A 253,542-nucleotide genomic window follows, 5' to 3' on the forward strand; every position below is an offset into this window, starting at 1 on the left:
TAAGTAAATAAGGTGTGCAAGAATAAGTAGGTTACACCTGTTGTTATGTCAAAGTCTCATTTGATGTCTTCTGCTGTAAATCTCTGTTTCAGGTTTGATTACTTACAACTTGAAAGCTTTATGTAAATATATTCAATATGGGATTTAATAGGATTCAGATTAACCCTTACATTACCATCAACTATCAGCAGCAGAGGCCGTTGCGGTGATGGAGAACCGAGCCAGACTCCTGACTGTGCTTTCAGATCCACTTTTGAACCGTGTTGGTGTAAAACATTGTGGTGCCGTGTAGCTCCGAGGGAAGAGCACTGCTTTAAGAAAGCCGGGGTTAAGGGTGGATCCCCACCGGGATCACATATGCTGAAAATATATGCATGCTCATGGTACTACCAGGCACTCTGAATGAAAGCCTCCATCAAATGGCATATGTTAGAGGAAAAACTGCATTTTTACTGTTTGGCGTATTCCTCAGGGTGACCGGCCAATCGTAGATGAGTTGATTTCATGTCTACATGCTTTTCTAGCAGCTAAAGTGAATGTCAGACATCAACGTCTCTCTGAATGTGAGGAAGTAGAATAACGTTGCCTTCATTGGCAGTGTGCTTCACTGTTGCTTTTCACATAAAAGACACATAAACACATGTTCCAGTCTTTATGCACATGTTGGCTACATGAAGCATTGCCTTCCTTTATGCAGGACACACAACACATCAGCTGATCAAAAGCCAACAGCAACCACTGCCTGCAGCTCACTGCTTCACTCTCTCAGCTACTGTAGTCTGCCTGTTCTTCCTCACAAACCTGTGATGGTGTCTTTCCTCAGGCTCGTCTCTTGGAATTATGCATATTCCATATGTCAGTGATATGTGTGCCGGGTTGTGATGTGTCCACCCCAGGGGGGGGGCTGATTGCATTCCTTCCTGAATCTCTCTGCCTTCGATTGAGGGAGCAGAACCTGTGCAGTTTGTATAACCATCTGTACAATAATGATTTTATCTCACTGATGATAATGTTCCTGGCTAAGTTAATATGGTCATACACTCAGCTTTAATTGACAGCGATAAATTCAGTTTCATTCTCCGGGAGTTGTCAAAAGCTTTTCTGGGGAAAAAAAGGAAATGACTACTTGATGCTGCGGCGAGGTAAAGTAGATTAAAAAAGCTAAACTGCAGAATTTTATCACACAGAAATGATCCAAGGATATACACAAGGAAAACATAAAAAATATATATTGTATAAGGTTTGTTTTTTCATTATGAAACACTCTCTAACCTCCTCAGAGCTGCAGTGAAGTAGTCGTGTTTATTAGGTTGCGTAACGGTTTACAAATGCAATTAGCAGTTTGGTCTGTGATGATGCAGCAGCTTGAACTTTAAGCATATAGCAGTGAATATGTGCCCACACAGCCTCACAGTCCTCCTGTACGTGGTTTTATTGCTCTGCAGTGTGTTCTACATCCAATCTATTTCCTCAGTCTGAGCAGAGTACAACAGGATTAAAGATGCATGAGAGTATCCCCATGTCCAGCAGGGTGGAATGAAGAGAGATCATGTTGAGCACATTGACCTTGTTCTCAGAGTTATTGGCCAGCCCCTCACCTTTGCAGAGGGCTTCTGTATTTAACATTGTATGGGACTACTTAATTAGCAGCCTTGGTCTGCTGCCAAACTATTGTCCACGGACAGAGAGAGAGTCTCATTGACCAGCGTCCCGTTCCTCTCGCAGGGTTTGCTTTACACACTGTTCTGTGTTAATGCACAACACTTAAAATGCTTAAACTCATTCTTCCCCATCATCACAAAACATGTCTCCGGTCTCTATGGAAACATTATCTTTTACTATCATCGAGTGCTGGTTCAGAATGAAAACGTTGTGTTCAGCTGGAGGAGAAATATTTTCTTGAATACTCCCTTGAAAAGTTTCCTCTGCCTTTATAGGAGATGGTAATGATGATGATGATGATGATGATGACCTGGGGTTTATTCTTGTAGCTTTGGCTGCAATTGTTGAGATCTTGAAGCGTAGCAACATCGCTATAAATAGGTCCAACAGGGCAGAAACACACGTGGTCAGATGATCACAGTTTAACAAGCAACATCTTTATTTGGAGATAAAACTGAAATTGAGAACAATTATAATATTGCTAATAATTCGTTTAAGAGTGGCAACATTATAATCAAAATGGTCTACTTGCCATTTTAAAAGTTTCACCATAGTAACAATAATTTACAGGTGAATCTCTATGTTTAAATATTAAAATAGTTCATTGGCCACTTTCTGTCACTAGCCAAAGCTTGTGACCGTAGCTGAGGGTTGGGACGATGAAGACCTCAGCGTCTTCACCACAACAACACCTGCGTTACTGCTGATGCCAGAAAGCTAAGTTCAAGTAGTGACTCAGGGCCCTGTTGTGGTACCAGACACCTTTCATTGGCACAGCGTAGTGAGCAGGAGGGAGCGTAAGTGAGGGAGGTCAGTTTTAGTTGTTTTGTAAGCGAGTGTCCGGGCAGCAGCTGGGAGCCGGTGGAGGGAGATGAACAGCGGGGTGACGTGTGCTGTTTTGGGCTGGTTGAAGACCAGACGGATCATCTGCAGAGGTTTGAACATACATGCAGGGAGGCCTGCCGGTAAGGAGCTGCAGTAGTCGATATGTGATATCAGGAGAGCCTGGACCAGGAGTTGTGCTGCTTGCTCAGACATGTAGAGTCTGATCTTCTTGATGCTGTAAAGGAAAATCAACACAAACAAGAAACTGAGGCCATGTGATTCTTAAAGATTCATCAATAATGAGCAAGTTTGGTGCAGAGTTGGATTTATTGGAGCTGGATACTGAAATCCTCTTGAAATGTCTTAAATATGATAAGTAACAATATAAACAATGCTTGTCAAACTGTTATGCCCCCAACTCTGCATTAATGGTAATACAGTTCATTCTAAAAGCAGGATGCATATAGTGACTCTATACAGCATATTATATACATTTCCATTACTATATGAAGAGCAAGACATTAATAAGGTTTTCAATAGTGATAAAAAGTCCATATATGATGTTATGATTTCATGTTTTTGTGAAAGAGAGCGACGCTCTGCCTCTCGTGACGGCAGAGTCGGGAGTCACATGAACAACAGCGCAGCTCTCTGTGGCGGTGAGACTCTGTGCAGATCTCATCCATCATTTATGCATGGCTCTCCATTACAGGTTCATTTGAATGAGAGGATAGTATAGCCCTCCCTTTTTGAGCTCTAAAGGTCAGTGATTGAATATAGTCCTCATGCAGGAAGTAACCTGATTTCCCTCTCATAGTTGTGCAGTAATTCCCGGGCTCTCGCGGTTTAGTAAATAACAGCGCAGACTTAGTATGCCACAGAACTGCTGCATTAATCTTTCTCTGGAATTGGTGGGATTACTCTCTGTCAATTTATGCTTTGGAATTGGGTTTACTATTCAAAGCATTGCGACATTTTCCTCTGCAAAGATCCAGTGCATGTTGCTACTTATTTGATTCAGCCCAGCGTGTGCTGAACCACCTCTAGTGTCTTGGTGGCTATAGTATCAGTTGACCAGCTGTTGAGAGGAGGAAATGAGCCTCTGCGTAATGACTGTCCTGTGGTTTTATGCACCTGGCCGTTGGTTTGTACTGAGTCTTTCAAATTAACTTTGGACTAATGTCTTCAGGACGCCCTGCTGAGTAGGTGTGGGCAGATCTCTTTCTACTGTATCCATCTCCAGTTAGAGAAAACACTACTGCTATCTTAACATAGCGCCAGCTGCAATTAGCACAGCAATGCATTCTCACCTTTCTAACAAAAGGTTTGCAGTGTGAAAGAGGAGATTGAGGCCTTGAGGCTTTGTTACGGATTTCCTCTTTTAATGCACTTTGATTAATGATACTTTAAGTGGTTTAGCTCGCTTTGTCTCCGCAGATCGCTGCTTCAGAGCAAAGCCGTATGTCTCTGCAGCTGATGTTGATGTGAGTAACACCAGAGGCGGCTCAGCCCCTTAATTCAAAGCAACAATGATTTTCAGGAGTGTGGACAGCAACAGCAAAGTAAACAGTCAATAGACAGTGAGGTGTGAAGCCTCTGATGTTTTTCACTGCTACGGGTCAATATGTTATAGGTCTCTATGTCCTTCTGGGTCTGATTTATGTACACAAGAAGAACTTGCAGCCTGATTGACATGTTGCTTCCAACATGTCTAAAATTCAGACTTAATGAGTAACTTAACACTAAATCCACTTTTTAAAGTTATAATAAACTGTTCATGGCAGCAGTAATTACAGTATTTGCCTTTTTCCAGAGAAAATCAAGTAATGTTGCCTTCTCAACCCCACAAAAATCTGTGAAAAAACGCCCTGAACTACGAGATAAAAACACTTTTCAATCCACCTCGACATATAAATATAAAGCATATAAACTGATTAGTGTAGCTAGCATGGATAGCTACATGCACACATGCAATGCTAGGCATCAGGCAGGATGAGCATGGAGACCAGCCACTAAAGGCACATTTACAATCTACCGCCGTATTGAAAAGGACAACTGAGCTCACCCCCCCCCCCCCCAATCCCCCCCCCACATCAGAAAAGTAAAAGAAAGAAAAACAAGTGTGTTGTTAATGCAGCGAAGCCCAGTCAGCATTTACATGAATTATTCAGGATACAGATACAGTATGTGTGACCATACATACATACATACATACATACATACACATATTTGTGATTTTTTCTTCATGCTTTTTATTCGATCCTCGTTCTGTCCATCAGTCAACGCTCAGGCTTCCGTGTTGCCTCTAATTTCTTGTAATTACTCTTTACTGTTTATCTCAGAGGACATTCTACCAAAAAGATCTGGACACATAAAGATTTTATACAACATCACTGTATCTTCCTCTTAAAACCAATCCACTGTGTGTTGTGTTTACTGCCACTAAGGGAAAGTTCATCTCTTGTTGAGTGAAGACGGCGTCCTCCCGTTTGTTCACTGCAGAGCTGCAGACCTGAGAGAAGCGGCTGAATCAGAGGGAAGGTGAGGACAGGACTGTTGGTTATAACTAATCATTTAAAAAGTCACCGACCGTGTCTTCACCAGTCAGCTTTTGTACTGTCCAACATCGTGGATAGTTGATCCGAACGGTGATGCTCAAAGGTGGTGAAGGTGAAGACGTCATATTGTTTCAAAATAAAGAAACCTTTCCCCGTGTTTCACAGTCTCTCCCTGAAGGCATCGTGTTGCACTCTGCGGTTCATTTAAAAAGCAACAGGAATAGTTAAAGAGTGACGAGGGAGCTGCAGACAGAAGTTCACAGCCTGTTTAATTTCTCACCTTCGCTCACCTGAACGGTGGCTGTGTGAAGTGGATGTAAATGTCACATTGTCAGATTGTCATGAAGATGTTGGGGGGGGGGGGGGCAGCGTGTAGACCAGCCTGAAGACTGTGGAGTTCAGGTTGGTGGATGAGAGTGCAGCCTGTCTGACCTTTTTATCAACCCAGACAACAATCTTCTTTTAAGAAATATAAAAATACTCTGATTTCAATAATAATTGCAGTCTGTCGTGATGGTTTTATCCACAGAAAAGTTATCTTGTTAGTGGAGCACGACTGGCTTCTAAACTAGTTGTGATGTCACAAATCCTGCTTATAGCCTTAAAACGGGGTTTAAGGTGAGCACAGAGAAACCTTTGTTCCTCAGCAGATGAATGCACATACATCACTCTGCACAGAACAGCTCAAACATCCAAGTGAAGTAACGAGAAGAAAAACACGTTTTTGAATGACTATAACCATGATATAGTCACCATTGTTAATATTGTAGGAGGGGAGAATGATTAAAAACATTGGCGTTTGATCTAAAACAACGTCCAGTATCAAACCTCCTCTGTTGGCATTTTAACTGATATTGTTTTATTGGAATTGAGGATTTTACTTCTCAAAGGAAAAAAAAAAGAACAGTACAACAATCCTGCTATGGTTTGAGTCTGTACATTTCTCATCAGGTCTAAGCTGATGAGTCATGTGACAGAGCAGCTGATGGCCTGTAAGTTACTGCTGCTGCTTCTCATTGCACTTCCTCCTCAGGACCCTGTGAGTCTGATGCTTTGCTCCTGTGTATTGTGTTTCAGTCCCTTCACACTCCACCCAGCTCTGGATGTTTCTTTTGTTTTTTATCACTGACAACCTGCATTCATTCACTCTCATACACTACTGCTCCTGACTCACACCCCGTCACAATTATCATTGTTATTTACTGTAATAAATTTCGGTTTGTTTCCGCTACGTTTGGCGTGCGTCTCCCTCTTTTGTTGTGGCTCGTGAGCCGCTCATAACAAACCCTCGTTTTCATGTCACATTTCTCTGCAGCTCAAACCGCCTGTGTGAAGTGTTTTGCAGCCGTCTGCACTTAATATGCCGTAGTTCTGTTACATCAGTCTTTTCCTGGTATTGGTCGCTCAATGCGTGATTTTGTGTAGCTGAAGCAGCTTTTAAAGCATTATCTGTCACACTGGCCAGATGAATGGAAATAATTAGCATGCCACACACACGTCTCATTTGAATGACGACTGAAGGGACATATTCACAAAAGGACACGTAGGCTCTCTATAGTCCTGACTGCGCGAGACATCAGATGGCTTTGATAACAGCAGCCTGGTGGTCAACCCAGCTGGGGGGCTCAGATCATCAAAGAGAGACAGCTGGGTAGTGATGTGTCGGTCGCCATCTAGTCAGCTCTATGAGCCGGCTCCTTTAAGTGAACGCTGGGAGCCGGCTCCTGCCTGAGAGCCTTTTTCTTTCTTTTTTTGTAAATTAGACATAATAATAGGATGATCTTTTCACCACGCTGCTCGGCTACACGCACTCCGTGCACGCCACCAATCACGTGTCGGCAGAGATCATATCATTAGGTTAGAGGCAGGCGGGGGACTGATGGTCCACAGCTGACCTGTGTTGTTTTCATTTCATTTAGCATTCTAACACTGGCCCCCCACACTCCAGGACACATTTAGGAAGACGATGTGTCTCACAGGGCAGGAGCTCATCTGTTTTTATCAAAGCAGCTCAGGTGTGCACACCCCAGGACACTACCACTAGTATCTGTAGAGTTTCTCTATTTCATTTTTTTTTTATGATACTTGAAATGTTGTTCAGGAGTCGGCTGTAGTAAGGGCCTCTTACACAAAGTATTTATTCTTAAACATGTTCTCATGTCAAATGTTTTTCAGATAATTGTTTATCTGTTTTGCACAAAAGTTCATCATACAGTACTTGTTTTTTTATTTTGCCAATAAATAAAATATTAAGTGTTGCATGAATTGCATTCAAGGCAACTTTATTTCCATAATGCATTTGATACAGAGATTGAGGGCTATGATGTCACCTTGTGTAATATTTACAATGAGGTCAGACTGTTAAACCTCGTCCACACAAATCTTACCCTATTATTATCCTAGTGGTTTGCAGATAACCCCCCCCCCAAAAAAAACAAACAAAAAAAGAAGGATGAGTCGTTCTCGGAGAGGAACAGAGCCATAAGATCCGGCTCCATCACTACAGCTGGGGGCCCAGCAGAATAGACCATCAGCAGCCCAGCGGGGGGGCTCTGTATCATCACCGCCTGTTCTTCTTCTCCTCCTCCTCAGCCTCTCTTCTGTTTTTGGGATCCGGAGAACTAAGTGACGGGTTCGGATCAGAGTGAGCCAGGCTTAACTCGCCGCTGCTGATAGGCTTTGGCATTTAGGTGTGTAATTATTTATTTAGCTCCTTTTTTTTCCTCGCATGAAAACAATTTTGTTCATGCCCTGATACGTGATTTGGGTTAATAGAATTTAAATACATTCTGACTACAATCCCCTGAAGAGCTTTTAAGCTAACGGAGATGGGGAGCAGTCTGTAGGAATGTGATGGAAGGACTATAATTACTTGCCAAAGATGTGGTTTTTATATCAACAAATTACCAGGTGTACAAAGCCAGCTCTGTGGTCTCAGAGAAACAGCAAAGATAAAGCCTCTCCGCTTTTTCTTCCTGGTGTTTGTCTCTTGACTCTAATCCCATCAAAGTCTCCCCTGCTTTTTGTTTTTCTTTTCCGAGCGCTGAGATCCTCCCCCGTCTCGGGCTTACCTCCCCTCAGGATTGGCATCTTGGAGTACGCTCATTGGTGATTACTCACTTCCAGACAAACATCTGGGAGCGTAAATACAGCTAATCCCCTTCATCACCGCAGTCTCTCCACTACAGTTAGTTCTTCCTCAGAGTAAATACCAAAACAAGAGAAAGGACTATCGACAGGATAAAGTTCCTCAAAAAGAGCCACCAACACACCTACAGCATCTGAATGGAAACATGACTCAGTGACACACTGCACAATGCACAACATTAATGGCTCACAATGCTTTTCTTTGCCTTGGTTAATGACAGATAAACATGAAATGGGAGCCCAAACATTGGCAGCAGAGTGTAACCTTGGCAAATGAGGCTATGGCTCTTTTAGTCCCAGTAAAATACCTTATTCAGGTCTTCAGTGAGGCCATTACCTCAGCCCAGGAGAACGCATTTACTGTTAAAAAATATACCCTCTATGTTATTACAGTATGAGGAAAATGACTGTAATCTCATGTTTGGAATAGAACAATTTAACTACATTCATTTGCTAAGAGTGTCTATTTGTATGAATTCATGTCTGAAGCTTTACTTGCTGGTTCTTGTCACCTAAATGACAAAGAAAGCTGTTCATCATCTCTGCCTTCCAGAACAACACAGGAGCGTTTTCTGATCTTCCTGAAGATATAAGCTCAGTTTAATTAGTATAGTCTTCAAAATCTCATTTACCAGCATCTATTTACATCTCGTTTAGCTTCATAAACTCACCTATAAGACACTCAGTTATTCTTATTTCTTTATTTTGTAGCCATTTGAGTCTCTTTACTCACCTCGTCTCTGTTTTCATCTCTTCTTGCTCTGGGTTCCTTCTGATCTTTTTAATCTTTTGTACTTTAGCATTTTTGCATTTTAATTTGCAATTTTTTATTCTTCCAACCACTTTGTAAGCAGTTTTTAGAAAGGCTCTGTATAAACAAAGTTTATTATTGTATTATTTTATAGCGTGGAACTACTCGAGGCACTATACATACATTATATCACAATTGCTGCTGGAAACTTAGTGTGTAGTTATGAGTCCTCTCTGTCCAAGAAGCAAATAGAAAATAATAAAAAAGCTCCGTTTCTAGCAGGTGGATCCTTTGTTTCTGAGCAGTAATGGGTAACAAACTTGAGGTAAATGACTGTTTTAACAGCACAGTGGTGTTTGGTAATGGAAATCATACTCTACCTTAGAGGAGAGACGTTGTCTGCTTGCCTGCCAAATGCAGCGGATAAAAGGCAACGGCGGTGTTTGTGGACGGGCTCCGGTTTGCAGGAAACCACCGCAGCGTTTTCTGCTCTCCACTCTCACAGCTTGGCTGCAGAGATGAGCTGATTGGCTTCATCATCTCAGCGTTTCACACGCAGCAGTCGGGCATCTTCTCAGTGAGTATCTCTCTGAGCAGAATCTAATTAATTGTTCATCTTGGCTTGATATGCCAAGTATTTAGTATTGATAGTTTTGATCATAAATCCTCTAAAGACAGGTATACAAACAAACATGACGCAGGTTTCTACCCAGGCAGACTTCAAATGAATTAAAGAGAAATATGAGCTACAACACAAAGTGTGATTCAGCTCTGTTAGAGTGTACAATGAAAGCATGCTCAGTAGTTGTGGAGGTACTTAGTCACAGAGAGCTTTTCATCAGGCCTTTTCACACTTGACACCTGTTCAATAAAAAGCCCTCAATGTAAACCACATCATCTTGACAATAAGTTTTTCACTCTACCAGCAGGAGGTCCGTTTGAAGAGTGTGAATCGGTGCTGCACATGGTAATCCACTGCGGTTTGTTCTAATTCAATAAGTAATCAATTCTTTTCTGTCAAACTGGATTTAATCCAATTCAGTGACTGGTATTACTGAAAGATGGTGACATGGCATGAACCAAAGTGTTGATGCTGTTAACCACAAATTCCTTTTGGGTGTTTTAACCTTTGAGAGGTTCATGTTAAAGGTGCAGTAATCCAATAGTTTCTATTGACGATGGATCAAATGATTATATGTGATGTTAAAGGGGCCACAGAGACTGATCAGTGTCATTTTCTCAGATCTACAGAGAGATTTCATGTTTTGTTTTTACAGCCTGAAACATTACTGCTTCGGTTCACTTTCACCCTCATTTCAACCAGAAATCTATTGTTTGGTGGTGGGCAGATGGTGTATAGTGGAAATCTCAAACAGACGACATCAGCAACTAGCTGGTGAACATAGTGGAGTATTTAGGAGATGACTATTTTGCTCAGGAGTTGGTGGTGAACAATAAAGAGCTAAAATAACAGTGATTATTAACATGACTACAAATAAAAGTTAATGTTGTTCTATGTCTTCTTGATTTGTAAATAGGTAACTGTTTGCTAACATGTTAGCCATATTATATTTATGAAGCGATAATGTCAATGTTGTGTTCTCAGCTTGTTGCGCTGCCTCCAAGTCACCAAAAATTCAATGAATGCAGGTTTGTTCACATAGATTTATACATAGAGAACAACCACAGTCACAAACCAGTTCCAGGTCCAAACAGTGTTGGGAAGAACCAGGATTAAAACAGGTAATAAACAGTGTTTGTCCAGCCAAATATTAAAGCAACACTAACAGGGTGAGTGAGGTCTTCATCTAGAATAGTTCATTCTGGTTTAAGAAGTGCCTTTCCGGCCCTGTTTACACCTGGTATTAACATCCGTCTCAGGTGATCCAATCACAGGTGGACAGCTCTAAGTACGTCTGTTCACACCTGGTGTTAATATGCGTCTCCACTTGCGTCCTGAGTGACCACTTGTGATCGGATCTCACTTCCCTGCTCTACATGCAAATAAACACTGACATCATTTCCGTTTTCAAACTGTCGGGAGTCCACTCCGTCTACAGCTGCATGTTCAACCTGTTTGATAACAGGATAAACTAATATACAACGCACCGTGAGCCCCCTCACCAAAATTAAATTCCCATCCTATTGATTTGCTCTAGTGCCGCGTCTGAACATATACATATATATATATAAATTAATGGTTTAATTTCTATTCCAATTGTCAATTTGATGAGGGAAACGGGTTAGGAGAACGAGAAAAACAGGAGAAAAACGAATTTTTTAATTCAACATGAAAAATGGCAAAAGAAAATAATGAATGTCTTTATCCTTTGATCAACAAGTTGAACAGCTTTGGAGGGTTCACTGACCAGGAGGCAGTGATGTACTCTCCAGGCGGTCCAGGATGCATTGCGTTTAAACTGCTAAATGAACTTGGCCACATGTGGTCCAGACCACCTCCGAATGTGGTCTGAGTGATCGGATCTCAGCAGGTGCCGCTGATGCAGTCTTGTATTTGGGTTAGTAACTTCTTGACTGTGGAATCCTGGATTGAGTTCAATAAAATACATTTCAAGCACATATCTATATTAGTTCTAATTAGTGAGAATACAGAAATGGCCTGAGGCTGCTCATAAAAGCTGTAATGGAAACCACATAATTTGGTCAAATCGAACTGACTCAACACTAGAAGCAGGAAAAAGGACATGGACACCAACATTAAGTTTACCTTGAAATGATCCGCCAACCTCGTCTTCATCGCATCACTGGGTTCACCTGCAAATAGTTTACAATAGTGAATATCTTGCACATACCAGTGAACATTTTTCAGATATTTAGTATGCAAAATACATTGATTTTAAATTATTTTAGATATATTCAGTCAACACTTTTATTCTAGTATGTTGGTATCAGACATAATCGACCAGAATGCATTTGGCTGATTTTAAATATTTGCATAAAAGTGTGATTTAAGGAGAGAAGGTTGTATGTTCTGTAGTCACTGCATTTCTTTTTCTAACCCAGTTGTATCAGTCATGTTTGTCCTTTGTTTTCCCAGATTGTGAATTGTGACATCCCATCACTCAAGATATTGTCCCAAAATTTCTGCCCCCATTCCAACACAAAGCAGGGCATCAGGTTATCCAAAATAACTTGGACAGCCCAGTCATCACAAACTATGTCAAATACAGTTTAAATTCAGATAAGTGTATTTTAAATTCTAGTGGAGATCCTGAAGTTTACAAAGGTACCAGATATTTCAGGTTGGATTTTAAGAAAATTTATATAAAATGACACACAAAGCAGAATATTTCCATTCACTCAGTGTAAACATCGTACCGCTCCAAAGGCATCGACACTAACTGATACACAATGTGGAATGCAATTTAACTTCATCACTTTAGGAAGCTTTAAAAATACCTCTTAATGTTATTATCCTTAAGATTTTCATCAAATCAAACCCCATGTTTGATACTATTTATGGTTGGCATTTATTCTGCAATGATAATTCGGTGCATTTTAAGTCAAAACTAAACTACATATGTTATTTGCCCATGCTCTCCAGAACAACACACCACTGTTTGTGGCATATGCATTATTAAATCTGTTAAATTAGTTGCAATTATTATTGACTGACATGAGTTTGTTTGGCTGCACAATACTACATCTGCTGTAGTATTAAACTCCACTTACTGATATTACAGTAACCACAGGTGTCACCATATCATCCAGGACTGAAATCTTAGGGATTACAACTTTGAAGGGGAAATGATGTTATGGTACTAAGCCTAATTTTTCAATGTGGTGAGCAGCACAATACCATTCACCTCCATTGTATTAGAGTGAAGAATATCCACTGTATATGTCTGAGGACATCCTATGTGATTGTTTGCTATTGAAAAAATAGACCTAATGTCATTAAAGTTCATCCAGCACTCTGGCTATATAAAAACAGGCACAGGATGTTAGCAAATATAGGCTCTAAATGCAGTGTTCTTCTGTACAAGTTGATATTGCTCACAGTTTGACAAATAGTTTGCAGTGTCACACATGCCATTGATCTGTGGTGAGAGATTAACCCACATCCCATTGTTCCATAAAGCCTGACGTATCCCCAGAGAGGGAGACGCTCAACTGCCTCCACGAGCTGAGACCGTTCTCCAATTTGCTGTCATGACACTTTTTTGATTCTGATCCCAATTCAATATCCTTATTTAGCCATGCATCAGCATAACTTTCAGCTGTAAACAGTGCAAAAATGTTCAATCACTGAGGCCAAACTGCATTTGAAGCTCATTAACTGCTATGATGTCTCCATTTCTTACAAGATGCCCCAGCTCTGCGCTGCATTAATACTGCCAAACACCATTTACAAGACTTTTACCCACAGCTTGTGTATACGGGTTGTTTGGTTACAGGCCAAGAGGGTTCATTAATAATAAGTTGCTTGTAAAGTGCTTTAATTAAAAGTGAGTTTGAGGTTTGTCTGTCTTCCTATTGTACTTATCACGATAGCACAAGGAAGCTACATAAATATTTCATAGTTTGTTTTCAGCCGCTGTCTTCTATTAGTCATTCCCAATTCTCTCCCTGTTATTTTTCATGTGACTATGATAATGGGTGTCTGCCACTGTGAGAGAAATATTAAAGATACACATCAGGGAGGCCACATCCAGCCTTATTTCAAGGCATAGCTAATTTTTTAAGACAAATTCATGCTTTCTTATCTCTTCACAAAAAGCACTGAAGACAATTTATCTCCTTGAAGCATTGCTGGAGGAGTTCAAGTGGTGTAACAGAGATCAGGGGAGACTGTCTAGGAACAATGTTCATCTTAAACAGATGCTGCTCTTGGGGTAATATCTCAGACCAGGGTTGGATTAGGACACCCAGAGGTATTAGCAAGTATCTTACGTACAAGTCCATATCACGTTAAGTCCTGCAGTGTGTTTACGATATCAATCAAATGGAATTCAGTAAGAATTGTATAACCGTTTATTTTGGTATAACTTTTCATTAATTGACAGTGGACTTACAGCAGAGATTCTATAAATTTGACAATTAAAGTTACAACTGGTTAAGAGTTTCATTATAAACATATCACAAAAAGTAAGGAAATTAGTGTTTGGTACATTATTTCTTTGTTGTAACAGTAAATCTTATACCGTTGGAAAGCCTTTTTATTTCCCTTTTAAATGGTGCCACATTTGTAAGGAACATGCATTTGTGGGATGAGCAGCAGAGCTGAGTATGTGGGTTGCGCCCATGAAAAATTTGCCAAATCTTCTCTGCCAATCCCAAACAGCTTATTCTGCCATTGACTCTCGTTTGGTGTTTGGTGGATTGGATGATTGAAGTTTGAAGAAACAAGACATATTGGCAATTTAAGAATTTATTCATTTAACAAACTGGAGCCTCAGTAGCATGTGGAAGAACCATACACAGCCACAACAGCCTGGCACCTCCTCCTCATGCTGGTCACCAGCCTGGTCACACTCTGCTGTGGGATGGCGTCCCATTCTTCAACCAGCATTTGTCGCTAGTCAGCCAACGTGGTTGTGTTGGTCACTCTGGCACGAACAGCACGCCCAAACTGATCCCACAAGTGTTCAATGGGGTTGAGGTCAGGACTTGCCTGGTGAAGTCTGTCTCTCCATTTCAAGTTGAATACATACATTTCATGTAAAGCAGTAGATGGCATGAGTTCACTGTTACCATGTGTCTCCTTCAGTTTTCTTTATTTAAATTATGTGAGGTGATAAGTCTTGGCTAAGCTGTAAACAGGTACATGAGTTGCTCCTCTTGTTTTATTTTGACAGAGTAACCACTCAAGGTGTGTTTGCTGTCCCCTGCTGGCCCCTCTAGATACATCATTTTGAACAGAACTCTAGAGCTCGTATTTTGGCTACTCGAGGGCAACGAAACATGTTGTAAACACAAGACTGACTTGTTAGCTCTAAACATTTTAGCAAACAGTTACTTGTTTTATATTTCTGGTCACATGATGAAAGTAAGTCCAATATTCACTCCCCTTTAACTCTGTTTTGGTCTCCACCAACTCGCTAATTTCATCTTTCTGCTGTTTGGTGCTGAGCAGACAGTGTACAGGTAGCTTTTTCACTCACAACATCTGCCTACATCTGCTGGAAACAAGGCTGATGAGAGCTGTGAGACTGAACTAAACCATAAAGGTACGTACTGTAAAACCAAAACAATGAGCTCAAAAACACTAAAATGCAGTGTAGAGTTGAAGTGAACTGCTTGGGTGTAGTTGGGTGAACGAGTAATTCTCTGTGGGTTTGTCACTAATACATGTATATATATATATATATATATATATATGTGTGTGTGTGTTTGGGCATGATTATGTGTGTGTGTTGGCTGAATTCTTTTTCAATTTGATGTTTTGTTCTAATAAAAAATAAGCAAAGACACCCTGAGATGGGTTGTCTCTGGAGCAATCCAGGGTTCAAGTGTCTGCTTGCAGTTCTGCAGTAGAGCTGAAGCCACACAGCACTGCCACCTCATTGTTTATTCCGACTTGTGGAAGAGGAGTTACGGGGTCTGCTGTCATTGTTAATCCAGTAAAAGCCTGTCAGCCCAGTCCACTTTGGCTTTCAATATCAGACAAACAAATTGGTTGTGTGAGTTCTTACTGACAGCGAGACAATGGGTGTATCTGTTACTGAGACGCATTACCCACTCTTTCTTACAATCTGACACTTGTGTATCAAGTCAACTGTCAAACAGGATTAAGGCCCTGTGAAGGTGTCATATACTGTATGTGGAATGGTTCTTTAAAGGGGACATATCAAGCTTTTTCTGGTTTTCTGTCATTTATATATGATTATGATATCGGAAATCTATGTTAAAAAGGGTTAAAGGTCCAAAACCTGATGTGAACATATGTAGAAATGCGGTTATTTCCTACCGTGTCGATGAAATGACAACTCATCATGCATGGCCATAAAAGGCCGTCTGTTCTGTAGTCTTTATTGCGAAGGTTGTAGCGAAGGTTTTTCCACGTGTTGTTTGCGTTGTCCGCTCATATTTCGGATTCAGCTCCAACATGTATGGATGTTTTTGAGAAGTTGATATTTCGAGTAAAGAACAAGTGAAAGTAGTGAAATCCTGCTACAACAGTTAGTTTCATAGTTTGTTGACGTAGCCTCCCGAGCCACTGGAAGTCTCCTGAGGGGCAGCTTCCAGAAGCTGACCAATCAGAACAGAGTAGGCTCGTCGGGAGGCGGGCCTTAAAGAGACAGGAGCTAAAACAGCCTGTTTCAGACAGAGGCTGAACTGAGGGGCTGCATAAAGCTTCAGTATAAGATAAATAAGGAGTTTTTGAACTTTGCAAATCATACAAAGTATATTCCAGTTAAGCCACAGAATATAAACATAGACCCAGAAATGTGCATATGTCCTCTTTAAAGGACAGTCGTATCATGTGAACTCAATCTATGTGTGCTGTGATTTGATTACCATGTACACAACATTACTGACAGATCAGAGAAGTGACATTGTATAGTAATAGAACAATATGACTGATGTCAGATACTCAGCCTACAGACAGTGTTGTAGTGGAACATAAGGTTAAACTTGCCTGTCTGTTTTTATTGTGGGACACTGACAGGACACACATCCTTTGTTGGACTGTCGTTGTTGTTGTTGTTGATGATGATGCATCTCTACCTGAAAATACAAAGAAAACAAAAAGTAACTTTTATAAATCTCATACACTGGAGTGCTTGGCCACTAGTTGTCACTGTGCTGCTGAGTTTATAGACCACAGCTTCACACAGACAGAAAGCCCCGAAGCTTGATGAGGTTTCATCTTCCTGTCGCTACTTTTATGTAAAGCTCTTGAATCGTCTTGATGTTGAAAAGTTGAATAAACTTGACTAAACGTGTCATCTTGTGATGCACCAGTGTAAATAGTTTTCTGGGGGAGGAGATGTTTGAAAACATGTAAATATTAAACCGCAGAAATAGCTGCACACCATGTTCTGATAATTAATCCTTTATTGATTTAGAACATAATGATCAGCTGTCAATTCATTTTAATAAACTGTACATGTCCTGTAGGTGACAGGTTTTCTTCTTCTTATGTTGTAATGAAACACTATAACAGACCACATACTGCTTCACACTTCTCTCAGCGGTTCCTTCCAGGGGTTTAATCCAGCTTTATCAATCTCTCTCTGATTGATGAACCTGAGATTCCAGAACAGTTGATCAAAGTTTGTTTAATCAACTCTGAGTATGTTCACTATGAGTTATCATCAATGGAGCTCCAATACTACAATTCACCATGACAACAGGTAAATAAAAGGCAGAGCCTCCATACTAATCCAGTGGAAGTGAAACATTAATGCGTGTCATGTGAACCTGAGTCAGAGCGCGGAAACGTGTCAATAAGGAAACACAATGAACTTATATTTAGGGCTGTAGTCAACCAAAGAAAATCTTGGTCAACAGAAATCCTACATAATCTTCAACTAATCGATTAGTCGCCGGGGGAGACAGAGTGCACAGTGAACTCAGCAGCCACACATTTCTCCATTTTGTGTCTTCAGGTTAGGCTAACCTATTGTTGCTAACTTTGGAGCTAACCTCCTTCACTTTTCCAGCACTTGGGGAAACAACAGATGTGACTTTTTAGCATTTATTAACTGACACACTGTAGTCTGTGCTGTACATTTACTGCCAGACTGACAACTTACTGCTAATTTTTTTCATAGCTGATAAAGTGGTGAATCTTACTGTATATGAACCTGTACATCACACTGTAAAATGAGCAAACACAGTGGGCAGTAAGTCACCACAGTAATCCAGCCTGAGTTTCCCTCAGCTGAGGGTAGGGCAGGGCGATATGGCCAAAAATGTTATTATGATAAAATATATTGATATTATCAGGATAAATGTCAAGTCATTATTTCTTCCAAGTTTAAAGGCCGATCTTTGTTCCTGAGTGAAAGTTTAAAGAAAGCAGACAGTCAGAAAACACTTTCACATTCAAAACAATTACAATGATAAAATCTTTTTTCAACATCAAAATATGCATGAATGAACTTAAATAAAATCCTTTTTCCTCAACAAAATAAATATCTTAGAAAAATGAAGTGCTGCAGTGTGACGCAGCACTCAGACTACACAGTCAATTACATGTCCAGTAACACATGATCATGTAAACTCCAACTAAATTATATAAATGAAAACATCCACAATATAGAAATCACCTCTGCCCAGATGAAGCTGTCACCTGACGTGATGAGGTTCCAGCGTTTTTGTGTAAGTGACAACATTTTATAACTTAACTTTGCGATATTCTACATTACAGCAGCTAATTAGCCGCTGTGCATTTAAACTTAATCCCACAGTTGTTTACACGCTACTCGGTTCTGCTAGTTACTTTAGCTTAGCAGTTAGCGATGGCCTCTTGCTTTCTGTTGCCTCCTTTAGTGATAATGCTACATGTAATAAATGTAGTTTACTTGTTGTGACGGTAGAAACATGAATGCATGTGTGTGGACTGTCAACATTTAGTCAGAGCAGGGGAAAGAGTTAATAAGCTAACACAAAGTTTTATTCCGTTTTGTCCATTAATTCATCGTTGAGCAGACTTGGATTTCCTGGATGGATGATAAAGTGGTGGAATCTTCCAGTGTATGAGGCTGTAGCTTACAGTACATTACATTTTCACATATATGTGTTCAGCTATAATATTACGGGGACAAAACACAGGCGGCAGCAACTGAAGATGAAAAACTAGAGAGATAAAAGAGATAATAGAGATGTTAGACAGAGACATGACTGTCAGCTCACAGTCTGCAGCAGTAATAACCAGAATAAATGTTTAGAGGTCTATTGGCTCAACAGCATCCAGTGACTACATGTCAACAAATGCAAGTAAATGTAGTAAATTTAAACTTCTCCGTCACTGAAATGCTGTTAAAACACGCTAAGACTACATGCTAAAGACTCACTTTCAAACTACATTTAGTTTGCAGTCTGCACCTGAACCACAACTCTGCTCACTCAGAAATATTAATAATCTCTGACATGACATGAAAACTATGATGGGAATGTTCCATCAGTGCAACCAATCACATCATGAGACATGAGGTGATTATTGATCTTTTTTTATTTAAGAGAAATGATCAGATTATAAACATGTCGGTGCAGGAGCTGCTGTAACAAGCTGACAGCTGTCTGATGGACGTTATAAAAGGACATGCAGAGGGTGAACTCACACTGGCATATTTGAATCTGAGGACAAAGATCAATGTTCAAAGAAATGACTGATGTGCATAAAAGGGTGAACGTTGTTAAAGGCATTCCTTGAGTAACAAACTAATATCCAACCAGGATGTTGATTCTGACAGCAGTAAAGCTCTGCTGCGCTTAGATACGCGCTTTGATATGTCCTGAATGAACCATCGTATCTGACGGTTGCTTCAGGCTCTGCAGGAGGAGATGGAGAGAAACTCAGAAAACCTGCCAGCAAGCAAGTTAGGTTCACAGTCAGTTACCGCGGTAACTCACCCAGTTTAAGTTCTCTTACTGGAACAGAAAAGCCAGAGTTTCCTTCATGTCAGCGTTAACAGGTGCAGGTTGATGTCGTCACTTCATTCCTTCCTGTATTATGGGAATAATAGATGCCCAAAAAGCTTTTTCCCCAGAGACCAGTGTAAAAGGGAAAACTGTTGACGGGACACCTTGAACTGCAAACCTGGAGTTACAGACAAATCACCACACACAGTGGCAGACGTGTAGCAAAAATCACGTGTAAAGAGACATTTACAGATCTATGTATTCATCTAGATCTGTCTACACATTTACAAATCTCAACACACACAGATACAGTTACACAACTCTCCATACACATGTGCCAATAATTCTGCCACAGTAATATCCCCATACAGGCCCCCTTCTTCTCGTATCTCATGCTGTTGAAAGCTGTGACAGCTTAGATTATCATTTTTGACAAAAAGACTGTCATGAAATCAAGTGTTTAGTTGCAAAGCTAAAAAAAATAATAATAATTGTAAACTTGGATTGTGGTTATTATTTACAGATTGTATAAACTGGTAGTTCGGTGGTGTTTTGTGGACCTGCTCAGTATTTAAAGATGCATTACGGCAACTCTTCTGTCACCTTTATCAACCTCTATGGGTGTCATTGGGACTATTAAGACTTGTGAAAAAATCAATACAACTCACAGCCGTAAACTTACGGTGGCCTGTAGTTGACACAAACAGTAACTTTAAACAAACAGTATTGACTTTTCATTCCAGGGGCAATAAAATCCTGACTTGCTCCTTTAACATTTCAGTCAGTCCCTGTTGCTCCTTCAGATCAGCTGCACAGACAGCGTCAATATCCAGGAAGCTAAAACCAGTGACATGTTTTAAATTACACTCATATCCGACATGATAACCCCCCTTTAAACAGTCAAAACACATCCCAAACCCTCCTCTGAACACGCAGTACCACCTCCCTGCTGAAAAATGTCTCCCATATAACGCCTCTGCCTCCACATGGCGCTAGTCAAACTGCAGTCCTGATCATGATAAATGATATCCCCCCTTCTTCTCATTTTTTTTCATCCACAGCGGGTTGTCGTATCTTTAAGGAAGAATAATGCGCCGACACATCCAGCAGACCTCGAGGATGAGCACCTGTAGTTCAAAGGCCAGAGGCAGAGCCAACAAGGCCGAATAGTTTTAAAGACTGAGTAAGGCCAAGCAGACGGGAATCTATGAGTCCTCAGCTCTGGTCCTTGGATGTGTTGGAAAACTCTCAGAGGAGCTGAGCGTCCTTTTTCTCACAGTCTGCCGAGGGGGGGGGGGGGGGGTTATATTGTTAATGTGTCTCACAGGTCAACAGAAAAAGATTCACTCTTTGTTTTTAAAATGAATGAATGAATAAAATGAAAAGATAAGCTACTGATCAACAATAAATAAGTCAGAACTTGCTTTGCAGACTTTCTAGAAATAGACTTGTGTATCTGTTTTTATTCTTTATTTGGATCCTCATTAGCTTCCACACAAAAACACAAACAATCACACAAACAACAGTTTTAAATCACACTGATCAATAAAACAACAAGTGAAAAATAACTCCACATATGAAAAAGTAGACAGTAAATGATAAAAAAACAAATTTGTTAAAATCAATAGAAAAAAAAAAGAAAAGAAAAATAATCAGAATGGTTCCAAAACAGCAAGAACTAAAAGTCCTTCATGTTTATGTTTGTGACTTTTTGAAATCTTTATATTATTTATATTTTGGTAAAAATTGAAGCCATAAGTAGACAAGTCAAGTTTAGTTTATTATATTTATTTGTCAAAAAACAGAAACCTACACAACACAAAACACTAACACAACTACTGCAAATAAATATTCAATATAAACATACATAACACCCAACACTATGCAATATATAAATAATGCTTTATATAAATAATGGAGATGCTTTACAAAGTGTGTTGAGGCTTCGTTTTTTTTTTTTTTACAGAATTTAAATAAATCTCAGGTAATAATTCATTTCATTTCATAATTCATCTTCTTTGCAGTGAAAATCTTGCAGCATGAAGTGACATATCTCACTGAGGTTAGGTACTGTCCCTCCTCAGCCTCCGTAGGATCTGCATGCTCTGTCTCTCATTGAAAACCTATAAGCATAGCAGGTGTCACATCTGCATGCATGCGAGCGTCACCTCCTCTGTTCCACAGTCTCCTGGGGCTACCTACAGTAATCTTCCAATAGTCGAAGCCTTCAGGCAGTCCAGCTATCAAACACACTCACTGCTGGTTTGTTTATGGATTTTCAGCATGTTCCCTTGAAGAAATTAAGGTTTATCCCCACAGGATGTTGCACATTATGAGGCACTCAATACTTTTTGACACCGATGTGACGAGGACAGTGACTCCTGCGGAGGGAGTTTCCAGGCTATCTCGCTCTCCGTGGAAAAAAATAAATAAATAAATAAAGATGTCCAATAAATTTGAAAATGCATCAAAGACATGCACTGTAAACTCCCTGTAGGAGAAAATATGTTTGATAAAAACCCAGCCTCATGTCTAGCATGATAAATAGCATCATTCATACATCCTCCACCAAAAAAGGCAGCGAGCACTAATAAGAATACAGTAAGTGGTGTCATTCATCGTGTGCTTGGAAGAGCACACTTCAAGCGCTGCAAGCCAAGAGTAGCATCACACAGGCTGATCGATCGCATTCTTTTTACTGAACATGTTGCTGCATTAGGCAAACAGAAAGACCGATGGTATTCCACTCTACGGTTTCTTTATGCATTTAGTTATATTGTGTATAAGGATGAAGGTAGCCCTGACATGAAGCACTCCAACAGAGGCCGTCAGCACATTAGCCTCCGCTAATCCAAATGTCATTCAAACCTGAAAATAGACTGCTGAGCTGATTTACAGCCGGCGTTATAAAACAGCATGTCTTCTTCCTCCTGTTTAATCTTTATCTCCTAAATTAATTCAAATCTTGTTCAGTGAGTTTTTTTTTCTACACAATTAACAAAACATATATGTTGTAATATTAAAAGAATACCCCAGTGATATAATATTACACTCCCTTAAAGTTGTTGGAAGAAATAGATTTGAAAATTGATGCTGCAGAGGATTTTAATTTGCTGCTACAGTTAAACTCCTAAAATGTGACTTGGTAGCGTCTGATGTTAAACCCTCCCTGCTGTTGGATATATTTTCTAGTCTCTAAGACCAAGTTTGTTATTTTCACAGGCTGGGATTGAGTTTGACGCCGTCCTTCTAAAGGACCGTACTAGTGCGTTTACTAATTTCAGCTTCTTGGCTACACTCAAAAACTGATTATGGGTATTAATTGGATGACTATAAATGAGTCATTTTGAGTCATTCAATTATAATACATTTATAACAGATGTCTTTTAGTTTTTTTTTGATAAATGTGAATTGCCCAGGTTGGATATGTAATGACAGAAAATTAGAAAATGAGAGAGGCGATGTCACGCTGTGGACTGACTGTTCTGAATCATCATTTCTATATGATACAAACATCAATAATAGATTCTTAAAACTTGCTTGAGTTGTGTAGTCTGTCACATTGAACATCAAGTGTGCGTTAATATTTTATAATGCAGTTTAAGAACATACATACATCACAGTACATCACAACACCAATGTTTAATTCTCCCTCCACTTGCTTCTTATTCTTAGTGAAGTAGGAGACGACGACTTGCGTCCAGCAACTTTTGAAATGAAAAATATTTGCGTATTCATTTTGTAATTTTCAGTGAGGGAGAAGATGTCAGTTAAAGGGTTTTAATGAAGTAATTCAACTTTATTTTTTGGAGAAAAAACAAAACAAAAACATTTTAGACAAATTATTATTCAAAGCAGATTATTTTTATATCTCTTAAACATGTCTGAAGTGCAGATTTGATGTAGATTTTGATTTTTCTATCAGACAGAAATGATTAGTAACCCTCATTCACACAGTCGCGTGGTTTGTGTAATTTCTAAGTGTATCTTTTTTGTGCTATAATTTAAATGTTGTGTTTCACTGTTGTTCTCTCCAAACTGTCCGTGCTCCCTGCCTGTTACAGCTCACTTACTTCATACCCAGGGCGCTGTGCATGCTCGGTAGGACCCTTAATGAATATAAAAGATAGGTTTTTGATAAAGCTGCTCTCCTCAGACCCTTGGGGCTTATGCTGGCTACTGGCACAAATACAGTAAATAGTCTTGGTGGTGGTTCAACAATGTGGCTTTGTACATTACTGTAAGCACAAATTTGCAATTTCAGTGGTTTGCTTCATTAGTAATGTGTTTTAACATTCAACTGTAGCTGAATGGTTTCATGTAGTCCACATTATACAGCATTAAATTCAAGTTTCATACATGCAAGACACTGTTTTATTGGAATATTCAGTGTTTGGAGTGAAGCAATCCTACGTCTCAGTGACCACAATTTCATAGTCTGTCATGCAAGAACAAAACCAACAGCATGGTAACAGCATCATGCTAATCAAATAACATGTAATACTCATAATCAGGGCTGACATATGCACCACACAGGCATTTTGGGAACCAGTACACTACTACACTCTGATTCAGCATCCAACAAAACGAGCACATTCACTGCTGACGCTCAGGAGGCAGCATAAGGTTTGATCCCACGGTCCACCTGTCCACATGTCCAGGTACCCTTTGGCAAGATACTGAACTCCAAATCATTCCCGGAGGTTAGGCCAGCACCTTGCATGGTAGTTCGTTGCCATCAGTGTGTAAGTGTGTGTGTGAATGTGTGAATGAAAAGAGCAAATTGTTTTTTGTGCTTTGAACAAAAGCGCCATATAAATGCAGCTATTTAGTCATTTACCACAGTGAATTTAAGCATTAAATGTGTTCTATTTTCCTTTTTGGTCTCTGCAATATACAGTATAATAACAGTGAAATAACAGCACTTTGGGAGTCTGGCGTCATCCGTACACCTTTTACACCACTTTGACACTGGCCTTTTTGCATCGCTGTTTGAACTCGTAGCCAATCATGACATTCTAAAACAGGAAATGGGACAACTTTCAAAAAATGCACCATCTGCTCCAAAAGGGGGCAGTTAGAGTAATCTCTTAAATTGTGATATAAAAATGTGGAGAAAGAAGAAATAAGATTATTTTCAACCCTGTGTGTGTGATCAAACTGACTTGACAAGTTATATCACACAAAACTTGTTTACTGAAAAATAATTTTTCTCTGCAACTTTCTAAGGTAACCACCCCATCACACTTCTCTCCAACTGGATTGAATAGACTTCGTTTGTAAGCTAGTATGGTGAAAGTAAAATAAACATGTATATGTTAATGTCATATATAATATTAATGTTTATTAATTGAATATAAATATGCTGCAGTGACTGACTATATACAGGTATACTTAAAATAGGGTTAATCAATATTGTTATGGGTCAGTTGACTATGTAGGCTGTAATGTGAGAGAATTATCACCAACAGTTCCCCTGAACTCCACAAAGCATTTTACTGTCTTTCAGCTGATTGTTTTGGTTTTATGGCCCACAACTTTATTGTTTCGGTTCACTCTCACGTCTCTTATCAGTATCATTTCTAGCAGCAGCAAACAGCTGTTATCAGTAGTATATTAATATACAGTATAAACCAAACGGGTAGCTCCAGGTCTGAAAAGTGAAGCCAATGCAGAAGTGCCTTAAACCTGCGTTCTCTCTAATGACCAGCAGGGGGCGACTCCACCGGCTGCAAAAAGAAGTCCGATTGTATGGAAGTCTATGAGAAAATGACGCTACTTCTCACTTGATTTATTACCTCAGTAAACAGTTTCCTAATGAGTTTATGGTCTCGATCGCTAGTTTCAAGTCTTCTTCAATGTGGCATGATGTTCATTTTGTAAATTATGGTCCCATTTAGAGTGAAATAGATGATAAAGCAGAGTATGCTTTAAGGCGTGGCTCCATTGTGATTGACAAGTCACTAGCACAGCAACAGCATTGGTTAGATAACATGACCATAGCGTAACCCCAGATTCAGAGTATAGGTGTAGCCGTAGCCGTCGCTATTACCGTGTGTTTTCAGTTTATGAAAGTTAATAGTAACATTTTGGTCGCCTAAAAAAGTCTTGTTGGTTGTACTAAAAGACCCTCTAAGGAGTCATTAGCGAAAATTAGCATTACATTAGCATTATCACAGTTAACCATAGATTGTAAATGCACCATGCTAACCAAGCTGGCAGCTAGCGTTAGGGTTAGCACCACCCTCTCGTCTAAATATGCTAATTTCTCATCACCTCTGTCTCCAAAATGCCGAACTCAAGGCTTCAAAACAGGAGTCCACAAACCAATGGGTGACCTGACGGTGGCTACATCCATTATTATTTTACAGTCTATGGTATAAACCCACTAGTAGTACAGTATAAACCTACTGTTGCTGGGCAGCTAGCGTACAAACACCAAAGCTAGCGCCTTATTGGTGAACATAGTGGAGCGCTTATCAATAAAGAGCCAGAGTAAAGATGACCGCACCAGAGCTAAAAAGAGTCTACATAGGACTTAAATTTATCTTTAATTTATACCTGTCTTTAATTTATAATTAATTTTACATTTAATTATGTATAGAAAAACTACCTCAAATGAATTTTAACGTTTCTTCGTGTCCGCTGGATGTTTCACCATAAGAATTGTATAAGATGATAACACGTCAGTGTGTGTTTACCACAACCTGCCCCCGGGTTGCAGGTTGAAAAACAATATATGATGTATGTTAACTTTGTATCTGGTATATCTACTATAGCAGCACCGGTTTATTTCTGCATGTAGCTGTCAGTGTGACAGAGTGTAATGGAAGCAGGGGGATCAGCCTCAGATGAGGGGAAGCAGGCCGGGAAAGCTGAGAGGATTAGATGATGAAACTAGATTTTCTTTAAGGCAAAACTACAGCTTTTGTTATGTACTGTACATCAAAAGCTCTCTAAGAAATCAGAATCAATTCAGCCATTCTGTAATGAATTATCAATGGATGGTATTTTTGGAGATGACCTTTCTGTTTCATGTACCGGTACATCACCATTCAACTGGGAAATGTTAGTACAAAGGGAAACAAGTGATATGTACTTTTAAAAGGTAACTTTTTCCATCGGATCAATACAGGAAGGAGAGCAGGAGGTGGAGGCAGACATCAGAGCAGCAGCAGCAATACCAACCACAGACAGGACTGTGCACTATCTATGGCATTATCATAGCCTCTCTCTGTTTGTTTATGCAGCTGTTAGTGTTAAGTGTGATGGAAATATTGTGTCAAATTATAATAATTAAACCAGTGATAAAGTGATGTAGATTAATGTTGGATGGTGCAAAATGGAGAACAAGTCATGCATTTAAGGCCACAGTACAACAGCAGCTGCATGTGCAGAGATTCAACAGACTGCAGAAAAACATGCATGAGCAGCACATAGGAAACATTTCTTGGCTCATAAATTCTTCTTTTTCTAAATATATCTGAACAATTGGATATATATATAATATATTTATGAAGATAACTTTTGGACATAGCTCATACTGCTTAAAACTCAAATTACTGTACACATAACACTGTACACAGGTGCTGTAACATCTTTACAATTATTTATTTAACATGGCAGCTAATAAGTGATGGTGGCGTTATTGTGAAAAGTCCAAGGTTGAGAGGGCTGTCAAACTATAATGTGCTAAAACTGCATTTTTACCACAGATCAATACTGACCAGAGGATGTTCATCAGATTATTGAAATGATTAGATACGTCTTGTTCTATATTTCTCTCTTTGTGAACAAATGCAATGAAAAAACTCAAACTACCAATGTTTTAGTCTTTTCTAAATACTACTAACTTACAAAACCTGTCTGTGGCACCTAAGCCCATTGGTCCCTTTTAAAAAACAGCTTACAAATATGTATTTTATTTTCATACTAGGCTAAGCAAATAGAGGTGTCAGTATGCTATATGTAGCACAGCTATTGTATTTCCCACTATTTAGGTTGTTTCCAGTAGCAACTTCTTTTTTCCATGAAGCAGTGGAGCAGCGTTAACAAATGCTAATGTCTTTATGTTATATGTTCATTTCAATGATTGTGCTACATCCCACTGTGTGTAGTTTCACCACAAATTATTACACTACAAAACTAAGAGTACATTTGATGATTCTCGATAGCTTAAATGTAGTCAGCAACCTTTTAGAAGTGGCTTGTAGTGAAGATGATACATTCAACACATTTCTTGTAGTGTTGCTGTTTACAGTACAGAGACGGTGTTTGTGCGATGGACTCAGAATAAACGACAGTATGTACGTGTTCATTGTGCAACAATGCGGATCATTTATTTGTTTTTAAAAGGACCTTTTTCATGACAAACTTCTTGACGTGTCATAGCAGGATAAAGCACAGGTGTAATCAATACTGCAGAGTTTTCTCTGCCTTCCTAACTCAAAGGCAGGCCACCTTCGTATTACTGGCCACCGGCTTTGTTGGAAATTCTGGCATGTGATGTTGGCAGAATGAAAAAGGTTGGAACTGTGCAGCAGCCAGACAGTTAACACACTAGAGTTATATTATAGTTCAACTTCAAAAAAACAAGCATTTTCTGATTTAATGAATAAATAATTACCTTTGCGAGACGAACTTGAGGTATATACTGTGAATACTTTCTATGCCGTCACTCAGAGATTAACGTTAGGGGACGAGAGCGGCTGACCAACACACACTGCAGCATTAAACAATTTAAACCAGAAAATAAGTCAATGCTCAGTGGCTTTCCCAGAGCTACCAGTGCAGCAGAGAAGCTGCTCTCCACTGCTGGAGATACAGTATAACATTAATAACAACACAGCAGAGCACTCCACCTCCCCCTCATCTGTTATTCTCATGCAGGCAGGAGACTGTAAGATGCTTTCAAATTCATTAATACAGTTAACTTTTTAAAATATAAAAGTTGTGGATGATTGATGTTATCTGCCAGTTATGGTTTGAAAATAATGCCCCCTTTTCATCCAATCAAGAACTGGTTTTGAAGATAAGCACATCACCCCAGGCCTACAAAATAAACACCATCTTTTGTCACAACTTTTATTTTTCATCTTTTTGTTCCGTCTTGGTATAACATTTAAATCCCTGTGGATACTTTTTCTGTCAAATCATGATTTTTTTTCACTGAGGTGCATGACACCAACTGTGTATGCTGCACCACGCACGCTCTCCAGCCTTTCCTCCTTTGTCTCAAAAAAATCCAACATTTAGTTTAGGCGGTTCCAGAGCCCTGTATTTAAATGATGGCTCACTGATACGGCTTCTTAGAACAACTGAATAGAACCTCCATTATTAATGTAATTAGTTCCACCTGGGTTTTTGTCTGCTGTGACAAGAAAAAAGGTCCATACTTTCTGACCAGCAGAGGAATAAGATGTATCAGACTTTGGCAACAAAGGCAGCACTTGTTAGTAGAATCAATTCATTGTTGGTTTTGGTCTTTTCACAGGACTTGTTTCTGATAAGAAAAGTATATATCAATGGTGTAATTAATATGAAGTCGGGCAAAGCAACGTTGAGGCTTACATGAAGTCTGTACTTTACCAACAACAACGTTAAAGACATCCAGTAAGTTGTCCTGAACTGTGCTACAACATACATACTGTACATACATGCACAGATCTAACCAGACATGGAAACACCTATAAATATAATAGTAAGATCCTGTGTGTGATAGAAACTTCATGTATTCATGTGTGAGCAGTGGTTCAAATGCAGATAAAGTGTGTGGTTTGCTCTCTTTGTATCTGTATCATCATCACCCAGTAAGCAGTGTTGGCACAGCAACACCAGTCCAAGTGCAATAAGATGTAATTTCCATAATGGTGTTGTGACCAACGCTATGTTTGAACATACCGATAACCTGCTCACTCATATGAGTTGAATCAGGCTGCTGAGAGATAAGCTCGGGACTTCTAGAGCGCTGAAGGTCAGATATTTGAGCCTCCTCCTGGATTTGTTCCATGGTGCCACACGTCCTCATCCTCCACAGCCTGCTGCAGAAACGGACCATTGACTCTATGCACACCGAGGGAATCATCTTGCACTTTACCAACAGTGTATCAATTATCAGGTAAATTAAATTTTGCCTTATTGTCTCTGTTTCATATTGCAGATTACGTGAATGTTTTAATAATGCCAGCAGCAGTTCACCAGGTGGGAATCCTGATATTGCTTGTATAATTATATTTTATTGTAGCCTAATATTTCTTTTATTGTTTCTGATTCAGGGATCCCAAGCCTCTGCAGGCATCACAGTAGAATGGTCCACCAACAGAGTAAACAGGTAAATATTCAATATTAGCAAAAGAAATTAGCTGAAACTATCTTATTAACCTCTTCTTTGTGACTGTGTGCACAGTCATATTGCTGTAGCACACACAGTTTTAATTCTGCAGAAATAATCTCATTGACTGTGTTAAATCTATATGTGCCAACAAAATATTTTTATGATGTTATAATGTATATTTTTAAGTAACATTAGACCTGGTACAAAGCAGCTGTGTGCACAGCTCTTAAGCAGAGTATCAGATGCATGGTTGTAGTAAAGATGAATCAAACTGATCCATCTTCTGATGCGTTTCAGTTTCTGTCATTTCTGTCCACAATACAACAAACATAAGAGGATGGATCAGTGAGTGCTGGTGTGTTGTTTTGAAAGTAACATTAGATGTAAGCCTGATTAAAAAAAAAAAAAAGCATCACATGGATGTACCTTAAGCTGCAGGTCCTATAATGGCCTCTAGATGGACATAATCCTACTTTTCTCCAACTCAAAAAGAGTCTGTGTCTTTGCAAAGAGGTTTAGAGCCATTGTTCTATTAAGAAGATGTTGAGTTAGAGTTTTTGACCACTGGAACAATATTTTTATGAGTGGCTCCCCATCATGGGTGATGGTACACACCTACCTTCGGCCGACTTCACGCCATTCCACTAAGTGACAGTTAGTGGCTGTAATAAGAAACATAGCAAAGGTATGGGAGTAGTCCACAAGCTAGCGAACATGGATGTAAAAAGGTACATTCAACATGTTTGTTGGACCTCAAGGATAATGTGAACATGGCTTTTGTTTGTTTACTACTATGTTTAAAGGTGCCCTTTAAAGAGAGGTACATGGACATGTGTTTGCTATATTGATAGGTGTCTCAGCCATTGTAGCCGCTAATTGTTTGTCCCACCACAGCTACATCCAGGCTCTCTCCAGGATCCAGTAATTAAAATGAATGGCCACAAGTGATAAAGCGAGTGCATTACACCTGAGTTATTGGTGGAAGTACAGTCATTGTGAGCATAATGACGCTCTGTGATTTACGGCCATCAAACGTTGGAATATGCTTCCAGCTGAGCTTAAAACTTGCACAGACTTTTATTCTTTTTTCTTTGGTACAAAAACGAGGACACTGAGCAACGAGTCACGTCGACGTTAATTTGATCATGATTCAGATTTCTAATTGTAATGAATTGTTATTTTATGGTTGTACTGGATGAATGTGCTGATATTTAAATGTTGATGTGTGTTTCCAGATTTGTCTGTATAATTGTTAGCATGATGGAGACTATGTAATGGTGTTGCATGTAAATGAATGTTTTTAGTGTCTGCTGATTGTTCTGTGTGCACCTGCCCAGGGACCACAGATGGAAATTAGCTAATAGCTAAATCTGGTGTAAATCATCTCTTCTCATTTTAGGATTAATGTTTTTCTGTGCATGGTCCTTGTAATAAAGACTAAAGACTCTGTAAAATATGTTGCTTGTGTCAATGTTAATAAGATAAGAATGTGATTCCTACTATTTTATCTTTTTTGCAGTACTGTTGTTTCTCACTGAAAACAGTCTAGTTTATGGTCAGAGATGGTTGGTTACATGACATCCTGTTCTATCTGTCTTCTTATGATACTACCACAAGTCAAATCCTACACATACAGGCTTTAACTTTTAGTTTCTTATGGCATTTAACTAGTTTCAAAACGTGCACACATAAAAACCAGGCGCGTGCATGTGATATGAGCGAAATAACAGTATCCACAAAAAGCATCTTTTCCATTTACCTGGAGTGCTACGTATCCATCCAGATAGTTTCAGTGTGATTTGCCATCAGCCCAATACAATGGAGATCAATGGGCTTCCTTTTATAGCACTCAGAGCACTAAAAAATTATATCTGAAAAAGCAATTTCTCTTTCTAGAAATCATGAAATGTGTACTCACAATAATTCACAGACCTCGTCGTGGACAGTTGCAACTTATATTCTACTGAAATACGCCCACCGTAAAGGTACTTAATGAAACTGTGGATTGTCTTGAGTAACCGCATCATGATTTCTGGAAAGAGACATTGCTGTTGAGTTTTTCAAGGTAACTTTTTGGTGCTTTGAGCACCACAAAAGAAGACCCATTGAGCTCTTTTGTACTGGGCTGATGGCAGACTCTCTACGGCTGAAATCTCCAAAGCTGTTTGGATGGACAGATGCACTCCAGGTGAGGGGGAAATGCTTTTTTTTATATGTGTGTGTTTTTGGATGGACTGCCCTGTTTGCCTAGTAAGTTGAATTTAAAATGACTTTTCATACCAAATATATGTTTGATATATTATTTTTCAAAGATAAAGAAAAATGTTTATACCAGTAGTTTCTATCTTGTCTAATGCTGAAGGAACACCTGACTGTTCTTTACCTGCTGAGGAGCTCAGATAAGTGGAATTGCACCTCCATGTTTTCTACCCATTTACCCTTTTGTTTGAGGAAAGTGTTGTATATTTTATTACAAAATGATCAACTATGTTTAATACAAAGAAACTGCATTGTACTACTTACAAAAATGTATTTTGTCAAACTAAAACTACTTTGAATCAGTAGTTCAGCTGCATCTAAACTACATTACGGAAAATGATTCCAGTCTGAAATCTCATCGTTACACGGAGCAACAACTGGACTGACACAGAGTGAAGTGTTGGTGTATTTGAGTGTTTGATTTAGTGACGAGGGCAAAACATCACTCAGGCACATCTATGGGTGTGTTATAAGGAGGAGACAAGCTGCAGGAAACTACCTAAACTACATGACCCAAAGTTCTTCTGAAAAAGGTACCAAGATTAAAACTATCACCCAACTACTGTGAAATGTAGTTAAAACTAATTGAACTACACATACACTGACTATTATATCCATGATTAGCTTTCACATCTCTTATAATGTCTCTGCTTTACATTCACAACATGCCAATGATTTTATAACCACTTTACGTTACTTTATTGTCTCTGTGAATATATCAGGACTCACTGGTGAGTAGGCTTTACTTGCATTGATATGCCTCCATAAATATTATATATTAATATAATATAATGTAATAATAGGAATGCAACAGAGTAACTGATAAATGGGGACAAGTAAAGCCCATCTTTGGGTATTTTGCAATATGGCTGTTCTAAGTGGGAAGTCCAGTTCCACAGAATCAAAAGCATGTGTAGGAGCATCCATCCATTCTCCTGCACTAACAGAACACAGAGCTGGAAAACAGTCTCATCACAAGGGAACTGACTCTTGGCTGTGCATTTGTCCTTGCACACAGCCGCCTCCTCGATGTCCACTGTTTTGAGTTTGTCCTCAGCATCGTACAGCTGTGGCCTGGCCTGTGGTCTAATCTTATGGGTGTTCCACGTTTACAACTCTTCATCCACTTCTTTCTGCACAGGACAACCACTGTTACACTTGAGGTGATGTGTAGCCTGTATTGGGTATTGTATTATTGCCACTCACTTATAGATCAGGCCGTTGGGTACTTTAACACTGCGCTTGACTTTGCCCGTGGGCTACGATTGGTTTGACTAAGATTTGGCTTGAACCTAGCTTACCCCCACCAGGGATGATGTACTGTAAGCAAAGAAGAGACCATATTATGAAACAGTAACTTAGGGGTTGGGTGTGTGTTTGTGTGTGTGAGAGAGAGAAAACAAATTTCACTAGTGTTTCTTTTACTTCCTATTTCTGAGCAGATGTAATATTCATACTAACGACTGAAACCATTGATGCATCCATTAATCCCTCTACCATATGGCTTTAATTTGTCATAGGAGTCCATGTGCCAAAGGGCATTAGGCCCTTTAGTGTTGTACTGCTGGAGCCAAAGACGCTGCGCTCCACCTTGAGGACCGATTCCTCTGATGATCTGTCATATTGTGTCCTGCTGATCCCATTTGAATTGCCCATAGATGTAACCAGCAACATCCTTGCATCTGTCCATTGCGTTGTACTTCCTGATGCACAAAAGCTATCAGCTCATCCACATCAGTTTGTTGTTTTCTTCTGAATAGGCCCAATTTACGTCAATGTCTCTTCAGAGTCTGGATGCTTATGATAATGTGGTGATTCTGGGCTAAAATCACCAGTATTTCCAGTCATTCACTGCAGGCGTAATACACACCGATCGGTGTCTGTGGTGTGATGAGGTTGATCCAACCTTGCAATGTGAAGCAATGTGGTTCCTTGACAAGAACTTCCATCGTTTCCCCTATTTTTCCCAATTTTTTCTTGCAAATTTTTGACTTTACAATCTCAGAGAATATTCAAGTTTTTTTCATGTAAATTTGTGAGTTTTTACTCTTAAATTTACCACTTCAATTCAGATAATATCTGAGTTTTTTTCTTGTAAATTTGCGCCTTTAATCTTGGAAATTCTGAGTTTTTTCTTGGAATATTACGCCCATTCCCCGGCTCCATGATTTAAAAAAATTTTTTTTTATCTATAATGACTCTAATATGCTATCATAATTCCTTCATTTTCCCTTTATGGCATGTAATAAAATCAAATTTGTCTTAATGTGTTGTCTAAAATCATATGTTGAATTTTTAGAAAACATCTGTCACACCTGTTCCAGAGTTCAGAAGCTTCCAGAACCGACTCTGAGCTGCAGTCGCCTTAGTTACTGTTGCAACAGCTGTCAAGCTTTCTCGATCGGCACATATGCAGTTTACAGTGATGCACCACCTGAAATCTCTGTCTGTCTGTCTGTATGTATGTATGTATGTCTGTCTGTCTGTCTGTATGTATGTATGTATGCCCTTCGTATGTCTGGAGAACCATTCATCCAGTCTACTTCACACTTGGCAGGTGCGTTGCTGTGGACTCAGGGAAGTGCATTGTTGAATGTGGTGTCATTTGGACACACAACATGTTTAATATCAATATGCGATTCTCAAGAAATAATAAGCAATGGGCCTGTTCCAAACAGGCACTTCACTAGTTCTTATTCATTTTTGAAACAATGAGTCTTAGATTTCCCACAGAAGTGACCAGTGGTAGCAGAGAGCCAGCTGCTGGTGACCAGTGACAAGGTTACTGGTTTCTAAAAGTGGTGGCCACTTAGCAGCTGCTTTCACTTTACAATCATCACCACAGTACGCGTACGTTTTGCCTGCCTTCAGGGGGTAAATGGTACCTAATGGAAAATTGCTCAATCTCACAACCAATCAGGGGCCACCAGGACGTACATACACATACACACATACACACATACCTCCTCAGGGTGGAGAGAAGACTGCAGGCAGCACTTTTTCATTAGTCAGTGCACATTTCTGTAATTATGTATGATATATGTTATAAGTAACAACTGAAATGTGTACGCACCCACACACACACACACACACACACACAGACACACACACACACACAACCAACAATAACAAAAACATTTTTTTATTAAAATATGTATTACTTACTGTCTTTAGCAGATTTGATCTAACATTACAATAAAACTCAGTCTCCACCTTCATGTTTCCAGATGATTTGTTTTAGAAAGAAGAACCCTGTAAAAGACTCTTATATGTACGCAATAATATGCTGCTACATGCTCTAATGCTAAAAGAGCTTCCCTCTTTGTGTTTCCCTGTTGAGCTGCGGTGGAAGTATAGTAACAAAAAGAGGGACTTTGGCACTAAAAAGACTGTAACGTTGAAAGATATCTACTTGATTTGACTCATTTGGAGCCCCGTGCATAGCTTTAGCAAACCTCTGCATAGCTTTAGCAAACCTCTGCATAGCTGTGAGTACTCAAAGCAAAGCACAAACTTGGAGAGATTCTGCGCTGCAGTTGCAGCTTTTGATGAAGAACAATAATGATCGGGACACTTCTGATACCTCTGATACAGAAATATTCAGTCCACAGATGAATCAAGGCTACATGCAGGCCTTCATGCTCAAAGACTTCATTCTGAATATCTGATTTCTTTCTTTTGGCTGATTGTCCATTCAAGGATGTAACTAGTATCCAATATGAATGTAAAATTACATTGATGTTATAAAGATGTGTGATTTGTATAAAAAAAAAAAAAATTAAAAAATGAGACACTTAATTTGCAGGAAAACCTTGAAGTTTTTACTCTTAATTCTCAACATTTAAGTGTTGGCCTCCTGCCAACCACCAGTCATCTCAGGATGGCTGCTGTTAATGTAAGTTGTCTTTGATAAATGAATTAAGATATATTTATTATCATGGAAGCACCTACATATTATAATCTGAGCGTTCTGATGTGCTGAAGGTTACCTGCCTCAGTGTTCAGTTTGTGTATTTATATCTATAAATTGATATTTGAAGCCATTCTGATTACAGAAAAAGATAAACAAGAAATAAAGTGGTGGCTTTTTGAAAGTGTTTATTTGCAGTTATTGTCATGGAACGTGAAGAATGCTGGACACAACATGTATTCATTCATATGTATTTCTTTCCTTACAGGCGGCTACATTCAGCCTTTAGTCTTCCCATGAATATGAAACAAAGACATTACATCTGATGCATCTTGCAAGGGAATTATTTGTAACTGCACATATGTGTTATAATTGCATGTTTGCCACATGAGAAATGTGCCATAAGCTGCTCTCTGTTGTAATTATTCAACTTTCACATGCGTCATTAATGTAGACAAATGAAACTGTGGATGACAGACGTGAAAACAAAGACTTCAGTGTGCAACAGAAACCATTAAGAGAAGAGTCCAGTGGCTCTACTTGACTGGACTGCCAGCTGCAAAGAGCAAGTTGACCTTGGCTGAAGTCTTCTGTCCTCCACATGAAGAGTCCAGCAGTTTGACACTGAAACATCAGATCCAACGAAGAAGAGAGAACATATTTAGAACATCTCAGGTGCTTCTTCATGTTAATCCCAGATTGACTCCATGATGTTGAGATCAGAGACCATCTGCTGCAGGACTCATCATTCTTCTTGTTGCTTTATGACTCTAGCTGTATGCTCGGGGTCATCGTCATGTCATGAATACATCTGGGAGCGATCAGACGCCTCCCTGATGGTATTGCATAACGGATAAGAATCTAAACATGTAGGGAGCACAGTACTGTATATGTTGAGGTTATTTGACAAAATCTCTGCACCAAAAATAATAACCAAAAATGAGCTCTGGGCCCCTACTGACTAGTAATTAGTCATTAGTTTGTGGTAAGTTGATTAAGCACACACTGATCATGTAAAGATAAACTGAAACAGTAAAGTCCTTCAAACTGGATTTTAACTCAACACCCCCCAGCTAGAAGAGTCCTCTAGATCATTTAAAAATGCTGGTGTCTCATATCATCTCAGTTTATATGGTGCTTTAGTGGTGTGCACAGTATTACCAAACAAATTAGCAATGCAACAAAAATCCAGAAACTAATTGCCACCCAGTGAACTTGCAGCCTTCAGGCCCCTGAGGGTCTGGCTTTGCCTGCTTGCCCTGTTGCTCATTCAGCACTGCAGCAGGACAACTTCCAAGAATGTGATTTTTTTTTTTTAAATAATTATCCAAGTGCTTATGATTTTTTAAAAAGATTTTTGTGACAGTAACAAATTCCAGGCTTATTCTTGGCCCCAGATGGGGTTTTGTAGTCTTTAATTATTACTGTGTAACAGAAGAAGGATGCCAACATTTCTTAGAAATGTGTTTGGCAGTCAGGAGCTTCCTGAGCCACTATGTTCTGTGCCTGAAGAAGAAAGAATCATCTCTCACTCTGACTCCTCTGTCTCTTGATAATTATCAGCAGGTTTAGATATTTGACTAAGTTTCCTGTATCTTCTCTCCTCCTCTGGTCAGTGTTCTCCAGTGTGACTGTGACAGTGATGCAGTGTTGGACTTGTGACTGCTGCATTACAGATGGAAGTGATGTTTTAGTGATTAGGCCTACATGTAGCCTACCCCTTGGTCTCCTCCTCTCCGCCTCTCTCTCTCTCTGCCATTGGTTAGCACGCAGCAGCTTCGGGATGATGAAGCCTGGGAAGGGGGGTAAACTCGGAGCGCACGTCTCACCCGCTGCGTACACACGCACAGCAAAAGTGAAGTGAAGATGCTTCTTCCCTTTCGATTAACAGTCCAGCCCGTAAGCCATCCACTCCTCTCTCTTCTTCCACCACACCGCCAAACTGTTCCCTGCCAGGGTTTACAGGAGGAACTTGTCCAGCTCGGAGGAGGCGAGAGGAGGCAGCAGCGGGGATCCGGAGCAGCGTCAGCCCTATAGCGGACCCGTGGACAGCTCCGCGGCGGTATGGGTGCGCTGACAAAAGGACGTTACCTCTCCGTGATGGGCCTCCTGCTCCTTGTTTATTGCACAGTATCCGTCATCTGCAAAGGTAAGAGCATGCACGGCTACTTTGGGTGTCACTGGTTTTAAAGGCTTTTTCCTCTTTTTGTGCCATCCTCGTGGTTACGCACCGCTTGTCCCGTTTCTTTCATGTTTTTTGAAGCTGTTTGATATTTTTGATGGTTTGCAAATATAACAGTGTGCATATTTAAATTTGTAAGGTGTGTTTTTGCTTCATCCTCGGACTTATTGCCACAGTTTGAGCTTCGTGTGTCTCAATGCGCAGCACAGCCTTTGATATTGATTCATCAAGCCACAGCTACACTGTCAAGTTCCCGCACTGTTTCTCTTTTTCACATCCCGGTGTTGAATCCCGCTCAAATCGATGTTAATTGTCCGGTTTTCACAGTTTCAGTTGTTGCAGTGTTTAATGACCGCGCTGCATCCAGCAGGCAAAGCCTGAGCAACAGGCATGTCAACGCATTTCTCTCTCTGTGAGTTACTGTACTCAACCTGTGAACGTCTGTCTTCATTTTAAAGCGATCCTCTCCCTCATGTCATGTAGTGGATATAGTGTCGGTCGGGGAGGGGGGAGAGGGGGGGGGTCCCTCCACCAGGGCGCAGGGACAGGCGTTCATGTTGAATTCAAGCACAAAATACGAGAAGCACCACTGACCCTCCTAAAAATGGTTTTTGAAAGGGCGGGAGGGCTGAATTTCAGTGGGGTTCCGGGCTTTTCAGGAACATTTGATAAGTGATTTAAAGCCATCTGTGTCTGTGTTTGACAGAAAGATGAAGAACATGTTTTAGACATGTCTTCATGTGGAGTGGCCGTGCTGGGTGGGGGTCGTTCTGTGGCCCAGTTTGATGTTGTATTTCTTATCTTTTAACAAAGAACAAATAGAAAGGATGTAGATATTCATTGTAGGGACTCTACACAGCTCTGAAACTCGCCCATTTCCATCTATTTTACAACACAAGCACACGGCTCCACAGTGATCTGTTTACCTCTCAGTCATCTGCTTGTGTCACCAGTAGGATACAGCAGCCTACACACCAGCCTGGTATTAATGGAGGTTATAGTTGATGATATTTGATTGTGATTTAGACTCACTGGATGGGGGTCCACGCTGCTGATCTGAGAGCTGTAATCAATTGAGGTCACAGCATCACAACTCCATTGCTCACCACAGTCACTGGACACGGGTCTGTTAGTGTGCTGGTGAATCTGGTGAGAAGCACTGGTGAAATCTAGTTTCTGTTTCATGGCTAAATTGTGAGCTCATCATAGTAGTCGCTCTGTTTTTATGTTTCACACACAGCAAATGAAAACAGTAAATTCTGCGATGCAGCTTTGTATTTCGGCTCTTCAACCCTGTTGGCTGGTAAAATAAATCCTACTATTCACCACCATGTGCATGTATGTATTCATGAGGTGTAAGAAGTTTAACCAAAGATTGATTCTCCTACCCACGTTGTTTCATTAGAATACTTTTTACGGGGCTGAAAAGGTAAATTTTACACACACAGATGTAGCGTGTTTCTCTTCTTTCCTGTCCAGTCAATCTTCTTGCGACATCTCTGATTTTTCTTGTGACCCATTTGGGAGGCCTGACCCCCAGGTTGACAACAAGTGATGTAAGCAGTAGATAAAAGCAGGTATGCACGAATGTCAGAGTTTTAAATTGGGGGAATCCTTGAAGGTGACATCAGTAAAGTGCAGCCAGAACTCTGCAGTGATGCTTTTTACACATTAAATCATAATCAAAGAGTTGAAAAAGGCAAAAGATGCAACAGTCTGTGTTGTTCGCTGCTGTTTTGTCACTTCCTGTGTGGAATTAGCCTCATTTAAAGAGGCTGGGACTGTACTCGCACAGATGCACTTAAAAGTCTGTTATTGCACCTTTAATGCTTCCCTTCCATCTGCAGGAATCAAAGTGACATTCGCTGCTGTCTCCAGCTCCTCACATACAGCACAACGCCTTCCGTGTTGCCATTTCTCTGCGTGTCACATCAGTCTCAGAGGCCACAAATGTAACGACAGGTGTCACAAGGACATTTCCCCACAAGGTTGACTCTATGAACCAAACAGCAGAGAAACACAGCAGCCCGGCACGGCGGGACTTGACAGCGCTAGCTCGCACTCAGCGAGATTTAAGCTCTTAAGGATCAATGGTGATGTTCGCGGGGCCCGTCGGCTGGGAATGAGACTCACGCGAGGGGTCACGAACGAGGGCTCCTCCTGTGTAACACGGTGGCGAGCGAGCATGGCGTGGCCCGCGGGGAAACGTTAAAAGGCTTTTAAATCGTGTTGGTCATAAAACACAGCCACACATCAGAGATATTTCAAGTTACAGCTTCCTGAGTATGAATGACTTCTATATAGATGAAGTATCAACTGTTTCCGTGTATGAATCTCCTAATGACGGCCTACATACATATGGATGCACTGATATGTAATATCCCTTAAAACCTGGCGTTTGATGAGGCTCTTGTTGATTTATTTGGGACTTGATTAATTTATGTGATGTGTGATTTAGCGAGGGAGCGGCTGTGTATAGAGAAAGAAAAATAATGAGGGAGGGGATTATCTGATATTTGATTGAGGATTGTTGAAGTCACCTCCTTCATTTGCCAGTAATTCAACATGCGCAGGTTTTCCTAATGCTAAATATGATTACAGGAATATGTTGTGGGATTAGTGAACGGAGAGATTCTCCATTTTGTGTGCATACATACATCCATGGAGGAGCAGCAAACATCTTCCTGTAGATGCCTTCACCACATGGCATGCGATGCCCTGCCTGTCGCTACGACCTCACTCGACATGTGGACCCGCACTTCTCTCCCGGCTGTAGTTCAACCTTGACCCTCTGCTACAGATTGTAGCCTTCTGTTCTTTTCTTCAGGTTAGGCAACAACAAAAAAAAACAGTAGAGTACAAAGGATGCACAAAATTGAAGCTACTTTTGTTTTCAAGAGAAAAAATAAAAAACCTGAAGGTTTTTTATTTTGCTGTATACAGGGCTTTCATGAAAACAGACAAAGGTCAAATCTGTTATTTTCCCTCAGAGAAAGTAAAGGGGCTCTTATATTTTCCCTGCCGATCCCAGAATGAATCATCATAGTCAGGCTGCCGTGGGTGACAACGTGCGCAGTTCAGTGCCCAGATTTACATTTAAATGAAACCAAATGGCTGTACATTCAGAAATGATATACAGTAATGATGATGGTAATAAAAGCAAAGTCCTTTTTCATATTGGACCAGCTCCTACTTGGGATTGCTGTCACTGGGGGACTGTGCAGGTACAATCTGTGAGTTATGTCTTTGCTATGTCAAGACTATTACCTTCACATTTCAACGAGTGGATTCATCAACCTGCTGCCTAAGAGGCTTAATGTAGTCGGCAATCAGGCCTGCAGCTCATTGGCTCCTCCCGTCCGCTACGTGGCTGGATGGTGCTTACATTCAACTTCCTCCAGCTGCTGCATCTCATTTGGATCTGACATATTCAGGGTGTCTGATATCAGGTCAGAAATAACAACGCTTCAATTATAATACATATTATTATGATGTTATATCATATACAAACATTAATAGTTTTAGTTAGTAGCACATAAATATGTATAATGTGAAACATGTTGCTCGTGGTTTTGTGATAAGTTGATTCATTTATTAGTTAATTGACAGACTTTAATTGGGAGCTATTAATAGTAATAGATTCATTATGAAGTCATGTATTAAGCAAGAACAATAAACATTCCAGCTTCTCAAATGTGAACATTCACTGCTTCTATCACTGCAAATTAAATAAGAAAAAGAAAAGAAAGAAGTCAACAGCTGGAGATTTCAGTCGAAGTAACACATTAAATAATATTTAAAGACGTCACTTTGGCCTCCAGAAATGTTGATGGACATTTTTCACCATTTTCTGCAATTTTATAGAACAAATGATAAATCAATCAATCAAGAAAGAAGAAAATCTGCAGATTCATTGATAATGAGAACGAGCTGCAGCTATATTTCAGTTCAGCCACCTCACTAGTAATGATTTATAATAATCACAAACAGCAGCAGATACTGACATTTCACTGATGTGCTCCTTTTTGCTCCTTCACCCTCAACTTTGCCGTTTCCTGAGAATCGGTGTGTTTGATGCAGGTTGTTAATTAAAACTCCTCAGAAAATGCTTGAGTCATGATGGTCTAATCTGTCCCGGATGAACGCTGCAGCTTCCATCCTACTTAATCTGAGGGGACGGCAATCAGAAGAGGGTGAGAAGGCCCTCTCAGTCACACTGCTAAATCATGTAACAAAGCTGCAGATAGCGTTCATCCATCTCCGTCGGGAGATTCAATCAGTCTCTTAGAGCCACACGTCTTCATTCCACAGTCCTGTCTAGACTGCAACTCTTTGCATGTGGACACAGCTTTCTTCTTTCCAGGATTTTCTTGTTTTTTTTGTTTTTCAGTACTTGTGAAAGAACTCCCTGAGGGTGAGAAACACTTGGGATTTAAAGATGGTGGGCAGAGGATTCACTCTACTGTATAATGATAGCAGAGAGGACTGAGGTGTATTGTCTCACTGATGAGATTAATAGACATCTGTGTTCATATTTCATTCAATATTTATTCATTTTAGGCATTTAGTCCATATTGTTTAAGTGCAGCAGTGACACTATCATAATAGTGATATTATGTGCTGCACGGGTCAAAACAAAAGCCAGACAGCACAAGCAAAATATATTGAAATGTAAATATCGGTGGAATATTCCTACATCATAAATAATAGAGGAGTAGTGTGAATAGAAAGAACAAGCATGTAGATTTTTCCATCTCTCTGTGGGTGATAACTTGTTTCTTTACAGACACACAACAGTAAAACTGTGCTTAAATATTCAGAGCTGTTAATTGAACATCATCTTCATTGATGTAATCTTTGAAGATTCATACATGTGCTCTAAATAAACACATTTTTATTGCTGCAAATTGTAATTAATTACACTTGTACTGTGGTGCAATTACTCTCAAGCATCAGTAGGAGCAGAACACGGCGGCGCTAATGTGTGTTCCTCACATTCATTTGGCCTTTGCTGCAGAGCAAACGCTGGCGACACATCAGCAGCGCAATATACTCCACATTTAGAGGTGTCAGGTTGTGCAGGCTCCATGAACTTCTTCATATCTGTGTTTTACAGATGGTGAGCACCAGATGAGCTTTTTACAAGGCTGCTTTATGATAGCATCCTATTTAGCAATCCTCCAAGCAGCCATAAGGCCTACTGTGTGTGCGCGACTGTGCCGGCGTGCACACACACGTAGTAATCAGGAATCCCACACACAGACTTTTATTTATATCACATTGCTGGGCATTTTGATAGCATCTGGGTGTGAAGCTCTATAGAATCAGAGTCAAGTGAAAGGCGAGACCTCATCGCTTATCAACTCGGAGAGAATTCAATATTGTTATCGAAAAACATGTCCTCTTGATGTATGGGTCATGGCTGGAATCTATGTCAGCCGATCTCCAGTAAATGGCCTTTTGAATGACTGGAGTCTCCTAGTGAATCTCTCACCGATGTAAATGAGTGTCACGCTGCACCTTTCAACACCTTCTGTTTTCATTGTACAATCTTTTCTTCACCAAATAAGCTGTAACCTGGTTGATGTGAGCATTTGCAGGTGTCTGTTATTCTTGGCTTGTTACATTAAGGCCAATATGGAGTGTAGTAAATCAGAAAGCGTAGATACAAAGTGTGAAGGTCAGGATTTCATTTAACTAAGAACACAGTCAGGATGGTAACCCAGCAACGTGAGCTGGCTCCATTCAACAGCCAGTAGTTGTAGAAAACCCTGCTCGATACATAGATCACAGGTATTTTTCTTGGACACCTGATGTATGGCTGCTGATATGCCAACCCTGATGGTTCTGTGCTGCTGCTGCTGTACCCACTCTCATGGCCTTGGGTTAGCTGTTCAAACATGTCCTCTGTTGATCCATGGTGCAGCAGCAGACCTACTGGGACAGAACAGTGCTGAAGGACAAGTTGTGATGAATGGACTGCCGGGTAACAGTCTCAGCTCACTGTGTCCCGTCCTGCCTGGAGGACCTCTGGGCCTCGCTGGTGGCCGCATGTTAGTCATTGGACCACACCGTTTGTGACCGTTGGTTGACATACAGAGGTGCTGCAGAGAGGGCGAGGGAGGGGGTTCGATAGTAATATCAGTGGCAGACATATAGTGATTTGTTCATGATAATCATGTTATTGGGTGAGTGAACATTGTTGTCCCCGATATCTTACACCATTAATCAATTATCCTGATAATCGATCAGAAGAGTCACTGGTACCAGCTTCTCAAGGTGACTGTTCTCTGCTTTAATCTTCATAATCTCTGGGTTCTGGACTGTTGGTCAGATAAAATAAGCAATTTGGATATGTCTCCTTCAGCTCTGGGAAATAGGCACGTTTTATAGACAAAACAATAAATTGATTAATTGAAAGAACCGGCAGATGAATCCATAATAAAACCAACGGTCAGTTACAGCCCTGAATGATGTATTTACAATCGTAAATGAGTTATGAATGATTTGTTACTGGTTGTAATACAGGCCTACTGGGGAGCATCGTGCTGCTTTTATCTTCCCAACAACAAGACATGAATCCAGCGTCCATCTGAAGGCAGTAACCAGAGCACAGCAGCAGCTTTACCAACCAGAACGTCACTGTTCAACAGAAAACAGGCCAGCTCTGTGTCACCTTGCCTGCGTGATGTTTCGCCTTGCTGTACTTGCATTTTTCCAGCGCTGTAGGCTCACAAACCTTTTAACAGCAGGTTGATGCCCAGAGAGATGCCAAGAACAATCAGAAAGAAGCATCACAGGCAGAAAGCTGTTATGTGAGGTGGGAATATTCTTCTCTTCTCTTCTTGCCTTTACATCTTTACAGATGACACAGCGTGTGGGTGATTTTACATTTTCAACACATTTTGTTCATGATTCATTTAGCAAGTAAACATATATTACCAGATTTGTTTGGAACGTACACAATACTGGTTAAAAAATACTACATTTGAATATTACTACTTGTGTTTCTTCAACTGTTACATAGACTGAAAAATGGATTCCTGTGTGCCTGATAGCACACCATAGATAACACAATCATGTATAAATTACTTGGAGAAACTGCTTTGCTCAACAAGTGCAGAGTGTGAAAAAAGCCTCTAATATGCCTCGAGATTTACTAAATTATTCACCTGCAAATATATTTTGTCACTCACAGATTATCAACTGCAGCTTAAACACACATTAGACATGTGCAAACACCACACAATTTAAACATGAATGAGCACAATGTCTTAGCATCAAGCTGCTTTGAAAACTCCAATCTGATCTGCAAATAATTACTGGACTAACTCAGTCTAATCGTAGCTAAAATATTGCTCACAGAACAGTATTTGTCACACATGGATTAGCCCACAGAGTGAAAGCCTCGGAGTGAGCGCCACACTGCCATTTTACTGGTAGACTGACTGACCTAAATTTGGCTCCTGATCAAAATCTTGTACATTGGGAAAAGTACATTTCCTCCTTAGAAAAGTTTCTTTTTCAGTTCAAACTTTTCAATTTTCATGAGGGTAGTTTCACATAATTTCCTCCCAGAGACAGAGTCAGATGAAACCAGTCAAACAAGTCAGCTTAGAATGAGGAAATCTGAAAGATAACCAAACCGACTGGCCCAACAAATCACACTGTGGACTGCTTTCCAGATGTGACCTTTTACAGTTGTTGCTACGGCAATGACATGGGACTGTTGTAAATCAGAGCTAAATGTTCTGACAGTGCATACATACAAACATCAATGATAATGTATGGGCCTGTGGTGGTTGGGCTTTTAAATACTACACTCAAGAACTCACATTTCAAATAATACAGGAGGCTTTGATTGCTTAAAATATTTTGGTATATAATTTTTAAATTTAGAGGCGGTAATATATTCCAGACTCCTCTTTTAATCAATTAATTGGTGATGGTGGTTGAGCGCAATCATATTTTAAATTGGATGAAATTTTTCATTGACTTGATGAGACAGAAGAGACGTAGTGATGATCATCAGCTAACTGGACATCCATGTGTAAAGTATGATCATGTTGATATAGTATTTTATAAAGGTGCTTTATGGACTGTTGCATTATAAAAGCAAAACATCATTATCACAATACCTCTGAGACATATACAGTATATGTATATGTACCAAGAACAATTAAGATCTTCCTGACCTCTAAACCATGGTTTACACTATTAGCTACTGTTTCAGTGTTGGTGGTGTTTTAAAGTTCCCCCTGGGAACTTCCTGTTATACTCCTACTCCCTATGGAAGAAGAAAAAAATATCTTTAAACTTAACCTCATACTGCACACTGAGGCATCCATAAAAGGTTCAACCAGTAGCACTATCACTATTCAGACATCCTGTTTCAACAGGAAGAACATCAGATCAAGAGAGTAATGAAAACCTGCCAGTTATGTAACTTTCCAATGGTGAGGAGCATAGATCTTTCTTATCATATGTTTTGAATGTATATCAATAATGCTTCCCAATAAATTACAAACACAAATTAGCAAAACTAAAAAGTCTTGTGAAAAAGCTGTTGGTTCATGTGGCCAGAGAGAGGTTGAGGTGCGATGCTATGGAAACTTTGGTGAGAATAACATAACAGTGAGAGGAGGGGGTGGGGAGGGGGGGGGGCAGGGACACAAGCAACACTATTGATGAGGATTGTAGTTTCAGAAAGATCACTGGCAGTGTGAGATGGAGGCTACCAGTCGTTTCCACCATGGTTTTATTATGGTCCCACACAAAGCACAGCAATAAATTAGACAATGGTACATGGATGCTTTAAAATGCTACACATGCATTTTTAATATTTTAGAAAGCTCCCAGCTTTGCTTTACTCCTCAAAGGCACCTTCTTGACCGCTTCCCTGTTTTATGGTCTATCTGTTTTTGACAGTCTGTTCGCTCACTAGTCACATGAGCCATGTTTCTCATATAACATTACTCACTGTAAGCATCAACCTGGATTGACAAATGATCAGAACCAGCCTCTCGACAGTCGTGGCCACTGTGAAACGGAGGGTAATATGAAAATACATTTAAAGCCTGTCACCGGCACGGCAGAGACATCAGGCATTAGTTTACAGCGTGCAGTGATGGGCTTCGGCATTTTTCAAGATAGACTTCTGGACAGGAAAATGAGGTAGCCATGTTTTGATGATAGCAGACAGCTGCTGCTATTTCCTCCGAGTTTCTTAGCTGGAAGATGATGAAACACCTGGTATGTGTTCCCCCTCCAACCTTCCGCTGGTTGTTCACAACAACTTTTTTTTGGCTTTGTACATCACTGACTAATGCATTAGTTACTGTGTTTTAATGAGTACAGAGTTTGGCTATTTAACCGGTTGTCTGTTGACTTATAGGTCCTGACAGCCTGGCTTGTGACCTGCTAAAGCATTTAGAATATGAATATTCCATCGTGCTCTGCATTGCTTTGTCTTGGCGGGTAGTTGCTATATAACACGTCAGTTCCTCTTGTGCCTGAGGCATCCTCCTACTGCCTTCTTTTTATGCTTGAAATTTTCTCTTTTGAAACTCATTTTGGCTTTTGATACAATCTCAGAGTTCTCCGGGGTCAGCACCGCTGCGGCTTACTCAACCCTCTCATGTAAACCAACATGTACTCATCTCAACCTTGTGGGCCATGTTGGATCTTTGCTGATTTGCTGCAGCTTGTGCCCACACAGCATCCCGGGAAAATGTTGCTTTTGTTGCTGTTTTGTTTGTCTTCTTAAGCTGCACTAGTGTTAGATTGAATTAATAGTGGTTATGAAAGAATATGGCGTGCACCGGCCCGAAGCTGCTGCCTGTTTGGGAACGTCTCACGTCAGCCGCCGGTGTCTCCTCTTATAGTTTATGACATGAAATGCCGTCCAGATGAATGCTGTCTGAAGAGATTCTCTTGTTAATTGGATGCTTAGCGGTAACCAGTGTGCAGTCATGATGGCAGTCATGCTTCCTCGTCTTTCTATAAGTACTTTGAAGTGTGTTATAAAGAGATTTCCTCTGGCCATCACATTTGACACATGCTGTGTGTTACACTGGCAGAAAACAAGTACAGACCTCTACCTGCACATCGGAGGCAAAGGAGTACAGATCTAATAAATGTTCCCTTTATTTAATTATAATCTGAATGAGTATATGTTGTACAACCATGAACCATGAGTCTTTGTATTCAAAAGACTGAACAAAGCAAACGGCTGATCTTTTTACTTTTAATTAAGTCCATTACGGAGAAGACATACCTTTTAACTTGTGTTCTTTTCCAGTACTTTGTTATAATAAAGCTCAGTTATAAAAATGATAATCATTAAGTTTACGTGATTTCATCAGATTGAAAAGTGATTGAGGTCATCGGTGTCCGTTCATCGGTTGCTATAGTGCAAACATCCGTGACTGTACACACGCAGATTCACTTAACGCCTACAGCTGTCTCGCCATGGAGACGGCTCGTCGTCTTTGTGGCGGCAATTATACCTTTTGTTTGCAACACTCAAAGCATCATGGGAAACGCGGTCAGAAAATGGAAGAATATATTCACCTCACACGAAAAAGCAAATCAATACATTATATAATTATTAAAACATTTTAAAACTTTTTTTTATTATTTTTTTTATTATTTTATTAACTCAAATTATTTAAAATTGCAAAAATATTTTTGAAGTAAAATGTGTGTAGTATGACTGACGTGCCAATTAACTAAGAGGTGCAGTAAGGTAGAGTTGACTGACTATTTTGATCATTAGATGATTGTTGTAGTAACGTTTACTGGTTCCAGAGTTTGTTAGAGGTTCCAGGGATTTGTCGTCTTCTTTGTCTTGAGACAGAATTGGAAAAATTGAGACATTTGAAGACCAACTTCAGAAAGTATAAAGGTCATCTTTCACTATTATCTGACTTTTAATTGAAAAAAATATTTGGCAGATTAATTGATAATAAAAATAATAGTTATTTGCAGCCTTTAGTAATAAGGATTCAAATGGAGAACAATGATATGAAACAATGCTGAAAACTACTGCTGGATATTTTTACTGTTGACTGGCTAATTGATGAAATCACCACATCATTTATAACACATTTATTAGCCAATAAGCTTTCATAAAAAGCATAGTTAGAAGTTTGTCTCCAGAGACTAATTGCATGGCTGCTATAAGTAAGAAGAGCTTCCCTCGGTCTTTGAGAATGGCAGTTTAATGTCAGATTCTCAGCAGAGGGACACACACTGAGATAAGAGTCATCTCTTTTTCGTCAGCCTCTCTGTGCTCAGGGCATGTGAAATCCATATCCGCTCTGCAAGTCAAAGATCCCCTGCAAAGTTAGAGAAATCACCTCCCAACACTAGAAAGCTTTTAACGTCAACCGCTAGCAAGTCAAGCATTCGCTCCGGCACCAGTGTGAGTGGAAATGGAGTGTTTTTTTTATGTAATGAACATTTTAACATGATTAATAGGCAATGGCACTTATTTACAAACTCTATCAAGGTTTTTGCAGCAATATGAATTTGGAATAATGCCTAATTAATGCAAAATCAATAATTGGAGTTGTCAAATCTAGTTGGAATAAACACAGAGATATTTGTGCACCAGGTGGTTATTCAGTCGGTAAACAGAACCCGAACATGTGGTTGAGAAACACCAGGAAGTAAAACCACAGTCACTAAATGTCACCAGTGATTCTCTGTAGAAGAGTCGCAGCATCCACGGTGAATAGATGCACGCCGCATACGCAGACTGTGTGGAATAAATTAATGTAGCCCATCACTACCTTAAGTCCTTGAGTAATGAGTAGCCCTCAGGGCTCTATGGAAAGCAGAATGGTAATTGCAGACAAAAAGGTTTTCGAAAATCATTTTTAGACATTTTTGTTGCACTTCAGTGGCATCTGGAATGTTCCACATTTTGTTCTGCCTCTACCCGCCACAGGGGAGGACAGGAATAGAGAAACACTTGTCTCATTCAAGAAAAGTAAAAAAGCACAAGTAAAAAAATAAGACAAATATCCTGACAAGAATTAAGAGGCATAATGGATTACATAAAATCTAAAGTATAAAACCTTAAACCCGTGTCATTTCTTCTAATCCCCATGAGCTGCTTCTGCTTAAGGAACATAAAGTGCTACAAAATACACTGCTGCACTTATTGTAAAAGCAGCATTGATTGGAGGAGCCTCTTTTATTACTCTTCTGGTGATGATAAAGATGGAGTTTTGCTCTTTTATCCAAACCTGCACTGTAACAAGTACATATAGCTCTGAAGGCTTTAGATGTGAGTATTCACCAAATCTCAAAGCATAGATGAGAAAACTGTTATTTCACACAACACATTAATGCTAGTAGTAGTATTGAGCATGACTGCTCATGCTCAGACGTGAGTCTTGTTTGCTGCCATCTGGTTTAAAGCAGCGCTGTATACACAACGGTTCCCCTGCCTGCAGACTCTGACCATTGACCAACTGGTGGAAAACTAATTGCTTTAGCCGTCTTTAGTACGCCGCACTAACCTTGGGTAATTTAACAAAGAGTGCACAGAGAGGGAGGTCCGGCTTTCTCGCTTATCCTCCACTGCATCTGTCCCTCGAGCAGCCTACTATTGATATTTCTATGTCGTTTGCTCTGCGCTCACTTGGAAGAACAGCGTAATTGAATCTCCATTTGCAAAGCAACACAATCAATGGAGAGCAGGGTTGCTTAAGAGTTTACATTTAATGGTATGGACAACCACACATTGCATTAAGGGAAATAGAATTAAGGTTTTTTTTCCAATTTTTGGTTGCGTCCTTTGTAGCAGCACGAGTTGCATCAGCCACTAGCAGTTACAAAGGGTTACATCATCATGTTTTTATGGTTTGCTGGTATGGTTGTATTAATTGAAATGTAACTTGAAGAAATGATGAAATGAGTCAGTTACTGGAGAGAACAACACAATGTCACTGGTCACTCTGATACCTGTAGATGAATACATAGGAACCGCTACGGTGTGGGGATTTAAAGGGGCACTCCAACTATTTATTTTAATTTTTTTTTTCCATTCACAACTTTTCCCACAATTTTTAGATAGTTTTATTTCAGTCCATTAATGTCTTTATATGCAGCACAAGCACAATCATTAGCTCCTAGTGACACACAGCACCAAGAATAATCAGCTCAGTGTGTTGCTGCTCTTAGAAGACTTTTTTGAAAAATGATTTCCTGTTTGTATTTTTTTTTTTAAAAATGATTAAAAAAACTCCAACTGCTGTGCTGTGTATTAACAGCTCACTTGTCCAGTTATGGAGGGAAACTGCTTTCACAATGTTGAATCTATTGTTGTGCATCTGTAAACTCCAGCAGGTGAGATCCTGCTGCAAGATAATACTGATGTTTGATTCCATAGTTCAGATTTACGCATTCATGACTCAACTGTTGATCAACATTTAACAGTTATTACTTAGTTAATAAGGTATTACTTCATAAGTTCTGGCCTGCAGGCTGCAGCTGTGCGTGTTAGACCAGTGCTTTCATCACAACTGGAGGTGGATAAATGTATTTGTTCTTCTTAACCATCGCTGCGTTTCCACAACTCTGACATTTGTTTTTTTTCACTTCTAAAAAGCTTTTTCTCTTTATGTAGATATATCCTGCAACCCGTCATCCTGAGATTGCAGAGCTTGAATCAAGATTATAATCATTTTTATTAATCATGCAGCCCTACATGAGTGAATTATTAAAAAGCAGCAGAAGCTTTAGATACACTGACCTTTATTCCCTCGTATGGCTCAACCTCCAAAAACACTTCCAATAATGCGACTCAGTAGTGTCTCGTTACACCTTCCCTCCTTGGTGCAGCTAAATGCAATCTGAGATCAACCTGATGACATCACAATGACATCATCCAGGCTGAAGAGTCCTCTCAATGGGGAGTAAAGTGAACATGATGTGTATAATTTGTGAGGCTGTTACAGGTTCGTCCTTTCATTAGAATTTACAGGTTTGACTTTCAGTGAGATTTCAGATAATGTTATAATTTGATAAATGGCGTATCTCTGTGTTGTTTGGCTTTGAGCGGCTCTGGTATTAAACTGTGTTACTTTGTTGGGATTGTCCCTGGTCAGAGGCCTCCTTTAAAGGCCATGTTTGTCATAATCAGTTCTTTGCTTTTAAATGTAGTGAACCATGCTTACAGGAGGAGACAAGAGCTTAAATGTCAGCCGCAGACCGGGTAGGAATCCTCTGCAGTTTGGCAAGGACATCTTGTCTGGCTCTCTTTGGCAGACGGCAACTTGAAGTAGTAATTGCTTTTTAGCATCACCGGGGTTTGAAGCCAGAGCGAATGTAAATACGATCAAATGAGATTCTGATGGTGGCCTGAGAGGCGGAGGGGTGAAAAGTAATAAGAAGAAATGATATCACTGGGGAGAACAAAGTGCAGTGATTACATTTATTTCCACTGGCCTATTACTGGAGCACTGGGGGAAAACGAGCGCTGAGCTTTCTGTTTTTGCAGTAGGCCACAGGCCGTTAAGAGCCCACAGGCCTTTTTTATTCATGACATGTCAGAAAAACAGCTCGCTTTACCGTCGTCCTTTGAGACTTCTTGGATGATTTGGACTGAATTCATTTGTGGGGAAAAGCATTTTTTATGCTTATAAATTTCAATTCTGGTTTTAAATATCCAAATGTATGCTCGTAGAGGACGGATGTTTAGCTATTACCGCAAATTGCCCCTTTTTTCTTGTTAGGAAATCTTCCAGTGGGATAGATACTCGTCATCTATTAGCTCGTGCAATTCACTTCCTGAAATAGACTCCGTGCAGAATGGATGTGCATGTCTGAAAACTCACTCAGAGTTCTTAAAGTGTTTGAATTCTATCATTTCTGTAATACTATAGTCGGGTTAGAGTTAGGACTGAGATACATTCTCAGATTTTAGGCACAAACAAGGATTGGTTTAATGTTTGTGCATCCTAATGGGCAAAGTAATCAAAGCGCCTGTCGCATTTATCATCAGATCATCTCCAGGTGTTCACACTGCCATCCTTATTAGCCACTGTTGCCGTGCTCATGCACATCATGAGCCTGGGTGGCAGCGGCAATGGCAGTTGCAGTGTCCTGACTGGCAGACATGATGGATACCCCTCCATTATCAGGGCGTGCTTCTCTGGCCCTCGTCCTGTGGGACTCAGCCAGTACGACATTTATTAATCGACTGCAGATAATTCCTAATAAAACAGCAGAAGTGCCAAGGCTGCACCACCGAGATCTGGAATGGCATACATAGCGTAAGACATGATGCATTACCATGCCAATGCTCTCCCCTGACAAGGAACTATTATTAACGTAAGGACTGCAAGCCTGGTGGTTTTTACCACTGAGGTTGCACATCTCAGCTGGAATATTGGACAGCTGCATTGTACATCAGTGTGACATGACTTTTCATAGATGGTCAGATTATAGGGTGCAGTCACTTATCTCACAGCAGCTGCAGTTACTCAGATACTTCAAATGTAGAGAGCATGTCAGGGCTGGTTTCTGCCATAGTTTTGCTTTTCTTGAGGTTTTGTGGCTCTAGAGGAAGTTTTTCTTAAATGTCCAGCACAGTGTTCATTGTGAACTGCAGCCAGATGCCATTTCTTGTAACCATTAATCTTGTAACACCTGAATAATCAATTCATTGATTCATTGTTTGTTCAATAAAATATTAGAATATAATAAAACAGATATTAAAATTTGTCAGAGTGCATGTTGACATTGTGAAATATACTGTCATTGAAAACAAGACAAGCAGCAGATCTCTACGTTCTCGAGTCTGGAGTCAGTCGACAACAACTGGTTGATTATTAAGATTGTTGCTGTTTCAGTAATCTACCAACCATTTCAACTCTAGTCACATCATCGTAATGGTAAGTTTATCATCACATTATTTTTGTTGCCACAGAAACGTTTCCAGTAACCAGGAAGCTTTTTAGCAGGGAACTTTATCTGCCACTCCTCCACAGGAACCAAGAATGAAATGAACTTTCTTTGCCCTAGATCTTGTCCGCAAAACAGCCCCCCCTCCCCCAAATAGGCAATCCTACTACTTTCCTCCTTTCCCATCATCCACAATGTCATGATGTTCCTGGACCTGCTGCCCTTTATGTCATTGTAAAAAGCCAAGATGCTGCAGGAAAACCATGCAAGCACATAAAGACTGCACTCCTTTGTCAGGCAAGCATAATAATGTACTACTTACAACTGAGTGACTCTACTGTATATGCACATTCAGTATTAACTTTTGCACTTCCCTTTGAGCCGTCAGTGTTTACCACTGCTTTTTTGTGGGGCTAAAGTGCATGATACACGCTCGTGGGGGGGGAGGGGTTGGGGGGGGTGGGTGGAATTCCATTTCACAGCTCCATGCTGTGAAATGGTAGATGCAAGGCAGTACACAAGATGGGCCGGCAGCCAAGGCAGGAAAGAGCTTTTCATTAGTCTAATATTCCTCCTGTGCATTGGTCGCTTTATTATGCTCCCGTTTCTCTTACCGGAAAGACAGATAGAGGCAGTGATGGGGAGATGTAGCAGAACCTCTTGACCTTAGATTTAAATGATTTGGAATCGTCCCTCGGTGCTGTGATAAATGACATGGATTTATTACTCTGCTCTCTGTATCTCTGCCATTTGTTGTCCGTGAGCCAAGGAGAACTTGATGAAACGTTTTCAAACAGCTATTTCAGAAGTTTGGTCTAACCCAGTGTTGTTGAGTATTATTCTAATATGATTTTTTAAAGATGAAGAAAGCAGTGCAGTCGCTGTCCAGCAGACTGTAATCCGCCTGATTGTGCACTAGTCACTCTGGTGTAAAGCCTGTCATCACTCGAGCCATGGGTTGGGATCTGAATGATGAGAGCAATGTTTCTCTAATGGTATTTGTGGTTTGTAAAATGGGCTGTGGTTGCTCTCAGCTCCCACTGCTCTCTGCAGACTGCACCCTGACAGCGAAGAAAAATGACTCTGAATCTTGCTCCAGCAGTGCAAATTTAGTTCACCATTATTGTCATTAGTTTGCATATGCCATTTAGTAGAGACTTTAACTCTGTTCACCATAGACTGCCAGTGTATATGTGTCCCAAGGGAAGTGAAACCCCTGGGTTCACATCTGTCAGTGTTGGTGACATATTTTGGCCATTTGAGTGCGAACACTGAACGGGTTTGACAGAGCTGTTTGGATATGAACCTCAACGGGCATCAAAGGAAGTTTAAAAATGTAGTTTTTGCGACTAAGTATGGCAAAGCCCAATGGAAAACTCAAGAGATTAGAGGGAATATAGCTATTATTAAGCCTAGTGCTGTTGTTGCTAAGAGGAAAAATGCAGTTTGGCCATTAGAGTTATCTAGGTTAGGGAGAGATCTTGGCCATGGTTAAATATTAATAAGGTGCTAATGCTAACTGCTGGTCTGAGAAGGGACATGAACCCGGGTCTCCAGAATGAGTTTATGGGAAATGCATTACCTTACTTTTACCGACGCTATATGAACATATGTTACTTCCTGAATTGGCACTAAATGTTGGCATTGGATATAAATTGTTTACTGCTGAGTCATCCATTATGAATGTAAAACTAAGGAGACTGGGCTGGATCCCAGATCCCTAAAGGGAGCCAAAGTCACAACAAAGTTCACGGTTCTGGAAAAGCTTTGAAAAGCTCATTCAAAATACATTTGTGATAATGTAAATAACTAAAAATCCTACAACATCTACAACATAACCTTGCTCAACAGTCTGTCTGGGCCTGGATGGTCAACTTTGAAAATCTATGTAAGGTTTTACTTCATTTAATATTTTTGTTTTTATTGGCCTTTAATGAACACAAGTTTATTGGTGGGTGTTGGGAATAGCCAGGGAAGACAAATGGCATTGATGGTTTTAAACAGCAGAGATTACTGCAAGGTTGGAAAGACAACATGAATGGACTTCATGGAAAGGAGACAAACATATACGCTCACTGCCTTGTTGCTATGACTTCATGGGAGGTGTTGTTTTGTGATTGGTAACAGAAGAAACTTTTAAACTTGTTAAAAACATGAAGGTGCCAGTAGATACTCACTTATCTCTCATATGGATAGTACAGTCCAGGAACTTGTCTCATGAAAGAAATCCTCATTGACAGATTGGAGAGTTAGAGAAGCTAGAAACTAATCAGCAGTTAGCCAGGAGGTGACATCAGGACTTTATATAGTTTATTGTAAAACTGAAAAAATCCCTCTAATGTGAAGCCGTCTTGGTTACTGCATGTAACCTGAAGACCTTCCAGCTTCATTATGTTTCCTGCATGTCTACATGAACACAACCTCCATGAACACACACAAAATCTTAATCAGTTTGAAATAAATGACGCTTTTGTAATGTGTAACAAAGCAGACTGTCTTCATCTCCATAGCAACTGTGGCTGAGGATCATGGGTAAAAAAAACTTTGTCTCATAACCGAAGAAACTGGCCATAACATTGCATAACAGTGTATCATATCATATTGTTGAGTCATTGAGTTGAGAAATGTTAAAGATATCATTAAAAACAAACATTAAAATGAGAATTGACAGTGAGGAAAATGCTTCCAGGCAGCAGGTCCTCTCGTCGGCCCGCTGGCCTGATTCTCACTGCGGTTGGGTTCATGTTGGAGTGAATGGACAGCGGACGGGTTTACATTTGAGTTAGCTGAAAGTCTCATACAGATGCTAAAAGGCTTGTACGTTGGTCGGGCGTGACAAAAACGTCGAACCAACTCAAAGGATGGTCATTGATATAGATCTGCTTAAATACAGTATAATCACCTGATTGCAGGGACTGTATCATGAAAAATGTATTTTTAAAAAGACGTGGGGTAACTGAGGTAGCAGAACCATAATTTTGCTCCCCCTAATTGCTTCTTTGACTGCGCCAGTTGAGGTTGAACTAAAACAAAGAGATTATTTCTGCCTCTGAGAAATATTTGGATATTTAAAACTCCAACCTGTGATGAAGTGCTGTGTGAACAAAAAAATGGTAGCATTGTGTTTCTGTTCTATTCATTCTAACTTTAATTACGTTGATGGTGACAAAGTGTTGGTGGGCATACAAAAAAAATCCCCCTTTTTCACTGTGGAAATTGATAAACATATAATTAACAAGTGATGACAAGGAGTTTAATTGTCAAGATAAACAGTACAAGAGCAAATACTCCTCTATGATGCATTACTTAGTTAATGGATTGTACTCTGCATATTGGCTTATGCATTTTGCCTAAATGGTTCCTTAGCTTTTATCACTAATCCAGGAACAGTTACTCCTAATTAACTATCAGCCGCCTTTCTGTGCTACACTGTTCCTGGCTCTGCATCTAAAGAATCAGGGAAAATCAATTAGAGGGATAAGGATCTCTGTATCTAAAAAAGCACAAAGGCTAGGGTCCAATCCCTACAGCGGGGGTTAGCAGTAATAATACAGCATCTTTGTTGACAGTTGGGTCAGATTTCACCGCCTGCAGCTCTGGAGATGAGCATTATTTCCTCAGTGATGATGACTAAATACACCTTCTTCTTGGATCTAAGCAAAAAAACGGCCAAGTCGAGCAATTAGGCTGCAAAGTGGTAAGTGACATTAAATGAATAACATTAGCGAGGGCTGGTTTTCCCCGCCGTTGCTATTGGATGTGAATAAATTCTTCAACTTCCACATTCCCCCTCAAGAATTACAGTGTGAGCTACCGCTGAGTGCTGCAGACAGAGTGGTGGTGGTGGTGGTGGTGATGGTGGGGGGTCCTAACTATAAGCCGTGCAACGATGCTTCTTTCTCTGCCTGAGTGCATCTCCATCCCTCTTTAGAAATTGACAGGAAGAGACAGGTGCAAATTATGTCCACTTAACCATATTATAGTGTTAGGCAGCAGTGGTGAAAAAAGGGCTGTTTGGTTCCCTCAGTCATTTTCCCTTTCATCCAGATGAAAGCGCACTCCGTGTCTGGATTTAGACGTGGGAGAGGTGTGTTCGATGAGCTGGGTCCGCTCATAGCTCAGGTAGGTTCAGTGATGATTGGTAAGGCAGCTTCGACCCTCCCACTCTGTATATTCTCTGCCTTCATCTCTTTTTTTTTGTTGTTTGTTTCTTTCCATATCAGCTCCTCTAATAGACTGTAATGGATAACCGTTTCTGCACATGCCGTCGTGCCGGTGTGAATCATTTCGATCCAATAAAACTGGGAATTTCGTTTTCATTGGCTGTGTGAAATAATTTGGTATTATAACGCAGTTGACCTTCTCTTTTATTGCTGCACAAATCCTGTCATTGAATTCCCATGTACTGCTTTATATAGCCCCGAGTGCTTCGAATATGAAAAGACATCCGCAAAATCAGTGTTATTGGCTGCAGCCGTGGTCATATGTGCTGTATGTCGGTGTGTAATACGGTAGATCTAGACTGATAATAGGAATACGGTTCTTTGATTTGAAGTGAAGATGAACATACTGTAAATTCACCTCTTGAATTCAAAGAAGTTGTTATTCCAAATAATTATTTTGCCCTTTAATTCTGCCTTTGTAGACGTTGCCATGTAACACAGCTTAAAACAAGACCTTGGGAAATGAATTAATGTGAGCATCACCTTGAAGCAGTCAAGCTCCACACCCATTTAATTTTACTTTTAGACCAACCTTGAGATGAATTTCTACTCTACAATTCAACCTTTGCACATAAGCCTCCTGCTGCACTGCAGAATCCATCACTCCCCACCGTAACGCCTATCATTTCAATGTGTCACATATTGGAAGAAGGGTGATACATAACCGTTACCTGCCATGTCAGGACATTGTTCATCACTCAGTGTGAGTAGTGAGAGCCGTTCATTCTTTCCTGCGTCTCTGTGCGCTGGCGTTGCCCCCCGTATCCCCGAGGCTGGGGGGAATTAATGCTAATGAAATGGCAGGAAGGGAGACACTAGCTTTGTGGCCAATGTGCAGGTGAATGAACAAGCCTGCGGGGGACGATACGTTTTGTCTGAGACTCTCATTGGTTTTCCTCAAACGAGCTGCGAGGCAAAGTCGCCCTCGAGTGCGCGCGGCGATGTATATCAAATCAAGTGCTTCACGTGCGACATGGCCCCCATTGACTTTGCAGGTACATGCTTGTTTGGCGCTGACATTGTGCTGAGAAGAGTTTCATTCATTATTTCTCCGTGTACAGATAAGAATAGCACCCTTGGTATTAAAGTAATTATCATCCATTTTGGTATTGTTTGCTGCATCTCAGTGGAGAATTCAATGAATGAACATAATTAAGTTGTTGGTGTCTGAATCTATTTCTGTTTCACAGATATCAAATTTTATATATATATATATATATATGTATCTTTTTGTTTCTAGAGATAATACATGACCTCCTCTTTTCTTAATCTAGTGATTTATAAAGCAAAATAATCCACTGTGCAATATACAGGAAGTCTTGCTGCAAGATGTTGTTGAGTTTATGTGATAAGTTAAAGAAGATTATGTTATTTTTTGGCTTGATGAGAGAGCTCCTTGGCTGGTGGGATTGTACCAATTACATTTCAAAGAAGGAGGATTAAGGAAACTTTTCGCTAAAAGGAAGGAAAAGTAATGTTTCAAAATTTGTAACACTGATTATTTCTAAGCATTCTCCAGTAAGGACTTTAACTGTGAGACAGATTAAAGTATAGAGTTGATAAAGCAGAAGAAATTAACCCTTTGGGCCTAATTAACATTTTCTAGATTAGCATAATATTCTCCGCTGGGATGTCACTTCCTCTTTGGCTCTTTTTTAAATGAAACATCAAAGCTGAATTGGCTTGAAGATATCCCAAGTCTCCCAATTTAGTGAGAAGGATGCGGACCCCGCGGACCACCACCAGAGAAAATCAGTGAGGGGATAATGAGGAAGAGGAGGTGTCAAAAGCTCCAGAAGGTCCTGCATTGGGAGATTATTGCTCTAATGGCATTGCTTCAACAGCTCGTGCTGCCCAGTGAAGATTCATCCTTCAGTCATTCTTCGGACCAAAGAGAGTTGGTGTTACTGACCTCGTTGTTTTCTGTTGTGAGGACAGCAGGCAGCCTGCGTACCTTCAGGGATCTATTGAATTTTGAGAGAGCATTGGGGTCTGGTGTCACCGCTTCATCGAATTACACTGCTAACAGCTGGATTCATACTGACACTGGATGTATGTAGATGATGTGCTGTTTGTCTTACTCTGAGTCTTGTACTGCCTATCAGGGCTGGGATGATGTGTTTACTGACACGTCAGGGTCATCCAGCTCTGATATGATGGATATGATGCAGTTAAATGCATTCATCAATAATACAGTGGCTGTCTATGGGAAGCCCTTTTCCCAAAGTGGTCAAATTACATGCAAATGTGCATGATTATGGGCATGGTTGATTGACCTACATGGAGGCTCCAGGGCAAAAATGAGCTACTGGGCCTGTATGAACCCAACCCCCCCTAAAACTAGAATACTGATGCCTCTTTTTAAGACAGAGCCTCAAGATTAGGTGATAAAGAAGGATCAACCTTATGGCCCTTATCATGTCAGTTGTTGATGTGATGTTGAAGTGCAAATCCACACATTCCTAAACAATATTACAAGTAATGAAATTACCACAAACCAAATGCCACGCTGTAAACCTGGGGCTCTGGGGCTCTGTGCTGTAGAGGTGTTGGTATGTGGATTTTTGTAATTTTGAAGAAAACCAGACTAGTAGTTTCTCCTTTCTTCCAGTCTTTATGCTAAGCTAGGCTAATCACATTCTGACTTCAAGGACCAGTGTGTAGGATTTACTGGCATCTAGCAGTGAGGTTGCCTCCCTTTCAAGCATGTAGGAGAACCTATGGTGATATGAAAGGTCCTCTCTAGAGTCAGTGTTTGTCCATTCTGGGCTACTGTAGAAACATGGCGGTGCAACATGGTGGGCTCCGTAGAAGAGGACCCGCTCTCTATGTAGATATAAAGCACTCATTCTAAGGTAACACAACAATTCCTATTTTCACTGATTAAAACATACTTATGAATATTATATTCCGTTTCTGCCAAGTCCACTAAATCTACACACTCGTCCTTCAGCTCTTCTCATCCTTTGAACAGGAAGCAAACCAGAGTATTTACAAAATGTTGGACTATTCCTTTAACTACATCACACAGTCTTCATTTGCGGTTTTTGAGCAGCTTTCATGGAGAATGCGGGTTAATGCAGTGAAAAGCTCCAGACAAAAGTAGTAAGTGGACCTTGAGTTCAGATTTTTTTGTCACACTATGCATTCGAGGGGGTTGGGGGGAAAGCTGGTCCACCTGGTCAGGTTCCACTGGGCACCAGTGTAGCTCATTCATGCTACATCACAGAAGGCTAACTTCAGGGCTAACCACGTTCCCTTTAGTCAGCAAGTAAGACACAGGAACTTGACTTGGGTTTTGAGGAGCTGTAGCATTTATTCACCGACAAATAGCCTAAACTGTACATATGTTGCACTGCGTTCACAGCTATACTGCTAACATTAGGGCACAGACCAGCCCAGGACGAGTCGTAGCTGAAAACGGACTCAAAAGCCACCTCGTGTAATTGAACGGCTGCCTCCAGCTAACAGGCGACATTATCTGTGACAGTAGCCGCGTTGCAGGCATGTTAACAGGCAGGAGATACGCAGAGTGATCAGTTTGCTATGTGGTCTGGTAAAGGAGCGCACTTGATCTGAGGGGTGTACTATGAAGCAAGTTCAACATCATTGGGACTACATGTGGACCACAGTTTACCAAATATTTCAAGACTCCATCATTTGGCTCTTCTGCACAAAACAGACGGACTGCATTCTGCTTACTTCAGTCAGGAGGAGCTATGAAGAATATAAAGACCTTATCACAGCAAAAACAAACACTGTTGCTGCAAATAAGACAAGAGAGGAATGCGGGCATAAAATTGCTGATGGTGTAAATTCATAAGTTAATATATTTATTTTACCACTCAGTGCCTCCACATTCAGACGTCTGAAACTTTAAACTCAAGAAGTGCATTCAGGTCGGACTCTGTCCAGTAATGAAGGATCAGTGGAATCAAAGTGAAATTAATTTTATAGATTGAATATTATCTGAAGATAAATACCAATTGACTAATCAATATTTATTTTGTTCAAAGTATTTTTTCATTAGTTTTTTTTTTTTTTTACAATTTGAAATACAGTGATATATTTGAACAAAATCCAATCTCACTAGTAACCCTAACCTATTGCACCATTACAAATGTACAATATGACATCAAAACAATGGTTAGTGTGATAAAAGACTAATCAGTGTTCTAATAGCTGCAGTAGCAGCTGTTAAATGGACAAGTCAGGTGGTTATGAAAGTTGAAACTTGGAACATAACCTGCTTGGGACCAGGTTAAATTTGCAGCATAAGTTATCTAACCAGGGTTAGAGTTAGCCTGGCTGTAGGCTCAACATACCTCACTAACCCACTGATCTCGCCTTGTAGTGCACACCTCAGCCTATCAAACAACCAGAGCATGCAGCACTCTTTTTCAGGTCGTGGTAGGTCGCTGGTGGGGCCTGCTTTGGTTATTTTATAAATTGATGAAGTGCACATCTTAACCAGAGCACATTAAGAGAGTTAATTTGCCTTACTTGACGTTGCATGTCCTGCAATCTGACTATTGCACACGTCATGATGTCGATGCTGAAACAATACATCACCAATGGTAAAAGAAAAATAGAAATCCACACGTTTCAAGGATCAATATGAAGATTTTGAGAATAGACATTGGTGTGGAAAAAAAATTAATAAGATTGCACTAGTATTGATATTTTTATCTAGCCATTTATTATCATCCTTGGTTTCAAACTGAGAATTTCAATGGCCCATGATGTTTTTACTAAATTAATAAATTTTGGCGTGAAGGCAGTTGGATTGAAAAGCCACACAAAACCGGATAATCAGAAACTCCATCAGCCACCTCATGAAATGTTTAACCCTTCTAAGTACTCGCACCTTTGCGAAAAGCAAGTTTCTGTTACTTCTGTTTGACACTTGACAGCACAGCTAAAGCCTGAATCTAAACCCCTGACAGTAGTCGATGGCACATGGATTAAAGTACTCAGAAGGAGATACTGGTGGTGGGCGGTTGTGGGATTTCAACTTTTAGAAATCTCCTCCTCAAATCACTCGAGCCTGTCTGTGTTGATTCTGATAATAACTGACATGAGTGCGTGTTGTTTTCATCTGTCCTGTTTAGTCATTCATCCATAGATGTGTTGACTTAACATAACTTTTGGCTCTGATTTGAGCTCATTCACGTGGGACCGTGGAGTTACATATTCTAATTTAGTTAAAATCCCAGATGTTAGGGCCAGGCAGCCTGCCAAAAAAGCTTACTCAGAAAAAAAGAACACCTTTTATTTCTTGATGGAAAAAGAATCCTGTCATATTACTATCAATATTTAAGGCTCCAGTCATTTTGTGGTAAGGTTTTAAAAGCGTCCCCTGATTAAAGCAAGAGTGCAATAAAATCTAGATGGAGGTTTATTTGCTGTAACTGTGTAGAAGGCTGGCTTGCAGCAATAGCCGTCTTATATTAATGTAAGACAACTTGGATTCATCCTGCAGCAGATAGTTGACACAAGAACTTTTTCAAATAAAGTCTGAGGCATTAGGTGAAACTTTGTTAGCCTCCCAGTTCATCTCAGCAGGTGCTGCTGATTGCTCTGTGCCCATACAGAGCAGAGGCAAAGCAGATGAGTGGATCTAATTGTGGCTCTGCTGTGCTGTATGTCAGTAAGCCAGCAGATACCGCTGACTCCTGGCAATATTAATATCCCAGCACCTCCATTTATTTATTTAGTTCATCTCTTATTATATTCCTCAGGCCAAGACCTTATTGCTCACCTTTTTCCTCCCCCCCACCAGCCAAATGCGACTGGTGGCTGGCAGCCGTGCTACAATATGGCCTTGACACATTGACGCCAGGGCTGTTGATAAGGCAGGTCTCGTCTGTGTGCTGAGGACATAGCCATCTGCAGATTTCAGGGGCTGCTATCCATCTCAAGGTGAGAGATGAACCTCTCTGCTGCCAAGTCAAGGTCAACCTGATTGGTTGACAGAGGAGGATGTGAGCTGTTATGGAAGGAGGCGATTCTCCTTGTTCTAGCCTGCCAGCGAGCTTCGTGGTCCAGCTGGACGTTGCAGAGCTGTCTGCTGGGGCTCTGTGTGCAGTAATCAGCTGCTCTGGGAATCCAAGGTGCCGTCTCCTCCAGGTACATGATTGATGCAATTAGTCACAGACGAAAAATATCTCGTATAATTCACACTGTGATGTGAAACTGCACCGGGGATCAGTTTCTTGAATTTAGCTGTGATTTTATGACCTGAAAAACCCCCATCTAACTCCCCCACCCCATCATGCTGCACATTTGCAAATGAAAACATTTGGTACACAGAACGTGATCATGATATCCTTCCCTTGTATGGATAGATTGAATAGATAGGTAGTGGATTCTTCCCTGAGATAAATGCATAGTGTATTCCACCGTTGTGGTTTGAAATATAATTTGCGGTTTGAGTTTTTAAGAAGAGAGAAAAAAACAACTGTGTGCCAGAGCCAAGCGCATGATGTCACTTGGCTTATTTGACGAGTTAATTGAAAGCTGTGCTCTGTCTTCAGCTAGATTAAGTGCTGTAAATGACTGGTTACTGTCAGTGAACAGGACAAACGCACCAGCCGTTCACTTAACTGGAAAATCAGTCATCAGAGTTGCAAAGGAAATTGTTCCATCTCAAGAACGACGTTCACATAATTCTGTCATGTGCTCCATTTGCTTAATTTGATTCACATGTAACTAATTCATTATAATGCAAAAACAGCCTGCAGTTATCTGCTGTTGACTCGGTGAACATTCAGTATCAAATTGGAAATAAATAATTAAATATGGTCATTTTCATAGAGTATGTGCTGCAAGCATTGAGCAAAGCATCTACATAACGGCGTCTGTACAAGGTGGACATAAATTACAAAAAAGATGTCAAGATGTAGTATTTTCCTGCCTTCAGGAGTTGCTGATTTTTCTTTCTCTGGTTTCCTTGAGTGCTTCTGAAGTCAATTTAGTATATGGTCCCCCAAGAGCTCGTATAAGGAGCCTCGGGCAAATGTATGGAGCACTCCATGGAGAACCAGTGCAACTGACAGACTTCCGATAGGCAGCCGGCATAGAAACCCATTACAGCCGTCAGTCTGGCACTGGCAAAATCCATTATATGATCACCAAGATCAATCCATAAGGTAGCTTTTTTGATGTCTGCATTTGAAGCAGCCCAGGGTGATGGATGATTTTAGCCTCCGGTTTTCAGGAACCTGTTTGAAATTCTGCCTTTCTCACAGATTGGCCAGTCAATATGTTCTCAGAAGCTGAAGCTCCACATCAGTGGGTCTAGGTGGAGGCGCGACTGCTGCACTACTGGAGGAAGAGAAATGGAAACCGTAGATGTAGGTTTCCTGAGGTTCAGGAGATGGAGAACTCATTACCACTGCGTTCCTCAACAGACACCAGACTGTCCCTTCATTGAACAACTCCATTACACATAGCACTCTTAACATAAACATATTTTCTTCCCTGCAATGTATTGACATGACATGATAGATTGCCAATGAAAAGCTGCCATTCATCAAACCTGTACAAGCCTGTATTGCTGTAGGGAACAAACACACTGACAATATTTCTCAGCATGCTCATTGGAGGCAGCACGGGTCATTAGTTTCCCCAAATATCCATGACACTTTAGCAAGTCCCGTTCTATTTTTAGCTTAATGCATTTTACTGCAGTATAAGGTAATTCACATACATCTCCGGTAATGTAATTGAGCAGTGATGTACTGCATGTTGACTCCTGTGATTTAATGAGCTGTCACACTCCTTACAGATACACAGAGAAGCCTTCTTGCTTCTCGATGGAAAAGCTTCAAATCAGGCATGGCCATTAGTTCAGACTCTGACATTATCCGATGACTTCACATTGTTCAACAACCTAGGAAAAAAACCTTTCAAAAATCATTGTCCGGAGTAACTGCAGGAAATTGTTCACTGGAGATTACTAAGAATTCAGCGAGCACTGCCTGACTCTTCTAATGGCTTTTCGCAAGAATTGCTGCGCACCATAATCATTAACATTGAAATATCCCCAATCGCTGAGTGTGGAAAACCTATCAGCCACCGGAGTCGAACCCGCTTCTCCTGCGATGTGCATTGCCGTGCAGCGAACGACTGGTACGGCTCTCACCGCACTCTGTCTAATGACCCTACACAAATGAGCTAATGGGGATCCAGCACGATACCTCTGTCCTACCTCCCGGCTTCATCATCCATAGCTAATTGTCATAAGCTTAATGACCACCTAAATGAGCAAAATAGAATCTGGACATGTGTATATGCTCAGACAGAGTAGTGGGGTCGGTATGGATTTTCACACAAGAGGACATGGGTGATAGACAAACGGGTGCCAGGCGATACGACCAACTGGTCTGTGCTGTTTGGTTAGCCTGTCAAGCATCCCTTTGACACAATGTGTCTCCCGGTTTGATTATCTCCACCCCAGTGCCACGACAAGGCCGATCTTGATATTGTATTTCTCACCAGATAGCAGCTTTCCCCACGTTTCCAGCAGAACCATCCCCTTTGTGTTACGCATTGAACCAGAACCTGTTGCTATATTCAGTTTGCAGAGCTGGTCAGCCACAATCTCTAAAGCAATAGCAGTTATTTGTATTTGTTTGTGGTCCCTGTCCCATTTTCTGGCACACTGAACCAGAACTGAACCAATATGGTCCACTGCCAGGTGCCACCCAATGTTTTCTTTTACTTGGGTGTAATTCGATATAGTGCTATTCATCAGGGTTCATTCCCTCTCAGATCAGCAGGATTTATTGGAGGTTTCTTCTTCACCTTATTTCATACTTGGGAGCGCCGAGGGTGGCAAATGAGGATAATGTGCAATACTGCAAGAAGAGATTTTTACACCTGGCTTATCAAGAGCACCACAGACAGAGTTAGATGTTGTGATCAAACTAATAATCACATCTCAGTTTGACTGGAGAACAGTCAAAGTTATTGTTTTCCCCCAGTACACCCCCAAGGTTATTATTAGCTGGATGTTAACATTTTGTACATTTCCAGATTACACACCCACATGCAGCTAGATCAGTGTTGTTTATAGGCAGTGCAGTGGTAATCATATTAAAGGAATATTTGAGTTGCACCATCTTTTAGCCATAATTACAATCATTAAGCACTTTTGATACAATGCATGCACAGAGAGAGAGAAGAAATGAGAGGAGCAGACAAACAAAATCACTCCTCTTTCTGTACTTTGGCGTGCCAATTAGCATATGATAATTAGTTATGGACAATTGGCCTCCTGGATGGTTTCATTAAAAAGTATCACACTGGGACCTCATTAGTACGCTAATATAAGGGGAACTGTTAGACCTGGTTTACTCTGGTGGATGGATCTCGTTTAAACTGGAGCAGTGTGATCAAGGCCTCAGACGTTTGAAGTCTCATGTAATGGGTGTCAAGTGGTGCAGTTGATTTGTTCACGTCTTAACTTGTTTTTGAGGTTTTATGAATACCTGAGCGTTATGCAAAGTGTTTACAGAATGTTCATCATGTGCTCAGTATCCCCAGGTGTGTAATTATTCACGCTGAATTGATTGATTGCGGCCACCTTGATAAGCAGAGCCAGCAGAAGACAACAACACCCAAAAAAATGGTGCTAATTTGAAAGAAGTCAAACATAATGCCTCCAAATCCCCCTGCTGCTTTTAGCAACTGTCATTGACAGGAAAGGTTACTGTCGCCCGTTGCCAGCGAAGGAGAATGTGGAGGGGGAGGGAGAGGAGTCTCCCTGGATCTTATCAGAGCAGCCCATCCAGTACGGCGTTCCACTTCCCTGCCCTCTCCTCCCCGGGTCTCTACTGAGCCTCTGACAGCTCCAGGTTGTTTCACAATAAACCAGAGGAAGGCTGCATAGGAGCCTACTGCGAGGATAAAGAGCAAGGGCCGCACTCTATCTGCTTTTCATGAACTCATCTATTGCAGCCCTTGGAGGGGAAGTAAGCTTTTGTCAGGAGGATCCATTCTTCAGATCACAAAGCAGATTCAAGCTTCCTTCCTTTCCTTGCTGCCAAACAAATGCTTCATGTAGATGAACTCAGCTAATCTTCCCCAAACCTCCCTCACCACCTCCCCTCTGAGTTTGAGCAGGGAGAGTTACAAATAAAGTCAGGTAGTGAGATGGAGACAGTGTTGGCAGGACTTCCTAACAAGATTTGTTTCATAACAGGGAAGGGAGTTGAGCTGCGAGATGAATTATTGATATGAACTCGGCGGTGACCTGCTACAGATCAGGGCGCAAAAGTTCACTGCTGCAAATCCCTGACAGCACTCATTATAAGACTGAGGCAGCTGCAGCAATATGTCCCTCAGTACCTTTGTTGCTGTCCTCAAGGAATAGCTCTTCAAATGTTATTGGGTGCCAGATGGTAAAACCACAGTGTGACAACAGGTGTCAAAAGCTAAAGCCGCTAGAAAACAGTGAACTCTGTAGTGCAAATTGCTCTACAAAAGCTGAACCTGAATGTATAATCACACTTGTGGAGGTGATTTCCTCTGAGATTTAAGCTACTTGAAGAAGCAACACAGTGTTCTGCAAAATCCTCGAGTATCTATCTCCAAAAAGGAAACTGCATGGTAGAAAAAAATTGTCTTATTTTTCACAATTCTTTGACTTCTTTCATTTCATCTGTGTCATCTAAGTCACAGAGGTAGCTCGCATGAAACAGTTTATTCATTTTCTTTACTGAGCACATATCGTCCACTGCTTCAGGTTTTGCAGCGATGCCGTCGACCTCGGCTCCTCTGGTGAGCGCTGAGAGTGTTTAACTGGGAACATAGCACCTCCAACTAATAATCACATTCTCTGTGATGAAATGGCAACAGCCGCATGGAGAGTGTCATTATTCAAACTAATACAGTGGATGCATACTCGGTAATAATAACCTGAAGCCCTGCCAAGATCTGACTGAGCAGAGCAGCAGAAGACAATGGCATCTATCATATTAATTTCAGATAATTGTCTATACTTATTAAGTCACCAGGACTGGGACTGCGGCTGGCTGAATCTAATTGTCTACCTTAATTACCATTGGATATGCTTTGTGCAGCCGAGCTGGACATGATAAAGCAGGGAATGTAGAGGAGGGTATTTGGGAACCCAAGCTCAAGGCAACAGTGACAGAAAGTGCAACACAGCCATTCATAACAGCAAGTGCTGCACATGGAGTAAAAGTGGTTGCCAGAGCTGCGCATAATGAAAGTCATGAATAAAATCCATACACGCACTGTGGGGGATGCTATACTGGAAATACAAAAGACACATTGTGTGTGATCTCCACATACCTTATGTTGTGAATAATTTGAACAGCTAATTTTTAGGGCTGGTGGACCGGTCATGTAGTTGGTCCAATGATTGCTGTATTACTTTCATAAGGAGAAAAAAAAGCCCTCCAGGATTAATCCATTATTTCCTGCGGTGGGAGGGACGGACTAACAAATGCAGAACACCCCCGCTGTTTTCACAACTTTGAATTCGCTCAAACTAATGGAGGCTGCTGGGTCTAACTGTAGGGGAGAGCGGGGTAAATAGAGCCACCCCCTTTATCCAGGTAACCACATACAAAAGTAATCATGTGACCACAAATTAAGGAAGTACAGTTCACATTACTCAATCCACGCACATGGAGAGAGTCGGTCAGCAAAACAGAGCAAATAAAATGATATTTGTCATGCCAAGTGAATGTTACTTTAGTTATTAGTCTAATTAAAATAGATACATTTTAGACATTATTACATGTTAATTGAAGTCAGCGTAAGCTACAAAACAAGCTCATAAACTCTGAGCCACTATGTGAAACAGTTTTGTCATAATGGAGGTTGTGGGGTAAAACGTGCCGGTGATGTCGAGGCAACATCTGATATTCTAGAGACTACAGACACTGTTCATGTTTGATACAATGTTGATGAATAAATACCTGATTGTTGACTAATGTTAAGTTGAAGCCACACACAGACATGCTGTACATACAGACAGGTGACAAATTAAAGGAAAAGCCAACATAAAGCGTCTTAGTGAGGTGTTGAACCACCAGAACAGCATCAGTAAACCTCGGCTTTGATTCTACAGTCTGAACTCTTCTGGAGGGATGAACATCATTCTTCCACATGATATTCCCTCATCTGGTGTTTTGATGACGGTGGTGGAGAACGCTGTCGCTGCCCTCACTGTAGGGGTCCAGCATTCAGACCAGTTTTTCCTTTAATTTGTCATCTGTCTGTAAACACAAAAGCACATTTACACACTCGTTCTCTCTGTATCGAACACACAAAGATCACACTTTAATCTATAGTGGAAATGTTGAGGTAACATGTTGAACAACAGCACACAAACATATCATTTTACTTAAAAGTTTGAGTTTTTGCCTTTGTTAAATTGATGGCATTAATAAAGTTCAAAATGATCTCAAATTTGTTTTGTGTAATTTTTATATCAGTATTTAATGGTAGCACTATTTACCCCATCTCCATGCTCATTGTACCCCTGCCTCGGGGTAAGTTGTGCCATAGGACTAACTTTTTTTGATGGGTCATCGTCCTAAAACCACAATAATTAGATAAATTGTTTTAATTTCTATGGGTTCACAACAACCTGAGGTTTATATAGTAACTATTATTTGAAACAAATACACTTTCATTTTGCAGTAAAATCATCAAATGTTCTCCCCGACTCAACGTTTACTGAGCATTTACTGAATCAGTGTTCAGTGTAATTATAACAAAGAGAACCCCTGCCAGGATAAATAACGCCAAATATCCATTCATCTGGAAATCAATAGCGTTTGGGAGCCTAAACGTGAGTTAACCTCTGTGTCGTTGCCTGAGAAACTCCTGGTAGTGTATCTCCGTTAAGGAATAGGGCGTAATAGTGTGTAATGTTTGTGCGTAGTAGGTGAGTGAGTGTTTGAGTGAGAGAGCGAGCAGCAGAAAAGTGACAGTGAATGTGAGCGAAGTAGAGGAGAAAGTAAATGTACAGTACAGACAACACTGTGGTAGTTCATAACTGCTGCAGAAAGGTCACGTCTGTTGCTGGAAAAGTGAAGAGGGTCAGCTCCATAGTTAGCAACAATGGGTTAGCCTAAACAGAGAAACTCTGTCCCGTAACTTCCCTTATTGGCATCACAGACTTGCTTTCAGTTTTCCCTCCAAATGAAGAGGTTTAGGTAATCTGACTGCTCGTGTTTCTTGCCCCGATGGGCAACTTTGTTCCAGTGATGTTCTCATGTTCCCAGATCTCAGAAATGACATGAATGAGTGTGATATTATGGCTAAAACCACATAATTAAGACCCGAATGGTGCTCAATCAGAATTACCCTTTAAGTCACCTGTTATTATTAGCTATTCATTTCTTTTCCTTTAAATATAATATAATATTTGTAAGTGACTACCTCAGGACTCACGTCAAATATAGTTTTAATGTATTTCTGCTTCTCTTAAAGTATCCTTTCCACCATGTTTCTCATGAAAAAGTATTTTTTTTTTAGGACAGGGATTTTGATTTCTTCCCCACAGAAACACACCCAATTTACTTGGCAGTCAAACATGCACCCCCATTAACCTGCCTTCCTGTGGCTCCCGATGGAGGGGGTGGGGGGGGGGGGAGCCCCCAGTCGCTGGTCAGACCGAGGAATGTGAAGGCATCAAGATAATTAAAGTTTCATTCACAGCCAACATGCAACCTGCTTATGAGCAGACTCTGAAAAGCTCTTTGAGGAAAGCGCTGTGCTGTGATAGTCCAAATGGGCTTTTCTTGTTTCTTAAAATCCTCCGGCTCTCAGGTGCTTTGGCTTTGAGGAGATTTGTGCAGATGCACCAGGACGTACAGCACTTGCATCTTTGCTCCGTCTTCGTGACTTCTTTGCTTCAAGGCATTTCGGAATCTGGATCTTTTGGGCGTTTTTTTCTCGCCACACAATTGGCTTTGTGTCTGTACTTTTGGATTCTTTGAAATGATATCACTATTCACCTCAGATATGATCCATGTATTATACTGGAGAACTTAAAAGCTATCTAAAACTGCCTGGCTTCTAACATAGAGTCCTGAGGTATGACTCCTCTGTGCATTGAAAAAAGAAACCAGATTTCTTTAAAAGTATCATTTATTCTATAGAGTGCTTTTCACAGAAGGTTGCTGCACCATGCGCACATTACTTTGACTGTATCATGTAGATTAAATCAGCAACCGATCTGACACTTTCCTGCCGCTGAACTAGACCGATACACCAAATCCCAGATGAGAGTCTCAAATTATCATACAGATTGAAGTGATTTCCGGTGTGTGATTCCTCTGGTTTCCAGTACTTCAGCTGGAGGCAGGAGGTCTGGCTACCTTGAATAGCTGATGATCAACGGAAAGATGCAGAGCTGCCGGAGGAGAGTCCCAGCAGGCTGCTGGACTTCAGCCTGAATGGATTTTTCGGTGGTCGGGGTGATCTGGGCAGTGGCAGTTATGCAAGGCTCATTGGTGGTCACTGACCAGATGTTGGGACATTACAGGCAATGAATAACTAATGAGGCCAGGAATCACCTCATCCTTAATGTTACAAGGGAGAAAATGAGTTTTTGTGATTATTTTATTGAAGTTCCAAGACTGTGACAATATATACGATATATTTCTAGCTGGTTGCTCTTCTGTTTGTGGATATTGACCGTTCAGCCCAATCGAACGACAACTTATACATACTTAATACATACAACTTATAGATTTTTGTCATTGAACATAACCTGGGCCTTTGCACAATCATCCAATACCTATGTTCTTGTTTTGCATATGTGAGGTCTTGTTGCCCCTAACCCTAAATACTCACCAAACTCCTACCGTCTAAATCCATCCAAATGTATTTTTATTCACTGATGTGCTTTCACCATGCTCACATTTCCCTCACATCTAAAAACATACGTTTGTGGTTTTGCAGCCCCGACTGTATTTTGTCTCATATTTTGAGGCTTCTTCTTGATAATTGGTCAGAAATGCTCCTATTGTCTCCCAATAAATGACCTGTTTTTATGCACTTCCATCAGCTCTGTTGCATATCTCTCTTTAGGGATCCGTACTCATGGTTCTCAGTCTCAGGCCTTTGGTCTGTAAACAGAATGTAGCACAGCAGCAGTACAATAGCAGCTAGCAAAGGAAATAATATGTGTTGTACATCGCCATGACAGCAACAGATATACAGTATCTGCAGATATTTGTTGCACAGTGAGATGTGAATAGAAGGATGCTGTGGTATATGACATCTACTATTTAGCCAAAGCTCCTAACTGGACATGATGAGAGCATCTACATTTTTAGTGTGGTGTTCCCAGAGGAAAGTGAACCTATAACCCTGGAAATGTCTCCATCCATTTCACTACACTGTTGTGCGAATATATTCCAGTTAATTGAATCTGATACAAGTCTATCATCATGTACAGTAAAGTCACTTTATCTAACCTTGACATGAAAAGCGTTGCTTGGGATTTCTCCCAGTGGAATTAATCTGCTACTGGCCGTCCTTTTGTCCCTGCAGTGATAATATAATGAAGAATGAGATGGTGACAATATTTTGACATTCATCTGTGTGGCTGTAATCAGCGCTGAATCAATATCTCATCTGTTATCGTTTCATTCAACGCCCTCTCCACAGAGGGTCGGCCTCTGTTGCAACATCAGTCTTTCATCAAAGCATCGGGGCTCCAGAGATCTCTATCTGCTGAATCCTGAGCAGACAAAGATGCCCTTGGTGACAAAAAAAAGGCAAAATCACAGCTATGAATCACTTCAGTATGAACTGGAATTTGGGTGGTGCACCAGCCAGGTTCATATCTAAGCCGTTGAGTCACCATGACCACATCCTCCCTCTCTTTTCCTTTGTGTTTTTCTTTTTTACTCTGATGGCCGTCCAGCTCTGTGGCAGCTCTGCTCCCCAAAGACCGCGGGGAGGCCAAGTCGGAGGCGGCAATTAAACGGCCATGCTTGGTTTATTTATTTTCTGCAGAGATTACAGCAGGCGTCCTTCAGATTTCCCTGTCCTCCGTGCCGACTCCCCTGACAGTAATTCAGATGATGCGTGTAAAATATCCCCCTCGACCCCTTTTCCCCGACCATCTTTAAAACAGGACCAGTCATGCAGGGACTACATGTCGACTTGTTTTGCATAGTCTGAGCAAGCAGCAGAAGGGTATTTTCCAAGACACAGGAGCTATTGGACATGATTTACGTAACGTCTTGCCAAAAAGCCAATGACAAAAGCCCCGACTTCATTCAGAACACTTTGGAGATTAAGTGCTCTCAATTTTGGTGCCATCTTCATTCCCACTTGTCATGTATTGTTGAACGGAGGGAGGGCTCTCGTGCCCTCAATGTAGTATAGCTTTTGGCTCGCTTTGTGGAATTATTTACTCACGGTTAATTCCTACTTCTGTGAAAAATGTTTCCATGCCAGCATTTGTCTGTATATTCTTCCTGAGTATTCCCAGGGCATGAACAAAGGAGTGTGATGAAACAAAAAGTTTATTCAATGCAAAGACATCTTTCCCTGTGAGAGCACACTACAGCGATGAAGACGTTGCACTAGATATAAATACTCAAGGACTGGTGGGGGTGGAACACGCTTCCGTCAGCCAATTCATGTGGCTCCTCTTGGCTAGATTTCCTTTCTTTAAATTATGTCCTGACTCTTTTACATATGCACATAATTAATCCTTCTTTCCCGATGCTGGGACCTCTCGCCCGAGGTGACGTGTGTGTTTTTTTTAATCCTCACAAACCCAGACATTTCGCTCTTGACACCCGTGACAGCCTTTTCTTTTGCATATTCTCCTCAAACAGGAAACAGACAACTATATCCTCAGCACTATTTTAGGGTCTATTGCTAATGCTGTTAATCTTCCTCTTAGATGGGATATGAGCATATTTGTCTTTTTCTCTGAGTTGGAGAGCTGATCTGGGATCAGTGTGGCCTTTCAAGTTATGAATGAATTACTCGGGGGGACGTAGTGAGTCAGCACTTTAAGTTTCAGACACTTAATGCCTGATTTACTGAGAAGTCTCAGTGGTATAGTGACTGTGATGACCACTGCTCTCATTTCTCAGATTAACATATGCATAAGACAGCCAGATATCTCATTTATGAGCTTTACAAATATCAGTCTAACATGTAACCTCGCCACCTGCTGAGCCAGTCTCCCTGTGATTTGAACATGCTTTGAAAGGTGTTTACTTAGGAAGCCACATTAAATGGCCCATTGCCTTGCTTTTATGTTAATGGTGAGAGTGATCATAATAATAGCTTCAATATTTGAAATGACGGATGCCGTTGGGACCACCACAAGTGGCTAGCTAATTAGACAAGCTTCTTCCTCGCACCTCATTTTGTACCTTTGACAAAGTTAGATAGGAGCGTGTCAAGTGGAAATGAAATAGAGAATTGCTCATTAAAAGTGAACCCAGTCAAAGGGAACGTAACTACAACATAACTAATTCACTTGAGGACTTAATGGAGGACTTAATCATGCAGCCTTACCAACATGCATGTTCACGTGGGAGCCTTTTATCAGCGCACCGTGAGGCTAGACAAGTGGATAAAACACTTTTTCAGCAAACAACACTGACATTAACACTTCTTTAAACCTATCTGTGCAGATTGAATGCGTGGAGAGAAGAGAGAAAGGAACATGAAGGGGAACAGAGCACATTTAATTACCCTGAGCATCCATGTGGTGTAATAGCCGCCTGCTGTTCAAACAACTAGCAGAGCCTCTTCAGCCTCCCCACAATGAAAGCTGCTGACACTGCAGCTTTGCCCCCATCTTATAGTGTCTGCCCTCAATCTCTCTCTTGATCAGGAACTTCACAGAAAACTTGCAAACTTATGCATTTTTTTCAGAGCCTCCAACAAGAGAGGATAGCCCAGGATATGCCAAGTCAATCTGACAGTAAATGAAGCCAGGAAGCTTGAATTCATCTGGATGGTAGCTTGGCTTAAATGCTAGTTTTTCCCCATTTCTTTTATCACATTAACAACACTAGCTGTAATGCTGTTTGTGAGACAGCTGAAAGATTAATAATTCCAGAGTACTACAACTTCCTCTCAGGAAATAAGAAGTACATTTTTTCTTTATATGGTGATGTTGTATTACTGGCAGTGAGCTTTTCCTTCAAGCTAACAGATAGCTAATGGTAAGACAAGCCCTCTCAGTTCTCCTCAACAGATAACTGGAAAGCTGCATTTAAGACGTTCGACCTTGAGAAGCCTTTGGCTCATTTACCGTGGTCAAGAACATTCTAGGAGCCTTTCAAAGTCAATTGAGTTTCCACTGAAGAGTTAGGCGAGTCCTGCTCCCAGCTCAATCTCCAAGGCTATTTTTATCCATCCGACTGACAGATCAAGTAGCACTGATCAGCACACCTGCTTCTTTGTGCTGAGGGGGAGAGGGAGCAAAAACTGGAGCTCATACATCAATGTGTCACAGGCCAGGACTGTCCAACGGGCCCTTGGGAGCAAACTCCCACCGCTGTGTCGTGACCGGAGACCCACCCAGACTGGACTGGCCTCAATGCCACTTACAAAATAAACTTCTTATGTCTATGAATTCGAGGGTGGGCCAAGTGTTAGCTGCTAGCTTAGCCGCATGGTTATTTTATAGGCAGAATTTGAAAAGTAAATGAAAAAACAAGGCGCCCCAGGAGGCTGACGTAGTTTAGATATATTAAGCCTTCTCAAAAGTATTCCCACAACCTTGCCCCACAAACCTGTGTAGAGTATTATCCATCATCCCTGTTGAGATTTCCACCCTCTACCCTCCGTCCCTCAGTTTGCTGGCAGTGGAGAGTACTCGAGAGTTGTCTGACATGCAGTATTTACGTTGTATGTGTCTTCCTTGAAGGAGCGAGAGCAGCAGCTTGTCAAAGCGTGGCAAACATTTCAAGCAAGCCGTGATAGCCATTGAAACAGCGGCGGCCGTTTCTGAAGAGTGATATGACAGTAGCAGTGCGCAAGTCTGACAGAGGACTTCTGACTCCAGTCCCTGCTGGGCAGGTGAAGCCTTCTAATTGGGACAGCAGCAGAGAGGCAGCGTTGGTATAGACCTCCAGAGGCCTTGTCACACCACAGCTGAGTGCTGATGGTACAAATGTTACAGTGGACCAGGCAGGATGGAGCAACAAGGTCTTTCAAAGGGTCGCATGAGAGTACTACCTCCTAGTCCTGTTTACTGCCTCAGGCTCAACACTTTTTTTTTTTTTTGGGAGTAGATTTTTAAATTGGGAGTCATTTGTCAGTCTTGAGGCTATGATGTGTTTCTAATGTTACTAACATGTTTTTTCTCTTTTCTTTGCTATGTGCTGGGCTCTGTGTCATCACCCACTGGTTCGTCAATTAGGTGAGTAAACCCTCCCAGATACTGCTGTTAATGCTACATTTCACCATAATGCTTTATGTTTAAGATGAAAGTCCTCATAAAAAAAGATGTATTAAATCTAATCATCTCAGGAGACGTAGAAAGAAAACTCTCCGATATTTGAGATTTTGCTTCATCATGGTAGCTCAGAACTCCAAACAACAGAATAATCTCATTGAAACTGTAAGAATTACATTTTAGACCAAACAACAGGTTTACCTCATCTTCATTCTGTCAAAGACATACAACATCATGTTGCTTTGATTGCCAAAGGCAGGCTGTGGGCGATATTCCACAGTGAAGACCTCAACAGCTGAGTAGAAATGACTCCAAAACCAAATGTGGCTCTTCAGCATAATGTTCTCCCCCCCCCCTTGTTGATGTGTGAGTGTACATCAGAAGCAATGCATGGATTCCTCCATCATGGCAGTCACTGTCTCTTTCCTGTGCCTGTTTCCTCGTGCTGAGGTCAGACTATCACCTCTCAGCTGACCTCTTATACTTCCTCCAATAAAGCTCAGTGTGGACAGCTCTAAAACCTCCCCATGGTCCCCCTCTCCCCCCTCTCCCCCCTCTCCCCCCTCTCCTCCTCCTCCTCCTCCTCCTCCTCCTCCTCCTGCTGCTGCTCTGTTGTTGTTGTTCGTCCTGATGTATTGGTCTAATAATCAGTGCCACCAAACAAACCAAGAATATATTGTGAGACAGTTGGTGGTGTCTTGGGAGAATTCTCTTTATAGTGGTGACTACATTACATACTATTGAAACATGCACCTTGAGGCTTGTTGCTTTGCGATGGACTCGGGAGGACTTATAAATCTGCTGGTGTAATATTCTTCAGCTCTGTTGACAATAGTAGATTAACACCTGATCTTAAATCTACTGTGTGTCCGCTCTGTTCAGGATTTAACCTCTACCTGTGAATACTACGTTCTTCTTCAGTGAAAGGAGGAAATGCTGCTGCTTTGTGGGGTTGCTGTGTGTGTGTGTGTGTGTGTGATTGGTTGAGAGTCGACTGTACCAAGTAGCTAAACTGTCACCACTAACACTGGCACAGATTTCTGATTACTCTGAGAGAACAGAACAGCATATTGGCCTTTTGCTGCATTGGGGATTTGGCTCATAGAGACGGTTTGATGAATGTCTTGACACATCTGTGACCATTATTTTAGAACACTCCAGAAAAATCAATAGTGTTTGCTCCGGCTGCCTGAGGCAATGATATCCATGAATGCTTTATTTACCTCTTTATGCGTGAAGATTTGAAGCACTATTCAGTGTTGACTAATGAATGAACTGCCTTGCCAAACACTCCAGCTATGGCACACAAGAGTATCTAATCGCTTCCAAATGTCACTCTGGCTGTCTCCCATTCATATTCCATTCAGCCTCCACCTCATCAATAATAGGTAAGGAGTGAGCTCAGTGGAGACGCAGCGGGAGGAATATGTGTCCCTGTGCCCCTGTGAGGGCCCGTGGAGGCCTGGAGGCCAGGGGCCTCGTCTTCTCCTCCTGTTTCTCAGAGTTAATGAGGCAGATGTCAGTTAGGCCAAAGGAGCTCCTCCTCGGTGCATTGAGTTTAGAACCAAATCAGGGCCCACCTCTATAATTGGCACCTGATGTGTCGGATGAGCTCGGTACGCTGACATTCATTACACTTAATAATGCACTCTAGGCTCCATGCACCGCTCTCTAACCAGCTGTCTGCTCACAAACCTAATGCCATTAGGCTTCAAAGCCCGAGTGTCAAGCATTGCTTTTGACACAAGTCCTCTGCGGTGGAGGAGCATGCAGGCGCAAGCTATTTGTCCACCAGGCTGTCTCGTCCGCTTGGCTGTCCATCACTCCACTGAGCTGGAGAGAGCCATGTTCAGCTGAAGAGTGATTTCCTCCAGCCTCATGTAGATATACCCAGGGTACAGGCAGCATTTTCAGAAGAATGTATGATTATAGCTGGCTGTCATGTGGGCAACATCAAGACAGCCTTATCTGGCTGAACCTTGCTGTCATCAGGTGTGCTGCTAGTGAGCCATGCTGGCTCCTGCTGCCAATCAGAGCCCGGCGGACCCATGTCCCTGCCAGGACGCCGTTGCATATGCCGAACTCTGAACACTCTGCTGGCATAGTGGACCGGGCTGTCCTCTTCAATCAGGCTTGAGTTCCCCGGTATTGCTGCGTGTGCAGGAAGCGTGTCTGGGGAGAGCAAAACTCCTTCAGCTCAAGGATCACAGGCCCCGCTCTGCTGGAAAAAAACACAACTGTCTCCGATTCTGCCCCTTCCACACTTTCCTGGCAGGGCATGCAGAGTGGATCGTGTGTTAATAGTGTTACTTGCATGAAACATATGTGTAGCTTCCTGCATTGTTTAATCCTTGAAGGTATGAATAGTTTATTTAGTGCTGCTTGTAAGTACTTTATCTATCCTGAAACTGAAAGAGCAGAATTGCAAAGACTTCTGGGTTTGCATTTTGCAAAGAATGTCAGGGGGCATGATGGGTGCCCCCCCCTACCTGAAGCCTAAACAGAGTGATGATGCGTTGAGGCATACAGACAGACAGAGGCAGGATTCCAGGAGTCTGCTGAAGGGATTCAGAGAGGCAGGAATGCACCCTGTCGTGCCTCATGGAGGAGTTGAGAAGGGGGAAGAACTAGTAACCTAAACCAGCACCGATATTTTCCTCGTCCTTTATGAGCCTGCAAAATAAATGCACTGAAGGAAACCGGGACTTCCAGTGGAGATAAAGGTCTGCCCTGCAGTAGATCCTGCCAGCTTGAGCATCTTTGCTGTATTATACATCAATAGATTACAAGTGAATATACTGCAAAACATAAATAAATGTTGGAAATGAACAACAAACACAATGAGACTCCTACTTGCTCTTCTTGTAGTGACAACATCAGTAACTGATCATTTGGTGCCAGAAGCCAGAAACAAGCTGCGTCTTTGTATCCGTATGTCTGGAGGCAGTGTGAGGCTGCTCTGCAGCTGCATGAGCTGAAACTTCTGACTGTCTGCTGAGTCTGACCAGACACTGATTCACTGTCACCCAGATCACTCACCATCACCCACTGTATGAGCACTGGGGATGGATTTACAAAACAGGTGTTTGACTGTACGTGTGTGTGTGTGTGTGTGTGTGTGTGTGTTTGTGAATATCCATGTTCATGTGAGGGGTGTGTGATATGATGATATTAGATCATGAACGATTAAAATGTCTCCACCATCTGCCTTTATAGAGAGATCGTTGGTATCAGTTCAGCTCTGTGACAGAGCGCGTTTTGCTAGCAGGAGGCTAATGGCTAACAGCACTGAGGTGGTCCAATCTGCTGGAGAAAATGACCTCAAGCAAAAGGATTGTGGGTAAAAACAAGCTCACAGCAGAGCAAACTATCTGCACGTTTGACATCAGGAGCCCAAACTCTTTGTTTTTAACAGTAAATGCTACAAATGTCGGGCCTCTTTGTTAGCCTGCCACCGCTGTCTGAGCATCATCCGCTCACCAGTTAGCTCACAGACTCGGTGCTCGGTAGCATGTTTGTGAAATCTACAGCAGTTTTAATGTCCTGCTGCATATCATGTTCAACTGACATTTAGTGGTTAGCTCGTCTGCTGACTGGTAGCACTACTAGTGTGATGTCAGCTCGGCTGTACTGTGCTGGTTCACATCCTGCTAGTTATCCAAAACCACAAACTAACGCTTCTACACATCAACTGTTAAAACCGCCACAGTACTTTCTGTTTTTTCACAACCTGGAGGCAGCGGAAACAAACTGTAACCACAACAATGACGTATTAACATTCTGAATGTTAGCAGACACTGAAATACTGAACGTTAGCATTCAGCTGAACTCGTGTTTTTGGGGACATGACAAATGTAAGTCTTAAAGATATGTGGCTCTTTAATTGATAAATACTCCTCTATGTTCACCAGCTAGTTGCTAACTCTGCAGGAAGCATGCAGCATGTTTCACAGCTGAAAACAGATGCTGCTGCATCTGGAACTGAGGTTGATTGGAGAGTAAAAGTTTTGGGCCATAAAACCAAAACAATACAAAAAAATATGCTAAAAGGCGTCATAAAGTTTAGAAGAACGACGGAGTCTACGAGTGAGACCTTTCACATTACACTTATTTATTTGGTCCATTGTAAATGTAAACATATTGATTAGTGTAGCTTTAAATCCACCTGATTTCTGGTATCTGAATCATGCGTCGGAAACAACTCTAGATTTTTGTGTATTTCTTTATTTCACTAAAGATACATTTGTGGTTGTATTTTACACAGTAATTAAGATAGCTGATGGTCTGTATGACAGGTGGTAATATTGAGATGATGCACACCGTGTGAACTCACTAAATATGAAGGCAGGTCATTATGAAATGACTTGTAACTTGTAGCGTATTGTTAACTGTGAAATTAGGATCTAATGATATTCAATGATATTCATTTAGCCCTTCCATAACGCAGCTTCATGTGTTTCGGCCAACAAGAGAACCAAATGAATGCAAGACTATGATCATTCTCATTTTTGGATTGTGCAACGATGGTTTGCAATCACACAGTGTGATCATCAACAAGCTGACAGAGAAAACACCTGACATTACAGTGATGTATAAGGTATTTATTCATTATAGAGGGAGAGTGTTAAATGATAGCTGAGTGTCTTGCAGTAGTTGGATTGTCAAGAGAAAGAAATGGGATGCATATTGAACTGCACAATAAAGGCTGTCAGTAAATTCTGGGCAAAGTAGAGCAAGTGAGACAAAGCAGAGATGAGAGGCGTAGATAATGACTGGTGTTGTTTTATTCATCTGCGAGAATGAATGCTGACCAGTGTTTGTTTGTGTTGAACTCATTGTGTTTGCAGTCAGAACTGTGAATCTGTGAGTATGTAATTAATTCCCTTCTGACTGCCAGCCAGCGTTGGCTCCTGACGTACACGGAGGAAAATGGAGTCTGGTCTGCGCTGTCAACACAGCACAACAGTTGTTTAGGTGACTCCCTGAACCCTTTTGGAAAAAGACCCAATGAAGTGCATTTTCCAGACTTCACAGCTAAAAGATTTATTTTTATAGGAGGAAATAAGTTCTGCTTCTCTTCGCTGCTGAGCCACTGTGAGTTCACATATACACAGTTCAGTTTTTATATTGATAATCAGTTTCTCATATTCACATCATCAAATGTCACTATACCTGTTTCATACATCAAAAAAAAACAAGAAAATTGCAATTAAAGTTTAAAAAGACAGATTATGCAACAGTGTAACTAGATTGTGTAACAAATCTTTGATGTTTAATATCTGAGATCTTACTTCACTCACATGTTACAAATATCACATCCAAGGATACCGAGTCAATACTGGCAGAGAAAGATCGTCCCAGGTTGTTTCAGAGAGAAGAAACTTCTCATGAAAGAGCTGTGAGCTTTAATAAAATATGATGCACACCTGTTCATTTTCCACGCTGTTTTAACCAGCTCCGCTCCGCGCTGCACAACATAGAACATTATGGATGGAGTGAATGTGTCTTTCTTATTGTTCCTTCAGTTGGATGTTTGAGCTCCGCTGTGCACAGTCTGACACCAGAAGGCTGTTTTCACATTCATCTTCTGGGAAAGTTGTGATATCACAACTAGTTTTGAAGTAATCGTGGAGACAACTCGGATCCAGCTGTTCAACTTTTGAAATGAAAACTTTTTTTTATATTCATATATTCTGAAATTTTCAGTGTGGGAGAAGGAGTAGATGTAAGAATTTTTAATGAGGTAACTGAACTTTTTTTGGTGTTTAAACCATCTCAGACACAAATGTCTGGAGTCTGGAGGGGATCTTTAACTTCTTGGGTCTGTCTTTAGCCACATTAGCGGTGGGGCTGTAATTAGTAGGGCTGTAGTCAACCAAAGAACATCTTGGTTGACTGAAATCGTACATAATCTTCAATTAATCGATTAGTCGCGGGTGGGCGGCGGGGAAGCATTAAAAAATTATTAATTATAATTATTTTTGGCCTCGTTGTTATAATTATAGAATAAACACTGAGTCAGTAAACGTTCAGTACGTTCAGTAAACGTTCAGTAAACGTTCAGTACATTAATTAATTACTTAATTAATAACATTTTATTGATCTGATTCACCGGCTTTCTTGCTACCAGCGCTCTCTCTCTTCATTCACTCTCTAGCTCGCTCAACCACAGCTGCTCTCTCTCTCTTTTTCTCTGGTCTTTTTTAAAAGTGAGTCGCGAAGCCGACAGCAAAGTCTTCTTTACTTGTAACATTATCGAACAAAGAGAAATGTCCTCCCCTCGTCCTAATGACGTCTTTGTCCTCCATCATGGCAGAGTTAACAACTCTGATAAGCCTGATCTCCGGCTGTGATCAGCCACCAAAGACGTTTTTGGTTTGCAGTGTTTGGATGGATTGCCATGAAATTTGGTGCAGACACTGAAGGTCCCAGATGATTCATTGTAATGTCTTTGTTGAGGCCTCAAATTTTCATGTTTTATTTGAATGTCCACAACTTTGTTAACGACCAAATAAGCTGAAAAGCTTCAGCTGCACTTTGTGTTTAAATCTAATTTGCGTGTTAGAAAATGTTAGCTTGCTAGCATGCTAAAACAAACATTAAACCTGCTTAAAGCCGGAGTGCAGGAGTTTTGTCTCCCCCTTCTGGCAGTGAGAGTAACTACGAAAACACTGTCGACACGTGCTTACATCACAGACTACACCGTTGCTGCTGTTGCAGCTGTAAAACAACGGATCAATGCCACAAGCATCACACAACCCCCACAACATTTGGTCCAATAACATTTGGAAAGTCTAGAGGAGCCACACAATTCAATTATTTTATCCCCATTGAAGTTAGCAGAGGGCTAACCGGATGTTTCTGGATGTGCATTCAAACAGCCAGCGCGGGACATGTTCAGCAGATCTCCAATTCCACCGCGATTTAACATTTTAAAATAAGATTTTAGCAGATCACTGCAGGAACAGACAGCCAGAGAGCTGAAGAGATGTAGGGAAAGATGTGAGGGGGTGACGGAGAGACTCCCTGTGTGTAGCAGGCTAGCATTGCTGTTAGCTGTCGTTAGCTCCTGTAGCTAAAACTGTCTCAATCAGCATATATTTGAAAATGAGCGCGAGGCTGGGGGAGGTGGGCATTATCGTTCTACCATTTATATCAATTTCATGAGGTAGAGACATCCCAAACGGTTAACTCTGCTTCTTCAGAGCTGATTTTAAATAGCAGATGACAGGTTGAGCCATTCTCAACCCATGAAATGTCGATTTTTATAAATTTGGTGTCAATGTCAATATTAACACCAGTACTGATGTGTTTAATCACAGTACAGTCATATCATTTAGTTCACAGCTGTAGTACCTCTTTAACATCAGCATGTTAGCGTGCTAATGTTAGCATTTAGCTGCACTTGCTAGAGCACTGCCTGTTTAAAACCTGCCTGTTCAGAACAGGACAATTTTTAAATACCTAGACAGAGTTGTGCCCCTCCTCTAAATGCCTCTCATGCAGACTACTGTTAGACGCTACAATTTACAAAATTCTCCCTAAATGCCTGAGATGCAGGCCACTGGTAGACGCTATAATTTACCCATGTTCCCTGAACGCCTCACATGCAGGCTATCGGTAGATGGTACAATTTACCGATGATGCTAAACATCTCACACACAGAATATCTGGAGACTACGATTTTGAGTTGAGCTGAAGTTGATCAGATGACCTGCAGATGATCCTGCAATGTCTTGAACATACAAACAAAGTTCCTGCTTGTGAGGAACAGGAATAGAGTTTAATTCAGTTCATATTCTGTGGTCGTTCTCATCAGTACGGATGTAATCCCTCCTCTGACCACAGCGTGGGTTGCAATGGCAGAGTGGTGCTGTCTGTGTTTCTGCTCGTTGAATCGATGTGCAGAAGAAGAAGCAGAAACAATGTTGTTTATGAGGTATTTTTATATGTTTCTGAACATGCCTGAGACATCCAGCACTGAGTCTTGAATATACATACACAGTTAAATAGTAGAGCTAAACATTCTCATGTCATGAACACTACGGATGTAATCAGAGTGACGCTGTCAGTATAAATAAATGATTATATGTTTCCACTTATCCAGACAACTTCACACATCAACATCGCATCAGAACAAATCCTGAATGACCACATATGTTGTCTGTAAACTGTCTGTTGATGGGATGCAGTATGCAGACAGCAACCTCTGCCTTTGCTACTGAGAGACAATTATTTCCATGACAACAACAGGTCACTTTTCCAGAAAATGTAAGTGTTTCAATTCCCAGCGCTGTGGTCTTTCTGATGAGGACGGTCTCCACAGGAAATGCATTTTACATTCTGGCAGCAGCAACTGAGGCTTGCTGGCAATAAAAAGATGAAGCGGGTAGTTAGGAGGAGCAGCGATCGCTGCCATAACTGAGCAGATAATAAAGAAGACTACAGAAGATCCAAGGAAAGAGATGTTACAGCGCTGGATCCACTCTCTGATTGACAGTTAATCTCCAGGATAAACGGTGCAAAAACTCCACAGTGCTGTCTGACAGACTAATAAAGACATCAAATTAATCAGTTTTCCCAAGATGATTAATAAAAAATTCCAAATTCAAACAGGCAGAATAAAGGCTAAGAAGATAAATCTCAGCCAACACTGATTCTAGTTCATGTCTGTCATATCAGGATGATAGGATGACATGTTGCAGTGTCCTGTATAGACACAACCACCCGAAGATGTCACCAAATCTACAGATGACCCTGTAGAGTAGATATGTCATATTTAGAAAGATCATTGTTCATCCCTGTTCTTTGTGAAACCTTTGGTTGCTCTGTGTTTTATCAGCGAGGCTGCGTAGGCCAAGCAGCCCAGATGAAACAGCCGTGCCCTCTGTGTACTTTTGCCCTCTGTTAAACTTGGCAATGAGCAGCACTTTCAAGTCTGACGAATGTGGGTCACACAGCGCTCCGCTTGTGGTCTCTGTGGTCTTGCTCTGCATAAATAACAGCACATCAGTAGCTACTTCAAACAAGCTCCACAGGGCTGAGACAAGACTCACTGTGCCAAACGCTGGTGTAGGCTTTCTTGTTTCTGCAGCTCCGTCCACCAAAGGCTTGTTTTTGGACACTTGCAGAATCACTAAGTTGTTGATTCTGGCCCAAGCTTTGTCTGGGTGAGATGTAGAAACCTTGAATTAACTGTGTGAGGGGACACTGCGGCTCTGAGTGCAGCTACATCAAACCTTTCTATGTGTTTAGTCTATATAGGTGGGGTGTATTTTTTTTAATCCAGAATTTCTGATTTGACAGCTTTAACTCTGTCTTTCCTTCATACTTTATCTGTCTCCATAGCCTTTCAGCAGCTTCTCTATGGAAGATAATGAGGCTCCCAGTGGAGAGGTTATGTTGAATAAGTGGGATCCTCTCCTGGCTCTTGTTAAGTGTCAGTGAAATGGAATAAAACCTTTGGCAAAGCTATCCACAGCAACATGAGGCAAGCATATTTTTATTAAGGCCTTTTAAAGTCCTGTCTTGAGAACATCTTTGTCTGTCATGGTAGAGAAAACTTATTCTCCTCTTAAACTGCTTTAAGACAGTTTTTCGACGTCGATTGTTCATCACCGCACGGCTGCCACTCTTTATGACACTAAGTAGTAAGCTGACCTGGCGTGAAGGTCAAAGATGACAAATGGAGAAAAGAAAGATGGAGATTTTGTAGAGCAGGTTCAGGTAGAGAAGCTCTGAAGCACTAAAAACAAAAGATCACAGGAATATTTAAGACTTGTGTTGCATTTTCCAAAACAACAGTGATAGTGGTAATTTGGTTGAATGTGGACTGCAGTGGCGTGATGCGGAAATCTGTTCACCGCAATATTATATTTGCAAATTAACAGCCGCAGCTGTTTGAAATTTACTGAAGCGAATGAGTTCTCAGATTAATGACTTCCTGTGCATGTTAAATAAAGAAGGTAGCTGCACAACAAACAGCTTTAAGAGTTTCAACTTCTCTTCTTTGTGTCTGTTCAGATGCAACAGTGGTGATTTAAATCCACAGCAAGTGAACTCTGGGAAATGTAGTGCAGAAACATCACTTGCAATCCTTCAATCAAAGGAAGGACGAACACTAAATAATAATAAACAAAAAAAACATATTTGATTTATGTTCCAGTCCTGTAAGTGTGATGCTGTAATACAACACAGATAAACCTTTATTACTTACATTTGACTAAATATTGAAAAGATATAACATTTGTGGTATTGATAGTTTGACCATAAATAAATGAATGATGAAACAGATAATGTAGAGGAGAAGACTGCAGTAGTTGATGGTGTTTATACTGCAGTTGCAACAATTAGTCGATCATAAAACTTAACTTGCAACTATTTTGATAATGGCATTTTTGAAGCAAATGCTCCACATATTGTCTGCTTTTGCTTTTCTCTATTGTATATAATTGTAGACTCAATCTGTTTGTAATTGGTTTGACAAAACAAGATATTTGATGTTGTGTTGGCTGGAAAATTGAAAATTGTCAGCAGATTCATTGACGATAAACAGTTGAACAGTTGAACAGATGATCTTCAGGATGATATGATCCTGTTTATGTGACTCTTCATCTAAATGTATCTCAGTTACAGAAACACAGATAAGAATAAGCACTTCCTCTTTGAGAAAAAACCATAAATAATGAGTTATTCTGATCCAGATTCCTCATCACTGTCTGCCATCTGCACAGGTCTGACACATTCAGCCGCAAACACAAACACTGATCAAGAGAATCATTCTGGTTGAAGTGAGCATGTTCAGAGTTTCTGGTGACGAGATGGAGATGCCACCTCCAGCAGACAGAGTTTCATCCTCAACTTTTATCAAATATCTTAAATAGTTAACACACATCACATTGATGCAAAAATCCAGTATTGCAATAAAGACGTCAAACATCTAATACAATCATAGATATTAAACAGATAGTTACCATGATATCATTGTCTCATGTTATCTATCATCATAGTTCTAACTTCTTATCTTAGTGGTGTTGAAATGACAGCGACTAGTAGGAATGAAAATATAATTATGTTTATAACAAATATGATTAACTCTGTATGTTGAAAGCCAGGATGAGGTCCAACATGCTCCACATAGCAGGGACAGTTAGGATGCATCTTTTCATGTGTTTTATGGCTGTATTATATCATACAGTCGTAACTGTGGGGTCAGTATCAGGAGCAAAAAAGCAAACTGCAAATAAATCTGCGCTGCACATCTCCTTTCTTTGACAGTTGCCTGTTTTCTCCTCTTTGAGATGCACTCCCAGACACTCTTTACCAGATTTCACTCTGTCTCTGTGTCTGTCATTCAACTCTATGCTGACTCGGCACTCCCCCTCAGAGAGTGGAGGCATCAACAGATCCACGGGAGAGATCAGGGCGTTCAGAGGCCGGTCCTCTCTCTCTCTCTCTCTCTCTCTCTCTCTCTGTCAGCTTTTCTTCTTTATTTCACGTGTGATGCAGGAACCCAGTGTGAAACAGCATATTTGATTGCAGCAGGCTGAACTCAGCTTCTGGGACCAGCCTTAGAAAACAAGCACGGTCAGATGCACAAGTATTCACTCGCACACACATGCACGCTACACACACATTCTCCATTCTTAATTAGCATTAATCACTGGCCCTTTTGTAAATGCTGCTGGCTGCCAATTATCAATGATTACGCACTATTAGCTGCTGGGAAGGTGACAGAGGTCAAGGCTGGCCCTTTTCACTGGACATTATTCACTAGAAATCTGCATGGTAATAGCAATGAAAAGAACTTTCCCCACATATTTATGATAATGACCATTTAGCTAGAAATGTGCCACCAGCAGTAACCTCGTTCAGTCGCAGTCATATTTGGCTCCACAGTAACATGAAAAACACGGGACAGTGTATGATCTCTGAGAAGGAGCCACGTTACACTGATGTTCAAAGACATATTCCAGTTTTTTATATGACACAGTGATTTTACAGCTTTTACAGTGACAGAGATTATGAATTTATTTAGTATGAGGAAATGAATCGAGCCTGACACACACACATATATATATATATATATATATATATCATAAAAATGATAATCTCAGTCATTTGAATGATACATTTAAAAAAAGCAATTATAAATTGATGAATGATATTTACATTTAAATGACACATTAAGGGACATTAAAATCATTACGTTAGTTTATTTTCTTATTCTCTCTTGTTTGTGATGTTTTCATTCATTCAGTTAGTTTGATGCATCAGAGAGGAAAGCATCAGCCCATTGCTGCAATTCAAATATTAATATACAGAACATATAAAACAATCATTTTGGCTCAGCAGTATTCTTTATTCATTCTTTAAATGATGAATTCATGACTGCATTTTAAAAAAAATCATCACACAATCAATTAAAAATGTTCCTTTTTAGTATTCTATTGACTTTTAATTTGAAATCTGCTTTAAGGATGTAGAAGAAGTGAGCTGAGATCCAACCCACATGGCAGCAAGGAGAGCTCTGATTGGCCAGCTGTGGTGGGACCCAATCAGAGATTCTTTTATCTTTTTATTCATTTAATTGTAATTACAGTAATTATAACACTGAAAAAGTCTATAACTATTGCAGCGGCACACTACAGTATCACTTATATTTATAATATTAAAGCTGCATTCATTCATTTTTTGGCCACTTGGGGGCAGCAGATTCAACAACGGTAGTGTTCATCAGGAGTTGTGTTTCTTTGCTTTGGTCTCCGCTAACTATTGAGAAAAATATTCAACCAAAACAGAAAGCTAAAAGACACTAAGGCCGACTGTGGAGTCAGCTGATAATTCTCTGTTACACACAATCATCTGATCCGTTGTCTGTACAGAAATACAGCGTGCGAGCAGGAGGCTTCCACCAGCCGAGCGGCTAACTTACATTTAGTTTTCTGCTAACTTGAACTCTGCTTGACTTTCCAAATGTTATTGGACTGAATGGATCCAATTCTGATGAAGTGAAATGAGTCGTTTTGCAGAGGTTGTCTAGCGATGGAGGAGGCTATGGCGGCGTGCGTCGACAGCGTGTTTGTAATTACTGTCGCTGCCAGAACAGGAAGACAGGATGACATTTAACAACTTCTTACCCCGTCAAATTTAAAGTAGAATGAAGCAGTGAAGTAGTTTACAGAATGAAGCATTATTCTGACAAAGCATAGCAGATTATTGCCTCCAATTTAAAACTTATTTCATTCATTTAGATTAAACTCACCAATGTTTTCAGACAAGCCGCCGTGTTATTTGAGTTTCACAGTCAGAAGCAGAAACTGTGGGGTCGTGTAGAAATGCGTAGCCCTCCAGTGAGTGAAGAAGAGGACTGTCAATCATCTATTCTGTCCCTGTAAAGCCCGGCTGAAATTACGTCTCTCCCGAGCAATATGCCTATTCAGCCTTGACCATAATAAGCAAAGCAAAAATTGTGGCCCGGCGTTGCCAGGCGACAGTAATTCTGCCTTTTTGGTGTGCTCACTTTCCCTCAGCCTGTCCCGTCTACTTCGTCTTCAGTTAGTGGTTTCCAATGTGAAAGTAATTGGAATAGTAAGAAATAGGAATAAATCCCCTCCCCTCCACACATATCTTTCTAGTATGAATTTCTCCCTGTATGATTTTTTTTAATATTGATGCAAACTCTAGATAGAGCCCACTGCTTTCACTCTGAGGGACTGAGATCCAACGTTGACGTCTCCTGTTGATGTTTGAGATAGCTGAATTATGTTCTGCTGTCAAACTGAGCTGTAGCTGTGCTGCAAATATTTTGACATCTCATTTACATTTGTCTGTTTATTCACAAAAATAAAATACAAATACACCAGCAAACAATAAAAAGGACCCAGAAACACATACTACATATAAGCAGGAGTGTTTTAGGGTGGAGTTTTCCTTTAAAGATCTCTTTCATATTGGCAGTAATTGGATCTGTGACAGGCTTTTTTGAATGACATGAAAATGGGGTGGCAGCCCAATCGTAATGGCACACATTTTAGTAATGAGCTTAAAAACATTTGCTTATCTTCTTAACTGCTGAATAAAGATAGAGCTGTGCCCCCAGTTAAGAATGCAGCACAGAGCTGTGGAGGAGAAAAAAAAAGATAAATAAATAATGGGAGCAGAAGGCAAAGGGGGGATTTGAAACTCATTTGCATTGCACAATTGATTTCTTGCAACTACCCTGTCCGCAATGTCAGTCATTCCCTCTTTTGAGTTTTAATTAAATCCCCGACTGAGTTCTGTTCGAATTTCTGATTTGAAGCTGCAGTCAATAGAAGCAAAGTGTCCAAAGATTGGGCCCCGTTCACTAAATCAATTCCAACAATGCTTCCAGGCCTGCGCCTCTGCAGAGGGAGTTGGCTACACAATGGGTGTCAGAGGAGATAATATCTAGCCGCTTGTAACCATCCCGTCTCTGCTGGGGGTAACACTTCACCACGGGCCTATCAGTCCTCCTTCCTTCTCCTGCCTTCTCCTGATACCATCTCATTTTACTAAATTATAATATGATTCCGCTCATAATGGATACTAATGAAGATTGAATTATCCACGTTTTAATGGATATGGAAGCACACGGCCTATATATTACATGGTAATTCCTCCTACATATTGCATGATAACATATCATTTACATGTACGTGAATGCACTATATATTATATATTCACACTTGTTACATAATGCACATACATATTAAAGACTACATACACAGTACATTACATACCATATATATTCTTTGTTCATATAAAGGCCAATGAAATGTGATTAATCTGTATTCACAGCCGTCTTCCGTTTGGATCTTGATTATATTCTACAGGAGAGATTTGTGCTAACCTCCGGTGATGAAGCCTGGAAAATATGAGGTTTCCCAGACAAAGCGGTGTAGTAGCCTATATGAATAGGACCTATTGAGGACCCAGGTGCCGGCTTCTGCTCATTACGCCTCACCTCGACAGGTTCTGTGTTGCATTTTTAATGAAACGGAGAAGCGAGCAACAGCTTTCATTTCACATCTCGCATTCCTTCACACACTGAAATCATCTGTCAGAGATGATAAACTCCAATTTGGTGAGAGGTCAAGTGAAATATTAACAAGGGGGCCTCCAGCAAACCACCCAATCAATTAGTAAATGATATATTCATAAATCAATGAGATGGAGCTGACAGCTGAAAGACGAAATGCTTCATTGCAGTGAGATTGGCATATTTGCTTTTTGGAGCAAATTAAGATTTCTTTTCATTTTTGCCAGCTGTGTACATGGCATAGTTTTACTTCCAGATGTGACATTGCGATGGGTCCAACAGAACGTTTCTGTTGCTCCTCTCGACTTGAACGAAACATTGATGCTTTATGTGCTGCTGAAGAATCTACTGAATTGAAGTGAGACTATTTAAGCTTTGGAAAAAGAAATAACACAGTGTTCTTCTTAAAAATGACATTTCCTCAGTTCAGTCCACTCAGTGGGTTTGTTACAGCCTGGTATGAGCAGTAGTGTACGGTGACTAATGTTAGATCATGTTTGCAATCTGTAGATGGATAATACTGTACAGAATACTCCACTTATTACTACTTGTTGGGTTAATTTTGGAACTTTAGTATAAAACAATCAACTGAACTGAGACCGCTTGAAAAGGTCTTCATGTTCTTCCAACAGAAATCTGGTGCAATTTATTTTTAGTGCCAATGTAAGTAGATGTGTGACTTTAGTATAAATTCAAAAGGCAACTATTACCTAAAGGGGCTATATGTAACAATTGTGAAGCAATTGACATGTATTCATTGTTTTTTATCGCCAATAAGTAAACGGGTTGTAACATAACTTAAAAAATGAGATGTTCTTCAACTGTCTTGGTCGCCTTTATCAGCCGCTGGACCGATTTCTTATGTGAAGGCCGCTGCTAATGACCAGCACCCACAACAACAAAGAAACACCCTGCAGATATTAGATCTCCAGCTCTGTTACTCACCAGGGTGGCTGGTTGCTAGCCGCCTAACCGTGCCAGCTATCACCGTTTCTGGCTACGGTACCTTTGTTTTTGGGGGGGTTGAGACGGCTAGCTGCCTCCATTGACCACCAGCGCGTTGCTCTTGCTGTTGTAATAAAAGTAAAAATTCACCAGCGCAGTTACTCACGTCATCGTAACTTGGTTTCGTCCATATCTGTAAGATTCACCAGTTTTTTCAGCTTTATCTGTAATTTCTGTCTGCATCATTCAGTCCTGCTGTTAATTCAGTTCAGTTCATGTCAATTTTATTTTTATGGCACCAAATCACACCAGAAGTTATCTCAGGGTACTTTTCACACCTCGCAGGTCTAGACTGTACTCTTTATTTTACTGAGACCCAACATTACCCCGTGAGCAGGCACTTTGTCTCCATGAATACAGCTCATAACCACCAGTATCTTCATGAGCTCTCTGTGAAGGTCAGAGAAGATGATGAAGAATAAGGCACAGTTAGGTTTGTTCTGAAGTTCTCCCATGAGTCAATGTCAGATGACCCAAACTGTCCCTTCCTGTGACTCTGATAAGTAAGTGTGAATACAAAACTGACTACAAGTACAAGTGAACCAAATGTTAGCATTTACTGTTATCCCGTAATTGCAACTTGTGGCTAAAGTGGCTGCAGTCCAGCAACAGTTACGTAGGGTTGCTTTAATGTTATTTCGTGGTTAGTTCTGTTATCTTAGAGCCAAAAAGGTTCTGGGTTTGATTTCCTTCTATGTGCACATGAGACTTTGTGGGTGTTTTTCTACAATCCAAAGACATGAAAGTCTTAAACCACATGAAATGCACATTGGAGACATCTACAGTGTGATAGACCTGTCAGGATTGGCAGGTTTCCACCCTGTGAATGCGAACAATAGACTGAAGTCCAATGACCCTGAAAAACTGAATCTTGTGTAGACTACAAAACAGCACGCTGAAATTACTGTTGGTATTTTGTGCCACAGTGGAAAAATAAAAATTCAGCAGAACCAGAGGGTTGCATTAATGCATAGAAACTATCTGTGCTCTGTCTGTATCTGTGATTGTGTGAGTACAACCGCGGTGGAAGCACCTTGAGTTTTCCTCCGCAGTATAAAGCAGAGTGTTTAATAAGATTTATCAGAGCCGCCTCAGCCTGGGTTTAGAGGCCATTTCCCCTGAATCCCACCGTGGGCCCTCTGTGGCCCCCATCAGCCAGCTTGTAAATAAATCAGCCCCAACCGTATGGCCGTCGTCTTTTGAGATTCAATTTACCTCACGACCGCTGAGCCGCTGTTCACTTTTCTCACATCAGGAGACAGCAGCAAGCTGGACATTTAGAGTTTGAAGAGCTTGGGGGGGGGGCGGGGGGGCAGGTTTATGCAGAGTGAGTCTTGAGTTTGACAAGTTCCAGCATCCACCCCCTCTCCCTCTCCCTCCCCCTCTCCCTCTCTCTCTCTGTGTTTGACAGGGAAAATGAGTTGGAATTGGAGCTTTGTCAGGCAGTCACAGTTGGTAATTAGTTTCTGGCCTTTCAATTCAAATGTGCCAGGAGACGCACAGGTAACGCTTAAGGCATTTACCAGCACTGAAAGAGTGATCAAAGCCATTCAGTCGGCCAGACACGTTCCACTCCGAAGAGGTTGCGGACCTTTTCGCATTTTCAAGCGAGGTACAACTGTCTCCGTCTAGGGAGATACTGTCTCTGTGATATTTTATTTATGTCTGTTTTTATTCAAATGTCACACACTCCAAACAGCCAGTTCACACACGGGCTTAAAAAGACACTCTATCTGGACACAACACTGACTGTTAATTACCGTGTGTGTATTTTCTTAGCATACAGTACGTTCTCCAGTATGTTGAATTTAAGTGCTGACTTTTGGATTTAGTGGTGTTTGAGGATGTTTGCATTTTGGGTGAACAGTGAAGCACTTATTGCTTTTTTTTAGCCTAATAATTGGAACACATTAGACATTTTCTGTGTTATTTTACTGGCCAACGTCATTTTCACACAGAAGCTGCAGTTAGCTTAACTTTTTTCAAGTCACTCAAAGAAATGTTCTAATTTAGGAATTATTTCTGTAAGTTTACTTACACAAGTGTTTTCATTTAACTAAATCTCAGACAACCTGTGTCAGGTCTGTGTCATGTCTGCCGTCTTTCTTGCTCTGGAACAGAAAGACGTCGCCATTATTAATCCTGTCTGTAAAGCTCTCTGGTTTGGTTGATTTTCCAACTTGGAAATAAGCACAAAACCTGAAAAAACAGGTGACGTCTGGTAGCGAGCTAGCTATTTTTTTTAAAGTTTAAGGTCTGTAGGTTTGTTGACCTTTTTTGGTGTTGGTTTACGTATTTTTGAGCTTTAGAGAGCAAGACTTGCTGGTTTTCTTGGTTTCCAAACTTTATGCTAAGCTAAGCTAAGCTAATCGTCTCCTGGCTCTGGTTCCATCTTTAATACACAAACATGACAGCGGTATTAATCTTCTCTAACTCTCAACAAGACAACAAATAAACTTTTTTTGTAAAACGTCAAACTATTTCTTCAAATGTTGATTACGAGGATTTTGTTTAAAATTGGCAACAGTGAAGAAAACATAAAGACGAGTACAAATCTGAAGAAGCATGAAGCATGTTTTATGTTTGATACTTGAGACGACGGACACGGTTCAGTCTGCTGAGACCAGACTGAAAAGTCAGAAAGTGTCAGAAACAAGCAAGAAGTGAAAGAGGCTGCAGCACGGAGCTGGCAGAGCATCATGTATGTGGGACGTAGACTTCAGACAGTCACTGCAAAGAAAAACTTGTCAAATTACTGACTGTTTCCTGAATTTGGGGGGAAAATGTTCAACTGATGTGGATGTAGCAGTGCTCAAATTAAAGCAGTCATTGTTTCATTTGTGCATGTGTCACTGCCTAAATACTTTCTGACTGCTCTGTTTTTCTAGCCTTTGCAGATAAAGCATAAAATCTACCTTCTTCTCTGAAACACATTTGAAGTCTTTGATTATCATCTCACCAAGAGAAATTACTAGAGGCAAATTAATTTCACAACAAAATGCTCTTCAAACGTCTCGGCTCATCAAACAGAGGACGTTAGAGCGTAAAATGAATTCCATTTGTTTTATACGATTACACAACAAACATGTTCTTTTAAAGCTTACAGTGTCTACGAATCAAACAACCTGACGACTCCTCTATCTATGCCCGTCTATCTATCTCTGATTCTCTTATAGCTTGGGATTAATTTTTAATCTGATGAGCCTGTGATAGCCTACATGAAAGCAAGGTTAGCTCAGCTACAAGACAATCCATGGTGGTGATAGATTTATTAGTAATATGTAAATCAGTGTCATCAGTATTTCCGGCAACAACATTGCTACAGTGGCTTGAAGTCTAATAAAGGCTGGATTGATTCAGCAGTATTGAGAGGATTAGGACAGAAGACACCTCATGTTTATACATGAGACCCAAATGTAATGCTGATGAGCCCGCGGCTCACTGCTAAAACCATCGGCATCCATTATGACTGTTAACAATGCTAACAAGCCATTTCTCAGTGAACTGTAATGCTAATAGAGAAACTTTTTTATCTTTTTTGGGGGGCAAGCACCTGGGGAAATAAAGTAACATGCCAAACAGCATTATATATACAGCAGTAATCATCTTCTGAGAATGCAATTGTTTTTCTTCGGATGTTAGTTACATGCTGCAGCAATTCGTTGGCAAAATAAGTACTTTTTTTTTTCTTTAGCCTTGCAAGGTTGGCACTAATTCTGTCTTTCAGTCACAGAAATGTTTTTTTCTAATGTGCTAATCAACACCTAACTGAGCTGTTGATGCCAACAGTATCTCCACCAGCTGCACAGAGCAACAAGGACTGTTCACCAAGGCTGATTGAAACGCCTCATAGACCGAAGAACAACACCTGGATGCACTTTGACGGGGAAATTTCTCTCCTTGTCTCGTGCGAACATAGAGAACATGCAACAGTCGCTGATCTTCCAGACTTTCACAGGTTTTCGCCTACGAATGTGTTGACATGGAAAATATGCTGAGCTCGAATAAAAGCTGACAGCGGGTGTTGACGGGTGGAAGATGTGGAGATTCTAGGTTTGAATGTGGCTCAAACTGGTTCAAGTCCTTCTCCTACCTTAGTATTATGTTTTTCTTCTTTCAAATATTGATGGTTGTTAATGGCTTTGTGATAATTAATAGTATACCACTCTAGCTTTCAGGGAAATTGCAAATGTTCACTTACCATTGTAAAAATGTTGCACAATCAGCATCAGTAGTGACTGCAGTCATGTGTTCTCTTCTACATTCATCTCCAACTGGAAGATTGACCAACAATGGAATTTAAAGTCCCCCTCCACTCAAAAAATGATTTTTCTTCTTTTTACTTCACTTGGATATTTGAGCTTCACTGAACAGAATAACGTATGAGCAGTTTGACACACATTCATCCGCTGAAAGTGGAAAGTTTCACTGAAAATCTCATTTTACGGGGCGGACCTATGAGCATGATTTGTGACATCACAACTGATTCGGAGCCAATCGTGGCTCAGAAACACTGAGAGTAGACTTTTCAGTGAAGTAGGAGACACTTTGTGTCCTGCTGTTAAACTTTTGAAATGAACAATATTTGCATATTCATATATCCTGGAATTTTTAATGAAGGAGAAGCAGCAGATGCCGTTTTAAGGATTTTAATGTGGTAATTATACTTTTTTTTGTGGAAAAACCATATCAGACATATTCGTATATGTCTTAATATATGTCTGGAGGGAATCTTTAAGTAAACACAAATACACACAGCTTCACATAAACACAAATATGACCAAACGTAAATAAGCATAAATAAAATAAATACTGTACACTGGGATGGATATGAGTGATCCTGGACTGTGAGCATGCACACAGGTATGGAAACAAATGTGCTCCTGTATGGCCAAAATGGTTTTCCAGCCTGTCCTCACAAGAAAAACAACAGTATTTATCTACTAAAGAAAGGAATCTCTGTCTGTATATCTGTATGTCTGTATGTCTGTATGTCTGTATGTCTGTATATCTGTATGTCTGTATGTCTGTATGTCTGTATATCTGTATGTCTGTATATCTGTATGTCTGTATATCTGTATGTTTGTATGTCTGTATATCTGTATGTCTGTATGTCTGTATGTCTGTATATCTGTATGTCTGTATATCTGTATGTCTGTATGTCCTTTGCGTGTCTCTTGGACTGTTCATTCGATTGACTCCACACTCAGCAGGTGCATTGCTGGGGAATAAAGGGAGTGCAGTGTCGAATTTAGTGCAATTTGGACATGCAATACATTTAAAATTAATACTGATGTATGAATAAATCAGTGCTCAACGAGCTGCTCTGCTCTGTGCAGGGGCATGGTGGAGCTTCAGGGCTCTGCTGACATGTCCGACAGCAGAGACGAGGCGTGACACAAGTCCGAGAAAAGTAGACAGTAAGAACAGAGCTTTTAATCAGGAATGGACTCTTTTATCCCGTGTCTAAACAGAAAGTGTAGCGTTAGCAGCACGTTAAGCAGACCAGCAGCGAGCGACAACACAGGAGGCGCTCAGGTACATTGTTGTGTGTAGGTCACCCATGTTTTTGGAGGTGCTCAGAACCCAGAACACAATGACTGTAGTTACGGTCATAAAACGGAGCAAATACTTCCACGCTCAGTTCAAAACCAGTTTGTCTCATATGTTCCCAGACCGTGATGAGTGTGAAGCACCACTACAGAGCAAACATATCCACTCAAATCTGAACTGAAGGCACAGAAAATAAAAATGATCTGAGAGTCCAATATGATCGATCGACTTTAAATGCAGCCCTTATTTTATCTGATATGAGAAAAGAACAATTATTTACTATTAGAGTAGGCTACTTAGCCTATTATTATATTATTTATATGTTACATGTTTTTGGTATATATACTCATTCACACCTCAAATCAACTGTATTCATTTTTCTATGCGTGGAAGTAGCATCTGGAGGCCAAACAAGTACCGCACTAGTAGGTCTAAAATTCAGGCCAGCAAAAACAACCTCTAGATACGTTATTATGAGCCAGATAAGTGACGCAGTTCACAGATGATTTTTGCCTTGTTAGGAGGAAGTGGCTAGATGGCTAGCTAGATAGTGGACTTTATAGATAGTGGACTTTGCTGCAGGAGACCATTGTTCACTTCCCATTTCCAACAGCGGGTTGGTGCAGTTTACTGTTGCTACGATGATGAAAGTTGCATAACTTTAAAGAAGTTTAAACCACGTTTCAAGTGATCATTTTTACCCAAATCGAGATCTTTCCCGAACTCTAACCAAGAGATTCTCTGCCTAAACCTAACCAGACCATAAAACATCGTTATTTATTATTAGTGATTTGTAACAGTGCATTACTATGACTGCTAGATGGCATAAACATAACTACAGGTCATTTTAGCCAGTGTAGTTTGTGTTGAAAGATACCATATTGGCCCAAATATGGAAGCTTTAGATTTTTTTCTGGAAATGCTGTTTGAAAAAGCGGGGGCCATATTGTATTTGAGGACTTGACAATTATATATATATTTCTGGAAAATAATATATTGCTTGTAAATGGAAATAGTGTATCCTACAGATACATTATGGATTGTTTGTAGCCTTACTGTTGCTAGGCTAGCAAGTTTCTTAAAGTCCAAAGTGCATCTTTTACAGTCGGTTCAGTTCATCCTACTGGAGTTGGCTTGGGTAATGTGTTTTTCTGCCAGAGGAAATTAATTCCTAACAAGTGAAAATGAGTCAAAAGCCTCTCCAGACATCTTTACAACAGAAACAAACCAGGAACCAAATCATTTGTCAAGCAGCCAAGCATTGGTGGTAGCAGATGATGAGGATCTGGAAAGAACCTGACGGGAGAGAGTGTGACTTATAGAAAAGATACACATTCAACTTTACTGGAAATATTTTATGATTTACAGTGTTTCTCTTAGGTTGACTGCTTTGGAGTGGTGGTGGTGGTGGTGGTGGTGGTCAATGAGCAAAACTCAGGAGAGACTCAGCCACACATTTCTCAGCTCTTTGTTTAGGAGCGGCTAAAATGAGAATAGCTGGTCCACCTTAAAGGTCAATCCACCTTAAGTGAGCGTGGTCAGGTTAGGCTAGTTTAGGGCTAACCCCCTTTACTTTTGCAGCAGTCGGGGAAACAACAGACCCCTGCAGCGTTTATTATCTGACACACTGGAGCGTATTCTGAACATTTACCGCCAGACTGACAAGTAACTGCCAACGTTTTTCTGCTACTCGTTCAACCACACAGTCGCTACGCACACACGTTACACGCTGCCCCACAGGAGCTACGCTACCGAGGGTTTCCCAGGCAACGACACAGAGCTTGACTCAGTTTTTTTGGAACAGAGCTGCGATATTGATTTCCAAATTAATCGATAATTGGCTTTTTTTTTGGCATTAAAAAAAGAGATTGTTGGTCTGACTGCCTGTACAACTATATGGAAACACACTGATTTACTTTTACGTCTCATAATCAGTGTTGTCTGATATTCAGACCAGATTTCTTCAATCTAGAATCGTGAGAAACGTGAGAATCAACATCACTATTACATATACAGTTCTTATCAGTTAATACAGTAAGATGGACTCAATTCATAAAGAAATAATATGTAGTCTACAATCAACTTAAATTATACGTCTTTTATTTATCAGTTTATCAGTTTTATTTTGATCTAATATGAATCTGCAACTTAAACATGTTGAGACTGAAACTAGTGATGGAGTGGTCTATAAAATATGCAAAAATAGTGAAAAATATAGACATAGGCACGATGTCCTAGTGCCCAAGGTGACATCTTTAAATCTTTAAAACCCAAAGATATTCAGTTTACTCTCATATAAGACAAAGAAAAGCAGACACATATCTGCATCAGTTGGTGTCAGTCAGCAGTTGATTACACGGAGCAGCAAAACAAGCATTTAATACTTTTTATAGAGGCTAATATGAGTGGCAGATTCAGTATTTGATATTTAATAAATAGCCAATATGGACCCATCAGTCCATAAGGAACACCTTCACATAATATAAAGGAAAGCGTCCCACCTGGAGGTTAAGCAGAAGCAGGATATTTGAGCAGCCCTAACATGGGGATTTGCTTCCCCTTCTCCCTCTCTCCCTCCCTCTCTCTCTCTCTCTGTTGCCCTTTCTGGGAAGTGCAGCAGCCTGTCAATAACTGTCAGAGGCTGTCTCAGTCAATCAGGCCTGTAAGGCTGCTCGGGCCTCTGGTGTAACAGGAGGATCTAACAGAAACAACCTATAACTGACACAACTCCAGATCTATGCTCTGTAATCACTGGGGAGCCCACCTCTCAAACTGCAGCCCCACTAGCTGCCTGACAGTGGACACATGTGCCGTGTAATTGCTTTTCATACCATTCAACCTTTTAAAATTGATTACAGACCATGTAAGAGGCTTTACTGAGGAGCGTAGGAGGGGAGAGGGGTGGGGTGGGGGGGGGTGGAGCAGAAGTATTGCTTTACAATGTCATGTTACAAAATGTGTATCTGTAAACAATGTAGTCGGCTCCTCTTTCATGAAGTGAGGCTGCACGCATTGAGTCATCATCCACAAAGGGTCTGATCCCTCCCCGGGCCCGTGTTTGACAGACCACCCAGCAAATGGAAAAAAAACTGAACATCTCTCGCTGCTCTAAGAGTTATTTTCTTCTCAATTAATCAGCAGAAGCAGCTGCTTTGCTCTGCTGTCCTTGTGTGCAAGTGTGCCTGGTGCTGTACATAAATACGTCCACACATGCTGTATGCTTGTATGTGTGTTTGGGTTTGTGTTTGCTTTTGACAAAATAATAATGAAATGATTGATTATTATTATTATTATTTATAACAGTAATCCAGGCAGTCATGTGTGCTCCAGGTAGAATATCCAGGTTTGTTAAAACTAAGATAAGGGCTTATTCAGGTTTCTGATGTTCACATGCTGCATATGATGTGGATACTCCAGAAACCTGATAAAAACCAGGAAACTTGTGCAAATGTAAATGCACTCAATAAGTCAAAAACCAGCTTCATGAAAGGATGTGGTGTGAATTCAGTCTTCTTGAAATGTTTGCTGCTTGTCAGCCAACTCAAGTCTCCAATGTTGCCATTTCCCACAAGTACTTGAATGCAGCAGTTTAGTCTTTTTCCTGCTCACAACTGAATGATTATGCAATGATATGTAAATCTAACCAAATTCACTGTGAGGAATGACTGTGCCTGTGTCAAGCAAGACATTCCTACTGGAATAAAATGAATACTGCAGGAAATGTATCTAAAAATATATGTAATGCTTCGGAAAGTAGTCAGCAGTGATGAAAAGTACACACAGCAAACCTGCCGGTCCTTCGAGGTTGGAATCTGATTTAACTAAGAGTTCATGTTGAGGTTAGCATGAGAGTGAATGTCAGAGAATTTACCCACCAGTAATCACAAATGGGGTTGTGCGTGTTTTGGTGTGTGTATTCACCAGAGCTTCTGTCCTTTCAGTGTCTCCAGCACCTATCTTCTGGGGTTCACCCAGCGGTCTCCCAGTGCTGCCGTATGCAGAGCCGTTTCTGCATTTTTCTTCAGCCACTCTTTCTCCTTTAGTGTCAAGGATTAGTCTGACATCTCCTGACTCTGCCTTTCAAATGATGAGCACTCCTGCTGAAAAACTGAGAGGGTGCTCACCATGTAAAGCCAATACTCACACTGCTGACGCTCCTCATCCTTGCCCTCCGCCTATCTCAGCTCCTGTAAAAAATCCATGAGAAGTCCCCAGTGATCTTGTGGATGTGAGGGGAAGAATGTGTGGTTTTAAAGGACTTTGGCTGTGGAGTGGCTGTGTGAAATAGTAATGTCCAAGTCAGTCAGGAAGCTCGGCAAGGAGTTTATAGTGCTATCGGCTTCAAGAACTCTTCTCTTCCAGTGTCTATTTTGGGTTTTACGGAGGGCTGATGCTTGAGGCAAGCTGTCAAACTAATGGCAAGAAAGGATTGTATTTTTGAGACACACCAGTGCCAGTTAATATATCAATGACCTTGTTTGACACCATTTAAAAAGGAATGGTTTCAAAATTCACTTGACCTCTTGCCCGGTCTCCTTTTACCCACCAGGGCGGTAATTTTTAGAAATTGGACGTAGCTCTCTGTGTAGTTAGTCTCCTTTTTCTAACCCTTCTAATCCCAACTGTCCTGGTTCAGCAGTTATAAAACATGCAAAAATGCATTACTTGATTTCAAAGAACAAAAAAGGTGATGTTATTGTGATAATCAGTTTGTCAAACCGTTCAGCCAGTGTTTTGGTCCAGAGCACAGTCAGTCCTCAGAGGATCCGTCGTGATTTCAATGACCTCGTGTCATCGTCAGGTCAATAATTCACCATGAGCATCTGAAGCACAGCACTGCTCTGACCTAAATGCTAACATTATATGTTAACAGGCCAATGTTAAGCAGGTAATAGTTATCATGGCAGCAAACTTAGTTAAGCATTTTAGCATTGCCTCTATTTTCATAGTCCAATTATTATGAATCCTGATGTTTCTGGTGAACTCCTAACTTTTTCCGTTAGCACCAAAATCTCAGAACATTCAAAATCATAAGAGGATGAGCTCTTTCCATCGTGGACCTGACTTTGAGCAAAATTTTATGAATTTTAACAATCTAAGACAAAAACATTCACTCCAAATCCAAGAGTGTGTAGGTTGTCTAGTTTGAGCTGTAACAAGTGCTACAACAGATTTCAAAAATGTTTTATTTCATTGTAGCTAAAAAACAAGATGACGTTGTAGCTGAAGCACCTTGACTACACGTCTGATCGATGAACAGTCCAATCAGAGCTGCAAGAAACTATCGCAGGCATTTGCACCTGCCACAAACCCTTCCAAGTGGAATGATCTTGTTGTCAGTACACCTTGTTCAAGATCAGTTGTGTAGGTTGTGCACCCCCACACTGACATGACAACAGTACAGCAGCTCACATTTTAAATGTCTTGTAATTTCCAGTAGGCTTTAAAAGGCTGTTTGCTGGGAGTTTGCTACCAGGAATACTGTGACCTTTGCTCCAGCACTACTCCGAGGACATACTTTGCCATGTAGTTTTTAGTCCCACACCTTTGCATCGTGGGATGTAATGGACATTGCAGCTTTAAGGGACCACTAGCAGAGCTTGTTTGTTAAAGAAAAGGTTTAGCAGTCAATATTCCAGAAGTCCAAAGCTGCTCTTTGAAAGCTGCACACTCCATCACTAAAGCCTGTACTAGCTCAACCCTTCTTGCCCTGGCATGATTGTAAAGGACTGTTGATTTGAATCTGTTTTTGTTCTACATGGTCCCCTGGCTCCAAGGCATTGTCAGCCAGCCTCAGCCGACAGCACCACCACCGTGTCACTTGTGTCCCTGTATGCAGAGTGATACCAAGGGCATTTATCAGCTGCAGGTCCGCTGCACTCAGCCTCATGTTAAGTCAGGTGGAAACCTGTGACTGGCAGCAGATAGGGTGAGGGAGCATTTTAGAGGCAGTGTTAAAATTAACCAGCGTAATGAGGAAATAAGTGACTTATTGGCGCTGCAGTCATTTCCTTCATTAAGGCTGATATTTATGAGCATCCATCATGAGTGGAGCAGCCAACGCTACGGCTCCAGGTTTATGGAGCGTAGATTGTCACCTTGTTCCAATTATCTCCTACCTTTGAGTGTGCTGAATGTTGAAACATTAAGAGAAAAGGACATGGCACATCATTAGTTACTGTGCAATGTAGGGGAAAAAAACAGAAAGTGGCTTGTCTGGGCTCACTAATGTCGCACTATTTTTATTCATCATAGGAGCAATTAGCTGATTAGAGTACGGATGCTCACTGGTGAGGAAGGTGCTGGATGGAGGAGGATCACATGCCCTAACCATTAAATGTGTTAGTGCTTTAAATTGTGTTGAAGCAGTTTGTCTCTTTGGTTGAACAATTTCAGTTTTATTAGCAGGCTTCCATATGAATCTGTGAAAGCAATAAAAGCTGTTTTCTTGAGCCGTTGTCAGAACCGGCATTCATGACATTCATTAACGGCAATTAACAGACTAAAGGCAAAAAAATAAAGATTTTTTGCAAAAGAAAATTCCCCATCAGAATGATTGCTGAATATACAGTAATCCTCTGAGGTTTGAAGGTCTTAAGGATAATAGTATAAATTAACATATGAATCTAACTTTTTTTTGAAAGCTTGTCATAGCAGAGATTCACAAGACTCAAGGTTTTTAAATTAATTAAAAATAGCTGATTTTGTTATACAGTGTGATACACAGGCCAATCTACACACTACACAGTAGAGTCAACATTTTTTAGGCTTCATGTTTTTACAGATATGCACGGATGACAAATTAAAAGAAAACCTGGAGGGACGACCATGATGTCTCCCAAAAGATATTCCCTCATTGGGAGTTTTGATGATTGTGGTGTAAAGCTCCAAAATCCCTCGTAGCTGGAATCTGTTTACCTTCATCCCAATCGATCTCCTATCCTGACACGAAAATCAGGAAGTGAAAAAAGAGGCTTTTTTTTAATTATCAATGTTTGTAACGTTTTAAAAAAGAAAATAGAGCCATTTTACATTTAATTTTGTCTTGAAAATAGAAATTTGTGTTATTTCCTTATTAAGGATTTTTATATAGTGAGTTAAAATCCAGTTTCCATTATTACAAAATGCAAAATTAGGGCGATTTTAAATGATCTTTGTTATGAAAAGGTGAAATGGAAGCATTCATTGTCGTTTATTTTAGCTATGATGGGTGCATTGCACGCCCCAGCTTAATGCTTGCCCCACGCACACACACAGTGAACCAGTATCAAGTTTCTTATTGAAGTGTAATTATTTACATCACTGGTTAGAAACTACAACCCAAATAATAAGAGTATAGTTAAGACAGGTTATGCAACAATGACTCTGACTGCATCCATGCAGTTGTAGGCTATTTATCTTGATATGTAACAGTATATATGCATATCAGAAAATGAATTCGCTCTCCTCCAGTAGTTAATGGATGGAGAGGCCACGAAGCAAAAGCAGACAATCTTTAACGTTCTTACAGCACATCAAAAGGCACTGAAGGTTATGCCTAATTTCCTCGCAATGAAATTTGCCCTTCGATGCCTTCGCTGCTATGTATGAACATTTATTTTCCACTGTCAAGATGACTAAAGGCGACTGTAGACCACAACAGAAACGCCGGTGACTGATGGCGCTCAGTGGTTTTGGCGTTTCAGCGTTCACTCTGGAAGCGCCTGACAGGCAACATGCAGGCAGTCTTCTCTGCTCCATTAGCCTGTAGACTAGCTGGTGTATTGACAACATGGCTGTAAATTGGATACTAGTTTAGCATAACATAGTTCATAAAAAGTTGAGTCAAAATGCTATTTGGCTGAATGGGAAAGTATTTTCCTGTTGAAAATGAGTTACTGTTTGTTCAAATTGAAACAAGGTAATGACATAAAGGTCATAGGTCACCCATTGTTTTGTGGACTGCCGTTTTTAAGCCTCGAGTTCAGCAATATGACCGTCGCCATCTTGGATTTGACCATGGCTATCTTTGATTTTTGGAGCCAGAAGTGACCAAGAGGGTGGAGCTGGCCGTAGCGCTAGCTGCTAGTTTGGTTAGCACGGTGCATTTACAGTCTATGGTTAACTGTGATAATGCTAATGCTAATTTCTGCTAGCAAAGAATAGGCCTAAGACCATTAAAACTAAATGATTCATGGTCTTTTAGTACAACCAAACACTGAATAAGACTTTTTTTAGGCGACCAAAATGTTACAGTTAAGTTTCATGAACTGAAACACACTGTGGTCTATCTGGGGTTTTGTCATGGTTACGTTGTCAACAAGAAGAAGTGAGGGTCATTTTCTCATAGACTTCTATTTGCAACCAGTAGAGTCGCTCACTGCTGGCCATTAGAAAGACAGAAAGAAAGAAAGTTAGCCCACATATTGTAGGCAGACGGTGTTTATTTATAGACTGGACACAGCCTACGTATAGCTGAACTGTCAATCTTGTAGCTGTTGTTAATAATACTGAAGGCTCAGGGTTAATATTAATCCTAGATAGGAGGCTCCTTATCAAGGAAAATCAATCTTTTTCTATAAATTCTATTTAATGTCAGAAAATGCTTTGATATACATTTTTTTCAAATTGAGTGACAAAACCATTTTTTAAAAAAAAGTCCTGTTTTTCATTTTCTGATTTCCATTTCAGATTAGGAAATTGATTGAGATGAACTGGGTTGAGGTCGTCTTACTGTGAAGGCCGAAGCAGAGAAATTCCCAACCTTTAAACCACCCAGAGATTTATCTTGATGAACTGGAAACAGTGTAGTTAGGAAATGGTGAATAGACAGCAGTTATAACGCTTTACAGTGTGTCTCTCATTCACCCATCAACACACACAAACATATACATATATACATATATATATATGTTTTGTTTTTTGGGGGGGGTTTTGTGCCAAAGTTTTAGGCACTAAAAGTAAAGTGAGGAGTTTTTCAAAAATAATGCCATGAATAGTTTTTATTTATCAGTTAACTTCATACAAAGTGGAATAAACAGCAGAGACCTAAATGAAATCAGTATTTGGTGTGAGCACACAGGTTTATGCATATTTCTCCTTGTTGCATTTCATGTTGCTTGAAATATGACTGTTGTGGATATTTTGAGTGATGGTCAGCACCTCAGTGGAGAAAAATGGACACGAGCCTTTGATGTCATAAAGCTGAAAGCACTTGATCAAGGAGAAGTGAAATAGTGAACATTGAAGTCATCTGCAACTGGGATGCTTCGTCTCTCTCCGTTCTGTCCTCTGAAGGTCTGAGTCTTTATCAGCCTACAACATGAGAAATGAGTCTAATTGGTTCACTACATTTGACCCGTGTCAGTTTAGGTCACGTTGCATCGAACTTCAGCAGTTTTGGTTTGAATGTCTGACTGTGTCAATAGAATCTACTCATCCACCCATCTGTGTTGTCTAGCAAAGCCTCCTCCGACGTCTGGGAACATGCTGGTTTACTCTCCATCAGAGAGGTTTCATCACAGACAGCTGGAGTCTCAAGGAGACGAGAATATGTCCCCTTCCTGTTTAAGAATTACAGTGTGACCTCAAGGCCCAGGCTTGACCCAGTGTGACCCAATCTGTGACCCCTAAAGACGGAAAATTCCATAACAATGACCAATTCTGACTGTACAGGAAAGCATTAAATGTATTGAATGTAGACCTTAAAGCAGATTACAGACGAAATGACCTGAAAATAGATGAATAAAGTTACTTGTCTATGTCAAAGGGTTATAAAGCTCTTAAGGAGTTTTCAACTCTTCAGTTGAAGATATAACAAAGACAGACAGACGCTACTGTGAGTGTTATTTTCTTGGCTGCTGTTGTAATCAACCCCCAAATTATCCTCCTTCCAGTTCACAGGGTTGTTTAAAAGTAGATTTAATGCTCATTGTTCTGTAGAAATTGCATTATAGTAATAGTAGCCATTATTTATCCACACCACTAATAAGCATTTTACTTATATATTTATATGTTAATCGTAATATCCGCTGTTAGTAGGTTATGTATGATAACGGCCTCATGTAAGAGCTGGTTTTGTTCACTCAGCAAGAAAATCTTTGCTCTTTTGGAGAACGCCTCCAAAGTTTGCAGGAGACATGGCACAATGTACAAACGGGGACCAGCGATGTTCTTTTGAAAATAGCTCTCCCACAGATCCTGTATGTGTTGACGAAGTCCAGGTCCTACCAGGTCGTACCAGGTTAGACTAAGTCATATTCTTTGAAAACCCAACAGTCGGCCTGCAGATAAGAATAATAATTACCTGCATGGTGTCGCAATAAACTGCTCCTTGTGAAAAAAAAACAAAGTAAAGTTAAGAAGAAACAGACTTTATTTGATGCAGATGATGTATAATTTATACAGCACAGAGCTGAGATGAAGACAACATCAGTGTCTGTGTCCACAGCTTGTGGTAGTCCGTGTAATGGCTCGCCACCACATGTGGTGTTTAAGGACAAAGAAAGACCGCCTTCCCTCAGAGAGCAAAACCCCGGCTCAAATTGCAGCGCTGCCTGGGATTTTCAAACATTAGGAAATCATCGCCACATTAATTTCTTCACAGCATTTTCTTTTGTCACTGCTGTCTGTTTTTTAAATGTCATGTATGACATGAATACGTGATTGGCTGTAAATGTATTAAACATCAGGTTGGTAGAAGCAGCGTTGAAATTAAAAGTCTGACAGGAGTCAGTTTTACAACAGATGTGTGCACTGACCCAAGCACATCTGCACAGATAGGAGTAATGAATTGATTTCATACACAGCCCACCAACACCCCCCTCACCCCTCTTCACCCCCCTTCACCCCCCTTCACCCCATACATTGGCCCAAACCCATCATCCACTTTCATCCCTTTCATCCACCGTTTTAAAGCAGCAAGAAGTCATCTAATCTCCATCTGTTTGTAGGACTATTTTCTGCCTGTCAGTCAGTGATTATGGAGAAACTGCCGGTGTTGAACGTTCTTTCATGTTTCTCATTACAAAGTCACGCCTGTATGTTTAGTCTGTGTGTGATTTGCTCCACCTGTCAGCCACGTTTCCACGTCATTTACCTCCAAATCATGAATGTTCATACTTTAATATAATATGTAACTTAATATCACCTAATGGAGGATCTCATCGGAATACTTTGAGTAGTATTGAATAATTAATAACCAACATTTTAGGGGTCAAGCCCCCAAAATACTGGATCTTACATTACCCATGATGCAACTGGGTAGCATCTTTTGTCAGACCCTCCCTCCCTGATAAATGTCTTTTAAGCTCTTTCTGACAAACTCTGACCCATTTCTCACATTTTCTCTGACTTTAAAGAGCTCAGATGACTGAGTAATACTTCTCATGATGAATAAATGTTAAATATCAGAAATACAATTTAAAAAACTTTAATGTGGTCGTAACAGCATTCTGTATACAGTATAATTCTGTCAGCACATAAATAAAGTGACACATGCATGACACTAAGACTCTTGTCTGTAACCAGACAGTAAATAGTTCATTAACACTAATGAGTCTGTTTTAACCAAACAGATCAGCAAGTTTACAGATGCAAAGAATTTTTTTTGTTTGATAGAAAATGAATCTTTTTTCAGTTTTTCTAGCAGTAATACCAAAACTTCACAGATTCCAGCTTTGTCATATATGACAGTAAACTGCATATCTTCAGCTTTCAAGACATTTTAGCTCTATACAAGTTCCCATAATCCATGATACCTCATTGGGTCATTTCCCCATCTGATAATCTTTTAGATGTTTTATTACAGAAAGTGTATGAAACCTTTGACCAAACAGTCATACATCACTGTCATTGTGTTACTTGAAGGTGGAAATGAATTATTCCCCTTTTTGCTGGGCCCCCCGGAACCCTCTCAAGGACCCCTAGAGGTCCCCAGACCCCACTTTGAGAACCACTGGTATAGACAACAGTAATTGGATTGTTTTAATATGAAAGAAAACATCTAAATGCTGATTATGAGCTGCGTTTTGTTATGATTTCTATATAAATGTATCCTTGATGGATATCAGACTGTAATGAGTCATGACTCTGAAGAGAAGTGGTGTTATTATTGTGGTATCTTTATGGTCAATTGTGTCAACAAAAAACACAAACAGCACATAACAAATGTTTATGCATTAAAATGTCATGTAAATGAGCACATAATGGAGGATTTTATCTGAAAACTTTTGTTGCAGCACTGCTTTTGTTCATTATTCCAGGAAGTGTTGAGCATAAAGGCAGTGATTTGAATAGCTAAAGGAAGTGTGTGCAGTAGCAATATGATAAAGACATCTAGCTGTCCTGCAGTAGGTAATGTCAGCATATTATTCCTGTTCATTCAGCGTCCTCCCTGCCGCTTTGTTTTATGTGTGGCCTCTCTTTACACCTGCATCCATTCATTTACCCATTTAACAAGGACAACATTGATTGAGAGAGGTGGTGAGAGGGCCGATTCGATTTCAGGGGACAGAATTGGATTTGATGGTCAGGCATAATAGCTTTCATGGGCTTTTACGACACTGAATAGCTTAGCTGGAGCTGCCTTGATGGGACTGAGGTATAATTCTGAGAAGGATCCCGGGGATGGCAAGAGCACAAACATCCTGTACCTTTCTGTGGTGGCCCGCCGAGCTCTCTGTGCTTTACCCAGAGCAAATAGCACAGGATGCCATGTGAGACCAAGACCTACCTTCAAACTAAAAGAAAATGCCTCATACAAAGTCACACTCTCACAATCTCTCATATCGGTGTTTCCAAAACTGTGCTTCGATCGATGAGCTGCCACGACAAACGTTAGTCGTGAACTGGGCCGGGTGCTCGCAAGACTGAACGGAGGGGGGGGCTAACCTGCTGTGAGTTGTCGTTAAAGATGGTGGCACATTGGCGGCAGGCTGTTTTTGTGTGGACTGAAATCCGGGCCTTGCAGCTGAGATAAGATGCATTCAGACTCCACGGCCACATGGGTAATCAGTTCCCTCCTAATTCCTCCCCACTTGGTCCACTCTGATTTCATTCATCTGCAAATTGCTCAGAGAACAGTTTTGCTAGAATGGAGGAAGAATTGTTTGTGTATACTTTGCCTTTCTACAATAAGTTAGCTTTTGATGGATGGGGAATTCAAAACATTGTCCACTGAGCAATCATGTTAAATTTGCAAGCAGTCGCTGTTCTACTGTTGTTAGTAGAACAAAATGCACTTGAGTCTTTCTCCTTGCTAAACTGTGTATCCAACTCAAAAGGATTTGGCTTTCTATTGTTTCTGTCAAACTAGCTATTGTTCTGATGTGTCGTTACAATATTGATTTCCCTAAAAGAGACATTTAGAGTGATGATGTTGTTTTGCAGGTGCCACAGGGGATGCTCAGCCTGACGCGCTACCCTCGGTGCAGGGCACCCTGCCGCACTTCATCCAGGAGCCAGAGGACGCCTACATTGTCAAGAGCAACCCCATTAAACTGCGTTGTCGAGCTGCACCTGCCTTACAGATCTTCTTCAAATGCAACGGGGAGTGGGTGCACCAGAATGAGCACATCTCCCAGGAGTATAAGGACCTCAATACCGGTGAGATAAAGCTTTATGACCTTATTGCAGCCAGTTATTTCACTGGCTGGAATAACCTTTGGGTTACATGTAACATAAACCTGTCCTTTGGAAAATGGAAACACAACCTGAAGATAGCATAGCATTTATAAAATGGAGTACATTCAGTTGGGTATTTTATTTTCCAGAAACTGAAGTGACCAACAGAGCCTTTAAAACAAACATTTCTTTTAAGGTTATGGAGCCAGTAGGAAGGAAATGATACAGTCAGCTTCTCTCTGCAGCCTCTCTGAAAGTCCCTGAAAATGTGGATTCAAATCTGAAGGATTTATCATATGTTCATTACTAAATGCTCAAAAGTCAAAGTTCAGGAAAAGAATAGTGCACCTGTCTGGTTTAAAAGCCCTGAAAACTTGATTTCTGATCTAACATGTTTTTCTATAAGAATAAGTAATCATAACTAAATAAGCAACAGTTCTGTAGAATTTCCATATTCCTACGCATGCCATGCAACGTATGATGCTACAGTAGCACTTTCTGACAGTAAGTAGGAATATGAAAGTTCTTCAGTTGAGCCAAAGGAAAAGGCCGTCTGACAGCAAACTAAAGCGGTAAAAATATTGTAAATATTGGATACATTAAACTGATATTGATTTTTTATGTAGGCCTTTATTTAGGTGGCTAAAATACATTTTGCTGCTGGCCCCGTCCACAGCAGTACATTGCTCAGCTTCCTTGCTTCTCCAAACTGGGAGCCTGCCGACCGAAATCTACTGCTGGTAATAAACCGACTGTGGATAAGTAGCTCATACAACCCCACTTCAAAAAATATGAACTTATCCCTTTAAGAAGTGGCATTATTGAAAAGATTAAAACAAGTGATGATTCATACTAGACAGCGTGAGTTGAGGTGAAGGTTTGATTACTCAGTTTGAAAATGTGTGATTATTCTTTGACTTAGAGTGTAGATATACAGACGTGAAAAGGAAAGGGTAACTATGGTACATTTGGAAATCAGTCTGTCACACGCACAGTCACAGGAAACGTCAGCAGTGCCAGAGGAACACAGCAGACTGCAAAACACGCCAGAGTCAAAACCAGATGAATATTCACTTGGTCTCATACAGCTTGTACAGTGTGGTGGAGCTTTGTCTTGGAGTATGCTCATGTACACTGTTTAGGAACACACTGATAAGATTTATTTATTACTATGACAATTTTGTCAGCTTTATGATGCATACAGTACAGTCATGTTTTCATATGCTAAAATATATTGCTATACACCATTTTAAGTTTAAAAATTGTCCCTTAAAAAAAAAGAAAGAAATGAAATACAATACATTTAGTTTTTTTGACAGCTGGTCAGACAAATTTGAAGATGTCAGCTGGGTTTCAGAACTTGCGATGGACATTTGTCATTACTTTTGCGTTTGCGCCGAGTTCCGTAAGCATCACTGAAGTGCTAACAATAAGGTAAAGCACACCCTCGAGTGTAATATTGTGATTATACAACATTAACCAACAAAATAAAACATATAAACAAAATTTAGTCATATTGTGAGGCAGTTAGCTCTAAAAATAAAAAAAACTTTTTGCTTGTGTTATCGCCGTTTCCATGGAAATACATGGGGTATGACTAATACCTGGAAAACAATCACTCACGTCAGTAGAATCCTATGTAATGAAACCTAGTTTACTACTCCAGCAAGTAGACCGACCCTTAGTAACGACCTAGCAACAGAGACGATTTCCAGTCCCTGCTGACTCAGCTAGCTAACTTTAGCTAACGCTTTCTGGAGATTGCAGCATTTCCCGAACTGAATAAATACCTCACATATGAACACAAAACTGCTTTGCTAGCTCAATCTCGTTGTAACTAAGATATCCACTGAAAAAAAATTTTTTTTCTATGGACAGATTTAGCTACTTTGTCCGCAAACTTTGACATTTTTAAGCTAACTAGCTTACTACTCCAGCTAACTAGCTTAAAAATAAGCTAACTAGCTTAAAAATGTAAAGTTTGCGGACCAGCTGACCAAAGCTGCGCACCAAGTTTGCGGCTCATGGAGGATGCTGGAGTGGAAGTTGAGATATACTCTCATCTGAAGGGAAAATGGCTAAGTTTTGCTGTGTATGGGGGTGCCAGGTAACGATGAAGAGTGAGGAAGGGTACGAGTTTTGTATGTGTGTGACTGTGTGCGTATGTAACTCGTCTCACAGTCTCAGAGTTCAATCTGTTTTGTTTTCCCCACAACCCCTAATCAGTTCAGTTCAATCCAGTTTCACAAACATAAAAGAAAGACCCTGCACCCCCCCCCCCCCCCCCCCCCCCAGGAGCCAGGAGAAATGTCAGATAAGTCAGACCACAGTGTTTAACTACATATCTTCAAACGTTACAGAAAAAAACAAGTTAGCCAAGTTCACATATCTCCGCAATTCAATCAACCACCAGTCGTCCACCAGGAAGTGACTGTTGTTGTCAGCACGACGTCACGGTCTATGGTTCTAATGAATGGCGGAGTAATATTTTTAGTGATGAGGCTTTTTTCATTTGAGCACGGCTAGGTGCGCTATCATGCTGATTTGAGCACGTTCTAAATGTCTAGTTGACCAATCAGATTGCTTGGTCGGAACTACGTGTTGTACAATTCATCAATAATTGTTGAATTTAAAAAAAATGCTACTGATGGAAAATATAGTAGTTAAGTTGCAGGGATGTCTATATCTTATGTAAATTTCTCACTTGAAGACACTGAGGAAACAGTTTTCTCTGGTGAGAAGTTTTAATTAGAGTGCAGACATTGTTTTCACTGTTAACACAGACTTTCACTAACAAGGTGAGAAATTAGATTTTGATTTAGCAGCAAAATGCAATAAGATGTGTCATTTAGCAACTCGTATCTTTGAATCAAATACAGAATTAAAGCCTGAGGCCTTTAAATACTTTCCAAAGTTTTTGTTCTCACAGTGAAGATTCAGAGAAGATCCTTTTTTGTATGTTAATGTAGCACTTGACTGCATGTAGATGGTTTCAGGTCCTGACCATGGCCACTTAGACTGACCTTCAATAAGAATATCAGTGTGGCCTCAGATGGTTTAAGCCTAAAAGCCAACAAAGGCAGAGCAGCTTCAGTAATCATAGCTGGGTCAAGTAATATGTGCAGTATGCGCTTATTCTAAGCTGCTTGCAGTGCTAGATGAAGGGGTGTACTGTGCCACATCAGCACAATTTCAGTTAGTTTCACATGAGTCGTCACTCACCGAATGTATAGAACGAATATTCAAAGACACCAATCGTTCCAAAGCTAAATAGAATATTGGTAGTAAAAATGCACATTTATGGCACATTTGATTATTCAGTTGTTAAATAACATTTTTAAATTAATTCAAGGGCAGAAACCTTAGAGTTCATTACCACTGAGTAATGTTAACGGGGTCACCTTGCCTTAAAGAGCTTAGTGTGGGTGGAAAATGGAGAGTTTCATTAAACTGAATACCTTTGATTTGGAATTAAAATGTAATAACATAATGACACTGATGCATTTAATTGCTACTGGTTTGCAAGTCAAAAGTACATTTTGGTCAGACTCTAAAGTCATGGTATCAATGGTTTTTTGTCCAAGTGCATCCCTCTGGTTTAAAGCCCCTGAAAACATTGTTTCTGATCTCATGTCAGTACATTAATACTCATCCCTAAAAAGGCAATAATAAAGTTAGTTTAACTGTTTAAAAACTGAATACACTCGCCAGAACTGTTTGGGTGTGGTTTGAACCCCACAACTGTCGTCCTTCATGGTAAGAAGCCGATTAAGTTTTTCCGGTTTCTTTAGGAAAACAAAATTCTTTATAAAATTTTCCACATGAAGTTCAGTTTACTCATCACGAGGAGTCCTACTCAGCATGTGAAAGCAGTTGTATAATGTCCAAGTTTAAAAAATTACCCTTGTGATCAAGGTTTTCTTGGTTTGGGCTTTAATTTTTAACAGGAAACCTCCATTAAGAACTTCTGAACCGTCATGGTACAAACATGCGGTTGTGTGAAGAATACTCTCCGTGACCCAAACAATCACTGTCAGAATAGTTTAATAATCCACTTACTCCACCCAGAACGTTTTGGCAGCTCACCACTTAGCTTTAGCATGTTAATGGATGTATGCTAGCCGGCTTAGCCAAGGTAGCCTGGTTACCCTGTTTACTCTGTAGTGTCACTACTGTCAGACCCATAACACTGACCAAGTGCAGCACTGTTATTAAAATATGTGCCGGTGTCTCCGTAGTGTCTCCCCATCAAGGAAACTATACGTCTATGTCAAGATGCATGGAGAAGCACACTAAAAGCCAACATATCTAACCCTTTGTTGAAGAAACGCCTCTACCAAATGAAAGAACACACTTCACAGAATACTGACTGATTTGTTTATTTGCTGATGGTCTCCAGATAGTATCCAAAGATGATTGTAGGTATAAGTATACTGTACAGGGCTCATGGCGAGTCGAGTTAAAACAATTTGCAAGTGAAATGTCCCTTGAAAATATTGAGGTTCTTCATTCCTTCTCTCTTCCTTTTATTTTGATAGGGAGGCTCCTTTATAATAGCTAATGTTATGGGAATATCACGTATTCAAATGAAACGTTTACGAACCTCGTCTCATTATTAATTGTGCATCAGCAGGCTATAAATAACCCTCAGCTATAAAACAACAAAGACATTCCTTTTTATGGTCATCAGAAACTTTTAGAAAAGCTGTAAAAAATGAGTTTGATCATCAGAAAATAATCATCATCATTAACATAATTATGAATGAAGCGATCTCTGCTGTGATAAAATCAACACCTTATTAATACATCAGTGTTAGAGCAGCATGTTAATGTTGTAGCTGCTGGAGGTGGAGCTAGTTTCAACTATTTTATATACAGTTAGACCAGAAATCAGCATAAACCATCTGTCAGCAGGTGTCCTGACTCCGTGCAAGAAACTGAAAGGTTGTTTTCCCAACTTCACTGTTTCAGCAATAGTTTCCACTGCAGCACAACTAAACTTTCAGTAATAGTTTTGGCCACTGAGCCAAAATAAAGGACTAAAACATCATTTTCTACCTTTCTTTTTTCTGCTGTACCAAAATTGTACCCCAGAACTGAGGTACATACCAAACCGTGAATTCTGTGTACCATTACACCCCTATTAAAAACTAGACATGTGGGCATTTAGGAGGAAGGAAGTCTAATAAAAGACACTTTCCAGTAGCATCATGGTAAATGTTGGATCCAGTGTTTTTGGAACTTAAAGTCCAGACATCTCTCTGCCTCTGCTGCTTTAATTTTGACAATTTTTTTGTAAGTGCAGTACTAAATCACTTGAGTACCCCTTTAAACTTTTTTTTACTGTATTAGTAGAGACCTTCCATAACAAGCCAGCATTGCTTGAACATGACTTTCCCTCTGTTTGTCTGAGAAAAGCACCAACTTTATTGACCTGTTGTTCCTCTTATTAGGCATATTAAATGTTATGCTGTGCAAATTAAAGGGTTTTTAGAAGCCTCAGTAAACCCAATTCAGTTCTAAACACTGTTGCGATGCTTTTAATGATGATTTATGAGCTGTAGTTGCACTTCCTTTTGCTATTTCTTTTTCAGTGGGTTTAGGCCCCAGTTGCACTCTGTTGATTTTTGTTTTCATGTTCAGAAATCAAAGTCAACATTACGTAATTGTATGTTTGGACCGTGGCTCAATCGCTAAGGAGATATATGGACCCTCAGGCTAGACCAGTTGGAAACCTTTAATACTGTGTGAATACTGTTCCAACATCCAGTACATGTTCAGCTAATACTTAAAACTGAATGAATTTCTGGTGGAAGTTATGATTTGAAGTGTGAAGGAAGCAGTGGCGTGCCATACCAATTAAGCACCATTAGTTTTTGTCAGGTGGAAGTGTGTTGATTAGAGGACCTGACTGAGGCCTCCTGAAGGGATTTCTGGCAAACAACAAAGCCAATGTGACACCTCGGCTTGAATGCTCTGTGATTAGAGGCTGTGAGAAAGCCGTCTTTCTTGTATTCATGAAGGTCCCTCCACAGGAAAGAGGCTTTAATTGCTTCTGGAAGTTCATTATAGTGTGATTGCTGTGCTGTGACATTGTTGTGAGCTTGATAATGGCAAAATTAAGTTTGGAACTTAAATTGTTTGCTGTTCTGTGTGCAGAGGAAAAGTACAAGAGAAAGTTCACTTGATGGTATTCGCCAACTCACTTCACATGCCACTTCGACATCCAGCATCCAGCAGGAGGAAAGCTATAAGAGTGACAAACTGTATCAAGAACCTGCTCTTCCTAAACACTACAACGGCTGCGTTAAAACACCGATAAAGTAGAACGAGTAAACTTTACACTATGTCAAAACTATGTAACTTTTTAAAACAAGTAACACAATCTTCCTCTTGCAAATGTTGAAATCATGAACAATAAAACACATCCTCTCTGGATTAAATACATTCAGGGATGTTGCTGAACTGTCATACTTAGCCTGGTATGACCAGTAGTTTATGCTAGCTAATGTTAGCAAACTTTAGATAGACATTACTGTGTAACTGGCATCAAGGAGTCAGTTTGCTGACTTTGTGACTCTTCTCTTGTGCAACTGTTACACTATATTTAAGCTTGTTTTGGTCTCCTCGAGGGAATATCTGCCATAAATGTTCCACTGTGTTCACCCGTGTTAGAACCTCAACGGAGGTAAGACCAAAAACAGTACCAGGTACTATCCGCAACTTTTGCCCAATGGAAGCCGTACCAAGCTTTGTAGAGCTGATTGTAATAGCAGAGTCTGTGGGTTCCTCACTATGAGCAACGCCTTCCACATTACACATAGTCAATTAAGCCATCGTCAATATAAAATGATAGATTTGTGCAGCTTTAAAGACTCACTGTATCAACGTTTTTTATATGATATTTTAGCAGGTTTCGGACACGCACAACGGCTGTAACAACTGAAACATCACCGACGTTACACACAAGTCAGTCTCTCTGGTTTGTAGCAAAAACAGACACAAAATCACAAAGCAAATGCACTTAATAATCTGATGATGTCCAATGATAACAGGTCCACTAAGGCATTAATCTGAGTTGTTTACATGAAGATGGTTCTATTTCCTGTATTCCTGTTTCCATGCTACATAAGATAGTGTGATTAATAGCTGCTCTAAAGGTATTGGGTATTGGGTGAAGTTAATAAACCACTTGATTCACATGGTAGAGATCAGCTGCTAAGTTGGGGAATGAAGACGTTGAGGTCCAGCTTAGCACACTTATCTAGGCCGCGGGCTATGAGCTCGAAAATATTTTCAAGGCGTTCACCTTCGGAGGAGGCGAGAAAGAGGACGACTACAAGACGGTGCTAGCTAAATTTAACACTTCATACCAAAGAAAAACACTATACACAATAGAGCATGCTTTCACCCACGAGAGCCAAAGCCAGGGGAAATAACTGAGTCATTTATCAGAGCACTCCATGAACTGAGTGAGAAGTGTGAGTTCACATCAGAGACAGACTGGTTGTCGGCTTCTGCGACAAAGAGCTCTCTAGGCAACTACGGATCATGTCCGACCTCACCTTGGAAACTGCAGTGCTGAGGATGTAGCACAGCAGATAAGCCAGTAGGAGCAACGTGCAGAAGGTGACACATCGGCAACCATCGCAGAGAGGTGGAAGATACCCTGCTAAAGAGAGAAGAGACGGACTGGAGCGAGCCCAAGCCCGGCCAGGTGCCCAGCATTAGAAAGTCAGAAAGAGAAGTCAGTTATAGTAAAGACATCTTGGAGCAGTAAGTAAAGTATATCAGGGCAGTGTTGAGCATTTGACAGAACAAATAAACGTAGGACACACTCCTATTAGGTTTAGAATCGATACTGGAGCTGATGTTACCATAATGAACCTGAAGACATTCAGAGCACTTAGTGGACCCTTAGACAGCCTGGGAAGGACACTAAACATTGTGGGACAGTTCAGTGCTAGTACACTTCATAAACAGAGGAAGCCCTTCTTTAACATGCACATAGCAAGAGGGCCTACAGTCAGCAACCTATCAGGGAGAGAGACAGTAGTAGAGAGGAGGCAGGTTAGTGCAGCAGCAGCAGGACATCAGGGGACACTTAAAACAGACCTTGTCAAGATCCACTTAAGAGAGGGAGCTGTACCGTAGGCTGTACATACAGCTAGAAGACTTCCACCACTTCTTCCTAAAGTCCACTCTGAGTTGCAGGGCATGATAGAGAGAGTCACACAACCTGCAGACTGGTGTGCACCTGTGGTGCTGGTCATGAAGCCAACATGCCCAGTGAGAATCTGTGTAGGACTTCAAAATCTAAATGAGAAAATCAAAAGAGAGAAAGATATCAACTGCCAACTATGCTTAAACCAGGTACGTGCTCATTGAGAAGGAATGTTTAGTAGGAGTATGGGCCTGTGAATAACTGGTAGGCATGGACAGACTCTGACTTATATATAATATAATAGTACAATAAACTTAATTCATATAGTAGCTTTCATAACATAAAATGCAGCTCAAAGTGCTTTACAGAAAGAGGTACAAACAAAAAAAAGATATTTGAAAATATTAAAAGAAAGGAGAAAAAAGAAATACAATAAATAATAAAAAATACAGTGATTAAAAGAGGTAAGAAGATAAAAGGAGATAGAATCACAGATGATTAGCTTCAGGATTTGGATAGTGTACCAGTGCGATGTCACATAGCCCTGTAACGGACAGAGACGATCACTGCCTGTCACATTAATGCGGTCACCCACACTTGGCCAATATCACAGCACAAACTGGACATGATAAGGTCTGCTACACAGCTACAGAGTGTACAGAATCTGATCAATGATTGATATCCTGAACAAGTGAGTAGCATCACAAACAGTGCAAAAGACTACTTCACAGTGAAAGATTCATTGTCAACATGTGAGGGCCTTATCACACGAGGCTGTCGCATTATAATTCCACAGTCAATGAGACAAGAAAATACTGGAGCGCATACACAATGGACATCAAAGCCTGTCAAAATGTAGAGAATGTGCAAAGGAAACTGTGCGGTGGCCTAAAATATCCGCTGATATTAAACACAGTATCTGCCAGAAAAACAAGCATACACAGCACAGAGAGCCACTACAACCCACACCTCTGCCTGAACAACCGTGGCAGAAGACAGCCCGGACATATGTCAGTATAAAGACAAGCACTACATGTGTGATATCAGACTATTACTACCACAACAGACCAGGTTGTTAAATTACTGCAATCCACATTTGTATATTTGGCATTCCTGACCAGATAGCCCATGATAACGGTCCACAATACATAAATGAGACCTGGAAAGACTTGCAGACAGTGTGACATTGTCCATGTCACATCCAGTCCTCAACCCTCAGGTTAACAGACATGCGGAGTGTGCTGATCAAATGCATCCTTAGACACCAAGACCCACTATTAGCATTAATGTTCTACAGAGCAACACCAGTGACCTCTACTAGAGTCAGATTCTGACTTACCCAGCTCTCCCTTCATTCAGAAGGAGTCTGGTCCCTCAGTGGCCTGCTAAAGCCCTAATCAGATGCAGAGATGCAGAGGTGAAGCTACAACAGGCATTTTACTTCAACAGGAGACATGGAGTAAAGGACTTGTCACTGTTACAACTGGGAGATCGAGCTCCGTTAAGTTGGACGAGGACGAGACATGGAAAGGACCAGCATCTGTCATCCAGGAGAGCTGAACTCAGCGCTAACACCAAGCAGACTCACTGAGGGGAGGAGAGCTGAGAAGGAAGAGGCGACATCTACAACATCTGCCACCAGCAGCAGCAACAGTGAACACAGAGACTATAAAAGTGAGCACAGAGCCAATAGGAATGGTAACACAGCATCAGAGACAGAGTGAGAGTAATGGACTTAATAGAAACACATGAGAAGGTTAGAGAAGTGATGAGGTTTGGTAGAGTGTGTAAACTTGTGGTAAGACTGGATATGTAAGCGTAATGTAATATCCTGCTAAAGAGGTAAAGTGGAAACTCTAATATGCATTGTTCTAAATATAATGAAAAGTTAGGAGGAATTAGAAATGTTATTGTTTATCCAGGGAAAACTGTCAGTTTAAGTTAGAAAATGTGATGTTTATGATATGTATGATGCCTTAACACATTAATGATCAGTATGTCACAAGTCTAGAGTAAAGAGTTCTAGTTTGTTTGTAACCCTGTGATCCAGAGGGAGGATCATCTGAGGGGGAGATGTCAAGCTATTGGTTAATAGAAGTAGACGGACACACCGTGTAACCAATCTGAGAGCTACGCTGTGATGCACAGTGAGTGAGGAAGCTCATGCTATAGTGTTGTAAAGTTAATAAACTGCTCGTTCTGAGTATTAATAAGTTGCATCGGCCAGCAGTTTATTTGACAGCTGCGATGTGTCACAGTTCCTCTCCAGTATTCAACCTCAAACCTGATCCTTTGTTTTTTAGATCCTGCTGTGATGCCCTTGTGGCTCTTTGTTTAAGTGCTGTAATTAAACTTCTCTCTCAACATAGTACAGTAAACATGTTTCCCAGTGGACAGTCCATACATTGACTCTATAGCACCACATGAAACTCAGGAAGGAAGCATGTAGCTTCAAAAGTTTCAGAATAATTACAAATGCAACAGTCTACAGTCACAGTAGACATTTTACTGTGTCTTGTCTAATTCATAACATTAATAATTGCTGCATTCCATTTAGGTAGGTATACCAGTTCCCCAAGGCCATGTATTTTGCATACTGCTACTGTAACACCTAATGGAACAGAGCCGTTGTTAATATTATTACACCTGAGCTTTTCCCGGCCATGAAAAAAGGTCTGTTGTTAGATGATGAAGGTGCTTTAATGACATTATTATTAGTAAATACAGCCAGTAGAATGGGACAAAAACTGAGTGTCAAATGTTCCAAATAATCATCGTCATGCCGATAGATGTTATCACATGATTAAACACAGAATACTATAGTAACAGATATTCACTGAGGTTAGAGTATGAGCAGAATAGAAAAGCCCGATACCATGCCTCTTTAGAAAACTACATGGTGAAACAGAAGCTCGCCCAAGGGTGAGACTTTTCTTTTTAAATGACCACAGGCATACCTTCACCTCGGGCTGGATGCTGTTTTAAGATGAGTGACAGGAGCTGGGGCGTAAACCTGAGCAGCGGAGGGGAGGGAGGAGGGACCAACACTATGAAGATGTATTTTGTAGCTTTAAAACCACATAATGGGTAGATATTTATATGTTGTTGGTGAAAGTGTGCAACCTAAGGGCGCATGACTAATACTGAAATTACTGAGCGCTTACAGTGCTTTGCATCCTGAGCAAACAATAAATTCAGCATTTTGTTTTCAATTACGATATATAAGCAGCCTCGAGCCACAGAAAATCAGATTGTTAAGGTCTGTTACACACAGTGAAATAGTTTCAGGGACACCTGTTGACTCGATGCATGTGAGAACAACATAGCAAAATCACCTTCAGTGTTTTTTCTAATGAACAGCTGTTCTGCTGATATAACGGATACATGTAAATTGATGGTACAATTAGTTATGACATAAAGTAGGATTCAGGGAGGTCCATGAGATGGCTTCAGAGGACAAAAAAAAACCTAATGAATAATTTAAAGATCATCTCTACACATGTTTGAAGACATATACAAATACTCTGCTTATAACAGTAATGTATAAAGTAAAGTTACGACACTAAAATCCTTAAAATGGCATCTATTCCTCCTTCCACATTAAAAATTCCAGAAGGAATAAATATGTAAATATATTTCATCTCAGAAGTTGGACACAAGATGTCTCCTACTTCACTTCAAAGTCCATTCTCAGTGTTTGTGCACTGGAGGTTTCAAGTTTCCACATCACACTAGTTGAATATTGGACCACGATTGACCTCAAAACCAGTTGTGATCACAAATCATTCTCGTAGGCGCAAATCAATTTTCAGTGAGCGCAGAGAAACTTTCCATCTTCAGCAGATGAAACTCTGCACATACATCATTCTGCACAGTGAAGCTTAAACATTCAACTGTAGGAACAAGAAGAAAAACATTTTTGAGTGCAGGGGGGCTTAAAGCTCCTGTGTGTAGTTTGTTTTTGTATTTTAGATTTTTTAGATCAATGGCGCAGCCATCAGGAGCAGTTTGGTGTTCAGTATCTTGCCCAAGGACACTTTGACATGTGGAGTGGAGGAGCTGGGAATTGAACCACCAATTTTCCAATTAGTGGACAACCCACTCCACCTCCTGAGCCACAGCCGCCCCCATTGTCCATATTATTATATATGATGCTTGAAAACACTGGTTCACAATAATGGCTCTAGTTTAGAGGGTCTATAAAGTAGGATTCCAAAAGGTCCTTGAGGTTGGAGGGAGGGGGGGGGGGGGGTAACTATATACGACTGTGGAGGCATAAAAATCAGAGTGGGATTATGATTTTGAATAATTTAAAGCCCTTTGTGGAGCTTTTTTTTTTTCAATGTGATTATTGCATCTTTCAAGTTATTCTGATGTCACAAAGTTTTGTTTGCAGTCCTGGTGAGAAGTGGTGCTGTCTATGTTGTTTTAATGTCTTGTTCTTGGATCGGGTTAATGGGTTAATGGGTTAATGGGTTTATGGGTTAACGGGTTAACGAGTTAATGGTGTGTGCTGCTGTCTTTGAGTGTCTTTTTTAATGTGACCACTAGGGACACCAAATCACACATTAGTGAAAGTTCATGTAGAGGCTTTAATCTGATTCCAGTTTAATTCACAGAGATGATCTAAATGAGGTGGTCCTTAAAAACACTAATAGTTATCTTCCCTACCTAGACTGTGGACTGTATAATTCGGGGTCTATGGACTAATATGTGTAACGTGATCATTTAAGAACCACATCCATCGTCTAATCAGCCTCTAGATATTTAACGCTGACTAGCTAATGCAGATTCATTTCCTCTTCCATCAGTTATGCACATTGCAGATCATTTTGAAAGGGAAATTTGATGCATATTTCATATTCATTAACTTAAATTAGCCCTGGCTTGTTCATCAGCATTCCCACGTCAGTAAGTGCCTGTTGCCATCGCTGCTCGTTACTGACTGACAGCACCCCCCACCCCTCCTTTTCTTAACTTGCTTCATTATCCGTGACACTCCACTATATCTCAGTCCCATTGAGGGGAGTTGAAAAATTACAAGCTATTTTACCTCAACTTACCGTCTCTGTGCACCGAGCGGTTACCTCTCGCTACAATCACCGCACTTAACTGCCTGTGGCACTGCCAGGCCAGGTGAAATCTCCTCGCTATCAACTGGCCCGAGTGGATTAGCAATTAGAGGAGCGTGAGGATGTCCTCGCTGCAGCCCCTGGCATAGGCCCGCCTCACTGGTAAATGCAAAACCACAGATAAGGGCGGTCTTAGCGGGAAGGCTTTGTCCTGACTCAGTAATAGACAGCAACATTGTGTATTGGATTAGTCCGGCTAATCAGAGGAGGAGATCAGTGAAGAATTGGAATGTTATTGATTAGGACACGGGCCCTCAATGCCACCAGGAGCACCTGATAGCATCTCTTATTTACCAACTAGCCTGATGAATCACTAGGCGCTGATAAAGCTGACAATGCCCTTGAGTTCCCTGGCAGCAGACGCTCGGGGAGGACTCTGTATATCTGCACCGTGTACTGTACGACATCTGAACACAGGCAATCCAGCAATGAGCGTGCATGGATATTGATTGGATGTTTTTATAGATTATTCCAGTCCCATCTTCAAATCAAAAGACTATAAAACATTGTCAGCAGCTGTTTGCAGATGAAATTTCAGCAAGTTCATTTGAATGTGACATTTGGCTGAATGTCATTAGAGATTAAAAGGACACATCCAACTTGTAAATTTTGCTCGTGATTCTCCCAATGTCTCCTTTCTCGATATTTTGGACCAAAGATCAACAATCATACAGGCAGAAATCCATCATAGAGAAAAAGAGATACCTTTCCCTCCACCCACAGTGGCCTCACTGGACCAGAATACAATACAGCCACGAGGCAATTGGCATTTTGAGCAAGGGCCTGCCTGTCTGCAGACACACCCAAGTGTTCACAAAGTGGTCGTGAGTGTGAGCTACAATACATTTATTTGCTCACAAACCCTTCTGAGACCGAAGGCAAAAGCTCACACTTGTTGTTGAAAGGCATTCTGGGAGATGGAGAAGTGAAGTAGAAGTAGATAAGGTAAGTTTAAGGGTCAATGGGGGCATCAAAGACATTTTAGCACAAAATATCTCTGGAATGCACTCAACAGTACCACAGACTGATGATATATAACAGCAGGGTGGATTTTTCCTTTAAGATGTGACTGGTCTGTTCTGGCCAATCATGGCACATTAACCTGAATTTCAACACTTTCCTGCAGACACCAGGGAATACGATTTAATCGTACTCTTTCTTAGTGATAGAGTTCTCACCAGGTCACTTAGACACATTACCTCAGCTTTAAAAAGTAGTGAGAAGACTCAGATGCAGAAACAGAAATAATAATCAAGATAACTTCCTTTATTCTCAGGGGCTGCTTGGCTGGCAATACCCAATGCAGCTCAATGCAATTATGAGAATATTCTGATGGCGTCACAAGTAAATTTCTTCTTCTCATTAAAAAGATTCCATCCACCTATTTTCATGCTAACTAAGTATTGAAGTATAAAAGCTGACCGGCAATGGGGAAATTAGATACAATTTCCAGAAAAAGGTTTTATGCAGGCTTGAAGCTGAAAGTTTCATATCTAAGAAGATGTTATTTAAATTGTGATGGAAATGCATTGTCCACTAAATAATGACAAAAACTCAGCTGACGTCTAACATAATGAAATATCTGTCAGATGTCCACCAGTGCTCCCAGAAAGGCTGTATTACAAGCCATCTAGATGCCCCAGGCCCCCAGGGGTCAACTACAGCCTGACTGATACTGGAATTATAAAGCCCATACTGATATTGATATTTTAGAGAAAAACAGTCTGTACTGCAATTCCTTTACTTAAGGTACTTATCAGCTGACATGAGATAAGCTAAAGTCAGCCGGTATATCCGTCCTGCTAGTTAATTGGTCAATTGGTTGTACATAATTTGATTAATTGAAGATTTGTTGTGGAAATTTGTACCACTAAAGTACAGTACAGTCCTTCAGTAATACCTAATATCATGGTCTTATAGATGGCCTAAAATCTAGTTATACGCCTATATTTGATCTTATATGGTACCTTTGGTTACAGCATACTGTTTGAGTACAGGTTGGTTTCTAAGTGTCAAAGGAAATCATAAAGCTGCCGTGTATAATGGGGGTTGAAAGGGATCCCGTAACACATTAATACGGTCTCCGCTATATGTATTTAGTCATTAACTGGTGCTGCTGCATTTGAATATTATTAAGTTCACATCTTTTATGTTTTAAGTCTGCATAATAATAAGTCTGCATAATAAGGCAAACAGGAGCTCTTTCTGAAGAACAGCAGATTTCAAACGATTTCCTGCTTGTTTCTTTTCTGATGTTTGGGGATAAAAACTGTGACGACTGCTTTCATTGAAGTCACATTTAGAGTATTTATGATGCGTATGATACAAGACACTTCATCAGAGGGCTGTTTGGACACGTTATTAGGCAAGTGAATCCCTCTATTGAAGCTTGGATAAGTTGGTACAGTTGTCTGATTTTTAGCCCGTCATGCCTTCTACTCTACTAATAACTCCTCTGATATATATCTGAGACATGAGGGTGAGAGAAATATGAAGGGAGCTATACAGTATGAAAAGAATATTACCAAGGCTTAGACCAATATGGGATTAGGATTTGACTCAACAGTGTTTGGGGTGTCAGTCTGTAAAGCCTGTAATGGAATCTGCCTCACCCTGCCATAAGGAGCTGCAGCTAAAGAATTTCATTAGTCTGGCATTCATCTGGGAGTTCAAGTGTCCCCATGGTGATCACAAGAATGAAATCTGCTAAAAAAAAAATGTACAGAATTCTTCAGGGTCACTCCACAGTTACTGGTATCCGCTGGCAAAACCCGGTCATACTGGTTGAATATTACAGTAAACCATATCCTGTTTATAAAGCTGGATGTAGCAAGGTGTGACGTCACATGCTGGTTTGCTTTGGATCCAGTTTGAAGCCCAGAGTTGCAGCTTATAGTCGGTGCCATCTTTTCCATTTGGAGCCAGGACCTTCTGAATAAAGAGTGCTCTGGAAACACACCCGCTACCTTGGACCCAAGCTAACACCAAGCGCTGCACATCTGGGCTAACATTAGCTACTGTAGCTTAATCATGCTAACAGGGCAGGTATCATAATCAAGTACAATTAAACTTACTGAAATAGTGCAACAATAGTGCGACTCATTGTGAGTCCTGGAGCAGAGGAGAGCAGCAGGTGAGCCAACTGTCAATCAACACCCACATGGCAGACATCAAAGCCTTCAGATTTTATTAACGGAGCAATCATTTCCAAAATGATCACCAGCGCTTATTAGAGGGTCTGAATTTAGTGATTGAGACCATAATGACTCGTCAGGGACTCTTTGAAGCCAGCGTTTAGCGGCTGTTGGTGCGTCGCAGTGATACTTGCATTGGCTTCAGCCTCAAGCTGTGGTAGTTGTGATTCGCTTCTCAAGACATTGTTGGATACCAGGTAACATGGGATAGACCTGCAATATGAGAAAGGTGAGAGGTAGAGTTGACACATTTTAATTTTATGTAAATGAAAACAAACTTCACGTCCTTTCTAATAAAAGTAGTGCAGATCTCACGGGTACAGGCCTCGGCTGCACCGTTGGCCAGAACGTGCATGAACCTCAGCAGGTTACAAAATACTGCTAAACAAAGATCTATTGCTAGGCCATGTTTTTTCTTTATATATGGAGGAAAAGATCCTTATCACAGACTCTGTGATTCTGGCCTCCATGCTTACAGTTACAAGCTAATATGTGGTAGTTGCATACATAGTTGGGTCAAATGGTAGGATTGCTATTTAATACAATGCTTGCTAAAGAGAAATACTTCTCATTTTTGCAAACATTGACACTTCCCACCTTAATAAGCTAACAGCAGCAGAGGTGATGTTGCACTATTTTTCATCTCTAGTGATTCTCCACAGTTATTGGTGTGACTTTGAGCTGTAGCTCGCTAACTGTGTATGTCTCCCGCTATCTGCTGTCTACTTCTTCCTTCCCTCCCGAGCTTTGCTTTGGTCTTCACCACCTTCTGAGAGAAAGTACATAGCTGTGTTCACCAGCTAGTGGCTAGCAGGTAGCATACAGTGTTGATGTGAGTACTGTGACTGAGCTGGAAAACAGAAACAATGCTCTTAAAGACACTAGAAGGCTTCATAGAGCTGCAGTTTTGGGTGTCTTCATTGGTTCAGCAGTGAATGTAATCATTAGACTGAGGAAATATTAGTACAACTTTAATACAACTTTCTTCTGTTATACATGGAAACAGCTTAATCAGAACAAGGACACTGATTATGTGTTACATAAAACGCTTCAGTTTCTGATCAACACATGCAAGGTAAAAGTGAATGAATCCTTAATATCCTAATCTCACAAAACTCTTTTTGATGCTTTTCACTGTAATGCAAAGCAAGAATTTCACATGATTAAGATTCATGTCAGCCCCAGAAGATTAGTACAACTGAGTGTAGGTGGGTTTTTCTCAGCTCCGTCCCCTGAAGTAAACTCTGTCCTATTTCCTATTGTGGAGAAGCCCTCAGCGCTTCCTCGCGCTGTTGCCATGAAAGCCTCCCTGTCTCACCAAATCTGGGAGATGCTCAGCCAGGCGCCCGCTGGGAGAGCTGACTGATCCCCTGGGTGCTGGGTGTAAACCAGTCTCCTCCCACCCATATGTCCAGGACGGCGGGGGGAGCCGTCACTCATCGGTGCCGCCTCTTTTGGCACTTTCCTAATAGTGATTACTGCCTCCAACCTGGGAGTGTGAGAGGAAATCAGCATCCACCTGGCTCTATCAGGGGGGAACTCTTTATCCTTGTTTGTTCTATAAGAGGAGACGTGTTTATGCTATTAGGACTCACACGTTCTCCTTTATGTGATTTTAATTGAGGCAGTTAAGCCTCCCTTGGAGGAATCTGGCTATTAAGCACTTTGAGTTGCGCACAAACATGTTTCTGTATAGAACCACGTTGTTCAATAGTTACCCATGGAGCAGAAGGAAAGAGAAAAAAAAATCATTGACCTTTCATTCCTGCATCTGTAGAGTGTGAATGTTATCATCGGTGAGCAGCAAGCAGACAAAGCTCTCGCTTTTATACATATCGTGTGTGTGTGTGTGTGTGTGTGTGTGTGTGTGTGTGTGTGGTCGTAGGTGGTACGTATTCATCTGTGTGTATATATTGTCATGAGGGGTACGTGTTTGCATGAGTCAGTGTGCGTTATGTGTGTAGATCGGCCATCTGGGTATGTGTATAATTTGTTATTTGTACTGTTTGTATTGGTATTGCATGTTCGCATGTGTACACAATGAGGCGATGTTTGTGTGTATGATGGGTGTGTATAGTGTGTGTGTGCACGTGATGTTTGAATGTGTTTGTGACGGGTTGTGTGTTTGCACGTATTTATGCATGTGTGTTAGTGCATATATCTCTGTTTCTATGGTGTTTACAGTGTGTGTCTTTGCATAGTTTAGAAGATATAAATATGGAGTTAATGTATTTGTTGGTGTGTGTGTGTATGTGTGTGTGTGTGTGTGTGTGTGTGTGTGTGTGTGGAGTATGAAGGCCTGACTAAAGCAGATAAACGGCCTCAGTCTTCACCTGCCAAGCAGCCCAGGGGGGCTTGTTGAAGTGTTGTCGCTGTGTGTGTGTGTGTGTGTGTATGTGTGTGTGTGTGTGTGTGTGGTCAGGCTGGGGTTGCTGGCCGGACAGAGGGTTGGGCTTGACAAACGGGCGGTGACACCTTACCACCCTTCTAGCTACTGCGCCGCCGCTGCCGTCTCACCTCACTTTTCCAGCACAGCGCGTATATCTCGGGCTGAGGCGTAATGGCCTCTAAAGCCAGGATTGATGTTATCGTTGCCCCGGGGTTGCTTTGTGAGCCAGTTAATGGGGTTGTTAACCGAATGTGGCCCGGACAATACACCTTACACACCCCCACCTTTACCAGCACTATAGACTCCTGGGGGGAAAGGACGGGTTATAACTTCTCTTTTTCCTAGAGATGATTTTATTTAGCCTCACCGCATGCTTGCTGCCAGGGCTGAGGACTAGGCTATAAAGGTTTTTTCATTTTTTCTTTTTTTTTTTTTTTTACGATAGAGAAAGGAGCCCTTTGTCACTGCTGATGAGTCAGCGGATTCAGGTTTAATACCTGAGCCGTCACAGGAGTATCGATGCATGCGCTAGTGTTTTTATATCCAATTTTGACTCTCGGGAAGCTGCTCAGCGACACTTACTGTACCAGTGAAAGTGAGGATGCAGAATGACTTCAGGAGCCGCTCAGCACTTCATGATTTCTGCAGGAAAATTGAGGCTCGGAAGGTTCATTTTTTGTGCATTTTTGCCTTTATTGGATAGTTAAGAGTGCAGAGAGGGGCGGGCGTATGACATACAACACAGGTCCTCAGCTGGAATCCAACCAACGCCTGAACCAGATCACCAGGCTACCAGAGTGTCTGTGATACCATTTGTCCCATTTACACTTCAGTGTATTCCTAACCATGCTTGTTATTTGCTGTTTCATCTGTAGCATTATACCTCTACATTATGATAAAATATAAACATTAGCTTTCATTGTTCTTACTCACCCGTACTCACTATGCTCTCAGGAGAAAAGGGGAAAGTGGGAGTAGCTATTCCAGGCACCCCTGCTAATAGAAGTAAAAATCCCTTTCATTTACCTCATAGACAATATTACCTGACTCACAGTTTGGACCAAAAGATGAACAACTGTGTCAGAAAATATCTGGTTCTTTGATTAAGAGTCAAAGGTACAAGACTGGATATAAGATCTTTGGGGTAGAAGTGAACTACAACTCCCAAGATGCATTTCAGCAAGAAATATCCAATCTCGCAGCTTTAAGTTGTATCATGTGCGTCACTAACAATGGGTGGAAGTTTGATTGTGGTGTTGAGAAGCCTTTTGAATTCATTACTAATGATGGTCTTCTTCTACACAGAAATGGTGGCTGAGGCTCATGGGTATTTTTATTTTATTATTTATCTATTGTTATTTTAGCCAAAAGTGAAATAATTCAAACTGATGTCCATAACATCAAGCTATAGGACTGGTACGTTACCTGGTAGAGTCCCATGTTTCTATGTTTAGTAATATTAAATATTTGCTTCCTGCACACACGTAATGTTTTACAGTCTGGAGACCGTTTTGGGAGAAGACAGCAAAACACTGTTTCAGTCTGGACGATGGAGAGAAAAAGGTGTTTTTTTACAAATTGAACCTGTTTAGTGTGGACACAGTCTTGGAGGTGCTAACCCTGATCCCTGCTGCTTCACACTCGGTTGGAAGCTGCTCCGGTGTGGACCGGAGGTCACGGTCTGATGTAGCCAGCAGGACCACGTCATTCGCATAAAGCAGAGGTGCAATCCTGAGGATCCCGTTCCAGACAGTCAAGCACAACCTTGTTGGAGCCGAGTCATCCCCCAGTACCCCCGTAGGTACATTGTTTTCCTCCCTCCTCATTTAGCAGTGCTGCGTCACTGTAACAGAATGACTTGCAGTTGTGAGGAAACTGAAAGTAATACAGTAATTTAGACAAACTTTGCTCTAAAACACAAAGGAGTGTAGTTCTAATGATTAGAATTAATGTGCTCAATATGGTGAAGTAAAACACATTTTAGATGCAACCTGAAGCAGAACAGTAAAGTAATGAATGTGGAAACATAAAATAAACACCCCCCCCCCCCTTTCCCTCCACACACAACGTACTCAGAAAATACAAAACAACTTCTTCTTCTTTTATGAGCCACTGTAGTTGTAATTGCTGATGTTTCCCACCATGGCGATACAGGGTCACTGTTGTTTTCAGAGGCTCATAACATTGCAAGATGTGTCACTTGCTAGCAGTATGTTTTGGGTTGGTCAGGCTTCATTTCACGTTTTGCAGGCTTGAAATTGGGTATCATTTGAAGGAGACACGGCTGTGGGTTGGGACTGTCTGATTACAGAGCTCAGAAGTGGGCACGGGGCCTAATGGAGTTGGGAGATAAAAGTTCCACTTTTCTGGGAGGAATAAAAAATGGTGTGCTATCAAATATCCTTCCCCCCAAAAGATAGTTGAAATAGACTCTAATGGCTCTGTGCACATGTGCGGACGTGTTTGCGAGGGTTCTTGTGTGCGAGCCAGTTTTGCTGGCATGCAATATGAATGTGGGCAGAGTGAAATGGTGGCTAATTTGGGGATTCATTTTAAACAAAGCCTCAATACCTTAAGTGCTTGGGAGAGTTTTCAGAACAGTACCTGCAGGATTCTTCTGTCAGCATTAAGTCCTGGTGTAGTAACCGGCCTCGGTTGGCGAGCCGGAGTGGACATAATGAGACCCTCATGGAGGATGATGCTAATGTACTAATGCTGTTCTGAGATCTAAAGTGCAGTGTCTTCAGTAAAGAATTCTGCTGTGGCTCTTACAGCATGTGGGTGGCTCACAAGTGCAAGCAAGCGCATGGACTAGACAGATGAAACAGAATGATTATTGGTTATTATTAGCCTTTGTCAGACAGGCCTGTCAGTATCAAGATATTTTCCACTGATGAAGCACGTCGGCTAAAAGTGGAGATGAGGCTTGCACATGGATGGTTTCTCCTCAGAAAACTTTATTCACAGGTGAAATCTTCTTGGATAAAAAGGTGCTTTAGAATCATATAGGAGAGGAGCTCCATATAAGGAGCTTCTGTTGAACCTCAGAGCTGCAGGATGAAAACCTACTGGAGCGAATTTGATTGCAAGAAAAACTCGCAACAGGACTAGTGTGAGAACGGGAGAAAACATGCTCTCTTCCAGGTATTAAGTATATATCTAATGATGCCAGTGATCCTGGAGAAAGATTGTTGACATTTGAACTAAGCAGCCTCACTTCAGTGCTCCTTCAGAAGCTCCAACTCCCAAATTCATGAAGGTGACAACACTAACTACTGGGCTAATCCAGAGCATCAGCTGTAGAGTCACTTCTGTTCCTCTCACATTATTATGAGCAGAAAAAAATGTTGTCTCATGTGAGCACGACAGTCCATCCACCCTGTCCTCCTCTCTGCAGCCTCCCCACATCTCACTGGACCTGCGTCACGCGTCTCGTCTGTCAGCTGCAGCTCCTGCAGAGCTGAGAGGACAGACTGCCGTCACCAGGCCGACTGACAGCAGACACTCACTCAACCAAAAGAGTTTGCATGCAGTGTTTGTATTTATTTATCCATTGATACGGTTAATAAGTTTAACAGCAGGATATTTGTGTGATAAGTCTTGTTTTGAATATTAATGCTAGCATTAGAGATCAATACCAAAAAGATGGATCTTTCTCATGTTAGATCACATTCTAGGCCAACCCCTCTGTCCTAGAAATAACATTTATATACTAAATTGTAACAACAAATATATTTTGAAGGATTTTTATTTCATTTGTGTTCCAGCAAAATCCTGCAGTACAATAGTACACACAAACTTCTCTATGGTTCTATTGAAGTACTTAAGATGATGATCTTGGTTTAATACAGAAAAAGATGCAACATGTTTAAACCAGTCACATGACATCACAAACAGTTTGGAGCCAATCATGGTCCAGCATACAACTGATGTGGAAGTTTGGAGCCTCTAGTTCACACACACTGAGAAGGAACTTTAGAATGAGTGACTTTCAGTTGTAAGAGACATCTTCCAATGAAATTAACAAGATAGTGGATTTTTTAATGAGGCAGAAGGAATAGATAACGTTTAAAGGATTTTAATGAGGGAATTGTACACAAATTAATATTCAAAGTAGAGTATTTATATATATATGTCTTAAAACATGTCTTGTGTGGATCTTTAATCAAAGTGTTTTTCTTGCCTAAACTTCTAATCACACACAGAACATGTGAACCTCAGTCTCAAGCGTCAGTACGCCACCATCCACCCAACCACTTCCCTCCAATTTCATTCATTTGAGGAAATGTCGTGTGTGAGCAGAATGCAGACAGTCATTACATTTGACAACGCGACGTAATTGTGAGAACAGTTTAGTAGAGTATGTAAAGTACATGGACTGTTGTGTGTGTGCATGTAGCAACCGCCTCCTTTGTTCACGACACAAACGCAGCAGTTGGCGTGCTCTTCCTGCTCTGGTTTCCTCACAACGTCCAGACACATGCAGGTTAGGTGAATTGGCTGCTCTGAATTGCCTGTGGGTATGAATTAATGTAAATGTAAATGATTTTCTCTCTATATGTGTCAGACTGAAGACTGAGACCAGCTGTCCTGTTCTACAATATGATATGAAGATACCCCGTGGACTTGCACGAAATTAATAGTAAAGATTCTGTTTGCAGTCCAGTTCAGTAGTGATATGTACACACTTTCACTCAGCCTACCTGCAACATATTTTATTTGCCATCTTTCTGATCAGTAACATTAACATTGTTCCTTCAAAGTGAATCACTGAGTTGTTTCCATGTTCCCACTGACAGGAACGATGGCAGAAACAACCTGATAAGACCTAGTTTGTGATGAACTGCAGTGATCCTTTAAACACGTTGCTGTGCAAAGAGAGAGCAGCATCTAAAGAATAATATGGAGGGATCAAACTGCAGCAGGCTTTACTACACTTCATAAAACCTTACATTTCCACTCCTGAGAGGAGCGGTTCATATAGTGCAGAGGTTTTCAACCTGTGAGGCGCACCTCCCTGAGGGGACGCAGGAGAGTCGAGAGGGGGGGGGGGGGGTTGGGGGGGGTTGTAGGGACAAACAGGAGGCCGAGATAGTGCCTGAGGTGAGACAGGTGTATGCCAGTGTTCGTTAGTTATTATAGTTTGGCTGCTAATCACCAGAGTCCTGAGCTGGAGCTGCAGCAGTGACACACAGCTCACTCAGGCAATTACACTTCAACCTATTGCTGCAGTTTGCATCACAATTCATATTCCTTCATTATTCAGTCAAATCTGAACACATAGACATGATAAACATATTTTTAGATTCAATGTGACTTACACTTTGCAAGGATATTATCGTCTCCGGTGTCCTTCACGAATAAACATCCATAAATCTGCTTCAGAATCATGGAAGAAAGATGTTTTTTTCCCAGAACATGTCTGAGGATCTTCACATGTTTAAGTTTTCTGTCGTATCAAAGTGATTCATTCATTCATTCACATTCATGCTTGAGTTGCAAACAGGGACAACAAACAACAAACAAAGTCAGCTAAAGATTGTCTCAAAAGTTGTGATATAGTGAAATATATAGCATATTGCTGCGATTTATATATATATATATGTGTATTTACAGTGTATGTTTGAGTCCTGGCTGCAGTTTTCTGACTTCATGCAGCAGTATTTTATTTACATTTACAATTTAGGTGAAAAGAAGTCTGTTATGAAATCCAGGTGAAAAATCAAGACTTATAAAGGTATTTTAACTTTTCTATTGTGCCACTAATAAGTGGATAACCAGACTTTATATTTACCAGAGGCTCTTTCTGTGTGGAGTTGGTCTGTAATTACTTTTCCTTCTATTATTTATTCTTTGACTACCTTGTAAACAGAGCATCTTTTTTATTTGAAGTTAAGCATGTTTTTAAAGAAGATGTCATTTTTCAATTACAGATTAAATGGATTATCTATACATTGCTTTCTATAGGCAGAGAAGGCAGTTATGTTTGCATTAAAAAATAAGTCAAGGTCCAGTAGGTCATAGTTAAAGTAAAATGCTGGTGTTGTTTGTTTCTATGGTTTCGGTCTGCAGGTCAGCTGCCTCGCTGCTTTCAAAATATGATAACCTTTCAAACATGAATGTGCTCAAAATCAATTAAATCATAAATGGTTTGATTTCAGTTGGACTGCAACATGTAGATTTTTATAAATAATGTCATTTTAAGTGAATAGACACAAAAAAAGAGCATATAGGAAATATACTGTACACCAGGTCTTATAAACCAGAAACATCTTTAGAAACATATGCAGCAACGTGTCAAGGTCTTGATAAATAAAACTGTTGCAATTTCAGTTAGATAAGCTTTATTAGCATGCAGCACAGCACCACAACCAGTGGAGATAAGAGCACCTGTCCATTGAGTGTTGTTTGGATCAGTAATGGGGATCTGCACAGCCTCTGAAAGGCATCAAAAACGAGACAAGTAAAAGTTGGTGTTTATCAGAGAAACATGGTGGTTACAACCGGTTTAACATGTAACGTTCCTGTGTGGTTTGTGGATCATAAGAAATCTGTGCCCATTTTATATGGATGCCAAAGTGGGGGGAGTCCTCTCAATAGTGAATATTTATATCTTTGATGACATAACCACAGGATATATCGGGAGAAGAAGCTAACACTGTATCCACCGCCGTCCACAGTGACAGGTGAATAAAAAAATAACATCTGCTTCCTTCTGTCTTTTCTTTGAAACCAGCCAGAAAGGTTTATGGAGTAGAAAGGAGCCTCTGATCAATGGTTTGTACCCGTCAGGCACACCAACTCACCAGCTACTGTCATAATTTATTTGCAGTTGGCTGGATGTTAGTCAGCAGTTTCACACCCTGCTTCGAAGGCATGCAAGGAAACGGCTGAAGGTGGCACCGGCCCTCCACATTAAACCCCGCTTGTCCCTCGCCAGCTAATAAAAAGGAACCCGAGTCATGATAATAGAACTAAAGGCACCTAAACATAAGCTACTCAATAGTTCGTTTTAGTTCTGTTGGACGCTGCATGATGAGCCTCACCAACAATCACAGTGCACAAATATAAAATCATCAAAAGACAATGGTTAGGAATATCAAGTTAATTTATGCCTTGGAGGGCCCGCTGGTATTTCACGGCTGCTGCACACTGCTAAACACAATATACAGTAGATAAGCAGCAGGAGAGCAAGTGGACCCATTGTGATGTCAATTCTAGGCTTCTAGGATATACAGTAATACACTGCATTAGTAGGCTAAGGTCGTAACGATGAAAGCAGACTTACTGCTGCAACAAAATTAGAAAATCCTCTCAGGGATACTTACTATTTATTGATGTATTTTGCAGTAAAGCAAATCGCTGTATGAGTTGGTGTAGAGTGTGGTCTATCAACTCGAGGTTAGGTTAGGTTTGATCAAATCCCTTTATCGAATCAGAATCCTTTAGATGACCTTATCGAAATCTAAATAAATCTAAATATCTAATATCTGTTTAGCTTTCCACCTTAATCAAGTAACTAATTTCCTGAATAACTAAACATAGCACACAAAGTAAGGAAATTAGTGTTTGGTTGATAATTTCTTTGTTGTAACAGTAAATCTTATACCGTTGGAAAGTCTTTTTATTTCCCTTTTAAATGGTGCCACATTTGTAAGGAACATGCATTTGTGGGATGAGCAGCAGAGCTGAGTATGTGGGTTGCGCTCATGAAAAATTTGCCAAATCTTCTCTGCCAATGCCAAACAGCTTATTCTGCCATTGACTCTTGTTTGGTGTTTGGCGGATTGGATGATTGAAGTTTGAAGAAACAAGACATATTGGCAATTTAACAATTTATTCATTTAACAAACGGTAGCCTCAGTAGCGTGTGGAAGAACCATACACAGCCACAACAGCCTGGCACCTCCTCCTCATGCTGGTCACCAGCCTGGTCACACTCTGCTGTGGGATGGCGTCCCATTCTTCAACCAGTATCTGTTGGTTTGTGGGGTTTATCAGAGACGACCTCCAGAATGTGGGAGTGGAGAGGATGGAACGGCCTGCCAGCAGTCCTGACCTCAACCCCAGTGAACACTTGTGGGATCAGCTCGGGTGTGCTGTTCGTGCCAGAGTGACCAACACAACCACGTTGGCTGACTAGTGACAAATGCGTGTGTGCTACGTTTAAAACACAAATGTTAAATTTTCTGTAATCAGCTTTTATTGGCTGAGGAGGCAGAAAGATGAATTTTTAGTAGTAGTCTAATTAACCTGAAAAGGAGGTTACCAGTATGAGTTATGAATTGTTGATTTCTAACTGGCACATGTGAACAACAGAAGTAAAAGATTTGAGAGGAACAGGAACAGGGTCAAACATAGACTATTAGAACCCAACTCTAATCATCCTGATTGTATCCACCACCACGTTGTAGTTAGTACGGATAGTTTGATTCAGTTCTGTGTACATCTTGGTCTTTTCATGCTTCTTTTCCTTGCATTCACGTCCCTTTCATCGGTGCTTTGTGCAGCAAGTCCTCTTACCTAAGTGATAAAATTGGGTATTTGACAGCGCCATCCAAAATGATATTTATATGAATAATAAACGTTGTCCTGTTATCTATGCCAATGGCTAAAGTTTGGCTAAGTTTACACAACTGATACTACATAGTTAAGTTAAGAAGAGGTCATTCTCATGATTAAGGTTAGAGACACATCGACTCCGTGGTTATGACAAACAAACATGGTGACTGTGGGTAGAAGATTAACCATCCACCCAAACCTCCACTTTTTACAGCAGTGTAACTAGCTACTGCTGCCTTTTCTACTGACGACAGCTATTATTTGCTTTTTTAATAAACTCTAAACCTGAATATAAGTCACTTCAAACTACCAATGCTGTCATTTTTATGGTTAGGATTATTTCCTTTTGTTATGTAGACAAATCCATTTAGCCGAGCTTCTCTCCCAGTCTGACAGAATGTTCTGGTGGAAGCTTCGCCATGATGAGCTATCAACCTATTACCTTTCTAAGTACATTTGTTATCAGAATCCCAATAGCATTAGCATCCATATTTGGACAAAAACACCGACACATACCCTGACAATGGCTTCTTCTGTAGTTTGTTTCTTTTGTAAGAAATTTGTATTTTAAATAAGAATATACTATTTATCTTTCATATTGTTTGAGCTTCTCAGTCATAACTCAGTCATAACTCAGTCAAAGATCCTGCTGGTCAGTGGAATCGTTGAGAATAGGTGCATTTATAAATCATCTCCTCATAAGTTCACATCTTACCACATCAAATTGTGTCATAAACTGGCCGGCTGAGTTGTCTCCATGGTTTCAGTGCAAACAGGAAAAAAGAATTTTCATGTTGCAAATTCCTCAAAATGTAAACAACAATAAAAGATTGGTTTCAGCTGACTGACCCACTCCTCGTCCAAGCATTATGGTAACTTTAGTGCTTTAACTCTAGAGCAAAATGCATGACGGGGTGTAATGTGCCCCCGTGCAGGCAGACAGAAGAGAGGGATGAGAGGAGAGTGGAGAGCTGGAAAAACAGACCACGCCTCCTCCACGACGGGGACGGAGGGGATTGGTTATTATCCTGACATGATGCCATGGACCATGAAGGTCAAAAACACTCAGCCTGGGACAACATACGCACTGGATGTGCCTGGAACTCAGTCATATCAATATCACTTGTAAATATCAGGCAGCAGCTCATTAATGTTTTTCATCTCGCTGGTTTACTTCACTGCCTGCAGAGATCTGGTGATTCCCACCGGAGCAGAGGGAACCCCTGATAACCCTCCGCATGTTAACGGGAATATTAGTGGAATATTCATTTTCATTAGTCATGTAAACAGCTTAGTAGGAATATTGTCTTTTTTTTGTAATAAGGGCAAAAGCATGTAAACATAAATAATCATTGTTGGTGATTAATTGTGTCACATTCATTTCAATATTTCATGAGAATTTTGGATTTTAAATTATTTGCTAATTGAAATATTAGCAAATATGTATTTTTAGCCAAAAAGTATAGATCAGAGGCCACAAAGCTATTATCAAGCTAACGTGATGGATTTACCCACACACACACTCCTCAAACCTACTTATGAATTCAAGACTATTTGTTTTTTATGAAAGCTGGCAGATGGTTGTTATATCGATGTCTTTTATCATGAAATGTTTCTGTGGCGTGTTTCTGGGTAGAAATGTAGAAATGACTGGTAGATGAATGTAGTTTATTAGAGAATGCATAGAGGTGCTTTGACTACAGTTGTCTTCTCCACTTTACTCATCGATGTGATAACATTAAAGAAATTCATTTCACAGAAATAGCAATCACATGCACACAGAAAGAGATCCTCAATTTGAAATAAATGAGTGGTTATTATTAAAGATGGCTCAGGATTAGTCATCGAATCAATTTCTTTACTTTTAGCTTTTTAAAATCTTCAAATATCCTCATCCACTTCCTCTGGATGAAATTACAAAATGTAGCCATAATTCTTCTCTTGCTAGCAGAGCAGAGCAGTAAAAGTATCAAACTACCTGTTAAAAGGCAGCAGAATGAAGGAAATTACATCTGTTAGATTGTCCCACCTACGTTTTCAATGCTTCCTACGTCCACGTGTGTGTGTGTGTGTGTGTGTGTGTGTGTTAGCATGTTTAGCAGAGCAGCAGCAACAGTTAGCGCTCTGTGGCTACTGGCTAGGCAGGTTAGGGGCTTTATATCGGTTTATATGTAATAACATTATCATGCAGGAACCTACATCAGACATACATACGTATGTAGGATTGTAATATATATGGAATACTGCTGGGAAGCTGCAGAATGATATAAAAACCTCAAAACAAAACCCACCCACCACACACCAACTGCACCAATGAAACTGTCTTACCAACATCATCAGTTGGTACTAAATACTCACTCTGACTGGAGGAGACTAATGTGATGTAATATACATTTATTCTTTTTGGTAATTACAGTTTTGACCCAGTAAGTCAAAACAAACACGAGGAGGCAGGAGGCTGAGATATCTAGTGACTGTGAGTAAAAGGGTTCACATGGTTAATGTAGACCTTTATTTTGTGAGTTACTATAATTACATCTGAACAGATATTTAAATCAAACATCAACCTTTAAAATGAGGGCATGTCCTCTCAAGTCTAATCCTCACCTCCTGCTTCCCCGAGGTTCAGAGCCGCTGGATCAGTATGTTGGGTTTGCCAGTACGTTGGGCAGATATTGCCATTTTCTGAAAAGTCTAATATTGATCTATGACACACCAGCCCGCTCCCATTTTACTTTTATTGGACGGTTAACAGTCGAGAACCCGAGGAAATATATGAAATATGTGGCGAGAGAGAGAGATGGAAGAGTTGTCTGCTGAATTCTAACCCATGAAGTTAAAACCTTTTACCCTGAAATTATCCTAATGCAGCTTTTTAATGAAGTGCTTGTCATGCACATCCACATCCAAGTTAATAAGCTAGACTATGGCAAAGCTGCAGCAGTGACACTCTCTTCTTCTCTGGCTCTCTACTTCTTATTTCAGCCATCTTGCCAGTCTTCCTCTGTGTGATTCAGCCTTTTTTGGATGAAGTGACGCAGGAAACTGTGAGGAGCGAGGAGAGGATCGGGGAGGAGAACAGATCAAGTGGTTTACTCTAATGATCACTGTCAACAGTATTCTGCCGATAAACAAATAGGGCTGACAGATGACACAGTGGCAGCACTCATCTCCGTCTCTCAGGCGAACCACCTGTCCACGCCACTTTGGGCTCCAGGAAATGTGTTGCTCTGTCGTGAAAGCTTACCGCCGCCTTTTCTCTCTCGCCAACAGTCAGTCTGTCTTCTTTCTCTCTTTTTTCCCCTCTAAAACACAGGCTCACACTTTTTAGGGCATCATGGAAAGTCATTAGTCATTATTTTCTCTGCTGTCTCTCTTCCCACACACACTGTCACTTGCCAGCTCTCTGCCGCTGCTCGAGAAATTATGAATTATGTTTGTGTCTCACTCTCTACGGGGGCTGCCACGAGGAAGCAGCAGCCATAGAGCTGCTGCTTTGTTTATTCCTCTTCTTAAACATGGCCTTTTTTCCTCTCCAGGCCTGTCAGTCACAATTTAAACTACCCCGGTCACCAAGTACGGCGCAGTGCACCATATTGAGACTAACGACCTCATTTCTATCAGTATTTATTTTATTTAATCTTTCTTTAATCAGACAGTTACTTCACAACTTCACAACTCGGTGTGACAAAAAGGAAGAGTCTCACTTTTCTATTGTTGTCCTTTATAGCCAGCACAGTGGATACCGCCCGCCACTAAATGTTCTCCGTTTCTTAATTTTACTGCGAATGCCAGCATGGATCCATTGTGCGCTGCCATTCACTCGGGTTTAATTGGTATTCATTCAGAAGTCTGCTCAGCACTTCACAAGCTGTGCAGCCGCAGTATGAGACTGTTTGACTTCAGTAAGAGCATGTCAGATTAAAGTGTTATTTATCAGAGTGGATGCACAAGAGCCAGAAGAGTCAGGGATGGAGGGGTTTAGGATGGGGTTGGGGGTATGTAGGTATTGGTCTTTTCCAGTCCCCGGCACATTGCACATCTCTTGCCTTTAATCCAGCTGTGGGTATAAGGCCTGCAGGCTGCAGAGGCTCTGAGGAGCAGTGAGAAAACACATGTGACAGGCCCTAAGCCGATGACTCAGATTAAAAATGGGTGCTGTATACCGATCTGAAGCTATATGACAGGGTGACGAACATGTTCAACCGGGGGCTTGCAGTGTGTTGCCTAAGAGGATTTTTTAAAAATCGAGAGTGTTTTTTTTTTTCTCTTCTTCTAATGCATGCAAGATAATAAGAGCGTTGTGCAACATGTTGCGTTCGCAGGCCTTTTGTGTTAAATAATGTGCTATATTGTTCTGGTGTCGCCTCCACAGCTGGCATACATATGCTATTTGAAGCGGTTAAGTGTAGTCCAAATTATTAATGCTAATTCTGCTACAGCTGATTTAGCTTCCTTCTTGTTAGCGGCTTTGAGCACTGAAAACATACAGTACAGAAGCCCTGAGGGACTGTGATTCTGCCAGTTTCCTCAGTGATGCTCCCAGTGCTCAGCGGAGAGGTGGATTCAGGAAGTGTGTCAGCCCTTCCTGAGATCTTCTGCATAACTGGGCTATATTTTTCTGTTGTTACTTTCTTAAACAATGTGATGTGTTGCTTTAATCCAACAGAAAGACTTTCTCAGGAATAAAAAATCATTCATCTTGCATCATCATTGAGTTTGGTAAACTTTCCCGTTTAAAGCCAGATAAGGTATGTAAAGTATCGCCAGCTCTACATAACCAGTGTGGTTGTTATCTACTGTTACAAGGTTGTAATGTTTTCCCTGAAACACTGATGATTTAATAAGCTGCCCTTTAGTGAGTTTTTGTTTTATTTCATTGCCAGGCTACGCAGCACATTAGCCATGCTCCGTCTCTTCCCGCTCTCCAGTGGGGACTGAGTATCTGCTTGCATTACACGACACACATGGATGCAGATAATTGGAAGTTAGAAAGACAAAGACAGAGACACGTTTCTTATTATCTTACATTTGAGAATAATCGAAACTGAACTCGACCCAAAATGGCCCGAACCCTGCTGGAAACCCTGCTGGAAACCCTACTGGGTTCATACTGGGCAGCAGAACTCTGACTGCAAGGTATGTAACATATTCTCTGTATATATAGTAGCTAACTGTCTCATCTTTTCTGTCATTCCAGGCCTGAAGGTGCGCGAGGTGATGATCAACGTGTCCCGTCAGCAGGTGGAGGATTTCCACGGCCCGGAGGACTACTGGTGCCTCTGTGTGGCCTGGAGCCACCTGGGCACCTCCAAGAGTCGCAAGGCTACTGTCCGCATAGCCTGTGAGTACGGAAACACCTCCGCAGATAGTAGAGGCAAATACTTCCAGGCTGCATGGAGAAGGGAAATAGTCTGAAGTGGTCACAACTCTTCATAACGAGACCGAGAACAGAACATTTCATACTATTCATATCTTATTTAAATGTTTTTTTGTAATAAAAACAAAAAAAACCTCTTAATCCTTCAAGCATTTCTGGAGTTTTGACCCCTCAAAGCTACTAGTAGCCTTCTTTGATAATACTGTATGTATCTACCAATGATGTGTGGGTGAAACTTGTATTTCAGTCTTATGTGTATTAATATAGATAGGGTACATTTTCATTTCTTTCAGTTCATTCAGAATGTTTGATTCTTCCTTTACGTCTCGCTCCACTTCCACACAAACTGGCATGTTGTTCTTCACAGTATTACGGTGCAGGATTCAGTGACAGCAACATATGAGTCTTCAATGAATTGGCCTGATTACTGCTCACATCCAACTTGTGAGCAGATTAAAGACGAAGTACAACATGCAGAAAACTGTCTGTTTAGTGTTATGATGATGCAGAATGACAAGTCAACAAAGCTGTCTGACAGATTATTTACAGAGTCCATCTGTATGATTTAACTCTTAACAAACTAAGAGGCAACTGGACCCTTTTTATCTTTATTTTTGCTTTGGTCAGGAAACTGAACATCAGTGGTGAAATAATCAATTCTCTATTCAATGTTTTGTCCGAGCTGAGGATGAGCTAATAAGGCCAGAAGAAGACTTTTCAAAATGACAGAAACTTACAAACCAGTGAACTGTCTTTGACTAAAGCATCTTTAACAAACTCTTTGCAGAAAGCAAAAACATGACATGTGTGCAGATGATGATGTTGAGATGATGACTTACCAACCTGCCAGCTGAACTGTTTCCTTCCTGTATTCAGATTCCTTATATGCAGGGAATCTCTCATGATGCTTTGGAACATGAAACCCATTCAAAGGCACGTTCCTGCTTACCTGAAACGCTGACATTTGAAAGGTTTTCAGTGGATAGCTGCAGCACACTAAGCTATCAAATGGACAGAGCAGGATGCGTCACTATTGTATGCACTGCCCAGACTGATCATAGCAACACACACTTCCTCTACCGAGAGTATCCTCCAAACCACCTTGTCAACAGATTACCCAGCACAGGGCCACGGGATCCTCTCTATCCTACACAGGCTATAGTGGGTTTTGAAGGTCGTGGCGTGCGGAGGCATGGGCAGGAGGATTGAGGCCAGGCTGACCGTAACACTTGACACCTGACAGCTGCCTCTTATCTCCCCACACAGACCTGAGGAAAAACTTTGAGCAGGACCCCCAGGGGAAGGAGGTGCCAATCAACGGGATGATCGTCCTGCACTGTCGCCCTCCAGAGGGAGTGCCTGTGGCGGAGGTAAGACCGGCGCTCCTCGTTCCTCCTCTCCTGAAAGACGAGAAGCTTATACTCCCACTGAGCAGAGAAGGTCTGCATCCTTATTCTGCAGGAGTAACTCTCTGCCGCTCACACAGTCGATTCTTGCTTCTGCTCTGCTTTCTCTGACCTTTAAAAGATTGATATAGTTGTGTTAGATTCCAGGGATAAGTGCACATAAACATTTAGAGAAGAAGTTCCACCTGAGATAAAGAGGTTTCATTGCATGCATTTGAATCAAAACACTTACAACAAACCATGTAAAATATTAGATCAGTTAAAAAAAAGAAGACATCAAACACTTAGAGATTCTCAAACTCACTTTACATCACCATTAGCCTCACAAGTCCTGTGAGTTCACAATGTTAGAAACATCTGAAAAGTGGGTCAGGCCACAAAGTGAACGGTCCAATTAGAGTTTTGAAGGTTGATTTAAGGGAGAGGGTAGGGGGGATGTTGCTCTTTATCTCACTGGATTCTGTAGTTTTGATCCATCAGACATGAAAATCATGAAAGAGAATCTGTTGGTTAAAGCTTCCACACACAGATCTATGAATGTGGATTGCATCATCGCATCTAAGATGACAGATTTTTTTTTTTTATATAGTCTGAAGTCACTTATTGCTTTACTGTTGAGTTCATTTACATGCACTCTAGTATCCCAGTTTCAATATACATGACACTAATATTCTCCAGCTTTCTGATGTTGGCAGCGATGGAGGTTTGTCTTTGATGAGTTACCTCATCAGCTGAGGATGAATAGAATCTGCTTTCTGGCTGCAGGGACTCTGCTGCATTTACCGCTCTGCTGGATTTAACTTAAAATAAAAATTTAATCATAAATCTGTCTACTTTTTGCATGAATGTGATAAAGTAACTTGATCTGTAATGTGTTTAATTGGATGGATGGATTCACCAGAAACAGACATTCCTGTGTGGTTATTTTATTTTATTATTATTATTATTATTATATTTTTACTACATACATATGTGAGAAGCAAGGCTAGCCTGCTCGGTCCAGTCCCTCAGAGGAGCTATGATAGACGGGTGTCAGTGCATCAGTGCGTGGCAGCTTGCTGGAACTGCGTAGCTGCAGACTGGTGCCCATGCTAACCACTGTCCACCACCATCAGCCTGCAGTGGGCATGTGAAGCAATGGAAGAAGGTGGCCTGCTCTGATGAATCATGTTTTCTTTTACATCATGTTGACGGCTGGGTGCGTTTGATTTGTTTACCTGGGGAAGAGATGGCACCAGGATGCACTGTGGGTAGAAAGCAGGCTGTGATGCTCTGAGCAACGTTCTGCTGGGAAACTTCAGGTCCAGGCTTTCATGATGTACCACCTACCTAAACATTGTTGTAGACCAAGTACACCCCTTCATGGCAACAGTATTCCCTGACTGCAGTGGCCTCTTTCATAATGCACCCTGCAATAATTGTTCAAGAACAGTTTAAGGACTTAAAGGATCTGCTGCTAATGTCTTAGATACCAGAGGAGGGTTAAGAGGTCTTATGGAGTCCATGCATCGACAGGTCGGAGCTGTCTCGGTGGTACGATGGAGACTTACACAATATCAGGCAGGTGGTTTTAATGTCATGGCTGATTGGTGTAAATACTATCAGAAATAAGCAAATATAAATCTGCGTTGTGCATTCTTGCAATAAAGTATAATAAATTTAATGCATAATTTAATTCAGTGATACTGACATTTAAATGCAATTTTACAGACTCTTTGAAATGAGACAGACAGAAGGAAAGAGAGAGAGAGAGGAAATAGAAAGCACGCACATGTGAGCTAATGAGACAGATATGCATATGGATCGAGGGGGAGACGTGGAAGTGAAGCTAACATTTTATTTGGTAATTATTCAGTGTAATTGTGGTTTATCAGTGAAGTGTATGAAACTGCACTGCAGACTGGAGTCTCAGAGATTAACCTGTGACAGCTGCTTCATAAGAATGAGTCTCTATCTGTTGTATGAAAGGGGAAGAAGATGTTTACATTGTTTACATTGTTTACAAACATACGCGGTCGTACCCCAGTACAAATATGTTATTTGGATATTCACAGATAATGAGTCAAATCTATTGTTTTGCAAAGCTGACTGATATTCCAGAGGTGTTATTTTTACCTTATGATCATCATGAAGTGCATCCAAATGGTACAAAGGAGATTTTCAGATTTTTGTCATCAGCTTTCTCATTTTCAAATAAACATTTCAAAAAAGATAAATGTATTTTTATCAACCTGCTGTAGGCACAGTCGCTTAAAAATGCAATAGGGCCTCATGCTATTATGGCCCATTTTTTTGTCAATATCTTTCTAATTTCTCTTCATAGACACTTCAGACCAACTTCAGAATCATTATTTTACACAACCTCCAGTTTCTAAAGAAAACCATGACATGTCGTCCAGTGCAAATCAAACCTCCTACTGGGACTGACAGCAGTTACACAGCTTTTATTCAGACTTACTTCTTTACAAGAAGTGGGGGTTCAAATATGTTTTATTATTAGATTAATTCAGGTACATGTTTTTTGGGGGGTTTTTTTGCTGGCAGCTAGCAGCTAAACATATGTAAAGATATATGTATAAGGAGTATGGATGGCAGTAAAATATTACTACAGTGCATTACACCTCTGAAACATACAATAGAAATACTCTAAAAAATGACCTGGTGCATGTAAACACATGTACAGTACCATAAAGATCTGTATGGAATTTCTGAGGATGTAATATTGTTCTCATGCACCAAGATGGAGTATTTAACATTGTTTATCTGCTAAAGAGTGGTTCATTGTGGCGGTGGCGGCTCCGAGGGAGACGGAGAACAGCTGTTTCTCACAACCTGCAAGAACGACTAGTGGGACAATTCTCACATTTAAATGTCTCCGTTAAAAACATTCTCACTCCGGTTCAGACGGTCTCGTTCCATATCTGGCCCGTTGATCATCAGCATGAACAATGGATGTGTAATTGATGTGAGCAGGGAACAAATTTAGGTGGAGGTCAACCTCCAGCTCTGCGCTGTATAAATGATTCAACATGGAAATGGAGGAGTGATGTCATTCCAGCAGCAAAGAATTCACAGCAGGGATAAAAATAGTTGAATCTGAGCAGTATGGAGCAAATCACAATCTCCCATCTAGTCCTTTGTCAACACAAATGAGCCCAGCCACAAGAGATGGGAGTGAATAATGTAGAGAGCACAGGGCAGATATCTTCAGCCCAGTCGATTTCAGCACACCTCGTCCATGAAATATTGAGATGGCGTCATTGAGTGTGGCGGTGTGAGGTTTCAGAGTGCTGCTGCAGGATGGATGCTACTATAGCAAACACAGAGCAGGCCCCGATACAAATTGAGTCTGCGGTTTGGAGAGCAGTGTAAACACTGTGCTTCTGAAGGGTGTGTTTGGAAATCACCTTCGTCAGCAAGGATGTCAGGATGAGCTAATGAGTCGCCAGCCACTCAGAGTGAAATCATTTTGTATCATGTCGTTACAACAGTCTCACACCTAGCAGGAATCTCTCCTCCGCTCTGGGCATCTTTATTTGCATGAGGGAAGTGCTGTGCCAGATATATTTCAGACTCTTCTGTAATTCCTCTCCAATTATCCCTTCATACTACAACTGTAACATTTTATAGGTTGCTTATTTCACTCAGTCCCAATATTGACATAATATATTATTCAGTATTGACTGAATATGAGATTATCAGCGTTTATTTTTCTGTGGTTGTAGTAGTTACACTGCAGTTAGCTGGAGTCTTAAAGGCACTTTCTATTGTGTAAGTGTAAAAAAGAAAGACATTTATAATATACTCGGAGACTGCTGTGTTAAATGCCAACATACAGTACAAATTGATATTTGTATAGTATATATGGGAAGTAATGAAGCAACACTAATTTCATTAATTCTATTATAAGTTGTAAGTAAATTGTTTGCACAACAAGCATCATCTTTGTTTTCTTCATTGCTCTTAGATAGTTATATTTCAACATTGACTGTAATTATGTTGTATTTATTGTATAGAGGAAAAGTCAAAAACCAGTAGCTAAAAATCCAGCTGGTTACCGTCTCTTTAACTTCTCATGTTGCTGCAGTGATGTAGAGGTGTACCCCAGGTACAGCGTGACATCACTGGTGGGTGTGGTTGCAAGTGCAACAGCTCATAGCTCTGAAGTTACTCTTTAAAGAAGTCATTCACATAAACTTTTTGTTAACAGTGTCAGATTGCTGTGTACAGTATATTACACCACAGTAATCAACCAATAAAATCATTCTCGTGTCTTTGTGAAAAAGCATTTATTAAATACTTCTATTATAAATACTATTTTTTTTTAAATTATCAGCAAATAATACACACATGGTAGAACAGCACAAGATCTTTGTTGGACTGTGAAATCACTGTAAAGTCCTCCATCCATCTGACAGGTTTGCACTATGAGAATTGTATGTTTTTAGATCTCTAGGCTCTTGTGAGTGTCCATACCTGCTGCAGGACCTCGTTAGCTGTCTCCCTGCAATATCTTTAAGTCACTTCTGCACCAGATGCAACCATTCTAGCAAACGTGAGAGCAGGTGAAATCTCCGTCTGTGAAGCACGAGAGGCTGAAGTGACAGAGGTTGTGATTCACAGAGCTGGACTCAAAAACACTGATGATACACTTAACAGCACACTGCCCAGTGTCTCTCACATGTCTATATACCACTAAAATGACCTTTTTTTACTGACAACAGATCAAATAACATGATAATGTGTAATGTGAAGGCTTCCTCTCAGCACTGTATGCACTCAAAATATAAATCATTGTGTGAACATAATTTAATCATTAGCACTTATATTCCATTTAAACAGATCAAGTAACATCAGTTTATCTTCATTATGTTGTTTGGACACCACATAGATTTACTGAATTCAAATGTTTGTACTTAATCTGGTCAAATGAATTTAAGGTTAGTTTATGTTGGTCAAACACTTTACTACAACACATTTCAGCCTTGTTGAATGAACTGATAAAGGTTTTGTCTGTTACACTAATGTCAATCTTGTTTCAGTTATTGTTGTTGTCATTGCTACTGTAATCATTCATTTAGGTCCACTAGCATACATAATAAAGAACAACAAGCCAAACCATTTTATATTTTATTTATATGGCTTTAACCTTGTTCATCTTAGCTTTCCCCCCTTTAGTATTTAGCATCATATTAGCACCAACAGTCCTAACAGCAACCACGCTGTTCTGAAGGATTGTTGACACAAACTTTAAAGCGAAGAAACCGAGAAGATGAAATGAGTTGAGTAAATAACAGGTAGATGTAGAACTGTTGATGCATGTAGGATATAAGAGAAGATTACAGAAATGGAGACACTCTGACCTCCTGTGGAGCTAACAGTACACCAGATCTTTACCATCATTATCTCTACACATCTCCACAATACTGCCAGTATAGGCCAGTTGCAATATGCCAGTTACTACTGGCGCATTGTGATTTTTAACTTAATTACTGACTAAAACAGTGAGTGACTTCATTCCCTCCAACACTCAGTGAAAAGCACCGATTAAGGGACTGATGATGCAACACCAGGTTGCTCCAAAATCACCAGATCTTTCAAAACTGGATCACACTTTTTCAACCCCAAATGTCCTCAAATCTTCACTTTTACAAAGAACAGCCAAATAAATGGATGAAAGAGCAGAATGAGAGCCAATATACAGCACAAAGCTTATGTTTAGTGCATGAGGGCCCAAGAGGATTATAAACCTCAAAATCATCAATACAGCATTTTATGGGAATTCTCAACTCTCAACAGCTAGAAAACGATTTGTTTGCCTGTAAATGTGCTGATCACTGTGCACTCCTCTCTACTTTCTTGAGCTAGTTGTTCTTCAATCACTCTTTCCAGTACCTCTCGCAATAACTGTAATAAAGGGATTTACTGAAATGACCTCCATTGGTCTACAGATAAAAAACTCTCAACAGGCTCTACAACCCTAAAATGTAGTTTTCAGTGTCGTTTTCTTTAATAAGAGCTGCACTTTCCCAAAATTTTAGCCACAGGGTTAGAAAGGCTTTAATAACAGCCTCACCAATATGGAGGTTATAGCTTTAGAAAATGTTTGTAACTGTACGCTTTGTGACAGGCGCACCAGCTGACCTCAGTAAAAAAAATGTAACTTCCAAAACTAATCTACTCCTTTTGCTGGAATATGAAATATATGTTCCAATTTCAACAATACTACTGCTATTTCCTGCTAAATTAGTTCTGGCAGATTTTCAACAGCACCATCATCACTTTCTGTCACTGACTCAGTTTCTACTTCATCATGTGATACATCAGCAGAACAGCCGGCCCTCATGTTATCAGAGGTATCTGACACTTGTACCAGGTCCACAAATGCATCCACACTGCCTTATAAATCTCTCAATGTGTGTGGACGATGCTTCTTCTTTTTGTGTGTATAAAATGTAAATATTTGTCTTGAAAGGGAAACCGAGAAACACACAACCGACTGTCTCGTTACTCTGCAGATGTGTTCTGATATTAACTAAAACATCTCTGTGGAGAGTTCACTGCATATAAAAGTTCCTGAACTGGAAGCCGTCTGTGTAAACTGAGATGAACGAGCTTTATAGACGCTCCAAGTCTTGAACGTGCATGGACAATATACATATATGCACTGATAATATAATGATGATGTAGTTTATAATGTTATTTAACCCGGAGGAGTTTTGGGCTGTTTTGTTTTTTCATACTTTTGAATTTGCCTTTATACATCACTTTAAAAAATGTTTAACATGCCAATGTTTGGTATCTTTTTTTTCAGCACATCACCTATATGACCAGACAATTATTTTTTCACTTTGACATACTATATAATCATATTGGACCAAAATACACACAAAATAAATAAAATCTGATTTGGAAAATTGTTGAAACACAAACATGTTCAACAAAGCATTTTAAAGGTTGTAAATATAAACATATAATGGTAACACTGAGATCAAATCAATCTATATACATCTATTTACAACAAAAAGGAGATGTAACAACAGGCGTTTTTTTTTCCTCAAAATAGTCGATATAAACTATGAGACAAACTATATTACAGGCCTCGCATTCCCAGAGTGTAGTGAGGTTCCTAAATAGTGCAAATATAATATGTAAAGGTAACACTGAGATAAAATCAAACTATAGAAAACTATTTACAACGAAAAGCAGAGGTAGTAAATGACGAAGATATAAAATAAATGCGACGCATCAGTAACGTGATTTTTATATCAACGTATCTCCGTTTTTACTTTGTTTAACAACGCTGAACAAAAACTAGCAGAGTTTCAAGCCGGAACTTTAGACAGACGTTGACAGCAACACGTTTTTATGCTACGTCCTGAAGCAAACACGTCATTTGATCACGCCGGCGTGATCGGTGACTCCTGAGGGTTAATATCATTTGTACCTACTGCTCTCTCTTGTGACACAATGTTTGCACACACACACGTCACTGAAAGAAAAAAAATGCATCAGCAAATTAAAATAAATATACAGTATTTCCTCAAATACAAAATAGCCAAATAAAGACAACAAAACAAGAGATAAACTTCCTGTCATATAATGTGCATGGCAGCTAGATAACAGATAAACAATAATACAAACAAATATATCAACTTATTGTTGAGGAGGTGCATACAGCTTTATTCTGTAACGTATTTCTGGTAAAAAAATTAATAGGAACAGAAGTAATATAGAAGTATTACAATATCTATGATTAAATAGATAAATGTTACTCAACCTTAACGTAGAGGACCAGAGAGCAGAAAAACAATCTGCAATATTCCAGCTAATTTAATAGATTCTGAACTCAAGAACTGTAAAAGGGCCAAATATGATTTCCATGACTGACCAGAGAACAGATCCTACTGATGTGATGTTACATGTAATTACTTTAGACACGTTGATTTTAGCTTGCTTCTTATTATTTCCCCTGTAAAATACAAAGCACATTAGACAGACATACTGCAGCACAGCTTTCATACGTCTGTGGTGTTTTGTATGTGGATGAGTTGAGTCTGTGTGGCAGAAAGGTTTAGACAGGATTTACACAGCCTTTTGCTACCTTCCCATATCCTCTGGTTTTAAGCTGACAGTTATTTAGCCTAGCTCCTAGCTGCAAAGCAGAGAGACACACCATCATACATGAACATTTATTTCCAGGGCAGTAAACTCAACACCCACACAGTGTATCTCTATCAAGGCAGAGCCGCTAGCTTGGCTACAACACAGGTACACGTATTATCTTCACTGAAATGAATGCTAAATTGATTTAGTTACACTGCAGGTTGCAGGTTTATTTTTCGGGAGTTTTTACATGAAGCACAAAAAAGCAATTTTGAGAAATAATATAGCCATAAATAAATAAAAGCTAGCCATAGCAAAGTTGAGCTAGCATTAACTGAACTAAATGAAGTCATGTAGATGTATCTGAATTACCAACCCTTAATATCAAGGATGCCAAACGATTAGGTGAGAGTACTCCTGCACATGCATGAAACGTCCCACTCCCGCTTCTACAGATGTTCATGGAGCATGTGCAGTAGCTGATCACAGTCACTGTTTTAATTGAATTCATCAGAATTTTCTTTGAGTCATGTACAACAAACAAGAATAAAGTATTTAATGAACATAAACACAATTCATTCATTTAATGCGAACATATTTCTAGTTTGCTGATCAAACACATGCCTTAGTTGATATTTTTTTGAGTGTGGAGCATTTTAGCCTCTTTTATTCCTTGTTTTGGTTTTACAGCTGTTTGACCAAAAAGCTTTGATAAGCTCACAGGCTACCTGCTAGTTAGCAGCTAGCTGGTGAACATAGTGGAGCATTTAGCAGCTAAAGAGTCATTAAATCCTTCTGATGCTCTGTGTCTGCTGGATGTGTAACATAACAACTTTATATTGGGTCAGATGTTTTCAGCTCGTTCCCCCAAGTAGCCAAAAAAACTGAACTACTGCAGCTTTAAGTACATTCAGATGAATTCAATATAAAGTTCAGTTGAAAACCAACCAATCATGCATGTGAACGTCTGTCTGACCAATAACATGTTTTGTTGACTTTTTGTTGCTTTTCCAGAGTTGAATCAATATGAAAAGTCCCAGCATGCAAAGCTGAAGGAAGGAACCCACAAAGTTTCCATCAAAAACATTACATTGAAAGCAAATGACAGTGAAGCAAATATTACAGATATTCAGACATCAGGTTTTAACCTCAACGCTCAGACATCTTCAACAGATAATCAACAGAAACACTTGTGGTTGTTTCCTGTGAATCCACATTTAGCAGACAGGTGTGTGTGATCGTGTCTGTCGGTGTGAATTGCAACATGCAAATTCTCAAGTGTTTTCCTACAAAAATACCTTCATACATCGAACCCAAACAGCAGCAACTGTAATTTCCCAATGGTTAATAGAACGTAGGAGCGGCTTATTTGTAATTTCGTTTCAGTGCTACTGATCCAAAACCAATCCCCCACTTTACTTGACAGATAACAGGGGGTGTGAATGCAGAGCAGATCTTTTAACTCTGGGAGAAAGGAGTCCATGAGAACCCTGTATAATGAGTTTCTTTTGAGAGGTTACTCTGAGAGAAAATGTGAAATGAACAGCCAAACAGGAAGCCAGTTTCAACTTCCCTGAATGAAAGCCTTTAATCCAAGATGAATCCCCTTGATCTACAGTAGCTCAGGTAGACAGCCCGAGCTATGGCACAAAAGGGAATCAACTAAATGCTTCTGCACTTTGATACAAGCTGTTCTCTGTTGAGCTTCACAAAGACATTGCGATTCTACTCCAAAACAAGTTAGCATTTAACTCCGTCCCACCTCCTGCCTCCTCTGCACTTGTTTCTACTTTCCGATCCCGCTGCCTGGCGTCTCTGTTATTTTCTCATAGGTCAGAGAAAGTCTCCTAGAGAGCAGATGATGAGCTTCATTATTAAGCCAAGCAATTACACACACACACAGCCTTCCTCATCCCAGGCCGAAGCCGGGAGCTCCCTCTATTTATTTCGTTAAGATAAGACAGATCGGGGTGGAATAGTAATGCAGCGCCACATAGCTCGGAGGGGAGGAGAGATGGCATTTGGGAAGCAACGGGGGAGGCGGATGGGCGACGTGGGCCCACTTGTGTTCTCCCTGTATCTTTTCTGATTAACCTCCAGAGCGGGAGAGCACAGCTGAGCCGCAGATAGCTCCCTCTGACTCTACCTGCTGCTGTCAGGCTCGCCGTTCGTATGAACACACCACGCCATGCTGAGTTCAAAGCATCTGCGGGTATCTGCGTGTGTGTGTGTGTGTGTGTGTGTGTGTGTGTGTGTGTGTCTTCATGTGTGCTGCTGATTGGTTGCAGGGAGAATCCGCCGGGTGGATTAGTTCTGTGGTTTCTGACACGCTGCTCGGCAGGTCCCATCGGCGTCCCCTGGTCCCCCGGGTACGCCTGACGGAGACGCTTAATCCATGTAATTGCGTTGATGAGATACTCAGCAATTAAAAAGTTCTGCCGCCCACATCGGCTCCACCGCAGGCGACTGAGAGCTGCCCCAAAGGGGAGGAGATCATGCTAAATTGTGACACCTGAGCATGACTCAGCAGACATATTTTTCACCTCATAGCACTGAAGTGCACCGTTTGCACTGCGTCACCTTGACATCAAATGACCATTAGACCTCGGTTTGGGGCGATGAGGCACACAAGCGCGGGGAAAAATGCGTCAGCTGGCAAGGTCTTGATCACTGCTCTTCTCATAAGTCTTGATGATGGCTGCGAAGTCACCCATTACATTGCTCTTCTGTCCTCTAATTGCCCCACAGCCGACACATTTCTCAGCATCTAATCATCAGCAAATGTCATCTGAATGAGCTGGTTGTGTGTGTGTGTGTGTGTGTGTGTGTGTGTACTCACTCCTAAGTAGATGAGAGGACCTGGCTGCTGTGCAGGGCTGGAGGAGGTGACCTTCAGGGGCGGTCCGGGTAATGAAATCACAAGGAGGAAGCCCTGATGTGGGGCCCCCGCCTGGAAACCCCTCTGTCAAGACTGACACTGATGACCGCATCCTAATTGAAACAAATGTGCCAATTAGGCAATTCATTTCTCACATCCTCCGCCACACACTTGCTGGGCTAATTTGTATTTGTCCCTTTTTTTTTTTTTTTCTCACTATGCCCCCCACCTTCCTCCTCCTCCTCTCTCTCCCTGTCTGTCTTTATGTATCTCTTTCTCTCTCTCTCTTCCCTTCTGCCTGGTGAATCTTTTCATCATTACCCAAGGGCTGTTAGCGGCAGACAGACAGCTAATGTGCAGCGTGGCCCCAAACACTGCGAGGGCCGGCTCGTGCCACACGTTAATTGCCTCTTTCAAGTCACAAATTTCCCAAGATAAAATTGAAATAAATACATAAAGAGTGGAAGGGTGGGGGGTGCCAACACTTGTGTCACCCATTCAGTGACAGATTACTTTAATCATGAGGAATTAGACTCTGTCCCCCAGTCCTCTGTCTCTCTGTGTTTTCTTACCTACCAACGAGGCGAAGCACTTTACCTCTGATGAAACCCCGGCTAAAGGCTATCTTTTAATTGTGGAAAAGAATCTGGGAGCCTTTGAAGATCGGCTTCTAAGTTTTCTTCAAGGCAAGCAGCCGGGGGAAAACACAGGCTTCAGTCACTGTAATCATACTGTACTCCTCTCCTCTGAAAAAGGAAAATTCCCACTGCTGCCAACAGTGGAGCAATAGACTGAAATAGGTGTGGAAAAATACCAGAATGTGAGAAATGATTACTGTGTTATGATGTTCATTATCATTTTTATTCATGTCAATATATACCTGCAATCCATCATCCCTGGGGTCTGTGTGTCATTTCTATTTACCCAGTGTTTGCATGCCCACAGGCACTTCCTATTTGCATCCAGCCTGAGTGTTGTTTATTATAAAGGGTGCTGCACGCTTCCTATAAATCCATCAGCCTGGCCCATTCTGCCACACTATGAATGTAATTTGCAAACGCAGCGATGCAGCTCTCTTACCAGAGTAGAGGCAGTAAAGCGTCACTAAGTTTGTAATTCATAATTAGTTTTCCTCTCTGTTGCTGGTAATTGGTTATAGTGCTGCTTTTGACTGCCTAATGGCTTTAGTGGTGGTGGTTTTACAGCAGGGTGGGACTTTCAGGGTGCAGGTGACCAGCAGTTATGAGCGGCACTGTGCACTTTTAAGGGGAGCGGATCCGAATATGAGAACTGGAGGGTTCAGTACAGGTTGAAAAGTCTGCTGTAACAGCCTCCTCCTGAAAAATCTCTCTCCAGGAGCTCTGTGTCTCCTCCAATCGCTGGCTAAAGTTTACAATCACTGCTTGATGCACGGACATCGGAACAGCGTGGAGAGAAGAGAAGGAGGTTCAGACGCTGTTATACAATCTGATGAGCAGAGTTCATCTTGTCCACAAATAATTTTGGTTAACGAGGAAAAAACGAGTTGGGAAGAGATGAGAAATACCATATGGATGAGTTTGGTTTTTTTTTCAAGCTAACGTTATTTTCTCAGCTAACCCGAGCTGGTGTGTTTTTGCTAAACTTGGAATCCAATACAAGCTAAAAGAAACCAGCGCTGTCCTGTACCCAGAGATCATGAATGAAAAGATTGATTGTAAAGTTTCACTATCCTCAAATTTAAACAAATTGATCTTTCAGTAGCGCACCACTAACGTTAAACGCAGTGTTCATGTTAACTTAATGTCAGACATGTGACGGGAGAGAGGAGCAGAAATGTAGTGTAGAGGCAGCTCGGAGCTGTGTGTGCATATGTATGAGAGAGAGACGGGAGGGGGGGTCAGGAGGTGAGACAGAGAAATATCAGCCCATATTCAAGCTCACAGATACAGAAGACCTTGATGACAAGAACGGACTACTGAGTGTAAATAAAGCTGGTGCATCTTCTGAGTGCTTCTAAAGAACAACATAGCGATGAGGAGGCCACAGCAGAGTATATCTGATTATTCAGGGAGAGGAGGCTTCATGCTCATCACTCTTATTCTGTTATTGTCGGAGCAAGGCCTTATTCTGGTTTCTTTTACATGAGACTTGGTTTTATTTGTATTATTTGTAAGATAAATAAAGGTGTTTCACATCACAAATTGTGTCTGTATTGCACGTTCAAACATTAACACCATCCCATAATAACAGGTAAATAGATATTTCCTCCAGGAGTCTGTATGGAGCAATCTGTGTATATACAGAGAATTAACTGGAAATTATAGAGAAACATCTAAATAATACATTAAACAACCTGTTAGAATTTAGCAAACTGAATAAACTGTAGATTTAGTCACTAACATCTTATGATACTTACTAAACTAAAACAATTTAGATGACTAAAACTAAATCTGAGAAGCACTTCATTAGCAGCATAGTGATCATATGTCTATTGAAAATGAGAACAGACTCCACTTAAATTAGCTTGAAGCTAACTCTGGTGCAGTACATTTATGTTTAACACTGTACATGGTCCCAATGAATACAATACAACTTCTACTGTTGTATATGCAGTTTTATTGATGATTCGGCTGAAGTGAATGACTTCACCTGTGATCCACAAACATCCCACATCATTCAGAAGTCAGTGTCACGTTCACTGACAATGATGCATGCCAGAGCCATCGTTTGTCTTCAAAGTGTCTCCGGCTGTCAAGTGTGACCCTCATCTTTTACCGTACACAATGCGGCCTGACGTGCAGGCAGGGACGGCTCAGCCGCGGCTCTGAGTGCAAACTAAATGAGATCTCCAGCTTTTCAAATTAGCAGCACTGACACTGATATTGACTTTTATAGCTTATGTGTTCAAGCTGCAGCTTTTTAATTGGCATTTATTTTCTATCTGCTCATGCAGCATGTGTTTGTAATTTTAAGAACAGATCTGGTTTATTACAACCCAACGCCTTGTTTGCAGAGCTTTGTCCATCACAATTCACAGACCCATTTCAGAAAAAGGCCTCACTGATATAAAGTAGAAGAGGCTCTCAGGATGCAAAATTATTATTTCTTTCATGTGCAAAAAGTGACAAAAAAGCCAGAGGAGGTTATATGTGATTATGATTATGTGAATATGATTTTAGCCACACACACCTGACGCTGTCTTTTGCAAAGTCTAGATTCAGTTACTGTTCTTTACATCCCAGCATACAGACTGGTTTACTGGTTTAACCTCCTAATGAAAGCAGATTATCTGCCTCTCTTGTAGTTTTCAGTTCAGTAGAACGATGGTGACAACTAGGAAAATATGTCCCAAGTTGTAATAAAGCAGAATGATCTTTGTTTGTTCCTGATCTTGTCGCTGCCTCATCTTACTGTCTTATGTTGTGATATTTGTGACTGAATTGCTTTTCAACTTGGTTTTTTTGAGAACATCTTGCCAAAAGACTGCAGTTGAAAATAAATTGTCTCTGTCAGCTAACAGCATTTACACAAGTAGTAATATCTGTGTTTTCCTTTTAAATAAATTCATAAAAATGGAGTTTTGGTGTGACACTTCCTGTGGACAGAGACAGAAGTGTCCACATATGACACCAGAATTTGAATCGAGCACATCAAGCACATACTGGTACTTATATGTAATGTTTTGTTCCTCATATCTGTGCTTGTTGCTCCTCTCGTACAGGTGGAATGGCTGAAAAACGAAGAGCCGGTGAGCTCCCTGACCGACGACAACATCGACACCCGGGCCGACCACAACCTCATCATCAACGAGGCGCGTCTCTCCGACTCGGGCAACTACAGCTGCCTGGCCAGCAACATCGTGGCGAAGAGACGCAGCGCCACAGCCACTGTGATCGTGTTCGGTACGGCGTGCTCTCAGCTGCTCTTATTGCCTGCTACAACACATTACAGTGAACCGACACACATGGCACTTCACATCAATTAGTTTGGGTTTCCTGCACCCCTACACAAGTGATTACAAGACCCATCTCCACGTTTCCTCTGAAGAGCCATGTTTCCTCTTTATTTTGATGAATGTGTTATTCAAAGACTCAATTTACTGCCTCTCATTTAAAATCAGTGTGTACTTTATGAAAGGAAATGAGCCACTGTGTGTCTTAATCTCATTTAAAAGGAGTGTTGGTTATTAAGTATTTATTTGCCAGAGGCCTTCCAGCGATGCGGGTTCACCCGCTCTGAGAGCTGCTAAACATTCAGCTTCCACACACGTTAGACAGAGAGATCATAGAGTAAACTGCTTCAGTCAGAGCGCTAAGTGGTCGACTCCAACCTGTCGACCAGTATGAGTCAGTGTCGCCTTTAGAAATGGCAATTCCATTTAATGGCTGTTTTCTCAGCTTTCACACAGTTCCACGCCTTTATCTTAATCCAAGAGCAAGGAACATTGAACTGGCAATTAGGAGAGAGGGGGCTGTATATCCACCACAGTGAATGCGATGTGCTCAATCTGTTTCAGCCGTTACGCATTGTTGCCTCGCAGTGCCTCGGAGCCTGTATAATCATTAATAACCCCGGCTCTTGTTAGAGTATTTAACAATGCCAGAGTTCTGGAAAAATAATAATACCTCTCCTTCCTCTCGTACTCCGTTGAACTCTGCAGTGAACGGCGGCTGGTCCCTGTGGACGGAGTGGTCGCCCTGCAATGTGCCGTGTGGGCGAGGTGTCCAGAAGCGATCTCGAACCTGTACTAACCCGGCACCTCTCAACGGCGGGGCTTTCTGCGAGGGCATGTCCGTACAGAAGATCACCTGCAACGCTCTCTGTCCAAGTCAGTTCCACTTAAACTTCTGCATGAACACACAACACTGATGCACAGATACAAAAGTTACTTTTCTCAACATGTCAGAAGTTATTAATTCTCGGCTGACATGTCAAAGATTATGACAGGCTGCCAAAAATGTAAAAACAATGTTCACATTTCATTTGCTAATGATATTGATGGATGACAAGCTATTAATTATTGAAACTTCTAGCATGATTTCTTCTTTCCCTTTTGTTTTCAGATGACATACTGTACTGCCAGGTCTTATTTAAGGCATCACAGCATGTCACACACATTAACATATTAGACATTTATCCCTTGCTGATATCCAGCATGACTTAAATCACTCAATTGAGCTTAAATTCCTGCCTCATTAGCATTACACACTAGCAATAATAAGGATTGCAAGGGACAGATCCACGGTGACCCGACAATATCCCTGCAACACTGGAGCGAGCGGTCGTGCTGCATGGAAGAAAATAAAAAGAATAAAAAGAAGAAGTGGGGATTTATGATGCAAAATAAAGTGAGTGGAGGAAGCAGCAGTCAGAGAGGGGACGTGAGTCAGTGTGCTGTGTGATTCAGGAGGTGAGCTGAGGTACCTCTCAGAGAAATGAGTTTCCACCATACAGGAAACAAACAGGGAGGGACTGTGTTCCTCTGACTGGAGGGCTGAGGTTTATCTAAGTAGTAGTGTGAGTGCTGTATACATTCAGTCTCAGAGTTGTATTACTACATCCAGTTCTTAAAGCTAGGGCTGCTATGGAGGCAGATATAATCATATTGGTCTGATTAAATCATAATAGGCAAAAGCCTAAAGAAAACAGTTGGTAGAGTGAGGGTTAAACATTCACAACATCGCACTATGTCTGTTACATTTAGGTTGAATTAAGTAAGTTTTATTTTTGTTGCTTTACGAGAGCATTGTACAACATACAAGAGAGAAAACAGAATTACATGTAGCATCCCTGTCTGCTTGGTTTTCAGGCTCTTCTTTATTATTAAGAGCCTCGTCGGATATATCGGAGCTTTCACAATAGCCTGAGCTTCACTCCTGGTTAAAACTTGGATGCTATTTACAAGACATAAAACTTGAAATTTTGATACAATATGACATGAAAGTGGGTTTAGCTTTGAGCTAAATGCTAACATCAGTCTGCTAAAGTAGTTTGCAGTATGAACATTTTGCATTAGCATTGAACAGGCTGTAGGTACGTTACATTTTCTATTGTCTATTAGTTGCATATGAATGTACTGATGCCCTTTAGCTCTGTGCATTGATGTTTAACTGCCTGTAATATGTATGTAGATGTAAATCTTAAATCTGTGACAGATCTAAATCAGATATGTTTGATATCTACACCCTGACATATAAACAGGTCCTTTCTACACAGATGTTATCTCTGCTGCGTATTTCTGCTGCAACATCAGTTGTGAGACAGAGGAGGAAGAAAGGAGATGACCACAAGGCTTCTGGAAGAGGCTGTTTTGCTTCTGAATAATTAAAACGAGATGTTATAAACTTTTGTTTTCCTGCTGAGCCGTGCCTGGCAGACACAACTAACACATAGACTGGTCATCCTAGGTTCAACCCAGTGGCAAAATGAGGCTTTGAGGTGAAACAGATTGAGCTAGTCTCATATTATATACAGTATATATAATTAAATGTGCTGAACATCTAGTGTGAGCATCTTTTCTGTATGTGCATTTAAAACTAAGTTGTTTATCTGTTGTAGAGTTTTCACCAGCCTGATCAGCCCATAGTGTGAGAACCCAAACAAAAAGTCGGCCCTCGAGGTGCCAGACCAGTAGGTGGTAAATCTGCAGAAGCAGAAGATGTTTGAGAAAATCAGAAAAGACAGAGGAAATAAGGTTTTAGGAAAAGTTGGAGTTTGGAGTAGTAAACGGTACAATCAGCAGCTGTCTTGTACATTGTGTCAGCATGGGATGGTGTATAAATAGCACACCATTTTAAGGACATTTCACATGTGATGTCTAAACATTTTAGGCTTTTTGTGTGTCATTTAATACCGTTTATTAAGTTTAGGTACAAAAACCACTTGGTTAGGGTTATGGAGAGATCATCATTTGGGTTAAAATGTTCCAATGTGACCAGTTAGTGGTCTTGAACAGTGCTCTCTTGCTGCTCTCGCAACTTTTAATAAACCAAAAAGTGACGCAAATATAGCTATAGGTCACTTTTGGCGACTGAGCTTGAACATGCTCAACTCTGAATGTCTGTATACATCATCAACATGAGTGAAATGAACTGTTGTATAATCGTCCTCTGTGCGGGGGGGCCGGGCCCCTGTAGACTCTCCACTCTGTAATTCTCTACATATTGTCTGGAGTTTGGACGTTGGCGAGGTCGTCCAGTCAGCTGCTTCATGCCAGTTTGTTCAGTTTGAGGCTTCAGACTGCCAAGTCACAGATGGGGAAAGGCTTTAAACTGGGTCACCTATGTAGTAGAAATGTGCAATTATTTTTAAAATTGGTGCCCTGTGACTAGAGAAAACTTCCCATACTGCTCTTAAATCCTACAACAACCAGAATGCATTGCGTGCGTCCTGTCCAATGAGATTCTACTGATGGTGTGTTTACAGCCAGCAGAGCAAAGACAAAGTTAGTGAGCAGCAGCATTATATCTCTTTACTGAGGCTTATTTTCATTTACAAAACATTTTATATAACGTAGCGGTGTGTCAGTTACATTATGTGGATCGATGCTGCACAGTGCTGCTAGATACAGCCGCAGGGTAGAGCTAACACAGTTGCTGATGTGCTGTTCTGTATTCAGCAAAATCCAATATCATATTTTGTCAGAAAACAAAGTCAGGTTTACCAAAGCATCGCAAAGTTTGTTTTCAGTCTGTCTTCATTCTCCCTGATGAACGTCAGCGGGCATCGGATAATGATGCAGCCACCTGTCCGGCTGCAGGCGCCTTCCTCTCTGCTTCCTCCTCCACACTCTGTTTTGTCTGATTCCACAGCACCACATTCAGCCTGATAAGTTGTAGTAGCAGCACCTCATCTATGCTACGACATTATATTATAAAGTTAGAGAAACTCAGCACTGTTGTGTCTGATTCAAGAGCACATTATTCATATTGCTGCTACATTTAGGCTGTTTTGTTTTTTTAATTATTGTTAATTGCTATTCAATTGGCTTTTAAAGGGCAGAAATGTTCTTATTGTCATGAAAAGATAGCCATACAGTTAGTTACTTACTTCATTTTTATTTCTGTGTCATGACAAACATTAAATTATTATAATCCCACATGATATTACAAGTCACTGCTGTATATCAGACATTAAAAATATATCAAGACATGTTTTGGCTACACCAAGTAGCAGAAGACAGAAACAATACAAGCTCAAGGTTTATCCTGTATCCAGTTTGCCAGGTCTCCTCCTGGCAAACTGGCAAACTTCAATGTTTTGTTTGTGAAAAGTCAGCTCAGTCTTAGTGCATCATCTGTGCTCAGAATATCTATTTCTGCTGTTATGACTGGACAAAGTGTTGCATTGTTTCCAGTCATAAGAACAGAAGAAAATAAACTCAAACTCCTTTTTCACAATATAAATCTGCTTTTCAGTTTCCAGACTGATAAACATCTCATTTCAAAGTGTTTCTGCAGACATTTCACTGGCTGAGCCCCGAATACTAAATACTAATTATATGCAGTATGTCCTACTGCTGCTACTTTACCATTTTATATGATGATTCAATATGTGCAACACTGAATGCCAGTCAAACTGCGACTTTAGAATGTCACTATCAATTAAACTTCACAAAGAGAAAGCAAAATATCTTTTTTAAGATTAAATATATATATTTTTTGCATTTTATCTTAATTTTTGCAGCTTCTTTTCTTTATGCATTGCATTGTAGAACAACAGTGTCCATCAACAGCACACTCAAAAATCAAGCATGTTTTAGTACTTTGCATTAGTATGTAGAGTTGTATAAAACTCAGTAAAAGTTCCAGGTAAAGGCAATAAACTCAGCTTTAAACGTATCTGTTGGTATCACTATGCTAAACTTCAGGGTGAGTGTCATTTTATTATTTTCTTATGTGTATATCTAACTAATAAATCCAAGCTTTGTATTCATGCACACACACATATGCTTAAAATTGCCAGCAACATGCATTTTTGTTATGAAGGCGGCAGAGAAAAGGACCCTGTCAGCTGCCTGGATGTCTGAGCAGGAAAACCTCTGATGAGGAGGGTGATCAATAGCAATGACTCAGCTTTTGCTTTTCAAGGTGCAGTAACGTCTGGATTTCAAAACTCACTTTCAGGCTTGTAGGCTGAAACAAAAAAATGGAATCTCGAGATGCCGACTGACTTCACATGACGTTTGGGTCTCAAAGTTTTCAACTAGTTGCCTCACGCTGCCTATTAAAGCTGTCGACCTTTAACACGGGCGTACGAGTGGGGGAGGGTGGGATATGTTTGCAGTGCTGAGTTCACATGAAAAAAATAATTAAGTGCAAAAGAAGAGGAAAAAGAATCCCCTTCTTAAGCAGAGAAAAGCCGACTTGTGGCAGCGCCGTGGCCTGTGGGCCTCGCAGATCGACTGAAGTTGTGCGCAGCAGAGAGGGAAGCAGGTGTCGCCCTGTTACCGGCGTCGATCTGTGTCTTTGTCTGAGGAAGGGGATGCAGACAGGAGCAAAGCGTAGGCTGTGATGGACCCAGCTGTCTGACCTGCTGAGTGACAAGCCCGCTCAGTTCTGACAAGCCAGCCCGGAGTACTGCCTTAATGATGGTCTGAGTGCAAGGAGAGCAGGGAGGATGGATGAGGTCAGAGGCTGCACCATGACGAGGCAGATAGCCACTTAACAAGAAGTGGCGATGAGAGGAGAGAATACTAATAGAAATGAAGTGCTGGGAGAAAACAGGTGATTTAAACAAAGTCAATACGGATTGTTTATTGTATGGTCCCAAAGTGTATTGGTGGAAATGGCATCTACACCTCATTAGTTATCAGCTGCAGAGTATAATACAAAGAGGATGAACTGTTTTAAATGAAACTATGTAGCTTTTAAAGGTAGAAATAACAAATTATTCCTCTAAAAATGGAATTCATTAGCAATAAAACTGACCTTCATTATTCAACACGTGACCAGTAGCTTATGGTGGCTAATGTTAGCTAATGATAGATAGATACATTACTGCTGTATAACTGAAATTACGGAGTCAGTTGGGTAACATGATGACGCCTCTCTGAGCTGAGCATTTTGACTGTTGGAAGTTCAGTTTGCACTATTGTTGACAGATGCAGTGTCACATGACTGCAGTGTCCACATCTATCAAAGGGCAAAGTGATGCATTGTAAAGTCGTGTGCATGCTAGTAGTGAGAACACTGTTCAGCTTCATAGTCTCACAGAGGACACGTCTTTTCTTAATGTCAACAAATCTCTTGAAAAGACTAAAAACAGCAATGAATTGATACTAATGAGTATTTTGTGTGTATCCAAAGCCAAATATATAGATATATATAGATAGATATTCCTCTTTGTCATAGAGCTGCACTGTGACATGTTCCTTTGTTACCATGAACACACACACTGTAGTTTATTTTCACTCCCAGAAATACTCACTGAAGCAATAAACGTGTATTTATACACCACTGAAAATACTTCCAAACTATTTAATCTGAGCAACATTTACTAAAAAAATACAATGTCCAGCTGTTTTAGGGAATTATATACAGATCAATAAAGGATTTATTATGTGCTAAAGTTTCACAGATATAGATCCGAGAAAAAACCATGAAGTGTGTTCACTTTTCTTTGTCTCCGTTTGGCTCTTTAGATCTTTAAGATTCAGTAAAATAGTCAGTGGACTCTGCAGACAGACGTGTCTTTTGATGAGACTGACTATATCTTGGCTTCAAGTCTCTGCAGTGGCAGCCTGGTCATTAGATATCACAGCTACAGTAACAAGGCTTTTTGCAATTTCGCACATACTGTAAATGTCCATTTGGTTACTAATCATTGTCATTTTATGTAACATGGCAGGGATTAAACCTGTAGCCAGTTCATAAAAAGTGTCAGTCTACAACTACAACCATGTGAAATACTTTGTCTGGGAGGCTCCATGACAGAAAAAGTAAGTAAATAAATATATATAAAGACAAAAAATATATACATTACATATATATATATATATATATATATATAAAGACATTAAAGACTTAAATCATCCACAGTTTGTTAAAAGTGATGCAGAGTTTTGCCGAAGCTGCAGTCAGACAGATAAACTCATTCAACAGATTCAGAGCAACAAGTCATAGGGGAACCGTCAGCAGAAACAATCCACATACACTCACCAGAAACTGCCATCAAACTCAGAGGCACTCAGCATTCTCTCCACAACATACAAAACACATTGTTTGCATTTCTGAGAAGAAACCGCAAACAAATGCAGAGTGTAGGTAGGGCCCTTGGAACATCACAAAGGAAAATTACCTTCTCCACCACCCACAAGACTGTATTATGGGTATCGCAACTGCTGCCAAAAAATCTTCAGACGCCATATGGTCTCCCAATATTTGTTAAGCTAAGCATGATGAGCTCTTCCTTGATCAGATGACGGAAGAATCCCTGCTATTAGCATGCACCAGGCTGTCTTGGTTTCATAGCCTTGCATCAAATCCCATTATATAAACAGGCTGGGGGGTTAATGGGGATAAAATGTCTCTCAAGCTGTACCACCACATCACCCTGTGTGTCTCTCTTCTGAATATGTGTGTGTGTGCCCACTAAGGGAAAATAAGTTCAATTCACAGCACCGTCTGCAGTCATGTAACAGATAATACTACCTGTTTTATGTTTGAAATTTGGAAATAACTTTATAATATCATCTCAAAGAAATGTGCTTATTTGTTTTCTTTCCAAAAGTGAAAGTCCAGATGAATCCAATAAGTGTGTGGAGTTATGATGTGTTTAAGTTAGCTTAGCTTAGCCTGAAGTCACCGGGAAACAGCTAGCCTGGCTTTGTACAAGGTTAAAGCATGTGGCTACCGACACTTCTGAAGTTGGATAATGAACATTTTGTATATCTCATATAGAAAAAAAAAAGCATATAGTGGTTGAGGGGGAGTCACATGCTGTAACCATTTCTTTATGAACAACAGCTTGATGGGGACTGCCCATTGATCCGATGGCTCATTATTCCGAAACCCCAATAGTTGGAAAAATGTCCCATTGGACCAAAAGCCCATTAGTCCGACGGCCTGTTAACCTGAAAACAAAAGGTTCCCAACATACACACTCTGGAGTTGTTGGAGTTCAGTGACTGCTGAATTGAACAGATCTGGGTTACTGGTAAACATCTACTCCTTCTAATTGATCATTTATTATTTCTTTCAACTCATATACAGACACTAACTCATACGGCAAACATTTAGCATCATTCAGTATTCATTTTAGCTCCATGTAAAGTGAATAAACCAGATAATGCTTGTCTGCCTTAACAATGCAGTTTACACATTTGTATAACTGCTGATTTATTAAATCAGAGTTCTACTGAGTGAAACATGAATCCAAATTTAGCAGAAGACCTCAGTAATATATACAAAGTCTGTTTTGTCATGTAATAAACATCATCAGTGTCTGATAACCAATAAGGACGCACTGCCATCGGTTAGGTGCTCTGATTAGGCTGCCTCTGGTGTGCTTGTTAAAAAATGATTGTTTTATGGTGTGACAACACTGTGGTTAAGGTTTGGTTAGGTTTAGGCACAAAAACCACTTGGTTAGGGTTAGGAAAAGATCATGGTTGGGTTAAAATGATCGCATGTCAACATACAATAAGATATTAAGGGCAAAAAACTCAACAACGGGCCTTTGGTGCAGTGGGCTTTTGTTTTTGGGACAACGGGCTGTCGGACTACAGGTTTACTTCTACATTTTTTAAGCTGTATAGTAAAAAATGTTGACTAGACACCTTTTTCTGTCTTCTTTTGGCATGTTGGGATCCAAGGTTTGATGCCCTCTTGACCTTATTTTTCACAGCACATATGACTCATGATGGTGCTCGCCGACCATATCGGCAGCCCGTATTATAGCCACTAGAGACACTGCTGTTAGTGTTGAAACTACTTCTTGTTTGTCAGCAAATAGCTCCAGTTGTCCTTTTATATTTGTGTTTTTATGCACATGCATAAAGAAGATAGACTGTGAAGGTAAGACAGCTTTAGAGGTGTTGATCTAGGACAAAGCCTGCTAGCTGTTTTCCCATGCGTCCTGTCTTTATGCTAAGCTAGGTTAATCACACCCAGACTCCAGCTCTGTACTAAACATACATTTAATTTGTAATGCACTTTTCATTCATAGTGAAACTCAAAGTGCTACAATATTAATATCATAGAGCACACAACATAAAGAAAATAATAAGCCTTCCTGCATAGAAAGGCTTTGAAGTTGATTTCAGTCTTTTACTGACAAAGAAGCAAATAGCTTGTTTCTCTAATTGTTGAATGATTTCTTTAAGATATAGCCTTGTTGTAATGTTGTGTTCCTCTGGCTTGCCTTTGAACTTGGCTGCCTCCTGCGCGCCTCCATCTGTGAAAGGATTTCTTCCCGGTCTTTCTGTTTGCCTTTTCTTTGTGTTTGCAGACACATGCAGTGTATCTGTTAATCTCTCTGTCCACACGTGTACATGTCCTCGTGTTGCAGTCGATGGAGGCTGGGACGAGTGGAGTGAATGGACCGTGTGCAGCAGCCAGTGCGAGAAGCAGCGGAGTCGCGGATGCAACTCCCCAGCACCAAGACACCGAGGCAAGACGTGCGAGGGGAACAGCGAGGCCACTGAGAACTGCACAGATGGACTGTGTACCCAGAGTAAGGCCTTTCTCCCTGCTGGGCGTCATCATCACCATCATTCACATCATTTTCCTATCATTCATCATCATATATACACTCACTATAACATGTCAAGTCATCATAAGCATGTTTGAACAGGAGGTGTGTTTTGGGGGAAAAAAAGTCATGCTGTGGATTGAAACAGATGCACAGTGCATGATAATGTCAGCGCTCTTTCTCCTGTGTGCTGCTCACTTGACATATTGTATGTCACACTGAATCTGTCACAGGGTAAGAAGTGCAAACATTCACTCTTGAATTGATGCTTGACGTTTGGAATGAAATGTCATTGCACTGTTTGGGTCGTGCACATGCAATGACTTCAAAATATGAACGCGTCAGTCACTAGTGTTAGCACTATGTATGACTAACGGGGTGAAACATTGTTTTGTGTCAAAACTGCAGTTTTAAATAGATCAACTTTAAATATAACTTTAATTATCAATGTCAAAACAAGCTGTTTAATGAAAATGTAGTCAGGTGACGTTCATTTCAACAACTATTCCAAGCAAATACTTGCTGCTAAATTATGCAGCTGCAGCTAATCAACACGAATTCCGTATGTTAGCCATAAAAATGAAATGAAAATCTAAGCTGTCATCTGCTCTCTGCATGCTCATGTGTGTACTATTTACAGCTGGAAACACCACTCTGTATCATTTAGATAGTTTTGAAAAAATAGAAAGTGGAAAAACAGTAGGGCTGTAGTCTGCTGGTCGACTGGTCGATTAGTTGGTCGATATGCTCTCGTCCAACTAAATTCTCATTGGTTCCTTATTTTCATAAGAAGAAAAGTGCTACATCAACAGCTTTCCAGGATTAATCCATTATTTCCTGCGGCGGGTGGGACAGACTAACAAATTACCTGTGAAAACGGGGGTGTATTCAAAACACCCCCGTTGTTTTCACAGCTTTGAACTCGCCCAACTTAATGGCGCCTACTGGGTCTGACTGTACTCAACGTTTACTGAATCTGTGTTTCACCATCTTAACACAACGAGAACTCCCGCCAGACCAAAAAAATATTTTATAATATTTGATATCCAAATTCAAAACAATATTATATGATATTATCCGAAATAATATTTGAAATCGACAGCGTTTGGGAGTCTCTGAGCAGCGCGGTTCCGGTATGTGAGTCAACCTCTGCGTCGTTGCCTGGGAAACCACTGGTCGCGCGGCTCCGTTAAGGAGTATGTTTGCGTAGCGAGCGGGAAAGAGCGAGGGACAGAGAAATGACGGTGGATGCGAGCGGAGCAGAGGAAAAGGTTAGTAGTGAGTTGTCAGTACAGTACAGACTACAGTGTGTCAGTTAATAAATGCTATAAAGTCACGTCTGTTGTTTCCCCAAATGCTGGAAAAGTGAAGGAGGTTAGCTCCAAAGTTAGCAACAATGGGTTAGCATAACCTAGCATAACGCTAAACAGAGAAATACAGAACAGAGAAATGTGTGGCTGCCGAGTTTACTGTGCACTCTGTCCCGTTATGTGATGGAACACATCATGCTAGTGTTAATAATGGCATTCACACCAAATTTATAAAAATGGCTCAACATGCTGTCTACTGTTAGCTACGTCATGAAATTTATATTAAAAAAAGGATGTTAAGAATGCTAAGTACTGACACTCCCACACACACACACACACACACACACACACACACTGGAGTTCCTCTCGCAGTAGAGCCGCAGGTACCACACAGAAACTTTTACAAAGGGCCGTAAATGTGCCTCAAGTGTAAAAATCCTTCTAGTCAAAGCTCTGGCAGACTGTCTGTGTTTCCAGTGTGGACACAGAGAGTCTGACAGCAGCTGCTCATGGCTGTTTAGCTGTGATTATAAGCTCTACATCGCTGTTGTAATTCATGCTACGCTGAGCAGTGGTCAGTCGGTGTCCCCTCGCCCCCCCACCTTCTACCTTTGCTGCCCTGCAGTCCTCTGCTGCGGTTTGTTAAATATGCTGGGAGGGAGGGAGGCAGCTGAATTAGGCTTCTTTAAAGAACGTACAAAAGGAGCTTTTATTTAATAGTTTTGTCCTTCAGTTTAGTTCCTGTGGCTCCTTCTCTCCTTAAACCTTTTTGAAAAAGGACTATAAGTTGATTTTCTCAAACTGATTTGCTTGGGGAAAAAAGAACCCTTCTACAACATGCAAATGCATCATTTTATCAGATTTAATGAGCTTATGATTATGCTTGCTAATGTTATTAATTAGTTAGACCACCACCAATACAGGGTTGGACTTTTTTATAGAAAATTATCACAATTCAAACTGTAGTATTTGTTAGAAAAATCACAATTGAGCCTTTTCCTCAAAGTGTTCAGACCTACTAGAATATATAATATATATATATTATAATGTTCATTTGGTTCTTCTGGTGGTGAAAAGTGAGTGACTTCATCCCTCTTAAATAAATCAAACCTGTTTTTTGGACCCCCTTAGAGGCATTTCCAAGCCTTTGAGCAGTTGGTACCTCACCACCTTTATCTGTGGTGATGAGAGGACAGTAATGATGCCTGCCTGGCCATTATCAGATACGGTATATCGTCTATAGCACAGTCAGCAGCAGAGCTTCTCTCTACTCAGGCTGTTGGATCTTAGACCACACTTGAGTCACTTCACAGAGGCTCCAACTTTAATCACCACTTTCTCTCCTCTTTGTCTCGTTCTATCTCTCTGTCTTTGCAGATCGAAAGCTGCTACATGACGTTAAACCTCAAAGTGAGTCTTCCTCTGTGGATTTCTTTCATCTTCAACTTCGCCACCCGCCACTAATAGTAATGCCCTGAATTCTGGGGGCAAGAAATGACATATTCTAAGTTTAAAGGTAGCAGTTAAAAAAGGAGTGACAGTCCTCTGCATTCTCTCAGCTCATACTCAGGAAACATCATGAATTACCACCATTTGGTTCACCTTGATCTGAGCATCTCCTCTTTTAACCCAGCAAGTGCTCATTACGCATTCATGTCATTATTCAGTGCCCCGACTTTTATGACAACCGTGACATCACAGCTGTGTTTCCACTTTAAGCCAGGAGATGTATTGGTTGTGACAAGTGAACATGTGCTATGTTGTGGAGGATTAATGGGTGGTAATCATTGCAAACGAGCTAATTTGACCAATTTACGGCGCTGTCCTCACATTCCTGTGGCGGCTTTCAATCACTCGCCGGAGTTAGCCAGGCTAAGTGATTGTCAGGTGCTAGCTTGAGTGCTTTCATTAGCCTGCCACATTAGTGTAAAAGTCATGCCTACTGCCGTCTTCGCAGGCTTTAAGGAAAGCTTGAATGATTGAGCCGAGAGTGCATTAAGCTGGTATGTGGCGAGTGATCACCCTGGTAGGAATACTCTAAATTAATTTGCCTCTGATTGGTCCTTACGACAACTGGTGACCACCAGCTACAACACATGGTGTCTGATTGCCTTCACTGTGAGATATCCATCATAGCTATTGGATATAGACCAGTGGGTCTAAAGGCAGTTAGGCTAATCACCCTCCATGTTAGCAGCTTGAGTGCGATATGTAACAGTTTAGAGTAACGGCTGGACATGTTCATTTATTCCTATCTGTGGTGCATAATGTAGCATAGAGAGATAAGACAGATGGTCTGCTCCATCTTACCACTTTCCATCTTTCTTGTTTCATTTCCATACTGTAGCCAGTGTAACACATTGTAACTCTTGCCTTTGTTTGCCCTTGAATGTCTATATAATAACAGTATTGTCTCCATTGCTTCTCTTCCATCTCCTCCTCACTGTTTCTGGGTCTTTATTAATACTCTTTTAAAAAGCCACTTTTTGGCAAAAGCTGTGTTTATCACAGTAAAAAAGATCCTGTTGCCGCAGAAGTTTTCCAAGAAGACATTTGACAGAGCTGTCCTTCTTGTGTCTCTTGTGTGCTTCAGGTATGGACAGCTCCAACGACGTGGCTCTGTACTCGGGCCTGGGAGCCGGCATCATCGCGGTGGCCATCCTCGTGGTGGCCGTCATGTTGTACAGGAAGAACCACAGCGAGTACGGCGTGGACGTCATCGATTCCTCTGCGCTCACGGGGGGTTTCCAGTCTTTCAACTTCAAGACCACCAGACAAGGTAAGAGAGCGAGTGCCATCGACTCTGCGCTGACACGCGCCGACAACCACGAGGCCAAAAGGCAGTTTCATCAAAGACCTCTGCGACAGGGCCGCCCCAGTGATTGATGGCGTTTGTTTGCATGGAGCGGTGTGCTGTGCAAGCCTCCATAATCAGTGAAAGGACCTGTCCTTCTGTTTTGACAGACCTGCTCCTCTGTTAGCAGGAGATCATTGTGAAGGAATTTTCATATATATATATATATATATATATATATATATATATATATATCACATTCTTCTATTCATATGTAACCCAGCAGATAGAGAGAGCAGCCAGCTGTCTGTCCTTCTCCAGGTCAGGCCGACCTCTCCTCTTCGCCGTTGTTATGAGAACCGGCACTAAAGTAAACAATCTTATGTAAGGCTGCTTATGGAAGTTCTCTGTTATGTTATGAGTGGAGCCAAGGCCGCCTCTGAAACCAGTCCTTATCTGAACATGGCAAGGAGATAATTAGACATCGCTCACAACACTTCCTTCACACTGTTAACTTCATGCATTGGAGTTGTGTATCCCAGGGTCTCCTTAATCGATGAAGTGTCAATATATTCTTTTTCTTAAGACATTGAGCGTCTCCTTATACTTCTGAAATTAACCAGCTCAAGATTTCCATCACAATAATCAATCTCTGCTCCACCCCCTCCCCGCAGACCACACATTTGACTGTCAGGCAACCAATCTCCTCCATCAGATTACACTGGCCTAAGCCACTGACGGATAAATGCGAGGGGTATGGAAGAGTGAACATCAATTCCATTTTTGTTGTGCACAGCAATAACTTCTGTTGGGTATGTGACTGCGGCTGTCCCGGCCAGCGTCGCTACAGGCATTCGTATTACTGTCACTGACACTTCTGGGTTAGCGCAAGTGATAGCCATCGTGGCTACGGGTGATCCATCCTCGCCACCGCGGTGACAGCGCTGCGAGAAGCCCGCACCGTGCCCCCCGGCTCCCTCACGTCCTGGGGAGACGGTTAAGCCCCGCCCCTAGTCATCCAATTGGAAGGATGCGAGGAGAGCGGGAAGGGTGACGTGGGAGGCGGGAGGTGGTATGAGCAGGGTCCACGTTCAGCAGGTCATCAATCCTATTTAAATAGGCCAGCTCTCCCCGCTGCCTGCCTGCTGTGCCCTCCACCGGCCACAATCACTCCTTTCCATTTTCCTCTCTATCAGCCAGGCCAAGTGCTCCCCATGAAATGTGGAACACTTCCTCTTTCACCCTCTGGAAGCTCCGGTTTGTTTTGGAACAAGTTGTCGAGGCATTTTGTATTAACCCACTTCTGCCGTGATTGCACTGTTAACGTTTTACTGCCTTTTACATAAACATGGCAGGAAATTAAACACTTCCTCTAAGGGGGAGGAACACTTCTAAAAGTGTGTGTTTAAGTGCAAATAAATCGTGTTTTCATGCCTAATAATCACTAGAAAAAGAAGGGGAAAAAAGCTTAAATACTTAAAGAAGTCCTTAAATGCTTTCGGATGGCTCTCTGTTGCCAGAGCGGCTGTAAGGCAGAGCTGAATGAGTCTTTGGACTCGACCCTGTCTCTCCGCATTACTTCTCCCTCTGAGTGATTTTTAATCAGAGGCCCAATTCCAAACCTATCCCTCAAGGTATTCAACCTGAGGTACATTTCATTAACTTCTCTCATCTCACCACTGCCATTCCATTTTCGCCGCGCCATTCTTAAAGATGCACACTCAAGCGATAATCAGATCATTCTCCACTCGACCGGAGGGGAGAAAATTTCGCAGTGATCGAATGTCAGCTGCAGAGGGGTAATGTCCACTGGGCTGCAGCTCTGGCTGAGATATCTGCAGAGTCGCCAGCAGCTTCGCTGTCACTATTAGACTGTTTAGAGATGAAAAATGCATCTTTTCATTTTTCATGGAGCATCAGTTCTTTATGGAACAGTGTTGTAGAAGCAATCGTTAAAAAAAGTTATTGTGAATCATATCTGCTCATGCTTTGTATCATTTATAATGCAGGTGCAATCATGGTGCATGGTGACCTAGTAGATAGAGTACATGTGCGATAACACAAATGTCACAAGTTCTATCTCTGTAACAATAATAACACTCTGAAATGAAACACACTCGCTGTTAGAGCTGAAAGCATCAGTAGATTAATGGACAGAAATTCATATTTTCATAATAAATTCATTATTTAAGTCATTTGCTAAGAAAAGTTGCCGGATCAGACTTCTGTTTTTCAGTTTTATATCATAGTAAACTGAAGATATTTGGGTTTTGCACTGTTAGTTGGACAAAAAAAGCCATTTAAAGAAGTCACCATTTTTGGTGCTTTTTGCTCAATTTTCACAACAGTGTTTCAGTTTCAGCAACACTCCCAACACAAAATTGTATACTCCTAATTATGTCTTAAAAATATAACATCGCATACAAAATGAAAACATCTTCATCACATTACATCACTGTAATACTTCACACTTCTGTCAAACAGTAACTCTCATTTATTTAAGATATTTGAATCACTGGTTAGTCTAAATATATAATATATGGTAAAGTACAGTAATACTGCAGTAATACTGTGATGCTAGAGAGCATTAAGCATTATTATGAACCAAGAAAGAATGAAATTGCATTTCATCTTCCCATTTTCTGAATTTACTGCTGTCATACATTGATATGTATCATAGTAGTGATCAATCCTGTTTCAATGTTTCTAAAATAAGGAGAAATGTGTTGCATTGATTGAAGGATCCATATGTTTAGTAATCAAACAGACAAACAGGTGACTGTATTCTGAAGGCAGACATGTGATTTAATGTTCTGCATTTTATTTTGAAAGGTAAGAATGAAGCATTTCAGTTTGGCTCTGTGCTTAATGAACATCTGTTGTGAAAACTGTAATAGACTTTGTGGTTAATCAAAAAATATTTGAGGGATTAATCAATAATGAAAATAATCATTTTTTGCAGCAGTGCTGACTGTAATTGTCTTTGTATACGAGCTGCAGCTCAGCGTCTACGTTGGGAATACATTTCTGCTTAGATTCCATATTTCAATATGACAAGAATTCAGTTGGGAACACGAAACACGAGAAAAGTTGAGTTTTGAAGAACAAGTCAAAGCTAACACAGCCCAAAACACTCATCACAAATCACATAATTAACGATTTCCCTAAAAATAAAACAACATTAGCCTCCCGCCTTGCACCCCTTGCCAGGCAACAGCTGGGCAGCAAGGACTCAGTGACTTCGCCGTTATCTTGGCACGGCTTGTCCAGGGGCACCACGTGTCGGAGTCTGCCAGATCGATGCGTCGTACTCCTCGCTCCGTTTGGCAGCATCCTCGCATCTAATGGCCACAGATGAAGACCCTCCTCCACAGGCTGTTGGGTCCACACTGAGACCTGAAGGACTCCCCTCATTTACAGAGCAGTCACCTAGACCCCTGCTGCCCCCCCCCCCTCCCTCCACACACACACACCCCCGTCCTTCAGGAGGACAACTCGGTGTCCAGAGGAGCTGACTCCAGCAGATGGATTATGGAGATCAAGCTGTGTGTGCTTGGTAATTAAATCTAACGCTCTGACCGTGGCTCCGAGCCCTGCACCTTCTGTCCAGGTTGTGCTCTCTTACCTCTGATGCACTGGTCACCTGCCCGGACATGTTGTTATAATTGGTGCTGGAGCTTCACTGGTCAGCTGCATCACGTTTCAGTAGAAGGAATCCAGAAACTGGGGCCTTGAACCTGATTTGAACCGGATTAATGTTACCTTGGGACATCCGGGAATTTGTATTAATTCTGGAGATTAAAAATGGTTTTAATCTCTGCTATGTCTGCTTTGTGCACAACAATTCTGTTGAACATAATGTACTGTATTGTGCTGCAGACAGAAATCCCCTGATAATGTTTAATCCATGCAAACTGACACATTCGCTCTCTTCCTCTGCTTCTGCTTTTTCAAATCTTCTGTCTTGTCATGAAAAATGAAGGAATTCTTGACACATTTTTTATGTTTCACCTTTTTAAAATTTCAGCTTTTGCTTTGCTAAATCAAGAGAGAATCAAGAAAAAAAAGACAAACTAATACAATCTTAACCTTATTGTGTTGTATCTGGGGCACCAGTGAATTTCAAAATCCCATGTGAGTGCTGTGCAGGAAACACAGAGGTTGGGCTTTGATTCATTAATTAAACGAGTTCCACACACAATGCGAGTCTCATGCGAGCAGGGCTTTGAGGTGACTGTGTGGCTGTGTGTATCTCCATCTCTGTAGGCAACCCGCTGCTTCTCAACTCCTCCATGCAGCCAGACTTAACAGTGGGACGGACTTACAGCACCCCCCTCTGCTTCCAGGACAGCGCAGACAAAGAGCTCTTTGACCCCCTGCCAGACATCAAGGTCAAAGTTCAGAGCTCCTTTATGGTTTCACTAGGTGTGGCCGAGCGGGCGGAGTTCCACGCCAAAGCCCCCGCCGAGACCTTCCCGCGGGACCTGAGCCGGGACTACTGCGGCTCTGTGGACAGACGCAAGAAGGGCCTGCTCACCCTCAACGGGCCCCTCAGCACCAGTAAAGAGCAGCTGAGGACCACCGGTGTGTTCGGACACCCTGGAGGACGTCTGGTGGTGCCAAACACCGGTGAGCTTCACAGGGTTTAGATAAAAGCAGTAGCTGGAGTTTGTTAGCAGAAAACGCACTGTCTCAATCCCATTTAGTGTTGATAATGAAAAGCAGCTCACACACTGAGCTCTGGGTTTTCATAATGAAAGGCTGCAGTAACTTCTCATTATAGTAGCCATCATGAGCGAGCGCTGTTTAGCATGAGGTGCAGTCTCCCCAGAAAGTCTCAACACAACAAACATCTGACGTTTTCCACCAATTTTTCTCTACTTCCATGCTGCTCGCTGTAAACGATCTGCAGCATGTGCATCAACAAAGCACCGTGTTTCTTTGTTGTGTTTTTGTCAACTCACAAAAAAGTTTTCTCTGCTCTAGAAGGAGACACACAGCGGCTTTCTAAAAGAAGCATGAGTCAGAAAACAAAAGATAATAACAATATATGTATAACATATAAAACACATATGTTAACCGGACATTATCAGAGTAGAGAAAGCATAGAACATTCGAACTATAAAATGCTGTTTTCTAGTTTAAAATGCTGATTCTACTTGGAATAGGAAGCATTGTTTGTCTCCAGATGCACCCTGTAGTTCTGATGCTCAGACTGAGGGAGTAAAAGATGACACAAGGCTTTATTTCTTGTCTTGACGGTGTATGAATCACTCATCTTCTCTCTCCCAAATATTTTGCAGCCCATACAAACTATTATAGCACTCCTCAGTCTGCGAGGAGAATGAAACTCTGCACTAAAACTTATATAACATGATGGCTGCTGTACTCGTCACACACATCACATGACAACAACACACGACTCGATCCACTGACAGCAATCATCATAGTCTGAAGAGTGAAGTGATGAAGAAAAGAATGTAGACTTATGTTTAAGTTCATGCTAGCTGTTGCTAAGATCCATCAGTGTATTATTATGGATCCCACTGCGTAGCATTCAAGCTCCAGGATTAATTCTGAAGGACTATGAATTAACAGTTTGAGTCAAGCATAGAGGTTTTATTATGTGTAGCTTGGAAAATAGCGATACAGGGCACTGAATCTTTCTTTCTTCCTTGTCAGATCTCTTTTCCAGGGACACCTGGGAGCCGTACCGCCGCACACTGGCCACAGCACGCTGCAGGAGGGATGGGCGTGTTGTTGAAGTGCAGTTTCAGAGGTCAAAAGGCGGACCTCGAGAACATTTCTATCCATCCTGCGGTGCGCTGTGGCCGGCGTGCGGCAGTGCGGCTCCTCGGTGCAGCAGCAGTTGTGGGAAAAGGGATCTGACAAGAAAGAAAGAAGTGAAGGATCCCTGAGCTGCCAGACGGCCGCCTCGCCTCTAAAACAACTGACAGCTGCTCTCTGTTCATTTATCTCCAGCAGGAGGAGACGGTGAAGACGAGAACGAGTCAGAGAGAGAGTCAATGTGTTGTGCTAATTTTTGTCTCATTTGTGGTTTGATGAACAGTCAATTCATCAAATTCAGTGTCCTATAACACTATTTTCCAAGCTACACATAATAAAGCCTCTTTGCTTGACTGTTAGCTCATAGCCCTTCAGAATTAATGTTTCCTATTACTCACATACAGTTAGGAAATGGCAGACTAGCGGCGTGAGCGTGGACGCGTGGCCAATCCTAGCGCCTGAATGCTACACAGGGCGTGTCTCGCCAAGAAAAGCAGTTGGATCCATAATAACGCTGCCAAGGCAGGTAGCTGTTTGTTATACAGGCTCTCTCAGGCAAACAGGGGTCACGCTGTCATCGTGTTCCGCCAACACAAATGGAGGAGTTTGCATGGACTGTTACAGTTGTCAGGAGGTCAACAGTCCGTGCAAACCGTTGCACTTACAGCCCTCTTCTGTGGTCCTCGTGCATGTAGCGGTGGCCCTCAGCTGGCGTGGAGAGGTGATGCAAAATCAGCCTCCCGCGGCTGTCTTTCAGGCTGAGGGGTCTGAGTGGAGGAGTCACTGCTGTCAAGTGCAGCACTCACACAGCCTGTCTACAGGGACCGCTATTCATTAGACTGAATAGCCGACTGTACACAGCACTCCACTGCAGATTACCACAGCTTTCTGGTCACCTTAGTGATACAGAACCAATATAGCAACAATCTTTACATTTTGTACAGTTCAAACAGCTTTTAAACTCAGTCTTTAACATTTTAAAGGGTCAATTCACACAAACAACAAAAAGTAGATTTTCTCTCTCACCTCTAGTGGTGTCTGTTTCCTTGGCTTTTGAGACTTCTGCCTCCTATATCCTGATGCAGTGGAGGTGAACAGAATCAAAGCATTGCATTGACATGTAAAAAAGCAATCCAGTTACTCTGGATAATCCACAGACCTCACTTCCAACAATTTTAATGGGAACTACTTTGTACTGAAGAAATAGTCCCGGAGTAAGAGTGGTGGGGCAAAGAGCTCAGTACCCTGCAACTGAAGAAAGTACACACAATCAGACAAAACACCAAGTAAATGAAGAAAAGATCTTTGACAACATATACGTCACATTGTGAAAAAGAGCTGTGAACGAATAAAGCATGACGGTAACTTTCCAAACAACACAGCAAATAATAAAACCAGAGCTGCTGCAGAAACACTGAAAGCTGCAAACCTTTCAAAATAAAATTCTGGGCGACACAATAAAGTGATGTTGGAAGATGAGCTACTTATTGTAGTATTGTAGCATTAAATATGGCTACTGTGTTAGCCATGTTTAGTGATGACCACCAGAAAACAACAACAACTTGCAGGATTTCTATATTTTGTAGTGTTTTCTGTACTAGCAGTATGTTTCTGTATACTGCATGTGTCATGTCAAATAGATGAAGGTGTTTCTACCCTGTGGAGTTTTTGACCACTAGTAGTGCTATGGAGCTGTGTCTAGATGAGTGGGTTCCTGTTTTGTTTGCATTCTGTGCTTGTGCAAATGTGTTCTTGTACATGTGCATGAAACACAAAACTAGATGCAGATGACAGGACAGTTTTATGCTGTTCCAGTGATTGGCAGGTGGTGACAGTCATGTGTCAAGAAATGTAGCAAAGCACCCCAGCGAGGAAGCACTCTGTTAGCTAGCAAACATGCATGAAAACAATGCAGGGAAATTAATAATATATTAATTAATGTATTTTTAAGGTCCAGTTTTGGTGAGAAACACTCTCCTCAGTGTAGCTTGTAAACTAAATACAGCAAATGTGTTGATTTATTTGTGTTGTTTTCTATTTCTAGATTTATATCTTGCATATGTTTTCTGTCATTGCATTGCTAACGAATCCTTTTCATAGTTCTGTGAGACGTTTAACACGACACAAGAAATCCAGTTGTGTGTTTGAGCCTTTTGAATTTGCTGTTTTTAACCTCCACTAACATGTGACACAGGATGTTTATTTAATGTTGCTAACTAGTTAAAATGCACATTTCAGAGATGACTGAGATGTTAGAAAATATCCAGTTTCCATTGAGCTGCCAAAAGCCATCTTTCTCTGTCATCTTTCACTCTGCTCCTTTCAACCTTTTATTTGTAAAGCAGAGCTTTTATATGCTCTCTGCTCTTCAATCTGAATGCTTTTCTATTCACACAGTAGCAGGTGAATAGTGTCGGGCAACAGTAGTGCTCTGTTGATAAATCTCAGCTCGCTTCTTCAGAGATGTTGCATTATCAGAAGTGTTGGTAGATCAGAATAGACAGACTTTAAATTCTTCAGCCTGTCTGATGCCGACCGACAGTGTTTACATCTAAATCTAAACCAGGTATTGATTCATCCTCCTATTTTCTTTACACATATTCCTGTTCAGGCTCATCACATGAACCTTCAGTGGTTTTATTCTTCTAAAAGTACCCAACTTTCAGTAAAAAACACCAAATTCTTCCTTTCAGTTTTCAGAAAAACCTGTTTTTGCCATGTTGACATAGACTCTTGATCATTTCCAGACTCCCTTGATAAAATGTGTTGTACGTCCTCCTTATTTTGCCTCTTTAGACTTATTCAATGAAATGTTCCTTAACTCCTGTGTGTGAAGTCTGATGCTGATGGAAACGGAAGATAAAGAGAATGATTTGGCTTTGAGTCATGCCTGAATCTATAAGGTCAGACTGATCAGGGTCCAGTTAAAATTCAGCAGACCACGGACACTCTTGTGAATGTGAATTTTATTTAAATGTGCTGACGCTGTGTGCTAGACACACTTCATAGTAGAAACAAAACTCGTAGCAACAGATTTTACAACCAATTGAACCCAAACGATGAAAACATTTTGTCACATTAAGTTGAGCAAAGGACACAGCAACAAACATCACACTTACCAGCCAGTGAAGAAGAATCCTGTGACACTCTAAGTATTTTAGTTGTCTTCTACCTGCCACAACAAGCTGACAGTCACATCCTCCTTCAGCCTATTATTTACTAAACATTCTCAGTATTTGCTTGTGCTACGTACTAAAAACCATCTGAAATCATTCTGCAACAACTGCTTACTTTATTCTTTGATATCAAGAATAATGAAGCTCTCATAAATATTCTCATAACCCTGCATGTACTACATGCTGTAAGCCCTTATTTCGCCCTCCGCTGTCAGGCTGCTGGAGTTGTTGCTGTTGACACATTTGTGTGTTTTCCAGGGGTCAGCCTGCTGGTGCCACATGGAGCCGTGGCTGAAAATATGTCCTGGGAGATGTACATGGTGATCAATCAGGGAGAGGCAAGGTGAGGCCAGAGTTTACCCAAATATCATTTCGAGCATCTATCTGTCTGTCAGTCTCCCTCTATCTTATCATCCATCTCCCCCTGACTCTCCATCCTTTGTCCTCACTGTCCTGTTCCTCTCTCATTATTTACCATCCTCTGTTACTTTGATTATAGCAGCAGCATGTAGTCCTTCACTTTCTTAAAGTTCAATACGCTCCATCACTAGTGCTTTTACCTCAGAATTACATTCAAGCATGCTGATGTCAAAGAAATATGTATTTAATGAAAAGATTCAGAAGCTTAAAAGACACATTTTGTGGCTGTCCCCTGAAAATCACATTACTCCAGAAACACTGTAATTAGACACATTTAGCACCACAAATGAAAATCTATCTTTACACTGTCATTAGTGAACTGTTTCACATTTTAAATGGACTTACGTGGATTGCTGTGAGTGAAGGTGGACATACGTGAGCCTCCTGTTTCTAGGTTACCTGCATGTTTCCGCACTTTTGTCTCACTATTTTAGATTGAAATCAACAGAATCCATAGGTTAATGGTGACCGAATCAGACTGATACAAGCACGTGTAATAATCAATATAGGCTGAAATTCATTGTATTCATGTAAAAAAACACATTAAAATGTTAAGACATGCCAAAAAACTTAAATATTATTATAATATAATTGTGGTCACAACCCATTCTCCATGGTCAGGAAAATTATAATAATTATCAATTATAACACTTAACAATTGATTTAATACTTGGAACATTAAAGATCTTATAAAAAATGTCATTTAAAATCAGTAAAGGCGTCACAAAATCATGTTAAAATACAACGACACCAAATAAAACTGATGAGTTGGGCTGCTGTAAGTCCAGCTGGTGATGGTCGAGTCTTCTTCAGTTCTTTAACCCTTTCATGCATGAATTATGATAACCTCAGTCAGTGTTTTTATTCTCCTTTAGGCATGAAAATAAATATTTGAACTTCATTTTTTCACATGTTCGTTCAGGTGGACAGCATGCGTTTGAGTTTTCAGTTGAAGGAATATGTATTTAACAAACCAATGAATAAAATGATATATTATTTGAAAACTATAAAATAATATATATTTTCAAAGCTGTTAAACTAATGTTTTAACATATTTTAACATATTCTAATACTGTTCAATGCAAAAACATTGAAACTTGTTCCTGACTCCTCAGCCTCTTCCCTCTGTCTTACTGCATTTATTAGCACATGAGCTACACATGACTTGAAATCCAGAAGATCCTTCTTTTCTAATCCAGACATTCTTTTGAGGTGCCAGGCGTTCCCTCAGCATCCTCAGCCCCCCCCCCCCACAACCTCAGCATCCTCAGCATCCTCAGCATCCTCAGCCCCCTCAAAACTGCAAGTTACATTCTAATAACATAAATCAACTGGTTTACAGCCAAAATGATGAAGTATTTTCAAGAACAATAAAGTTGCAGTAATAGTATAATTGTAGTTGAAATATAGTCAGTGATGCATGATGTCCAACTTAGTGGACAGATGATTCATAGTCATTTTCCCCAACATACAATCAATACTTGGATATTTTAACAGTTGTATTACTCCTTAGTTGTTACTTGATGTTACAATTTTTTATTTACCTGTAAGGGTCTACTACCATAGAAGGATTGACAAGATATTCCTGAGCTGCTGAGCGTTTCCGGCCGGCCGGCCGGCCGCCCAGCGGCCATCTTGGTTTTGAGTAATTTGTGTTGCACTTACAAAGGCCGGCCAATGGATGGCAGCGTATGGGACGACACACTAGAGTCCACTGTGGTGGCTGATGTGCAACTATACCATCAAAACCCCCATGCATATATAAGAAAACGGCTTTTGAATAGCTGTCCACTGTAGTGACCACTATGCATGAAAGGGTTAATGGTCTGCCTGGATGTGTCCAGTGGGGACACTGTGGGGACACTGTGGTGACTCTGCTCGGGGACAGAGATGGGGATGGATAGGGAATCTTGTATTCCATAGTGCCATCCACATTGTACCTAGTTGATAGATGGATGGATAGAAGAAACTGAAAGGGAGAGAGGGACAGTGATAGAGGAGTCTGTCTATTAACATAGAAGACAAGATTTGTGCAAGAATGTATGTGTGTGATAACATACCTGACTGCGTGCACTGTTGGATCTTCAGCATTGATTCCTGGTCAGATGGACTTGCAGATGTTCACCCAGCTGAAGTCTGTGAAGAAACTGGTCCACGTACGTCACATGGTATGGCCTCCCAGATCACTGCAGCATATTCAGGAGCAGGTTTCAGTTCTGGTATCCGCATCCGTCACTCCACAGGATGTACTCTTCTCTGAAAGTGCACGATGAAGCCATGAAGCTAACTCATTGGCAGAGAGACCAGTTTCACCCTCATGCTACACGTAATTTGACGCGCCATGTGATGAAATGTTAAAGATGGTGAAGTTATGGACACTGAGTTTGGTCTCATAATACATGGTGGAGGCTGGAAGCTTGGGGCAGAGCAGGAGCTCCTGTAGATCCATGCATGCCACCAAACCTCTTCTTTCTCCTCTTGCTTCATAGCTTGTGTCTTTTTTAATGCAGTGATCCTCTTACGTGGCAGCTTTAATGTTCCCAACCTTCAATGCACAGCAGGTATCACACTGGTCTTTCTTTGAGTGAAAAAAAACAGATTTAAACAACTGAAAATGATGAACATTTGCCTTGGTAGAGGTGGATGCCACTGGAGTGCTTACACAGCGTGTGGAGGTGACTGATGGACTTGAACACAGGCTCCAGGTGCATCTTTGATGAAGATGTACAGTAGTGAGATGGAACTTTTAGAAAGTCCTCACCCTCATTCTCTCAATCTGCTCAGGAGCCCTCTTCTTCCTACACACTGCTTTATGCCTTGGCTTGACAGGAACATGGGTTGGCACACTGGGAGTCTTCTACCATCCATGACAAAGTGACAAAAATGGATGCTGACCACCTGGATTCATCTGCTCCTGTCCGCCGCCGCTTTACACCTCTCACCTCCACCAAAGACTTCACAAAATGTTCCTCTCTTTCCAGTCCAATTCCCCCATAAATACTTAAATATCTCCTCTCTCTTCGACTCTTCTACTTCTCTGCAGTGCAGTTTAATGAACTTTTGGCGTGCTGCAGACTGGCATGGCATCCCCATTTGTCTTTCTTCCTTCAATACTGGCTCTTGATTCTTCGTCCTGAGATAGGATTGGCCCCTCATTCTCCTCCTCTTCTGGATGTTCACCTTCCAGGTCTCTGGATTCCTCCTCTTCCTGTGCCCTGCCAGACGAGCCTCACCACCTGACGAGTCCTCGTCAACTCCTTCTCATTCTCATTACAAGAAAAACAGAAATAAGAAATTTTCTGTAAATGGATGTTGTTCTCACACTGTGTCAGTTTGTGGGTCTTTCTCTCTCTCTGTATGTGTGTGTATGTGTGTGTGCATGTGTGCACCCCCTCACGCACATACCTGTGTGTCTGTCTGTGTGGGTATGTTCATGTGTGTCTGTGTGAGAGTGTGTGTGTGTGTGTGTGTGTGTGTGTGCAGCTGAAACAGTAGCAAGCCAACTAGCAAACATGCAGCATTCACTCTTCTACAAGAACAAGTGTGTGAATGTTATTTAGTGCTGTTTTATTATTACTTCTTACTCTATTATGATCTGTGAGCTGCATATTTTAGTATGAAAGGTTCTATACAAATAAAGCTATTGTTATTGTTCATAATAATAATAATAATTATAGTAATACCTACCTTCTTTTGGAGATTCATCTGTGATATAAGCATCACCAGGAGAATTCAAGTGCATCTTGGAAAAATAAAGAATAACACATGTTGTTTGCATCCTCTGCTCTGGCCGACTTCATCTCACTGCTGCTGACTCTGCCTAATGCGCCCCATCATACTTAAACTGACCAACACACTAAGCTCCTCTAATGAAAAAGACATTTCTGTCCTGAAAAAGAGAAAACAGAATGCACAGTGCATATTACAGTCAACATCATTTAAAGGTCCTCGATTAGAGAAATCAGATATTTATGAACATCTCGGTCAGTAATCAGACATAGAAGTAAAAAACATTGTCATGATTTAACATTAGTGCAATAGGCCCAAATATCAAACAATCATTTTATAGCTTGTTGTTCAGTATATCTACAGTATAACTAGTATGCTTACTGACATGGCAAATTATCATATATAGAGGTAATATTAGCTGAGAACCCCATGTTTGACTAATGTTATCTATTTAATCACAATATAAATCAAGACAATGCTTATTAGCCAGCTAGATAGCTAGCTAGCTATCATGAGCTACACGTTAGGTATCAACATTGAGTTGTAAAGAATTTGCAATATAAAGTAATACAGTCCATACCGAGGACAGTTGTGAACATGAATGTTAACTAGATGGCATACTAGATGCCAAATTGGCTCCTCACATTTCACGATTTGCTCTAAATGTACGTAGTGGACACAGATTTAATTGCGGGACCTTGATAACACAGATTTAAAACACTCGGGAATGACTAAAACCAACTGAATCACCAGAAACAGCAAGAAGAAAAATAACGACACTCCTAAACATGACTGAGTCAATCACTGGTCCCAGTAAAGATACCAGAGCTATGCTTAACAGATGAATTGGGGAGCTGGAGGACAATGTAGAGAGCTCCGTCAGTGAGCTATCCCCACCATCGTCCACCAATCAGAAGGTTGGTGGCTCAATTCCCAACTCCTCCGGTCCACATGCTGAAGTGTCCCCGGGCAAATGAAATGAACCCCAAACTGCCCCCGATGATTGCACCAGCATCCTGCACCAGCATCCTGCACGGTAGCTTCCACTGGTGGTGTGTGTGTGTGTGTGTGTGTGTGTGTGTGTGTGTGTGTGTGTGTGTGTGTGTGTGTGTGTGTGTGTGTGTGTGTGTGTGTGTGTGAGTGTGTGTGAGTGTGTGTGTGTGTGTGAATGGGTGAATGAGCAGCAGAAACATTGTAAAGTGCTTTGGATAAAAGCGTTTTATAAATGCAGCCACTTACCATTTATGTGACATCAAAATAATTTCTAGCTTTCAGTGAAATGTATGTTTTTTAACTGGAGGTCTCTGAAGCTTTCTCTCACTACATCGGCCTCTAGTTAAATGCGGTGTGGCAGACTGCTGATGGTAGACATATGTGCAAAGCCAGCAGTAACAAGATTGAAAAAGTGTTAAATTGAAAATAATCAAGAGCCGGGCTTATCCCCCACCAGCCGTATCTGATCCGATACCACGAGTCTCATCACAGTTTAACAGAACTTCATCTGTAAACTTTACCGCTGAGATCCATCATCCTGCAGACAAACATTCACCTCCAGCTGCTCCCCCTTATCTGAAAATATCTCTCTGTATTGCATAGCTTACATAATTATAAAAGCTGTGTACATAATAATAACAAGCCTAAATATGACAATTGTTAATGATTATATATTATATATTATATTACGCAACCTACTGAATATCTGGAGCAATTAGTTCACTATATCATAGAATAGTTTAGTGACTTTTCAGTAAATATTTGACATATTTTTCATTCTTTATGTCATTTCTAACATCATTATAATATTTTAGATATTTTTAGAAAATATTCATAGAGTAAGTCACATTTTTTCCTTTATTGTGTAATTTCATTCAACTTTAGTTTGAATGTGAATCCTTTTGTAACATGTATTCTGTTCTAGTGAATAATAGTGAGTTCATGATATTTATCTCACATTATGACGGTATTATATGGTTCTCATATTGTTAAATGAATATCTAACAATGACTATATTCATAAATCAATGTTAAAATTGATTAAAAAGATCAATTTGTAATGAAAATAATTGTTAGTTGGTTACATTTTTGGCTGTTTTAGGTAGAACAGATTGATAATTGTGAATCACATTATCATCATCATTAGTATTATTATTATTATTATCAGAATATTAACCCTGGTGGAGAACAGTATCTGTGGGCAGCATCATATCATGCTTAAAGGATAAATGAATCAATAATAAATGTATTGGTAGTGCAGGTAGACATGCGGAGGGTAGATGTGTTTGACCCTCTCCATGACCATCCCTGCATCTCGGTGTGTTTACCACCAGGCTGTGTGACAGATGGGCCCAGCGAGCACTGCAGCAATATCTCCCGCTCCCTATAGGAGTCCTCTAGGTGTCACGATATGGGTGTTCATTTCCAGAAGCCCCTCACAGGTGGTAGTCTGCGCTTTGATGTCCCAGCTGCTGTGGAGAAACTCAAGTTCACGCTGTGGGACCCCAGGGGGCTCCGCAATAGAGTCCTTAATTTAGCCAACTGACTCGTAGGAAGCAAAGTCAAACCTCCAATCCTCCAATCTCCCTCTCGTCCCCGCTACTCTGCAGAGAGTCAATATGTAGTTATGTACTCTACTCGGTGTCAACAATGTGACGCTCTGGGAGAGAGTGATGGACATGCACAGCGGAATAGAAGGCGCAGACGTCTCCTGAGGCCTTTCTTCTTGGCAGTAGGCGCGTTATGTATTCTGATCACAGCTACGTAATGACCCTCGGATGGACCGGGCTTCTCTCCAGGGGGCGTTTTGCACGCTCTTCCCCACGGTGAGCCATGAGGCCTTCCAGTTTCCTCTGAAGTGTCACTGTTTATTCACACCGCTCAGCTTGAACAAAGTCACAAAAGAAAAGAGACCTCCAGAATGCACACATTAGTGGTGGAAATGACAGGGATGGTGGTTCGCCTTGACACACAGGAATAATGAGATGCATTCTGCTCCGGATACAGTGAGTTACGCCTGTCGTTTCCGTATTTGAGTTCAATTTTAAAAGCAGTCACTCAGTTTTCCCTTTAAATGAATTATGGTGCATGTTTTTACTGACCTCAAAGAATGCAAAGCAGCTCTACTTTGTTCTCAACATGCAAGCTTTGAATATATACGGTGTACTACATCCATGAATCACTCGCTTTTGCAGAAAATCCTCTTTAGGCGGTGCTGTTGAAACATAGTGCATGTGTAATCCATGACACCTTTGTAAATCTTTACAGCGAGGTCTAGAGCTGCCTTCATCTCCTGTTATAGATTCTTACCTGCCAGCATAAAGCATCTGGTCTCACCCACTGGTTTATCCACCTTTGAAACACTTCAAAATATTTCAGGCTCCAAGCTGACAGTATTTGGTTTTTGGCCACAGCAGTGCTTTTCAAGTGCTTATTTTTTCCACCACTCTGTGTGAGCAGAAAGATGTTTACTGTAGACACACATTTCTCCCTGTGGTCTGTTGTGCTTGTCATCTGGCCAGCTGTCAATCACTGTCTACATCCTGGCAGGCCAGAGGACATGCAGAGAATTGCATCCTTTCCATCTGCTGCGTCCGGCACCAATCCCTGTCCAACCGACTTCTTTCACACCCTGATAGAGTCCCATTAAAGCTCCTTTTTTTTTTCAGATGTGTTCTCAGACTTTTCAAAGGCTCATCTAAATCTTTTGAAGGCACAGTTTTGCTTAGGTCAGACATATTCGCCTTGCCTCCAAGGTTTTATGAACGTGTTGTATTGTGAGATAAATCCTTCAACCTACTGAAGCAGAAACAGCTTTGTCCTGGTAGGAAAATAGCTTTTAATGATGAAACTAGTTTCTATATGTGTGCTTATAAAAGAAACATAATACTGTAGATTATTTATCGGTGTCTAGCTGCCTCCTGCTCTATTTTAATTTCATAAATCAAAAGAAGAAAAAGTGCTTTGCTGAATGAGTTCCATAGAGTTTGAGGGCTAAAATGATAATCTAATACCTGGTTGTCAGTGGAGGTGCACCGGTGCGTAGGTGTGATATGACTTCCTGCTCGGATGCGTCATCCTCCAGTCAGAGTCCAGGCCGGCCACAGTGGCTGACCCAGCTGATCTGTTTTTCTGGATGGAGAGCCGTGGCAGCTCTCATGGTCCATAGAGCTCACAGCACTGGTCTGTAGATAGACACATTGCTCATGGTTTCAGCCCAGAGCGCACAACTCTGTGTCCCCTACAAGGTAACATTACACATCAGAGATAAGAGCTGTCAAACTTCTAACTGAGATCCATCTTGATCTAAAAGGTTTGACTGCTGCTAAGCTAGAAGAATGTATTCACTCCTCTACATCCCCTGTGGCCTGCTGTAGAGCTGATGTGATGTAGCATCGCTCTATACCAACCTCTCATTATATCTACAGAAATGATTATTATCAGAATTTGACTGTTGTAACTATTGCAGCTGACAATTATTTTTATTATCTATGAAAATGTTCAATTGTCTTTCACTTGTTTACATAAGACAAAGAAAAGCAGCAAACCGTCACGATCCAAACACTGGAAACAGGAAGTATCGGTAATAAATGATTAATCAGTTATCACAATGGTTGCTGATCATTTTTCTGTTGCAGCCCAATAACTATAAATGTATGTTTGCTGCTTGCACACTTTCTTATTTCATCAACAATTAATGTACATTTCCACAGTACTAAATACATCAATGCAACAACATAATTATGCCATACTCACCAAGTTTCTCTTTTTCCACTCAGTAATTATTTCCACTTTGCAAAATGCTGCCTCGTCTGCTCGGCTTTTTATATGAAACATCTGCAGGAAGTTTGGAAATAGTGAATGAAAACAGTAGATCATCTGGAGTGTTGAGTATGACTCCACTATTATTTGACACTTAAATGCAGTGATTCTGCACATACAGTCACAGGTTTTATTTAGACAACAGTTGAACGTCTGGTTTTAGAAGCTTGTCATGATAATCAGCTGATTTCAGTATTGTCATGTACTAGTAGAGGTTTTGGTCTTATAGGGAAGATCAGAGAGTCACCAAAAATATTTGGCTTCGTCCTCTTGGGATGAAATTTAAATATAATTGTTTATTTGTAATGCAGAAGCAACATTTTGGCCTACAGTTAGTGAGAGAGAAGCACTCATGGAATGTCTGAGATGAAAGGGCTGCTTCTCTGGGAGGCACAGGTGAATGAAATATATTCCATGGTTTTTCTACCTATTAGATGTGTACAAGGCCAAACTTTGTCCAAGTCATGAATGGCCATGAGCGTTCACATCAAATTTAAGTGAAAACTGGATGGTTGTTGACATTTCTTGTGTTAAATAAGGTCAGCCAACACTGACTGAAATCACCATCCCCCAATCCCCTCAGAACAACCAGGCAGTGTTTTGCAGATGATCACACGTCGAGGTTACAGCCTTCAAAAAAAAAAAACCCTTATTACAGCCATAAAGCATATGCTTTTATTTTGAAAGCAATATCAGCTGTGAAATTTTGAAGTTTGTTTTAAAGGGTGAGGGATTAAACTGGACATTGATTTTCAGTGTGGTCATCATCTTTTTCATTTTCAGCTGAAATAGACCTATGACTCGCCTAACACACACACACACTCACACACATACACACGCACACACACATACAGACACACACGCACACATACAGACACACACATACACACAGACACACAAACACACACACATACATGCACACAAACAGACACACACACATACACGCACACATACAGACACACGCACACTCACACATACACACACACATGCACACACGCACATACAGACACACACACACACATACAGACACACACATGCACATACAGACACACACACATACAGACACACACAAACACACATACACACACATACACACACACACACACACATACTCTTTACTGACTTTATCAAAACAAGATCAGACATCAGAGAGAACCATTGACTTGGTGTTCATATACTTCTGTATTGTTATGAGTAATAAATATGAAATCACAACTGGTTGTCCAGAAGTTTGCTTTAACAGTAACTGTCATTTTATGATTGTACTGGATATGGTTCAAGAATAGATTTATTTGACAATCATAAAATACAGATAACACTGCTTCACCTGAAGACAGTTAACACATACACTTAAAAACTGTCAAGGATTAAATTACACAATAAAGCCCACAGCTTCTATCCACCTAATCACATAACAGAAATAACAGAAATGGACAACTCTGAGTTCATTGGTGCAAGGTCCCTGCTAGCCATTTCTTCATTGACTGCTTAACATTTCTCTCTGCACTGCTGCAAGTTTATTCTGTTCAATCGCAGCCGTGTATAAAAAGGTATTTTTGCCCATTGAGCTCTTGAATGTAAAAAGAATAAAATCTGTTGAGCTGCCTCTTGTTGCATAGTTGTGAATCTTCTGCACAAAAGCAAGACTAATACATAATACTGTTTGGACTCTGTGTGCCAATTGATGCTCCTGGCATCTATTCAACTTGTTCAGTGATTTCAGACAGTTTTTAGGTATCTGAGTAGGACTCTCAATGATAAGTGATCAAATAGCATGGTGAGTTGTTTCAAGTGATTAGCCTTGTTGCTTACACTCATTTTACCAGTCAAGTGGGTTGCGGTACACCAAGGTCTGGGACTAGAGATGAAGTGCTATGAAAGTTAGTTGAATAGTCATTATGATGATATTATAAATCAAGGTACAGTGCCTTGTGCTGTTAAACGTGATTAGTTTATTTTGTTGTTAATGTTCTTTCAGTCAAGTGCAGCAGTTTAAAGGAGACAGTGGCAGAGCAGAGATGCTATGAATGATCAAAACAAGAGAACTAAAGCTTCACCTCTAGATGCCTGCGTGATTAATGTGTCCGTGCAGCACATAAGGCGTCTGCATCAACTTAAAAATGGACAAAAGCACAGTGGGACAAACAGGTGGGAGACTACAAGCAAATAAAGGTGAGGCTAATGGAGCGTGCTAATGTGTGCATTTATTAAGCCTGCCGTCTCCTCTCTCCCGGCCCAATCTGCCACTTTGCACAGCTCCCTGGTCCCTGAGGAGTGAGTCATTGCTCACTTTAAATAATGCACCTCATCTAAGGGGCTCAAGAAGCTGCCGTATAGAGCCCTTCATCGTGATGACATTGAGAAAAGAGTCCGCTAGCCTCGGGAACTGCTTTAAGGTTGCTGCCGGACTCTGCGGCCAAACTGCAGGCTGCTTGAGGAGCAGGTAATCTGCTCCTTGCCTACACTTTGCATTAAATGTGTGATTAGGCTCAGCGCTATTGGCTGAGGGATTGAGAGCTCTCCCCGGACCAGTCAAGAGCCACTGTTGACATAACAGGAAAACTGACTGTGAGCTAAGAGACATGGGGAAGAGGAGATGATACCTACATGGCCTAATAGCCAATGAAAATGAGTATATCAGGCCCCCCCCCTCCCTCCCCCAGGTTAGATGCTGTGACAGTAACTGGGAAGTCTGGAGCAGATTTCACCTCAAGACAGAAGCAGCTTTTAATTCAATAGCTCAGTGCTCACATACAATGTTTCTGTATGAAAAAGACAGAGAAGTTTGAAGAGTTGGGGGCGGGTGTCAAAAGAAATAAATAAAGTCGGAGTATCATTTCTGAGGCTGTTAAGACAATTAAGACTGCATGAATCATTGCACTGCGAGTAAACAGTCGGGTGTTCTGCAGTAAATCATAAGCCATTTAAAGCAATGCTTTTATCCAAAAGCAGCACAGTGGGAGCGTGTATTTGTAGCCCGGCTGGTCTCAGTGGGGAACAAACCCCTAACCACCATGGTGTCAGTGTCATGCTGGATCCAGCCAGCAAAGTAATGAGTAATGAGCAAACCCTCAACTCCAGAGGATGTATGGAGAGAATGAGCTGCTGGATGTGGGAATGTGTGGTGTTAAAATACATCCAGTTTATTACAACCTTGGTTTTATTCTTGATAATAATTTCCCAAAATAATAATAAAATATAATGATATATGGCAAGTCATTTACATTATAAGTTATTTGACATTAACTTGTCGTACTTGTATGTGCATGCAGATTTTCTTTGATATGAGGGGTTAGACTGGAAACCACAACAACTACAACATATAAACTAGCTGCTCTTAGAGGCTATATTTAGGTACAGCAGTGCTTTGAGCTAAATGCTAATATCAGCAAGCTAATATTTGCAAGTAATTGGTCATAAACTAAAGTACTGGACAAAGGAAAAGTCAGAAACCTTGGTAGAGCTCATCCTCTGAGGACAATGAATTTCATGGCAATCTATCTCATAGTCATTGAGCTACTTCAGGATTTCTAGAACAAAGTGGTGGATCAACCAACAGACCAACATCACCATCCCCTGAGCCTCACTGCTAGCTTGGCTGTGAGCGAATGGAACATCATCCAAGAGGGCTGATTTAATTAAAAAATGTATTTTTATATATATATAGTGCCTTTCTCAATCAGTGCTCTACAATGTAAGACAAAAATATGTAAAATACAAACACAATACAGGAATAACAATTAAAATACAGATAAATATAAATGAAAGAAAGGTAAACTGATAGACAGATATAAAGCATTCCACCTGTAATGTACTTTGATTGGCCACTGCAGTGTGTCACCACATTGCGGCCAAAGCCCCTCTGTCTCAATGACATGAGTGAGCCAGTACATCCAAATACAGGATGTGAGAACGCAGCCTTACATCCACAGATCTCAGAAATTAATCCCATCATAACTGAAGGAAATCACCCAAAATACAAAGTTAAGACCAGGGAATTGTCCTTTAGTATGCATGTTGTCTTCGAGGCAGATTAATCCGCTAACACATCATAAAGGCATTCCTCTCTACATGTTAGTTTAAAGCCACTGCTCCCATCATTCAGTGGAGGAAATCTTAACAAATCAACACTCTCAGATCTCTAATCTGTGATGACTGATATGAGCTTAGAGAGCTTTGCCGAGGCGTCGCTCTCTGTCATGATCCCGACTGCCCTTTTTTCCTTAAAACCAGCCGCCGCCGCCGCCGCTGTCACCATTCACCGGAGAGACCTGTTTGTTGTAAGCCGCTTTTAATGAGCACACTCCAACTCGCCGGCAAATCGCTGTGACTTTTTCACCTGTGCTGGAACAAATTCCAGCAGCCCGTCTGCGTAGCAATAACTTGAACTCGAGGAGCAAAGAGTCCACAACACTCGCAGCGAGTCAAACCTGGAACTACGAGCCTGCAGGCATGTTTTGTTTGCAGCCCACCTCTTTTCATAAGCTCTTCTCATTAGTTTGTTGGTTTTCAAGCAGCAGCAGCAGCTCAAAGAGAGATGTGAAGCTCACATAATGGCTCCAAGATAATAACTAGAAAATGTTAAATATGGAAAGTTATGTGGAGATCACAGCCTACAATTTTAACAATGCTTACAGGGAGAATAATGCTGCCATGTACAACAGGATGGCAGGCTGGCAGGCACCATGGGGCTGATGTTTCATCATGTTAGTTAAATAAAAATAATAATAAAAGTACAGAAATCATTAAAGCATTTGCCCACACAAAGTACTTTTTCAATCTTGCAGTATATTCATTAATGTTTAAAGTAAGAAGACAGCTGTTCAGATAACAAAGTGCTGTGCGATTCCTTACATACCTGCGAGAAAAAGTGCATTTATGATGCACTTTAATTAGAAGTGAGCATCAAAAGACACAATTACAGTCATTCTGCTGATGCACAACTACATGTAAATGCAGACTGTAGCTTTCCTCTGCAGGACTACAACTTCTTCTCTTGTATATTTTGCAATGTCTCTGATTCACTCTGTGTGTGTGTGTGTGTGTGTGTGTGTGTGTGTGTGTGTGTGTGCGTGCGTGCGTGCGTGCGTGCGTGCGTGCGTGCGTGTGTGCGTGCCTCGGTGTGTTTAGTGTCCAAACACTGGAAGGCTGTGAAATCCTCTTGGGTCCGGAGGTGACGTACGGTCCTCCAGGCTTGGACCTCTTCTGCCCAGTGGCCATGACCATCGCTCACTGTGCCGAGATGGATGCTGAGAACTGGAACATCCAGCTCAAGAGGAGAACCCAGGACAGCAAATGGGAGGTGAGAGCTGCAGGTCCACACCTGTCAAGTACAGTAGAGCCCATCAAGATCTCAGCTTGGCTCAGACATAGCGTTTGGCTTTCCTCTTTGTCTTTTTCCTCAGTGGCTCTATTCTTTTTGTTAAATGCCAGAAGGAATGAAGGGAGAGCAAACCCACTAAACTCCACTGTTTCCCCTGTTTGCAGTGCAGGTGCATCAGTTTCATATACAAATGAAACACCAGGAAAAGTGTCATCCCTCTGCAGCAGAAACAGGTCTTGCTGTTATGTCGTCATATTGAAGGCCAGAATCACTGCTCTGGTTCTATAAACACTTGTTTAATAGGACCAGTTTCCAGCCACTGACTAGCTATCTCACCTTAGCTAGAGAGATGAAATGATAATAGAAGGGATACTACCCCTGCTCAGTTGTTTACATGCCTACAAACATGCTTCTCTCTGCCACTTCACCTACATCTCAGTAACATCTGGATCGAACAACCTGGTGAACCAAGAACATTAAAAAAAACCCAAAATGGTAGATAATGAAACAGCTGCTGATGTGTTAACACCTCGCACATATTAATATCAGTTCAGTTTTATCTGTTTCAACTCAACCTGCTGCAGGCTCATTCTGACCAGAGCGATGCATAGAAACACTGGTATCACTGAGTATCACTAATCATATAGACCAGAGTCTATTTGCACTAAAGAATATTTTAATATTAAGAATAGATGTGTAATGTATCAGCCTTCAGCTCTACGGAGCGTTTTAAACTCTTTTAGATAATTGTTTTGGTTTTCAAGCCTGCGACTCTGCTCTCATTAACTCGTATCCAGCAGCAACAGACAGCTGTTTTCACTGAAGCACTTCAGCTACCTGCTCAGCACCAGATGGCACAGATAAAGTTAGTGACTAGCTGGTGAACATAGTGGAGCGTTTAGCAGCTAAGAAGCCAGATATTTTACTGGAGAGCTGGTGGAATGAGATTCATCAGGTAGCCGGGTACATGACTGCTAACATATTCACTATGGCAACTTTATCAGCTGGTGATATTTGAACGTTGTGTTTCACGCTGCCCCCAAGTGGTCATAAACTTGATTGACGCAGCTTTAATTGATTCTATTAATTAGTAACTCCATGAGTTCTGCATCTTCCTTCACTAATTCAAATGCCATTTCTCAAAGAATGTCTAAAGTTATCTTTTGAAGTATTGAAATATTATTATTTATTTATTTATTTATAGAATTATCTCTGCAAAGATCATTTGTTGGGATGTAACTCTTGACTCAGTGTGTCCAGTTTCATGGAAGTTTTGTCTGATCAGATTATCTTGCAGTCAGTTAATAAAGATGTGTATTTCTGTTAGATGACGTGATGTATTCTTTATTCACCATTAGATACAGTGAGTATGCAGCACAGTGAGTTTTGTAAATGGATGTTGGAGTCATGCTCCTTGACATAAGTTTCCATGGGTTGTTGACTCTGTTTTCTCCCTCTGTTGGCTGACCTTTATATATGTGCTTTATGTGATAAAAGGTCCAGTTAGTCAGTGTGACACATGACTGGTGAATTATGTGTGAGCCATAAAAGACTGCTGGAGCTTTGTGGGTGAGATGATTGATCCGGCCGTATGTCCTCGGTGGGTCCAGAGGGTGACATAAGGCCACATGAAGGTAACATCGCTGCTGCGGTGGGAGGAAAATAAAGAAACAATTACAGCGTGTAATGGCCGGGAAGAGGCATGGCTGCTGTCAGTCTGTGGGGGGGGGGGTGGCAGCGGTGGGGGGGGGGTTGCAATAAGGGGGTATAAGGGGCCGTTAGACAAGGGAAGTATTGATTAGTGGATCAGGAAAGACACGGCGAGGTAAATTTAGACGTGAGGCAATCAGGTGGAGAGTCATGGAGATTGTTTCTCTGCTGACCACGACTCGCCATTTGCCTTCACAAACATCTCCCCCACCCCCCTACACACACACACACACACACACACACACACACACCTAACACACTATTGACAGACACTTAACACAAGCAAACAGTGGAACTTTCACTCAATATTTTGCATTTCTTGTTAGCCGTGCTCCAATGCTTTGGAGCGAGAGACATTGTGTTCTTGGAGTTCTTTATGTTTATGTGTTTTCATTCCAGCAGTGTAGGCTGTGGTTTGTTTCCATTGAATGAGATTGTTTTTACTGGTCTGAATAAAGTCGCGAGAGCTTAATCCTGAGCCCAAAGGCATAACAAGCCCAATCGCTGTCGTCACTTTGCTTTATTTGCTTGTGTTTTTTTTTTTTTTAGCAGTAACCAGCAAGATAACAAGACAAGTGAGGGAGGGGGGGGGGATAATGAAGAGAGTATTCAGTCAGGCGGTAATGTAAATGTAAATCTGACGTAAAGTTTTGGCAAGCCAAGCATGGGTCAGAATAATGAAGAGCGCAGGTTTGCCCCTGGCTGTTGTGGTGCTTGTCAGCACTTAAAAGAGCTTGTTATTTAGAGGAAGAGCAGCCGGATTCGCCTGCTCTCCACATCATCTGCTTTTGTCCTGAATAATGATTTTATAAACGACGGAGATGGTTGTTATAAAGAATATTCAAGAGCTGCAGCAGTCTCTGCATGCACCACCGGCAGATAACCATCAAACCTGCACCGAGATCAAAACCTGGATGAAAAGTCTCTGGTTGAAAATATTCTTCTTTTTTTTTCAAAATAATCGTCACGTACAAAATTCTGAGAGGAGGCGCTGGGGTTTTTGTATTTGACATGTTAGGATCGATGCTGTAGGACCAGTTAGTCTCTGGGTTCTTATACTAGACCACATCTTTAAGTCTTTTTTACCATTTCTTGTCAAAACATCTACAACCCATGTTGGTTACTGGTTTATCAGACTCTCAACACTCGCAACAACTTGCTCACCAGTTATATCTGACAACCTGCACTGTGCAGAAGTACAGGGCGGAAGGATAAAACTGCTGTTTGTCAAGAAATAGCTCCTAGAGGCACATGTGATCTTCTTTTGGAGAGGTAAAATGTGACTCAGAGTGAAAGGACTTTTTATATTTCCAAATGAACAAAACAAATCATTTAATTCCTTCATTCCGTTCACATTTGATCCAGTCTTTCAACTGGATCAATTACTATCAGAATCCACCTTCTTCAGTCTGAGGCTGCTGTTTACACCACCAGTTTGTGCTGTATCAAAAAATAGAAGTTACATTTAGTATCAGCTGATCTTCTCCTCTTACTCTCAGAAAGAAAGTTCATTTCACAAAATGCCAAACACCATTTACCATTTAAGGAAAAATTCATCACTGATATTTGATATTGTAGGGTAATCTCACATCGGTGCTTTGTCCACGTTAATAATCTGTGTGTGAGCTGCTGCTGCAGATTAGAAACCGTGTCGACCCTCTCCAGATCATCCAGCCAGAGACTCCTGCGGTTTTGAAGAGCTCTTCTACTGACGTCTTGTTTGCTTACAGACGTGTCACCACTTTGTCAGTTTGTGTGTTTTTCTCCTCCTGCTTTGAGTTCAGCCTGGTGTTTATCTAACCTTGTCTTGTAGAAGCATTCAGGGTTTGCTATTGTGTGACCAAAAAAAAAAAAATTCTATTCAGTGTTAGAGGGCAATTTCTGAAGATGTGTGAGTGTTGTGAATAAGGAAGCGAAGGAGACCGCAGGGAATATGAATGAATACAAGATTCATGTCACTTAGAGATTTCACTCTAATATTAAAAGGGCGCAGAGATCCTCAGAGCTTCTTGGGTTGAAATAATGACTTCCCGTCCAGGGCTAACCTAAAGAGAGAGAGGAGGGTTTTTAAGAGGCCTAATACCTGAAAATGCTCATTGCCATTAAAATCATTTCAGTAGCCGTTAAAATACACACAACCCACAGAAGCCTCCTCAGACCTCCCAGCTGCAGTCTCATATTATTCAGTGCTGTATTGTGTGTTAAGCTGTGCAGAAAAACATACAAAATGCATAAACATGAAGTATTCACAGAATGAATCTAAAGCTAACATGAACGTGGCCAACATAACATTTCTCACTTTTTGTTGCATGTGGTTGAGCAGTGCAGTGCATGATTATAATGTATGAGCTCCTACTGTATTTACCAGCAGGAAATAAATTGGGTCCAGTGTATCGAGTGGATTTGGCGTCACACTATTTTGTACGTTTTTTTTTATTCTGATGAGTTGTGATACAATTCTGGTCCGACGCCAAGCTGGCCGAGATAATTCATCATTCAGTGAGCTGGAACATTGCTCTAAGTATTTATATAGTGCTGTTACATCCCTGTAAGCATGTTACTATGTGAACAGATAAGGCTGGTTTTACTCTATATTTTAGTTTTCTTACAAAGTGAAATGAAAAAAACATTTTCCAAGTTCATTTATCTCTTTTTACATGATAAATATAAATATATATATATATTAGTATTTTTACATCAAAAAGTCTCTTTTTGTTTTCCTGCAAAACCTAAAAATGCTTTAGATGACGTCTGTCACATGTTGAGTTTCACATCACTGAAGGTGAAGATGCTCTCATTTCCATTTCACTGTGACTTTAATGTTAACAAATCACATCACAAGACCAAAAGCAATAATGTGTTGAACTAAATAATTGAGTTGTAATTCCTGAGTTTTCTGAACATGTAAATCTTGCAGACTGAAATTCAAACGGATGGATTGTTATTAAATGTGATTTAATAACATTCATGGTTGACAGAGGATGAACCAGCCTTACTGCTACTTTGTGTTAAGTTCTAATTAGCAAAGTTTATCCTGCTGGCCGGCCAAACTAAACATCTGCATTCTAGACGTGGTGGTGTGATGACATTAGCATTTAGCTCACAGCACCACCGTGCCGCTAGCGTCGCTGTAGACGCACACAGCCTGCCTCTACCTGAGCAGCGCACGTGCTACACCGCTGAGCTGCTGCGGGCGGCTCACATGCATGCGGTGTCCACACAGACTACAGCCAGTTTGACTTTGATAATGGCCATCAATAATAGAATGTCTTCATTTGCACCGTCTATTTTTAAAAAATAGGTGAGATCCCGAATGTGTAGATGAGGCGCTGCTGCAGCCGTGCGTGAGACGCGTGGTTCATGCCGGCTGCAGGGTTGCTACAGACTGTTAGCATGAAAAGCAAGAGGCTCTGCAGGCTGTGTGTCGCTGCTGTTAGTCTTCTTAAAAATAGTTCAACAATCTCCTGAAACAGTTGGTCGTTGTAAGTTTTAGCATTTCTTTATCACACTTTACTCAAACAGGAGGAAACGGTGCATTTGTTGATCTAGTGAGTATTTATAGCAGCTCCTTTTGTTGACAGTGAGAAAAACATGCAGTCCATTTAGTAGACGTTCTGGAGCTCTTGATTGTATCAAATGATCTTCATCAGCAGATGACGTTTGCCCAGTTGTCATAGAATCGTAGCTTTTTGTCCATGATGGCTCAAACACTGAGCTTCATAGTTTATTCTTGAGGTGAGATTGTTTCATCATCAGAACAGGACCTGCTCCCTGTATAGATATAAAGGCTCATTCTAAAGTACCGAAAACACAGCAGTTCTTATTTTCAGGTGATTATAAACTAATTAAAACATACGTATGAATATTATATTCCATTTATGCCGAGTCCGTTCTGCTAGATGCCACTAAACTCTACATACTGCACCTTTAAAATGATTGTTATTGTATATCTGTTCTGTCATTAGATGAAACCACATGTTAATATAATGAGATACAGTAAAGCCAAAGGTTCTAAAGTCATTATGAAAGCAGATTATACCGCCTGCTTGATGCCATAACGCTGCTTAACTTGTGATTTTTGTGAGTTTGTAATAAATACTGCTTCTCATCCTGTGCTTTAGCCTGCTTTTACTCATTAAATTGTATAATCACATGTCTGTCATGGACAGTGGGAGTTAGAGCGTACTGTTTGACAGTATAGTGATGATCTGATCAGTCTGGATGATCAGAGGAAAGTATTTGTCTCCAGAAGAGGTTAAAACACATCTTTACTACTCGTATATTTGATCTCCTTTGCAGTTTTTGTTCAAGCCTGTTTCTTTTGAAGCAGAGTTTTAAGATTTCACGGAACTGATGTCACACGGTTTATGATTCCCGTCAGAAAAATGAGCTCCCCGAGAGCTCTCCAAACTGCGTTTGTACCAGCTGACACATTCATTGCAAAAACACAGACTGAAGTTAGCACTTTTGGATATTTCCTTTGGCGTGTCATTACTTCCCACTGATAGAAGAGAACTCCTACTTCCTGCTGGCTTTGCTGTAATGTCTTCTGTTCAATTTCTGATGATAGAAAGGAAAGGGATGTAAAAGATTCCTTCATTCCAGTTGGAAATAATGAAGTGCTTCCCAGCTGCTGTTGTCGTCTCATAAATAAAACACTCTGTGTTCATAATGACTGTTTTGTGTTCTCCTGTGTACTAACACCATCTCTCATGTAGGAAACGCTTCCTCACATTCTCAGGAGACCAGTTACAGTCTGTCTTATGTTACCAAATGTACACTTTTATTTGACAGCAGCGTACCGGAACTCAATCCACAATACGTTCAACTTCATTTACACGCTTTTCTAGCGATGATATCAACGCAGCCCTGGGCATGAATATCTAGTTCCACTATAGACTTCAGCCAGAACCTGTGTGTGCTACTTTAACTATACAGCAACACTTACTGCTGAAGGTGTTAATGCAAGCAAGTCTGTTTCTTTATTTATTCAACCTTTATTTAACCAGGATGCCACACATCCATGCATTTTGTCTGTGAGGCTTGTTCATATGTTCTACCTCAGATTCAGTAAACTCTCTCCTCTTATCATTTCTTTAGTAAATATCTGCTGCTTCCAGCTTCTCAGTTTGGATGATTTGCTGTTTTTCTTTGTCTTGTGTGAAGGTAAATCAATAACTCAGGGCTTTTGGACTGTTAATTAGACAAAACAAGACATTTGAAGATGTCAGCCTGAGCTTGAGTCAATCGCACTGATCAGTTTGTAGCCGGCCAATCAGAAGTTCAGTATGAAATATCCATAAACTACAGCAAACTGATGAAAGTCTTGGATGAGAGGTGAGGTTGGGAGCTTTATATTAGAAAAGTATGAAGAAAGAAAACTGATATTATTGAAAGTGTTTTCTGAGGTGACAGTAAAGTAAATCATTAACCTTTAATATATAAGATGCCTCAGTGTGATGAATACAGAATATATCTGGACACAGATATATTTACATGATGATGATTCAATGCCATGCACTGATTATATTATATATATTTTTATATTATATTTGATTTATATATTACCTTTTTTATTTTGACGTATACCATTAATTTACTGTAAATATGCAGTATTAATGCCTCTGCTCAGTGTGTCACATTCACCATCATAAAGCTTCTTCTTTGCAGCAGCAGCTGTTTCAAAGAGCCTTCATGAAGGGATATGTGAATACATTTTGTGTTTGAAGTATAATGCAAATAATCTTTTTTTTAAGATATTAAGATTAGTGATAACAGATTTAATTGAAGGAAGGACCAGCCTTTATTTCATTGAAGCCAATATTTTGTTTCTTAATTTAGTATCTTAAAACGCGGCAATTTTCTCCTTTCAGTGAAGCTAAATGAATCTCTTTGAATGTGAAAAAGCATTTATAATATTACAGATAATATAACTGATTATAAAGGCTTTAAACTCATTGGTAACTTTAAGACCCTTATTTAGCATTATAAGCATTAATAAATGCTTTATAACACATTAGAGTGTAGCTGTGTAGCATCGTGGTTATTGCTGTTGTATAAACAGATAATGAATGATAATACAGTAAAACACAGCTGTTATAATATAAAATATGTCTTCAAAGGAAAAATGATAATTGTTGACAAATACTGAACCTTAATAAACACTTAAAATGTCCCAATATCTGCTTATAACTATAGCATTATAACGTGTCTATATACTGATTATAAATGCTAAATATGGGGACTTACAGTGTGAAGTGAATTTGTACTGTATATAAATAGTGAATATTACAAAATGACATTATAGATCATGTGATATCATCTAACTGGTGTCATGAACACCGTGTTCTTTATTGTAGGACGTAATGTCAGTGGAGGATGAATCCACTTCCTGTTACTGCCTAATGGACTCGGCGAGCTGCCACCTGCTGCTGGACCAGCCGGGCTCGTACGCCCTGGTGGGCGAGCCCCTGACACAGGCTGCCGTCAAGAGGCTGAAGCTGGCTGTGTTTGGGAGCATGGAGGCCAGCTCCATGAGCTACAGCCTGCGGGTGTACTGTGTGGACGACACGCCGCACGCCTTTCAGGTGGGGAAAGGACGCTGTCAGGTGCTCGGCCTGTGGGGGTTTTTTTTCCTGCTTTGGTTTATTCAACAAAAAATGAGTCATGTTCATTTCCAGCAGCACTTTGTTCACAGTTTCAGTTTTTTATAAGAGCAGTATTAATGGCTTAAGTGGTAAATGTACATTCTTTGCCCAGTTTATAAGCTGCTAATTCACAGGCTAAAGCTAATTTAATGCTAGACTGAGTTATTTAAAAATAGGTGGCAAGCTGGAACGTGTACAAGACTACATTTCCCAAAGCTTGGTAATAGTTCCCTGGTTGAAGTGATCAAGAATGCAAAGTGGAGAACACCATCTACTTATTTTGCCATTGCATGAGTTCATTTGTTTACTCTGGAAATGAATTTTTCATTTGTAGTTACTTTGTTAGCTGTGTTTTTATGTGTGCAGACACATTTTGCCTCCAAAGAATTTGTGTTTAAAATGTACTGCTGTTTGCAACGCTGTGCACACTGCTACATAAAATATAGATGGAGCTAAAAGTTTAATTTAAAACCTGCAGCTAATGGCAAAGCACTGACAGGACAGACTCTGCTAAATAGTTTTATATTAACAATGGATTAAATGACTGTAATGTGAAAGGAGTAATGATTTATCACACAGCTCTGCCACTCCCCTCAGATCTACGGAGCCTATTAGCATCTTTTAGCTCACAACTTTACTGGTTTAGTTCAGTCTCTCCGCTCTCATGGGTGTTATTTCCAGAAGAAGCAGACAGCTGTTTAATAAATCCCAGCTGCTACAGAGAGTTAATATCAGACTTACTGTACATACATCTCCAAATGAATGCTAGCTTAACAGGCTAACATGTTCGCCATATCAACTTTTGAAGGTGTTAATATGTCGGTGTTGTGTCTTGTGCAGGTTTAAAGGGTCAGTGCACAGATATGATGAGAAGCAGGTGTTTTCACTCACCTGTGGTAGTTTGGAGATATCTGTAGCTGAAATATACACTTCTAATGACATTTCAAAATTCATCTGCAGCATCTTTTTTCCATAAACAGTGTCCACTCTGGATAATCTACAGGAGATAGTTTCAACAGTGAGGTGTGTGGCTCATTAGATTATGTGTGCAAATGTGTCCTGTGAGCAGATGAAACTCCACTCACCTCCATGGTAATGAGTTGGGGTTAGAAATGTCTGGTACCACTTTATAATTAAACCAAGACTATTTGCATGGCTAGATACCACTAGAAGTAAGAGAGAAATGTTTTTGTGAGTCTTTAAATTAACTTGAAATAAGTGTCTTTAATGTCACTGTTGTTTTTTTTTAGTTGCAAGAGAGCAAGGAGAGAATTCAAACCAACAATCTTTCTGCATTTGTCCATCACCACTGCTATCTCTGACGTCATTCACTTTCACCTTAGCGATTTCTACTCCATTAGGAAGTGCATATTGTTAGGATGTGGCCTAGATTCAACCTGAACATGTGTGTGTGTGTTTGTGTGTGTGTGTGTGTGTGGTGTGTGTGTGTGTGTGTGTGTGTGTGTGTGTGTGTGTGTGTGTGTGTGTGTGTGTGTGGTTTTTGCCTGGGCTCACTGAGGCAGCAGGGACCCCAACATGTGCTCTCCACCAGTTAAAGCATGTGAGTGATTGCAGATTCATCAGCCGTGTGAAACAATAGTGCAGTGTAGACAGTAGGGACTGAGTAACAGCCTGACACATTCTCATCCAGAGGTTTTAATAGACTGAGACAAAGGCTGCCGTACTGTAATCACTGCCGTTCTTTTTTTATTTAACTTGTTTGACTTGATTATCCTTCGGCGACCTATAGGGTTTTTAAGCATTGAGATCTCATCAGTGAACATCAGGGAAATCAAGCTTCTCGTCCTCCCCTGAGAGACTAGACTAACAGACGAGCTGAGCTGAACGGAGCGTCGTGAGCCTCGTGACTGACTCTGCCTCCCGACCGCCTTTCTGTCATGTCGCAGCCGTCAGCGGCAGCTGGCTTTAAAATGCATTCTGGATTTGGTTTATGAATTCCCAGCCTGCCGAGCAGATGCCAGACTTTTGCACGTCCCTTGGGTTCCTGTCTGTTAGCGCCACATCTCTGCTGTGTGTTTTCCAAGCTTTCCAGCACAAAGTCAATCACAGACTGGATTCTGGATCAACAGGAAGCCTGATGCAACACAAACATGTGTGTGAGGAAGCTGAGACCAAGAGACAGTTATGATTGACTGTTTTCAGATATTTCCTCTGATACTGCACAATGCTTGCACTTTTTAAAATGAATTAGTCATCTCATTCCTAAAAGTAAGCAGCTTAACATTCAGTTCAGATCTTAAAACCCACGAAAATCAGAAACAAATATGTGTATAGTTTGTGTCAGCTGTGACGGTAAAGACAGGCAAAGTCTCGCTGCGTAGGAAACAAGTCAAGGTCACAACGTTCAGGTTGTACTGAAGAGACAATGGACACAATCCTCCTACCTGAAAACACCACCCATATTACTGTAGTGCACTGTTGGCAGTGTAAATACTACCAGGTAATATTGTTCATCTCAACCTTCAGCTGTTAGTCTCGTCAAAGGATCATTTCTACAACATCCTCAATCTCGTCATCATTAAGATGAAAACAGCTGATCATCAACGAGAAATCTATTTCAAATAATAAAAATGAAGGATTTTGATCACAATAGTTTTGTGATTTTAGATTTGAATCCTCCTGGATCTCTCATTCTTTTATACTTTCATACAGCAGATCAGTAACCGTCACACGTGACGAACCTGACGTAGCAGATGGTTTGTTACATGGAAGTCATCCTTGGAAACTGTTTGGAAAATTGCGGCTACTTTTAAAAAACACTTGTCAGGTGATGAACATCTGTCTATCACCATGTATCACCATGTATCAGCATCTATCAGCATCTATCACCTTGTGAGGCAGCTGGATTTAAATAGTCATCAAAATGCTACTGAAATAAAGCTCCTAATCTAAAGCCATGAAACTGAGCAGCCGCCTACACAGGACCAGCGGCGAGCCGTATAGTCCGTGTCCTTGGCGGACGGCTGCTGAGCAGACCTGCAGGTTCCTCAGCTGGAATTTAACAGTTTCATGTTTTTTCAGATGCTCAACAGCACTTTCACATTCACACTGCAGAACGGGGGACTAGATTAGCCTCACAGTTTATAACACCCCCGTTAATAGTGACAGCCTACAGTCTCTGCGTTGTGTTGTGATGATGATGATGATGATGATGATGGTGGACTAACGGCTGACAGTAACATCAGTTGACTCCAACAAAGACGCCCAGACGCTCCGATGTGGATTCAGTGACGTCTGTTTATTGCTTACAAACACTTTGGGATTTGGGGGAAACGAGTCTGGTCTGTAAAACTATTTAACAAATAAAATCATAATCAAAGGAAACTTACAAAACTAATAAATGATTTCTGTGACGAAGCTTAATAACTGTTAAATAACAAACAACAGGGCCGACGGTCGAACCTTGACCAGGATCAAAGACTCAGTATATTACAGATTATTGATAGAGATGAATCAGTTCACACAGATAATCACTCTGAATGTCAATATAATTATAATTAGTAATAAAGTCTATCTCGGGTCAGCTATACATTATTATTATTTACAGGTTTAACAGTCACACACTCACCTGGTCTGACTGGTTCCCCCGGTAACGGGCTTTATAGCTGCATCGTTACCATGGATACTATGTAGCCAAGTATTAAATATTAAATATAAGATAACAGCATAAAATAATGAAAATAACACAAATATGTACACCTTACAACTATTAAATAAAGGTAAAATTATATTCTATATTAAAAGATTTTGCTGTTAGACATAGTGACCATTTAAAGCTCAACTAATGTGTTTAATGTAACATTCAGGAGGCAGATGTTACACAGACGTACACAGAGTTTCAAACTTCTGTTTTTAGACTGAATATCTTCACATTAACGCAGGCTGAGGGGGAATTTCTGACTGTGATAAGCCCAAACATCTGTCTGTGAAGATGTGTTCAGTTGGACTGTGCCACCGCAGTAATGATGAAGAGCACAAGGCATAAATCATCCACATTCATCTGTTATCAGGATCAACTAACGTCTGCCCACCGTTAGCAGTGCTAGCAACAGACGTTTCATTCTTCTTTGGGAGTCATAGTTTGAAGTTTGTACCTTTGACTTTTTATTAAAGTACTGTGTATTTATTCTTTTACACTCGTTCAACCAATCCAACCCCAAATGTTGTCTATGCAGAATTCACAACTCTATTCCTCTCGCTGCAGCGTTCTCTCAGCTGTAAAACATGACGTCAAACACATCAGTCGAGTATGTGATGTGTCAAACAGCAGGTCAGGAACAGGAACAGTCTACACAAAACTTCAATCATGACATTTTGACAGCTTCTAATAAGTTTAAACGAAGTCGTCACCAGATCCAAGGTAGCTACATGTTGTAGGGGGAAAAACAAAGAAAGCCAGTGTTGTCCGGCTGCTCAGCGTCTAACAGGTTTGAAAGACAGAGGCAGATGGCAGAGGAGGAATGCCATATTTCAGCTTCCCCGCTGTCACATTTGTTTTTTCCTATGAGTGCCTTTCATCTGCATTTTGCCAGCAGTTGATTGTTTTCACACCTTCAGCAATGACAATATGCAATACGTCCCAGGCACGCTTCTCTGCAAACACATACGTAAAAGTGCTTACACACACACAAACACATGCCCACACAAGCTCTTTGCACGCACAGACACTTAGTCAGAATCAATCAGCGTGATCTGGCATTAGTTACATCTCTGTTCCCTGTCTTTTCCCCTTGTGATTGAGATGGCTAGAAGGATAGACGGGCCAGACACTGAACCATCCCACCGGGACACTGAACAATGATGACAGATGAATACCTGCAAGCGACAATCAAAGTGCTCTTTCATCATCACAAATTCAATTTAGGAGATGGGTGTTTGCCCCCTGACGCACCCGTTTCCACGGCATTAAATTCAAGCTTCAATCTGTCATGTTGAGGCTGGAAATGTGATGCTAATGGAGAGCAAGAGTTGTAGGATTTGTTCAGTGGAGACTTGACGTCCCTTCTTGGCAGCATGTTTCTATGTTAATATTTGTGATGAGTCAATTAGTGGATGTGACAGAGGGAAAGATTAGCAACAGGTGTTCATGCTGATATGCAAAGGTAGTGTACCTTCAGAGGGAAGGGAAGGATTCCTGTATGCTTCCTCTTGCATTCATCTCTCTTCTGTTCCTTTCTTTGTATATTACCATCCTCTCTCACCCCCTCTTTCCTCCAGACCCCCTTGTCTTCCTCTCTCACCATTATTCTTGATTGCCTTCCCTCTCCAGGGAGTGGTGGCTGCAGAGAAGATCAGAGGGGGTCAGCTCCTCGAGGAGCCAAAGATGTTGCCTTTCCGAGCGAACACCTTCAGCCTCCAGGTGTCCATCCAGGATGTTCCCCAGTTCCTGTGGAGCATCAAACCCTTTACCACATGTCAGGTAACAGCGGCAGTTAACTGACAAGATATTGTATCAAAACATGGATTGGATACCAAAGTGCTAATTTGCACGAGTCTGTTTTTGCTGCTAATAATTACTGTGGTGTTTCTGCACTTATCAATCAAACAGCTTGTGGAGAGATGTGAAGTGTTTTTTTGTTCAAGTCAATGATTCTCTAGTCGGCACTAGAATAATGTTTATCAGGTACCATCATCTGATAGGCTCTTTATAAAGGATTTATAAAGTATTAAAACTTATTAATAGCCAATAAATGATTGACTAATACTGTACAGATCAGTTTGGTTAGTATTATCAATATGTTAATAAGAACATCATTCAAGTTGTAAAAAATTCATTTCAATTCAAATTTTATTTGTATTTCACCATTTCATACAAAAGCCATTCATTACAAATATGAGCATGTACACAGACAGTAGATACATACAAACATATAAGAAATGTACATTAATCATATACACATACATACACACACATACATATATAAGAACAATGATACTGCTAATCACTTGCTCTTCAGATCAGTACTTCATTTATTATTGTTAAAAGTCTTTATTAATGACTTATTACCATTTATAGTTAAACTTGATTGCTTATTTATTGGGAAGTCTGAAAATCAAGAGTCTTGCTAACGTTTTAACATTTATAAATGCTAACGTCATGCTAGGGGGGAAGTATTTTTTTGCTGTGCTGTCATCATGCTGGTCAGTCTGCTGGTCACCCAGTTCACCACTCTGGTCTGGACTGAAATATGTCAACAACTACTGGTTGGATCACCATGAAATTCAGTAGATCCATTGATATCCCCTTCAGGAGGAACTGCAGTAACTTTGGTGATCTCTAGCTAGCACCGTCATCATTTGTCTGCAAAATAATGACATTCTCATCAGCCTCAACTGTACTTATTGTTTAGGACTCATTTGCAAATGTTGGCATGCTAACATGCTAAATTAAGATTACTTGCTAAACATCAGCATGTTAACATTGTCACTGTAAGCATGTTAGCATGCTAATGTTAGCACAACTTTTCCACACAGCGCCCCTAGTATGGCTATAGTTGTTAATGTCTTATAACTGATCCATAAAGCATTAGTAAATGATTGGTTAACATTAATAAACCCTTTATAAAAGATGTCTTATTAGAAAATGCTTCTGTTAATATCCTGAAATGCATTTCTATTATATTAACACTTTGTTCACCAGTAGGTTGATGACAATGATCCCACCAGTCCTAAAGAAGCATTTTCAGATGTAAATGAACACTGAACACTAGAAATCTGTGCTGCTTTCAAGTAGACTCCACTTGTGATCATTTAAATCCATCTGCTGATTGTGAACTGTTCACAATAACATCTTATGATAAGCGATCCGTATAAGTGATGTATATTATTTATGCAGAACTTTTGGTCGCCATGGTAACACATATGCGCATCAACACTGAAGTGCTGGGATTTTGCCTGATCAAGCAGATGGTCAAAAGCTGTGTAGCGCACACAGAAACATGTGACATACAATCACCTCCTCTTCATACTGTCTCTACCTGCCATTGTTCATAACATCAACTGGATCTGCAGTCCGTTAATACTAATAACACTTATAATCAGTTATTTCTTCCTAAACTTGTTGTGACATCAGAAAACAGATATACACATAAGAAGCATTAAAGTGATGCATAACGTGCACCAGAATTAGATTTCCCCATGTGAGTCCCTGCATCACCAAAACTGTCCAATCACTGAGTTCCTGTTCAGTCTGTATAACTTCATGTTAACTTCAATAGACGGCGTGAACACCGACAGGACCAGAGCTGAAAAGCAACAGCGTTTCCTTTTTTTTCTCTTGTTTTGGACCAAATGAACTGAACCACAGGTGTGAAAGTGAACTTAGTATCTGCTGTTTAGATCATCATAGATCACAGCTACGTAGCTAAAGTGGACCTGAGCTCACGCTGTGTGTGGAGCAGATGACCGTATAAAGAAATCCATCACAAGCCGACGTCGACTCGAGCTGAAAGTAGAAAAAAACGTTGGAAACCGAGTGTTCAGAGCCTCATTTAATATGAACATCTGACATTGTAACATTATATGACTGAAAATAAGGGAAAGCATCATACGTCCCCTTTAATAGTCCACTCAGAAAATGGTTGAACTACAACAACGTTGAAGGTTTTGTGCCTCGATGCTTCCCTCAGTTCAAACCCAGTTTGATGAGAATAATTCCTCTTCAGCTTGTGACGTTCTGGGTTTGCTTTATATGTGTGTTTGTGTGAACTATGTTGTGCTTTAAAACTGTGTAAATCCTGCTGTCACATACGTTTCTTTGTTGAGGATCATAAAGATGGATGTGACTAGAGATTAATAGCTTTGTATTTGTTTTTCTCTTCAGGAGCATTAAGATGCAAACAGTAGGCTATTAAATGGAGCGCAGCGCTGCAGTCATTGAATTCTGTTTTGTACCTGTTGTTGCTGTTGTTCAGAGCAGCTGAGCTGTGTCCCCACTGTACGCTGTTGTTGCTTAAAGATCTGAATGCATGGTGAAAGCTCTGTGTTTCAAAGACACCCACCCCTCTCCACGGCCTTATTTATGAGGGCCTCGGGAGGCAGGCAGGCACCGCAAACCCGCTTTGGTGGAGCAGGTGTAGAATAATAGCCGAGCGTCGTGCCATACATCAAGTCAGCTTTTAGTGCTAAAGAGCATCCGAGCTTTCCACGTCCATCACCCCTCCCCCTCCTCCCTCGCCGCTGCTTCTCCCCGACTCCATTATCTGCTGCTGTGTGCTGCATCAAGCAGCCGAGATCAAAGCCACAAGGGTCAAGTCTTCAGTAGGCACACAGGTCGGCGCTTTTAATGCCCTAGTCTTCTCTCAGAATCGTTTACAGGTCACTTTTAATATGCAGATATGGCAGAGACGGAGTCTAGCAGAGGTCAAGGACGTTTCCCTACAGATGTGCCTGTTCTCTGGAAATTAATTAAACATCAAAGGCAATCTTTTCCCTGTTCCCCGTCTTCCCAGATACAGTATACTGCTTACAGTACTCTGCCCGCAAGCTGCTTCTGCTACCAGAGTTATTGTACGGAGGTTCAGGCTGGAAAGACTTTCTCATTTTAACAATAGTTATTTCCGTGCATAAATATATCAAGCCATGGAATCATTGAGACTTACTTCAAAGCCAACTCTTACCTTTTATCTCGCCTCGTGTGTGTGTGTGTGTGGCTTCACATGTGACAGTGTGGCCAGATGTAGAACAGGGAGCTGAATCATCTCATTTTAAAGCATATGTTAACAGTGTATGTTGCTCTTCTTCTTCTTCCGCCTCCTCAGGAATTCTCCTTCCCCCAAGTGTGGTGCAGCAACCAGCAGCCCCTGCACTGTGCCTTCTCTCTGGAGAGATACAGCCCCGCCACCGCCCAGCTCTCCTGCAAAATCAGCGTGCGTCAGGTCAAAGGCCACGAGCAGATTCTGCAGGTCTACACCGCGGTGGCCGAGGTGAGACTCTGCAGCTGCGGGAGGGGGTGTGGAGGCGGACGCTTCACTTTTTCACACAACCTTTATGTAACCTTCCCAGAGTGTGTCCACTGACAGCAGGGCCAGCTCTCCTGAGCTCGCACCGTGTATTAAGAGGACACTTATTTTAATTCTTCACAGATTTATGCTAAACGTGGCTAACACAAACAACACAGATCCAGCTGTTCACCGTGTTTACTGTATATATTTTTTAACCTTTATTCATCCAGGGAGACACGTGTCCCAGCAAATAGCCTGCTTCACATTCACATGCACTAACACCTGGGAGCTGCCCGGCGTAACAGCAGTCTTCTGTCAGCTGCTGAGCGGCTCCACTGGAGCAGCGAGGAGTTAGAAATCCTCACTCAAGAGCACCTTGACAGTAGTTGTTAAGGCATGAGGGAGTGTTACTCATTGATTTTACCCAACTGCTTTTTCACAACCAGTCACAAACGTGCTTGTCCTACCTCAAGGCCAACAGCACTATTTAAACTGATAGTATTACAGTCAGACACTGATTTTTATGGTTTGATTCAGTCGTACCTGGATGATTAGTTGAGGTTTGTTAGAATTCACATCATCACTATGTTTATTTTGGCTCTACAGTAAACAGACTGGAAGCTTCTACACTGGATTTCACATTGTAGGTTATTTGGTCGGATAAATATAATCAACTCAGGATTTTTAGAGCTGCGTTGCACTATTAGTCACAGCGTTTAGGGCTCACTTTAAAAAAAAAGACTGAACAGTTTTGAACGACATCATTTATGACTTCCTGTCCTAGACTGTGTCTAGTGTCTCTGCTTCCTGTCCTGAGTGACAAACTAATGTTACTGTCACATCTTCCATCTATGGTGTCAAATCCAAAGTGCTTCCTCACATTACTCCTCAGATGGTTTGGTGTTATAATTATCTGTTCAACTCCATTTAGCTTTAGCAAAGAAAACAACAATAGTCTGGTTTAGTGGAGGGCAGCAGAGCATGCAGCGGATCAGACGGACAACGCTGGAGAACATGACTCAGCCTGTTGCACTGAAACACTGAGAGTTTTGAATTCAAACTGATGATTATCGTCTAGATATTAAAGTCCCTCCATCCCGAATGTGTTTTGTTCATTGTATCTTCACTTGGATGTCTGAGCTGTTTTAACATTCCAGCTGAAAGAATCTCTGAAGCTAAAGCTAACTGTGGTCCAGTTTGCAGCGGACTTGTTCTTTAGTTTAGTAACTTTTGAAATGAAACATTTTTGCATATTTGACAGACTAGATGTACTTCTCAGAATTTTTAACAAGGTAATTAAACTTTTTCATGGAAAAACTATATCTGACACAAATTATTATTCAGTGCAAGGGTGGAGAGGACCTTTAAATTTTTTCACACGTTTCAAACAGTAGTTTGAACTTGGAATAAAAGTGCTACCTTGGGCGTTTCCATTGCACAGATTTTATGTCTCGCAGCTGCGCTCAAAGTTCAGTCAGTTTCTACTCCGGCGTCGACCTTTTCAATGAACGCAGCTAAATAACGGCTGGAAGCTACGTAACCTGAAAGCCACCCTTGATGTAGGAAAGGGACACAAAAAGATTTAAACCTGATGGTTAGCTTACCTTTCTGTCCCAAAGAAGCTAATGACAGTTCCTCATTTGTGTTGACATGTTTCAGTTGTGAAGAGTCTCTGCAGGGACAGTATGGTGCAGTAGAGGACACACAATGTACAGTCTTTATTCTTCAGATTTAGTATGTACACATGAAACATACAACTACGCTACAGGTTTCCAACTGTGCAGAAGGTTGTAAAGAGCACATCAGCCTTCTGTTGAACAGCACTGCCCAGCGCTCAGCCCTGACAGAGGAAGTGATGTCATGATCCTAGTGGGTCATTGATTTATATGAGCAGAGTGTAAACGCGCTGCAGTTCAGTCTGCTAGTGTGATACTATACTAAACAGGTTGATGGCAAATGAAGGCCAACTGTGTGATTCCACCTGACAAACTGCACTGAAACTAGACTCATATGATTGAGTTTGTGAGTTTTATGTGTTAAAGTTAAACAGAAGGCGAGCAAATATCTGCAGGACCTGAGTGTCATGTGACTGTACCTTTATAGTCATTTCCTGCTGACAAAATCAAAATAAAATGACACACTAGAAGATGTGAAGACGACATATTTGAGCGATCTATAAAACACATGTGCTTTGCACTAAAGCTGTTGGTGCTGCAGCTGGATGTTGTGGGAGATCTGTCAGCCTGGGCCGTAACAGATAGACAGAGGGTCAAAGTGGCAGAGAGTGTAATATTGAAAGGCTGGACAGGAAATCACTGCCAGCATAAAGATGGGAAATGTGGTCTTTAAGTGATACACCCAACTTAAACCTTGAATACTTTACACATAGCAGAGACAGACTCTGCTCCTTTACAGAAGACTTTGAGTCTGATAGTGAATCCTCTTCTTTCCTCTCAGCTCTCACCGGTGACTGTCTGGAGCCGTTAGTTTACACATGTTTGGGAGCCAATCAGTAAAAATGGAGGCTTGTTCACCAAGCTAGCCAATGAGTGAGCTTAGATCTGACCAATTGAAGAAGAAGAGGCAAACCAATCATTGTAACTGATATGGATTTCTGATAATCAATAGAGAGACTTTCATTGGAGTATTGCTGTCGGTCTGAGAGATGTCATCACTTTAGACAGAGCTGGAGGCTACCAGATGTCTTCACCTCTCTGTTGTTTTGTTTACTAAATGTGTACCAATGTTTTAAAATGTTAAGCATACTTGTCTGAATCCTCCTCATCCAGGAAAGAAACTCCACCCATCTGGCTCTCCAAGCTGTTTAAAACAAGCACCAAGCTGTATTTGCAAATCCTATCTGACCCTGGTCTGATCACAGTCTGTTTCTGTTCTGCTCCTCCAGACTGAAAAAGATTCGGTTCCATTTTTTATGCAGACAGACTGCACCATCACGTCCCAGACGGGGCCCAAGGCCTTCAAAATCCCCCTGTCCATCCGCCAGAGGATCTGTGCCACCTTCGACACTGCCAACGCCAAGGGCAAGGACTGGCAACTCTTAGCCCAGAAACTCCACTTAGATCGGTGAGCGTATGATGTATGCACCCTGTCTGAGATCACATGGCGTGTGTGCACCTTTTCCTCCGTAATGGCCTCGCCGTGAACACGCGCTGATGAGAATGATAACAGTCCTGTGAGTGTTGTTAAGCTCATGAATGTGGCTTTATATGCAGCTTGTTGCCAGGTGCTTTTTTATTCTCTCAGCAGCAGCAGGAGGCAGGACTGATTATTTAACTATACGGCACATAAGTGACTTTGCTCTCTGTTGAATGCTGTTGCTTATGATGTGTGTTGTGATTCTGCCTTAATAGACAATTTCCACCTCTAACATTTCTGTCTTACACCAGTCAGTCTAACATCTATGTCATTATCAAATAGAAATATGCATTTATGATGAAAGACTATAGTGATATTTACTCAATCCAGTGGCTGCGTTTGCTTGTGGCGACTGTAATCTCTGTTAAGTGTGTGATTCATGAGATGAGGTATCTAAGAGTCTTTTGGGATTCCAAATTATCCAGATAAGCTTTCCTCTCCAAGTTGGGCGGCTTTGAACAGAGCCTGATGTGACCAATGGCTGCAGCCTTTTATGTTCCTTGTTGTTATTTCTGTTGAAAAGTCCCAAAGAGCAGCAGTGAAACACTGCCCCCAACTGGACTCACCACTGCACTGTACTGACATGATAACAAACTCCTTCTTTACCTTCAGTCACACCTGAGAATAAAATCCAACCAGCAGTGTTTCCCAGTCATTACTCATGATTTATGATACAAATATATTCTTGATTACATTTCTAATAGAAAGGTTTTTTGTTTTACCTGCACATTAAAGCAGATGATAGTGCTCACTGCACCGAGACACCTTACAGGTACGGATAAATACAATAGGTGGATTTTAAATAGTCAGAAGAAGGGGATATTGATTATTTATTGATTCAGTACTGACATGTGCTGAATAGATATAATCATAGTAAAATGTTTTGCCGTTTTTTGACCAGTGGAACCAGTATGTGAAACATGAGATCTGAAACCCTGGAATCAGTTTGTATTTATCTGTGCTGTAAAGATTATTTACAACTACAATTATCAAAATGTTGAAGCTTCTCTGAAATAACATAATGAAACTGTACTGTAATTATACAGCACAATACATTCATATTATAGCATTTAAATGTAATTTGTTATGTAAGAAGATGAATGAAAAGCTGCCAAACTGCTACATGAAGCACCACATATGGATAAATTCCTTTAACATGCTAAATGTAATTTTATCAATATATGTATCGATAGATGTGATCAGTTGATGGGAAAATGATCAGAAAGATGTTCTTCAGCCTCTCGAGGTATTAACAGTCTTTATTTAATCAGGAATATTGTTGTACTGGTTTCAACCTCGCAGGATCTTCATCAGGCTGAAAACAGTAAAAACATAAAAATCAACTGTTCTTCCTCTTCGATGGTACTGCTGACAACACACTGTGTTCATGACGTGTACTGTAGCTACAGCAGTGTGTTTACTGTCACTAACACCAGCACTCTGCTGCAGGAACGCTCCTCCAGCCGGCTCACGCTAAACGGAGCATTTCTGAAATTTCCCCAAAGATCTTTTTTCTTCATTCTAATAATACAAAACTGTTACCAATATATTTAAAAAACATGTTGACTTGTAAATCTAAATCTTGTAAATCCTAAATGTGATTTCAGTCAGAACAGAATAGAAGAGAGGAACAGTTCTGATGTTTTCATGACATAGAGGATGTTTTATGTGGTGTTCTTGTTCATCCAATCAGATGGAAGTACTGATTGTATGACTCATATCTGCCAGAAGATAAATAAATGCAAGGATACAGTGAATATGTGAAGTCTTGTGTCTCCTGTTCATTAATCCAGCTGTGTGTGCTCCTTCTACAGAAACCTGGGTTACTTTGCAAAGCAGCGGAGTCCATCAGCAGTCATTCTGAGCCTGTGGGAGGCTCGCCACCAGGACACTGCTGACCTTGATTCTCTAGCCAGTGCCCTGGAGGAGATTGGCAAGATCCATTCCAAAATCTCCCCCAAGGAGCAGGATGAGCCGGAGTCTGACTTCAATCACATACAAGCGGGAGGTCTCTGCGGAACGGGCAAACTAACGAGTCATAAGACAGAGGATGCTGCTCCTGAATACACAGGCTGAGAGGAGAGAAACACACTGACAAACTAAGACATATCTGTGTGACAGACAACACACTGCGGCGGTGCGCTGGAGGGTCATGAGGCTGCCGGTGAGTAGACTGAGCGAGCAGTCGACACGCCGACCAATCACAACGGGTCGCGGTGAGCTGTCGCCTGCTGTGGATCCACCACCCTCTCTTTATAGAATCTGTCTGAGGATGGACTGTAAATCTTCTTCTGCCTTTTCACTTTATTTTTAATTTATTTGTTCTTTATTTGAAGTTAAGGCTGCCCCCCCCCCCCCCTGTGTATTCATGTTCCAGCTCAGATGATAAGTGGGGGAGGAGGGGTGGAGGGTGGAGGGTGGGGGGGGTGAATTTTCTGAACTTTTGTGTCTGTTATTTTCTGAATCTGTGTTAGAAGAGAGTGGAGCTCCTTTCCCCCCCCCCCGGGACTGTCCCTGCCGTCTCCTCTCCTGTCCCCAGTGGTCCACATAGCTCTGGACATATTTGCATAGACGCTCTTATATGCAAATACGGTGATACTACTGTGGTGTCATTTCAGAGACACCTGTAACTGATTCTTTTTTTCCACACATACCCCTGAGTCACCGGATGAATGAGGACACTTCAATTAGAAGCTACTTTTTTTGGCGTCCAACATTATATTTTTAAATGGAAGCTGCTAATTGCTTAAATGTTGTGATTGTGAACTTTCAAAGCCAAGTATCTTTAAATTTAACCATTTTCATCTCTTTTAAAAATCCCAAAACATCTAGTGCTGTAGGAAGACTTCTAACAGACAACCACTGTTGTACAAACAAATCATTAAAAGTATGATATCAGCCCCCGTCTGAGCTTGAAGGACAGTGCGGTCAGAAGAGCCTCCCACATGTTGCGAAGGAAAGAAAAGCGTGGTCGCTGTGTGTAATGTGGCAGAGTGAGATTTTGAACTGTGGCATTACAGTTCATTACAGTTTCCTCCACCGACTGATAGAGAGGGAGGAAGCCATAAAACATCATTTCCTGGCACTGAAGGGAGCGCGTCACCGTGTCTTATCACCCAATTCCTGCCATTAACACCCGTCACATAGACCTCATATCAGGCCTATCAAGAATGGGAAAGGTAATCTTTTTTTTCTCCCCCCCATTATGATTGTTTCTTTAATTGTGACTAACTGGATTCTCCTTTTCATTCCTGCAAGCAAAGAGTGTCAAAAAATGGAAATGTGTGCTTTTGTAACGCTTAGCGGTGGCTTATGTTGCATTGAGAGCATCCTGTCTGTGCGGTACACCCCCATCACACTCAACGTTCACCCTCATCATGGATGTGTTGCAGCTGTGTCTACTGTAAAACTCATACAAGTGAAATTCTGTTTTTTAAGAGTGAGCTCAGACACACACACACACACACACACACACATACACAGATGTATTCTCACTATGTATAATGCTTTGGTGTAAGACTAACCCTGTTTCAGGAGCTAAAACGTTCACATGTCGTGTCCATGATTTTCTGTCACCTGAGTTGGTCGGTCTCATGCTCTTTTTTGCTTCACGCATGGCCTTCGGCTTCATATCACTATTCTTGTGCCTTGTTTAACTACTGTAAATGGTGAATGTTGTAAAGTACAGATGGGGATGAAAAAAAGAACAATTAATCATACTGACATACATTTAAAGGTATTAGTTGAAAAAGTATTTAAGATTATAATATTGAATAGGCTGCAGAGCTTTTCTAGTGCTGAACATCTATGTTTGGTAATGCCAGGGCAGCTTTGTGGTATATTGTATCTATAATTATGGACATTTTGGATGTTTTCTGTACAGTAGAATTTGCAAATGTATATGCAGCCTTTTGGAAATAAATGTACAGTTGAAAGATCTCAACTTGTGTAAATGCTAGTTGTTTCGTGTTGTGCAGTTAAAATGTGTATAAATCTCAAAACAGTAAAAAATAAATACATTCATCATTTTTTACACGTAGTTCCAAAAGTTACAAATTGTATTTGTACAGAGTCCAGCAGGTGTCAAAAAATAAAATAATAATTCATGTTGCACATTAATTGTTTATGCTTGCAAATATTTATATAAGACCATGTCGTGTGTAATAGAGCACTGATCAGGCCAGTTAGAGCACTGGGGGCAACGTTAGCTGTTGAGCCCCGGGGTAGTTTCCCAGTTGATAATCCAGCCCTGGTGTAATGCTGGTGTAATGTGAGGCCAAATGAAATAAAATGAGACCAACGTACTTGATATGTCTGTATGAACTAACAATGCATGAATGCATTTGAGAGATCAAATTACTAATTTCTGCACACTTTTCATTCTCTTCGTGACACCTGCCAGGGTCTGTATGATTGAGTCATTTTTTGTGTAATTTACACCCGTGTGGTCATGTTTTAATAAGAGTATTATTTTTATGGTCTCTTTGTTAGCACTGCTCTAGAAATAATTGTAATATTTAGCTAGCAAAAGCAAAATGAGGCAAGAATATTATACCTTTAGTTTTTTTAATTGCAGATTGAGTAATGACATGGGTTGAGAATCTTAATATAAAACTCAATGTAGGCTTCAAAGATGAATAACACCACGATGAATTTGCACTACAGTATAAAGGGAAAGCCAAACGCTATTTTTACAGTGTGACTCCTCCTTAAGTAAAGTGTAAAAAAACAAATATTTCAACGGTTGCTCAATACAACAATGACTCTTACTGTTCGACTCTCTAAATTCTGGGAAGCAAACTCACTGATCCACCTGAATGTGTGAGTAATGCAGCAGTAATGTGGGGCAGCGTAGGCTGTATTTCCGGACTGCAGGGTGTGTACTTCTAGGTGGTGGAGGCTCTGTGAGAAACATCGCATAAATGGTGCAGAAATATTGCGCGGTACAACTAAAGGCTTATAAGGTAAAGTTTGGGTGGATCAAAGCCACTGAACACAGAAGAATCAGTCAGATTATTCAAATCTATTTCATTCTCATAGGAGTGGCACCACCTTCCAAAATAAATATGTCACACTTCCTGGTGGTGAAACTTAATTTAGACCCTCTGGTTGAAATGCAGGTAGAGGAGTTCCTCAAAAGGTTCTTGGTCTAAGTTCCTGCTGTTGAAATGTGGCCCAATAAGGACTACAAAGACATGAAACACTGCAACATGACTAAAATTAACATAAACAGACTCAGACACACACACATCATCCAGCTCCCTCATCATTATTGCATACTGTGCTTTTACATGCATATTCTGGTTATTTATATCCCTGTTTACATGATTCTAACAGTATCCTGGTTTCTACTGGGGTACTCCTGGTAGCATATCCAGGTTTATGAAAGAAGGATGAGGTGTTTATATGTGCGAAACATAACCAGGACACTCCAAAAACCTCATCATAACCAGGATACTACTGTGCATGTAAACACACTCAATCTGATAAAGTTTGAGTTGATTGTTTGGTGGATATGCTCTCGTCTGACAATTGCTGTTACATCCGGACCCGACCCGGGCGCTGCGTCCAGGGCTTCCAACCCCTGGAAGTTTAGTGAGAAGATAGTGCTGCATTTGTTTGTGGGGGTAGAAAACTCTGGCTCACACGTCAACATGGTGGGTGGTGGTAATGCACCTTAACGCTGGTCGCCACCCACCTTAAAACGGAATAAAAAAAGAAGAGGAGCCAGCTGCCAACCAGGGTGAGTCTGAGACAGAGGCAGGAGCTGCCTGAGCTTGTCAGACTCCCAGATAATGAAGTGATGAGTTTACAGTTTATAGCAACTTAATATGATATAACCTTAGTCTCTGGCTTTCATTTGATATCTAGTGTTTGCAAAAAATGTTGCAGATACTATCACCTGTTAATGACGATGTCATTAGCGTAGTTAGCACATATTAGCTCGGAAGGCTAACTTGTTTACTATTACTATTTTGGTTGACTACAACCCGAGTTAAATCTTAAGCTTAATCAAAGACATAGTCTGTATACTATAAAGATGGACGTGGGAGGTGATGAGAGGTGGGACGGTTTGCTTTGGAGTCAGTTTGAAGCCCAGAGTTTCAGCTTATTGTCGGCGCCATCTTGTCCATCTGGAGTCAGGACCTTCCATATAAGGAGTGCGGGGCGTTGCCTTTCATGCTCTGGAAACACACCCGCTACCTCAGACCCAAGCTAACGCTAGCTTACTGGGAACACCAAGTGCTGCACACCTGAGCCAACCTTACTTTAGCTTAATTGTGCTAACAGGGCAGGTGTCATAATCAAGTAAAATTAAACTGTGAAGTGAAATATTGAGACAATAGTCCGACTCAGCGTGAGTCCTGGAGCCGCGGTGAGCAGCACGTGAGCCAACTGTCAATCACAGCTGTCAATCAACGCCTACACGGCAGACATCAAAGCTACTATAAGTCTTCAAATCTTATTAACAGAGCAGTAATTTCCAAAACGACCACCAGCACACTTATTACAGGGCCTAAAACAATTAGAGGTTATGTAAATGTTATATGTGAAATATTTGCTCAAATGATTCAAACTGTATCTCAAGCTGTATGATATTAGGAATGACACAAACATAAACAGTTCATCAGCTGTCCAACAAGACAATGTTTGTAAAATCTACAAAGATATATACAGCATTACAAAAGCTAATCTGATTATTGAGTCAAATATTTAAATGAATCAAATATGTCAATAATAACGTTTAAATCAGACCGGACTGACATACAGCACCATTAACTATCATGACAGTATTGATTGACTTCACCGGGCTGAAAGGCACACGAGGCCCGACAATGACTGTATGTTGTAGCTCGAACCACTAACATTAGCAAGATGGCCGTGAAGTTATTGTCATTTAAGCCGATACAGAGCACTGGTGGGATGAATCAGGTTGATGTCACATTTGTCACAACACTAACTAACTGACATCTCAACAGTGACAGGATACCAGCTAAACTGTAATATTACAACTACTCTATGTTTTAATTTCTTTTAAAAAATGTTTTATTGTACCCTGTTTTAATATATATAATTATTATTGTAATCTATCATCTGGAAGCAGCTGTTAACATTTGTTTTTCTCACAACTGTTCAGCTGCAAAACCTCCATCTAGCTAATCTGAAAGAAATGAGCGTCATGCTTTATGGGTGTGGACGTTTATGTTCACGTTTGATATATCATGCTAAATCAAGAGCTTCTGCTTTTTCACTATGACTCTTCTCTCTAAACTGTAAAAAACTATCTGGCGTGGGTCATTACAGCAATGACTGTTGCTGGTTCTTCCTTCTCTGAAGGTAAGAGTCTGCTTTGAAGTCTGTGGTTTCAAGTTTCACAATTTCCAATCACAACACAATGAAACAGATATATTTTCTGTAATTACATTCAGAAAGTAAACTCACTAATCCAACCAAATGTATGAGTAATCTATGAGTGATGTTGTATTATTGAAATGACACTTCTCACTGTGAGAAACATTACATCATTTCTGACAAAATACCACATGATACGACAAGTGATCTGAAAGTAAAGCGTTGGTTTGTGGCCTGTGAGTGGAACACCATCAAACACACAGCAGCAGAGTCATAGACGTGTGTGTGAAGTGAATGACACAATCTTACACAGTATTTTATTTTTTATATTTACTACAAGACTATATTTTACAAACACAAACCTGATAACAAAGTAAAATCAATTTAAATGAATCAAACAGTTTGTCCAGTCAGGACAAGTTTAATACAACTATCATGAGAACATTGATTTCCAGGCCTCACTGTGAAGAAGAAGATCTGCTACACAGCTGGACAGGAGGCTGAAGAGGGAAGAGCAGCGGCTAAACCAATCAAACCAATAAGCACACCTTTGGAGAGTGTAGTGAGAAGCACTGAAACATCCAGTGAAGAGGGATGAGCTAGGAGCAACATAACCACTGCACTACATACACCACATACAGCGAGTGCCCTTGAGCAAGGCATCTAAACATCAGCATAGTTTAAGGTGGGCTTGTGACAGGTAGGTGGCTGGCTATCCCCCCCCAAGCGGCAAGATAAAGGCACCGGTTTGCTCCGATAGCAGTGCTTGTCAGAGTGTCAAATTCACCTTTCTGCCATCAGAACTGAGAGTTCTGTGTCTTATAGTTTCTCTAAGTGTCTGAAACTGACAATCTGACATTAATGCAACGATTGGCCAGATGTGTTCAGCAGGGTTTGAATTTTTAACTTTCTATTAAAGGCACCCTGTGGAGTTTTCTTGCAAACAAACAGAAGTTATGTTTACGTTGCATGTTGCTCACTGAAAAGCTCCGTGTGTTTCCTCAATCTGTAGATTGCATTTCCTTCCTTATAAAATATTTCCAAAGCCAATTTATTTTAAATCCTGTATTTTTTACATCCATGTTTACTAGCTTCCAGTCTTCTTCTTCTCTGCCTTTGCTGGTGCATGGATAGATTTCTTGGGGCATAACAGACGCCTGTAGATCAGTCCGATAGTGTTCAACCATTTGGCTGGACTGTATATCACGAGAAACTGCTCCATAACGCTACTAGAGGTCAGAAACACCACGAGGTACCTTTAAACTCATTTTTATTCATTACACAACTGTTTCTAGTGCTCGTGTACACACCATGCCCCTTGCCCTTTAACTCCAAACTGCTCCGGCGTCTGACGGATCAGAGTGTACATGGTTGTACATGGACGGCTTCCAGGTGTGACTGCATGTAACTGTGTGAGACAGCAGAGAAGCTTCTCTGGTGAAATAAAACAAGGTCATCACTGCATTCAACTGCTCATTCTGTGAAAGGCTCCTGAGTAAAAATCGAGCAATAATGCAAAATATTTTAATTTATTTAATGTTATGTTTTATTTGAACATATATTTTAGTATTTCAGTAGATTTATAGTCTTTAGAAGAGCATTCATTTCTTTTCCGTTTATAAGCCTCCATCACTTTGATGCTGCTCACTATAACAAATACAAACGTTTCATGTCGCCTTAAACAGGTGCTGAAGCTCTATTCAGTGTGACTTTTCGTACAATTGTTTGATACCAAATCTGTCTTGACAAAACCACAACTGACAAAGCACTCTGCTGACTCAGAATTACCAGCATTTGTCATAGCTTTACTCCTTTTCAGCCCATTTTCTCATTTCCTGTCTGTCTTTACACATACAATTTGTTCACGCGTGTTTGTTGGTGTACTTTCACGATGCTTGATGTCCCATTCACTCCTGTGCAGGTTCCCCTGTACGTTTCCTCCAATAAAAACGAGTGATGTGTTAATGTGTGTTTACCCTTTACTATAGCCCCTTGAACTGTATGTCAAAAAGATCCCCTTAACCTTCCACAACATAACCTTCCTCCATTCAGTGCACACAGAGGACCCTGTAAGAGGAGGGAAAAACAGATATTTTCCATATCATTCGAATTGATCTTGACCTCAGTGCAACAGATGAGCAGAGAGCAGTACAGTCCGTCTGAATGCAAAATTCATGTCTTATCTTGGAAAAAGTGTCTTAGAGGTCTCCTCCCTTGCCTTATCACCAAAAACACAAGTTCCAACTGCATGCATGGGTGAACGGTGCAGAAATACTTCCACATACAGCGTAGACTCTAAATGATTATGGAAATAAAATTGAGAAAACAGAAATGCACTGTTGTATTGTAAAATGTAGAATAGGATGCTGATGAGCTGCAGTGCACAGTAGGCTCATGGTCCCTGCAGTGGTGCAGTACATCTTGTCTCTAGTTCTCAGTCTGCCTAGCAGCCCGTGAAACCATCAGTCAACTACCAGTCTGATGTTTGAGTCAAAAACAGGCCCATCATGTTTATGCATCACACTTAAAAGCTTGTGCTTGTTGTTGTTGTTGTTGTGTTGTTGTTGTGATTGTTTTTCTTCTGTCCCCCCTCCCCCTTTCCTGTCCCCCCTCCCCCTTTCCCTCTCTCTTTCTCTCTCTCAACCCTACCTGCTCTATGTGAAAAGTGCCTTGAGATGACTTCTGTTGTGATATGGCGCTATATAAATAAAGATTGATTGAGATTGATTAATTCACCATCAGTTAGGTGAGACCGTTTTAACTACAGCTCAGCGTTTAGCTGTGCATCACAATCAACAGCCTGAAACTGAGGATCAAGATTTATTTCAATACGACTGTGTGTTGTTCAGCTGTAATTCCACATCCCTGCCATAGATGTTCTGTTGAACCGCCTCTTCCTGTTTGGCTGCATATCTGTGAGCTGCAGACAACTGCTCATTAGATAATGGTAAACTGGCACACACAGGAGAATGAGGTTTACTAAAAACTGTGATGATGGCTGACTTCATGCAGTTTATGATGAGAGGCTTTTACAACTCTCTGTTCTCCCCATTATCCTGCAGGGCTGAACAGCAGAGACGCACGGCAAGGCAAGTTTATTTATACAGCACATCTCAGCAACAAGGCAATTCAAGTTGCTTTACATAAAACATTAAAAGCATCGAGACAAAGTGCAAAAGACACAATAAAAGGACACTTAAATACAATTAAAAAAGCCAAGAGAATAAAAAATAGATTGAGACAGGTATAAAATACAAGAATAAAAATGAAGGTGCAGTGTAAGAAATTAATAATTATTTGATTTAATCAAAGGCAGCCGTAAACAGAAAAGTCTTCAGCCTTGATTTGAAAGAAGTGAGAGTTGCAGCAGACCTGCAGTTTTCTGGGAGTTTCTTCAGATATGTTGAGCATAAAAACTGAAAGCTGCTTCTCCATGTTTATGTTTGACTCTGGGGACAGAAAGCAGACCTGAGAGGTCTGGATGGTTCATAACGTAGCAGCAGATCAGAGATAGATTTTAGTCCTAAACCATCCAGTGCTTCATAAACCAACAGCAGTATTTTAAAATCAATTCTTTGACAGACATGAAGTGTAAAGATCTGAGAACTGGAGTGATATGATCCACTGTCTTGGTCTTAGTGACTCAAGCAGCAGCATCTGAACCAGCTGCAGCTGCCTGATTGTTTTTTTAGGGAGACCTGTGAAGGCACCGTTACAGTAATCGAGTCTACTGAAGAGAAATGCAGGACAAGTTTTTCCAAATCCTGCTGAGACATAATTCCTTTAATCCTTGATATATTTTTACAGCGACAGTAGGCTGACTGCGTAATTGTCTTATTGTGGTTGTTGAAATTCAGGTCTGAGTCCACGACTACACCAAGATTCCTGGCTTGGTTTGTGGTTTTCAACATTACCATGTAGATGTTGAACAGAAGAGGCCCCAGAATGGAGCCTTGGGGAACTCCACGGGTCATTTTTGATCACTCAGATGTGTAATTATCTATAGACACAAAGTAGTCCCTGTCCTTTAAGTAGGTTTCAAACCAGTTTAGTACTGTGCCAGAGAGTCCCACCCAGTGTTCCAGTCAGTCTAGTAATATGTTTTGCAGCACTGAGATCCAGTAATACTAAGACTGAAATTCTGCCACTGTCTGTCTTTAAGTGGATGTCATTGTAGACCTTAACAAGAGCAGTCTCAGTGCTGCGGTGTGGTTGAAATCCTGACTGGAAGACATCAGAACAGTTGTTGAGTGACAGGAAGTTGAGAGGAAGAACTCAGAACTGTTATTCACTTTGCACTACAGCAGCAATAGTGATGATGTCTTATACTTTTATATGCACAAGGTGACAGACAGTGTGTGCATAGTCACAGAAGAGCTTTTTACTCACATATTTTGCATTTGAAAATTAACTGCAAATTAACTTTTTGATTCATCTGACTGACTGCTATGAAATTTTAAGATGTGCAGGAATGAGATGAGATTCAATTTAAAAGAGATTTTGGTGTAAAATTTTATATTCATGCATATAAATGTAAAGTTTCCCAGTAATATTACATATAATAATATTAAAAGATGATGTTACTTTATTGTTTTAATACACTCACTGAACACTATGTGCAACCTAATGCAACCCAATACAACAGCTCTGCCAAAAATCCTACTTTTACAAAACTTGTAAAAATATTAGGTACACTTTTCAATATAATGCACTCCAGTACACCACCACCTTCCACTACCTCCTCAATAATAAACATATTTCTGACAAGGTCAATAAAACCATCCAAAAAGTGCATTTTGACCATTTCTTATCTCTTAGAAAAGCATCAGGGCTACAGACACTATGAAAATAGCTATGAACATATATATTGTTTATTCAGGTTATAACATCACAGCGGTGACTTTTCAAAACCACATGACTACAGTTACTGTGCAAGTGGTGCATCACAGAACACACGAGTGTAACATGTAAGATATAGATGTGCTGAGGTCTACAACTGCATGTGTGTAGTTTAGAAAGGTGACATTGAAATAATGTCTATGTAGGCCTATTTAATAATGAGGCAACTTATCCAGTATGCAGAGTGTAGTAGGCGCTCAGCACTATTGGACCCGGAAGGCAACAGTTCCACACCAAACCCAAGCTCTGCAGAAAAACTCCCCAAAGACTTGAAGGGAAAACGGGAGAAATGATACAGTGATACAGGGCAGAGCAGCTGAGAGATGAAGACAGCCAGGGTCAGTCGATCGCTGCAGGTGTAAAAGAGCAATTAGACATGATGAAAAGAAAGTTGTACAAACTGAATGTTGAACAAAAGGATTATAATCAGTCCACTATATGACTAATATTATGATCTATCGTTATTAGTACAGGCACGCGTGTGCTTTATTTTGCCCCCCCCCCCCCCTTTACATACACATGGTCAGCTGCACAACAATGCGAGGGAGCTAGACAGAGGAAGAATAAAGTAAAACTATAAAAATAATAAGTGGAAGTGGAGCACACTGCTCTTGTTGCAGCTTTTGTCACCGTCCTTTACGTCTGTTGAGGATTCGACCTTCTTTTTTATGCTACTGTTGGTCCAGGGTCCCTGCTCTCATTCTTTCCTTTGAGAACATCTCCTCAACAATACTCAGCCACTGTCCTGGGCTTGGACGGTTTTTCATCCAGTTCCTTGTTATGGCCTTTTTACATGCCAAGGTCAGTGTTTTGAATAATTCCTTCTGGGGTCAGACCCAGGTATGATATCCAGGGCTCCCTCGGTATCTGAACCACTCTGACCTCTATACAGCTTAGAGACAATCTTTACAGGTGTACATTTATATGCATCAATAAATAAGTCGATCACTTTGTTTCCTTCAGCAGAAACTTTTGATTTCTGTCTCATAGAGATGTCTCAGCTGTCGGTATCTAAACAGGTCACCATTATCTAAATCAAATTCTCTTTAGAGTTTTTCATAAGATGTGAATGTTTCCCCTCTAGGAGTGCACAAACGGCTGTAATCTCCTTATCTCTCCACCATGTGAATGTGAGGTCAGTTTGTCTGGGACTAAACTGGGATGTTTGAGAAGGTCAAACTAAAGGTTTACTGTCTCCTTCTAATTTATATTTTCTAACTATCTCATACTGATTGTTTAATGCATTCTCCAGGATCACATCTTCTCCCTTGTGGTCTGTATGTTTTTTCCCCTCTAACCTGGTTTGAGGTTGTTCAGTTCAATGTGCTGCAGCAACAGTGTTTAGCCAACATTTACATAATATGAACCCTGTGATGCAACAGTTTATTAATCACCCCAAATATAGAAGAACTCAGGTTAACATAAAAATATCCACTATTGGGGTATCTTAATTTTTATTACATTTGTAGTCAGGCTGTGGTGAAAAGTAACTAAGTACATTTACTCAAGAGCTTAACTTAAACCATGTGGTTCCCAAACTTTTGGGCTTGTGACCTGTGAAATGAGAGCGGTGTCTGAATGAGGCCAACTGTCACATTTGAAATGTGTCTAGAGATATTATATACCCTCTAAACATCTTAGATTGTTTCATTTATTTAACAGGTGGAGGATAAAATCCTCAGTGTCCACACAGTCATTTAAAAGCTGATGTGAAGATTCTATTCAGCTTCAGCAGTCTGAGTTAGTCATATCAAGTGGATATCTGACACATTTACAGTCTTTTTAGCATCTTTGTGTTTCCTCGGACAGTGTTTCCCTGTTGAGCTGCAGGTGGAAGTATAGTAACAAAAAGAGGAACTTTGGCACTAAAAAGACTGTAACATTGAAAGATATCTACTTGATTTGACTCATTTGGACGCTGAAGCTTCATATTAGCTTCAGATAAACTTTTAATACATTTTAGCACAGAAGGAGGACTGTGGATTTTATTTTGTAAGGTCATTATGAAGGGATCTTCTAATGGTCAGTATGAACAGGAGGAATGATTACAGCAAGAAAAACAGCTTTAATGTTCATTTGGGCTCCTGACTGTTGGTTTAAGACACACTTGAATACTTGTGAAGTGGTCCTTTAAAACTGTGTGAAATGCTGAGTATATGACTTACAAGGGTCATTTTTCTGCATGACAAGTACTTCCTGTAGCCGTCTTTCAGTACATTTTGTTGATTTTCATATTCAAAGTGTCCTGTAGTAATCCCACATACTTCTGTTATAACTTCCACTCAGAGCTGAATCCTTCCATCATTAGTGTGTAGTATTGGGTGATCCGGTGCTTGTGGGATTGGTGATAAAGCGGCTCTCGGATTGGCTGCTAGTTAGACCCCGCCCAGCCGATATACGACGTCATCCCCGCGAGGCGCCGTCGTCACACCTGTGGTTAACTTTAGGACCAGACTACGGAGAAGCCCGTCAAAACATTCAGCCGGATAAGTTTTGGAATGAACCGAATGAAGAGTGGAAACTTTACACCTTTACTGAAACATGATCATCTTTAATGAAGTAAGTGTCTGTTTTTATTTCTCTTTAAACGGCTGCTTTCACTCTCACACTGTTGGTGGTAACTAATTACATTATTAAAATAGTTATGTGTCGCTGTGAAGATAGTTATCAGTCAGTCGCTGTGTCCTCTCTAAACTAGTTTAAAGCAGAATATGGACGATTGGCTGTTTGGACTTTACTGCTTTGTTTCCTCGCTGAATGTCACGTTGACTTGTTAAAGTCTTTCTCTCACACTCAGCTCAGGTGTGAAATTCCTCGTGGGCTTCAAAAAGTCACAGTCAGTGAAACTGTTTCTGTGGTTGAACATTAAAGGAAAAATAACCTTGTAGTCATCCAGCCTTCACACCGTGTGTCTTCCTGCTGTGTTACCGGGAACCTCCGATTAAAAATGTGTTAATTAAAGGTGCTCTTACAGGTTAACACATGTACATTAAACTCCAGGGAAAAACTTTATGAACTGTTACTAATCTCTTTTGAATTCGGCTCAGGAATGTTCTGCTAAACTGCTTCATTGACTGAATATTTCAGCTTTTACAGCTTGTCAATCACTTTTCCTCTCATTGATTATCGGTCAGCGGAAGCGACGCAAACACTTTGGAAAGTTGGAATTTTATCGAAGTTCATCTTTTTAATTTTTGTTGCCGATTTGAAACATGACTCTTAAAGAACTATATGTCTTTATGTATGATGAAGTTTCTTCTGTTTTACTGCGTCATTGAGTGTTTTTAATGTGTGACTTGTGAGAAACTGAGCACACTTGAAGATCTGCACACGAGATTTATTATTAAACAGTTTAATAACTTTGTATTGTAACGATGAAGGCACAGGAAGTGGAATGCTTGTGAGTTGTGTGTTCGTGTGTGTGTGCGCGCGCGTGCCTGCATCATGCTTGTAGGGAAATGCCTGTGCATGTGATCTTGTGAAGGTAGGGCAGGAGGTGGATAAACTCAGGAAATGAAATCTGCTCGAACCTTATTTGGGTATTCCGTCATCCAACCTGGCCAGGTACTGACTGTCTTTAAATACAGTATATATGAATGAGTCTGTAGCTCTTCTTTCCATTTAAAGTCTGTTGTATGTTTAAAAAGTCTTCTTCACATCATGGTAGTGTTGTCCTGGACGTCTCCTCCATCAGGCTGCTCTGTGGAGGAAGTTTGAGGCATGTCTGTACTGATCTCATTCTCCAGTCTCATCCACCTGATCTCAGCTGCCTTCTATTGGTCGACACAGTCTTATGAAGTGTTGCATCATCTTAATCATTTCCCCATAAAAGTTGACTCATATTTTTCTTGAATGTTTGGAGTATTGGAGCCTTTAGATAAGTATTCCTATGTAAACAAGTCATTTCCTGTGAGGGGGAATTTTGACTGCCGTCAAAGAGCTAAACTATCAAATGATTGAAAGACAGTCGGAGGGAAATTCATCCTGTTACATGAATAATAATGTGTAAAAAATAATCATTTTAAATAGTGTTGGTCGCCTTTCTCATTTCTCAACTAACTAAATCAAATTATGAGGAAATAATTTATTTATGTTGAAAAAAAGCAAAAAGGAAACAAAAATAAATTGTTAGAGCTGCAACTAATAATTATTTTCATTATTGATGAATCTTCTGATAACTTTCTCAGTTAATTGATTGTTTAATCTATAAAATGTTGTAAAATGGTGAAAAATGTCCAACATCCAGAAGCCAAATATACATAACAGAGAAAAGCTCCAGCTAATGATTATTTTTATTATCATTTAGTTGATTTATCATTTGATTAGCCTGTAAAATGTCAAATATTTTATTAATGTCTGAGTCAATCAGCAGATAGGGTTAGGGTTAGTAGTTACTAGTTTTACAGTTGGAACAGTTTGTTTTTGCCGTTTTTGCTTAAAAAGTTACTAAAATTCTTCACCGATTATTAAAATGGTTCCTGATTAATTTTCTGTGGATGAATCGATTTTTCCTTTCAGCTCTGATCAAAATAGTTTTCAATGAATTTTCCGATAATCCACTAATCAATTAATGATTTCAGCTCTACAAATGATCATTAAAACTGGTTCTACCACAAAAAAGTGAGCAAACTATTTCTAAATAATTAGATTTGATCATCTTAACTGCTGTCATTTCTTTTTTTTTCCAAGGTTTTGGTTGTATCGTTCTTGCTCTTCACACCCACATGGGCGTTTCCGCCGTCTGGCGTCGAGTTGGGAGGCAGCAGGAGACGGCGAGATGTAACCTGCAGAGACAACGTAGAGCACCCGTCCAACAACATCTGCTGTAAAAACTGTCCAGCTGGTGAGCCACATGCAGCCACACTGGAGTCAGTCTTCAGAGACTGAAGTTCTGTCACCAGCGCGAATCAGAAATCCATCAACACAGCTATGAAACATATTGAGCTTCACTGTGATTATTGGTTATTGATAGGTGACGTTACAGGTTCAGGTGAATGTTGAAGGCTCAGTTAAGTCGGTGCATAAAGACATTTTGGTTTTTTTTCTCAGGTAAATATGTAAAATCGCCGTGCACCAGAGCGGGGGAGATGGGGGAGTGTGAGGAATGCGTCTTTGGGACATACATTGAGCACTCCAGCGGACTGGAGCGGTGTTTCAAGTGCACGCTGTGTCGCCCAGGTAATTCTGCTTGATGGCTTTTCACTATCAACTGGAAGGACTGGGAGAAAAGTCGATATTCAACCATTTCAAAGTGCTCGGAGCAGAAACTCTGACTTAACAGAGTCTTTTTCATGTTTCTTTCTCAGATCAGGAGGTTGTAAGGCCGTGTACTTCGACCCAGGACACTGAATGTCAGTGCAAAGCGGGGAGATTCTGTGCCCCCGACCAAGCGTGTGAGGTGTGCAAGACGTGTTCACGGTGAGTGTAGGAAAACCAGAGATCACACCTGACGCTTGCTTCATGATGGGAGAATAAAGCTTTTATCAAAACTGTTTCTCAGTTGGATGTTTGTTCAGAAGAAAACTTCACTCGTTTTAAGTCCTCATGCTTTCAATTCATCTTTTCATCTGCCTCCACTCTAGATGTAAAAAAGATGAAGTGATAGTGAGGAACTGCACCACTACCACCAACACAGAGTGCAAGAAGATCCAGTCCCCGTCTGCCTCTACCTCAGGTACGGTACACAATCAGTGGAAGAAAAGTAGAGAGACAAAACTTAATGATGAAAAGTGTGTGATTACACATAATAATTATAGACAGTATATGGATCTGTTCTTATCATTGTTTTTGTAAACATGATTACCAATAAACAAATTAAACATATATGTTCTGCTCTGTGCTAGCTACTGAAAAGCATTTTGTGGTCTGTTCTATAACTGTATATATAAAGTTATTATGTCACATATTGTGATATTTGTAACTTCAGAGTGATGTTGTGTAATTGATTCATCTCATTTACACCCACATGATTCAAATCTGCAACAAAAGAAAGGAAATTTATAGTAAACATGCTCCATAGCTGTAAGACTGTATATTTGTTCAAATGGTCATATTATGACCATATTCTGATATATGAAGTTACCGTGATATGGTGCTAATGCTTGTCAATTGTTTCTTTGTTTCAATCAGTAATTGCTCCAGTGATCGGGATGTTCCTATTGGTTGCTTTTTGTTGCTTAATTTGGGCAATAGTTTGGTATCGGAAGAGACGCAGACCAACAGGTGAGTGAAGTTTTTTTTCACACACATAAACATATATATATTTAAAATCCACATCTTGAAGAATGAGGGGAAACTGCTGTTCCCTTTCAACATTTTAGGTTAAAAATCATCATTTTAAGATTCATGTATCTTTTAAGAACAGTTGCTGTAGTTGAACTTCTGCTCACAGGCACAATCAACAGATACACTGTTGAACCAACATCAACAGGTGCAGTCAGGAAATTATAACACACAATAAAACACCACACATTTTCATTTCTGACAACTAAAATGTGGTGCAGCATGGAGATGAAGAAATGTATTTCTGTCATCTTGAGGCCTTTAAATCAAATGATATTCTTGTCAAGTGCAGAGTCTAAAAACACTGGGCTACCTGTACATCTGTAAATCTCAGGAGACAATCAAACACTTCCTGTAAATATTAACTGGTAATGAAACAGTCTCATGTTGCTTCTATATGACCCACATAAGCAAACAAGATCATCAAAGAGAAAATCGGCTGTTTCTGTAGAATTATTCTAAATGACCAGAAGAGTCTGTGTTCACATTACATGTAGCGTTGAACAAAGACATTGCTAGAATCATTTCATAACATTAAAATTAAAGTTCGACTTGCTGCTGTCGGCTTATTACTCATTTTAAAAAAGACGAGCGAGCAACAGAGAGAGAGCAGCAGTGGTCAAGTGAGCTAGAGAGTGAATGAAGAGAGTGAGTGGTGGTGTAGCAAGAACAAAGGAATGAATCTGATAAATAAAATGTTATGTTCTCTATAGTGATATCATCTTTATCACTTAAATACTTTGCCTCACCATCGTCATATTACAACTATTAATCTTACAGCCACAGATATGAACTCATCACTATGTATCCTGCAAACAGCTGTTTAAAAAAGAAAAATAGTATTAAAAATAAGTAACATCTTTCTTTCACTTGCTTCTAAAATGAGAGTTGGTTGTAGTAACTTTAAAGCTAGTCAGAGATGATAAATATCTTGTTTGGTTCTCTGTAAAACGAAACTGAAGGTAAAATAAAAGTGGATTTACATCAGGCAGGAAACGTCACTCACCTCTGTTAGTTAGAGGGAACAGCGAGCAGTACAACGACACTCCAACACCTACAAACCATCACATTCATATCACACAAAACTAAGAAAAGCAGCAAATTGTCACAATTGAGAATCTGGAACAAAGGAATAGTTGGCATATTTTCTTAAATTCATTTTTATTAATTAATTAATTAACTTAAATTACAATCAATTTTAAACAGACTTAATCAACCAGCTGATTAATCGACTAGTTGTTTCAGCTCTTAAGTTTAAAAACGATGCACATGTTGAGGAACATTACAACAGGCTTCACTTCAGTGATAGAAGCACACACACCAGCTACAAAACACTGGCTAACAGGGCTAGCATGGTTTAGCTAATAAACAACCATGGACAGGTGGGACTTTCCCTTTCTGAATGTGTGATTAGACCAGCAAGACTGTCACAGGGTGTGTAGAGGAAACATGTTAATGGTTCAGGATGAAAAGTGATGAACAGTTTTGTCTTTGATATAAATAGGCTGCGCTCCACACAGCTTTGCCAACATGCTGCATGTTTTTATCACAGTACAGCTGGAGAAACCTGCTGAACTGGACTGCAGATGGCAGGTGTGACGTTGATCACACAGCAGATGATGTGTGAACACTTACAGGCCTACATACTCAACTATGTCTGTACACGTGTATGTAATAATTATTCTGTTCAAACCTTGGAAAGCATATTAAAATAACTTTCCATTTGGATTCAGCCGTGCTGTCGGTAAACTCCACCCAATCCAGCACAGACTGGCACCGTGTGGGTCAGCTGTGGCCAGAGAGAGCAGTGCAGCAGCAGTTTTCTCTTTTATTTGTTATTCAGTGTGGATTTACACATTCAAGTAAATTCAAGTTACACTTGAGTGCTGTCAAATAGCTGCTTGTGGACTCTCTAAAGTTGCGTAATCCTCTCTTCATATCCTGTCTTCAGACTCTCAGAGTAACCGACCTGACGGGCTGAAAGCTGGAGAGGTGAGTCACGTTACTTGTAGTATTTTTAGTATTACAGTAAGATGAATTAAAACAAGTGCAGAGCGGTAGAATAAGCTGATTCCAGTTTCCTCACATGTTATGGATGAATACAGCAGCCTATACCTGATGTAGATGTTTTAAAGGTGTTTTTAAAATGTCTTCAGCATTACTCTGAGGAGAGGAGGAACGGACAGACCCGCAGGCTTAGCTTCCCCAATCTGCTCTCACCCCGGCAACCGGTGAGATCCAAATCCTCAGCCTCTATTGAGGATGAGCGTAAAGAGTTGTTTGAAAGCCTCAGCAGCTCTGCCAGTAACTCCCAGCAGAGTATAACCATCCAGCACTCCTCTGCCTTCCCCGCATCACCCCCCCGCGCCAGCCCCATGGTCCCCTGGAAGTCCAACGAGAGGGTGAGAGCAACAGCTCATCTCCACCCGCACCTCCTTCCTCGCTTCCATCCATGCTTCTTTCCTTCTCTGTCTTCTGCTTCTGCTGCATGCTTCTGCTGCATGCTTCTGCTGCATGCTTCTGCTGCATGCTTCGCTGAGTTAACTGCAGACACCCTTTGCTCTCTGGTTACGCTGGTCTGACCGTCACCTTCCTCCAGTTTCCCACTTTGGACCTTTATGTGACAAAGTGAATAAATCCATGTTCAACAAAGCTGCGTTATCATTCACACGCTACACTAAACTCTGCTTCTGTCTAACTCAAACCTGTTGTGATATCATCTTTCTGAAGTAAAGTTTTTCACAGCCCTGTTGCACAAAATCAGTGTTTGTAGTTATTGACCAAAGCCAGTGACTCACTGAAGATGAACTGTAACCAGCGACGTCACAGTCTGTACAGTCTGAAATCTCCCACTGAGTTGTGTTACTCACTGGACATTAGATTAAAGAATCTAGATTGTGAAACATCTGTGTTTTGCAGGCTCCTGTAACTGTGTTGTTGGGAAACAAAGTCAATGAGTCACATGTTCACTGTTGCAGGTGTTAAAGATTAACATCAATAGAGAATGTTGCTTGTTATCTTTTGCTCACATTTTTCTGAAATACATCTTTGCATTTTGAGAAATCTTCCTGGAGCGACTGGCTGATCAGCGGGGAGCATGTGGGTTGTGGACATGCCAAGTAATTGAATTAGAGGTGTGTTGTACTCACCAGGGGTTACACTTCTCCTCTGGATATTAATGATTGTTTCTCTCTTTTTGTCATTTAGGATGATGAGCAGTTTCCTGAGCTGGTTCCTTTGAACGGTAAAGTATTTTCATTTTCATTCCTTCTCTCATGTAGACACACGTGCATCAGTGTGACAGCCTCTTGTTAAAAACAACAGTAGATAAAGCTTCAGTTTTTCATGATTGTACACACACTCTCGAGTGAGGTCAGGATGCTTGAATGAATGTCTTTATCTTTGTTTTGCAGGCGAAGAGTCTCTGCGGAGATGTTTTGAATATTTTGAAGAATTAGACGTCGACTACCACAAGAGATTCTTCCGTCACCTCGGGATTGTCGATAATGTGATCAAAAGCAAAGAGCACCTTTCCTTCGAAGACAGGATGCACGAAGTGCTGAATATTTGGGTGGAAAAAATGGGCAGAGATGCCAGCTTGAATGACCTGCTGAAAGCTTTGCTTGTTTTCAATCAAAGGCGAACAGCCGAGAATATCAAGCAGAAGGCTATTGATTATGGTCATTACAAATGTGAGAATGAATTTTGTGAACCATTTTCAGGAATTGTGTAGTCACATGAATACCACTTATGTTGTCAGGTACTTGTTTCAGAATGCTTACACACCGTCTAATAATAGTTGCTGTAAGAACGGACAAAGCTGCCGCTCATAGTGGCCTTTTAGCATAATAGTAAATCTGTTCTGCTGGAGGAATAAAACAAGTTTTTGTAAAAGAGGCCACATGATCTATGTTGGTCTCATGAATATCACCTATGGTGTCAGAAAGCTTACACGCCATCCAGTACTGCTGGATGCAAACCTGCCAGTCATAGTGATGCTGTGGCGTGAGTAGTTAATCTACCGAGCCCAGAAAAAAAAAAAAAAACCGCTGTATCACTGCTGTATCAGTGCATGTTGCTGCACTGTGCAGCTCTGATGGGGAGATGCAGCATCCTGCTGTGTTAAATCTGGCTTCATTACATGCAGCTAGACGACACGCAGCAAAATGATAACTTGAATTTTTATCCTGTTATCTGACTGAAAGAAATGTATTTTCCTGCAGCTCTATTTTTAGTGTTGAGAGGGAAATATTAAAAACAAAGAGTATTCATTGTCTTGTGTAGTTGACAGAGACTATGTTATATTCACCTAAATGAGCCCGAGACAGACTGATTGTTTCACATAGTAACTGTGATGTTCATCAGACGATGTGCTTGGTTTTATTTATTTAAACTCTGTCATCAGGAATGAATGTCTTAATGCTCGCACTGACTGAGCAACACAACATGTGAAACTAAATGTCAAGAGGTCAATGGGATAATTCAACGGTACAGGAAGTGAATGTATTTAAATACATAATGCTCTCTGCCTGACTGTATTGTAAACTTCTCAGAGTGTTTTGGGCATGTTCCAGGTGAGCTTGTTCAAAATACCTGATCAACATGGAATCATTTGTTCTTGTCTCCTGTCTGTGTTTTGCTTCTGGTCATTGTTACACTTCATGTCATAATCATGATCATAGTAACATTTTGGAGGTTTACAAAAACAAAATAGATACAGTTTAATGCATTTCAGCGTTACATTTCATCAGATTCCATTTGAACTTGGATAGAGGGGAAGAGTGTATTCATGTCCTCTCTCTCCTCCGTCTCGTGATGGTTATGTCAGATACAGATGTGTTTGGCTGTCAGTGTCTGTCTGCCTCATAGATAGATTCACTGTCATGTTACGTCGAACCTGCTCTCATGTTCTGTTGACAGTTTTCTGTGTTGTATATCTGTCACTTTCTTTCTTTTTTTCCCTCTTAATTATTTGAACCTGCAGAGCAGAACTAATTCGTTAATAAGTTATTCAAGGATTTTTAAATCCACTCACAAATATGTTTTCTTATTGTTCCTTCACTAAGATGTTTGAGCTTCACTAGAAGGCTGTTTTCATTCATTTGCTGAAGGAAGAACCGACTTTTCATCTTGTGTCCAGTTGTTTAATATTTGTATATTTGGGAATAGGAATAGATGTCATTTTGAGTTTTTTAGTCAGTTAAATTTGACTTTTTAGTTGAAAAACACAAATTATTCAAAGCAGATATTTTTATATCCTGAATCATACCTGGAGATGATCTTCAAAGTGTGATTAAAAGCTAAAGTGTCCTGGAACATGAAATGTGAAGATTGTCTGATAAATGGCAAATTTCAATGAACTTGAATGTGTCAAAGAAGAATATTAATAAATTTCCTCCTTTGTCTTATTTTGTTTTCTTTTTTTTTTTGAGTTACTCACACATGGTACGTCAGGAAATATCCAGAAATGTGGGGAAGTGATGGTGCTGGGCGCTGACGGGAGCTTTTATAATGTGTTTAATGTGTTTATAACGGGCTGCACCATGTTGTCAGCTGTTTCAGATGTTGGTCTACAACATTTGTAGTGCTCACTTCAGTGCAACTGTGCAAAGTAGGAGAAGAACTACACTACGCGCTGCACTACCAGGATAACATCAAAGTTATTGTCAATGTATTTTATGTGGTTACTCATGTGGTTACCCTGTAAATCAGCGGCCTTCACTTCCACTGAGAATATAACGGTAATTTGCAAGATGAGTAATGATGAAACCAAAAAAATGTGACCTTTTTGGTAGCAGGTATATAACTGACGAACAGGAAACAAATATGATAAATCAATACAGGAGTACAAATACAAAGACTTACAAGTTGAGTTCACTCTCGACCCTGTGAAGATGATCATCTGCTGGTAATTATGTGATATGATGTCATTTACAGGACATGTTTTTCATTGCTGTAGTTTCACTGTGAGTTTCAACTTGCCTCGCGGTGACCACAGTGCCCTTTACCAGCAGGACTGTAGTACAGTAGGCTATAAGATCACTACAGAGCAATGCAGGCAGTGCTCAGAACAAAAGTACTGTGCATCTTTGGCCCTGACAGCAGCTGCTACATGTTGTGTCAGTGACTCAGCCGGGGACATGTAGCGTCCTGCTGAGCTCAAAGACATCAGCGCTTCTTGTTGCTCGCTAAGCTTGATGGGTGGATGCTTCTTTCTGGAGAGTCTGTGTTTGAGTTCATCCCAGAGGTGTTGTGAGGGGTCATTAACGTCATTTTATCTTAATGTTTCACACAGCGTACGTCTCTTATCTCTCATTGCTCCTGTAGTTGTAGTTGAACTGACACATAGGTTCTTATATACACACATTAATGAGTCATTTCCTCTCATGTGCCAATCATTCCTGCAGTTTCCTTCATTCCTCATTCAGCAGGTTGAGCAGAACGCTGCACCGGCTGTTCATTCACTTTTATGACAAGTGTCTTTTTCTTATATTACCATGATTATGAAATGCTGATGGGATTACCGTGTCTGTCGGTTCAGATACTAGCCCTACGGTGTGTAGACTCAGAGCCTGAGCATTTGATAGAGGTGTCACAGAAAACATTCGGTTAAATGATACCTCTGCTGTAATAAATCAGCTTTCCGACTCTCATGCATCAAACGAACGCTCGCTGAGAACAATATTAAACATTCTGTCGCGGCCGTCTAGTGTACCAGCCAAATTACCACTCAGGAAAGGTGATTTGAAGGAACGTATCTATTAAATATGTGACAGCTCGGCTGCTCAGTGGCCGTACACTTGAAATACAAACATGTTTTACTTTGAAAATTGAAATCAGTCTGCGCTGTGTAAGAGCTCTGCCTGTGACATAAAGTAGAAAGTCAATCTGTATCAAAAGAAAATCTATTGATATATGGTGCATACCATCAACCAGTATGAATGTTATTGGATGGTAGGTAATGCAATTTTGAAACAGTTCCCCTGCATGACTTCTTAAAGTTCCCCTCCACTCAAAAATGTGTTTTTCTTTTGCCTTTACTTGGATGTTTAAGCGTCACTGTGCAGAATGATGTACGTACAGAGTTTGTTTTCACATTCAGCTGCTGGAGGAGGAAAGTTTCTCTGTGCTCACCTGAAATCTGAGTATCAGTGGTTTACCTGCGACATCACAGCTGGAAGCCAGTTGGTCCAGCACACAACTCACACAAGTGTGATGTGGACACTTGAAGCCTACAGAGCACAAACACTGAGAAGTGAACAATAAGGGATAAGGAGGAGATGCAGTTTTAAGAATTTTTAACTAGGTGGTTGAACTTTGTGGTTGTGGAAAAACCACATCAGACGCAAATTATTATTCAGTCTTTCTGTCGTTTCTGGAGGGGAAAAGTAAAAAAAAGTCCATCACCACAGTGAAGGAGAACACACAACTCTACAAGTTCTGTTCACACTATGCGGTTGCGAAATCAAAATTGAAACACAGCAAGAAGGAAACCATCCAGCAAACCACATCTAAGAAATCGCACTCTTCAAACATTTCATTCAAATTTCAAACAGATGCTATTAAAGCCAAATGCAATTTCAAAACATAGAGTAGATCCTTCATACCTTTACTTGACATTGGTTCAAAACCACTGCAGTGTGACTCATGGTACTGGAATGTAGTGCAGCTGCGGATGATGATGATTCCAAGTTGCTCAACAAAATTCCTGCACTTAAGTTGGAATTATGCCTCTGCGGGCTGCATGTGCTGCAGGTGAATGTGCACAGAGGTTGCTAGGAGACGCTCCAGTGTCTGTTTCTCTTGTGCTTGTATGTTGTGCATTTGTTTTTGTCTCCGTTTGGGACCAGCCTTCCAACAGGAATTGAAACAATTTGCTTGACATGTTGGTCCGCACAAAGAGTCATTGAGATTCTCAAGCATACAAGCTCCTCTGCAAGCCTAAGCTTAACATCTATAGCCACAGTTCTATGGGGGATTAAAGATAATTATTAATTATTAAAATCAATTGAAATTATTAATGAGAATCAATAATAAGGGGGCACCACCCTGGAGTCAGGGAAAAAATAGCCAATCTATTGATTCAGTCTCATAAAATTCACTAAGATATCAATTTGGAACTCTGATTAATAATTAACTTAATAACTAAAACCAAAATGACTATATCAATAGCTGGTCAAGGTTGAAGGGTTTTGGAGTTCCTTGCAGAGCAGAGGTTAAACAGACCAGCAGGTTTATTCCAAAGCATTTATTAAAAGAAGATAAAAGAGGAAAACCAACAACCAAGGACTCTGGGAACTTGAGTTTCTTAAGGACTCCCTTTGTTTCTTGTTGAAACGTGGTCAGCCTGTGAGACCCAACACTGGTATGCTGACAAGTTTATCTTGGTAATGTTTCAGAGGTAACCATTTTAGTCTGCATGCTAATATTTGTTGTAACGCAAATAAGCACTAAACACAAAGTAATTCTGATGCCTACGGGAATATCATTAGTTTTCCAGGTATTTGGTTCTGAACTGATTAAAACTCCTCCTGTGGGGAACATGAATATCTGCACCAAAGTTAATGGCAAGACATGTCCAGACATTTCACTCCAAACCAAGAATGTCAACATAATGGTGGCATGAAATGAAAAGTCAGCAAAGTTATTAGATTACAACATCTGTGAACCATGAAAGTCTGCACCAGGTTTCATTGTGGCAATCAAATATTTGTAGATATTCACTCTGGAAGTGGCAGACGGACTGACTGACCAACACGGCCGTCCTCAAAGCCACGCCGCTGGCACGCCACGCCGCTAGCACGCCACGCCGCTAGCATGGCTAAAAACACCCTCATCACTGCATTTTATACAACACTCCATTTGAAAACCTGATAATCAAGTCGTCATCACTGCTTGTAACAACACAGAACAAAAGTTTAATCTTCTACACTCTGGATAACTACTTTCTGAGCCTGCAATATGGTGGTGTAAAATATTATGTGCAAAAGCAACTGAATAACACAAATGTCATTTCTGTGTCTCTCTATCAGCTTCCCTCATTGGTAAAGTCAGTTCTAACACCAAACACTGACCTCTACTAGTGACCTCTGCTGTGATATACGCCCGGAGACAAAGAGTCCAATAAATGGAGCAACCCATTTAATCACATTTTAATTTTATCAGCACAGTCAATGGTGCACATCAGTCTGGTGGGTGGACCAGAGGACCTGCTGACTCGTTGTGCGCAGAACATTCAAAATGTTGAGATTTAATATTGCTGACAGTTTGACTGACATGTGACAGCTTAACAATCAAAGATTAAAATCTGAGTTTTTGTAAAGTTTTTAAGAACTCTGGAGTTTTGAGTGAATCGGGCTAGCTAACGTTAACAGCTTTCTTTCCAGCTTGTCTGCCATGATGTATTAGCTGGTTTTATTCCATTTCTTAGAAGAATCCCTGACTAACTCTCACACACGGTCTCAGACTTTTGGACGCCGCTGTGTATCCAACTTTTAAGTCTCTATAGTATATATTTTGTAATATGTTCTTTCAGAACTGTATATTTGAAATAAAACAACCATGAAGTCAAGATGATCAGTGTTGCTCTTTATAAACAACCTCAAAGAGACACATTCATAAAAACTGACAACATTTTTGCCATAACTCATACAAATTGTACTGTTTGCTTCAGCTTATGTGGTAAAGATTTATAATATAATTTGTTGTAAAGTTGTAGTTTTTAACAGTGGAATGTTGAATTGTATGCTTTGCAGTAACATTGCAGCAGTGAGTAGAGTTTTTGATGACACTGGTTCACTAATTTTCTTCCCTTTTGGACCCGTGTGTTCCAGTGAATACACTACAAGACCCAAAGGAGGTTTTACTGGCCTTCTAAAAGTGATTTAATGTCCTTTGAAATTCAACCATAAGTCCAATGTGATTAAGGGGCCAGTTAATGGGGTGGACATAATATTAGGAGGAATTTTCAATATAATGCATTGTACATTGTATAACTGTATCTACCAATCAGTGATGTTCCCAATAGGCTATATGATTTTGGGCTGTCCTTTTAACAAGTCCTTGGAGGTGTATGAAAAAAACACACATACAGGTTAGTACTGTATGTGCTGTACTACATACAGGCTGTTTTTGTCTAATGTCAAACATTCTAGTGCTGTCAGCACATAAAAGATATTTTTCTTAGAAGTTGGAGGAGACTGAAACAGAACTAAAAGCAGAGTGAATATTGAACTTAGAATTCATCAGGTGGATAGAAACACAACTTGAAATGAATGGTAACGTTGCACTGTGTCTGCTGGATTTGTTACTAGCAATAAGCAACTTTCACCATATCAACATATACGGTGATAATATGATATGTTATGTTCACAGGTTGTTATCCTCTGCCCAAGAAAAAAATCAACTGAAACAGCTTTAAAATCTGATTTCAATATGAATCTGACGTAGACTTTGTGTAACAGCCTCTTTTGCATCTTTTCCCCCTATTTTACCAAATTGACTGCAGTTTCCTGTGATTATTGGTAAGACCCCAAGAAGCCCAGCTGCCACTCCAGAGAATTCATCTCCATTCTGTGATAACAGCTCCGTTGGCTCTCTACAGCTGCCAATGACTTCATGGATCAGAAGGCAGAGACCCAAAACCTCTAGTGGGTGTGATCGGGAACCAAAAGGCCTCTGGGATCACATTGACATCCAGTGGTGACATTACTATTGGTTTCCTTTGAAGAATCACTTTGACCTCGTTTCCCACTGCCACAACACAGCTTCTATAATACAGCAGCATTCAATTAACCGTTGTACCTATGTTCATGCAAGAATAATAAATTAGATTTCCTCCAAAACCTATCTTACACAATTCCCCTCACATCCATGTAGATACTGTTCTGAAGGATGCTGGGTACTTCTTATGTGCAATTTCGAGTGAATAGGGCCTGATTTCAATGATGATCACTCCATTCAGGCCAAGTAAGAAGAAGATAAAACAGTTTGTCAATCTTCATACCGAGAGCTCTGTTAATCAGAGTCGAGAAGGGAATAAAAAGGCATTCAATCTTACTTTTTTGGCCCTCTGCAGCATTAGCAGAGCTATAGGACTCAAAGGACAGCAGAAGTGAAATGTAACTCTGAAATATGAAGCTACAGGGGAGAGTATAAAATATACCACCTACTTTGCTGGAAATTAGAGATTTGCCCTGTCCCTTAATCTGAATTTGCGATACTGATGTAAATCTCTGCGGAGAATAAATTGTAAAAGGTAGAAAAGGTCACTGTGACAGAATTCAGGATGACTTTCTCAGTATATGGGGGGTAATTTCTTATTCACAAAGTCAGCCTTCTATTCACTGCCAACAGAGAGGCTCCATGCTGTAGATCAGTATGACATCACAGATTTGAGTCTTGACTCTTCATTTGCTGCAGGACAGAATCGTTCATTCCACTTATCCCTTTGCATAATAACCCAAATGTCAGTTTCAGTGGGATTCGCAGTGGGGATCGTGTTTCCTGCACTTAGTCTGTGACGACGGTGACCTGACCTGACCCGCTGCACAGTCTTACCATCGGTCTGCTGGCGTGCATACTGCATATGTAAATTACAAAAAGAGATCTCAGTATGAGTCATCACGTCTAAGCTCAGTCATAACAGGAAATGGAAGAATTTCAGAATCCACCTATTTGCAATAGCTCTGCACTAAACATTCATGCATATAGGAATTAAAACTTAAAGACAGTTTCCATTTACACACTGTTCACTTTCAGTCTCTTCACAATAGCCTATGGAGCGGCTCATTTTTGACCAAGCCCAAGCATCCTCTCATAGGTGGTCTATATACCTGCAAATAAATACCCTATTTGTCATTAATAAATATCTAATTAACCCTTAAAGGACGGGCTCACAATTGTTCAAGTCTGTCTTAAACAACAGTCAGGAGACCAAATAAACATTGGAACCTGTTTTTCTTGCTGTAATCATTCCTCCTGTTCATACTGACCATTAGAAGATCCCTTCATAATGACCTTACAATGGAAGTGATGGAGGACAAAATCCACAGTCCTCCTTCTGTGCAAAAATGTATTTAAAAGTTTATCTGAAGCTAATATGAAGCTTCAGCGTCCAAATGAGTCAAATCAAGTAGATATCTTTCAACGTTACAGTCTTATTAGTGCCAAAGTCCCTCTTTTTGTTACTATACTTCCACCTGCAGCTCAACAGGGAAACACAAAGAGGGAATTTGATGCTAAAAAGACTGTAAATGTGTCAGATATCCACTTGATATGACTAACTCAGACTGCTGAAGCTGAATAGAAGCTTCAGATAAAATGACTGTGTGGACACACTGAGGATTTTGGCCTCCATCACTTCCATTGAAAACACATTTGAAGGATCTTTTAATAGTCAGTATGAACAGGAGGAATGAGATACAGTGAGAAAAACCTCTTTCACTGTTCATATGGACACCTGACTGTTATTTTAAGACACACTTGAAAAATTGTGAACCTGTCCTTTAATTAGAGAGCAGGGAAAATGTATCCTTCAGGTTTTACACCACTTGTTTATGAAATCTACAGCCATGCTAGCGGCATGCTAGAGGCTGTAACAGCTTTCAGCTAAATGCTAACATCTCTGTACTAACATGCTCACAATGGCAATGCTAACATGCTGCATTGTTAATGTTTACCATGGACACCATCACATGCTAATGAATGGTTGTTGAGATATTGTCCAAAAACAAAAGCTAAAATTTGGACCTGCTGGCAGCACTAGATGCTACATAACATACACACACACTATAAGTTTTATTTGCACACATGACAGAAGCATATGCATATGTATTTTCCAGCTTGCAGCTAACTGTGCTTGTTTTGCTGTTGGGTTTTGTTGAGCATCTCTGTATCTTTCTCTATGATGATGCCTATACATAGTTTTACTCTTTCATTGTTTCAACATTACTTGAAAGCCCAAAGGTCTGGAGCCGCCTGCCTGGGTTCTAGTGACAGTGTCATGGTCCTCCTTGAATTCTGCCCCCATGTCTTCATGAAAAAAAAAGATTAAAAAATCTAAAATTGTCACGTATTTTGGGTTACTTTAGGAAAAGTCATCAAATTCCAGGGTGAAAGACTGTCACTGAGGGTCTTTTTCCTGATTTCAAATATCAGAATATGTCTAATTTGATCCAAAACATATGTAAGGTTTAAAAGTATTTTCATCACATTTTTTTTTTATTAGTTTTTTTGGGATTTTCAAAACTTCTATGAGCTGTTAGAAAAGCTGTCCAAAGACTTGACATCACCTCAAATCGAGTTCTGGCTTCATAAACCACCAAGGGAGAAGCCACCATGTCCTTCTTGACACAAAGTCCAAGAAGGAGCAAAGGAAATATAGCACATAAACTCAGACGTCCCTCAACAAAAGCCTGGAGCTGTCTCACTGTGTCACACAGCCAACTCTGCCCTCTCTACCCAAGCATCCTCATCCTCAACACTCTGAGGCCGCTCACACTGAGGGCGGACTGGGAGAAGCATCTGAAAACATCACTTTAAGGAGTCTGTCAGAGAATCTGAGAGACTTTGATAACACAGGGCAGGGACATGCACCCACTGACAGCTTGATTCTTGTCTGTTTTAGAGAACAGCGCTGGAGGACAGGGGCTCATGCCCTCTGTTGGGGAGATTTACTGATGTATCTTCCATCAGATGAAGTCCTCGCCACAAGCAAATGCAGAGGACATATGATTCAGAGAAAGCTTTTAATAATGTAAGTATCCCCGACAAACAATGAATGATTCAACCTGGTTATGTATTTGTGGTTGAAACTAGACTGTGGTTGATAAAAGCAGTGAAGCATCTGTGTTTCAAACACTTCTTTGCAGTGAAATCCGGTTATTTTTTTGGAAAATATACATCATCTTTACTTCCCTTACTCAGGACTTTGTCTTCAGCTAATGCAAGCTGAAGAAAGCTTACACCATCTGCTGCATCTGCAGTTGCTGAGTAAAATGACACACAGCTGACAACAGAGCAATTTGAGACGAGCATATGTGCAGCACAGACCTGGGACGACGGTGTGTGTGTGCATTATTTTGTATGACTGTGAAGTAATGTGAACACTAGTGAATGTCCACTCTTGAACAGCAAACAACAGAATCTACCCTGCATGCAAAGTGGTCCCATGATATTCTGTGAGGTGATAAATGCAAAGACTGAAAACTTCTTTTGGCTGGAATGTTTTTCATGAGCAGAACTAATGATACTAAAAAACTTTAAAGTGTATCTCTAATATTACTCAAGCAGAAAGATGCCCATGAGCCTAGTTATTAGATTTTTTCAAATATATTTTTTATGCACGACTTACAATATAATTCCTTTAAAAATGAATAAATGGTCCATTTGGGAGTGGTAAGTTTTAATAGAAGTTTTAATAGAAGTGCCATACTGTTTTTCATATTCCCAATAATCACACTAAAGTGTAATTATCAACCTCTAAAATACACCAAGTGAATATTAACAGTTATATTCTGTAAAATATTATGGTGAATAATTCTGTACATCGACATGACCTTAGTTCAAAGTTGGATGACCAGCTGTGTGAAGCAGGCAACTGGCCCTTCAGGGGGCCAGAAGGCTCCAGGTGGCAATTAGATTTGTGATTGATTGCAAATTTGTTTGGTAGTACATGATGCACAACTACTACAACATAATACTAACTGAAATAATGGGGGGCCTTAATGTTACATGTTGCATTTTTACATAATCTTGAGGGCCCTTCTTGTTGAGGGGCCCTGAGTTACAGTAAAATCTAGTTTTAAGAACTTAATTATTTATTACATGGAGCATTTTGCTAAACAAATTTGAGCTTAATCAGATTGCCATAAACGTATTACTGACTAAAACAGACACGAAGCACAGACAGTAGGAGAAACAGGGGGTCAGTAGGGGCCCTGAGCATGTTGTGCTCCTCAGAGGGTTAATCTGGCCCTGGCTGAGTTCATATCATATCTGAGCCAATCAGCATTTGGTAAATTATTTCAGACAAGAAACAATGGAAAGGGGAGCAAAGTCTTATTGAATGATAAGACTTTGCATGTTCATGTTTTCTTTAGATGTTAGTTATTTTGCATTATAATACTTGCATTATATAATAATGTTCGGTAAATGATAGTATTATAGTATTAATCCATTGCTAAACACACTAGTATTTTATTTTTCATTCTGAGGCTACAGTACAACTCTTTCTCACTTGACCAAAGAAAAAAAAGAAATAAAGAAATCCACCAAAAACAATATGTTTGTAACAGCCGAGAGTGTTTTCTAAAAA

The 253,542-nt window shown here is 40.7% G+C and overlaps 2 protein-coding genes and 1 long non-coding RNA gene across 7 annotated transcripts; all 3 read left to right on the forward strand.

Annotated features, from left to right (window-relative positions):
* Positions 1-408: 408 nt before the first annotated feature.
* Positions 409-5,544, forward strand: LOC137172015 (uncharacterized). The gene is made up of 3 exons (XR_010924859.1): positions 409-3,971; positions 4,935-5,028; positions 5,211-5,544. It is a non-coding gene; the product is annotated as an uncharacterized lncRNA (long non-coding RNA).
* A 32,284-nt stretch (positions 5,545-37,828) lies between these two features.
* On the forward strand, positions 37,829-223,635 carry unc5db (unc-5 netrin receptor Db). Of its 3 annotated transcripts, none has more exons than XM_067601621.1 (17): positions 37,829-38,148; positions 112,745-112,960; positions 145,620-145,763; positions 147,066-147,169; positions 161,893-162,073; positions 162,832-162,999; positions 171,681-171,845; positions 174,551-174,583; positions 175,767-175,952; positions 180,393-180,596; positions 185,189-185,273; positions 199,024-199,195; positions 207,286-207,513; positions 212,864-213,013; positions 216,354-216,518; positions 219,442-219,620; positions 221,507-223,635. In XM_067601621.1, the coding sequence occupies exons 1-17, from the start codon at positions 38,064-38,066 to the stop codon at positions 221,766-221,768; spliced, it is 2,727 nt and encodes a 908-aa protein (XP_067457722.1). In that variant the 5' UTR covers positions 37,829-38,063; the 3' UTR covers positions 221,769-223,635. The 3 variants fall into 3 exon arrangements, with proteins under 3 accessions (XP_067457722.1, XP_067457708.1, XP_067457713.1); XM_067601607.1 differs by having other exon boundaries at positions 37,835-38,148; positions 180,234-180,596; XM_067601612.1 differs by lacking the exon at positions 174,551-174,583 and having other exon boundaries at positions 37,835-38,148; positions 180,234-180,596.
* Positions 223,636-234,365: 10,730 nt separating this feature from the next.
* Positions 234,366-243,634, forward strand: hdr (hematopoietic death receptor). Of its 3 annotated transcripts, none has more exons than XM_067601633.1 (10): positions 234,366-234,503; positions 236,634-236,787; positions 236,994-237,122; positions 237,251-237,362; positions 237,527-237,618; positions 238,074-238,166; positions 240,178-240,218; positions 240,383-240,628; positions 241,434-241,470; positions 241,640-243,634. In XM_067601633.1, exons 1-10 carry the CDS (start codon positions 234,486-234,488, stop codon positions 241,957-241,959), a joined length of 1,242 nt encoding a protein of 413 aa, XP_067457734.1. In that variant the 5' UTR covers positions 234,366-234,485; the 3' UTR covers positions 241,960-243,634. The 3 variants fall into 3 exon arrangements, with proteins under 3 accessions (XP_067457734.1, XP_067457742.1, XP_067457752.1); XM_067601641.1 differs by having other exon boundaries at positions 240,383-240,457; XM_067601651.1 differs by lacking the exon at positions 240,383-240,628.
* Positions 243,635-253,542: the final 9,908 nt, after the last annotated feature.

This window comes from Thunnus thynnus, chromosome 2 (assembly GCF_963924715.1).
Source record: "Thunnus thynnus chromosome 2, fThuThy2.1, whole genome shotgun sequence".
Taxonomy (NCBI): Eukaryota; Metazoa; Chordata; class Actinopteri; order Scombriformes; family Scombridae; genus Thunnus; species Thunnus thynnus.

Coding starts and splice junctions, on each gene's coding strand:
- hdr (XM_067601633.1), top strand. Junction 240,629..241,433: donor CCTGGAAGTCCAACGAGAGG/GTGAGAGCAACA, acceptor TTTGTCATTTAG/GATGATGAGCAGTTTCCTGA. Junction 241,471..241,639: donor TGAGCTGGTTCCTTTGAACG/GTAAAGTATTTT, acceptor TTTGTTTTGCAG/GCGAAGAGTCTCTGCGGAGA.
- unc5db (XM_067601607.1), top strand. CDS start 38,064: ATGGGTGCGCTGACAAAAGGACGTTACCTCTCCGTGATGGGCCTCCTG. Junction 147,170..161,892: donor AGGGAGTGCCTGTGGCGGAG/GTAAGACCGGCG, acceptor CCTCTCGTACAG/GTGGAATGGCTGAAAAACGA. Junction 162,074..162,831: donor AGCCACTGTGATCGTGTTCG/GTACGGCGTGCT, acceptor TGAACTCTGCAG/TGAACGGCGGCTGGTCCCTG.